At 34.8% G+C, this 288,358-nt stretch overlaps 5 protein-coding genes across 5 annotated transcripts in view; 4 read left to right on the top strand and 1 right to left on the bottom strand.

Annotated features, from left to right (window-relative positions):
- LOC136025244 (protein O-mannosyl-transferase TMTC2-like) overlaps positions 1-38,759 on the top strand; it is a 117,059-nt gene extending 78,300 nt beyond the window's left edge. The window contains exons 5-11 of the mRNA XM_065701077.1: positions 4,011-4,125; positions 10,912-11,036; positions 14,223-14,428; positions 17,232-17,372; positions 22,062-22,143; positions 33,630-33,808; positions 37,859-38,759. Coding sequence (XP_065557149.1) covers positions 4,011-4,125; positions 10,912-11,036; positions 14,223-14,428; positions 17,232-17,372; positions 22,062-22,143; positions 33,630-33,808; positions 37,859-38,032 — 1,022 coding nt within the window. The 3' untranslated portion in view covers positions 38,033-38,759. The remainder of the gene's footprint in view (positions 1-4,010; positions 4,126-10,911; positions 11,037-14,222; positions 14,429-17,231; positions 17,373-22,061; positions 22,144-33,629; positions 33,809-37,858) is intronic.
- Positions 38,760-46,508: 7,749 nt separating this feature from the next.
- On the bottom strand, positions 46,509-123,597 carry LOC136025243 (RNA-binding protein 26-like). The gene is made up of 12 exons (XM_065701076.1): positions 123,460-123,597; positions 112,228-112,346; positions 110,797-110,999; positions 99,546-99,724; positions 92,549-92,766; positions 91,199-91,429; positions 86,330-86,440; positions 82,225-82,430; positions 63,167-63,339; positions 57,598-58,306; positions 54,836-55,066; positions 46,509-49,877 (listed from the first exon to the last, which is right to left on the bottom strand). The coding sequence occupies exons 1-12, from the start codon at positions 123,516-123,518 to the stop codon at positions 49,812-49,814; spliced, it is 2,505 nt and encodes an 834-aa protein (XP_065557148.1). The 5' UTR covers positions 123,519-123,597; the 3' UTR covers positions 46,509-49,811.
- Positions 123,598-133,724: 10,127 nt separating this feature from the next.
- Positions 133,725-181,283, top strand: LOC136025242 (apoptosis-inducing factor 1, mitochondrial-like). The gene is made up of 10 exons (XM_065701075.1): positions 133,725-133,907; positions 141,076-141,245; positions 143,873-144,158; positions 150,633-151,241; positions 155,790-155,989; positions 159,388-159,528; positions 162,308-162,419; positions 164,296-164,480; positions 170,487-170,642; positions 181,141-181,283. Exons 1-10 carry the CDS (start codon positions 133,847-133,849, stop codon positions 181,213-181,215), a joined length of 1,995 nt encoding a protein of 664 aa, XP_065557147.1. The 5' UTR covers positions 133,725-133,846; the 3' UTR covers positions 181,216-181,283.
- Positions 181,284-189,511: 8,228 nt separating this feature from the next.
- On the top strand, positions 189,512-206,901 carry LOC136025241 (apolipoprotein D-like). Its single transcript, XM_065701074.1, has 4 exons — positions 189,512-189,700; positions 193,439-193,529; positions 195,704-195,829; positions 206,586-206,901. Exons 1-4 carry the CDS (start codon positions 189,608-189,610, stop codon positions 206,837-206,839), a joined length of 564 nt encoding a protein of 187 aa, XP_065557146.1. The 5' UTR covers positions 189,512-189,607; the 3' UTR covers positions 206,840-206,901.
- Positions 206,902-232,387: 25,486 nt separating this feature from the next.
- On the top strand, positions 232,388-269,414 carry LOC136025240 (uncharacterized). Its single transcript, XM_065701073.1, has 7 exons — positions 232,388-232,547; positions 241,394-241,484; positions 247,537-247,662; positions 249,671-249,954; positions 259,364-259,454; positions 265,188-265,313; positions 269,032-269,414. The coding sequence occupies exons 1-7, from the start codon at positions 232,455-232,457 to the stop codon at positions 269,340-269,342; spliced, it is 1,122 nt and encodes a 373-aa protein (XP_065557145.1). The 5' UTR covers positions 232,388-232,454; the 3' UTR covers positions 269,343-269,414.
- The last annotated feature ends 18,944 nt before the right edge of the window (positions 269,415-288,358 follow it).

The following is a 288,358-nucleotide window of genomic DNA, read 5'->3' as shown; positions in this document are numbered from 1 at the left end:
ATACCCTTTTTTGAAAATTGGATAAAAAAATACTTTTTCCCTCCCCTGGGTCACAAAGTTATATGCCTGTTAACCCCGTTCCTCCCTCTAGATATAACTTATCCTGAAAGTTTCAACTCAAATCCCCAGCTTTGAGACAGAACAGTATACCCCCAATCTGGGTATACAATCTGTCACCTTCTAATAAAACCCATTGACTGTATGCAATACATATAATTAGAAATACCCGCTTGCCTTCAGACTAAAAAAGAAGAAATAATAACCCCCTTATGATGATAAAAAAAGAACTGAATCTGATTGTAAAAATAACCTGTAAAAATACTAGTATCAGCTACCCATTGTATAACCTCATGTGATTGACGATGGGTCATAAATACTTACCAATTATACAAAGTAAGATTTACCAAATCGGAAACATGATATTAAAAATATTTTCGTTTCGTTTTTCCTTAGTTGGACTAGAGCTTATAAAATAAGTTTAAATAATAGACTATTATGTATTTTTGTTTTTCATATCAACTTTAGTTTTCAAAACTACTTGGTGATTTAAATTTGGAATATTTACACATGAATATTTTAGAATATTTGTGATGAAATAATTTTTATAAAAACTTCATCCTCAAGTTTTGCATTCACCTACACATTTCAATCAAACTCCAATATGGAATCTAAAACAAGCAATATTATCTTTCAGTCTCATATTTATTAGAATTCGAAAAGGCAAATTCGAAGCAAAAACATGAAACACGTTTCCATAAGCAAGTAAATCTCAGCGAAATGATGGTTTTTATATTTCCTTCTGAATTACTGGAATTGATGGGTATTTTGATGGGATTTTATTATTGGCACTGCTACCAAAACCAAAGAGGAACGTAAAATAGGCTTTCATTTCAAGTGCCTTTTTCTATGAATAGATATTATCTTGATAGCATGAAACTTCTCTCAATAGCTCTCTAAAATATAATTCTAATTAATTAATCAAGTGATTGATAATTTAAATAAGAAGTGCCTAGAAATTTGGAAAATTTAGGATTTCGGGGAGTGGGCCAGGTTTTGAGGTCCTCTACACCCTTCTTAAGTCCCTGTCCCTACCTTCCACCCAGATCTTTCATTTTTGTTCTTTTTTTTAATCGGGCTGAAGTAAATACAGCGTACTTTTATTCTAAGGTACCCGCACAGGGGATAATGCTACAAGGCTTACTGTAGAAAGTCGTACGCTAATTTTCATGTACTATTTCTTTTTCTCTATTTACAATCAAAAGAAGGTGATGTATCTCATTCTAAAAAAAGTAATAAAACCCCATTTCTGTAGGTTTGAGCATGGAAAATGTTATTTGTATTATTTTTGACAAGATTTGTGACCTTTAATGGTCATAATTAGGAACGTAGAAGGTTAAGAGCAACCAAGTGTTTTGGAAGCTAAAATCACCGGATATTGAATAATTGTAGTTAATTGTTTTAGCTCCTGTGTGACTCAAATATAAATCAATCAAATGATTTACACAGGCCCTGTTTTTTTGCTATGGCCGTGGTTCACAGTTTTTTTTTTTTTTTTTTTTTTTTTTTTTTTAGAATGAATAGTATAGTGGTAAATGAGCACTCATGCTTTTACTCCCTCAGTATTTCAATCATACAACAACTAGTCATACTGCATGGAATAAGATGCCCAAATTAGCTTGAATTTGTCACTAGTTTAGCTTATAAAAAAAAAAAAAAAATTAAAAACTTTGGCTTCTTCGACATCGTTTTCTTTTTCCTTTTTGTATAGGATTGAATATTTAATCTATTTAACTTTTTCTTATATTCATTTTTTGGTGAGTAAAGTTATTACATTTATAATCTCTTTTTCTTTTCGATTTAGTGCTTCAGTAACTCGTAATATCCGCCTCCCCCTCTATAGGCCTAGGAGACATTTGGGAATTAGTACTGTGCATTCATTTTTATGTTTAATAAATTATGAATAAATTTTATCGCAACTAATAAATAGCAAAGTTTAACAAATAAATTGTAACAAATTGAAACAAAAATAAATTATACTGAAAACAACATGATGTTAGCCTTTTCGTATAGCGGCTCATAAGTATAAATAGCGGCTCGCAAGTATAAATAACACTATAAACAATTAATATATAAATTAAATCAATAAATGTATAATAAATTATAAATACATAAATTACAATATAAATCGTGCGTTGTTCCCGAATGGAAAAGTCTCGCCTTACTTAGAAAGGAACCGAAATCTCTAACAAACCAAAAACCACTAACCTCACAATACGCATATACGCTGTCGTCAAGGTCGCATCCAGGGGGGTTTAGACCCCCACGAAATGTTTGTCCGACTCGTAAAATTGTAACAAATGCATATAAAAAAAAATTTTATGCGTTTATTAATTTTTTCGTGTAACCCCCCCCCCTAAAAAATAACCTTCTTAGAACAAAACCCTGGTTATGACTCTGGATGTCGTAAATGTATCTCGCACCAAATGACATGGCTTAGGCCTAAAAGGGAGGTTGAGAAGTCAATCGGTTTCATACAATGAGTCACAAAAGAAATGATTTAAATTACTTATAAAAGTAAAATTACTGGATAAGATGGACGGATTGATTAAAATGCAGGTTACCCGACAACTTATTGACATGAATCGTTTTTGCTGAACATGGTAGAAATGTATTGATACATAATTATGTATAAAAAGGTAGATTAATTTTCTTGTTTATTCATGTCTTCTAGTTAGACTTTATGAGAGGAAGTTTTTGAGCGGGTGCTTCTCAAATTTCGGATAAAATTTTAGGGTTTACGATTTTTTAAATTTGATAATTTAGATATTTAGTATTTTCTGTAGAAAATGATCTCGTAGATTTTCTCTACCCTTAGTTATCCCTAGAACTTATTTGTGTCAGTTCATGAAAATTGGGGGGAGGGGGGCAAATTGATTTTTTTTCAAAATCTAGGGAGGGTAATTTTGTTGTTTTTTATCTTTTCAACGAAATATAAAAAAGGATTTTTCAAAATCAAGGGGAAAGAAAATCTAGAGGGGGCATATCCCCTCTCTTGCTCCTCCCAATTGACGCCACTGCTATAACCTTGCCAGTTCTGCACCAGCATAAAGCCAGTGCCATATCCAGTGTGTGTTTACTGCGTCTGACTAAAACCGAAAAAAGCTACTTATTCTAATTAAACGGCCCTTGTGTTTCAGGAGCCGTTCTTAAAAATTGGGACAATCAGTGAAACTTTAGTGTAAAAAGCGTGGTATTGAGGAGGAGGGAGTAACCCCCTCATAAACGGAAGAGATTCTGTTCATTTTAAGCTTTAATGTTGCTACTTACTTTAGTTGAAAAAGTTTCTTTTATTTTTATTCCTGATCGTTATTCAAATAATGCCGGGAAATTTGACTCCCCCTCTAGTTAAAATTTCTTCCCCTCATGGAAATCTCCTCTGTGGAAAGTCTACCGCGGAAAATCCCCCCCCCCCAGCGAAAATTCCTCCATACAATTCCAACTCAACTGAAAATTTCCTTCGGGAATTTCTTCTGGAACATCTCCACCTGCAAAAATGAGTCGGCAAACAGAAAGTAAGGCAAATACAAAGAATTTCATATAGGAATTCTGTCAAATTCTCCCGGTTTGAAATTCACCCCTGGAAACTTCCCTACCCATGGAAAACTATCCCCGTGGAAACCTATTCCCATCGGAAAATCCTCCCCCATCAGAAAATCCCCCCCCCCCAAAAAAAAAGTCTTAATATTTCCCAATGACAAATATTATGCGTGAACCATGGACAATTTTCATAGCTTACGACCCTTTTTTTTTTAATTGATGAGCACAAGTACGTGGGATTCTTTGGGGGGAGGTCAATAATTAAATAAAATAAATTGAAGTAGAAATGACCAGAAATTCGAAAAGATTCGGCATTTGGGGGGGGGGTCTGGGCCCCGACATCTCCTTGCACTTCCCTGGCTAAGTTTCTGCTGTCATTATGAAATAATCTTAGTCATACTATTGTTTTCTAGCCTATGGCAACTTGGCAAATATTTTCAGTGCTCAGGGAAAGAAATCAGAAGCTGAGTGGGCGTACAAAAAGGCTCTAAGCTACCGCACGAACATGGCTGACGTTCACTATAATTTGTAAGTATATTACTTTAATAATGAACTCTTGGATCTGCAATATCAGAGGGTCTGGAGGGCTCCTTGGCGTCAGTTTGGGGCAGCAAAGGGCATATACCCATTTGATTTGTTCCCGCTCTCCTAGATTTTGAAAAAGACCCTTTTTGTCGTGTTTTCATTGAAAACTTCCTTTTTGGGTATTTCTATCAGAGAAATTGACAAATCTGCGTCATCTTATATTTGGAAAAAATAACTTTTGACCCCCCTCCAAATTTTTGTGAAATTGTTCCACAATCTGGGCTTTTCCAGTAGATATTTTTAAACGTTAAAAGACATGTTTCAAGATTGTTCCAACTTCACAAAAAATACTAAAACTATTGAATGTTTTTGATCGTCATGATCTTGTAATCGAAAACAAAATGAAAAGAGGAGCTACTTTCCTATAGTTCCGTGTTCGAAAGTGCAGTTTAATTTCATTGGTTTACATCTGTGACGTGGTTTTATAAAACGATTACGCTGTTCCTTAGATATATGTAAACTAAAGGAAGCTAAATAAACTTACTTTCTAAAACCTGGTAGTTCTCCAGTGGTCCTGTGTGGACTAATAAGCTATCGAAAAGAACTATTTGCTGGATTTTTTTTACAACTAGTCCCTCTATTCCTTTGAGTCTAAAGCTTGAGCTGTACGACATTGTTTTTTGACCGTATTCTAGCAAAGAAAATAGCACAGAAATGTGCTATTTGATATCCTCTGAGTTAAATTTATATTGAAAGTAAGCTAATTCCTTGAAACTTTTTACCTCTGAAACCTTCAGAACCTCTTTACCTTGAAACCTCTGAAGCATCTTAACTCAATTAATTATATTATACCTGATTTTTCAGAGCATCTTAAATATGAAACCTCTTTAAATCTTAATATTGCGACCTCTCAACACTATTATTTTGAAACCTCTTAAATCTGTTCCTTTTGCCTAAAAAAGAACGAAAAGTCAGAGTTACGGTGTTGCATATTTATTTGACTATTATATGCTTCTCTACCGAGGATTAGAATTAATATGATTAAAAAAAAACAGCAATAGTATAACCAAACAGTTCGTAGTGTTATGCATCAAAAGTTACGAGCCTGCGAAAATTTGCTTGATTTTGAAACAGGAGGGAAAACACCCCCTAAAATTCAAGAAATCTTAATGAAACGCCATCATATTCAGCATACCAGAGAACCCTACTATAGAAGTTTCAAGCTCCTATCTGCAAAAATGTGGAATTTTGCTATTTTTGCCAGAAGACAGATCATGGATGCGTGCTTATTTGTTTTTTTTTTTTTTTTGTTTCTCCCCAGCGGTGATCGTATTGTGGGGTGATCATATATGAAGGGTTTTTGCCTCCTCAATATCTTGTTCTTTACGCTAAAGTTTGACTGTCTGTCCAAATCTTTTAAGAGCGGCTACTGAAACGCGGGGGCCGTTTAATTAGAATAGGAGGCTTTTTCAAAAGTGCCAACATATTTAGCTTATAAAGCAAGGCATTGGGGAGGGGCAACCCGTCATATACGGAACAAATCTGCCAGAATCAATATGTAAATTCCGTTTTTATTTTTCGTGTAAGTTAAGCCACATTCAAACCTACATTAGTTAAAAACGATTAGAAATTAAATAAAAAGAACAAGTTTTTTAACTGGAAGTAAGGAGCGACATTAAAACTTAAAACGAACAGAAATTATTCCGTATATGAAAGAGGTTGTTTTCTCCTCAACGCCTCGCTCTTTACGCTAAAGAGCGTAAAAAAAAGACATGTTTCAAGATTGTTCCAACTTCACAAAAAATACTAAAACTATTGAATGTTTTTGATCGTCATGATCTTGTAATCGAAAACAAAATGAAAAGAGGAACTACTTTCCTATAGTTCCGTGTTCGAAAGTGCAGTTTAATTTCATTGGTTTACATCTGTGACGTGGTTTTATAAAACGATTACGCTGTTCCTTAGATATATGTAAACTAAAGGAAGCTAAATAAACTTACTTTCTAAAACCTGGTAGTTCTCCAGTGGTCCTGTGTGGAATAATAAGCTATCGAAAAGAACTATTTGCTGGATTTTTTTTACAACTAGTCCCTCTATTCCTTTGAGTCTAAAGCTTGAGCTGTACGACATTGTTTTTTGACCGTATTCTAGCAAAGAAAATAGCACAGAAATGTGCTATTTGATATCCTCTGAGTTAAATTTATATTGAAAGTAAGCTAATTCCTTGAAACTTTTTACCTCTGAAGCCTTCAGAACCTCTTTACCTTGAAACCTCTGAAGCATCTTAACTCAATTAATTATATTATACCTGATTTTTCAGAGCATCTTAAATATGAAACCTCTTTAAATCTTAATATTGCGACCTCTCAACACTATTATTTTGAAACCTCTTAAATCTGTTCCTTTTGCCTAAAAAAGAACGAAAAGTCAGAGTTACGGTGTTGCATATTTATTTGACTATTATATGCTTCTCTACCGAGGATTAGAATTAATATGATTAAAAAAAAACAGCAATAGTATAACCAAACAGTTCGTAGTGTTATGCATCAAAAGTTACGAGCCTGCGAAAATTTGCTTGATTTTGAAACAGGAGGGAAAACACCCCCTAAAATTCAAGAAATCTTAATGAAACGCCATCATATTCAGCATACCAGAGAACCCTACTATAGAAGTTTCAAGCTCCTATCTGCAAAAATGTGGAATTTTGCTATTTTTGCCAGAAGACAGATCATGGATGCGTGCTTATTTGTTTTTTTTTGTTTGTTTCTCCCCAGGGGTGATCGTATTGTGGGGTGATCATATATGAAGGGTTTTTGCCTCCTCAATATCTTGTTCTTTACGCTAAAGTTTGACTGTCTGTCCAAATCTTTTAAGAGCGGCTACTGAAACGCGGGGGCCGTTTAATTAGAATAGGAGGCTTTTTCAAAAGTGCCAACATATTTAGCTTATAAAGCAAGGCATTGGGGAGGGGCAACCCGTCATATACGGAACAAATCTGCCAAAATCAATATGTAAATTCCGTTTTTATTTTTCGTGTAAGTTAAGCCACATTCAAACCTACATTAGTTAAAAACGATTAGAAATTAAATAAAAAGAACAAGTTTTTTAACTGGAAGTAAGGAGCGACATTAAAACTTAAAACGAACAGAAATTATTCCGTATATGAAAGAGGTTGTTTTCTCCTCAACGCCTCGCTCTTTACGCTAAAGAGCGTAAAAAAAAGACATGTTTCAAGATTGTTCCAACTTCACAAAAAATACTAAAACTATTGAATGTTTTTGATCGTCATGATCTTGTAATCGAAAACAAAATGAAAAGAGGAGCTACTTTCCTATAGTTCCGTGTTCGAAAGTGCAGTTTAATTTCATTGGTTTACATCTGTGACGTGGTTTTATAAAACGATTACGCTGTTCCTTAGATATATGTAAAATAAAGGAAGCTAAATAAACTTACTTTCTAAAACCTGGTAGTAAAACCTCTTTGTCACAGAGCCTTTTTCGTACGATTAAGTGTGTCATAGTCACTTTCACCTGCTTTCGGCTGTTGCACGAGAGCAAATGTAGACCGAATTTCGTTATTTTATTGGAAGGACGTTGTCAAACGTTGTCACACGCAGTAAAGCGTTTTACAGCGTTACTACGTTATCCAGCGTTACTAGGTAACGTTGCAACGGCAAACATTGTACGTTGTAAAATGTTATGTTAGTTTTTGCATCATTACAATTATGGCGGTTTAACTTAAACAAACAGAAATTATTTTGTTTATGAAAATGGCTGTTTCCTCCTCAGTGCCTCGCTCTTTACGCTAAAGTTTTTTTTTTGGTTTTAAAAAGTAGAGTTGTGACAAACTTAAGCGTAAAGAGCGAGTTACTGAGGAGGAAACAGCCCCTTTCATATACACAATAATTTCTGTTCGTTTTAAGTTTTAATGTCGCTCCTTCCTTTGAGTTAAAAAAAAAACTGTTTTTTTATTTAATCAAACAGTTCGTGGTAACGAACTGTAGTAAGGAGCGACCCGGCTCAATAGTAAACGAAACTCTAAAAAACGGAATTTCGATACTAAAAGATATATCAAAAGAATCGGATTTTTATGCTGATTTTAAATATATAAATTTCATCAAATTTAGTCTTTGTCATCAAAAGTTACGAGCCTGAGAAAATTTGCCTTATTCCGTATATGAAAGGGGTTGTTTTCTCCTCAACGCCTCGCTCTTTACGCTAAAGCTAGCCTCTTTGTCACAGAGCCTTTTTCGTACGATTAAGTGTGTCATAGTCACTTTCACCTGCTTTCGGCTGTTGCACGAGAGCAAATGTAGACCGAATTTCGTTATTTTATTGGAAGGACGTTGTCAAACGTTGTCAAACGCAGTAAAGCGTTTTACAGCGTTACTACGTTATCCAGCGTTACTAGGTAACGTTGCAACGGCAAACATTGTACGTTGTAAAATGTTATGTTAGTTTTTGCATCATTACAATTATGGCGGTTTAACTTAAACAAACAGAAATTATTTTGTTTATGAAAAGGGCTGTTTCCTCCTCAGTGCCTCGCTCTTTACGCTAAAGTTTTTTTTTGGTTTTAAAAAGTAGAGTTGTGACAAACTTAAGCGTAAAGAGCGAGTTACTGAGGAGGAAACAGCCCCTTTCATATACACAATAATTTCTGTTCGTTTTAAGTTTTAATGTCGCTCCTTCCTTTCAGTTAAAAAAAAAACCTGTTTTTTTATTTAATCAAACAGTTCGTGGTAACGAACTGTAGTAAGGAGCGACCCCGCTCAATAGTAAACGAAACTCTAAAAAACGGAATTTCGATACTAACTGAGGTTAGTTTCTTTGTGCACTGAAAAATAATGAGTTTTAGTAGTCGCGTTGAGGCAGCGTCAGAATGAACTAGTAAAAAAATAGACTTATTCCGGTTGTATACTATATTTTCGGCTACTATAGGATTTACCGTTTACTAGGTCGCAGCTATTACTGCAACCAAGATATATCAAACAGTTCGTGGTAACGAACTGTAGTAAGGAGCGACCCGGCTCAATAGTAAACGAAACTCTAAAAAACGGAATTTCGATACTAAAGGATATATCAAAAGAATCGGATTTTTATGCTGATTTTAAATATATAAATTTCATCAAATTTAGTCTTTGTCATCAAAAGTTACGAGCCTGAGAATATTTGCCTTATTTTGGAAAATAGGGGGTAACACCCCCTAAAAGTTATAGGATCATAACGAAAATTAAACCATCGCATTCAGCGTATCAGAGAACCCTATAGAAAAAATTCCAAGGTCCAATCTACAAAAATGTGGAATTTCGTATTTTTTGCCAGAAGACAAATCACGGGTGCGTGTTTATTTGTTTTTTGTTTTTTTTGTTTTTTTTTCCCCAGGGGTCATCGTATCGACCAAGTGGTCCTAGAGTGTTGCAAGAGGGCTCATTCTAACGTAAATGAAAAGTTCTAGTGCCCTTTTTAAGTGACCAAAAAAATTGGAGGGCACCTAGGCCCCCTCCCACGCTCATTTTTTTCCCAAAGTCAACGGATCAAAATTTTGAGATAGCCATTTTGTTCCGCATAGTCGAAAACCATAATAAATATGTCTTTGGGGATGACTTACCCCCCACAGTCCCTGGGGGAGGGGCTGCAAGTTACAAACTTTGACCAATGTTTACATACAGTAATGGTTAATGGGAAGTGTACCGACGTTATCAGGGGGATTTTTTTGGTTTGGGTGTGGGGTTCAGGGGAGGGGGCTATATGGGAGGATCTTTCCTTGGAGGAGTATTTCATGGGGGAAGAGAAATTCAATGAAAAGGGCGCAGGACTTTCTCGCATTACTATAAAAAAACCAATGAAAATATAAAAATGAAAAAGTTTTTTCAATTGAAAGTAAGGAGAAGCATTAAAACTTAAAACGAACAGAGATTATTACGCATATGAAGGGTTCTAAAAATACTTTAGCATAAAGAGCGAGGTATTTAGGAGGAGATAAATACTTCGCTCTTTATGCTAAAATTTTTTTAAATAATTTCAACTATTTATTCTACGGCCTTTCTGATTCAGGGGTCATTCTTAAAGAATTGGGATAAAACGTAACGTAAGTTACGTAAGTTATGTACGTTTGTTACGTAAGTTAATTCTTAAGTTACGTTTTTTTTTACTAATAAAAACGTTCGTTAAAAATTAAAAGATCTAGTTGCCTTTTTGAGTAACCGAAAAATTGGAGGGCAATTAAACCTCCTTCCCCACCCCTTATTTCTCAAAATCGTCTGATCAAAACTAAGAGAAAGCCATTTAACCAAAAAAAGAATTAATATGCAAATTTCATTTTAGTAATTTATGTACGGAGAGCCAAAATCAGACATGCATTAATTCAAAAACTTTCAGAAATTAAATAAAAAAAAACAAGTTTTTTTAAATGAAAGTAAGGAGCGACATTAAAACTTAAAACGAACAGAAATTATTCCGTATATGAAAGGGGCTTTTCCTCCTCGACACCCCGCTCCTTGCGCTAAAGTTTGATTCTTTCTCGCAACTCTACTTTTTAAAACAATAAAAAACTTTAGCGTAAGGAGCGGGGTGTCGAGGAGGAAAAGCCCCTTTCATATACGGAGTAATTTCTGTTCGTTTTAAGTTTTAATGTCGCTCCTTACTTTCATTTAAAAAAAACTTGTTTTTTTTTATTTAATAGCAAGAAGAATCAACTTAATTGAAGTTCACTGGGTAACCCATGAAACCTCTTAAATCTTGATCGCATATACCATTTATGCCACTTAATTTTTTTTTTCTTTTACAGAGGAATATTATACCAAGAATTGAAGAGATACGATGAAGCTATTACATCATACAAAAATGCCATCAACTACCGACCACGTATGGCAGTGGCACATTTAAATCTTGGTCTAGTCTACGCTCTTCTAGGTAAGCTATAGGGCAAAAAATTTATTCACAATTAGGTAAGGTGTTTATTCCTCGTTCAAATGAGGAATTTACTTCAGAAGAGGGGAACTACGTCCTGGATGGGGGATTAAAAAAGGCTGCTGCACAGAACTGAAGCCCAGCCCCCATCGCTGATGCTCGAATCCAACATGGAGCTTTAATTTCCAATCTGAGAATTGACAAAATAATGAATTGGAAATTTGTGTATTAAGTGCAGTGGGATGTCTATTTTTCTTATGGGGCATCGTGTACATTATGGGACATCGTGTGCATCAAGGGAGGGGTTAGGATGGATTCATCCCAGGCAGTTATCCTTCCTCGCTACCTTCTTCAGACCTGAAACAATATTCTTTTTTGGACGTCTTATTAAAAAACACCTTATTTTTGTGTTTTCATTTGAAAAATAGAAAAACTGCAAAATTGTCCCCTCCTTAGATTTTGAAAAATACATTTCGCTCCGCTCTACATTTTCATGTATTGAAGCCCCTGGTGAAAACCTGTTTTTTGAAGTTCATTGACCCTCTTTTGATTCTGTTGCAATTCCTGAAAATTATGTAAATCTATAAAAATAAAAAATTATCTGAGTTAGAAGTGAAAATTTTATGTTTAATTAAAAATTACCAAAGAGGCTTTTTGTTCTGCTTTTGCCAGCAAATCGCCAGGTTCCTTTTTGTTCTTGTGTTAATAATTAATTTTCAATTCTTCAGATCATCTTAGCATTTTGAAGAAAACAAACGATAGTCGTACTTCTAATTGACGTGGGGTCTGTAAAGGGTTTGTTGTCTTTCCAAAACAATGCCTAGAAATTTGCGCCTAGTTCTCAAAGTTGGTTGCTGAGACTCAAACCCGTGCAGGAGCGCTAAAAGCCTTTTTCGTATGATTAAGCTTGCAATAGTCACTTTCACGTGCTCTCGGTTGTTGCACGAGAGCAAATGCAGACCGAACCTCATTATTGTATAGGAAAGACTGTGGTAAACGGTGTCAAATCTTGTGTAAGCTTTTGCACCATCACAATTTTGGCGGTTGAATCAAGTCTTTACACATTAGCGCGCGATAAAGGTTTTATCGTCACGTGACCAGCCGAGTTGAGGGATAAAACAAAACCCAGGTTTGAAATACCATTTGTTGCGGAAAGTACGACCGGTCTTTGTGCTTTCTGTGTGGGAGTAACCATTAAAAAAAAAAAAAAGAAAAGAAAAAAAAAACCTTGAATGGAAATGTACTTCCGATAATCTCCATTTTTCATCAATCTGTAGCTAGCTAGGATACCAGTGCTGATGTAGACTACCTTATTTCATCTGTTATTTAGTTTAAGGCACATCCGAGCTAAGAAACCTGCTGAGCTTAGAAAGAAAAAAGAAGATGAATCACTAACTGCTTCTGTTTTGACATCTGTGGACATAATGAGATGTAATCTAAGTCAGTGAAGGAAACACTTAGATTGTTTTCATAGATATAACACAAGATCTAGGCTATTCACTTTGAAAACTTGGCCTTTTTGTGCAACTTTAAAGCCTTGCCTAGCGGTAATTATTCTACTTTTAAAAATTCACGAGTGCAAAATAAAGTTTTGAAATTTTCCTAGCAAAAGTTTCTTTCGAATTTGACTGAGAAAAAACCTACAAACATTAAGGTTGCTAGGCGTCGAGGGGCTATCTACTTCTTAAATCGTGTACACCAGGTGACGCATGCAACGTAGGGTAGGAGTGTGCTTTACGTAGTGCTAAGTGTGTGTTAAGTAGTGCTAAGTGCTGCAAAGAAGCCTGACATACAGGAAGTGGAGCGAAGATCATTATGCTAGATTTACATAAGATGACATGTTGCAACATCTAAGGACAACGAATCTTAGATATGTTATTTCCCTTGATTCTAACGAGCTTTCATAGTAAAATCCTTAATTTCAAGATCAAATACAATTTTATTTCTAGTTTATATTCTTTTCCTAATTAAATTCTAAAATTTAGGAATCAGAGGGCCGGAAATACAAATCTGGACTGTAATTTCTAGATGCACATGTGTCAGAATAACTTATTCTGTTCTACATGACCATCTGTCATTCGCATAACCAGGTATGGAAACAGTCATATCAGGGAAAATAAAAGTCATTTCCGTCCTAGGTCAATGGTTCTACCCCCTCCAACACTAGGAGCTTGAAATCCTCCCTTCTCGTCGCTACTATGTTTGTGTTGTCACAAAGGTCCTGGGAGACAAAAATGGTATCACTTCTGTGAAAGCTAGTCCCTTTAAAAACTAATAGGTACAACATTATATGAAAAAATTTTATCCACTAAATTGTTATTTTTTAATGATAAATAATTCATATCTCAATTTCCTTTTACTAAAATTAAATAAAAAAAAAAAAAAAAAACAGTTTTTTTAGCTGCAAGTAACGAGCGACATTAAAACTGAAAACGAACAGAAATTATTCCGTATAAAAGGGGTTGTCCCCTCCTCAACGCCCCGCTGTTTACGCTAAATTTTGACTCTTTCTCATAACTGTACTTTTTAAAACAATAAAAACTTTAGCGTAAAGAGCGAGGCGTTGAGGAGGGGACAGCCCCTTTTATATACGGAATAATTTTTGTTCGTTTTCAGTTTTAATGTCGCTCCTTATTTACAGAAAAAAAACCTTGTTTTCTATATTTAATTTTTGAACGTTTTTTAATCAATGTATCTTTTGGTTTTGGCTCACCGCACATAAATAATTAAACCAAAATTTGCATATTAATATTCTTTTTTTTGGGTAAATGGCTTTCTCATAGTTTTGATCAGACAATTTTGATAAAAAAAAGGGGTGGGTGAAGAGGCCTAGTTGCCCTCTAATTTTTGGTTACTTAAAAATGCAACTAGATTTTTTCATTTTTTTACGAACGTTTTTGTTAGTAATAAACATACATACCTTACGAATTAAATTACGCAACGAACTTCTACAACTTCTTCTCTATATTTGTGTATTTTTACTACGCATATGAGGAGGTTCGCCCCCTCGTCAATAACTCTTTCGGTTACTATTGAGCCGTCTTTTGTCTTTTTAATTCTGTAGAATATTGTTTTGTAATTTTATTCAGTTTCTGTTTAATTCCTTGAAAATCAGATTTGTCAATTGTACCACTTTTTAATACAATTGGTTCATGTCTGATATTCTATTAGCAAAGATTACCATTCCAGGGAAAAAGGAGGAGGCTGTCGAAGTATACTTGAAATGTTCTAAACTAGATGGCTCTGGTTTGAAAGACCCTCGAACACACGAATCTACGAAAATATCTGCTCTATTTAATCTAGGAAGATTATATGCTGACGAAGGACTATATCACAAGGCCATTGAAGTATACAGTGATGCCATTCATAAAATGCCAAGTCACTATCAACCTCAGGTGAGGAATCAGCTCTTATGTATAGTTTTGTACTAATATCATCTATTTAAATCTCGAAGAAGCTCTACCTGAAGTGAGGGATTACATCTTGTTATTCCTGCTTAAAGCTTTGTGTTGTAAAGGGTGACAATGAACTCTTGAGCTCATCAGTACAATGAGAAAAGTTCTTGAGCTCTTGTCTATAGTGTCAGTTCTTGAGCATTTAAAGGTAATTATTTCCCAGTTTAAATTTTGCAAAATCCCATTTTGACTATTATTGCTACCAACAACTCATTGCAGCTCCAAGTCTCCTAAGGTTAGCACGATCTCTGCCCACTCCTGTTCCGCCCCATCCTTCTCAGAGCTCTGTTATTAGCCCCTATTTGGGAAGTTCTTACTCTCTTTAAATCTTTTCTTGTAACCCCTTCCTGTCCGATATTTTTCCAAATAGCCCATGTATACAAGAAGAAAACGAAACTCTGCTTAACTCCTAAGGCTAATCTGAACAAACTGACAACCCTGCTTCCCGCTTTACTGGTGCAATATTACTTTTCTACATAATTTCCAGAAATGGGAAGCAATTATTTGTTTTAACCAGAACCACGTGACCATCTGATTTATTTCCCAATTAATTGAACATTGTTTTATTTTTTTTTCGATAAAAGTAACCAAGTGGAAGAAAATAATAATTTTCTTCTCTTACCACTATTGCATTTTTTTTTAAATTGTATTTATGTCCATTTACCCCACCCCCTTCCCCTTATATAGCTTTGAATTGTAGTAACGGACTTTGAAAGATTGAGGGGTCATAAACCCGATATCCTCCTCTTTACGTCCCTTTTCTGACCCTTCCCAAAATGATTTGGGTCCAATCATTAAAACTGAGCTCTGACTGTCCTTATTTTATCGTATCAAGCTTAAAATGTAAGAAATATTAAACTGCAGATACTGAGTATATTGGTGACACCATTTACCATGCCTAATTGTGAAACTTATTATTTAGTTAGTTATTTTAGATCATTTGAAAATAAAGTAGGACTTGTTTTAAAAGGAAAGGTCTATTTACCCCGCGAATGCCTACTTTGCAAAAACTTTCCGTATTTTTTTTTTATTTTTAATTTTATATCAATTCTAAGCTACTTTCTTTCATGTGTGGCAAAAGGCAGTATCTGAGATATGTGTATTTGGTAATCAGAAGATGACCGATAATAAAAGTCCTACGGTTTTAATATTTCAACGTACGACATAGTTTTGCTAACATTCGATAACTGGAATTCTGCTTTATGTGTCTAGTGAATTAATTTTTTGAAATTTGCTTTTCCTTTTTAGATTGAAAAACCTAGTGAAATCAAGTCAGAAAGTCACGAAAATAGGAAATATTTTACTACTTTTTAATCAAGTGTAGATCATTCTCTCAATTTCTTGATTCTTTCTGAAATTGGCTAAGTAGCAATGATTCTGGCTAAGAAATTTCTTGATTCTGGCTCTATGAAAGACCTAAAATTAATAAATCTAGTGTTGTAAATACACTGTTGAGGCCTGATTTGCCTCTCACTCAATTGGACTATCTTTCTTGGCTTTTTCTACAATTAGCCATGGCTTGATGCCAACAACTATTCGATTTTAATTCAATTTCAGAATAGGAAGAATTTACTGAATTAGTCTCTGAAAGAAGTCGAAGTAATCTATTTCAATATCAAGATAGCTTGTCGTTTCAATTTTTTCCAAAACATATTATATTTCCATTTTCCCTTACAATTCCATTCATTCCATCTACAGACATAGTTTTAATGTAATATTTTTACCTTAAAATTGCGTTCATCTTGTGCGATGAACGCGACGAACGTCCTATGCGTTCGTCTTCGCCAAAGATAACGAATTTTTCAGTTGCTTTGCTCTCCGTTACAATTAGTATAATATATAATTTCTGAGTTGCCAAGCCTATTATGTGTTCTATACATTTTCCCATGAAAAAAACAAAACAAAAAAAACCCACAAAGTTTGCTCCAGAAACTTGTTTTGGCTCTGGCTGAACATACGTTTTTTCATGCTACTTTTTAGGCTAATTTCTTGATTCTTGCTTTATGAAGATAGACCTGATGCTCTATGATAGACCTGAAATTAATAAATCTAGTGTTGTTAGTACCTTGTCCTTTCTGGTCAATTTACAGCCGTACGTTTGGTGCAAAATGTTACAGACGGAACATATACCTTTTAGCATGCATTGGGGGGGGGGGGGTAAAGGTGGAGTAACCCCCTAAATACATATCCAAAAAAGCCTCCGAAAAATTGGCCACACTTAGGAATAAGTACCTAGCCATTCTAATGCTCGAACCTCTGTGAAGTTTTGGAATGAATTGTTGTGACAATTTTTTTTCTCTATGGCCTAGGACACCAATTCAATAAGCAATATTCAGTATCATTTATGTTTTTTTCAAAACTTTGGTACAGTCTTTTTAGAGGGCTTGTTTTCATGTAATGTGGCATTTCTCCATAAGATTTACCTGTTTCTGTGGTCTTGTTTGAAAGTGCAGTCGCCCCTAGAAACAATCTTGAATATATACTTGTTTCAGTAAAATTTAATGTAAATACATCTTATTGTTTTTTAAATAAGAATACTCTTTATAGAAGTCTAGTTCAATGGTAATATTTTTTTTAGCATTTCTACCGTTTTCGTATTAAGATTTAAAATAATCTTGATTTTCTTCGTCATTAACATTTTTTGAACACTCTATAGAAATTATAGATGCATGTAACTAAAGTGTTTACGATGAAATCTAGAAGAAAACGCCCAAATTACAAGAACTCTTACTATTTTTTTCAGAGTTTATACAATATGCTCGGGGAAGCCTATTTCAAGCTTGATCAGTTAGAGGAAGCAGAATATTGGTATAAGGAAGCATTGCGGGTAAAACCTGATCATATACCGGCTCATTTGACATATGCCAAACTTCTTGCTCGTCAAGTAAGTTTCTTTTGTTATTTTTTTCCTTAAAAAGTGTTAATTATTTTGATTTTTATATATTCCTATTATGGTCACAATTGTAGCTTTAAAGCTTACACAGTTTAACTTTAAAACGACCAAAAGTTTGAGAGTTACTTAGTAATTTGTTCCCTATGTTTGTAAGATTATAGAAAACTAGCACTTTACTGATATTTTTTTGTAATTTGAATAATTTATTACTGATAATTTTTTTGTAATTTGAAGTAAAACAAAGTATCTCAGACAGCTTAGATAAAGAGCTTTTGTCCAGGCCCATCAAACTTTTGATGGATAAGACTAAACTTGATGAAACTTATATATTTAAAATCAGCATTAAAATGTGATTCTTTTGATGTAACTGTTGCTATCAATATTCCATTTTTTAGAGTTTCAGTTACTATTGAGCCGGGTCGCTCCTTACTACAGTCGTTACCACGAACTGTTTGACTAAAAAAAGAACTAAAAAAATGATCTGCTCAATGTAAAAATGAAGTTGAAACTTAAAACGAGCAGTTTTAGAGCTACTTAATATTTTGTTCTCCAAATTATTGGGGGGCAACCTCCCCCCCCCCTCAACGATGCCACTGTTCAGTACAAAATGTGTCTAATCAATTAAGTAGCCGAGCAGTCAGAAGAACCACATACGGTGAAGACACACATTTTCTTGGTTTGACGCTATAAAACCCCGACATTTTTAGTATCTTTTTTGGACACTGATATACATAAAATATGTCTCTTTAATAAACATTGAATGTAACAAGGTGCCATAGACGGAGAGTTAGAGCATGTAAATCTATATTAAATCAGCAATCAAATATACCGCATGGAGTGAAGACGCAACTTTTTCTTTACGATAACTTATAAAATACTTAAGCTTCAAAAATAAAACGCAACAAAATAATAGACTTGAATTATGCATCTTTGTCTTCCTTAAGATTTGCCCTTGTTAATGTAGTTAAAATCTTTATGAAAAAGCGTAGGTAAATAATTATCGTGAGTTAGATACTAAAAGAATTTATATTCTTGTCTGATGTTTTTAGTGTGCGGCAAAGAATTGCCGAAGTTTCTTTCAAGTCCGTCATTAAATTTGGCGAAGAGCATAAGACATAAAACCATGCAGAAATTCGGGTTTTGAATTTATCATAAACATTGTTTGTAGCCGATTGTAGCCTAGAATGCAATCATTAAAATGACATATACTTTTATACGTGAGTAGCGTGTAGGAGTTTATTTTCTTCTGAAAATGATTTTTTTATCCGAAGCCCTTCTAAGTGTAAAAACGACCTTGCTTCTGATTATAGTTTTAAAATTTTAGCTTTGTATCAGTTAAGATTTAGTGATTGAGCTAATTAGAAAGTGTCTAGGCACTCAAATTTTTATCTTTGTGATCCGGAAAATGATTATAACCAGGGGTACTTGTGTCTTACAGCCATCACACTCAAGTTCTGTCCAGAATTGAAGTTTGGTGAATGCTAATCAAATAAAACAAGTACTATGAAAATATAATACTTTATCAACAAAATTATGAAAACTAGAACAAAGAATTATGGAAGGGGGACCGCCCAGACCGCGTCATACTAAATACGTAAACTAATCTAACCTAGCCTAGCCAAAATACCAAATAAATATTTAATTAAAATATAGCTAAAGGGTAATTTCCCACCGAGCCGAAGCTAATATTGACTGATATAAAGACCGTAAAACTGGTTATTATCTCATATTCGCGATACAAGATCTCGAGTGTGGTGGCTATTAGACACAAGTACCAAACCAGGAATTAAAAGCGGTATGAAAGACTTTGAACTTTAATCACAGGGGCTACACACTTATCACTTCTTTTCTAATTCATGTTATGAATTGACTTTTATTGCCACCAGATGTTGTGAAGTTAATTGAATAATTGGGCCTGTTGCATTAACGGGTCCCGGGTCCTAGTCTTTTATAAATGATTTCGTGGCCCTAAACTTGGCGTTGAGAGCCCCACCTCAAGAGCTAGCAAGGCCGACAAAATTAGTGAGAATGAGGTGATTTAACTGCTGAGTCTTAAAGAGGAAGAATCGGGTTCACTATTGATTACGTACACTCACGAGTAGCTCACTCTTTGTCATGAAACGCCTGGGGACCTTCTGCGGAATCGAAGAGACATGGAAACCCCAAATTAGTCACATTGGTATGCCGTCATATGAATTTATACCCCTCATTTTATATTATTTAGTAGGAAAGGAAGTCCAGTTGGTTTAAATGGAAAAATATTTCTTTGTAATAGGCCATTGAAACAAGTAGCTGTGGTGAGATACCTTGGTTTCCAGCTTGATCAAAATCTGAATTGGAAAGCACATGGTGATCAGGTGGCAGCTAGGGTATCTAGAGGGCTTGGATTGATTCGGCGTCTGAGAAATCAGTTACCTCATTCTGCCCTTTTAACTCTTTATCATTCTATTGTCATGCCTTATATTTCTTATGGTTGTGTGATATGGGCTGGTGGATTTTATACAAGTTTTAAACGTGTCCAGGTTTTACAAAATAAAGTTATTAGACTACTAGGAAATTATGTCCATGGTGAAAATGATACAGTTAATTGCTATAGGAAACTTATGATCTTTAATGTTAGCCAACTTCATGATTATCAACTTGCTATATTTGTATTTCAGAGTATTTATGGTTTGTCCCCTGCTCAATGTATTTTTATGATCTTTAATGTTAGCCAACTTCATGATTATCAACTTGCTATATTTGTATTTCAGAGTATTTATGGTTTGTCCCCTGAAATTTTTCGTCAAATGTTTATAAGGAATTCTTCATACCCCAGTTATGAGACTAGAAATATGGATGATTTGGTATATGAGTGTCGCAGCTCTCAGAGGGGAAGTTTTGGTCCCAAGTTTGCTGGACCAGTAGTGTGGAATTCTTTACCAATGAGTATAAGGTTATCTGAAAATGTTAGCCAGTTTAAGAGTAGACTGAAGAATCACCTTCTGAGTAGAAAATAAATAAATAATTTAAATTGGATGGCTTATTGATTTGTTTTTTTAAGTGTTGTTGTTTTTTTTTTCTTATTCTTTGTTTTCATGTTGTTTTCTTGTTCCCAATTTTTTTGTTTCATTTTTTTTTTTTTTTTTTTTTTTTTTTTTTTTCTTATTCTTTGTTTTCATGTTGTTTTCTTGTTCCCAATTTTTTTGTTTCATTTTGTTTTTTTTTTTTTTTTTTTTTTTTTTTTTTTTTTTTTTTTTTTTTTTTTTTTTTTTTTTTTTTTTTTTTTTTTGTTAATGTTGTTGGTATTGGTGCTCATTAATGTTTATCAGCCACTACTAACAAGTCTCTGACTTTCTAAAGTGGCTGATGTGTTTTTTTTTGTATATTGATGATATGTATAATAAAAGTGTCCTCTCTCTCTCTCTGATGTTGGCTGCCAAATAAACAAAGTAGGTTAATGTGTACATATTTACCAGGGCAGTTCCTAGGGATGGTGGCTACCAGGGACAAAATTGATTATCCTACCCCTTTTTGACTTAAACATAAATAAAAGAAGCCCCGGCCACTGCGCCCTCGGTGACGACGTCCAGGGCAGCTTGTCCCGGCTGTCTCCATTTGAAAGGTCCCCGACTGGCACGTAAAAAGTGTTCTGTTTATGAGGAGGGGCATAACTTTGAATACAAGTACCAAAAATAAACGGATTACAGTATATGGAAAGCATAATGGTGTTTAAGTAAAAATTTATAAAATAAAACAGCTCAACAATTTTTTTTGGGGGGGAGGGGGAGGCTCAAGCCCAAATCTTTCTGTCCAGCACATGTCCCTGCGGGTGAGTCCATTGAGGATAATACACATAGAGGTTAAATTTAATTAGATGGTTGATACAGCCAAAAAGCTTGGCCATATGAAAATTAATTAGCGGGTGCCAGCATTCAAGAAATCAAGCAATACACCCAAGCACGTACGAAAGAATCTTTTTCAGAGGACGGGGGCAAAGTTAAAACAAAATTTCCAGAAATTAAGGAAAATTAAGATTTCGGAACGGGTTTATTGGGACCTCCCCCCTTGCGTACATTAATGCATAGGCCTGTACCTGAGAGCTTTTTAAAAATTGATGTAAACCTTGTAGCTAGAGCAGGGTCTCGTGTTGTCATTTCCCAGCTGTACTAGACCAATGGAACTTTTTGGAATTGCTCTGCAGCCCAAGGTAGGTTTCAAAAAGGTATTTTCAAGTTTCTACCTCCACACCCCTCACCTTCTTAACAGTGGCATCTTGTGAGCTCGTAAAATAATTATGTCTCCCGAACAAAATTTGAAGGAATGGATCTATGGCCCAAATAAAATGGAACCCAAGAAATTGTTTATGCATTTATACACTAAAGTTTTTTAACTTTGAAGATAAATTGGGAACTTACCAGCTTAAAGATCTTCAGTCCAGGAGGAGCAGGTTCTAAACCCAATTTGACTTTCTTTTCTTCCTTTTTTTTCTAAGCAAGTGTAAACAAGTAATGGAACTGTCTTCATAGGACCTTTCATGTCATACAATTAGGGAATGGGTTAGGGTAGGAACATGAAAACAGACTTAGAGTCTTTTGAAGTCATGGCTCCTGTGCTTATGGGTCGCAGGTAAAACTGACTACATTTACTACAAAAGAAAAAATTCAATGTGGATATTTAGTTATTATTATTTTTTTGCAGAGTAAATCTGTTGAAGCTGAAGAATGGTTCATAAAAGTAAGGGAATTAGCTCCAAGCGACTCCACAGTCTATCATCACTATGGTGAGTAGCACATAACACACATTTTTAGATATAAATTAGATATAAAAGGTTGTTCCCTATGTCTTTAAGCACATGTTTATGCTCCAAGTGACTCCACAGTCTATCATCACTATGGTGAGTAGCACATAACACACATTTTTAGATATAAATTAGATATAAAAGGTTGTTCCCTATGTCTTTAAACACATGTTTATGCTCCAAGTGACTCCACAGTCTATCATCACTATGGTGAGTAACACATAACACGTATTTTGTAAATATAAATTAGATATAAGGTTTGTTTCCTATGTCTTTGAGCACGTTATCTTCCAAGCGACTCCACAATCTTATCACTACTATGGTGAGTAACACATAACACATATTTTGTAGATATAAATTAGATATAAAAGTTGTTTCTTATGTCTTTGATCACACCTTTTTGTTCGAAGCGACTCCGCAATCTGTCACCACTATGGTGAGTAACATGTAACACACATTTATAGATATAAATTATATATAAGGTTGTTCCCTATGTCTTTGAGCACTTATTTATGCATGAACAGGCACAGCAATTTCTATTAAGCCGAAGCAATTTCTATTTACGATTAATTGTGGAATGGGGCGAATTTACCTCACAAAACAATGTAATCTTACACTTCGCATGTTCATGATTTGGGTGTTAATTTTAATATTTTCCTTAATGGAGTACAAATAAACATTCAAACGGGGTAAGTCCATTTATTAGATAGTAAAAAATAGATACAAAAGTCTAAATATTTGTGGTCGGCATATCTAGACTTTTGTATCTGTTTTTGCTGTCTTATAAACGGACTTATCTCCATTTGAATGTTTATTTATTCGTCATAGAAAGGCAGTGTGGTTTTGGAAAAAACAATACCTAATTGATTGTATTACGTTGAAAATTAAAGGAGTATAAATGTACTCCATGCAACAATAAAAATTAAATCGAACAGAAATTATTGCGCATATGGGGGGGATTGACCCCTCCTCAATTCGCTCTTCACGCTAAAATTTTTCGGCATTTAAAAAAAAAGTTACATATTGTTCTAATTGAACGACCCTTGTGTTTCAAGAGTCGTTTTCAGAGAATTGGGACAAAATTTACACTTTAGCGTAAAGAGCGAGGTGCTGGGGGCAATCCTCCTCATATACGGAATAATTTTTGTTCATTTTAAGTTTGTATGTTGCTCCTCACGTTTAGTTGAAAAAACTAGTTTTTTTAATTTAATTTCTGATCTTTTTTTAAAATAAAGTCAGGATATATTGCTCCACCTCCACGAAAAAATTCCCCTCTCCACGGAAATATTCTAAGGACAATTCAATCCTGGCAAACATTTACCCCGGACATTAACATCTCCACGCGTAAAATTGAATCGGAAAGAGAAAGCAAAGCATTACAGAAATTTCGTATAGAAAATCGGGAAAATTCTCCCAGTTTAAAATTTTCCCTGAAAAATTTCACCCCCTGGAAGCTTCCCTCTATGGAAAATTTTCCTCGTACCAAATTGCCCCAACAGAAAATTCGTCCTTTCCTCCCCACCCGAGAAATGTATGCATACTTCCCAATAACAAATACTATACGGAAATAAAGGGCAAATTTTATAACTTAAAGATCTTTCCCCAGGGGCTGTGGGGGATCATGCTATCTTCAAAGACTCAGTTATTGGGCATTTCAACTATGCTGAACAAAATAAAAATCTCAAAATTTTGATCCGAGGATTTTGGGAAAAAGTGGCGTGGGAAAAGGGGCCTAGTTGCCTTCCAGTTTTTTTTTTGGTCACTTGAAAAGGACGTTAGAACTTTTAATATCCGTTAGAATGAGCCCTCTCTCGACCTTTTAGGCCCTCTGGGTCGATAAGATCACCCCTGGAAAAAGCAAAACAACAAAAAACAAATAAACACGCATCGGTGATCTTTCTTCTGGCAAAAATTACGGAATTCCACATTTTTGCAGATAGGAGCTTGAAACCACTATAGTAGGGTTCTTTGATAAGCTGAATCTGATGGTGTGATTTTCATTAAAATTATATGACTTCTTGGTGGTCTTTCCCCCTTTTTTCGGAAATCAGACAAATTTTCTCAGGCTCGTAGCTTTTGATGAGTATGACTAAACTTAATGAAACTTATATATTTGGAATCAGCATAATAATGAAATTTTTTTATGTATAAATTGGTATCAAAATTCCGTCTTTTAGAGTTTCGTTTACTATTGAGCCGGATCTCTCCTTACTTACAGTTTTTTACCACGAACTGTTTGACAAAATTAATAGCCATTCCTGGGCTTTGAAACTCAAAAAGGGAAAACAATAGTGAGGCTAATGATTTTAGTTTCTGTAAGGATAACTATGACCTTTGATCGTGACGGTTATAACGTTTATTATAAAGCTACGGTATTTCGGAAGTCTTTCTAATAAGTCCTAAATACACACATCTGGCCAAATTCTCGGGTTTTCGCACATGGCTGCTAATACTCTTACCCATGTCCCTTTCCTGTTTTCGGAAGAATCTTAATAGCCAGGTGAAGCTTTGGTTTTAAATTTTCACCTTAGAGCAAATTGCTTGTTGTCGTGATCTTGTTTAGTTTCTGTTTTTGACGAATTTCACTTAGATAATATGTGCTAATATTTCAGCAAAACACGAGAATCTTGAATAAACGGTTTCTCAAGACACTCAGGCACGCTAGGCTGTATCCAGGGGTCTAGGGGTTTGACCCCCCCCCCCTCCCCCGAAATGGTTGTCCAGCTCGTAAAAATGTGACAAAAATGCATATAACCAAATTTTGATGCGTTTTTTAAGTCTTATTTTGTAAATCCCCAAACAAAAATACTTTTATGCCCCCCCCAAAAAAACCCAGAATATGACCCTGCAGGCACATATTAAGGGATGGGGTTCTGTAGTTGCAGCCCCTGGAAAGTTTCATTATTGTTACAATGTCTCTGTAATTTATAAAGTTTTTGTCGTTTTGACAACTTTAGCTCCACGCTTTAATCAATTACATCACCAGCCAGCCATGACTAGATTCACACTTAAGACGAAGGATATATGGACTGTAGGAGCCTCCCCCCCCAAGCTCTTGCGTTCAAATCTCAGTCCCTTATTAAAACAGATAGTTGACGTTTTAGAGTATTCTTCAAATGGCCGTAACTTTAACTGTCAAACCTAACACACGCACGAGTTTTCAAGCGGAATTGAAGATTTTTGTGGGGGGTCACATAAACTTATCTGGGAAATCAGCACTTTTTGGTACAACTGATGAAGCTAAACTATTCAAGTTGGCTCAAAAACTCGATTTTATTATTACTATTATTATTATTATTTATCGGCTGAACAGACCTAATTTGGATTAAAAAAGAAGGAAAAAGGTAATTAATGCAAAACTGAAATAGTTATCTGTATGATGCTACTTTGAAAAGTCAATGTCAAGACCTGCTTTAGTTACTTATAACTGACCAAGGTTGTCAATCCAGCGTAAACTTAGATTTTTGTCGATTCTATCGTCTGTAATTTATCTGTTGATGAGAATGATTGTTCTTTTTTTATTAACAGAGTGTGCAACAAGTAAAAAAGGGCAAAGAATACGGTATTGGACTTTACAGTCCCTACCGGCGGTGCTGATCTTCGTTTCTTGGCCGTTCAGCCAGGAAGTGCTATGAGGGGCTGGGGGCCAACCATCCTGTGCTTTGGCACACCTTTCCTATTTACCTTCCATAGGTTTCTCCAGGTGCCCATTTAGAGCTGGGTCGACACTGGCTGAGCTTAGAGAGTCACGCCACTGACCTCCGTCCCAAACCAAATAATTGGGTGCACTAGGATTCGAACCCTCGCCCTCTCGGACAAAGGATCCTGGATCCAGTGCACCAATCCTCTCAGCTAGGATGGTCTAAGGTGCAACAAGTAGTGTGCGGTAACCCTTGACTCCCTTCTAGAAATACAGTAGTGTCAACTTGGGCAAGTCAAGAGAGAGTGTGCCCCCCCCTAAGTTTTGAAAAATACCCTTTTCGAGGTGTTTTTCATCGAAAAATCCCATATTCGGTATTTTCACTGGAAAGATAAAAAAAGTGAGAAAATTTGTCCTCCCCATAGATTTTGAACCCCCCACCTAATCTTCTTCAATTGACGCCACTGTGTATATCAGGAGTAAAGGACATAGTTGATAATTCCCTCTCCGTCTAAGATCTATTATTAGATCTTACTTATTTACCTTTAAAGGGATCAAAATGAAATGATAAGGATAAGCGATAGATCGGCCATGGTAACCAACAATCTTCTAAATTAAAAAATATGAATTCTAAAAGGATATATTTACAACTAGTTGAGTATTTATTCGAAACAATTAACGGATTGATTTTAAAAAAGCCATCATATGGAGCAACTCAACAGGATCACAGGATCCTTCTTTACTGCTAGTGCCTTCAATTACAAAAATTAAGGAGGGGTAAATTTATGTTTCAATGTATAGGGAGAGGGCTAATTCGTTTTTAATTAATATTCCAATGTATGCCAAAAAAGGCATTTTTAAATGAAGTACCCCAAAAAAGGTATTTTTCAAAATCTAGGGGGACGAAAAATCTAGGAGGTAGAGCACCTCCCTCCAGTTGACGCTACTGTTTACTCCGAGGCGTATTTAGGGTAACAAGCTCTAGGTTGGCGTTGCAGAGCATAACAACTAGAGAACATAATAACAGAACATGAGAAGAGCAAAGAAGAACAGCTAGTGCACAAGTCAAGCATACTCTTCTGGGCTGTAGAATTCTATACTTTTGACCATGAAACGGCGAGCCTTGAATTCAGGTTTGAAAGCTTCGGTGCAGCCTAAGATCAAGAGTTACCGACTTCCAAAAATCCCATGTGCAGGCGTACCAAGTGTCGCAGGGACTGTGCCATGCCTGGTGGAACTCTGCGGCACTCAGAAATGTACGTCACATGGGGGTGACCCTTTGGATAAGGTAGGGGAATACAGTGCAAACTAATCGAAAAAATTGCTCAGTCCAGAGAGTGCGATATATTCGAAGGCAGTTTTAGGGGGACAGAGCACTTTCCCAGGGCGCAGAAATTTTAGGGGTATAAAGTTTAGCGATGGCAGTATTGGTAGCCAGTACTAATTGTTCGTTCAGTAAACTTAAACTAATATTAACGTACCTCAGATTGACTATGAACTAAAAAAGACTAAATGATTGAGCGTTAATAAACATAAAACGCGAAGAATTAGAAGCAATTAATTGAGACGAGATAATTTGTCATTTTGCAGGGGCTAAAGTACGAAAATTCCGATTTAAATAAATATAAAATTTTATTATAAATGAAATTTTTGTTAAAATATGGTCTGAAAACTTTTGGGAGACAGGGGGGGGGGGCTAATCTAGATTTTGCCCCAGGCGCAAAAGAGTCCAGAGCCGCCACTGGATATATTTTAATTTACAAAATGTCTTTTGAATTACTGCAGCCGAAATTGCTTCACCAACATAATCTTTATCAAACTAGATATTTCAGAGAAGTGTCTATTTGGCTCTGTACCGCAGTATGAAAATAATATGTGAAATCTTCATGTAAATAACATCGTAAATGTCACTTAACCCATGAACAGGATTTCTTTCCCGCTGAGAGTTGGTTTAGTCCATTGAGCACTACTGGCTATTTCAGACAAATGAATAGTAGGATCTCTCGCTGTGACAAGAAGTTGCCAACATGCAATTTTCTATTTGACATTTGGCTACTCAAGTAATTTGGCTACCAAAAGTGACATGTTGATGAATACAGAAATGAAAAAATCACGAATACGCAATGATAGCCATATTGAACTGAAATTCACTGTTTGAATTCATGATGTGAGTGTGAGAGCTTAAGTTTGCATGAGAGGGGGATTATTTTTGATGGGAAGTCTTAGAAATTTGGAAATATCTTGCGAGGGAATTCTCAAGTGCCTGGGGGGATTACTAATTGATAAGATTTGCAAAAGGAGGTATATACGACAAACTGTGGATGTAGGCAAGATTTTTTTTTATGGGTTTAATAGTTTGTACTTTTCCTGGGGGTGTAACCAACGCTTAAAAAAATTGAAATTTTGCGTAGAGATATAAAGCTTGAAAGGAAAAATTCTGTCCCGTGATTTTGATTCTTCAGTAGGATGGCTGAAATGTTTCTGAAATTTCATTGTATGTAATTATTTTTAACCCTACGATATAATTATTTTTGAAGTTTTTAATAGGGAAAAAGTTAAATCTGGCTGAACTTAAAATTATAGAATAACTACAAAACTATGCTTAATATAGCCCAAGGGGCATTAGGCACTGAAGAAAACCGAACAAAGGGATCAGAGACGTGTGCAATAATTTTTAAGGGGATAATAAAAAAAATTCAGGGAAGGGGAGATAATAAAACGATAAATTTTATCTGATAATTTGAATAAGAAATACACAGAAAGTAAAGAAAATTTTGGATTTGGGAAGGCCCAAGAAATGCCCTCCTGCATATGTCCTTGACAAGGATACATAGACAAAAAAAGAAGCAGGAAAAAAGTGCTAAAGACACAAAGAAGGCCTACTGAACACCCATCAATAGTTTCTTATCATCTGTTGCTTTTGGTCTTAACTCCGTACACATGCCCAGCCTCCTGCACCTCCGACCTTGCCTTCTTCACTCTGTTTCAGATATTAGGCCCATCACTGGCCTTCCATCCAAACCTGTGATATAGGAAACAACTTCGTACATAACTCCATGGGTTTACACAACACCTATGAAGGACACCCCGTAACCTTTGCTACAACTTTGATTTGCCAACAAAAAAAAAAAAAGCAAAGATATCCAACAAATAAAATTATACTAAATGTGTTCTACCTTAAATTTAATCAGGAGGAATATTATCTTGTCATAGGAATTTTTTTTCCAAACTCGGTAATTATTCCGTGTCGTTAATTGGCAAAATTGAGGAGGGGGAACAATGTATTTTTTAAATCTAAAATAGGTAATTTTTTGCTCTTTGAATTTTTCAATAAAAATACCAAAGCATGCATTTTTCAGTGGAAATATCCCCAAAAGACGTGTTTTTCAAAATACTTATTATAGGGAGGAGGGTAAAAAATCTAAGAGAAAATAGTTTACATGATAACGCCACTGATTATTGTCCAGTGATTATAAAAACAGACAGACCAAAACAATTCAATTATTCTTTAGTAACTCGGCTGTGATAATTAAAAGGATGACATAAGCCTTTTTGGCCGAAAATGAGTTATATATGTGTCGTGGGTAAACTCAGTACCAGCAATCGAATGGTAAAATCAGAATTATCCTATCTCGTACTTTTATAAAGATAAAAAAGAGATATAAGCCTCTAAATAGTGTTGGCTATGTCTCTTTTTTTTTATCAGCTCTTGTTGCAATTTAGAATGACAGAAGAAGATTATCTTATGGAGCTATAACATGGGTACCTGTCACTTGTCTCCTTTTTTGTCAAGGAAAAAGATGCATGTGCCATAAAATGGAATAATTTTTAATTCTCTGGGAATACTTGAATTTAATTTATACCGCTGAAAAGAGCTTAGAAATTTGGTTTAGAACACGTTCCCTTGATCTCCATTACCCTCATCCTTCAGAGCAACCACAGCCGACAAACTTTTTGCGTTTTTTTTTTGTTCTCCTGAAAAGTTGCAAAAATGGCATATGTCGCCCTAAAATCACTGCCGAACTTGTCTGGGTATTTTTTGTCAACAACAACCACAGAAGACGAACGTGATTATTTAATTCAAAATCTAATGGCTGCAAAATTGGACAACAAAAATCTTGAATAAACATAACGGCAACACATATTATTTATTGAAGCAATTGAGAATAATGCTAATTGCAGCAATTTGTTTTCGGCGATGACCTGGGGTTGCAGTAAGTTTTCTAGTCTACTTTAAATGTTCACTGCCCATAAAACCTTTTATTTTCTCTTAGTAATTATAATTCCTAAAAAGTGATCAAAAACTATTTATTGAGTCAAGTCACGAAATATAATAGTTTTTAACAATTCTCCTGATACTAACCGCATCTCAGACATAGTCAGCTTGCAACATTGTCTATTCACACCATTTTACCCATCATTATTACCTCTTTGAAATCACTTCTTGCGTTGTTTTATTGCTTCAAAACATACATCTTTAAACTGGAAATCGAATGACACTACTTGTAAATTGTTTACCACCTCGATAATGCTGCAATTCAGTTTGCTGATCAAATTTCGTTTATCCGGAGGCAGAAACCGCGGAATATCGTGCACAAATGCTCACACGCTAAAATCGCATACAGACATCCAAATTGAGGATATTTTCTCAATTAGCGGTGCAAGTCGCGCCTATGCGACCGATTTCATGGCGCCGAGTGGAGCATTTACATCCAGGCTCTGAGAGTTGTCCTAACGTTGTCATTAACAGTAATAACACCAACTGAGAAACTAGCTGTGTAGTTTTGAAATAACGCCTTTGGTATTTCCTTAAATAGAACGTCACAGAGCTAAGATCTTAGAGAATTTTAAACAATTTTTTCGGCACATGTTCAGTGCTGTTTTAAAAGAATTAAGGGGAAAATGTTAAATGCAATGGACGTTTCTACTAAGCCGCCTTAGGAATTTAAGTATGTATTTTCTGTTTTTGTGTCAGAATCACGGCTGTAAACCAGCATTGCCAATGCTCTGAAATGAAATGTATCAGTTTTCAGACCAAAACTATACCACAACAGAATAATTTATATGATTTGAACAGCAGGTTAAAAAAATGCAGTAACAAGAAGAAAATTTTCTATAAACTTGAGCAGATGTCCGAGTCAGCAATAAGCAAGTAAAACCAAATTTTACGAAAAGTTTCTATTGCACCAAAAATCTCAAAATGTACCGAATTATACCAGACCCTCTAAATAGCACCAAAAACGGTAGGATTGTACCACGTTGGCAACAATGCTCTTAACTTGTGGCGGATTAACAGTCGAGCTGAACATACATTACTACCGGATGTAAATTTATTTGATAAACGAAAGGTGGGTGCTTAATTTAACTGGAGCTTTCTAATTTAGTAGGTATGTTCTTTAAGGGTATGGTATTTTTCACTATCTCAGTTTGTTACCTTGTTTAATAAGTACGTATTAATACAGATTTTGAGCATTGAAAATGCAGTTTTCCTTAATTTTAGTAAAAAAATTTCTCCTGTAGCAAAATATTATTTTTGCTTGAGCTTTGATTTTTTGAAAAACGCTTTAAACATTAAAATGCCAAAAATGGCTTTAAATGGATGCTGAATATAAAAGTTGAAGCTGGTTTTGAACTCTTTTGATTTTTGACAGCTTAAAAGGAAGGGAATTCAAGATAAACAAGTGTATGTTGACTTTTTTTAATTGGACATTGGGGTTTTAGCTGAAGAAAAAAAAAATAACATTTCAACTACCCCTACGTATGTTTCGTATCTTATGGGCCACTCGGGCTTAGCGCGCAGGGAAGGGTGTATCCCCTTAAGAAAATTTGCTGTTCTTAAAAGGCTGGTGTAAATTAAACTTAAAAAACAGAAAGTCTACCCCCATCTGGGTGCTAAATCACCCCTTAGGAAAAACAGCTACCTATGCCCGTCAGTTATGGCTATTATTTTTGAATGTCAAGTTGAGCGTTTTTTTTGGTTAATGACGTTACCCATTTTTTTTTGCTTTTTAGGCACATTAGCATTTACAAAAATACATGTTATTCTTGACGACATTTTAAAAAAATCGTGTAAGTAAACCTTAAAAAAGTCAACATTAGGCCATCTGTGATTTTCTTTTCCTGAGTAAAAATTATAACACGCACAAAGTGTTTTACAATTCGGTACGAGTAGTGGCCATTCCGGTTTGTCAAGAATTTATTTCACATCAGACTATTATTTTATTAAAATCCTTTTTTTAATTTGACTACCTTTCCACCTGCTTATTAAACTACTTTTTTCCAGTTGCAATAGAGCTGTTCCAAAACTTTTCACGTCGCAATAGTATCTGTCAGGCTGTACAATAGGTGGTCTGTCTGTATGGGTTCTGATCATATAGGTTCGGGAGATCTCGGCTTGAAATGGCACCCAACCTGTCAAAACCCGGGGTATTCTTAGTCGGACGTTATTTATTGCCGTAGCGGGATGTGGCCCGTCTAATTATTATTATTGAACGAAGAAAAATTCAATGAAAATTTCAGGTTTCCGCGACAGATCCAAGTTCTTTTTACATGAAAGCTATCGAAGTAGGATGTTACGTACGTAGGGGGTTCGTAGCTTTTGCAACTGGTATACATTAGATAGCTGTCCAAAACCGCACACAGATTAGTTAATTTTTGCACCGAAGGAATAATAATAATAACAATAAAAAAAGAAAACACTATTTCAGGAAAGCTAGGGGGAAGCAAGGGGCACTCTTATCCCCGAGCAAAGCATCTGTCAAAACCCCATTTAGAATTAAATAAATACTTTAAAATAAATTTCGGAGATTTGACATATAACATATATTTCATGAAAGATAGGTCAACTTGTTTTGTTAAGAGGGGGGGGGGTGAAGAAATTAAAATCGCCCCAGGCGCCGATAACCGTCCCATACCTCTGTTAAATACGTGTGTAGCGACATTAAAATGCAATTGACAAATTTCGTGTTATTTAATTTTAATTTGCATTGATATTTTCACTTCTTACCAAAAAGTTGCCATACTTGCTAATGAAAATTAGCTATGTGATTATTTACTAGTTGTACAATATTGTTGCTAAAAGATCCTTTTAATCTTAGTTGACTTTAGGAACTTCAAATTTTCTGGCCTGACTTCAGTTTGTTACTGAACGGTACTGTTTGCTCGAACGCGAGTCCGAAAAATGTCATCTGTAAGAAGATTGTCTGGGTTCCAAATCATGGTCGCATCGATAGCTACATTCTAGTAAAGAGCGAACCACGGCTCACAGTAGCCAAAATTAAAAAAATGCGTTTTGAAATAAAAACTGTCCATTGAGAAAACATTTCCATTTCTAGCTGGCTCAGTAATAGTAACTGTAATTCTGATTAATCTTAGTAGTAAGAAGTATTTTGAAAACGAACTTATGGAAATTTCGAAAAAGGGCCTGAAACCGCTTTAAAAAGAGCCTGAAAATTCCCAAAAATGGTGTCGGAAAGATGTAAAAGCTGCATCATTGGAATCTAACCTTGATATTTTTCCGTGTTTGTAGAATTCCTAAAACTATCGCTTTGCTGAAAACCTAACTTGCTTGAGTTTTGTAGAGTTAAAGTTGTATACTACGTTTATTAAGTGTGTGGCCGGCCAAAGTCTATCAAGAGCTTTGTAAATTAGTTTTTTATTTCATCCAGACAACTTAAATATTTTTCTGCTCCTGGTCCTGTTTACGTCGGATTTGTGTTTTCTGTAAAGTGCTGGTTTTTCTAATAACTACAGACCCAGAGAACTTCGTCTTTTCAGAATTCTTTTCAAAAAAGAAACGATTATAACCAATGACTTCCAATTTTTTCAGGTCAGTTCCTAAGCGAAACAGATAGACATCCAGAAGCTGCTGAACTCTACATAATAGCAGCTCAATTAGCCCCATCTGAATATGAAACAGTATTTAACGCTGCAAATACGCTTCGACAGGCTGGTAGAAACAAAGAGGCTGAGCATTTCTATCGACAAGCCGTTCAACTGAGACCTAATGTAAGTTTCCCCATTTTTGTGTATCAGGATAGTGGGGTAGAATTTCCCCCTTAGGTATTATAGAAATCGTCTAGAAAAATTTGGAAAGAAAAATATTTGGACTAAAACGCAAAAGATCTTCTAGATCTGTGCCTAATATTACTCCTCAGGTTTGTCTGACTCTGCCCCCTTGTGAAGGTTTTTGGACCCCTACGTTCATGTCTAGAGTACCCATAGCCTATCTATTTGACTTGGTTTCTTAAAAAATGTTCTACGATTTATTATCTAGGTACTAATTTAGAACCAGACAAGCTGATAAACACGGCCGAACTTTTTTTTCGAGCCTCGTGGGTTGACTTCGATAGTTGGAGATATAGTTTAGAAAAGAAATTTTTTACCAGCAATAGCAAACAAGAGTTAGTATTTACAACGTGGGGGGGGGGGGAGTAAACGATAGATCAATTACCATTTATGTTATCGAGACTAAAAAATCAAAACAATCTAGAAACATTTTCACATACCGTTCCAAATAAGTTGCAAACAGAAATCCCTTTAAAATTTATTCATGTTGTCATAGGTGCACAAAAGATAAATGAATCCTGAAGACCCTCGAAGTATCCTGCCTCAGAAAAGTAACGTGAAAAAAAGTGCTATTTTCTGGATGTTTTGTTCTAATAACATGCATTTTTTGAAGAAATGCCATCCACTTCTTACAAAATTCCACTCTTGCCCCTTGAATATTGGATCTGTTTGAAAATGTGTACAATTGCTCTTAATTTAAGAAATTTAAACTGAGTATCTTCCTCAAATATAGTTCTGTTTTTGCTTCATTTACAAGCAAAAAGATGATCTAATTTAGCAAAAAACAAGAACTGGGGCTGCCCAATATCAATCTCCTAGTTTATGTCTCAGAGCGCCACATGTGCTGCCATGAATGGCAAACTTTTGCCACATCACAATATTTCTACACTCCTTATGGCACACTTCAAGTCGCATATGGCAGACTCCCGCCACCTATGGTATACGCAACCTCGCCTACGCTATTTTTAGAAGTGTGTAACTCCTCAATTAGTAGAAAGTTCTTTATTTTGTGACGAATATGATATTGACAGATGTTCCACAAAAAAAAACAGCAATAGTCTTGAACTTGCTCTCTTTTCCTGATTAAATAGAAAAAAAAACAAGTTTTTTTTAACCGAAATTAAAACTTAAAATGAACAGAAATTACTCCGTATATGGAAAGGGATTTTCCTCCTCAACGCACCGCTCTTTATGCGGTGCGTTTGCTCTAAAAAAAAAAAAAAAAAAAAAAAAAAAAAAAAAAAAAAAAAAAAAAAAAAAAAAAAAAAAAAAAAAAAAAAACACTCATCCTTTGATCTTTCTTCTGGCAAAAAATACAAATTCCACATTTTTGTAGATATGAGATTGGAACTTCTACATTAGGGTTCTCTGATATGCTGAATCTGGTGGCGTGATTTTCGTTAAGATTGTATTACTTTTAAGGGGTGTTTCCCCCTATTTTCTAAAATAAGGCAAACTTTCTCAGGCTCGTAACTTTTAATGGGTAAAACTAAACTTGATGAAACTTATACATTTAAAATCAGCATTATACATTTAACTATCCGTATCAAAATTCCGTTTTTTAGGGTTTCGGTTACTATTGAGCCCGATCGCTCCTTACTACAGTTCGTTACCACGCTTGACGACTGCTTGACGAGCATTGCATTGACGATTGCATTGGTGTTATATTTGCTCTATATTCTTGAAATAAGTAACTATAACTAAATAACAAAATGAGTTCAACTTGTTAGTAAAGCTACTTTTGCTGAAGCTACCCACCGGAAAATAAATGAAATAAAAATACAGCTGCTTTTTATATCTCATTAATTATTTATGTATTTGGAAAAAATCATTAAACGGTGACGTGTCCGTTTAAAATTAAAAAATTAAATTGAAAAAAAATATCTAAAAATAAAACTTCCCACGCGTTATATATATTTTCTTACTGATGAAAACTTAAATAAATTGCTTGAGAAAACCTTTGAGCAATTGGAAATCCTTTGTAAAATAATGTCGAAACTATTCCTGAGCGTAAAGTTCACTTAAACGATCTTTTTTTTGAAGCTTAAAATGGTCGGAGCTCTAGTTTGTTGGTGGTTTTCAGAACTATTTCGCCGAGTGCTTTCATATTTCGGTAATTGTAACTATTTCGCTATTAGAAATAAAACAAAAAGTTTCAAAATTTATATGCTGAATTTTATTAAAAACAAATTGAGCATGCCAAATCTGAATCTATTTCCTTGAAGGTGTATTTTCATTTGTGTTTGATCTTGCCCAAATCTTACACCCAGTTTTTGTGGCTGGTACCCCTCAACGTTGACAGCCTCAAAAAAACACCAGAAGTACGCCAAATGTATGAAAATATAGGATCAACTGTAGAACGTCGAATGGCTTCTTTTCAAGCCATTTCCTGAAAACTAGTAGGAACGAGATCTGTCTGTAAGAAATTATTTATCCGATGGTTTACCTTGTTTCCTAATTGGGACTATTGGGACCAGTTTCCATATCCATGGGTTCTACATAGTGCCTTATTTTATACATGTAGTAGAGTGTCACGGAGTCACATTTTGAAGATAAATAACCTCTAATCCAGACTAACCTCTAGTCCAAGAATTAACAACGTATCTTACGACGTATACTAAGGTAGTTAGCCCTGTGGAAGCTGGGATTAAACCTTGGGCCACGTATATCCAAGCAGAGGTCGATCGCGGTACCAGTTCTTGAAAATTTAGGAGGGACTATTTTTTTAATTTTTGGATTTATTAAAATAAAAATACCAAAAGTAATTTTTCAATGAAAATACCAAAAAAAAAATATTTTTCAAAACCTAGGGAGGTTAATCCATTGTGCCATTAGACGCATATGTTTTTAGCTCCATTTGAAGGTCCCATATTTAAGTTTTTCACCCAATTAATACAATCATTACCGTGTTTAACTAGTGGATTTTTTTGTTAGTTAATAATTCCGTTTCCGTGAACTAAAAAATAGGGACTACGGAAACAGGCTTAAAATTACGACATCTATTTAGTAACCAATCCTTATACAGGTGCTAGATAGTGCTTAGTTTTCAACAGAGTAACAATGTCTTACTAAAATAGAAAGAAGTAGAAATGAGAAGTCCCAAATCCTAAAGGCGTTTTCATACCAGGCTCTTAAAAAAGAAGTTCCTTTCATTTCGTTCACTTCTAGCTGCTTTAAGTCTCCTAAGTATTTGCTCTAATTTTTTTCATTAGATCTCTTAATTTTGTTTCCAATGCAGTGTTTCAGAAGCCTTCAACTGCTTTATTAATTTTAAAGTGTAGAGAAAAAATTCGGATTTCTTTGAAATTATTAAGGACTATTTGTTTTTACAGAGAATTTTATTTTAGGCAGACATGTTGTATCATAAATAATTTTTTATTTCAGAAGCTTGTATCTGAGTACTGATTATATCTGAGTACGAAAAGAGGATTTCTGAAAAGCAGATAACTTCTAAACATTCTAAGCAGTGGCTTCAATATGAGCGAGGAGTGAGGGGGAGGGGCAGTGGAAATGTGCCTTCCTAGATCCCTCTCCTAAGATTTGATTAAATACCTTTTTTGGGTATTTTTGTTGAAAAATGCCCCTTTGTGATGTGTTCATTGGAAATTTTAAAAAAATGAAAAATTTGCCCTTCCCTAAATTAAAATAAGATTTGTAGCTCCCATGTTCTGAATTTTCGAGAATTTTTGCCACTGATCCTGAAAACCAAATAAGATAAGAGAACTCAGACTGAATTGATCAATAAAACCTGAACTTGCTATGCTACATGGTTAGATTCATATTGTATTTTCGTTAAGTTTTTGTATATGGCTGAATGAACTTCGATAAAATTATCATAATAGTGACAATATGCTCAGCCTAATCCGAGTTCAATTTTAAGGTTTAATTATTTTAATTATTTTGGTGTTTTAACAAGTTAGACTTCTCTTTAGCCCCACTCCCAAATAAATATATATATCACTTCCTGTGTTTTATACTTTTTTTTTGCAGGAGGCTACCAGTCATATGAATCTTGGAGCCATGCTACACGTAAATGGGCAATTAACTGAAGCTGAGAAAAGCTATTTAGAAGCTCTGCGCTTGAAACCAGATGACCAAATAACTAGGACTAATCTTCAAAAATTACGCCACCTTTTGGCTAGGAAAGGAATCTCAAAAAGGTGACGAAAATCACTCCGTCTCTGAATATTTATCTCTCTTATAGTTCCTGGTGAGTGAAAGGTAAACTAAGGCTAGCTGTTACCAGCATTTTTGGATTTATCGTAGTGCTATGATGGAGTTTGAAATCTTGCGAACTGTTAAATTTTTGTTGAAGAAAGTGTTGAACGAAGTGTATAATATTTGGAAATTTCGAAGTTTTTGATGGAAGATTGTTAATTTCTATTGCTATTTAATGTGTCAAACACAGCATTGTATTTTTGTTTAATTGATACGCTTTATTCTTCGGAGTAATTTATTATTATTTTATATTATTATTTATTTTAGTCTAAAGTTTGTGGGGAGATTTAGATCGGCAATTGTTGTTGTTTTTTTCTCAGATGAAATGCGGCAACATTGTTGTTTGTGTTATATGATGTTCACTGCGAAAAAACCCGAAGGCTTGTGGTAAAAAAAAAGTAACAAACATTAGCAAATGAAGTTGAAGAATTCATAGGAATCTTAAGAAATATAAGTGAAATTAAAAAAGAAATAGTTATAATAATATTTTTTTTATTTAGACAATGTATAAATAAAAAATTATAATTATTTTATCTTATAATTTCTAATAGCATTTTTACACAAAAACTAAGTTAAATGGGTAGGAATAGTCAGAAGCAGGGACGTCAATTGGGGGAGGGGTAATCTCTCCAATTTTTAGCTTTTGATTATTTTATGTTTAAAGAAACAATAGTAGAGAAAGAAGAATTTTAGAAATATTTTTGTATTCAGGGCTGTTTATATGTATTGTATATGTTTTTTTTTTTCATTGTTATGTAATTGTATATGGTTGAATGACTTTCAAAAACAATTATAATTGTAATGATCCAAATTGCTACTATTGCAAAATAAACCTAAAGCTGAAAGTTCCAATGACAATGAAAATTAAATCTGATTGTTTGAATTGGTAGAGTTGAAACTTACAAAATTCTATATTTTTTTAAAAGTTATGTAAATTTGGGATAAAATATGATACTAGTAGCAGGCACCAAATTTAAAAAGGAAGAACATATGAGAAAATCAGCAAAAAATGTGTTAACAACATATTGTACCAAATAGCTTAAAATTTCACAATTTTTAGACAATTTAAAAAAAAAATCGCGGCTTTGAATAGAATTAATATGGATTCAAAAAGAAACTTTTGTTTTTATTTTGATCTCCTTAGTAATTTAAACGGAAGAAGATGAAATTTCTGTTTAAATCTTAGGAAAAATTTCAATAAAAAACTGTTTGTTCTTAACATGTAGAAGGTGGTCCTAAGCATTTGTAATTTGGCTCATTTTTAACAGCTGTAGATTGAGGGCCGTATCCAGGGTTTTTTATTTATATTTTGAAAAAAAAAACGTGTAAAAACATGTTTATATGTATTTTTGTTACGTTTTACGAGTCTAACAAAAATTTCGGGGGGGGGGGGATTGACCATGGATACAGCCTTGAGTGAACTAGTGGCCTTCGGAACTTTCAAAATGTATCAAGTCATACGAAAGCTGCATTAGAATGATTCCGAAGAAACCGCTCTTTTGAATAGGTCGGTCAAAAGCCTATACCAGAACACAAACAAAACGGGGAACTGATAAGACAAGAAACTAGGCCTTTGACATGATTTTAATCGGATTTAAAAGCCAACAATGTCTCTGACATTGCAGCGTTGCACAGTAGATTTAGATAAATCCAAACCATCCTAACTATAATTTGGAATAACATGGATGTTATTAAAATTTCCAAGTTTATTGGATCCAGCCTCGACTTCGTCTGAAACTGGGTAGATTTGTTTTGTTTTAAAACTGTTCGGCATTCATTATAAAATAGTCAGATATAAGGTAAAATTTGTTCGTGATGAAGTATACATACAATAATACTCTATACTATTCCCCCCAAAGGCTTATTTGGACGCAGAGTATAGACTAGCTAAAGAATTTATACAAACATAACTCACCGCACCCTTTTGGCAAAAGTATCCTTCTTTGTAAATTTGGGCGCACAAAACTGTGCGCCCAAGTAGCAAAATTCTGGGCAAAACTACGTTCTTCTTATATCTTCAGCTAAAAGCAAAGCAAAAATAGAAAAAAGGAAAACAATTAATATTTTAAATTAGGTTTTATCAAGGGCAAAAAACAAAAGTATTCTTTGATAGTTTGAATAAGAAGTGCCAAGAAATAGAAAAATTGGATTGGAGGGGGGGAGTAGGTCCCAATACCTTCCTTCTGTGTACCTCACTGGTCATGGGTACCCTTTCGCCCTAATTTATGCATGCTGGATCGAGTGATGCAGGAACACACCCAGGAGAAGGGATTGTAACCAGTTCCATTATTTCAACACTGTCTTGGAGGCTTAAAAATAGAAAATGGAAAAGAACATTTCTTCGTTTACAAACTGTATTTTGAACCAAAGCAGTTAGATGGCGTTGTTATTTTTACCCTAGGACGAATTTAAGTTTTCGTTCTTATCAGTTGCAATTAGTGGAATATGAATGTTTATGCCTTTCTATTATACTTAAATATCTACGTAATTGTATATTAGTCTTGTTGGTACGTTAGACCAGCATCCAAAGAATCAAAATCTTGTGGCATCATAGAGCCTCAATCAAAAGTTTTATGTCAATTTGTGTAATTTGCATCCCAGTGAATTTTATGCTCGTAATTGATTATTTACTTGGTGGCAATGAGTGTTTTAACTTCTTGAGATCTTTCATAGGAGTATTTTCATTTTGAATTTTGTTTGAATTTTAACTATTTATTAAATGTGATTTGGATTTCGTAGTTTTTCTTTTTGTTATAAAGAAAACCGCGGGAGGTGGTAAGGTTAGTTATCTGACGTTTTCTGTACATCACTATTAAAAAAAAAATATTTCGTATACTTCATCTATTCTCACCCCAGCTATTCTTAGAGTTTTGGCACCAATCGATTATATAAATACAGGGATGACGAATGTTGCATACACACTATCCAATGGCAGTCGAATACGGAGCGTGTTATTTTACCAAACAAATTCTTTCTGTTAATTTTGGTAATTGAAGGGGAACATGCCCTTCCTTCCCCATCCCAGCTGGTCCACTTGGGGCCATCTTTATTAACAACCTATTCATAAGCCAATTGCTTCTATTCTAGCTCAGCATCACCATACGAATTTATATTAATAGTCACCCTTTTTTCACCACCATTATAACTCGTTACTTAATCTTCGTTTACTAATTCACAGATAAGGTCAAAATACACAATCTGGACATGAGGACGAACTTTATGTTTGATCACAATTCATGTTACAACTTGAGGACTCATGTTACAGAGCTTAAGCGTGTAAACTGGTTAATTGATGATGAAGAATATTTTTTTTGGCATGGGGAGGGAGGATATGAGTGGCGAAGATTGTTTTTCCGGCATGGGGAAAATGGATATGGGTAAGGAAGATTATTTTCTGGCATGGGGAAGAATAATATGAGTGGTTGAGATCATTTTTCAGGTATTGAGAAGGAGCATATAGGCGGTGAAGATTCTTTTTCTGCATTGGGAAGGGAGGATTATAGGTGGTGAATATTGTTTTTCTGTTATGAGGAGGAACGATACAACTTATGTGAAGCCGGTATTCAACTAAAGAAATGGTCCCCTCCATAATAAAAATGACCTCCCTTCATTTGCTGTAAGTTGTAGAATTATATTCCAACATTATCAGGCTTGGCGATGATGGGGGGAGGACAGAGGGGAAAGCCACAATTGGCACAGATCTTTAGTTGGGTCAAATCCACATTCCCTGCTTCTTTTTTGCATCCAAGTGCATGTGTGGTGTCAGGAGTTGAGTAGGGCTGTGCCTTATTCCTTCTTACAGTGAACAAGTTTGTTTTAAGGAACATGGCAAAGACTGTGAGAAGACTTGGTACTAGATACAAAAATAATACCCTCCTAGACTTAGTTTGCACAGGGAATTTTAGTGTTCTAGATGAAAATGTTAGCAAAAGGATGTTAATTTTAAGAAGGGTAAATCGTCCGAAATAGGAGTAAATGTAGATAAAGAGGTGACGTAAGGTAACGCAGAAATTGACCAAAAGGATAGCTATACTTACCTAAGAAGTATTACTGTGAATGTCGCATGCGGTGGGGACTGAAAAAGTGGAATAGTAAAGATGCAGGGTCTTTTTTCAAAGTTGATAAAAGCTTGGAAGAAAAGGAAATAAGTGTTAGAACTAAGATTATGATATTTGAACCCATGGTAATGATAGCAATCAATTATTGCTCTGAAACATGTGTGCTTCGAAAGGATAAATTACATGGTGAAAGACAAAACAAAGAAAAAAGACCAAAACAAACATATATCCTACATATATCAATCTTTGATTTATTATACACTTCCACAAAATAAGAAGCGATCGAGTTTCGATATTGATTTGTCTTGAATTTCACTGATCTAATTCCAGCTTTGACATAATTCAGGTATTCACAGTAGCGTCTGGTAAGAATATGTGGCGATGCTGAGGTAAGGTAGATATGTTAGATGTTTTCCATAAGAATTGTCAAAGAATAGTTAAGGTACTTGTTTGAGTATCACATTGATGAATGACTGTCAATGTGATAAGCTAAGGTTCATCCCCCTTTTCATGGTTATGATAAAACAAAATTTAGAAAATTACTGTCAACTACTTCAAATAAAATGAGCAGTCACCTGAAACTTCTTGATAAAGCGATGTAAAAGACCGGCGGTATATCAGATATTTAATTTATATATTACTTAATTGTTTAAAGGCCTCATGAATTTGGAATAAAAAACAGTTGTTTGTGCACCAGTACAATAAAATGCTTTCAAAAATCTTTCTTTTAAAAAGATATCCAAAGGAGTCATTTTTCCCGATATTTTCTAGGAAGACTTCTTCAAATTTTGTTTTCAAGCACACACATGCCAGAATTTGCATAGCGACGTCGTTTGTTTTTTTTTGTTTTTTTTTACTTGTAGAACGTACCATCTTCTATCAAAACATAACCTAAGTGTATTTTAGAACACAATCTAAATGAATGAACTAAGACTTTTGCAAAAGAGTCTATAAAAAAACTTCTTTATCCAGCTTTTTCTGTCGATTCACCTGGCTGAGCGAAGTAAGCCAAAATATTACGTACGGAGGATGATGCGTTGCCAACAATTGTGCTTCTGGCGTTCCAACTGGGGTGAAATAAAAACAGGACGTCCCTAATTGGGGTGGAAAGAGGTCATGAAGATAGAGGTAAAGGAATTAGGAGCTTCTTGAGAAGGAACAAAGACCGAACAGAGTGTAATAGAGGATGAGCGTGAACAGATGTGTTGGCCTCAAGTGGCCTAGTGCTATGATTATGTGTAGCAGTAATATAACTCCCTAATAGAAATAACTACCGCAACGAATTGATGAAACTAATGAAATATGAAATTCAAGGCCATCTCTGAGAAAAAGTCTGAGAAAAGGATCATCAGTTTCTACAGGAGATTTTTTTTGGCCTAGAAGATACAACAAAGACAATTCCGATACCAGATGCTCCAATTTCCAACTATGTCTGTGAGCAAGAAGACAGGTATAACGTATTTATGAAAAACAGAAACCTCTGAATATTTTCAGAGCTAGATAAGAAAGGAGAACAGTGTTTGGACGAAAGGATGAAACTAGATTAGTTCCAAGGGATGGGACTGTAAATCTAGTTTTCACATAAATGTGCTCTCACACCTTTTGAATTATCGTAGCTAACTTGTTACGCATTACACGTGGAAAGAAGAAAAAACGATTTACTAAAAAATTAGCAAGATTTTAAAAAAAGCAAAGGATTATTTTATCTGCTACAGCTAACAACTCATTGCGGCACCATGCCGTACGATGCCAATATTGATGCGCACACTCCTCGTCCAAGCCGTTCTATTCAGAGTTTCAATCTTTCCCCCCACCGATAAACAGTGGCGTAATTACGTCAAAATCCTGGAGGGGGGCCAAAGTTGGAGCCAATTTTCCCAAATCAAGTGAAAATTAGACCTACGGTGCCTGAGCAACATGAAGTGTTGCGGCAACCTTTGTCCGGCTTCGCCGAATAAAGTGTTGCGAGAGCAACACTTTGGTTTTGTTTCTTTGCTGTCGGTTAAACGCTGAAGTGTTGCGAGAGCAACACTTCTGTTTTGTTTCTTTGCTATCGGTTAAACGCTTAAGTTGTCAGCCTATCGAAGCTTTTAAAACGTTATGTTCAAAGAAGAACACGATCAGTAATCACATGATCAAAGGCTATTCCTCAGCGTTGAAAAAACAACAATAACAAAAGAATATCGAAAGAAGGGACTAAATTGACTTTGCAGCCAGTTGAACTTTATCCTTTTCAATCGTAGACTTCGTGACGGATGAAAGCTTAGAACAATATCTTATTTTATCCAGTTGGTATTATAAAGCTATCTGTAACTTTTCAGGATCAAAATACCATAGATGACACTATATTAATTATTACGAAACTGCCTCGTTGTTTTACGTTATCGTTTGTACCCGTTGCGTAAACACTTAATTCTAGGTTACAGTGAGTATGGGTAGGCTACAATAACTAGCAAAAGTTACAAACCCCTCTTCACTAAAGATGATTGTAGCCTAACAGACAATTATTACTTACAAGTCCCTTACATGTCTTACCACTGGAACTAACTCGGTCTTACCATCAAATACACTGGAAACAAATAATAGGTACACCAAATAGAAAAATTTGTAAACCCCTCACTGCCGAAGATAATTATGAGCTAACAGAGGACATTTACTTACAAGTCCCCTACATGTCTCAGAATTGATATCGGCCTATTTTTGGTTTCAGTGTGTACCCTACTACTGAAGTTGTCAAGCCCTTGAAACTTTCAAACTAGTATATTTCATGAAGGAAGTTTTATACCAAAAAATAGATGACATATTCTTTGATCAGCTCATCAAGAGCTATCGATTGCCGTCGAAAAAATTCTAGCTGTCTTAGTTCAAAAGTTGATTTTTTTTGCCTTAGGCCAACTTTCTAACGTCACCACTTAGAAAGGAGCAAAGGCATAAGCTCCAATTTCTTTAGCAATGACAAAACTCTAAAGTTTAAGAGGTACATCTGATAACATTTCTCTACCTCAATACCAAATCCGAAAAAACAAATGATAAACCCAGCCAAAATCACGGCAGCATTTTCGGACCCGTGGGAAAATGCCGCTTTTTTGCTTCTGTAATTTTTCTATTTATCACACAAAGAAGATATATTGGCTGTGGGGCCGGGTAACTGCCGCACATATTTAACACTTATAGATTTTAGTCCATCTTCAATTTGAAAGGGGTGCCTGCCTGCTTGCCTGCTAGATCGGAGCTTTCCACTCGAAAGCAGAAATATGGTTTGATGAAACGAAAGCTTGGCTGCACAATTTTACATACTCCTCTCTGACATAGGCTACATAACTCCACTTCACTTCGAACACCACAGGCTCTGGCTCGTAGACAAGCAAAAACCATCCTTTTTGGCCCCAGGCAATATTTCTGTGGGGCTTTCCAAAATGTAATGCCATATTCATCAATCCGGCCTGAAGTCCACACTTTCCGTAAAAACTGCACAGGATAGACCCTTACCAGCTTCCAGGAACAAGCCGACATCGGCGGTATAGAAAAAAAAACGGGACAAAACCAAAGTGTTGCTCTCGCAACACTTAAAAAAACTGATCCGTTTCTTTGGATGCTTGAATTATGTAGGCTTATCTTAGTTTTGACAGGATTTTTGAAGAAAGTAAATTTCAGCTGGGGGGGGGGGGCAAACTGAGGTCTGGAGCCCCCTTCCCTTATGTCAAATTAAACCTCTGTCAATATAGTTCCAATTCCCTTTAAATCCCTTTTTATTCGTTTATCAGAGGGGTATTATTCAGAAACATAATGTTGTACACGGGTATGATCATCCATTTTATGGCACTTGGTATTACCCAAGTGACATATAGCGATCGCAAATTCTGTCGGTCTATCCTTCTGTCTGTCTGTCGGTCTGTCCAAGTTTCGCTACTTTAGGCACTTCCAGGTAAGCTAGGACGATGTAGATTTTTAAAAGAGCGTTTCTCAAGAATTGATATGCGTATTAAACTGAATTTATTAGATTATTTATCAAAAGTCAAAACTACATTATTGTATGTGGTCAACACAGCTTTACCCTTTCCATTGCTTTTCAATTATTGTCATTTTTATGACGTCTGCTGAGTGTGACAGTCGAATGCTGGACTTACCCGACTGAAAATACCCAAACCTTGCGGTTGAAAAACTTCATTACTGCTTAAATTTGGTTAATTGTGTTAAAGAAAATGGGTAACAATTAGGCGGTAATGTTATAACATGGGGTTATCGGGTAATGTTGCTCAACGCAACAGATTTATGCGTTTTTGTACCCCTACCCCGAATAAAAATCCTAGATTTGCTCTTGAAAGGAGCCCTATTTTTGAAAAAAACCGAGCTAACAATAGAAGTTAAAACAAATATAACCTTTATTCTCTAGACTTCCGAATTGTAAATGACATATCACACAATGCAATGGAAAAAGAATTAAAAACAGAAAACAAAGAAAAAAACATACCAAAGGCTAGGTACTTTGAACTGATGAAAATTCTAAAGTCACTCACAATATACAGGAGTGTCCGAAAAACCTTTCCGTTAACCAGGAAATTAAATCAAAGCTGCCAGGAGGGGGGGGGGGGAGTGGAATGAACCTTTTTATCTTGCAAAATGTTAGCTTTTATCAGACAGTCTTGGCTGAACTTTTCGTTAAGAAGTAATGATGCCAAGGCTATTTTAAAATAAAAACAAATGGATTTTTAACTGAGAACTTTTATTGTAAGTGTTTTATTGTTTTTTATTTTTTCTTTGCTGAAGACGGCCCTTAGATATAGGGCCGAAATATTCAAATAGGTTTTGTTGGTTCACTGTCTTGGGAAAAAAGTCCTCATTATTCTCTCTTTTGTTGTTGTAGAATATTACGTAGTTGCCATACAAAGGGAAACATACCCCGGTATAATTCCCTCTCCATGCGCCTATGGTTTTCGGAAACCACGAAATGTAAAATTGCACGTCTTTCAACAGTTTTACCCTTTTCACTGCCTTTCAATTATTGTCATTTTTATGACGTCTGCTGAGTATGACAGTCGAATCCTTCACATACCCGACTGAAAATACCCGAAACTTGAGGTTGAAAAAAGTTCAAATTTGGTTAATTGTATTAAAGAAAATGGGTAACAATTTTAAATCCTTGGGCTTACTTTGTTAGAAATGAGGGTGAACATATCCGAAGGGGGTATTTATCTAAATTTAGTTGACGCCATTAGAACTAATGACTGTGGTCGGGTTTAGCTGTAGGCACTTCAAAATAATAACTATGCCATGTTACATGCGATGTTTTCCAAAGGAGGTGTGTAAAGGTTCATTCATAATGAGATGCTACTAATATGGGGAAATAGCTAGAGCTAATTTGAGTCAACCGAATCTTTGTAAAATTTTTCAGTCAATAAGAAAATTCTACGGAAATTCTAATTGGCTTAAATTAGCACTAGTTGAATGTCGGTACACGTAAAATTTCATTGCGAATGGGCCCTAAGGATGATTTTAAGTACTATTTGCATCATTATTAAAGAAAGATTTTAAGTACTATTTGCATCACTATTAAAAATTAAAGGTTGCCGAAAAACATGCTTTCCAGCAACCCAAATGTAACCAAACGAAAAGCTGGGCGTCCTCAATCGGGGAGGAGTGCGAAGGGAAGAGATGACAAAAAAAAAATGTAAACAAATAGGAGACTCTTGAGATAAGGAAAGAGCGAAACATAGCGGGGTGGAGGAGTGTGCACAGCTCTGTCGGTCTCAAGCGACTTGGTGTTACGATAAGCTGACAATAGCAATGTTGCAAATTACGGGAAAATATTTAACAAATTTAAATGAAAAGGCGAACTAGAAAAACTTAAATAAAAATGTAGCAAAACGCTTAATAAAGATAACAAATAATTGTGGAATTATACCATTAACTTCTGGATTGAAAGTTTCACCGTTTTTACTTGTTTCAAATTGAAAGACAGTGTTGTAAATCATAATCGATTTTTTTTATGTATTTTCTGTAAAGGATTTAAACGAGCATCCACAGTATATTAACTTAGAAATACACGAAAGCTAGGCAAGTCTATTGATTGAAAATTAGGCAATGCCGGAATTTATCTAATAAGAGGATTCAATAACTAAAAAACTAATGACATTCCTAACTTTTGATTTAGTATTACCTATACAAAAGGAAGAGTTAATGCAAATATTCAATCATAGCAAATTGCCTAGTTTTCTCATCTTTGACTTCGTTACATAAAACTTCAATTTACACATCTAAAACCTTACATCAAAGACTCAAGGGAAAAAGGCTAAGTTTTTTTCGTCAGAGAAATTTCACTATCTTTAACTTCGTAAAAAATTGCAAAAAACACACACAAAGACATCGCACTTACAAAACTCATCCCCCCAAGGCTTTTTAATTATTGAACTATTCAAAAAGTTCTTTCCTTAAGGTTTCCCAAAATATTCTAATCAAAGTTCTTTTTCAAACTTAAACCACTCAACCTCTAGATGTTGACTATAAACAATTTTCTTATCTTTCGTTTCCCAAAATGTTCTAATCAAAGTTCTTTTTCAAACTTAGACCACTCAACCTCTAGATGTTGACTATAAACAATTTTCTTAGAGCAATAATCAATATTCGATAATATCTGGTGTTAACCAAGACTAGGCTATCATGTCAAACATCTGATTTTCATGTATTTTGTTTTCTCGAATCTTAAGGGAAGATATCTCCAGAACATCCCTGGAGAGTGTTCAAGCCCGTCCTCCATGTGTGAAGGGATGAAATATTCGATTTTTCACACCTCTCTTGATATCTCGGAATTGTCTAATATGTCAAGATGATCAACAATTCCGCGCGGAGTTTCTAAACATTTCAGGTGATTTGTATATGGTTTATATTACTTTTCAAATTTTGCCATTCGACTATAAGCTATATAATCACATCTCGATCGTGGTCGCATTCCGGAGAAGAAGTTAACCGCTTTTCACTATGGCTGAAATTTATAGGTCTATTCAAAGAGTATAGCTAACTTATAAGAGTGAAAACTGGCGCAAGTGCAGACAGAAAAACCATCGATGCCATCTAGCGTTTGGCGTTTGTTTGCATTTTTCAGTATATGATTTAGAAAAGCTTGCTTCTAATTGGTGTAATTAGTAAAATTAGTGTACTAATAAGTGTATGATCTCAGTTTCCGAGGCGATAACAAAGCTTGAAAAAATACTAAGAAACGCCAAATGCTAGATGTCCTTGATGTTTTTTGGTCGACACTAGCGACAGTTTCTATTCTTTTAAGTTACCCACATTCTTTTGGATTTGCTCATCAAATAGATTTAGGTCTAATCGGACTAATATTTTGGTTTCTCCAACCGTTCTATTTGGATAGTTTCCGTTCAACACTAAATTGTTACAAAAACTAATGACTGAATTAGTTTTAAGAATTTCTCTCTCCCCTCCCCTCCCATACTTATTCTTGAGTGTTTCATACGGATAGAGAATAAAGGGATTTCAAAATAAGCTCCTTTTTTTTCTTCAACATATCAAAAAATATACATGTGATACCAAAGCAAATTAAAAATGATTTTAACTCATTACACTTTATCACTAACAAAACAGTAATACAAAATCCTAGCCAATGGCAAAAGAAAAAAAAAAACAAAAAAAATAACAATTTTGAATTTCTATTATCGCTTCCAGGAGAGTTCTTCCATTTCTTCGTTATCATAATCAAGCAATTCATCGTTTGGAGCCTAAAATAAAATAAAAATTATCAAAATAAAAGTGAAATTAAAACCACCTTAAATGTAAAGAAAAGGAAAAACAAGTTCAGCTAAGCACCAAAATTTATGGCAAATATTGAGCAGTTCACATAAATGAACTACAAATGAATTGAAAATACCACTCGAAGCCCTTTTTATGCTCTTTGCTCTTTCCGAATACAATAATCCTTTTTGTCACAAATTCAATTTTAAGCCCTTTATGGACCCTCAAAGATGATACCCTTTTCTCTTGTTTTAGATACAACTTATATACCTTTGTTAGTATCACTCTTGTTAAAACCGTTTTACCCACAAACTGAACCGACGGTGACAAAATCGAGAACCGACGGTGAAAAAATCAGAATTTGTCACCGGTATATATATATATATATATATATATATATATATATATATATATATATATATATATATATATGTATGTATATGGGTTGTAATGTGTTAAAATACAAAAATAAATGAAACTCTCGATAAAAGTTCCCACATATACTAATGAGAATAGAACAATCAGAGTAAAGGGGTGATCACGATGGACTGCAAAACTGCCTTTTAGGATTTATCGTATAATATCAATGATAATGGTATTAGTATTACATATTTGTAATAAATTGGTAAATTATTGGATCTACTGGTAGTGGGTTAGATTGCTAATATTAAAATATATTGCTTCTATTGGTAATATTAATTGGTAATTTATCGGTTCTATTGGTAACACTAAACATAATATTAACCATGGGTTCCCACTATTCCGTACTGCGTCACTTCATAGATAAAGACTCAAAAGAAGGAAGTTCTCGTTAATGATAAAGTTCCTGTTTTATACCCTTACGAAGAATTTCATGACTGAATTACATTGATGCGGTAGGAGATCATCCCTTTTTTCTAAGGAAATACAGATGATTCTGAAATTAAAATAATCCTTTGGGTTTTACCTAAACGATGTTGTAATGGTTACGATGGCTAAACTATGCTGTATATTACAATACAAAACCTGCATAAATTCAACAAATAAAGCACTATAATCTTTTACCGTAAGAAACAAGGAATGATAAGATATTTAACAAGCTCAAAATTTTAGTTACCCCTCCCTACTCCCCTCCTCGCCTTGCATACCTGCCTGTTGGTATCTCATGTTCAATTAAATTTATTATAACATTTTCGATTTAATTGAAAAACTTAATTTAAAGGTTCACACAAAATATACTAAAATTGGTTGCTACCATGTTAAGAAGCCTAGTTTTTACCGAAACGTTAATGAAATTGTCTATCGTATTTAATAAAAATACGGTTTGCTTTGTACGGTTTTGCTTCGGTGAGGTAGTGAGGTAGGGTTTTCCTATTAAGGAGCAGCCCACTATTCCAAGGAAACTCCTAGACTACACCCCTCGATCGGGAAGCTGCACTTCCAGAAACCATATTTCTTGGGGATAAAAACTTCTATCAAAGTAACTCAAAATACATCTTGTTTTATTAATATCTTTGGATTATCTCTGAGATACGGACTTTAATTGAGATATAGATCAGACTGACTTCTAGACATTTCAAATACAGAAAAAAAACATTAAAAGTCGACATGTCTATTTTATTAGATTTGTAACTTTTCGTATTTTAATCCTAATGTTCTCAGCTCAAGATAAGATGCTCTAACTACATAAGAACTCTAAGCAACTACATCGAAATTGCCAACTGTAACAGATGTAAAAAAAAAGACATGAATTTTAGCACGAAAGTTATCTTCCAAGTCAGTATCAAAGTCGAATTCAAGTCAGTATCAAAGTAGTTGTAACTGTTACAGTTTCCATTTCAAAATTACGCTTTTCCCAGAGCCCAAACTCATCATGTTCACTTTTTTTCACTTTTTCAAACATAATGCCTTGACTCTTGATTGACTTTTAACTCTCTATGTCTAACTAATATATTCCCTTAAACTGAAAACCAAATAAATAGGTCATGAAAAGTGCAGCAAAGTAAGTGCCGAAGAATGTATAGAGTAAGTCCGAACTAAATAAAAGATTAAGTCAGTCAGGGATATACTTCCTTTCTATTCACAACCATTTGAACACAACAAATCTATTTATTTTTATTCTTAGTCTTCTTGAGGGAGCCCTTATGTCTTAGTAGACACAATACAGATACTAAAACAGGGTATATTATTACATCTCCAGTTGCCACAAAACTCGCCCTAAAGTTTAAGAATTTTATATTTTTTAAACTTTTTATTTTTGTAAATGATAACTACATCAGTGAATGACAAATAAGCTGTTAACAAAACAATTCAGTTGTTACTAAAACTATTCAAAAATGTTGGACGAAATTTGAACATTGACTTCTCACATTATTTACTCTGTGCTTTTCAGGCTCATAAGAAAATTACAACTATAAATTATATTATTCAATTACAAAACACATATTTACAGATTATAATTACAAAAAAACAAATCTTCAAAGCCATTAGCTATTTGAGGCATAAATAGATGGAGATACTCTCTTTCACACCCGTGTAGTCCGACCCTTTACTTCTTCCGATGACCCTCCCATTTTCTGTAGTTTTGTTTTGACCAATACAAATCCCATGGAAGGACATTTTTGTTTTACATCAGTTGGTTTGTCAAAACACCCAATTTTTGTGAACTTATCATGGTTGATCTACAAAATAGGATCTTACTATTTCTTTCCTTAAGGATATACAGTGCCGTCGAACGAAATTCTTCTTATAGTTGATTGTTTGACATAGAGTCGCTTAAGCGAGTACCTAATAATATCCAAAAAATTCCCCTGGAAAGTGTTTAGCATATCTTCCTCGGGTATTTTGAATCACCCTCGTTCCGGAACCATACTTGACAACTGTAACTGTCGTGGTTTCTAGTTTCTGCATCATAATCCTATGCCTTATCGTTTGTCAATGACTTATAACTATTCATAACCGAAATAAGCCAACTTTTGTAATAAAACTAGAATTCTGGCAGTATCTACGTTGACAACGTCTGTGTTGACGAATGCAAAAACTACGTTGACAACGTCTGTGTTGACGAACGCAAAAAAGGGCAACAAACTCTTGCACATTCCTTTCAACTAAAAAAAAAAACAACAACAAAAAAAAACAATACCCAACGCCTTGCCTATTCTACTTTTCTAATTCCTAAAATCAATTCCTAATTTAAGCAAGTTAGTCATAATAGAAAAATTTTCAAACCTACAATATTTATTCGTTGCATAAGCACTTTTATCTAGGATACTCAAACTATTAGCACAAACAAAGTCTAAGAGAGTTTTTAACTTCCTATTCAATGCATGGTCTCTCACAACCCCTGTTGTGTTCCTTAGAACAAAGTCTAAGGGAGTTTTTAACTTCCTATTCATCAGCATGGTCTCTCACAACCTCTGCTGTGTTCCTTAGAACAAAGTCGGTGAAAACAATCAACACAGATAGGACACAACCTCGTATAACACTTGATTTGACATCAAATTAACAACTAAACTCACTACCATTCTTAACCACGACTCTATTATTTTTGTACATAGCCCTAATCACTTTTACATACTTATCTGGTATACCGTTTAAGAAAAAAACAGTAACTCCAACTTATCCATTTGCTGAACCAAATGCCCATTCATAAAATATATAACTCAGGACTAAAGGGCTCGGTTAATTCGAAAGTTTTCAATTTTAATCTAGCATGAAAATTTGGTAACAACTTCATCTCCTATTCGGGCTCTCCAATCTGTATCTACATAATCTGTTAGACAAATAAGTACCATAACACAAAGCAATTAACTTCCTACAGAATTTAGTTGAGCCTCTACAATTAGCCTATTCAGTTTTATCACATTTCTGAAAAAGGGGGCTTAGTAAAGTTTTCTTAAAATTTTCCTGACAGTTCACCTGTGTAAACTTTGGTTAAAAAAAATGAATATGATCCAAATATTAAATTAAATCAAGCAATACACCTTATTTATGAACTTTACTGTTAATTAGGTTTTAAGGAGCTAATCAATTTGGGCACCGAGATGTCAAAGTAGTTATAAAATATGTGCATGACGTACCGGTTCTCAGCCTTTTTAGGGTTGCACCCATCCGACATAGGTCAAAGTTAAATCAATCAGCTTAGAACCCCCATGTAATGAATAATAATAATTAAAACATAGTTATTCAGTTTTATTTTTGCATCTGTACGTGGTTGTATCTACATTTGGATAAGATTTACTAATTGACGAGCTAAAATTTCAATTATGTTTTATGTATTGGCGTCAATTCATGAAAATTTGGAGGAGAGGGGGGGGGGGGTTGTGGTGTAAATTTGTCGTTTTTAAAAATTGGTCCATGATATTACCAATAAGACATTTTCTATAAAAAAATACCTCCTAAAAAGGGTGTTTTCCAAAATCAAGGGGATGGGGAATCCAGACACAGCTCCCTTCAAATGACACCACCGATTTTACGTCCATTGTTGCCATACAAATTTAAAGTCAAACGAAAGACCGAACGTAAACCGGATTTTTTCTACAAGTGTCTAACAAATTCCGGGGGAGAGATCAAAGGTCCATATTTGTTTTTCCCTTTTTCCTGAGGTCATGGGTTCAAGTCCTTGTGTCGATGGTTATTTGATTTGGAAAAGGGGGACACTGGTGTGATTCCGTAAGCCCAGCCAGAGTCGACCCAGCTCTAAATGGGTGCCCGGGAAGGATCTGGGGGAAACACGGGAGGCACCGGATGATTTGCTCCCAACCACGCATTGCACTCCCGGTCGAAGGCATTGAATCAGGAGATAGGTAAATGCACAAAGCAGACCATTGATAAGCATAGAAATTTTTTTTTTTTAGTTTGTTTTATTGTTGTTGCTCAAGTTTTGTCATTTTTACTTTTTGAAAGACTGCCAGCAGCCATTGAAACATAATTTCAAATTTTCATAAAAACATGGTTTAGAATTTACCTCAGTAAGATCCATTAGCTTTTCACTTCGTGTTTCTTTGACAGTATTCGACACTGGAACTTGCTCTTTCAACGCGGGAGGGGTAGGGTGCCATTTCACTCTCAGCTTTGTATCCAAAAATTCTTGATTGACAATTTCTTTGAGAGCAGTCTCAGCTTCATATCGATATTTGTACTCCACTATCAGATCTGTTGGTTCAGCCGACATATGGCTCACTATTTCGCCATATTGCTGAAGAAAAATCAAAATTAAAAAAGGAAAGAAAAAAGGATGTCTGGAGGGAACACCAGTGGACTAACTTTTGAATAGACTCCCTAAAACAGAGGGCACCAATTGAGTGGAAGGGCAATTCCCCCTATATTTTTTACAATACCTTTTTTGGTATTTCATTGAATAAAAATTGTCTTCCTCCAACATTTTCGCCAGTTAGCCCCCTAGGTTTTTTGTTGGGGAATGTACAAATGAACGATACAAAATACAAAAAATTTTGAGCATTTTTGTCACTTTTTTTTACTAGTCGGAGAAAAATTTCCAGAGGAGGAGGGGGGTCAAACAAGGTACAATACAAGACCAATTTGCAATGAGAAAAATAACAGCCTTTGGTTAAAGATGAGAACATTAAACCAAAATAAGGCCAAGTAGATTGAGTTCACTCTTTCCATGAAAAAAAAGACATTTTTTAGCCTTTTTGGTCTTATTTTATTTTTTATTTTTTTACTTACGAAACGATTTGAGGTTAGTTTCTTTGTGCACTGCAAAATAATGAGTTTTAGTAGTCGCGTTGAGGCAGCGTCAGAATGAACTAGTAAAAAAATAGACTTATTCCGGTTGTATACTATATTTTCGGCTACTATAGGATTTACCGTTTACTAGGTCGCAGCTATTACTGCAACCAAGATATATCAAACAGTTCGTGGTAACGAACTGCAGTAAGGAGCGACCCGGCTCAATAGTAAACGAAACTCTAAAAAACGGAACTTCGATGCTAAAAGATATATCAAAAGAATCGGATTTTTATGCTGATTTTAAATATATAAGTTTCATCAAATTTAGTCTTTGTCATCAAAAGTTACGAGCCTGAGAAAATTTGCCTTATTTTGGAAAATAGGGGAAAACACCCCCTAAAAGTCATAAGATCTTAACAAAAATTACACCATCACATTCAGCTTATCAGAGAACCCTATAGAAAAAATTTCAAGGTCCAATCTACAAAAATGTAAAATTTCGTATTTTTGGCCAGAAGACAGATCACGGGTGCGTGTTTGTTTTTTTTTCCCAGGGGTCATCGTATCGACAAAGTGCTCCTAGAGTGTTGTAAGAGGGCTCATTCTAACGGAAATGAAAAGTTCTAGTGCCCTTTTAAGTGATCGAAAAAATTAGAGGGCACCTAGGCCCCCTCCCACGCTCATTTTTTCCCAAAGTAAACGGATCGAAATTTCGAGATAGCCATTTTGTTCCGCATAGTCGAAAACCATAATAACTACGTCTTTGGGGATGACTTAAACTAGACTAAAATAAACTAGTTTTTTTTAACTGAAAGTAAGGAACGACATTAAAACTTAAAACGAACAGAAAATACTCCGTATATGAAATGGGTTGTCCCCTCCGCAATCCCTCGCTCTTTACGCTAAAGTTTGACTTTTTGCCACAATTCTACTTTTTAAAACAATTAAAAACTTTAGCGTAAAGAGCGAGGGACTGCGGATGGGACAACCCATTTCATATACGGAGTATTTTCTGTTCGTTTTAAGTTTTAATGTCGCTCCTTACTTTCAGTTAAAAAAAACTAGTTTTTTTTTATTTAATTACAATTTGAAACTATCAAAATACAGAGCATTTAATACTGTATACAGGATATGACTTATTACGTAAAAAAGAAATAAAACAGCATTGAGATCAATAGGCATACATAAGCCCTATAGAAAAAAGAGGTGGGGCTTAGAACTTATTTCAGGTAGGTGTAGTGGCTATAACCTCCCTGTGCCAAGATAATTAGTGTTATATAAACAACTATTTCTGAAGCTGCGCATACTTCTTTGTACTGACGTCTTAAGCCGAACTAGACATAGCGTTGATTTTCCTATGAATCGCATCCGAGTTTAAATAGTGTTGGCATTTATCAGAGGTGTGATAAAGCGATTGCTTGTTGTAATCATTTTTTTTAAAATAAACAATAAGCTATAGTAAAAAAGCAACAGTTTATTTCCTGTACTGCAGCTTTGTTGACTGACACAAAGGGGCGTAATTTACTATGGGGCAGGGGGGAGGCAACTGCCCTTCCCGTACCTCGGTTCCCCCAGACCCCAGTTTTCTCCCCCAGATAAAATTTAGTTTCTTCAAAAATCTTGTCAAAACTAAGATAAGCGTGCATAATTCAAGTATCCACAAAAACGGGCGAACTTTCTTTAGGATATATTTACCTTTAGGGTACTATATGGCTCATTTTTCAGTCTTCATTGCTATTTTCACTTGATTTAGAATAATTGGCTCCAGCTCTGCCCCCCCCCAAGATTTTGACTAAGTTCCACCACTACCGATACGTAAATTCATTTTTTTTTCTTCTTTTTTTACTTCTTATGTTGTATTGGCGTGTTTCCTTTTTTCCTTTATTTAATCCTCTATAATACCATTTTTAACGTTTTGTAAAGAGGATAGATACAAATTATTAAAACTATTATAATATTTCTTCACAATGCACAACTGTCTGGTTGTGTATTGGAAGTATTCCCTGGAAGTATTTAAAATATGTCAAAATGGCTTACCGCAAGAAAGGCAAGAACATCACCAGTGTCTTCTTCTTTAAAACCAGAAACTAAAAGTTTTGTTGTGCGTCTATCTAACGAGATTTTTGGCCCAATAAATCCACCTCGACCACCCCTTGCTCGAATTGCTGGTTTCCCACGAACAGTGGCACCACCCACTGCCACAAGCTCTTGACGAAGGCCAACAAGTCGCTGCTTAGCCACTGCATATTCGGCCGGAGCCATCAATCTTGATTGAAGTTCGACTTCTGCCTGAAACAATTCCTTTTGTATGTCTTCCAGGTTTCTTTTTAATGGTGCACTTATTTCCTTTTTTAAGGATTCTATGCTTTCTTGCACAGTTTTGATGGTTTTCACAAGAGTCTCTCTCTCATCTCTTTTCATAGTTTTACCACCCTTTTCAAGTTTTGCAAGAAGTATTTTCTGTTGTTCAATCTGTTTTTCAAGCAGATCTTGCTTTCGCTTCACAATATCCAGCTGCAATTTGGCAGCTTCTTTTTTCTTCTCCTCTTGTTTTTTCCTCATTGCTTCCTGTGCAGCTAATAAAGCTTGAGCCTGTTTGATGCTTTCCAGCTCCTGCGCTTTTTGATGCTCCTGCTGCTTCGCCAACACCTCTTTATTGACAAACGTCGTGCTCTGGATTTTATCTTCTTCATAATCCATTACTTCTTGATCGTGTGGAACTGGTCCAAGACGATCTTTCAAAGACCTGCAAAAACATATATACTATATTAAGTGCACTGAAGCTAGGAAAAAAGAAGAAGCATTTCCCACTTAAAATTATACTAGACCCGAGCTGCTCAAAAGGGGGGCTACGGATATTCCACCTGAGATAGATTCGAAGAACTCCTTGGGAAACAACGGCCTAAAATCTAATTCTGACCTCCCCCCCAACTACAAAAATCTGACCCCCATCCCCCTAAAGGTGGAACCTTAAACAAAATAAATCTTAAATCAATGAAAACTTAGAACCAGCAAAACTGATTTTTGGAAAATGCCTTTCCTTGAGCTTAGTTCTTACCGTTTGAATAATTGTAACACGATCTTCACATTAAGCTAATAAAATACTAACAGCTTCAAACAATGTACTGTGAATTTCTGCATACAGCCAAAGTTGATGACTGCATTTTTCACCTTACATTGCAATCGGCAAGAAAAATACGGAAGACTTCTTGTTTCTTTCAAGCAGACTTTACAGATATTAAAAAAAATTAAAAATATCCCATGGTTCGCATGCCATTTTCGGATTTGGTGAAAACCAATCACTGACTTGAATATAATTGTGATAAAAATCTTGAATAAAAGCCTTTTTTAGGTCAATTTTCAAATTTAGTCCAGTACACTCAATAACGATTCCTTCAACTAGAAAGAAGGATAAAAAGAGAGAAGCTAGAAAGAAAGAAAGAGAGAAGCTAGAAAGAAAGAAAGAGAGAGAGAGAGAGAGAGAGAGAGAGAGAGAGAGAGAGAGAGAGAGAGAGATGTACACAACTTCAAGCCGAAAGGAATATAACTGCTCTCATCGCCTCGTCGATTTCCAACAAAATCTAAATCTAAACAAGAAGACAGTTTGTTTAATTGTATTTTGCGAAATGGTGTCAAAATATGAAAATTTGGGAAGAGAGGGGGATAAATGATATCGTTTTTTCAATTTCTCGATGAAAATACCAAAAAAGGTAATTAAACTAGGTGGGGGGGTCTAAGAAGGGGCACATACACCTCCCTTGACGCTACTGATTTACGTCCGTTGTAGCCATACAATATTTATCAGTCAACAGAAGCAGTGAACTTAAACATGATTTCATCCATAATAATCAAACAAGTTCCGAAGGAGAGATCAAAGCGGCAACTGTTTTAGGCCTCATATTCAGGGAGGGGGGGTAAGGTTCCTTACCATGAGTGTAAAAATATAAACAAAAGGAATTTAACGTCAGATCTCAGAAAAACTGGAGGAAGATAGCTGCCCCCCCTGCCAAGGCCTAAAACCGCCCCTTAATAAAAGGGGCGGTTTTATTCATTGTATTATAAAAACAATATGCTTTTAGAGGAGTTTGTATATTTCGCAATTGATGGCTGAACCCCCCTTCCTCTCCTAGTACCTTCCTTATTATACCATTAAAATTTGGAATAGAGATCGAATTTATATTGTATTTTTTTGTAAAATTGAAATATTTGGTTCGAAAATAAATTTGATTTTATATATAAAAAAGGTATAAAAGAAAAAACTTAGATAACGACCTGTCAAGGAAAATATAGAAATACATGTCATACATCTCAGGGACATAGCAATTACAGTAGATAGAAAAGCGTATTATCATCCTGTCGTACTGTTTGATTGACACAAAAAAAAATCACGATAACCATCAACTGATGCAACCCTTTTATCGTGCGAATTTTGCGGGATTGAACATTCTTTCAGAACTTTTTATGCAGGTATAATTTTGATTTAAAAGGGAAACTATAATCATCATGAGCAATATGGAAGTAATTAGAGACTGAGTGTGCGTTTGACATGTAACATTGCTCATATCAAGAAAACTTGAAAAAAAATTGCAACAAAAAAGGCTTGAACAAAATCTCAAACACTTGTAATCACCTGCAGAGACATAGCTGAGACAAAAAGAATTATCATCGCTAGTAATTTTTAAGTACCAGACTTACAAAAAGTTAGTAATATAGTCAGGTGGTAAAAAAAAAAACCTTTTCAAAGATCTTAAACAAAGAGCCCATTCTCTTTTGTGTCATAGGCAGGCTAAATTCTTGCAGTATGTTTTGTCTGCATTTCCGTCCATCTAAGGAGTATAAAAGTCAATAAAAAACAGTTATTACAGTTATACCTTTTTACTGAAAAACGCAAAATTCTTTTAACGCTAACAGTACCCTCTAATCGGGACCGTGTCCAAGATTTTTTTCGAGGAGGGGGGGGGGGGTACAAAAAACTTAAAAACACATCAAAAATATGTCAGAATAATATTGGAGGGGGGGGGGGGGTTCAAACCCCCGAATTCCTCCTATGGATCCAGCTCAGTAAAAGATTTAATTTTGGAGATATGCATAGGGGTACTACTAGGACGAGGGGGTGCCAATACGTCTTTGGATCCCCTTTCCCCCGAATCCCAAATTCTACTGAATTTCTGGGCACTAGTCATTCAAATTTTCATTTGATTCTAGTTATTATTCCCCCCCCCCCCCCCAAAAAAAAAATCCTTTATGGGTTGAATGGAACTTTTATGGTCGAGATCAATGTTGTCTTTTCTTATGACCCAATTATCGGCTCGACCCTTGTGGTAAATAACAGCTACACCACTAGTACTTTACCTATTTCATATGAGGCTGAATATCTTTCACAGATCGATGTTTAACGATATTAACTGACGCCATTGATGAGATACTCTCACCATACGGAGACGAACGTTTTACGAGTCGGAGTACGTAGTACGTAGAGGATAAACGGAGACTGACCCAAATAGATGAGCAGGCAGATCAAGGGTGTTTTTTTAGTACTTGGTTCTAAATATTTCCTCCCTCAAGATAATCAAGAGAAAAATGTTCGCCTATGCCTTGATAAACGATTTTCTCGCCTTGATAAACGATGACAGGGTAAAACAAACTCATCAGAAGGGGATAAAGAGATGTACCTGTAAAAGACAGTCACTGATTCCACTTGCTCTACTACCTTATTCTGGATTCTCTGGAGTGGTACTAACAGAGTTAGTACAACAACTCTGTTCCCTAACAGAGTTAGGGAACAGCAATATTTGAAGACGAGTCTCCAGTGCGACTTTTACGAAGATTAATTAAAAAAAAAGGTTTTTCCGAGGGAAGTAAAGAGCAAAGTTGCTTAAAACGAACAAAAATTATTGCTTCACAACCTATCTAATACATATCAATAAAACTAGTGTAAATAAACCAACTATTTACGTTTCCCTATGTTTCAAGGATTATAGAAAAATAGTGCTTTACTGAAAACACAAAAGTCAAGTATAAAAAAAAGGAATATTGATCTGGAGTCAAAAGTGAGTGTGTAGCCTGACAAATCTACAAAGCTTTCACAGTCTTACACCAGTTGTGACGTCAGTAACTTTCAGTATACAATTAAAATTATTTTAAAAACATAATTTATATTTTTTTTTAATAACGGCAAAGTAATTGAACAGCATACAGAAATGATGGATTGATTTATTAGGTAACATTTTGGTCTCGTCAGCTATAATACTAATAGTGATTAAAATGCAATCTTAAATTGTAAGATCTATGCTAACCTTAGAACTTGTCTACAAACTAATCATGACATGTCTTTTCCAGAATTCCTCCCAACTCCTCCAAAGAGATCGGATCTGTTACGGTTATGTCAATCACGTATCTAGAGCTTATGCTTATTCTTCCTATCAAGTTTCATCCCGATCTCTCCACTCTAAGCGTTTTCAAAGATTTCCGGTCTCCAAGATTTCCGTTTCCCCTCTCCACCCCCAATGTCCCCGGATCCCATCCGAATTGAAAATGAAGCATCTGAGACATGATATCTTTCTATATTTCAAGTTTCATTAAGATCCAATCGCCAATTCGTGAGATAAATATACCTAAATTTTCACGATTCCCCCTCCCTCCAGCCCCCCCATATGGTCGAATCGGGAAAACGACTGATATCAAGTCAATTTGTGCAGGTCCCTGACACACCTACCCATTTTCATCGTCCTATCACATCCAGAAGCATCGAACTCACCAAAGCCCTGGAAATCCCCCCAAATCCCCCAAAGAGAGCGAATTCATCCCAGTTATGTCAATCACATAGGACTTGTGCTCATTCTTCCCACCAAGTTTCATCCCGATCTCTCCACTCTAAGCGTTTCCCAAGATTCCCGGTTTCCCCTCGAACTCCCCCCAATGTCATCAGATCCAGTCAGGATTTAAAATAAGAGCCCTGGGACACGAGGTCCTTCTAAATATCAAATTTCATTAAGATCCAATCACCCATTCGCAAGTTGGAAATATCTCATTTTTTCTAATTTTTCCGAATTAACCGTCCTTCCACTCCCCACCAGATGGTCGAATCGGGGAAGCAACTATCTATAATTTAATCTGGTCCGATCCTCGATACACCTGTCAACTTTCAGCGATCGTTATATTGATCGCGTATCTACTTTCGGATCTTCTTCATGTAGAATTGGGGTGGTCCGAAATTCGAACCTGAGACCTCTCACACCCTAAGCGAGAATCATACTACTAGACTAACAAGCCATACTTAAGAACAACAATCATTTGTTTTATCGGCAAATAAAATTCTTCTCAACTATCTCGTTAACCCCCCCCCCGGATGGTTGAATCGGGAAAGCGACTACTTCTAATTTAATCTGGTCTGGTTCCTGATTCGCCTACCAGCTTTCACCGTCCTAGCTTATCTGGAAGTGCCCTAACTAGCACAGCTGGGACCGACAGACAGACAGACCGACAGACAGTAATTGCGATCGCTATGTTGGTAAATACCAAGTGCCATAAAAAGCAGAGAAAAAAGACAGAGAATGAGAAAACAAAACAGAGAAAAGAAAAATAAAGAAAGAAGAGAAAATTGTACCTTTGAGTTGACCCAAGTGATGGTGGTATGTTTTCTTGTTTGTCAGCATTATGCCAGAAAACTTTTATAAAGCGATTATTCATAACTGCTTCTGATGATCGATAGGCTGCCAATGCTTCCCCGTGGTTTGAAAAAGTGACTACAGCTGCTTCTGGGTCCCCTCCATACATTATCTATAAAATAAAACAAACTACATTCAGGGCTTATCTATGTTTTAAACTATAGTTTTATGTAGAGAATTTCTTTCTATGTTTCTTTTCTATATTTTTATTTAGAATTTTTTTCTTTGTTTTACTCTATTTTTCTTTGCAGAAATTTATATGTTATATGTTTTCTATGTTTTTTTTTTCTAGATTTTTCTTCACAGACTTTATATTATGGATCTAGTGTATATTATCCAAAGACAATTACTTTCTATAATTTTAAAATGCAAGGAATAAGATGAATTCTTTATATAGTGCATGCATTAGCATCATGCACAAAATCCTTAGCTCATTGTAAAAATTGCAATACTGTTGAAAGTTTGACAATCGGCGAGAACCAGACATAGAGAGTGCAATTTTCCTTCTCTTCCTCTTTTTTTTTGAGATACAATTGACTCATCTCTTTTTCATTTAGTCAAATTTCTGATTGGACAGTTCAGCTATTAGTTTTTGCTTTCTTTCTCACTCTGATAATGGTAAATAGTTATTATTTTCAATTATTTAATATTTATTCATGTTTTTTTTTAATTTTAGTCTTAAACTATACTAAACTTAAACTACTTTACGGGGTTTATCTTTTAAGTTTTTTTTTTTTTTTTTATACACAATACGACTATTCGAGTATCTTACAGTAGAATTAAAAACAATTGCCGATTTTGGTAATTCTATTTTCTTTGTCAAGCCATTTAATGAGTAGAAAAAATTCAAGTTTGATCAGGCAATTCGGCAATTTTTTTTACGCAAAAGCAATAGCCTTGGAAGAGACAAGTGCTTGAAGCACAACAATGATTGATATTACGCCACCCTCTTTACGCTAAAGTTTGACTCTTTCTCACAACTCTACTTTTTAAAACAGTAAAAAACCTTAGCGTAAAGAGCGGGGCGTTGATGAGGAAGCAGCTCCTTTCATATACGAAGTAATTTCTGTTCGTTTTAAGTTTTAATGCCACTCCTTACTTTCCGTTAAAAAACTTGTTTTTTTTTAATTTCTGAACGTTTTTGAATCAATGCATGTTTTGATTTTGGCTCTCCGCAGATGAATAATTAAAACAAAATTTGCATATTCATTTTTTTTGGCTAAATGGCTTTCTCATAGTTTTGATCGAATGATTTTGAGAAAAAAGGAGCGGGGGAGGAGGCCTAGTTGCCCTCCGACTTTTGGTTACTTAAAAAGGCAACTAGAACTTTTAATTTTTTACGAATGTTTTTATTAGTAAAAGATATACGTAACTTACAAATTAGCTTACGTAACGAACTTCTGTATTCTCCTGTTTTTATTACTTATATGAGGGGGTTCACCCCCTCGTCAGTACCTCGCTCTTTACGCTAAAGCTTAAAATTTGTCCCAATTTCTTAAGAATGACCCCTGAATCACAAAAGCCGTAGAATAAATAGTTGAAATTACTAAAAATACTTTAGCGTAAAGAGCGGGATATTAGGAGGAGGTGAGCCCACCATACGCATGTTAATTTCTGTTCGTTTTAAGTTTTAATGCTTCTCCTTACTTTCAGTTGAAAAAACTTTTTCATATTTTTTTTCATTGTTTTTTTAAATAATACTAGAAAATTCTGCGCTCCCTTCATGAAAATTTTCTTACCCCATCACAAATTCCTCCAAGGAAAGTTCCCCAACATATCCACCTCTTCTCAACCCCCCCAACCTAAAAATCCCCCTGAAAACGTCTGTACACTTCCAAATAACCATTAGTATATGTAAGCACTGGTCAAAGTTTGTAACTTGTAGCCCCTCCCACGGGGACTGTGGGGGAGTAAATCGTCCCCAAAGACATAGTTATAAGGTTTTTCGACCACGTTGAATAAAATGACTATCTCAGAATTTTGATCCGGTGACCTTGTAAAATAATTAGCGTGGGAGGGGGCCTAGGTGCCCTCCAGTTTTTTTGGTCATTTAAAGAGGGCATTAGAACTTTTCATTTCCGTTAGAATGAGCCCTCTTGAAAGATTCTAGGACCACTGGGTCGATACGATCACCCTTGGAAAAAAACAAACAAACAAAAACACAAATAAATAAACACGCATCCGTGATCTGCCTTCTGGCAAAAAATACAAAATTCCGCATTTTTGTAGATAGGAGATTGAAACTTTTACACTAGGGTTCTCTGATATGCTGAATCTGATGGAGCGATTTTCGTTAAGATTCTATGACTTTTAGGGGTTGTTTCCCCCTATTTTCTAAAACGAAGCAAATTTTCTCAGGCTCGTAACTTTTGATGGGTAAGACTAAACTTGATGAAACTTATATATTTAAAATCAGCATTAAAATTCGATTCTTTTGATGTAGCTATTGGTGTAAAAATTCCGTTCTTTAGAGTTTTGGTTACTATTGAGCCGGGTCGCTCCTTACTACAGTTCGTTACCACAAACTGTTTAATCAACTCCTATCAGTATAAATCTTGTCTCTGTGAACCTAGAGTAAGAATTAAAAAAGGAAAAACAAGCTGTAGTCTTTCATTCAAAAACCAAGAAAATCCGATTACAACTAACAAAATTTGTCTTGAAGCCGATAAGTCAATTCCATTCGTATACGCACTTAGGATCAGTCTATACACTTTAGCGAACAAGAAGAGGAGAAAAAAAGCAATAAAAAGGTTTCTTGTCATAGAACACTCGAATTTTTTTACGCCGATTTAACCAGTTCCTTACTAAGACTCACCACGCAATCACCAGACACATGCACACGGGCATATTTACGACTTTTGTTGGGAGAGGTGGCGGTGACTATGTTTTTCGGGGTAGGATTACAAAAACAACTTTAAAAAACGGATCAAAAAGTTGTTATATGCATTTTTATTGTTTTTTCACGAGTCGGGCAATGATTTTTTTGGGGAAGGGGGATTAAACTCGTTACCCCCTCCCCTGAATACAGCCTTGCCCACGCACACCAATAACAATCTTGGAATGTTTATTTTCCGTCTTGATGCACTGAAATCAAAATTAACAACAAATCATCTTTTTGAATTTTTTCACCCTTTGTTGTATGCAGTTGGTCCAATTGACCTTTGAAATGTTTATCTAAAAAGAACGTGATTTGGTTAATTATCCAAATAGAAAATGCAACAAAGAATGTCCAGACGCACATTTAATTACTATAAACATGAATTCGCATGAATGAACTAAGATTGCTATTAACTCCAAAACAAAAAGAACAAGATCATAGCTTTAACGGAAAATAAGAGAAAAACAAGAGATAATCTTCAATTTGAAACAATTTTAAATATTTTCTTGTTCTACCTAATCTAGTAATAGCAATACATCCAACTTCGAAAATTTCAAAAAAGCTTTAATTGTTCACTTTTAATTATTCCCAGCGTTTGTTTTTCACGCACCGGGATGCTTAAACAGAGAAATGAAAATTATAGCTTGATTATGAGGGAGCAATTAATTCTGAGAAAAGTTCATGATTTTAAGCTGCATTGGCGACAGGAACGTTGATAATTTGCCAAGCGCTATTCCCCTTTTTCTTGCTTCGTAAATAGTGTATAATTAAAATTCAGCCAAATGGCAATGCGCCTTTTCTGCTTCAACAAAGCCTTGCAGATGAATTCTTATTAGTACACGCTTTTCCTAACAAAAATCACTCGCTATATGAAATTAACCTATTGTTTGTAAAACGTTAGTTATAATAACCCCTGATTGAGGAAAACAATTTTATGGGAGGAATACATCCATTTTCTTGAAAAATCAAGCACTTCAAGACTGCACACACGGGATGGAGGGACTTAAAGCCTGTGCTTCCCCAAAATTTCAACTTTTTTACAATTTTTCTTATAATTTCTTTGAGTTTCCATGAAATTCACAAAATTTTGAAGTCCCTCCCCCTGGAAACCATGCGCGTATTTCTGTCTAGGCAACTTTTAACCTCAGAAAAACCCTGAATATTTCTTTTCAGTTTATATTTATAGCCCCAGTATAGTTTCATGGTGTCCCTCCCCAAATTTTGAAGTCCCTCCCCCTGGAAACCATGCGCATATTCCTGTCCAGCCCACTTTTGACCTCTAAAAAACCCTGAATATTTCTTTTCAGTTTAAATTTATAGCGAAAGTATATTTTCATGGTGGCAAAACACATCACTGAAATAATTTCCAGGTTTCGGCGTAAATGCCTACGTCAGATTCCCAGATAAATTCGAACAAAATTCACATATATTTTGGGGGATTCCCTAACTTGGCAATGCTGAGCCAATAGACATTAAGCAAAATGGGGGTTTTGATCGGATAAAAGTGTGCCCTCACAGTGAAAATGGTAGAACAAAAAGATATAATGGTCTTTAAATAAGACACGAGAATCAAACAGTTCGTGGTAACGAACTGAAGTAAGGAGCGACCCGGCTCAATAGTAAACGAAACTCTAAAAAACGGAATTTTGATGCTAAAAGATACATCAAAAGAATCGAATTTTCATGCTGATTTTGAATATGTAAGTTTCATCAAATTTAGTCTTTGTCATCAAAAGTTACGAGCCTGAGAAAATTTGCCTTATTTTGGAAAATAGGGGGAAACACCCCTAAAAGTCATAGAATCTTAACGAAAATCACATCATCGCATTCAGCGTATCAGAGAACCCTATAGCAAAAATTTCAAGCTCCTATCTGTAAAAATGTGGAATTTCGTATTTTTTGCCAGAAGACAGATCACGGGTGCGTGTTTATTTGTGTTTTTTTTTTCCCAGAGGTCATCGTATCGACCAAGTGGTCCTAGAATGTCGCAAGAGGGCTCATTCTAACGGAAATGAAAAGTTCTAGTGCCCTTTTTAAGTGACGAAAAAATGGAGGGCACCTACTCCCCCTCCCACGCTCATTTTTTCCCTAAGTCAACGGATCAAAATTTTGAGATAGCCATTTTGTTCTGCATAGTCGAAAACCATAATAACTATGTCTTTGGGGATGGCTTACTCCCCCACAGTCCCTGGGGGAGGGGCTGCAAGTTACAAATTTTGACCAGTGTTTACATACAGTAATGGTTATTGGGAAGTGTACAGACGTTTTCAGGGGGATTTTTTGGTTTGGGGGTGGGGTTGAGGAGAGGGGGCTATGTGGGAGGATCTTTCCTTGGAGGAATATGTCATGAGGGAAAAGAAATTCAATGAAAAAGGCGCGGGATTTTCTAGCATTACTATAAAAAAACAATGAAAAATAAACAGGAAAAAGTTTTTTCAATTGAAAGTAAGGAGTAGCATTAAAACTTAAAACGAACAGAGGTTATTACGCATATGAGGGGTTCTAAAAATACTTTAGCATAAAGAGCGAGGTATTTAGGACGAGATGAATATCTTGCTCTTTATGCTGAAGTATTTTTAGTAATTTCAACTATTTATTCTACGGCCTTTCTAATTCAGGGGTCATTCTTAAAGAATTGGGACAAAACTTAAGATTAGTGTAAAGAGCGAGGCATTAACGAGGGGACAAACGCCCTCATATATATAGTAAAAATATAAGAATATGAAAGTTTGTTACGTAAGTTAATTCTTAAGTTACGTATATTTTTTACTAATATAACATTCATTAAAAATTAAAAGTTGTAGTTGCCTTTTTATGTAACCGAAAAATTGGAGGGCAACTAGGCCTCCTTCCCCACCCCTTATTTCTCAAAATCGTCTGATCAAAACTAAGAGAAAGCCATTTAGCCAAAAAAAGAATTAATATGCGGAGAGGCAAATTCAAGCATGCATTAATTCAAAAACTTTCAGAAATTAAATAAAAAACTAGTTTTTTTTAACTGAAAGTAAGGAGCGACATTATAACTTAAAACGAACAGAAATTACTCCGTATATGAAATGGGTTGTCCCCTCCGCAATCCCTCGCTCTTTACGCGGAGGTTTGACCCTTTGCCACAATTCTACTTTTTAAAACAATTACAAACTTTAGTGTAAAGAGCGATGGATTGCAGAGGGGATAACCCATTTCATATACTGAGTAATTTCTGTTCGTTTAAGTTTTAATGTGGCTCCTTACTTTCAGTTAAAAAAAACTAGTTTTTTTATTTAATTTCAAACAAGAAAGAATTTCAAAAGCTCTTTATAAAGTTTGACTATTTACCTCGACGCTTCTCGAATTAATAATCCGATCACAGAACAATCTGACGAAAACCAAATTTTTACGAAATTTTACGAATTCGGCGAGTGATGACGAACAGTGGTCAACTTCAAATATTTTTTTTTTACCAATTTAAAAAATTAAATAGCTTGTTAAATTTATCATGAAAAATAGTCAGAAGTCTAAAAAATTTATTTTAGGCCTGTAAAAAAAAGTGTCAATTGTCCTTAGAAACCTTATCATTAATAAAGATAATGAGAATAGAAAAAACTAATGAACAAGAAAGTTTTGAAAAATCTCCCAAGCACTCAGGTCCAAACGCCAAGCTTTGTAATACAAAGAAACAATAATAGAAAAACGGTGGGTGATTTACTTTTTCTGAATGAGAAGCCGAAATTACTGAAGAAAAGTAGTACAGTAATTAACGATTTAATTAATTAATTAATGATTTTTTTAATGAATAGTCAAAATATACATAATATAGTTTAGTTATTATTTGTTGGGGGTATACAATCAAGTTTTAATTTTATTTTTAATTGGGATTGGATTTACCACTTGTTTTTATATACGTTTGTTAATGAAAGCCAGTTGTCAGTCTGTTGAAATTGATTATAATTCAAAATTGGTAATTTATTATGTTGTTGTTATATATATGATGAAAGTGTATTGAATTTTGTTTTTTGAATTTTTTTTTTTGGTAATCTTTTGATGCCACAACAATGAGGGATTTCCTAAGGACGGTAGGACATCCCTCTTTATGTAGGGAGCGCAATGAATTTGTTAATTGTAATATTTTAGGTTTTGTACACTTTCTGAATATTTGACTATTTTAAATTTTGTATTTATAATTGGTATAGCTGATATTTTATGAAATTTGACAGGTTATTAGATTAATTGTTAGTTTGAGTGTAATAGATTAGTCAGTACGACGAAGCATGATTGTGAAGATGGCGGATCAATGTAAAACTAATCTAGAATTAGTTTTTTTTTAGGTTGAAGAAAAAGCAGAAAAAGGATCCTGGAGCACAGATAGGAAATTCTGGAAGCTCCATTCAATTACACCAACAACAAACAATTTAATTAATGAAAAGTAGTACATTAATAGTTAATGATTCGATAATGGAAGAACTCATTTACTTTTTTTTTACACTATGAAATAGTATGTTCAAATGTTTGAAAGACAATTGGTAAATAAAACACCTTAACTTGCCAACTGACAATACTTGGTGCATTTTAGAATGCTTAAAGGAGTTAATTTGTCAAATTTCAGCATAATCTACTTAGTTTTAATAATATGATTAATATAATTAAAATATTTCAATATAATTAAATTATACTTATTAATTTTAAATATATTTTTATGTATTTTTCTAATATGTATATATATATATATATATATATGCATATATATTTAAAATATGAATTTCAGATATGTTTTAATTAATTAAATTAATTAAATATTTAATATAATTAAAGAAATGTATTTGTCAATTTTTAGCATAAAGACCATTAAGCAAACTGTTCGTCATGATCACAATGCTCCCTATCAGAAAAACATGCTGATGAAAAGTGTAATCCTTAGGTCATTAATCTAAAAACAAAAGTTCAAACTGATCTTGGGGGGTAAGGCCCCTGCCCTTTGGTGTAAACATACAGACCTTACTTATTCACAAGGAGGGGGCAAGAAGGCAGCTCTAAGCCCTACGGGCGAAGCTCTACATTGGAAATATGAATTATCCGTTACGTTGATATGTAAATAAACCAATCTATGTAAATACCTTAAATGATTTGATTCAAGAATCAAGTTAAACTTATCAATGAGAAGAAGAGATGTCAAAATAAGCGCGTATTGGTTTTTGAACTATGTTCAGGGGGATTGGCATTCCCCCAAGGTTGAGAAACTTCTGCTTTAAGCGAAGAGCATATCTTAAACTTTTATTTATATTTTACACGCCAAAAAAAGAAAAACCAAAAACTTGTCGAATATTATTGGAACTGCTGGCCATGAATCTTGCTAAAACACCCCCCCACACCCAAAAAATAGCGACAGTGTAAAATAAATTCAGAGAATCGGATAGTAGGTGAGTTTTTTAAGGGCTCAGCAGATATGATGGCGTTAAAAACCTGAACTTCTTGAATTGAGATAAGGTACTACTGCCTAGGCATACTATTGGACAAAACAGGATAAAAAAAACAACAACAACAAATATAGCGGCAATGCGATGACAATAGAAATAAGCAATCTAGGTACCTAGACTTCTAATATATTTCAGAGGAGTGCCATTTAGGGGAACAGACATTTCTCAGAGCGGGGGATAAAGAAATGATTTCTGTATATTTTAACATGTGTATAATTTTTTGTAGAGGTCCATACGAGAGAAGGGTAGGGAGCAAGGAAATAAAACTCTTCTAGCATCCTTCTGTTTAGGTATGATTAGCAGCACAGGATAACTATGAACTATGATTGCAGTATAGATAAAATACACCCGAGTAGCAAGAAAGTAAACTGCAATGACTGGCGGGTAGCAGTAGGATCTGAACACGTTAAGCCAACAAGTTCTCCATTAAGTAACACCATGATATTTATTTTCTACACTTAACGACATCAGTCTTAAGTCAAAAGCATTTCTAGGGGAGGGACAGAGGGCGCAAAATTTCAAATAAAAAATCATTTTGTAATTTTTGAAATTTATTATTTATCAAAATAAAGTTGAGTTAATAAATAAAAATAAGTAATAAGTTAATTTTTAATTAATTAAATAAAAATAAGCAAAAATATCGAAGGATAAATTGACAATAATTTTGTTAATAAATAACATTTATGTTAAAATTTGGTCCGAAAATTTTGTGGGAGACAGTTTTGAAATAATCAAAACTTCACCCTGGACACAAGAGAGGCCAAACCTCCCACGGGTCTTAAGCTTCTAGAGCGAGGTCCTTAGGGCTTAAAGTTAAGAAATCACTTTTTGGAATTAAACATGCGAAGATTACGGTAGTTCAAAAAGACTTTATGCAACAAGACCTGATTTCCAGGAGAAAAAACTAGAAAACCCACTTGTTTGTTATTCTAGTGTCGCTGTTATGACGAAAAAATTTTGATACATCAGTTTCATTTTCTAACCATTCCTAAAAATGATAAAAAGGATAATCAGGATATTTTAGAAAAAATCCTCAAATATAATAAAAGACAATAGATCGAAACAAGCAGTAGATCGGACTAAGTTTACAAACATCAGCTGCGAGCCTTAGTTTGACAAAAAAAGTCACATACCATCTTCCGAATCGTCATATCTGATAGTGTTTTAACAAGGGATTCCATTCATTCAGTTACCGACCGTGAGATCTGAACTATGGAAGAGGGGGCAGGCATTATCATAGCATATCCCTAGCAGATTTTTTATCTTTGAATGAGTCGGATAATAAACTAAAAAAAGGGCAACGAGAAAATTGATAGACAAGGCAAGTCGCACACATTAATCGGTGTCGATTACCTTCAGAATGAAGCTGGATGGATGTAAGTCTTTTCCCCGCAATCCAAGTTTTAGCTAACAGTTTTTGCTCGAACGGCGGAAACAGAATTGTTAGCTACCAAAAATTGTTAGGTAACAAACCGCAGAAACATAGTAATTGGGCGGGAAATTAAAAACATAGGCTTGGAAACTTCAAGGACTGCTTGTACAGTTGTGCAGGACTGCAGTCCTGAAATCCTGCTTGTGGATAAAAGAAGGGCAATGCATTGGCCAAATCAGAATACCTCAAGGGAGCACAAAAGGTCCATACATTGGACAAGTCAAAATACCTCAAGGGAGCAAAAAAAAAAGTCTACGCATTGGTAAAATCAGAATACGTCAAGGGAGCAAAAAAAAGTATACCCATTGGTCAAGTCAGAATACCTCAAGGGAGCAAAAAAAGCCTATCCACTGGCCAAGTTAGAATACCTCAAGGGGCTCAAAAAAGGTTTATCCACTGGCCATGTCAGAATACCTGAAGGGAGCAAAAAAGGCTATCTAATAGCGAAGTCAAAACGCCTCGAGGGAGCAAAAAAATCTACCCATAGGTCAAGTCAGAATACCACAAGGGAGCAAAACAAAAGCCTATCCATTGGGTAGAGCAAAAAGATCTACCCACTGGTCAGGTCAGAATACCTCAAGGGAGCAAAAAAAGGTTTATCTACTGGCCAAGTCAGAACACCTCAAGGGAGCAAGAAAAGTCTATCCATTTACCAAGTTAGAATACCTCAAGGGACCAAAAAAAGTATATCCACTGGCCAAGTCAGAATACATGAAGAGAGCAAAAAAGTCTATCCATTGGCCAAGTTAGAATACACCAAGGGAGCAAAAAAGCCCATTCATTGGTCAAGTCAGAGTACCACAAGCGAGCAAAAACAAGTCTATCCATTGGCCAGGTTAGAACACCTCATGGGAGCAAAAAAATACCCATTGGCCAAGTAGGAATATCTTAGGGGAACAAACAAGCCTATAAACTGGCAAAGTCAGAATACCTAAAGGGAGCAAAAAAAGTCCATCCATTGGCCAAGTTAGAATACCTCAAGAGAACGAAAAAAGCCTACTCATTGGTCAAGGCAGAATACCTCAAGGGAGCAAAAAAAAGTCTATCCATGGTCAAGTTAGAATACCTCATGGGAGCAAAAAAAAGAAGTCTCTCCATTGGCCAATTCAGAATACCCCAAGGGAGCAAAAAAGTCTATCCATTGGCCAAGTCGGAATACCCCGAGGAGAAGGCAATAAAAAGTATATCCATTGGTCAAGTTAGAATACCCCGAGGGAGCAAAAGAAGTCTATCCATGGCCAAGTTAGAATACCTCATGGGAGCAAAAAAAAGCCTACCCATTGGTCAAGGCAGAATACCTCAAGGGAGCAAAAAAAATCCATCCGTTGGCCAAGTTAGAATACCTCAAGAGAGCAAAAAAAAGGCTACCCATTGGTCAAGGCAGAATACGTCAAGGGAGCAAAAAAAGTCTACGTAAATAATAATAAAAACTGAACGGAACCAATATTATTTGAACCAGGACTGAAGAGATGCAGAGGCTCCAAGTTCATAACTATACCAGGTAAGGAAGATTACAAGATTGCGGAACTGGACAATATGACAAATAGATGGGTACAGATAATGAGGTGACAAAGATGGTAGGAAATATTTTACGTGACCAAGAGGTGCAGGCTCAGTAGTATGAAAAAAGCCTCTCTTATTCCCATTGACTCTTCGTAGTCACAAAGGAGACATGGAGAGGGGATATTTTTAAGGTGAATTCAAGAAAGGAGGAGTTAAAGCGCATTATTCGATTGAGGGCGAATATAGAGATATGGATGAGACTGTGAGTCAAATGCTAGGTGTGTGAGAGAATCACGAAAGGATGTGTATGAAGAAAGTAGGTTGGATGAAATATGATTGGCAAGTATAGTGAGGGGTGAGGGTTTCATAACTGTGGAAAGATTAAAGGGGATTTCTCAGGCAAGCAACGGAGCATAGAAATAGATTTGAAATTTGTGAAACGTTTTTAATTATGCAGCGTGATTTAAATAGAATCGATTTTTTTATTTTGTGTTGCCTTAGCCCTAGGGCTTCTAGTGCAATAAAAGTTAGGAATATTTTTGTTTAACTTTTAAATTTATAAATTTATAATTCTATTATTTTGTTTGAAAACTATTATTATTGTTTTTCTCTGCCCTCCCAGCCACAGAAACTTGTACATAATAACGTGTTTCCATGTATTTTATAAATTCATTGTTGAATTGCCATTTGTTGAATACGCATATTTATTCATCTACTAATCTATCTCCACTGACAGAATACCAAAATAAATATATTTAATTGATTAAGGATTATTTAATAGCTATAGTGGCATTAAATCTCATATCAAGCTCTGACACGACTAAAATTCGTGAAAAATTTGGAAATTCACGTACAAACTGAATGAAGTTCAAACGAGTATATGGACTATAACAACACAAGAGAGAAAAACTTCCAAGATACAGATTTCTGAAGTACAGATGTCTTTCAATTCTGCAAAGAACCTGAATAAATATGTTTAATTGATTACGGATTATTTAATAGCTACGGTGGCATTAAATCTCATATTAAGCTCTTACATGACTAAAATTCGTGAAAGATATAAACCGAATGAAGTTCAAACGGGTATGTTGAGTATAAGAACACAAGAGGGAACAACTTCCAAGATAGAGATTCCTGAAGTCGAACTTGATGTTTGTTAATACATCTACTTATCTATCTTTTAATTCTGCAAGGAACCTATATAAATATGTTTAATTTATTAAGGATAATTTCATAGCTAGTGGCATTAAATTTTATATTAGGTTCTGACACGACTAAAATTCGTTACAAAGATTTGGAAATTTCAGTACAAACTGAATGAAGTTCAAACGGGTATATGGAGCATAAGAACATAAAGGAGAAAAACTTCCAAAATACTAATTCCTGAAGTTGAATTGTTGTTTGTTGATTACATCTATTTATATATCTTTCAATTCTGCATAGAACCTACATAAATATGTTTAATTCGATACGGAGTATTTCATAGCTACAGTGGCATTGAATCTCACCTTAAGTTTTGACACGACTAAAATTCGTTAAAGATTTGTAAATTACAGTATAAACTGAATGAAGTTCAAACGGGAATATGGAGCATAAGAACATTAGGAAGAAAAACTTCCAAGATACAAATTCCTGAAGTTGAATTGTTGTTTGTTGAATACATCTATTCATCCATCTTTCAATCCCACAAAGAGCCTACATAAACATGTTTAATTGAGTATAGATTATTTCATAGCTACAGTGGCATTAAATCTCGTATTAAGTTATGACACGGCTAAAATTCGTTAAAGATTTGGAAATTCCAGTATAAGCTTAATAAAGTTCAAACGGGTACACGGAGTATAAGAACACAAGGAGAAAAATTTTCCAGATACGGATTCCTGAAGTTGAATTGTTGTTTGTTGAATACATCTATTTATCTATCCATAAGTCTATCTATATCGACAAAAAACCAATACAAGTATATTTATATCATTCGGATTATTTTCTAGCTGAAAAGGGAATAGATGCCAGATTCTCGCGATTTGGCACCTATTTATTCCATTCTTCCATTAAAAAAATTCTATTCCACGACTAGTCCAAATACTCTAGAGCCTAGAATCCAAAAAGGAACTAGAAAATATAAATCAATATAACGCTTGACTTTAAGGTGAAAAAACATGAACAGCCTAAACAGTCCAGACTGGAAAGCTCATTAACCATAACAGAAGAAGACGAAGAATATTTTGGAGCGCATGAATTAAGATATCACCTTCTTCCTTTTGAAACACTTGTTAGTTTTTGGCTTTTTTCCTCCGTCCTAACAAAACTATTAACTAACATTGCAAGAAGTTCTCTTACAAATCGGACCATTGTTGAAGAATTTTAAGCGCATTATTCAAAACTAGATAACATAGGAAAGCAGGATAACTAGTTCCTATGCTTATAGCATTGTGAGAGTTCAGAACTGTTAATTTTTATCGCATCTTTATTTTTCTTAGCATATATTTTTTTTTTGCCTTGCGTTCTTCTTGGCCCCACGAACAATCCCTGAAATTTTCAATCCTTATTTCTAAGCTTGTGGTTTTTAAATTTCCCGCCCAATTATTACGTTTTCACGAATTGTTAGCAAACAGTTTTTGTTAGCTGACAATGTCGTTTCCGCCGTCTTAATAAAAACTGTTAGCTAACAACTGGAGGCGAAAAATTCATAATTCATAATTTGGCTCATTGAAGCAAACAGTATTAGCTTGGCTTTAAAATATCGCTTTAAAAACGAAGTTTCTAAAACTGTTCTAAGTCTAAACAGTTCTTATTCTTTTTTTTAAGTAGGAGCTTCATATGGAATTCAACGGGGTTCATATGGGGTTCAATGGAATTCACACCTAGAATGGAAAATATTTAAGGAACAGAGTGGTAATACATTATTCTTATAACGATACATGAAAAGTAAAATTTAAAAGTCACGCAAACCAGCAGCAGATAGAATTGTAAATTTGCTTATGAAATTTCCATTTCGACTCCCTTGAAAGCTTTATCATTAACCACGGAAAAAGCATCAGTTTGAATCACTTTAATTAACTTAACTATAGTAAATTGTAATCTTGGTATCTACCGGGTGACATAAAATTGGAGATATAAGCGATGACTAAGTTTTGTGGAAGAATTTTCACCAAAAACTTCGCATGATTTTTAAGAGAAACAGTTTCATCAATGTAATATTGTGGGTAGTGGTAGCAAAATAGGACTCGTTCACCTCGGAACCTGACTCCGAGTTAACAGCGAAATCTGGCAGCAAAATTTGCAGTATCTCGCTTCAATTCTTTTTTAAATCGCGTATCCTAGATTTATTGGCTTAAACCGGATTGCTTACATTTAGCTACACTTTATCGGACTAGGTAAGACCAATTAGGAATAATACAAAGCTAACTTGCTTCAAAAGTTCAGAGTAATAAATGAAAATAACACCAAATTGATCTGTTTCTTTTGAAGATAAATCAGACACAGAATCGACGCGTACACAAACGTTAAAAATTTTTAACATAAGTTAAAAATTTTTTGTTTACAAGAAAAAGAAAATAACAAATTTAGAACATGGTGCTAAGAACAAAAAGTAAAAATACGAACAATACAGGCAACACTGGTAGAATACGAAAAAAAAACTGGAAATCAATAGTACGAAAATGTCAGACAAAACAGAAATATTCCAATAAGCAGAAAATGTCAATACAACCGTTAAAGTAAAAAAAATTAGACCATTTAAAATAAAAGTTAGATGAAACGTATTCATATTCCTCAGACCTACCAATAGAAGAGAAAAAGAGAAAGATATTTCTTTTGGTCCTAATAGTTTTACATCTCAAATTCTTTTTTTTTTTGTTGTATATTCATCAGGAATATAGAAGCTACACACGAATAAACACTGCGAAATTTTGTCTAAATTGACACATGGGAAGTTTGCATGCCAGACCTAAGATAGTTTGCAGCATTGAAAGCATTTTTTATTTTAAATTATTACAATTTGACATGAAACACAAAAGCTAAAAAAATGTCATACTTTTAATGCTATTTTCGTTTACTTTTTTGAATACTGAACGTTCGTACCTAATGTTCTCAAATATTTAGTAATTATTTTCTCATAATAATTTTATTTGTTCTCTTCCATTTTACGAGCCATGTAAAAGTGTATAACCCAACCCCCAGTCTTCTGGGATACTATTGGAAAAACAAAGGTGGAAATAACTAAAAGGTGGATCTCCTAATTTTCTTTCAAAACAGAGAAATACTGCATGTTCTATTTCAAGCCCGCTATAAACTCGTTAAATTTATCCCTCGTTATAAACCTGATACATATAACGTTACATAGCGATATACTATTACTACTACTAACAACTCACCGCAGCACCAAGCTGCTTAAGGCCAACACAGCTACGCACACACCTCCTCCATCCCAATCTATTCAAAGCATCCCTCTTTACACCCTACCAGGAAGTTCCCATTTCCTTTAAATCTTTCTATATGACATCCTCCCACCCCACACGAGGACGACCAACTTTCTGTTTAGCCCTAGTCGGTTGGCCGAAAAGGACAATCTTCGACAATCTGTCATCCTTCATCCGCAGAACGTGCTCTTTCCATCTCAGTCTTTCTTTCATAAAGAAAGAAATTTTTCACATTTTTCGCACAGCCAACTGTTTGAAATACGGTAAGTTAGCCAGGTACTCAGAAGAATCCGTAGGCAATTTCAAGTTTGCATGCCAGGCCTAAGATAGTTTGAAAGTATTGTAGCAGCTGCTGCGATATTCTAGTTACTACAAGAATACGACTTGGCTCATAAAAACACAGAAAAGTATTGCATTTTACAGAATACTTCTACCTCAAATATATATATATATATATATATATATATATATATATATATATATATATATATATATATATATATATATATATATATGTATGTATATATATACATATATATATATATCTATATATATAAAAACAAGTTGTCTGTCTGTGTGTCTGTCTGTGGATCAGGTGACGTCATGTTTCTGTGTTGACTGACGTCATGAAATTAGTTGTCGTCATTTTTGCTTTGACAGTGACGTCATTCAAGATATTTAAGACATTTGTTCACGGAAAAATGTTTAATTGTAAAACGACTGAAGAACCTACAATGGCAACAGCCGAGGAAGCTGCTCAAAGAGTTTATGCCAAAAAACTTGCTGCTGATAGAGAAAGTAAGAAAAGAAAGCGTTCCGAGGAATCACAAGAACAGCAAGAAAACAGACTTGCAGCTGATAGAGAAAGTAAGAAAAGAAAGCGTGCCGGGGAATCAGAAGAACAGCAAGAAAACAGGCTTGCGGCTAAAGAACGCAAAACCGCGCAGTTAGATGAAAATCCACCTGGACAGCGAGAGTCAAAACATATCAAAACTGAAAATGATAGCGATGATGATTGGCTTGGGGATTTTGACTTGGATAAGGTCATCAATGTCTACCAGATTTAAGTTAAAAAAAAACAAAGGTTCGTCGATATGTACTTCATAGTGACGCTGAAAAATAAAGAAGAAAAAGAAAACTGAAAAAGGAAAAAAGGTAAAAAACTAAAAAAAAAAAACTAAAAAGAAAAAACACTCAAAGAGAAATTACAGACCGGGACACAAATGACGACCGAGACAGAGGGAATATAAGTGACGACCGGGAACCTCAAAGAGAAATTACAGACTGGGACACCCGGACACAAATCACGACCGGGACACAGGGAATATAAATGACGACCGGGACACAGGGACAACTACAACGGGGACGCCGGGGGCACAGGCGGGATATATAAATGACGACCGGGACACAGGGATTGTTCGAATAGAAATTACAGACCGGGACACCGGGACACAAATGACGACCGGGACACCGGGACACAGGGAATATAAATGACGACCGGGACACTCGAAGAGAAATTACAAACTGGGACACCGGGACACAAATGACGACCGGGACACAGGGAATGTAAATGACGACCGGGACACAGGGACACATCATTAGAATAATGAGGTATAGATCTGAATACGGATTGTTTTTCCCATGGACAATTATATGTTGCATGTTCAAGAGTCAGTAAACCTGACAATCTATTTATATGCACAGACAATGGAACAGCGAAGAATGTTGTATATTAGCATGTTTTACGTAGTTAAAAACATATATTTATATCTATCTCTATTCACAGGTGGGACACAGGGACACAACTACAATGGCGCGTAACTAATATGGCGCGTAACGACTTACGCGCGCGGGGGGGGCTTGGGGGGGCGCGAAGCGCCCCACCAACTAGGTGTTGGGGTGGCGCGAAGCGCCACCCCAACAGCTAGTATATATATATATATATATATATATATATATATATATATATATATATATATATATATATATATATATATATATATATATATATATATATATATATATATATATATATATATATATATGTATATATGTATATATATATATATATATATATATATATATATATATATATATATATATATATATATATATATATATCTGTATATATATATATATATATATATATATATATGTATATATATATATACATATATATATATATATATATATATATATATATATATATATATATATATATATATATATATATATATATACAAATATATATGTATATATATATATATATATATATATATATATATATATATATATATATATATTTATATATATATATATATATATATATATATATATATATATATATATATATATATATATATATATATATATATATATATATATATATATATATATATATACATTAATTTCACTTTAATACCGACACCTCTAATTTCTTTTGTTCCATAAATGCGCGGTCGAAATCAACTTCCCTATGCTTTATATAATAAATAATTCTCAAGTAAATTTTACGTAAAAGATGTTTCTTTTGTTTATCTATTTCAAAATTCTTCTATTGGTTTGTGCGCTCTTCCAAGAGCTATATATGTGTCAAACCCCGAAAATATTCAATTTAGATCATCATTTTTGAATTTTTCCAGGGGAGAAGAAGGGTTATGTATATAAAAAATCAATAAAACGGTGGTCTATTTCTATAACATCTGCTAGGCTTGTTGTCCAATGATGCAGTGATTAGATCCAAAATATTTGAGAAAAACAATATTTTAAAGACCTAATAAAAAACGCAAAAAATACGTTTGGCGAAAGCAGCGGTATTGGCAGAAAAGCTTATAACGTGCAATCATACTATTTCAAGAGTCAACAGTTTCTACCCCCCTCCCTCCGACATTTTCAAAAAGGTATCTGCGAATAATACTTAATCACCCATGAAGTTGCGATTGCTGCTTGCACACCTTGTATGTGATAAATTTGGTGAAGTAAAGTTAAGGCACCAATATTCAACTTTTACAAGCCACTTAAAATAGTACAGCTCCCCCATCCGATCCTTCACCAAAAGACGTTCCTCCTACTTTCCCCTGAAATTGTGAAATACTGCATGTTCTATGTCACGTTCGTTATAAACTAACGTTATAGCGCGAAAACGTTGCAAACTCGTTATAAACGGTATAAATCTTATACATATTGTTCAGATTCATCACCTGCAATTAACGTTCTTCAATGTGTCTTTCCCTACTTCTGAAAAATCAATTTTTTTTCTACATGCACGTTGCACTCGCGTCTGATCGGTAGCATTTATATAAATAAGTACCTGTAGGTTTACAATGCGTCCAAATTTGGAAAAATGCTGATTCAACTGAGATATATTGTTCAGACCTCTTGGAACCTTTCTCAATTCTAAACTGCAATTGTTCGGATTACGAGCACCCATTCGCCGCTGTCGAGCCTCTGCCATTACTGTACCCACAGATTCTTCTGTTTCAGCGTCGACCTTTATCGGACGTATTTCTCGTACAACTAAAATAAAAAAAAAAGTTTATTTCGGTAAGCCATAAAAAGACAAATTATTTGATTCTTTACAATTTGAAGCAAAAAATAGTAAATAACTATGAACTTTTATAATATGTGATTGTATTTATTAAGAGTGAAGAAAAAGTATTACTACACTTTAGCCCCCCAACCCCCAATCCGATCTCTGGGTGCACCGAGGCACATAATGATACAGTATAAGAATGTTTCTTTTACGTCGTACTGATTCCAGGGAACAGTAGGGTGAGTAAGGTAGTGATTATAAGGTCAAAGTGTGAATTACAAGTTAAATGAAAACTCGTTAGTGTAAGGTGAAAAACGAAAGAAGAAGGGAAATAACAGCAGTTGGAAGAAAATTCAGTCTTTATTTAAAACCGGTTTTAGTCGGATTAAAGAATAAAGCCACAAATAGCTGTGTCGAGTAACAGTTCCATGAGAAATAAAATACGGGGTCCAATCTTCACTGGACAAGGCTCCCCGCGTCGTGACACCAGGTCTTTTTATACCAGCACGTCCCAATAATTTGAGACCTAGAATTATTTTTATAACTTTATGAAAATTTTAAAATTATAATTCACACAATCTTATTTCTTATATAAATTTTTAATATAATTATTATTAATTGTTTCTCATAGAAACTAAGAAATTATGATTATAATATATCATTTCTTAAAGACTGTAATTCATGATGATTCAGGTCTTTTCATAACGACACATCTCGCCAATTTGAGACTTAGTTATCTTTTATAATTTTATGGGAATTATAATATTATCATTCATATAATTTTATTTCTTATATAAATTAATAAATTATAATATACCATTTCATACAAATTATAATTAATACGTCAATACCGACATGCCCTGAAAACTTGAGACTTCAAGTTATTCTTATATTTATTACAATGTGATTGCGAAGATGAAACAGATGATGAAGCAACTATAACCCAACATATGGCCCAAGCTGCGTATGTTTACAGAAATATCAAAAAGGGACAGTGTAAATTAAGTACAAAATGCGTTCAATTAAGTATAAAATACAGGCCCACGCTGCATATGCCTACAGAAATATTAAAAGGAAAGGTGTAAATGAAGTATAAAATGTGTCCATTTTTTTTTATTCACAACTGGCCCATTTCCATAGAACTGTTAAGATCAAGAACTTGTATCTAGAAGATTGTTATTTTAAATGGTTTGAATTTCTGAGCTTTTTCCGACTAAAGTGCCTAGTTCATAATAAGCGAAGAAAATCAAAACTTATTAAAATTGTCGGTTTAAATTTTGACTAAATTCTCGTTGGTAATAGGCAAGTGAAATTGAAAATTTGTTAAAATTCTTATTCTTCAATATACGAGTCCTTCTTAAAATCCCTCTTCCAGTGTGTATTGTCAGAAGGACAATGCGCAGATATTTTTTTCTTTTACAAACAAATATTTTATCTCATATTTTTTTTTAAAGATCACTTATTTATTATTTTTTATTTAATGTATTCTATACTAATTATTTAATATACGATTTTTCCTTTAGCAATCGAACTGTGACACAAAGTCTGATTTTTTATGTGGAAAAATAATAGATTCTATTTCACTTCGCTCTTTACTTAGGCAGCGTAAAAGCACTGCCTATGATTTATACCTAAACCCAAGTACGTAACTGCAAAGACAGAAGGTAGCTTGAAACAGGTACTGAGGAGGCGTTTTAAAATTCTTTGCTAAACTCGTTTATCTCTTCAGAACTGTGACTTCACACGAATTTCGAGAATAGCACTACTATTTCCCTACAATTATAGTATAACAAAAAGGTAACTTTTAGGTGCAGATTTAAAGCCAAAATTAGGACCCAAGAAGGTTAATCTTCTCACTACCCCAGCTGGAACAAAATCCCGTCATCTAGAAAAGCTGTTAATTTTTATTATTACTCACAGGGCTAATGAACGACAACTCTTTATAAGGTTCAAGGAGAGGGTGAATTTTTGTTTCTTTTATTATATTGAAGAATAGTATATCCCATCCCAAGAATTCCAATGCTGAAGCAAAAAGGCAATTTAGTGAGGTGGGGGGTATGTGCCCTGGGTTGAGAAATTTTAGGGGTGCAAAATTTCAAATAAATGATCTAACGGTATCATTTTATAATTTTTGGAATTTTATTTAAAAAAAAAAAAAAAAAAAATAGAGGACGCAGTTGGCAGTAAGTATAAACAAATGGAATCCGAAATTTCATTTTTCCCATATCTTGATCACCAATCATTGAAATTAAAACTAAGTAGGCCGAAATTAATTAATTTTAGAAGACGAAGAATTAGAAGCAATCCATTGGGACGAGATAATGAATAATTATGAAGAGACTGAAGTAAGAAAAGTCAGCTTTAAATGAATGGAGAATTTTGTTCACACTTGGCTTGAAAGCTTTTGGGAGACAGGAGGGAGGGGTGCTAATCAAAATTTTGAGAGGGCAGAACCACCACTGTTGAAGCACTGACGAGTTTTATATTATTGCTGGGTGTTGACTTACGAAACCACAGAGCTTGATTTTCTACCGTTCATTTTCATAGTCGTCTTCTTCTTGTAGATCGACCAGACGTTTTCTTCACCTGGTATCTGAAATTCAGACGTTACTTCGGCATTTATTCAACCGTTCGCTCCCAAGAATCATGGTATCCATTTCATATTCTTCACGTCTAACTAATCTTAATAACATAACATAACATAACATATAATCTTACATAACATAACATATAATCTTAATAACTAATCTAAATAACATAACTATACTATAACTCTACTTAACTATAGCAATAATTGTAAATTAGAGCATAACTATACTACTACTACTACTAACAACTAACTGCAGCACCAAGCCACCTGAGGCCAACACAGGTACCCATACTCCTCCTTCATCCCAATCTATTAAAAGGACTCCCTCTTTGCACCATCCCAGGAAGTTCCTATTTCCCTTAGATCTTTCTTTATGACATCCTCCCACCCCACCCGCGGACAACCTGCTTACCGTTGTCCTAGACGGCTGGCCGAAAAGGACAATCTTCGGCAATCTGTCATCCTTCATCCGCAGAACGTGCCCTAGCCAGCTCAACCTTTCTCTCATTATAGCCATAGAAAGCGGGATTAAACCTCACTTTTCGCACAGCCTACTGTTTGAAATTTGGTCAGTCAGCCGGGTACCCAGAATAATCCGTCGAACATAACTATAATTGCAACGCATTCACACGAGTCTATAAATCCATTTATAAGTTTACGTCAATAAAGTTCGAGTTAAAATTCGAAGCAAAACTGAACTTTTGGAAGATTTAGAAGTATGTTTTAAACTGAAGGAGAATAGGCAAGTTGCCCACTTTAAATTACTCTTTTCTACATTGACAAGAGCTAAATATGAAATAAAAGCTATTATAACTATTTTTCCAATTTTTATTTGAATTTGTTATATTAGGAATGTGCTTTCACTTACTTTTGACGATCTCACCATTTTCTGTGGCGTTAATTCATGAGAATTTGGGAGGGGGGGTTATTTTTCAAAATCTAAGGAGGGAAAATTTCGTTGTTTTCTTCAATTTTTAAAGAAAATATAAAACAAAGGCTTCTTCTTGAAATACCCCTCCAAAAAGGTATTCCTCACAACCCAGTCTCGCCTCCCCCAATTAATCCCCTGTCGGTTTCAAAAATATCAATCATTTCTAGGGGAGAGAATTTTATACACCATCCCAATTAGATAATTTGGCATGGATCGACCCATAAATCGCTCGTGTAGTGTTTGTTATAGTAAGTTTGTTCTATAGCAAACTTACTATAATTGACAATCCTCCCGATCTTTTCCAAATTTTTTATTTACTTAAGAATTAAGAACTTTTTATTTGAATCCAAAAAAGCAATTACCCGATCCAGCAGGTACGACGGCCTGCACTGGCGTGGTCATGTTTCTTCTAATGTAAGGACGGTGTGCAGTCGGACGCATGGTTGGCTGATATGGCAGAGGTGCCATTAGGGCTACAAGAGAAACAAAACTTTATTAATAATAACATGACTGTTGCAAAATGAGATGTTTGTTCACAATAATCAAGTAAGATACACTTTCAGAAAGAAGAAAGAACAAAACACCATTAAACAGAGTCCAAGATACAGGGGTTCTAGCAAAAAAAAGTAACACTTCCTTGGACATATTCTTAAGATGGATTAATTAATTCACTATTTCTTTTGATCTTTGTATTTTTTGTCAATACGGAAAAAAAAAGAGAGGGAATATTTTTAAAGCAAATGAAGTTTCCCACTTGAAAAAGTTAGGAAGAATAGAAAGACAAGTCTGCGAACTAAGATTACAATATTGAAAGCCACGTAATGACAGTGGTCAAGTATCTTTCTGAAGCATGAGCAATCCGAAAAACAGAGGAAGATTTGGTAGATGTTTTCCAGAGAAATTGACTACGGATTGTGTTGGGTATACGACTGACTAACCGTATCTTAAACAGTAGGCTGTACGAAAAGTGTGATTAAATCCCATTTTCTAGAGATATAATGAAAGAAATTTTGAGATGAATTGGGCACCTTCTCCGGATCAAGGATGAACTTAGCACAAGCAGTATTGGAAAAGGTGGATATTTTTTTCACGGTTGAAAAAAGTTAGAAGAATAGGAAGACCAGTCTTCAAACTAAGATTTGAATATTGGAAGCTAAAGTGATGACCGTGGTCAAGTAAGACTTAGGAAGACTTTTTCAATGTTTCCTATAGGAATAGTCTAAAAATAGTTTTAGGCACTCATTTGACTGACTGTATATCAACTAATAAGCTAAACGAAAAATGTGGCTGGATTGTGGCCATCTAGCGCTACTATGAAACAAAGGCTAAGATGGTTATGCCGCGCTTTACAGATGAAGGGTGATACCTTGCCAAGTATTTCGCTTTTTGGCCATCCATATGGGTCCAAACAAAAGGCAGGTCGTTCCCAAACGGGATGTAAGAGGATTTAAGGGAAACTAGAGCTTCATGGGAGGGGGGTAAAGAGTGATGCTTTGAATACATTGGAGAAATTGAGGAGTATCGGCATCTGTGTTAGTAGTAGTAGCTGTAGTAGTTATGAAGAAAGATAGTTATTTTGGCAGAAACTCTGCCATCTGATAATCCTTGGTAGAAAAAAAATTCATGAAAAAAAAAATAAATAAATAAACAAACAAAAAAACATAAAACCGAAAACAAGAAAAAGAGAGTTAAAATATTGAAACCAAAACATCATTTAACATCAAAACGTAAAAAAAACCTTTTTGTATCAGAATATAACCTAGAGCCAACACGAAAAGAACACAATTGCTATATAACATAGGACAAATAAGGATTATTTCGTGCTATTTTAATTTAAAGTATCTTAATTAAAACAATTATAGCCTGTAACCAATTTAGTAATGCTATGAATGAATGAATGAATGAACTTTATTACCCGTAAAAGTATAAAAAACACAAAGTACGGAGTATTATAAATAAACAACAACAAAAACGATAAACAGCGAAGAAAAAAATTCGAACTACCAAAAGACAACTAATTAACCAGTATCAATATGGAAAAAAGGCTGCAGAGGGTCATAAACGTGAATAAAGTTAGCCCATAATAAAGCATAGCCCAGCTAAGCAATGATGTTTTAGCAAAACACTCATAAAGCTGGTAAAAACAAAATCCCTCTAAAAGTAGCATTAAGAGTAGTATTATTACAATAAGTGGGAAGTTCGAGTTTCTGCACATTCCTTACGGCTAAACAAATAGATAAGATGTCAGTAATGAGCAGATTGCCCGTAATGTAATGAGACAGGATTATCAAATGAGTAATGAGCAGCATTAATGAGCATGTGGCCAGTAATGAGCAGCATTATTAATAACATGGTGTTTGAAAGAAAAGCTGATGGAAAAAAGTAAACCAAAATAAACAAAACGATCAAACTTAAATTTGTCTTTTATATATTTGGACTCTGAAGTTCAAACGTTATGCTAGCAGGCCATGATTTGCTAATAGGTCTACTAGGCCCAAACCTATGGGTGCACAATGCCAGGGGGCGCAATAAATTATCACCGAGTGATTTTTTTTTTTTTATAACAAAAACTGAACTGATATGATTCATCGTCGAAGTGACAGGTGCACTCCACCACCACGCTGCCTATTCACAGAAAAGTGACTTTAGAACAACACAGGAACTCCGTGGTCACTTATAAACTGCCTGATGTCACTCAAAAATTGAAGTTGAGAGTTCGGTATCACCTCTCTCTTCCATTACTTTTGGCTCATCAGTTGCATTCTGTTCAGTGCTTTCACTATCCCCGAATTTTCAGAGATTTCCCCAAAAATCTCACAAAAAACGGAGCGGCAAAAACACTTGGGCCTAGAAGTGTCAAAGGTTTAAATCCGGCCCTGTATGCAAGGTGGGAATATTAATGTAACTGGGCAATATAGGAACTATATTTGAAAAATCTTTATAAAGTACTCTATCAGAGAATTTCTCTATCAGAACTCACCATCAGAGAGACACTCTAACAACTATTGCTCTAAGGAACAGGATTAAAGGAAATATTGAGCAAGCGGTATATTTACATACCCATTCATTGCTGTTTACATAAGAAGGAAAGATTATCTCTCTTGTGAAATTTTGATTGGCATTGCACATGTCTGCGATTTGCGATTCATGCAATAGTTTGAAGTTAAAATCGACTAAATATTTGGAAACACGTATAACATTTGATCTGGTTGATAATATATTTACTTTGCAAGGAAAAGTTACATTCAAGCAGGATGTCTTGGCAGACATAAATATTTGAACAAGCCATAAGTATGGATCGATTCAAAATCACTATGAAGCACTGGTAATCCACAAAGCTTGGAAGAAGTATGTATGATCTGGTATAGGCTCCAGGTTATTTTAGGAGTGTCGTCATCAGTCTTACTGAGGATGAGAAAAAGGCACCACTGACCATTCCTCTATCTATGAGTGGAATGCCTGTTTCGGAGTCCATAGGTTTTACTAGGCTAACCATTCAGAAAAGGGTCTTTTACTGGTTAACATTTAGACCCACATGTAAACATAGCTGGCTCTGATTCCCTTAATGTGTAAACACCTAGTGAGTACTTGAAAAATGGCTTTGATCGGCATTGTCTATCCATTTGGAGCCGTCTCAATGAGGGAGGTAACCGACTGTTGGTAACTTCAACCGAAGGCTTAATATATGTACTATATATAGTAAGTAGAATGGATAAGAAACTAGTAGCATCTGGGATCGGATGTATAGATGGCACCACAAATTTTTCTATAAAAGAGCATGACTCATTTTTTATTTATTTTAAACAAAAAACGGAGCGAGCCCTAGGCTTGTCTCGCTAATAGGCTCACGTTACATCGTAACTCCCGAAATCCTTAAAGGGTGTTGATAAATTTTTGACGGGTCCGCATCGGACGAGATATAGACGAATATTTTGCGTTATTTTATTTACCAAATTATACGTTAACATTATCCAGAATAAAGATTCATTTTTGAAGCTTTGCAACCTTTTTAAAGAAGAAACTACCTTTGTACTTAGTTAGATAAGAATCCAAAACTATGAATAATGATCAGATTAAACTCAAGTAATAATCTTTTGTAAAGCAAAGATACAAAACCATAAAAATAAGTTTTAATGTTCACAGGTCAAACCCTAGTTAAGAACTCGTTAGTCAGTGAGCAACCACTTGCTAGTATATTCTCTTCCATGGAAAATTATAGCAGGATCTACTGAAATAAAGCCAACCACCAGGATACGAGTCTTGCCAGATAGCAAATCCCAGGCAAGTTTCTTGGATGTGTTACTACACAGTTGTAACTATCTTTTTTATGCAACTACTTATTAAGTACAATATTTTGTTGCAGAGTCAAAAAAAGGAAGCAGTTTTTTATCTGTTTCAGATGTTTTTACAGATCCAGAACCCACATTCAATGTCTACTATTTCAGATTTATGTTCTTTAAAAATATTCTTTCTCTTACATTATGGGTAGTTTTTTTCGCACAATGTTTTGTTTAATAACTTGCTCACTTACTTCAGAATGCTAACTTTGGTCAAGACGTTCGTAACCCATTTTAGGCATATAAAAAAATACAAACCGACAGAACAGAGCTGTCAATTGAAGAAGATGTACAGGGGGGGGAGGCAATTACATCTTTTTCGATCCTTTTCAATGGAAATACCAATAAGTGTTTTCAAAAACCTGGGGGGGGGCAGCTGCTCCCCCTCCCATTTGATGCGCCAACGACAGAATGAATGAAGGGAAGTATTTACAGCTCATAAATTTTCCAAAGAAGAATGAATAAACGAACGAAGGTATTCGGCAATCCGGTCAGATTTTTATAGTCTTGTAAGGCAAAAAAAAAAAAAAAAAAAAAAAAAAAAAAAAAAAAAAAAAAAAAAAAAAAAAAAAAAAAAAAAAAAAAAAAACAGCAAGCCGCCATAGCCTAAACATGAATAGATTGCTAAAGAGAATGGAATATTAATAACCAAAATAAATACAGACCACTTGAATACACTTACAATAATACACTTAATAAAGACAAAATCAAAAAGGTGAATTTAGTTAAAATAAATTTGATTCACAAAGGTCAGACACATAAGTTGGGGTGGGAGTTAGCTTATCCCTTAGGAACGAACCAGCCAAGAGCATCAAAGAACGCCTTCGCCATAGATCCATTTGTAGACAATAGAACATCTTTGTGTAAGATTTGACATAAAAACAAACTACTTACGAGGGTAACCAGGTCTTGGCCACGATATTGCAGGTACATCAGGATTATATGGCTCTACGGCAACTGTTGGTGGTGGTGGTGGAGCAACATGTGACACATGTAATGGTGGAGGAATTTCGGGCAAAGGACCAGTAAAATTCAATACTCTTGGAAGTTCTGTATCATCAACCACGACCGGATCAATACCATGATCAAAAGGGCACAATTCCCCAAGCATGCAGAAACCCTTTTCTAAAATAAGAAACAATGAAATAAATAAATGAGCGGAGTACATAATTGAGGTGAAAAAGAAATGACAGAAATAATGAAACAAAATCTTTCTGTGATACACTTTCCTCTTTCTTACTTCATTAATTCACTGTCTGTACTTCTGTTTTAAACTCCCTCACTACCCCGAAATGTCGAAGATTACATACGCGTCGGCTATATAATGCTTCTATAACCGCCCCTTCCCCCAAATCAAAATTCTCGGTGCAACCAGTTCCATTCATCATTTTGTACTCTGCTGATAAATCATGTGTACAAATACACGAATAGCTAGAGATGACATCATACTTAAATATAAAACACTACCCCAATCTTAATTACTCTTTCACTAATACTAAAATGCATACAAGGGCACAATTAGCATCTTACTTAAAGCGTCGAGTGTCATATACCCTCCTCCCTCTTTTAATCACCTTTTTAATTATTCACACAAAACGAAATGCAGGCTGTGCATTTTGCTTCCGCAATATTATATCTCAAACCAACGGTAATTTTTTTCAGTTTATGTGGCACTTTAATGTTAAAAAACGACAAGTCAATTATAGTTTTTTCCCTCCACAATAAAAATCAAAAAATAGTTATTGTCCTTTTTATACAAAAAGTATTCACTTATTGATATTTACAATCATCGCTAACATTCTGTAGCGGATGGTAAGTTCAATAGCCGTCTTGGCCAAGCGGTTAGCGCGCTAGACTTAAGACCCTTTACCATGAAGATAGGGGTTTCAGCCCTTTTTTCGCTGGTTATTTAGTTTGAACGGAAGTCAGTTGCGTGATTACGTGAGTAGAGTCAGAGTCGATCCAACTCTTAATGGGTACCTGAAGTAATCTGGGGAAGGTAAACTTCCTGGCTGAAGGGCCATAAAACAGAGACTACACCACCGATAGGGATTGCAAAATCCAAGGCCGTATTCTTTACCTTCTTATTTACCCATTTTTGTGACAAATCCTACCATACTTCAACGAAAAAAAAAGACAAAAAAAAGAAGGTTTTGTAACAATACTGAGAACAAAAATATTTCAATTATTGTTACACGGAGAGAAAAAAAAGTACTGGAATATAATCTCATAAAGAACCCTTACCATCGAAATCTCGACACCTTTGCTTTCCAGGAGGCAAAGGGGGAGGCGGTATGGTCACATCTAACGGTAGTGGAATTGCTGCTCCAGTTACAGATCTCTCGTCACGCCTGCGGTCAGGAGACCTTGTGCGCGCCCTGACACGAAGAGGAGACCTACTCCTTCTAGCAGGAGACCTTCGTGAAGCTGATCTAGATCGACGATAAACCGGTGTTCTCCTTCTACAAAGGGAGGAAACAAAAAGTAAAAATGATTAAGCAACGTAATAAATACTACTACTACTACTACTAATAACTCACTGCAGCACTAAGCCACCTGAGGCCAACACAGCTACGCACGCTCCTCCTCCAGCCTAACCTATTCAAGGCCTCCCTCTTTACACCCTCCCAGGAAGTTCCCATTTCCTTTAAATCTTTATTTATGACATCCTCCCAACCCAGACAAGGACGACCTGCTTTCCGTGTAGCCCCAGACGGTTGGCCATATTTCGGATGATTGCTCAGAATATATGCTCTGTGTAATAAAGTGTGAACCCTGAGAGCTAAAATGTGCCTTTAGAGGTAAAAGTGCACAAAAAGTGGCTTTAAGGAAAAAACTTTTACAAACGGTATAATGTGTGATCTTCTACTTCAGAGGGCGTAGGAGTTTTAGAGTCTGCTTTATAATAGAAATAAATAATTATTTGGTTTCCAATAGTAAAGGTCTTGATACATTAAAAACGCAACTGAAGCTTGAAAAAATCAAGTAAATTTTGGAAATCAAGGACTTATTTCCGATAAAACATACTGTTTTGCCTTTTAAGTACCCTTTTATATTAATTTTTTTCCAAACAAGCTAGGATTTAAAAATTAGGCGTAAAATTAGTAGCCTAGTTCGTAGGACAGTTACAGTGTCATTAAATTTGCAACAGCTGTGGACCAAGCGACACCAACTATTTCGTTGAGATAGCAGTTCAAAAAGGCCTATCAAAAAGCCTTCACCCTCGAGGAGTGGCTACCCTTAAGGTAAAAATATGAACGAGCCGACACGTCTTTGCTCAGCTTAATTGGCCTCATACCAGGGTTACCACCTCTAGTGATTTTTTCTAGCCTAGTGACTTTATTTCGGCTAGTGATTTTTTGCAAGCTACAGCTACATTGTCATGAAGTTTACAACAGCTGGGGGCCGAGCGACACCTACTAATTTGTAGAGATGGAAGTTCAGGCCCATCAAAAAGCCTTCACCCTCGAGGAGTGGCTACCCTCAAGGTAAAATACAAAAGAGCCGACACGTCTTTGCTCAGCTTAATTGGCCTCATACCAGGGTTACCACCTCTAGTGATTTTTTCTAGCCTAGTGACTTTATTTCGGCTAGTGATTTTTTGCTAGCTACAGCTACATTGTCATGAAGTTTATAACAGCTAGGGGCCAAGCGACACCTACTAATTTGTAGAGATGGAAGTTCAGGCCCATCAAAAAGCCTTCACCCTCGAGGAGTGGCTACCCTCAAGGTAAAATACAAAAGAGCCGACACGTCTTTGCTCAGCTTAATTGGCCTCATACCAGGGTTACCACCTCTAGTGATTTTTTCTAGCCTAGTGACTTTATTTCGACTAGTGATTTTTTGCAAGCTACAGCTACATTGTCATGAAGTTTACAACAGCTGGGGGCCGAGCGACACCTACTAATTTGTAGAGATGGAAGTTCAGGCCCATCAAAAAGCCTTCACCCTCAAGGAGTGGCTACCCTCAAGGTAAAATACAAAAGAGCCGACACGTCTTTGCTCAGCTTAATTGGCCTCATACCAGGGTTACCACCTCTAGTGATTTTTTCTAGCCTAGTGACTTTATTTCGGCTAGTGATTTTTTGCAAGCTACAGCTACATTGTCATGAAGTTTACAACAGCTAGGGGCCAAGCGACACCTACTAATTTGTAGAGATGGAAGTTCGGGCCCATCAAAAAGCCTTCACCCTCGAGGAGTGGCTACCCTTAAGGTAAAAATATGAACAAGCCGACACGTTTTTGCTCAGCTTAATTGGCCTCATACCAGGGTTACCACCTCTAGTGATTTTTTGCAAGCTACAGCTACATTGTCATGAAGTTTACAACAGCTGGGGGCCGAGCGACACCTACTAATTTGTAGAGATGGAAGTTCAGGCCCATCAAAAAGCCTTCACCCTCGAGGAGTGGCTACCCTCAAGGTAAAATACAAAATAGCCGACACGTCTTTTAGTTGGCCTCCTACCCGGATTACCACCTCTAGTGTTTTTTCCTTGCCTAGTGACTTTATTTCGGCTGTGATTTTTTGCTTTTATTAAAGATTTATTTTAGAATCGCAAGTTTATGGTAAAATTCAAGTGAAATGGCACAAGAACTCTAAATTCAGAATAAAATTAGAGCGATTCTAATTTTAAGCAAACAGTCTGAGGAGCACTATTGATTAAACAAAACTGATTAATGAAAATCAACAGAAAACTAGTCATTTGAAAAGAGCAATTAGTGATTTGAAAAACGGACAGAAACTAAATAAAAGACAATTTTTTCAACTGAACGTAAGGAGCGACATTAAAACCGGAAGCGAAGAGAAATTACTTTGTATATGGGAGGGGATGCCCCTTTCACAGCCCTCGCTCTTTACGCTAAAGTTTGATTTTTTGTCACAATTCTTTGAGAAACACTACTCAAACACAAGGGCCCTTGATTTTGAATGTAAAGTATTTCTAAAGAGCTTTAAGACATTAATGTATTTTTATGTGAACTTAATATTTATATGAATTTATGTCAATAAATTTATATTTATACGAAATTTTATATTTAATTTTATATTGATTTTGAAAACTTTCTTATGCTTTTGTTTCATTAAAACTGAATATCCCAATCTGCAGCACAAACGGGAGAAGTTAAATGGTTTTTCTAAAGTTTCTGGGAAAGTAGGTGAAGTCTTTTAGTATTCTGTTATTTATTCGGATCTTCCCATCCAAGCTCTACAACTTATGACAAGACCGACCAATCAGTTCTAACTAGTTTTTACAAATTAAAAAAGTTTATAATGGACGAGATAGGGTGATTTTTGAGATGGCGCATCTCCTTAAACCATTACATACTAAAACTATCTTGTAAACGTTGTTTACCAAGTTGGAGTCTTCTGAGGACCCCTGATTTCTCCCGCTATTTCTCAACTATTTTTTCTGCAATGTTGTTTACGTTTTTTGGGTGTCTAAAGATACATTATCTATGCATAAAATAATTCATATTTAGATTCTGTAAAAAAAAAGAGCTAAGAGCTCATATGGCACTTGTGACGAGGTCGGAAGAGCCAAGAGCTCATATGGCATGAGCTCTAGCAACATTTTAAGAATCAATAGATTGCTTTAAAAGGAAAATCATAGGCTTAATGCCGGTCGGGATTGAAAATAAGAGCTCTGAGTCACGAGGTCCTTCTAAATGTCAAAATTCATTAAGATCCGATCACCCACTCGTAAGTTAAAAATACCTCAATTTTTCTAATTTTTCCTCTCCCTTCAGCCCCCCAGACGGTCGAATCAGGGAAAACGACTTTATCAAGTCAATTTGTGCAGCTCCCTGACACACCTACCAATTTTCATAGTCCTAGAACTTCCAGAAGCACCAAACTCGCAAAAGCACTTAATCCCACCCCCTAACTCCCCCAAAGAGAGCGGATCCAGTCCGGTTACGTCACTCACAAATCTACGACATTTGTAAGCATTTTTCAAGATTTCCGGTTTCCCCCTCCAAGTCCCCCAATCTCAACAGATCTGGTCGGGATTTGAAATAAGAGCTCTGAGACACGAGTTCCTTCTAAATATCAAATTTCATTAAGATCCGGTCACCCGTTCTCAAGTAAAAAATACCTCAATTTTTCTTATTTTTCCAAATTAACAACCCGCAGCTCCCCCAAAGAGAACGAATACGTTCCAATTACGTCAATCACGTATCTATAACTTGTGGTTATTTTTCCCGTCAAGTTTCATCTCGATCTCTCCACTCTAAGCGTTTTCCGAGATTTCCAGTTTCCCCCTCCAACTACCCCAATGTTACTGGATCTGGTCGGGATTTAAAATGAGAGTTTTAAAGCACAAGATCCTTCTAAATATCAAATTTCATTAAGATCTGATCACTCGTTGGTAAGTTACAAATACCTAAATTTTTCTAACTTTTCCGAACTCCTCCCAACTCCACCAAAGAGAGCGGTGGAGTCACTTATCTTGGACTCGTGCTTATTCTTCCCACCAAGTTTCATCCTGATCTCTCCGCTTTAAGCGTTTTCCAAGATTTCCGGTTCCCCCCCCCCAATGACACTGGATCCGGTCGGGATTTAAAATAAGAGATCTTACCCCCCCCCCCCCCAACTCCCTCCAATTTCACCGGATACGGCCGGGATTTAAAATAAGAGCTCTGAGACACTATATCCTTCGAAACATAAAAGTTCAATAAGATCCGATCACTCCTTCATAAGTTAAAAATACCTCATTTTTCTAATTTTTCAGAACTAACCCTCCCCCCAACTCCCCCAAAGAAAGCGGATCCGTTCCGGTTATGTCAATCACGTATCTAGGACTTGTGCTTATTTTTCCCACCAAGTTTCATCCCGATCCCTCCACTTTAAGCGTTTTAAAATAAGAGTTCTGAGACACGAGTTCCTTCTAAATATCAAATTTCATTAAGATCCGGTCACCCGTTCTCAAGTAAAAAATACCTCAATTTTTCTTATTTTTCCAAATTAACAACCCACAGCTCCCCCAAAGAGAACGAATACGTTCCAATTATGTCAATCACGTATCTATAACTTGTGGTTATTTTTCCCGTCAAGTTTCATCTCGATCTCTCCACTCTAAGCGTTTTCCGAGATTTCCAGTTTCCCCCTCCAACTCCCCCCAATGTTACTGGATCTGGTCGGGATTTAAAATGAGAGTTTTAAAGCACAAGACCCTTCTAAATATCAAATTTCATTAAGATCTGATCACCCGTTGGTAAGTTACAAATACCTAAATTTTTCTAACTTTTCCGAACTCCCCCCAACTCCACCAAAGAGAGCGGTGGAGTCACTTATCTTGGACTCGTGCTTATTCTTCCCACCAAGTTTCATCCTGATCTCTCCGCTTTAAGCGTTTTCCAAGATTTCCGGTCCCCCCCCCCAATGACACTGGATCCGGTCGGGATTTAAAATAAGAGATCTGGGTTACGAGGTCCTTCTAAATATGAAATTTCATAAAAATCCAATCATTTCTTCGTAAGTTAAACATACCTCATTTTTTTTTAATGTTTTAGAATTAACCCTTCCCCCCAACTCCCCCAAAGAGAGCGGATCCGTTCTGGTTATGTCAATCACGTATCTAGGACTTGTGCTTATTTTTCCCACCAGGTTTCATCCCGATCCCCCAACTCTAAGCGTTTTCCAAAATTTTAGCCCCCCCCCCCCCAATTCCCTCCAATTTCACCGGATACGGCCGGGATTTAAAATAAGAGCTTTGAGACACTATATCCTTCGAAACATAAAAGTTCAATAAGATCCGATCACTCCTTCATAAGTTAAAAATACCTCATTTTTCTAATTTTTCAGAACTAACCCTCCCACCAACTCCCCCAAAGAGAGCGGATCCGTTCCGGTTATGTCAATCACGTATCTAGGACTTGTGCTTATTTTTCCCACCAAGTTTCATCCCGATCCCTCCACTTTAAGCGTTTTAAAATAAGAGCTCTGAGACACGATATCCTTCCCAACATCAAATTTCATTAAAATCTGATCACCCGTTCGTAAGTTAAAAATACCTCCTTTTTCTAATTTTTTCTATTTAACCCCCCCCCCCCAGATGGTCGAATCGGGGAAACAACAATTTCTAATTTAATCTGGTCTGGTTCCTGATACGCCTGCCAAATTTCATCGTCCTAGCTTACCTGGAAGTGCCTAAAGTAGCAAAACCGGGACAGACAGACCGACAGAATTTGCGATCGCTATATGCCACTTGGTTAATACCAAGTACCATAAAAAAAAATTAGTAACGCAGTATACAAAGCGGGGTCCTGCCCGGACTTCAAGCTCATTATTACGGTTTCTTGAAAAAACGTATTTTTGGGATGACTAGGAAATTTTGATCATTACCTCAATTTCAAATATGTCTCAGTATTTTGTAGAGAGTATATTCATAGTTATACAAAAGTTTCCTCAGCATAGCCAATGCCTTGCTTAGCAGCTTCTGAGTTTCTTTATAGTCTCAAGGGCCCTATTGAGTCAAAGGTTCTTGGTGGAAATAAAATCTTAGCGGTTTTAACTATGCGAAAAAGGCGTTAAAAGATATAAGATATTACGGATTCAATTCTTTTTTTATGTATTTCTTCCATTCTTGTTTCTCTAGTGTTATTTTCCTGGCCATAGAGCCTTACGGGGGAGAATATGTTGAAGTGTGTTTTGTTGTGAATTTATTGAGTGAATAAACTGATTGATTGATAGTCATTATTCTCCAGGTCTTTTGATGCATTTTTGCATAAAAATAATTGGGACTGTTTCTCAAAACCTATTTTTAATTTTTACTGTTTCACAGTGCGATTATCTTCTGATTTTTGTTGCACAAACTATTGAGTTTGGTATCATGTCAATTATGTCATATCGTTTCTTTTAATTTTGGAACAAACTATTACTACTGCTACAATTACTACATTACTTTCACACCCCCTCTCCAGGAGGTTACCATTTCCCTTAAATCTTTTGTTACAACATCTTCTAGCCCCAATCAAGGACGACCTGCTTTTCGTTTAGCCTAAGACAACTGGCCGAAAAGGAGAGACTTTGGCAATTTGTCATCCTTCCTCCGCAAAATGCGTCCTAGTCATCTCAACCTTTCTCTCCCTATAGCCCCAGAAAGCAGGATTAAACCACACTTTTCATAGAGCCTACTGTTAGAGATAACTCGCACGTACATCCTAACTGAATATACATTTGGAACACACATATACATTATATTTAAGTCCTCATATAAACTTTAAGAAAAGAAAGTAAAAATACCTATATACAGTTCGCCTAGGAGATCTTCGGCTTCTTGATGGTCTCCCAATTTTAGCTCGGTCATTACTTATGCTTCTTGACCTCCTAAATTTATCCCGCGGAGAACGGGAACGACTTGAACTACGAGACGATCCCCTGGACCTGGTCCGTTTCCTTCCACGTCGACCATCTTCTCGATCCTGAAATAAAAATAAAAACCTCTTGAAGCAGAGAAAATAAATGCTCCAATAAATTGGATAGGAGTGAATAGTTCGTTTTATTTTGATTGAAAAGTCATAAGAAAATTGAAAGTTGGTAATTGAAATAAGCTAATTTGAAAAAACGAAACCTCTTAAATGCATTGTGGTTTAGATGATGTTATTATTATTCAGACATTTAAATATTATTTAGGCAATGCATTTATATAATGTTCGCAGCGCGAGCTGCGCCCACGATTGAACTAGGCTATTTTTATTAAGAAGGCCTATTTCCATTTCTGATGTTGCTTGGATAGAAAATTAACAGAACTGAGACATTTTATTGGTGTGACATCATCAGCAAATTCAACCATCCGCTTCACACATACCAACAATATACTCATTCTCATTTGGGGTTCCCATCTAGCCCATGTCTACTCGACGTTTTGCAGTCAATTACAGACAGTTGAAATTTTTGTTTCTCGCCCAAATCCCTTGGCTTATAAATGCAAGTTCACTTGCATAAGAGTCGAGGCAGATTGCAGGAGGCCCTTGTAGGCCTTGAATTGGACTCGTTATTTCTATTCATATTCATTTCTTTGGCGGGGTAATCAGTTGTAAATAGATTGCCAAATTTGTCAACCTCCTGCTTCCCCCTTTCTGCGATCGTGAATTAACCTGAGAGAGAACCTCCAACAGGTTGAACCCAACCCACCGTGAATTAGCATGAGAGGGTTGACTCTAGTTCAGCGTTGTCGAGTGATAGCCATGAGAGGGAAAATTTTCAAGTAATTTAACCCGTAGTCAACCTGCGTGTGTTCCCCAGCGAGAACCTCCAACAGGTACGACTCTAGTTTGGCATTTGTGAAGGGACACACATGCACGGAAAGGTGTAGCATAAATGGCAGACAGTAACAACGGCAATCAAACGGATAAAATTAACCCTTGACTGGGCTGCCCACTTAATTCAACAATCTGTCTTGGCTTTTTTCTACAATTCCCCCACTGCTGCAAAGCAGCAGTGGGGGAGGTGGGGAGGAGGGGGGGGGTTGAGGTCTGATCTGAATGATGGACTGAATGAAATCTCGATATTATCATAACTACGAAGATAATGCCTAGAATGATCAGAGACAAGAAACGGTCCAGTTTTAAAGGCCGCATTACCATGCAATTGAAGAAAAACGAAAGTAACACACGAAAAAAATATAAAGTGAATTCAAATCAAGCAACGGCTTATTACTAGAACTATTTGTTTCAAGGATCCAAGCTTTGTCATATACCCTAAAAAGAGGTTTAAGAAGGGAGAAAAATGTTTAAACCCATATAGTGAAGCAATAAGAGATATTAGACTAAATTAGACTGTGAAACAAGACTTATAGAATTGACCCAGGAAAAACCAAGCTTTCTAAGCTTTCCGAGATTCCTCGATAACTTCATTTTATTTTGACTAATGTGACGCCTGAAGGGGAGATTCCCACCAAGAAGAATGCAGAGGAACTGAACAAAGCGATTACTTGGACTACTCAAAGAACCCCTTGAAAAATAAATTACTAATCGTTGGAGGCAAGCCTGAGAAATTCAAGAGAAAACCAGGAAGCTCGATTTAATAATTTCTAATGCCGGACAATAAGCATCAAACTACAAAACTATCACAGAGGTGATGAAGGTTTACATACAAGAGCAATCTTAAATAAGAAAAGGACTGACCCCCTATCAAACCCTCTAAAAGGCTAGAGCAGCACTTGCTCTCTGCTGAAGATGATATGTATTTTTAAACATTGTGGATTAAATCCAATAACAGAGTCGACGGTGAAGCTATGAATGAGGTGAAGTGAATCAGGAGCATGCACTGCTATTTAAGCAGCGGCGTAGGGTTGTGATAAGCAGCCGATAGAAGTAGTAACAGCATCAAAAACTGATGACAGTCCTCGAGACATTAGAGAATTGGAGGACAGCCTTTAGTTTAGGCCACGAAATTTCTTGGAAATAGTTCCTCTATTTTCTTCTCTCAAACCCTGTATGAGGCTAGGGTATCTTTTGTGTTTTCCTGAAAACAATACGTATTTCGAAATTTGTGGGTTTATTTTTATTTGTCAAAACATTGACCATACAAAAGGAAAATCACGACATAATCAAGATTATAGAAAGGAAAACAAAAATTTCTTAGAATAGTTATATGAAACTCTTACAAGCAGTGTTTCATAGTTTTAGTGTCATCTTTTAGTTTTTAGATATTCATTGGCTGTATGCGGGGCAACCAGTGGGGAGGGGTGCAATTGCAAGTGAATTGGTTATTATATTTGAAAAGAGCATGAAAAGAGAAATCGGGTAGCGTGTTCACCTTTTCCCTATGTCATTTATGGAATCCCGAACGTCGCATATATTGACTAACATTGCTTTAAAGCTCCCATAGTCCCCCTCCCGAAGAAAGGTCGAAATAGCCATTATGATTGTTCCTCACATGCTTGTTGATAGCTTCTTAGAAGAATCAAACAAACACACACCTTGTGACTGCGTAGCGGATCAGGCTGAGACTCACGATTAAAGGGTTCCCAGTTCGTTCCCGCGAGTCACAAGGAAATTTGTTTATGTGGTTTCTAGATGATAATTCTTTTTCTTTTTCTATCAACTTACTTTGTACCAATTTTTTTTCTTTGTTCTTGAATCATTTTATTATTTCGATCTCTATGTGGGTCAAGACATTTTTTCTATAGAAATAAATAAAACAGAAGTTTTTATCGGTCGCAATTTATTTTTTTATTTTATTGTATTTACATCTAGCAAAAGACATAAGAATTAAGTTTACCCAACAAGCCAAAGAGTCTTGGTTTACAAAAACGGGAAGAAAACGGGTGTTTTACAGAAACGAGTCATTTACAAGAATTGGTATTTATTATTATTGTTTACATGCATGACTGTGCATAAGCTATTATGGAGGAGGGCCGGTGGAGGGAGTGTACTTGAATCTAAAAAAAACTCAAATAAAATTAAACATTCAGAAGTTGAAAATTTTGGGCATATAATTGTATCTTTAAAGATACAAGTACACTCCTCCCACCAACAAAAATCAACAGGCCCTACTCCATAATAGCTGATACACATTTATGTGCGTAAGTAATAGTAATATACTCCCAATTTTTGTAAAAACCCCCTGTTTTTTGGAAAATAAGACTATTGTGCTTTTTGGACAAAGTTACGTCTTACATTTTTTGCGAAACTCAAAGAAAACAAAATAAAACAAAATAACGGCGGATAAAACTTCTGTTTTATTTATTTCCATAGCAAGAAGTGTCTTGAGCAAGATAGAATACTTGAATTTGAATGAAGGTTTCTTCCAAAAATTATTTCTGTATCTTTATACTTTTATTCGATGTTTCTACTATTTTTTTGACGCTTTTTCAATAAGCGATATTTCTATTAAGAGGATTTATGTTTCTTAAAGTGTGTTATTGAATTTTGCTCCTCTACTTTTTAAGTTTTTCCTTCACAAGCATGTCCACTATTATTTCCCCTCTTAAAGCCCCCCCCCTGCGGAAAATCCAGCGGAAAACATGGGCTTATGGTGCCAAAAAATTCTTGGCGGACTAGAGAAAAAATTTGAGCCCCTTTGTCAACGGCATATCCAGGGTTTTGTCCAAGGTGGGGGAGAGGAATTATAAACGCATCAAAAGCTTCGAGGTGGTAGGTTCAAAACACATATCCCCTTCTTCTGGATACAACCTTCCCTTTACCCCTCCTTTCAAGTTGAAATTTAAGGTTAAAACTTCCCACAAATCATCTGCTTCAACTTGAAGCGGATCCTGAGACATTGCAGATGCGCTGTTTTGATAACTTTGCAACTTACAATGTTTTCTGATTTATCTTGATACTCAGACTCGAATGAGGATTTCTTCCCAAAATTATTTCTGTACCTTTTTACTTTTATTTAGTGCCTCTACTATTTTTTTTAATGTTTTCCTCAATAAGCGATATTTTTATTGAAAAGTATTCTGTTTCCAGTCATTGTTTTAAAATTTTGGTACTTTCTTTGTGGGGTAGAATATCTTATAGTATTGATTTTGGCATTTTTAATTTATCTTTAACCTTTTTCCGTGTTTCTGGAGAATGAGTTATCTCAGAAGGATAAAAAAAAGGCTTAACACTGTCTCTAGACCAGGGATATCAAAGCAGTTACTCTGGGGCCTTAAAGGCCACAGAGCGTTTAGATTTCAGTGGTTCCCAGCCGGTGGTACGCGTACCCCAGGGGGTACGCGAAACCCTCGCAGGGGGTACGCGAAGGTCCCAAAATTAATTTAGTCTACATCTTTAAAACTTGTTTCTGACTCAGTTCCAACATTTCCCTCAAAATCAGATAACATAACCCATTGTACGTAATTTCAGACAAATTTTCAAAACTTTCGCTTTCAGTAACCCGCTAATTTTTCTCCATAGCCGTAAGGTCTCGATGCTAATTTTTCTCCATAGCCGTAAGGTCTCGATTTAAACTCAGCGAGTTCAGTATCTTGTCATCTGTTGAAACACGAAGTTCGTGAATTGTGGTTGCAAACAAAGATGGATAGATTCCTGATCAGGAATAACAAGAAGCCGAATGATGGTACCCAAAACTCTGAACCTGCACCTAAGAAGAAGAAATATGACGAATCATCGGTCAAAGTGCGTCGATATTTGTCAGAATACCTAGGGCTCGGATTTAGTGCGACAAAGTCTGATCCAGTGAATGCACAGTGCGTTCTTTGTGGTCAAGTCTTGGCCAACAGTTCCATGAAACCTGCGCATATGAACCGGCATCTCAGTACTGTGCACCCTTCTCATGTCGGTAGGCCCATAGAGTTTTTCAAGCGTAAACAAGAAGCATTCGCTAGTAACTGTTTGGAAATTGCAAAAGTGGCATCAGTTTCTTCAAAGGCTTTCCGGGCTTCGTATGCTGTTTCATATTTAGTTGCGAAACAGAAAAAACCGCACACCATCGCCGAATGTCTGATATTACCAGCACTAGTGAAAGTCAGTGAAATAATGTTTGACACGAAAACTGCTACTGCCCTTCAGTCTATACCTGTGTCGAACAATACCATTTCAAGAAGGATAGAAGACATTGCAAGCGATATTGTCATGCAGGTTATTGAGCAAATAAAGTTGTCGAAGATGTTTGCGTTACAGCTTGACGAAAGCACGGATGTGTCAGGTGAAGCCCAGGTGATCGTCTTTGTTCGATATCAAGATTGTTCTGACGTAAGAGAAAATATTCTGTTTTGTCAAAACCTACAGTCAAGAACAACAGGAGAAGAACTATTCAAGGTGATTGACAAATTCTTCGCAGAAGGGGGCATCTTGTGGGACTGGTGTCTATCAGTTTGCAGTGATGGAGCTGCCGCCCTAACAGGGAAGAATAATGGGCTCATGGCCTGGATAAGGAAGAAAAATCCAAAGGTGAAGTGGTTGCACTGCATCATTCACAGGCAAGCTCTTGCATCGAAAAGGATGAACGCACATCTGCACGAGACCCTCAACGAGGCTGTAAAAGTGATCAACTTCATCAAAGCCCGACCACTGAACTCAAGAATGTTCAAGTTGCTGTGCCAAGAGATGGGTTCAGAACATCAACATTTACTTCTGCACACAGAAGTTCGCTGGTTGTCTCGTGGGAAGATTTTAAACAGACTTTTCGAGCTTCGACAAGAAGTTCATATGTTTCTTCTGGAGCAAAAATCTGCATTCAGTTCACTTTTTGAAAACCAGGACTGGGTCTGCAGGCTGGCCTATCTTGCGGATATTTTCGACAAACTGAATGACTTGAATCTGTCAATGCAAGGTTTCCGGACGGACGAACTCTCCCTGAATTCGGAGATGTGTGCTTTCATCAAGAAATTGGAGTTCTGGCTTAAAAAGGTTCAAAGAAACAGCGTTAGTGTCTTCCCGACCCTTGACAAGTTTGCGGACGATAGTGAAATTGATAACCTCAACACAATCTGTGATTGTATTCGGGAGCATCTGACAAAGTTGCGAGATGAACTTGTGTCATATTTCCCATCGATTATGAACCAAGATAGAACGCAGGATTGGATCCAAAATCCATTTGTTGAAGACGTGACCTCAAGCTCCGGTCTTAGTGACAAGCTTACAGAGAATCTGATCGAACTTGCCAGTGATCGCGCCTTAGAACTGAAATTCCAAAATGTAACTGTTTCCCAGTTTTGGCTGGAGGTGAAAGGAGAATACAAGGAACTAAGTGAAATCGCCATGTCTGCTTTGTTACCATTCGGATCCACTTACCTTTGTGAAGTGTCATTTTCGGCAATGTCATTGATCAAAACCAAACACAGAAACAGACTGAGTGTACAAAATGACCTTATAATTGCCGTTAGTGACATCGAGCCAAGATTTGATAATATTTTAGCAAAAAGGCAGCCTCAAGTTTCTCATTGATTTTGTACGTACATTTAAGCACCGTCATATTGGACAATAAATCTCGTGTTTTTGAAAATCTGATTTTAGTTAGAAAAAAGTAAAACAACGATTCTCAAGAAAGGGGTACGCAAACTTTTTGGGCCTTGACTAGGGGTACGCGGACCGAAAAAGGTTGGGAACCACTGGTTTAGATACAGCAAAAATCCTGATATAGAAATTAAAATATCCTAATTTTTATACGTAGTATAGTAAACCTACTCTGGTCTTGTTATCAGCATCTGAGTGGGTATTGTAGGGATAAAAATTGCCCCTGCACTCTGAGCCTCCCCGCCCCCCACTGAGCATTTTAATATAACCCAGAGCCCATGTCTATAAGGCTCGAATTTCTAAATGTTCAATTGTAGCCCTAACCAAATGGTTAGCGCTCTCAATTTACAATCTTATGTCCTCAAGAGCTAGTGTTTAGAGTCCTGGTACCCCCAGTTTTGCTTAGGGACAAGGATTAGATGTGTGACTTACAAAGCTTAGGCAAAATTAATCCAGCTCTAAATTTGCACTATGAGAAAGTCTGAGAAGGTAGACAGAAAGGTGTGCAAAATCACAAGATGGCTGGCCCAAAGCCCCTCTATGCACCTCCTCGATGAAGGGCCGTGAAACAGAGGTGAGCACCACCAGTTTGGACAATGAAGTCTAGTGTCATTTCTTTAATTGTTTTTCCTTATATATATAGTAAACTAAAATCAGCATTATTATCCTAACATGAGCAACTATTCTAATCATATTCAGAATGTCTCAGTGGCTTCATTTGAGATATTATAACATTTAGTACTAACATAATTCCAGATAGAATGCAGATCAAAGTCCTTAGCCGGTAACAAAAATCCACACAACCAAACAGCATAGTAATGAATTGATAGAACAATACGCATATACAGTATGTATCCTAACAATGATAACAGTATAACATATTTTGAAATTTATTGGCCCCTTTTTCGGGCACCAGTTTTTGGCAGACCATGCCACCAAACTATTTTGTATGTATTAGGTTCCACTCTTTTCGTGAACTAGGGTCCCATTAATCCAAGGGCCTTTAGATACAAGTTTTAAGTATACTGAAAAAAAAATATTGTCTCACTTTATTGTTAAACAATGGGAGATAAAAAAAAAACTTCGATTTTTATCAATTTACATACCTTGAATGGTCTTAAGGCGGATAGAACCAAACATAAGAAAACGATTCAAACAGAAAGAAAAAATTAGAAATCAAACTGCAAGAAAATACTTCCTAGCGATAGTCGGGATTGAACCAGGAAACCTCGGATAGAGAGTCTCAGGCTCATCCATTACGCTGTCACTAGGTATGTGGCTATTTGAGTTTTCTAAGGACTTTTGACAGAAAGTCATAATGGCTGATTTTGATTTTTAAGGGAGGTTCAGGGCCTTAAAAGTAATGAACCGGGGGGGGGGACAGTTAATGGATAGATTAAAATCTTTCAGAAAATGATAAGAGGGCAAACATACCATTAATCTTGAATGTAGGGCAGCATGAACAAGAATGTCCAGTAACAAGTATAAAAGAATATCTTTCAAGCTTTACGGACCAAAATCACGTTAGTTTCTCAAAAAAAAAAAAAAAAAAAAAAAAAAAAAAAAAAAAAAAAAAAAAAAAAAAAAAATTCTCATGTGGCTATTCTGACCAATGATCTGCACAGCACAGGTACCGATTTCCTGATTCTCTGCGTTCCGGCGGGAGTGTAATACGTGATTGGGGCCAGATTATTCGACGCTTCGCGTTTTTCATCCCAGATTTATCCAGGTACCCATTAGGGACTGGTTGACTGTGGCTGAGCTTATGAAGCCACACGGTTGACCCCCGTTTCAAAATCTAATAATCAGCAACACCAGGACTAGGACTCGAAACCCTATCCTTACAGACATAAGATTTCAAATCTAGCGTGCCAACCACTCGGCTAGAACGGCTCAAAGTTTGTCTTAAATATGGCTTGAAAATGGACAAGAGACCTTACAATTCATGAAGATACGTATAAAGAGGACTCATAATAGAACAAAGAGATACGTGATAAAGGATGACATTAGCATAGCAAAGAGGTTGATTATTCAGAAAAAGGATATGTTGCAGTTATCATAGATACATTAAAAAAGACTGTTATGTCGGCATAAAAAATGAGTGCTGTTATATATGCTTTTCTTCTGCAAATGCTAAAGTAAATCCCAGAGATCATTTCTGCTATCTGAATTATAACAGAAATTCGAAAAGCATGGAAACAAATATTCTAGCTGAAGGCTTTTTTTCAAGTGAATAGATGCACGGAATACAGTTTTTAGATTTTAGCAGTGACGGTGATTCAAGTAGATTCAACATGAGCGTTTCCTGCAGTTTAAACATACCAAAAGACGAATGTGCCACTCACATCACAACGAAGTATATAACCCATCTATATAACATGTGCAAAAATAAGAAATGCTTGTGCACCATATTCCTTCTCAAAGAGATTATCAAACAACTAACAAAAATTTAAGGGGCTCGATAAAGATAAACTCCGGAAATAATGGAACAGCAGAAGATGTGAAAAACCAGTTAAAAATATGTTCGTACCATGTTTTTGGTAACCACAAGAAATGTTATTCTGGCTGCCCTAAGATTGTTGGATTCACTGTGAATAATAAAACAGAAGATTGGCTTAATATTTTTGAATTAAAATGGAATAGTTGTGTTGAGGTTCTTTCAGAGGCTTCACTGTTAATCACGCTCGGATTTGCAAATATATTGGAAAATCATCCAATATATTTGCTAGTGGTAAATATATTGGATAGTTATCTATATATATTGTAATACTATCAACATATACTATCAACTATCAATATATATTGACTGTTGGGACATATATTGGATAGTACGTCGGGAGAGTGGCAAATATATTGGAAAGTTGGACTTATACTGAAAATGGAGTTAAATGTGTTTTATGCTTGTACATATGTTGGTACCCCATCTAGATGTTTTTGAGCATAAGGAACATTACTATTTCACTGTGAATGATAAATAGTGTGCTCCAGCACGTGTTTGAAGGTGTTGTGACTCGGATAGAGGCATTATGTCAAAAAGCAGAACAGCTCCAAAATGACAGAACTACAAACTTAGCTGAAAGCTACATGTCAGTTGTTGAAAAATTCATAGGAGGGAAAGCAAATAAAGCCTATCTAAGTCAGGTTCATATCAAGCAATAGTAAATGGAGGCAGACTTCCTTATCAATTAGCTTGAAAAAATGTCTTTGGGTCTACTTCTTCTAGATTAGCGAAAACGTATTACATTAACAGAAAAACTTCGTTTAAAATCTAAATGTAATTTGACCAAGTTTTATGGTTCTCATGGACGAAAATATTCTGCTTAGTTAAAAAACAGAAATAATAACTTTAGCGATCAAGATTATGGATCAAATTACAATAAGCCAGACATAACTTCTGATGAAATAAGCTTGACCAGACACAAATATACTGAACAAAATTTAAAATTGGATAGTGCCAGCAAAATTACCAGCGAAGAGCTACTTTTACAATATTAAAAAAAAGAGGGAAAATGCCTTTTTTTAAAAGAAGTTGGAATCAGAGAAATTGTATAATTTTATTAAGAGTTACCTTATAAATGCTATTTTTGGTTTTAAATACCGTATCTTAAATATTTAGCTATTTCAAATTTAACCTATGCCCAAATTAGTATAAAAGCCAGTTCCCATAATTATATCCACGTGGATATATATTCAAATATACATATTCAAACAATCCCCTTAATGTTCGTTTGTCAACCCCATATTTCTTGGAATATATTGATATCCGAATCATGATTAGTCATGATTATCATGTTGACCACCCCCTTTAGTCAATTTGTGACATTGCTTCAAGAGCTTAAAATTAAAAATTCGCACTTTATCTGTTCACATTTTATGGCTTATGGATGATTCAGCTGAACAAGCCCCCTTTTTGCGGGAAAATGACCCCTCTGAATCCTAACGCACAGATTCATCATAAAAAATGCACTTTATTTTAATATTAACTTTAGTTAATTACAAAAATCATCTACATATAATTATTGGCTTTCAAATAAGCCCTTATACAGCTTGCTGTAATGTTCCAATATTCCACTAGCAGCAAAGGCAAAAAAGAAAAAAAAAAAAAACCATTAGAAAAGGACATAGACTGTGATTCTCCTATTTGGGATTTTTTGACTACAGTGATTCCAATAGTACATTTTTCATTTCTATCGACACTATTTTTGGTAGGTTTCAAGAATTTTCTGAAATTATCATCAGTTTGTCTTGATTGGAATAAATAATAGCTACCATTCCTGGATCAACTTCAAATGGAGATTCTTCCTCATTTGATATTTTCTTTTTCGAAATACACGATTTTAATTTTTGGGTACTATGGTCTAGGCGTCGTTCTTTACCAGGATGCATCTGATGCTGCAATAATGATAATCACTGTGAGGTTTAATTCAAGGCGTTACTATTGGTCCAAAATACAATTAAAGTGAACTACCGGGGTTTTAAGTCAAACATTGACGACTCACATTTTGATAATTATTTTATAGACCTGGGTTTACTTCAATACTGTATGTTTTCTTAAAAAAAAAAAAAGAAATTAAATAACTTACACTTTCTGATCTCTTGATATGTACTTCAGGTCTTCCTACTGGTCCATCAATACTGTACCCAACATGTGGACTTTTTTGTACTTCTTGCGCAAATTCCAAATTCTGCGCATTTTCAGGTACTACTGACTCTGTACCCAAAACTGGAGGAATGTAAGACTTCGTCTCTAATGCTATGAAAAGAGTATCCACAAAATGTATAGTCTCTGAAAAGATGTAGCATGTTTAGGGCATAGGCTTCACCTTGGAGAAGGGGGGGGGGGGGGTACAGCGACATCTTTTCCAGACAAGTTGTTCAGACTAATGCTAGGAAGGATGTAGTCTCGTAGAAAGGCTCATTAAAAAAAGACAAAGCAGTAAACTTCAAGGCTTTCTAAGGTAATTAGTTAAAGTTAATTCCAAGATTTCCAAGAGGGCCATTCCAAGAGGGCTACAAAGAATTACTAAAACCTGTGAGGTTTACAGTAAGTCAAAATCAAAGCTTAAGTTTTGTTTTGAGAGACGTCCCTGTCCCCCCAAGAAAAAAAATGTTTATGTAGAAAGAAAAGAATAAACGTAATCAATTGGGTTAAACATTAAAATACTTAAAGAGTCATGTTTGAATGTTTAAATTTGTAAATGTTGCCAGACTGAGAAAAAAAATGAATAAAAATACAAATAAGAGCAAAGACGTAAGCTGCTTTCTATTTGTATAACTTCCTTATAGACTTCACTAATTCAACTAATCTGGAATGTGGCAGAGTACCTGAACATCATTTTTCTCAAAACTTTAATTTCTAGATATTTATTTGACAAAGTATTTAACTTTGCATTAATAGAAGAAAAGGTGAGCTTAATTTGGATTTTAAGGAAATATAGTTATTGGAAATCAGGCAAACAAATGCAACTGGAGGAAACAAAATTTCGTTTTGACGACTTGAGGGTGCATTTTTACTTGCACTTTGGGATATTTACCTAAGAAATTTGGGATGTTTCTGGTCTTTAAAACTTAGAGAAAGTAATCAAAAATATCGAACAATCATACAAGCAATTTAAGAAAGAATTTTAGCTAAATGCTTTATGAAGGCTCCTAACCAATGCTAACCATTCGTCAGTCACTAGTGCTCGATTCGTCAGTAGTCCTAACACTACTGACGAGTAAAAATATAATTGTGTTAATAAATAGAGCTAAAAATGAAGCTAAGCCTATAACAAATTTTGACTTTTTTTCACTTTTTATGATGGCGTCAATTTGGAAGTGGATACCCACTTCTAGATTTATTCTAGGTATTTTCTAGGAAGAATTCCTTTTAGTGGCATTTACGTTGGAGAAAGTGAAAAAAAAATATTGGAATTAGATACATAAAATATGTATTGATCAAAGTTGTAGGCTCCATAATGCACTTCTACAAATTTGTAGACTTTAAAGAAAACAAAGCTACATTTGAAAAGTACCTTTTTGAAGAAAGACATCTAACTGACTAATCATTGAAGCTCTAAGCTCCTCTTCCGTCTTGTCCTTCTTTGCAAGGGCTAGGACGTATTTTGCCAAGGCAGAAGGGTCAGCTTCACATCTGGAAAGGGAATAAACAATTGAAAACATACACCATCAGCCAAGGACGTAACCAGAATTTTCATTTGGGGGGAGGGGAAAAAAAACTTTACAAAAAGCAAAAAAGTTTGCATATATGTATTTTTGATATTTTTTAAGAGTTGGACAAAGGTATCATAAAAAAAGGTGAATAAAAAATTCAGAAAAACCACCCAAAGAATCGAATTTGGCCTTCGGGGATCGATTTTCCAGAATCATTTCCATAAAATCTAGAAGAGGCACGGAGTTTTATTTTCTGGAGAAATAATTCAATGTGATCGTTCTTGATATGTTGCTATGGTGTCTTATTGGCAACCATACAAACAGTGCCTTTTGATTTAGTTTTAAAACCACACTTTGGGGTTGGAGGGGGGGGGTTGTTCAACCACTTGCCTTCACCCTGGAAATAGCTCAGACAGTACCAACCACAAGTAGCCAAGGGGCACCCATTACAACTTACACTAACCATTTGTTTAACAAAAACTGAAAAATTCGTTATAGATCAAAAGGAGAAAAATGTATTCAAAAACTAGTCAAACAAGAGCCAAGAGCTCATATGGCACTTGTGACGAGGTCAGAACCTAAAATTAGACTCCATACTAGAGTTATCGATTTCATTGTCCTAGCACGTCAAGAAGCACCGAACTCGCCAAAGCACTAGAAATCCCTCCAACTCCCCCAAAGAGATCAGATCTGGTCCGCTTATGCTAATCACGTATCTAGAACTTGTGCTTATACTTCAAATCAAGTTTCACCCAGATCTCTCCACTCTAAGGGTTTTCCAAGATTTCAGATTTCCAAGATTTCCATTTCCCGCCTCAGCCCCCCTATGTCCCCAGATCCAATCCGAATTAAAAATGGAACATCTGAGACATGAGATCTTTCTATATATCAAGTTTCATTAAGATCCGATCACCCATTCGTGAGATAAACAAACCTCCATTTTCACGAGTTCCCTTCCCTCCAGCCCCACCCCCCAGATGGTCTAGTTGGGGATACGACTGTTATCAAGTCAATTTGTGCAAGTCCCTTACACGCCTACCAATTTTCATCATCATAGCATGTCCAGAAGCACCAAACTTGCCAACACACTGGACATCTCCCCTCCAAAGAGAGCGGATCCGGTCCAGTTATATCAATAACGGATCTAGGACTTGTGCTTATTCTTCCCACCAAGTTTTATCCAAATCTCTCCACTCTAAGCGTTTTCCAAGATTTCTGGTTTCCCCCCAACTTCCCCAAATATCACCGGATCCGGTCAGGAATTACAATGAGAGCTCTGAGACAGAGAGTCCTTCTGAATATCAAATTTCATTGAGATCTGATCACACGTTCGTAAGCTGAAAAAACCTCGTTTTTCTAATTCTTCCAAATTAACCCCCCCTTCGAACTCCCCCCAAAGGGAGCGGATCCACTCCGGTTATGTCAATCACGTATCTGGGATTTGTTCTTATTCTTCCCACCAAGTTTCATCCCAATTTCCCCACTCTAAGAGCTCTGAGGCATGAGGTCCTTCTAAATAACAAATTTCATTAAGATCTGATTGCCCATTCATAAGTTAAAAATACCTGATTTTTTCTAATTTTTCGGAATTACTCCCCCCCAACTCCCCCAAAGAGAGCAGATCCGGTACGGTTATGTCAATCACGTATCTAGGACATGTGCTTATTCTTCCCACCATGTTTCATCCCAATCTCTACACTCTAAGCGTTTTCCAAGATCTCTAATTTTAAATAAGAGGGATTTTAATAAGGGATTTAAAATAAGAGCTATGAGACACGAGATCCTTCTAAATAACAAATTTCATTAAGATCCAATCACCGTTTGTAAGTTAAGAGTACCTCTTTTTCTAATTTTTCTAAATTAACTTTCCCTCCACCCCCCCCCCCCCCCAGATGGTTGAATCAGGGGAAAGACTATTTCTAACTTAATCTGATCTGTTCTTTGATACGCCTGCCAGCGTTCATCGTTCTAGCTTATCTGAAAGTGCCTGAACTAGCAAAACCAGGACTGACAGACCAACAGACATAAATTGCAATTGCTATATGTCACTTGATAAATACCAAGTGCCACAAAAACACTGAGAGGCAACTAATTTGGAACAGAAAAAAGGATTTGTTTTGATTTATATAGACTATAAGACATTTTAGTTCTTTAAGGTGAGTTTTGAATAATTTAAGAATTTAAAGGACATTTAATTACCTCAAAGTTTCAATTTAATACCCTTAGATGCTCCTGAGATATTGGAAATATGACCTTTTGATATCCTGGATGCACAAAATTTATTTCAACATAAAGAAAAGATTAGACTCTTAATGCAAAAGTTAAAATTTTTTGCAATGTTTCATTTTTCTTTCAGCTATTTTCTGCAATAAACAACAAATTCTATAGTAAAACACAGGTCTTCACTTTCTTGGCACTTATACCACAAATTTATTCCAAATATCTTCACAGAATTTAAGGATGGTTAGTGTAAAATTGTTGTTGCTTTGCTTTGCTAAAATTGAAGGGTGGTTAGTGTTGCTTTGCTTGTGCTTTAGCATTGTTGTTGTTTGTGTTGTCCTTGTACTGTGCTTTTTCTTTGCCTGGGTTAAATAAACTCATTACTCAGGATTGTTGCATGGTGTCAGAAGTGGAATTTGGCATCGAATTCCGATACTATTATGGAATTTCAAAAGCCATCCATCAACTGCAATGCCATCTACTTGACAGATGAATGGAATCGGTTTGAACCGTGTGCTTGGTTGATGCTTATAGGATCACTGGCAGAAAAACCTGAAAAATCACAGTATGCCTACCTTCTCATTTGGATGGGAGAAAAGGCAGAGAGATTTTTAATATTTCTGAATTAGAAAACGTTGAACTCAATAAAGTTGAACACCTTATCAAAGGGTGAAGTCAATAAAATTGAACTTCTTATCAAATACTTTAAGGATTATACAAGCCCAAAGAATAACAATGTCTTCACAAGGCACATCTTCGAAAAGAGGGACCAGCTAGAAAACGAAAGTATTGTAAGATACATCACAGAACTAGAAACATTGGCAAAATCATGTCTGTACAAAAACAAGAGGAAATGATTCAGGACTGAATTGTCTGCAGAATTCAAAATCAAGCCATTCGAGAGAATTTTTTGGCTATGAAGGACTCATTAACCCTAGAAAGTAGAGTTTTAAGATGCAGGACCCATGAAACAAACTAGGCTCAGCTGAGTTTATTTAATGGATGCAAACCAATACCCATTAAGCAGGAATTTGATGCAGTTACACATGATATAAGCCAGGACATTGCCTAAAATCAGAAAGCTTCTAACCAATAGCCTCCCCCCCCCAAGGGTAGAGAATACTTTTTAAATGAGTATTTACAAAACAAACTTTTGTATTAGAGCTTTATTAGACAAGTCTGACGATTTTGTACAAGCTTCAAAACTTGTTTCTAACACATATATGGATTTCTTCTCAGAAATCTTACATCAATTAATAGATTCTTGGGAACAAAGCATTAAAAGGTAAGAATAATAAAAAAGATTTGTGATTCATAAAGTTTACCTTAAAAAATCATCATCTAATAAATGGAGAAAATATTAAGCAAAATGAAAATAGAAAATAAACAGGCTACAATGAACAGTCTTCTACAAACTTCTACAAGACAGTACGATATAATTCGTTGTCCACTTGCTATTACCCGTAGATCTCAATTTTCTATTTGGCATCTAGGACCGCATGCATGGAATTTTTTACCTACGACTTTGAGAAACATGGATAATTTTCTTGAATTTCGGCGGAAATTAAAGCTATTTTGCCTTAATATTTATGGTTTTGATAGTTGAGTGGACCTCAAATGGAGCCAAGATGTTGGTTTTGTTTTAGGCGATACTGGTCAAGTGGTTTTAGTTACTTTTTGTTTTGTCTTTTTTGAAGTGTAATTCCGTATCAATTGAAATGCAGGGTAGTTGAATTTTTTCTTCTTCTTCTTTTCTTTTTTATTTCTCTTTTTTATTTTCTTTTTCATATTGTTTTTATTTGTATGTGTATTGGGTTTGTAAGCCCAAACAAGCTTTGCTTCGGGCCATTTGCTTGTTTTGTTATTTATATTAATAAACCCATCTTTCTATATATATATATATATATATATATATATATATATATATATATATATATATATATATATATATATATATATATATATATATATGTATATATATATATATACTAGCTGTTGGGGTGGCGCGAGCTGTTGGGAAAATTGTGTGTTTGTACAATAGAATGCTCTGTAATGACAAGAATGAAGTACATATGTATATTCAAGGACAAAGTATTTTTCATAGCCCCCCCCCCCCTAAAATTCAGCTTATTTCCTGTATGTTTACAGAACCAGTAATTGTGAAACAGGACACATAAAGGAGTCACAAGACATCTTGTTTTGTTAGTTTAATTTCCAAATTTGTTTAGAGAAGAGTGATTGGAAAAATGCAAAAGAAATATGATATAACATAATTTTTTGCACCCAAGCAAACAAAGTTAGTTATTTCAAACAGTGATGTTAGTGGGTTGTCTAGATTGTTCATCAGCCCCTGCAGGCTTAAATGACATGGAAGCAGCTAGTGATTCTCAGGTTCAACTTGAGGATGCTAAACTTGATTCATATTCTAGTCCACTTAATACAGGCACTTCACAGCATGCTATTACTCAGACTTGTTTGGTTCCAAATGACATTGGATGGTTTGTCCACAAATCATTGCCACTTGACATAGTATCCCAACTTGGTCTGCTAAAGAGTCCTTGGACTCCTGATAATGCATAAGCTTTTCCAATATCTGGGAAAAGAAAGTTGAAGTTTCAGTTGGGTTGGCTGATTTGTTGCAACTGGTTGTCCTATTTGCCATTTTTGGATGGGTGCTTTTAAGTAACCTTGTCAGCAAACCCTTCAGGAACTGGAAGGATGCAATTGAATGCTACACAAGTCACCAACAAACACAGCTTCACAAAAAATACACTTTAACCACAGATAACTTCATTCTGTTGCAGAGAAAAGGCAGGGTAACATCATCAACCAGATAGACACAGCAAGAACAGTGCAGGTTAAGGAAAGTCATCAGAAACCAAGACTGGTTGTTGAAATTGTAGTATTTTACATAAGGCAACAGCTTACCCTTCGAGTATGAATGATTTCAGTCCCATTTCACCCAAAGATCTAGAACCATCTCAAAATGATAGCAATTTCCAAGCTCTTTTGTGACTAAGGGCGGGGGTTGGCAACTAAAGTCTGGTGAAATATGGAGCAGCTATGTGTATGTGTCTGCTACACCTCTGCTGGATATTTTCACAAGATTTTTCTTTGTTTTGTCCCAGTTAACTGGACAATGTCTCACTTTGGCAATTCTACATTTTTTGGAAAGCCTTGGGCTTGACCTAAACAAGATAGTTGGCCAGGGGTATGATGGCTTGGCAGCAATGAGTGGCCATGTGTTGTTCAGGCTGTTATATGCCAACAGTATCCAAAGGCACTTTACATCAGCCGTAGTGCACATAGTCTCAACCTTGTCATTTCACATGTCTGCTCTATTCCAGCTTTTAAGCATTTCTTTGGAACCCTATCAAAAAATCAACAATCTCTTGCCAGATTTCCAAGTACAGAACCTGACTGGACTCTGCTCAACAAGATGGCTGAAGTGCCCTGATTCAGTCATGCATTTTCTTGAACCCTGCCAGCCAATTCTGCATTCTCTTAAAGCTGTTGAGGTGAACAGTAATGCAGAAACCTCTGCAAAAGCATTGTAAGTGCTGGATATCATGAAGCAGTCACAGTTTGTTATGCATCTCCATGCTGTAAAGGAACTTAACTGCCTGATGCTACCTTTGTGCAAGACTCTTCAGTCAGTTGACTGCAACTTGGCTGCCTCCTGTAGACACCAAAAACTGTTCTTTCTAGAACAATGACAAAGAGATAATATTCTGTTGCTATCTTTGCTCCTCTTTTCAACAAAGCTCAGTCTTTGCAACTACTTTAGGGCCTGAGACGACTCGCCAAAGAACAAGAGGTGGAAGGAAATCTCATCTTGATAGTCCTGATCTTCTTACTCATAATAGAACTTCACTGTTTATTCCTTTCCTAGGCCACTTCATATCAGAGCTGAGACAATGCTTTGAACTCCACCAGAATGTGTTGTCTCATCTAAGCATCCTTGTATATTTGAAGATTGTATCAGTTGATCCCAAATCAATACAATTGAAGTCTTTGCTTAAATTATATGGCAATATTGTTCCCAAGCAAGACTGTTTGAAGCAAGAGTTTGAGCTTTGATGCAACAAATGTGAAAAACCTCTTATCTTAAAACCTCTTCCCAAACGCAAATTGACCTTTTCCCAAACATTTCTCTTCTATTGACTGTCAATACTGCTACTCCAGAAAGAAGCTTCTCTACACTTAGAAGGTTAAAAACCTGACTAAGTAATTCAAAACAACAAGAAAAGCTCACTGGTTTAGCCCAGCTCACCATTTGTAGAGACATTGATGTTTGCAAAAAAAAAGGCATAGACATTTTTGCAGGGAAGACAAATCCTCCTTTAAATTTTGTTTTGTAGGTAGTCAGTTCACTTTACAAAAACTATTGGTTGGCTCTATAGATGTATTATGTAGATAAAAACTTAAATACTTGGTTTGCTAATGAAATACTTTAAAAAATAAGAGCTAAGAGCTCATATGGCACTTGTGACAAGGCAAGAAGAGCAAAGAGCCAAGAGCTCATATGGTATGAGCTCTAACAAAATTCTAAGAATCAACAGATTGATTTAAAAGGAAAATCAGAGGCTTAATGCCACTCGGGATTTAAAATAAGAGCTCTGAGTCATAATGTCCTTCTAAATATCAAAATTCATTGAGATCTGATCACCCACTCGTAAGCTATAAATACCTATTTTTTTTCTAATTTTCCCTCTCCCTTTAACCCTCCAGATGGTGGAATCTGGGAAAACGACTATATCAAATCAATTTATGCGGCTCCCTGACAAGCCTACCAATTTTCATCATCCTAGCACCACCAGAAGCACCAAACTCGCCAAATCACTGAACCCCTCCCCCCATCTCTCCCAAAGAGAACAAATCCAGTATGGTTATGTCAATCATGTATCAAGGACATTTGCTTATTCTATCCACCAAGCTTCATCCCAATTCCTCCACTCCAAGTGTTTTCCAAGATTTCCCCCTCCAACTCCCCCCAATATCAAAAGATCTGGGCGGTATTTGAAACAAGAGCTCTGAGACATGAATTCCTTCTAAATACAAAATTTCATTAAGATCTCATCACCTATTTGTAAGACAAAAATACCCCAATTTTCACATTTTCCAAGAATTCTCGTTCCCCCTCCAACTCCCCCCAATGTCACAGGATCTGGTCGGAATTTAAAATTAGAGCTTTAAAGCACAAAATCCTTCTAAATATCAAATTTCATTTGAATCTGGTCACCCTTTCATAAGTTACAAATACCTCAATTTTCAAAATTACCCCCCCCCCCCACTCCACCAAAGAGAGCAGATCCGGTCCAGTAATGTCAGTCATGTATCTTAGACAGTTTTTTATTCTTCCCATCCTGTTTCATCCTGATCTCTCCACTTTAAGTATTTTCTAAGATTTCCAGTCCCTCCCCCATGATGCTGGATCTGGTTGAGATTTAAAATAAGAGATCTGAGTAACAAGGTCCTTCTAAATATGAAGTTTCATGAAGATCCAATCACTCCTTCATAAGTTAAAAATACATCATTTTTCTAATTTTTCAGAATTAATCCCCCCCCCAATAGAGCGGATCAGTTCCAATTATGTAAATCATGTATCTTAGACTTCTGCTTAATTTTCCCACCAAGTTTCATCCTGATCCCTCCAATCTAAGCATTTTCCATGATTTCCAGTTCCCTACCCCAAACTCCCCCCAATGTCACCAGATCCGGTCGGGATTTAAAATAAGAGCTTCAAGACACAATATTCTTCTAAATATCAAATTTCATTGAGATCTGATCACCCATTTGTAAGTTAAAATACCTCATTTTTTTCTAATTTTTCAGAATTACCCCCCTCCCCCAACTACCCCAAAGAGAGCGGATCCGTTCCGTTTATGTCAATCATGTATCTAGGACTTGTGCTTATTTTTCCCACCAAGTTTCATCCCAATCCCTCCACTCTGAGTGTTTTCCAAGATTTTAGGTTTCCCCTTCCCAACCCCCCAACCCCAATGTCACCAGATCCGGTTGGGATTTGAATAACAGCTCTGAGACATGATATCCTTCCAAACATCAAATTTCATTAAGATCTGATCAACCATTTGTAAGTTAAAAATACTTCTATTTTTTCCAAAGTAAAAGGCCCCCCACTCTCCCCCAGATGATCAAACTGGGAAAACAACTATTTCTAATTTAATCTGGTCTGGTCCCTGATACGCCAGCCAAATTTGATTGTCCTAGCTTACCTGGAAGTGCCTAAAGTAGCAAAACCAGGACCAACAGAATTTGCAGTTGCTATATGTCATTTGGTTAATACCAAGTGCCATAAAAAACCTTAAATCATCCTTATCCTGATCACTGGCAATTTAAGTGCAATTTAGGAATAGACAAGTGCAATTTAAGGTAATTAATCATAAAAATAGGTCATCATAAAATTAGCAATCTAAAAATGGTTCTCTTTTTGTTTTAGAATGTATCCTTGAGACTTGTCATTCAGAAGCTTTACTCTAGACTCGGTAAATTTGCAGTTTAAAACATAATCTAGCTACAATGAAAGTGAATATTGTACACCATTTGATGCCTTTTCTTATGCCCTCTCATTGTTTAATAATTGTTTTTAGGGCAGATTCCATTTTGAGCCATTAGTGGGCACCAAAAGGTAAAACCATCCATAGTTGTCAGAAGTTTAAAAGTTTAGTTGCATGTTTAGAAAAAAACTGTCTCAGGCAAAAATGCCATTTGAAGCTGATTTAGGGATGGTAATCATTATTTTCTCAATAATTAAATGGTAATTATTCTTTTTTTTACTGGTAAAATGTTATCAAGAACACAATTTTGTAGAGTTTTTCAAAAGTCTGAAACCCTTCAAGAATGACATCAAGCAAGACTTGCATAATTTTTAAGGGTTTTCAGGTTTTTTAAAAATTCTGCAAATTTGTTTTCAAACTAACATTTTACTATATGCACTAAGGAAAATAATAATTACCATTCCTAAATCAGCTACAAGTGGCAATATTTTCTCCCAAGCTAGTTTTCTTAAGAAACATACTTTTAAACTTCTTTGAGAACTATGGACTGTTTGAGTCCTCTTAGCTATTTAAGGGCTCAAAATGGAATTTGCCCTACAATTAACTATTGAATTATGAAAATACAGAAAAAAAGCATCAAATGATATATTCACTTTCATCCTAGATAAATTATGTTGTAAACTACAAATTTACCCAAAACTGTTGCTAACATAAAAGAAGCCAATATAGCACATTGGCCTTTTTGCTAAAATTTAAAACAGACACTTTCACAAGGAGTGCTAAAAAGTATAACTGGGAAGCACCAGAGTCAACCATATACACTAATAGCTAAATGAGAATGAGGAGTGGTCAACTAGCTGAAAAATTCTTAGGCAAAGTTTAGGCAAAGTTAGTTAGGGAAAATTCTTAGGCATTCTTAGGCTTCACACAAAGGTGTGATTTGAGGTACTGTAATGAACTAGGCTGCAAATTTTGCTATTATTCTCTGATGTTAAGTTCAGTTAAGAGGACAAAGGTAAAATTCTAGACAAGCTAATTTTTGTTATATTGGAAAACAGTTAGGCTAGATAAAGAAAATTCAATTTTCAGTAATGAATCCAGGGCCAAAAACATATACCTAGATAGTATTTCCAATATTCTATGTTAGCCCTATTCTGACTTCTGAGTCTTAGAAATTTGCCCACTTGAAATGTCTATACCTATTAGAATTTTAACAAAACAATATTTTATCTTAATTTTCAGTCTCTTTTTCTCTGGTTTTGGTTATGCAAATGTAGGGTAATTCCTGGTAGATGAGCAGAATTCTAAGCAATACAAATAGCCTAGTTTTATATTTTTGCAGATCTTTGAAACCTCATAAATTGGGATTGGGACTACAGGCTAAAGTGTGTCCTGGGACAGTATTTTGAAGTACCTACCTCTACTTCCTCCCCTTCTTGAGGATCCTGACCTTTGATAAACTTTAAAAACTTGTGTGTTTTGCAAAATAGATCTTCTGCTTGAATGAAGTTCAACAAAATTGTTTTCAGCTTCACAACTTTGCTTAATCCTAATTAATAAGGTTAAGATATGCAAATACATTTCCTAAATTTTGAAAAAAAAGCATTGATATGGCTCAGAATTCTACTCAAATAACAGGAATTGCATTTTCAGAACTAAAAGCAGAGAAAAAGCAACTGGTAACTCAAAATTAAGGTAAAATGTTGTTTTGTCAAAATTTCAATAGGTGTCATTTAGGCAAATTTCAGGGCCAGCTAGAGGGAGAAGGAGTGGAGGCGGGTACTTTAAAATAACTTCCTTGGATATACTTTGGCCTGTAGACCTATCCCTGAAAGTTTCATTTTACTAATCTAGCCCCTTTCCAAGATAGCAAGAAGTCACTAAACTAGAATTTTGACTGGGATTGTGCAAAGTTATGAAGCTAAAAATAGTTTTCTTGTACTTATTTAAGCAGCAGATCTAAACTGAAAGGTTTTCACTTATATAACACAAAGACTTTTAATGGTCAGTACCCTCTAGCAAAAGAATGTGTAGAGGTATGTACTTCAAAACACCTTCTTATGATAAAATTTACTATGTAGATCCATCCCTGAAAGTTTTATTTTCCTAAAACCTGCCTAACACCTTAGCCTACCAAGATAGTGAATAGTAGCTTGACTAGAATTTTACCAAGGATAAGCTGCACAGTTAGTATGCAATATAAAATTAGAACCAAAAGAATTCAGTTCTAGATGCCACTAAAGCTTACAAATTCATAAAGGCAATATACTAGCAATCCATTATTCCTAATCTGGCCTATTTAGTTTGAATTCGCTTTGAGGCAACAAAGATTTTTGAGCCTATATAAATGCTTACAATGGTTTCAAAATATTAGAAAGCCACGCTTTCAAAGCTTCCGGGTTTTCAATATACATTTAACTTCAATTAACACTTTTTTTCTCTCCCAGGAGGGCTTTAGAACTTTTTTGTGTTCTATTTCTTCCTTAGGTGGGGACGCTTAACTCAAAAAACAATCGCCATCTATCTGCAAAACTCCTTTTCATTTTTTCAAAGCAACGTGCACCAAATAAGCTTATTCATTTTTTTTTTTGTGGTTTTAACTGTAGACTAAGTATTTGTGTTTAAAAGTATATACAAAAACATTATTTGTTTCTTCTTTATGGCTCAAGAAGCTTTAATTTGTTCTTTTATAGAAAGAAAATTATTGGAATTCTTAGAATATTTGTATCAGTCGTTGTATCAATCTTTTTGGCTAGTTCCAAAGGTTCCATCGACCTGAAAAATTTGTCTGATGTAATAACTCTTTTTTAATGTTTAAAAAGAATTTAACCAAGAGTTTTCATTATGCGGATTCAATAAATTACTGAGATTAACTGTAATTAACTGCATTAACTTTTGTCAACCATGGGCGACAACGTAACAGAAAAGAGAATTTATGCAGAAAACAGTTTGATTCACGTAATAAAGACTTTTACGATATCAAAATTCTGTATCCCAGCCCCTGTACATTATCCTATTTCGATGACGCTAACAAAGAGTAGCGTGGAATTTATAAATTACGAAAATTGGAATTTTGTAAGAACTGCTAATTTTAACGTAATCATTTTAGTAGCGTGCGGCGTTAATGTTTAACGTTTTCTTAGACCGATGCTTACTTCTAATCCTTCTCTTTGTCTAATTGAAGACTTTAAAGCAATGTTTCCTTGCATGTTAGGCACTTGTATGCCAAGTATTACCAGTACTTTATATTGCCAAGTAGATATTAATCCACTGTGCCGCTATAGGGTTCAACGCAAGTAATTTTAATGTCAGAAAACTCGCTATGTACACCAAAATCAGAGCTTTCGATGACATAAATGTTAAATTTTGACGAAATTAGAAATTATGTGCTCTTTTTTCCGTTGTCTTTTTTCTCTATTAATATAAACCATAAATTGAACTCACTAAATAAGAAATGTTTACGTATATGTCGACAGACAAAGCAAATAAAAAAAAAAATTCTGTGTAAATTTTTTTTGATGTTAGTAATTTGAAACATTTACAGAACTGGCTGCGTGGAACAAATACCATAAAATCTACACAACAGAAAAAAGGTTTCGTTACCTTAACTATTTATTATGCAGTGTGTTAGTCACTCCTTAGCGTGTCTATCACGTGAAAAAAATGATTCCAAAAGGTCTAGTGTTTTTCTAGAAGCATTTAAAAAAATTAAATAAATAAATGGCTGAGCTGCTGGAGATGAATGAATTTGCTTAAATAGAATTGAATGGGATGCTAAGAATATCAAATGCCCCTAGATGTTTATAAGGCATGCAATCACTGGGGTCCTTGAGTAACGTTAGGCACTTCTACTTTTCTTTACTGGTCATTGTATAGGCAATGAAGGTAATGAAGCAGAAGATCGATATATCAAGCCTTGTATTTACTATCGTTTAGGAAAGGTTATCGTGCTGATCTCGAAGTTTCAGTCCACAATATAACATATAATGACCCGTAAGCTACTACCTAGTTCACGAACACTTGTGACGAACACAGTGAAATCTCTTGTGAAATCTGAAATCAAGTATGATCTTTTCACTTTTCTTTGTACAGCCTTCTTATGATCTCAAACATTTGCAAGGACTCAAACGAAATTTTGCGCGAACCAAATATAGAAAAAACACTTTCCAAAGTTGGAGCTAGCAATTACCCATAAACGTCTGAAGGAGCTCGACATGAATTTTCTTGCCGTCCTTGACAGACTTGTATTACAATTTTGAAAGATAATTTATAACATAAATCTAAATTTTAAAGCCATTTTCTGCTTTGACCCAAAAGATGCACTATAAAAAAGAGTGAAATTATTGTTGAGGCTGTTTCTCACAGCTTCTTCGGAAATCAGAAAGCGAGACCAAGATACCACACACCCTACTTGATACCTTGTGGTTGTTGAATATCCGTGTGGTTAATTAATGAAATTGTTCTTACGGAATCATTTTCTTTTGGAACCTTCTGGAAATCATTTTCAGGTCTTAAAAAGTCCCAAAAGATAGCAAAGTATGTCAAACTGTGCCGTTTTGTTTTGGTTTTTGTGCACAGGCCCACTCGATTCTGGCAACAGAAAGTCAGTTTTTATGTTTGGTCAACATCAAGACTTGGCTCAGGAATATACTGTCAGTATATTATTTTTTTATAGTACATAGATCACATAGAATTTACTTATTACCATAATCTATAACGCAATAGGTATTATTTCTCTATATTATTTCTGAAAATAAGCACTAAAACCGTTACTTCTTTGGAATAAGGTGTTTTTAACTATGTAGATCAAAAACATGGTATTACACCGTTTTTACTTACTAGTAGATTTTTGACGGTGATGTTGTGATGCAAAAATATATTAAAAATAATTATTGTACGATATAATTACTATTTATTTAATTAGTGTTTTGATTTTATCGGTCATATCACAACAGGCCTTACTGTGGTCCATGTGCTTTTTTCCAAAAGAGACCACTAGGATCTACCTGCCTATGTTTGATTATATCGAGCAATAATTTTTTTGATATATTTTACACTGCATAAAATATCAAGGTTGGTAAAAAATTTTGAAAATGAAAAAACACGGAAAATTGGATCACAATAGGCTTTTTCACACAAGATGAACCCGTAAGTAGTGTCCCATCATTCATAAAAATTTACAAAACCCATAATAACACTTGGTTTTAACTTCCCTTGCGTTACAGTACGTCAATAGTAAACCCAGCCTTAACAAAACTTTTTTGAACGAAATTCTAGACGGAGGAGTGATGTCCCACTTTTTCCTCCTAGCACGGCCTCCCCTCCCAACTCAAGGATCTGAATCAGTGCGAGCCACTACCCAAGAATGTATGCATATTTTCCAAAAACAATTACTCTGCGTAAACAAATGGCAAATTTTATAACTTAAAGACCTTTCTCCTGGGGATGTGGGGGGTCACGATATATCCAAAACATAATTATTGGGCTTTCCAACTATAATGAACAAAATGACAATCTAAAAATTTTGATCGGACGATGTTGGAAAAAAATGGCGGAGGAGGGGGCCCAGTTGCCCTCTAACTTTTTGGTCACTTAAAAGGGGTACTAAAATTTTTAATCTTTAAAAGAATGAGCCCTCTCCCATTTTTCTAGGCCAAATTGGTCGATACGATCATATCTGGGAAAAAAAAACAACAAATAACAATGCACCCATGATTTTTCTTCCGGAAAAACGTAGAAAATTCCACATTTTATAGATAGAAGGCTGATACCTCCGAAAAAAGGTTCTCTGATACGTAGAATCTGATGGTGCGGTTTTCATTAAGATTATTTGACTTTTAGGGGATGTTCCTGCTTTTTGGAATACCAGGAAATTTTTTCATGCTCATAGCCTTTCATGTGTAACAGTACACTAAGTGAAACTTATATATTTGGAATCAGCATATTAATCCGATTCTTTCGACTTATATATCAGAATGAAAATTATCTTTTTCTAGAGTTTTGGTTGCTATTGAGCCGTACCACTCCTTACTTATAGTTTGTTCCCAGGAACTGTATGATTTGAGCACAAAAAATTGCAAAAAACATAAATTTAATTAAAGCAGGTCTTCTTAGGTCTACTTTATTTTGTTTTCCAGGAGCAATGATGGAGATATTACAAAAACAAACATTTCAGATTCCACTTGATAACACTTACTGCCAATACTTTATTTTTATAATGTTTGAATTTCAAAAACTACAAAATAATTATAACCGTTATTTTTTTTTGTTTTGGACCCGTAGAGTTTCTGCTCCCTGGTCAAATGTACCCTCTGTCCGCCTTTTCCCTCCTATAGCCATCTCTGTGCAATTTTTTTTTCGAAGGCCCTAATTGAATGTGCTTCATTTTTTAAATAGAACAGGGAAAGCTGTTTCTCCATTGGGCTTGTGCGGTCTAATGGAAATAATGTAGTCATCCTCTATCTGATTGCCCTGTTGTGACCAACATGGGCCCAGGATTGCACAAAGCCTCTAACTTACTGGAGGTCCCAGGGACTTCTTGCTGTCCGGTTCTAAGCCGGCTTAAGCGCTTTGGTGTAGAGAAGATATGTTGGTCCCCATCCTGCACTGGTATCCGGGATCACTGCTTTTCTTGAGGCCAAAATAATTTCAAAGATTTAAAGAACATGAAAATTGGAACTTGGAATGTTACGACGTTAAAAAATGAATATCGCATCGACATTTTGACTGACGAATTCAGACGGTTTGAACTGGATTTATTAGGAGTTTCAGAAACTCATATCCCAAGGGTTGGAAGCATGAAATTAGGTGACATAGAATTTGTTTACTCAGGCAGGAAGGATGGGGTACATAGACAGGGAGTAGGGCTCATGATGAATAAGGAAGCTGCTAAGTCTTGTTTAGGCTGGGAAGGTATTAATAATAGAATACTAATTGCTCATTTTATTACTAAAAAGTTTAGGGTATCAGTTATAGTAGTATATGCCCCCATTGAACCAACTGATGGAGACACTAGTGACTCAGATGAATTTTACTTACAGTTACAGGAGCAAATAGACAGGGTACCAGGTAGAAATATGGTGTTTTTGCTAGGAGATTTTAATGCCCAGGTTGGTAGAAATAGGGATAGATGATATCCTAGCCTAGGTAAATTTGGTGTAGGAAAAGAAAACAGTAATGGGTATAGGCTTTTGTAATTTTGTAGGTATAACAACCTAGTTATAACCAATACGGTGTTTGGTCACAAAATGGCCCATAAGTTGACATGATATTCACGTGATGGTAAGACAGCAAACCTTATTGATTATGTTATTGTAAACAGAAGACTAGCAGGATCAATACAAGATACTAGGGTGTATAGGAGTGCCGTTATTGATGTTAAAAGTAAAGATCACCATTTAGTAGTGTCTAAGGTTAATTTAAAGCTGAAATTTCGGAAGGGTAACTCCCTCCCGGAAAGTTATGATGTTGGTAGACTTCAGGATGAAAATTTGATAAAAAAAATTCCAGGAACAGTTGAGTACTAAACTTGAGAGTTTAAAATTTGACAATGTGGAAGATGGATGGAATAATTTCAGAAAAACAATTTGTGAAGTTGCTGATGGTGTCGGGAAGAGTGCTAAGACTGCAACTAGGAATACTAGACCTCCGTTGCCTGTGCAACAGGAAGTGTTGCAGCAACTGTGCCCTGTTCCTTAGGGCACAGTTGCGGAGCAACACGTGCAACTGTGCCCTACGGGACACAGTTGTGGAGCAACAGTCTCCATTATGTCCTTCAGAGGACATTTTTCTAATGCGGCTTCGATTGTTATCTTGAAGCATCTTTGATATGGTTTTATTTCGATAAAAATAAAATAGACATCAAAATCGAAAATTTAAGAAAATTTCAAAAAATCGGAACGAGATTCACTTTTCCGGAATTATTTCCGGGAAATCTGTAAGAGCTACGGAATTTCATGCTTCAGTTCTCGAAAACATCAATAAAAGTTCTATATGAGTTCATAATTATTTTATCTCTAAAACGTTTACTTCCGAAACTAGGACCGTCTTAACTTGACGCCAATTCGAAGTATTATGTTTCGAGACGCACATTTCGGGAATTATTTCCAGGAAATCTGAAAGAGATACGGAAATAACGTCTTATAGTTTTCTGCTAAACTTTTGATGGTCTAAGCTAGGAAAATATAAAACAAACCAAATTCACCAAAAAATTTAAATTGCCCCGAGGGCTTGACAAAACTTCCAAATAGAAAAACCCACAGAAGGAATTTTATTTCGGAGAAACTATTGTAAGCTCCAGTTGTTAGGAGATCGAGACCTGTCGAACCGCGTTGAAAAAAAAATTCTAGCTGGTCCAGAACAGAAGTTACCTCTAGAACGTCGAAACTTCGGAAATTATTTCTTAGAGAACGAAGCAACTTGGTATATAGAACACTTCACTTCTTCTTGCATACTTTTCATAGCACTACTCGATAAAAATATAAGAAACATCAAAATCGAAAATTTGAGAAAATTCCAAAAAAAATCGGAACGAGATGGACTTTTCCGGAATTATTTCCGGGAAATCTGTAAGAGCTACGGAATTTTGTGCTCCGGTTCTCGAAGAGACAAATGAAAGCTCTACATGAGTTCAGCATAACTGCATTTCTAACGAGTTTATTTCCGAAGCTAGGGTCGTCTTAACTTGACGCCAAACATCGAACGCAGAGTTTCTAAGAAAAAAACGGTTTTATTTTTTTTTATGGAAAACTGTTAGAAATTTTAGGAACTTCTCTGGAACTTTTTTACTCTGTTTCACGTTTCCCTTCCCTCTGAAAAATCTCAAATTTTTAACTCTTACCACTTCGGAGCTACAGGTCGCTGATCACTTAAAAAAAAAAAAAAAAAAAAAAAAAAGAAAACTACGAAAGCAGTAGTGTTGCTCCGCAACACAATTAGTGAAAAAGCTTTAGGTTTAATAGAGAGTAGAAGGTCGTATGAAAACAAAAGAAATGCAAAGAAAGTGGAGAGAGCATTAAAATATGAACTAAGGAGATGTGAAGTGGAGGCGATGGATAAAATTGCTGAGGATCTGGAAGATGCGGCTAGACGGCATAATAGTAAAATATTATACTGGCATGTTAATAAATTGAAAGGGAGTAGCCAATCCGGACTAGTCCCAGTTAAAGATAGAAATGGGGCCACAATTAGTGATAAGGAAAAAGTTAAAGAAAGATGGGTGGAACATTTTGAGAATGTGCTAAACCGAGATACAGTTGCAGGAAAAGATATAGATGAAAGTGAAAAAGTTTGTGATACCTTGGATGTGAAGGAAGATTTGCTTAGTGAGGAAGAATTAGCGACAGTACTAAAAGGATTAAAAAATAATAAGGCCCCAGGTGCTGATAGAATGATTAATGAGCTACTGAAGATTATAAACATGATTTTTGAAAAAGGGGAAGTACCCAATGATTTTAGAAAACCTTAATTAAACCACTGTATAAGAAAGGTGACAAGAGTGAGTGTCGTAATTATCGAGGCATTAGTCTGGTCTCTGTAGGTAGCAAATTGCTGAGTAATATGATACTTTTTAGACTGAGACATGCTGTAGACAAAGTTTTAAGGGAAGAACAATGCGGTTTTAGAAAAGGTAGAGGATGTGTCGACCATGTTTTCACTCTTAGGTTAATAATTGAGAAGTCCCTTCGTTGTCAAACACCTTTGGTCCTCAGTTTTATCGATTATGAGCAAGCTTCCGATTCTGTTGATAGAACAGCGTTAACAAAGGTCTTGTCGTTATATGGTATACCTGAAAAATACATTAAAGTGATTTGCGCTATGTACGAGAATAATACTGCTGCCGTTAAGGTAGGAAATGAGGTTAGCAACTGGTTTTGTATTAAATCAGGAGTTAAGCAGGGTTGTGTTCTATCCCCCTTTATATGGATCATTTTGATGGACTTCGTCTTAAGGAGCACAGGAAAGGCAATTGGAGACCATGGAATCAAATGGGGAGGAAGAACACTCCTGGACTTAGATTATGCTGATGATTTAAGCATATTAGATGAAAGTGTGAGCAAAATGAACGAATTTTTAGAGGTTTTACGAGTTCAGGATGCTAAAATAGGCTTGAAAATTAATGTTAAGAAGACTAAGTCACTAAGGCTAGGAATAAGTGAAGATGAACAGGTGACATTAGGTAACGAAAAGATTGATCAGGTTGGGAGCTTCAGTTACCTTGGTAGTATTATTAGTAAAGATGGTGGGAGCAGTGAAGATGTTAAAAGTAGAACAGCTAAGGCTCAGGGTGTTTTTTCACAGTTAAAAAAAAGTTTGGAAGAACAGAAAGATAAGTCTACAAACCAAGATTAGAATATTGGAAGCTACAGTGATGACAGTGCTCAAATATGGCTCTGAAGCATGGGCTTCAGAACCATGCTCTGAAGCATGGGCACTCCGAAAAGCAGATGAAAATTTACTAGATGTTTTCCAGAGAAATTGCCTATGGATTGTTCTGGGAACCCGGCTGACTGACCGTATTTCAAACAGTAGGTTGTACGAAAAGTGTTGTTCAATCCCGCTTTCTGGGGCTATAATGAAAGAAAGGTTGAGATGGCTAGGCCACGTTCTACGGATGAAGGACGACAGATTGCCGAAGATTGTCCTTTTTGGCCAACCGTCTGGAACTACACGGAAAGCAGGTCGTCCTTGTCTGGGTTGGGAGGATGTCATAAATAAAGATTTAATGGAAATGGGGACTTCCTGGGAGGGTGTAAAGAGGGAGGCTTTAAATAGATTAGGTTGGAGGAGGAGCGAGCGTAGCTGTGTTGGCCTCAGGCGGCTTGGTGCTGCAGTGAGTTATTAGTAGTATTAGTAGTAGTATAGTAATGAAGTTTGAATTAATTGAATATGACAAAAGTGTGCCGTTTCCTTTATCCCTGATAATTAGACATATTAAAGTTCGGACTATTGTAAACAGATTTATATCCCACATGAAGAGATTTGACTTCTATTAGTGTTTATGCTTTGTTTTCGATAGTGTGCATTTTTTCGATAGTGTAGTGTGTACGTGTTTTTTTGTTTTTTTTTCTGTGAAATACCTGTTTTTAGTTTAATCACGAAATAAAGTATCTATCTATCTATCTCCCTGATTAAACGAACAATTAATATTGAACTGTCACTAATGAATCAAATTAGAAAAGAAACAAATCCAAATCCATACAAAAAGCAAATTTCTGAATGTGTGTTTTTTTAGTTGCCTTGTAAGCAAAGAGCAAATCAAAAAAACTTTTAAGTATTTTAAAGCTTCTATTTTGGGTTGCTTTTAACAAAGGAAGTATTCAATCTTTTCTTTGTCACAGTATTGTCAGTCACATGTTAAATTCTAAACTAATTCATACTCAGTCCAAGTAGTGCTATTTTGTCTTTGAATGGTCACTATAAACAAACTGCTAGGTGTCAAAACATTACAAATTTCATCTTGTTTAAAAAAAAACATTACAATCTAAAGCTTTTTGCATAAAACATGTAGACTACTCAAAATCGTCTTCAAGATTAAGAAAAACTTATAGATTATCAGTATCTTTAAGCCCTTCTGATTTCAAGATGGGAAACTACATAATATAGTTGAATAAGATGAAAAAAATTGAAAATAAACCTACTTTATATTGGAATTGAAATTTAGATTAACCATTAATTTCCATATTGCAAAAGTTTTTTCTTATAAAGTATTCAAAAATGACAAGAGGAAAGTGGTCGTCCATTCTACTTCTAGAAATGTTCTAAATCTTTTAAATTCCACCTCTCTCACTTTTTATGGCCATTTTTACCTTTTAAACAAATTATTCATTGTTTGCACACAGGTTATTATTGTTTAGTTAGAAAATATTGTAACTTGAACGTTTTTTGGTTTTTGCACAAAGAAGGAAATTTTTGCCCTTGACATAGGAAAAGCTAACTTGAAGCACGTTTTGAGAATAACCAGAATTTAACATAAAAGTAAAATACCACAACATATGGAAGTCCAATGTCCCAACGACACCACATTCACATCTGTAGTAGAAATACGCGGTTTTAATAACAACTAAACATTTTCCTTGGTTTCAAGGTCAGATTTATATTTCAGAAGCTCAAATATAATTCTTGCTCACTAATTCTCTTTAATAACACTAAGTCCTTTTTCTTCTGTCAGACCCACATTAAAGATAGGGAGACTACTTTTCCATGCTTTTGCCGTTTCTAGATTTAAAGAATTAGGCCTCAACTTTGATTCTGATTCGACTCTAGTTTTGGTGCAAGTTAATGGACTAAAGCGGTTCAATGGCCGTGTCAAAATATGTCTACCAATCCGTTAAAACACAACTGTTGGATCAATTTGAAGCTTCCTTTTAAGCCAAACAATGTCTGTAGCTAGAAAACTCATTATTTTAGATGAAGCTCAATAACATATTTAAAATAAAAAGAGAGTCTTTCTAAGAAAAACTTAACTCTTTCTGTAATTTTTTTCGTGCACTATCCGTGAGGTATTCTATGTTAAAAGTGAGCCTAGAGGAAGCCAGACGAGCAAACGTATTAAATTTATTGGCTACCGAAAAATTACTAAGTGATTTAATAATCTATGTCATGGACATTTTTTCTTCCACCAAAAAACAATATGTGGACGTAAAACTCTTAATTTCCACAAAATTCTTGGCAATGCTGGTCACCTTCCGTGCACACTGAAAATCGAAAAATCTAAAAAAAAAATTGAAAATCATATAGTATAATGTCTGGCATTTTGAGGAGCCGGCAAATTGTTTCCCGAGTTTGTAAGGTTTCAGAAAAATGTAAGAATTTCTTATTTTTATTATATTTTTTTTTAGGGTAGTACCCTCAGTAGCCTAGCTACTCAGATAGTGCCTAATCTTGGATAAATAACCTAGCCTATTTTGGTTGAAATATCTCTTCCATAATCATGGAAAATAGGCTGTTAATCTGGAGTTTGATGAATACAGTCTTAAAGGTAAAATTCTTGTTTTGCTATCTTTGAAAGGGGTGAGGTTAGGAAAATGAAACTCTCATGGACAGGTCTATAGACCAAAGTTTGTCCAGAAAAGGTATTTTGTGGTACCTACATCCACTGTTTCTTCCTCTAGAGGGCCTTGAACTTTGATTACCTTTAAAATCTTTGTGTGACATCTTGAAAAAATACATATTCTGCTTAAATAAAATACAATACAACAGTTTTTAGCTTCATAGCTTTGTTCAATCCCAATTTATAGGTTTCAAAAATTTGCTAATAGCTATGTTTCCTAATTTTAGAAAACCCATTGATAGCCTATGGCTTAAAACTCTACCCAAATAGCAGGACTTACATTTTCAAAACTAATTCCATAGAAAAAGAAAATAATAGGCCTAACTGAAAAGTTGGCTGTAATGGAGCATTAAATGATATCACCTTCACCTTAATCCATGTGAGAGCTTTAAGGTCTTCCAGACATGTAGTGCTCTTGAGTTGATAAATGCCAGTTGAACCTCCACTGCTTCTTCTCCTACTCTTTGTCAAGTTGGTTTTTGAAAGACTGGATGAAGGGAACACTGACAGTTGAATCTTTCAGTTAATTCCAATGGTTTATGACTTTTCTCAAAAAGAATGTTTGGTGAGTTTTTGATCAGGAGCTTGGCTTTGGTAGCTTCCTGGAGTGTCCTCTTGTGTTGTGCTGGTTGGTACTGAGACTGAGATTGCTGACTTTTTGTTCTGCAGCTTTCAAGTAAGCATTTTGTTGCTGTGCAAGGATCCATAAACCAGAGTTGGTAGTTTGAGGTATCTGAGGCAGCAATTGTATGAGGTTGATGCTACACTTTGTGTGCATTTGTTGCTCATCTCTGTATGTTTTTGATGAGCCTCACATCTTGTCATTAACAAGGACCAGCAAGATACATGCCAAAATTGAGATGGGGTTTAATAAGAGCCTTATATAGTTTTATAAATATAGATGCCTGCCTGCTGTTGATAGTTCATTTTAGTAGTCCAAGACTAGAGCTTACACAGGATACAACATGCTGGACATGGCTATGGAATTTAAGTTTATTACCTTAATTAGGGTAATAAACTTAAATTGATGACATCCTTCAAACTAAAATGATGACACCATTTATTATCAATGATGACTCCAAGATCCTGTTCTTCTGCTCTATTCTCTATTTGCTCTCTTAATTTGGTCTTGAGGTTTGTAGGATTTGTAAGTCTCAAATTGACTTAGCTCTTTAAAATGACCCAAGCACCTGTAAATATAACAATATAAGCACATAACAAAAGCAACACTAAGCTAATAAGCAAGTGAGCTCAGCAGGATGCTATTTCTAACCTTCTTCTGAGCATGCTGTTGTCTCTATAAGTTTAACCTTGTGGGTTTGATTATTGTTCTACCCAATCTTGTTTGCATCACTCTGCCTCTGTCCAGGACTGGTCTTGTTTGTTGTTGTGTTACAGTGCTAGTAGGGGCAGTGGTACTATTTCCAGTGCATTCAGTAGGGGCTGCCAGGCTGGGTGAGGCTAGATGCTCAACAGGGTTGACTTTGGGTACCACCTCAGACACTTGAGTGGTTTCTGCATTTTGGTAGTCTTGTTCTGAGTGGATGCTTTGTCTGATTTTGTGTGGGAGAGTCTAACCCTGTTGCATCAGAGCATCAATCCATTGTTAGTAGCAATTGTGTAAGATTGTGGCTGCAAGCCCACTTTGACAATAGTTCTTCTCTTCCAAGGACTGCTAGGTGTCACTTGGACACCCACTCTTGACCCTACCTGAATTTTGGGCAGGGATTTACTGGTCCTGTCATAGTACTCTTTCTGTTGCACTCTAGATTTCTCTAAGTGTGTCCAAAAAGCTTGCTTTGGGCACAATGTTCTTCTCTAGATGTTTATGTGTGACAGAGCTCATGCCTGCTCATGAGCAGCTGGGCTGATGCTATCATACTATCTACAGGCATGTTCTTGTATTCTAGGATGCCAATGTATAGGTCCTGTCTGCTGGTCTTGGACTTGTTCAAGATTTTCTTGCAGGTTTGTATGTATTTCTTTATGAGCTTGTTTGCTGTGGAGTGATAAGAGCTAGACATTTGATGTTCTATGTCCTAGTTTTTGTGAAGGGCCTGAATATGCTGGAACTGAACTACAGCCCATTATCAGAAGTGAAAATGGCTGGTATTCCATGGCAAGCAAAGTGCCCTTTGAGTTTTGTGACCACTTGAGAAGTGGTGGTGGAGGTTAGGTTGTCCACCTCAAAATAGTGGCTGTAATAGTTGACCATTATTGCATACTGCATCCCATTCCATTCAAACAAATCACATCCCATGTCATGCCAAGGGGTCAGCATGGGAATTATTGGCTCTTTTTGATTGTTTGACATTGTGTGAGTGTAGGCAGTGTATCATTGGATAAATGTCTCAATGTCTTTTCTGATACTGGGTCAGTAAACAATCATTTGGGCTCTTTGCTTGTTTTTTTCTGTGCCCAAATGAGCAGAATGTAGTCCCTTGAAGACAGTGTCTTGTAGAGTGGTAGGAATGACAATTCTTGAGCCTTTGAAGATTAGGCTGTTGTGTGTTGAGAGATCTTGGCAAATATTCCAGTACTGGACCATGGTGTCCAGGCATTGTCTCTTGTTGTTGGGCCATCTCTCAAAGATGACAGTCTTCAGTGCTTGGAGTTCATGATCTGTCAAGGTCCCCTGTTTGATTTCCTCCAATCTGCTGCCTGTGGCGGGTATAGACTTTACAAACAAATGTACAATAATTTTAATCTTTTCATGTAATTCTTCATCAAAGTCTGGAAGATGTAGTCTTGAGAGTGCATCTGTGACAGGGATTTCTTTACTGGCTTGGTACTTGAAAGTCAAGTCATATGGCTGTATGTACATCATCAGGCATTGGATGCTTGGTGGTGCTGTGGGGATGGGTTTGATTAGTATGGAATTGAGTGGTCAATAATCTGTGATGACCTGTACTTCCTTGCATATAGATAGTGGTGGTAATGACAGCAGCTATAGACTATGGCAAAGAGTTCCTTCTCTAACTTTGATTAGTTCTGTTTGGATTTACTCAGCAATCTTGATGTGTAAGCAAAGATTTTGCCATTTGTGGATATTCATGCTCCTAGTCCATGTTTCAAGGCATCAACTTTGAGCTCAAGGGTTGGGCTGGAGTTGTCAAAGAAAACCAGGTTGGTTACTATGGACTCTTTGAGCTGGTTGAGACATGTGGTGTTGAGCTCTTTCCATTTGAACTCATTAGCTTTAATCAGGTCCCTTAATGGTTGGTTCTGTGTTGCCTGGTTTGGGATGTACCTCAAGAGAAAGTTTAGCACTCCAAAGAGAGTCTGCACTTCCTCCTTCAGTTTTGGGGTAGGTATCTGAAGATGGAACAGAATTTCCTCTGACTATGAAAAACCTATGTTTCTATTTAGAGGTTCCATTATAGCTGCATGACAGGAGGCAGGTTCCAGCTGTTGAGATTCTTTAGCCATGGTAGCTGGCGAGTTTTTGCTTTGTTGGCTGTATGAGCAGTTTCAGAGCAAGGAGATCAAAGTAATGTTGTGGTATGATATTTGCCTGAGCCCCAGTATCAATTTTGAAGCTTACAGTAGTCTACTACTATAGTTACAGTAGTTACTCCCATTTTGCTCTACAGTGTAGGCCTTAGCAGTATTTCATCCTCTTCAGCAGTTTCTGCTATTTGGCTCCATTCATCATTTTTGATGACCTTCATGACTTTGCTGTAGCATACTTTTGTGAAGTGGTTTACTTTCTGGACTTTGAGCATGTGTTCCCTTTGGTAGGACAGCTGTGTCTGTGACCATAGATTCTTCCATAGAAGTAGCACTTTGTGTCTTTTGATCTTGATCTTTTATCTGCTGGTTTTGGTTGTTTCTGGTATACTACATCCACTTCCTGTTTGGTCAGGGATGGTGGGAATTGTTGTGAAATGACTTCAGCTGTGCTTGGATTGTTTCATATATCCTACAAACTTCTACTGCTCTGTCAAATGTAAGGCTGTTGCCTTCAGCTTGAAGTTTCTCTTGTATTCTTGAATTTATGATTCTACAGATGATTTCGTCTCTGGTCATCTCTTTTGGATCATGGCTTGACTAACAACTTCAGTTCTATGATGTATTTCTCAATTATCTCTCCATCATGCTGGTCATTTTCCTGAAAGTTATATCTGGCAAACACTTTGTTCTTCTTTGGAGCAGTATACTCATGAAATTTCAGAAGGTAAGGCTTGATTTTATTTGTATCATCTGCTTCAATGTTGAAAGTTTTAAAGATGTCTTTTCCTTTTTTGCCCATCCACAAAAGTAGATAGGCACACTGAATCTTCTCCAATTTACCACAGAGAGGGCCTAGAAATATAGATCTTGCATGTTCTTCAAACTTTGACCATTCTTCATCAATATTTTCAGATTCTCAGTTGATTGCTGGAGGGGTTACTCCACCCATGTTTGCTGTTCAATATCCCACTTCTGACACCCATATATGGAATTCATAGGTCTCAAGTTGATTTAGCTCTTTAATATGACCCAAGCACCTGTAAATACAACAATATAAGCACATAACAAAAGCAACACTAAACTAATAAGCAAGCAAGCTCAGTAGGATGCTACAAGGTTATAAACTCTTTGTAAACAATTCCATAAATATTAAAAAAAAAACAAAACAAATAAGGATACATTTTGTCTTTGGCTTCTTCATCATTTCTTTTTTGGGCCTTAGTGAGGTTGAAGTGGGCCACTATGGCGTGGCTTTTGGTTTCTGGTTGATATTCAAACACCCAAGACTTGTCACCAGTAATGACATATTCCAGCAACTGGGGTCTTTTTCAGTTGAATCTAAAAATGCCACCTTTCCATCCTTGTCATTTTGGTCTTGCAGCAGGTTTTTCTGGAACAATTTTTTGCTGATTTTTGTCATCTCTAATTCATTTGTCAAAGTCTGATGTGCAGTAGTGTGAGTCAAATTCAATTCTTCCTTGATTGTTCTTGCTGTCAACCAATGATCCAAATGCAGCGGATCCCAGATTCTGATAAGTTTTTTCATCAGCTCTTGAAGATGAAAGTCAAATTAGAAAATTTGAAAACTTCAAATTTGAAGATGAAAGTCAATTTAGAGTAACACCTGATAACATACCATTGCTTTAAATTGACGTCTCTCATTTTTAAAACACAATTGAAATGACTTTTGCACAAAAAAAAAATAAAAAAAAATATACTAGACAACCAAATGGTTAAAGCAGGAATTACAGAGTGCTTATTATATTGCCTTTGATTTCTACTTAAATGATACTAATTTTACTGATTGTCTTACAATTGTCTGAAATATAATTGTTTCATTCTATCAATGCTGCTGAAAACTGATTTTAGTTGGTCTAAAGCATTTACGCTTGCTGGTGGAATGCTGTTGGGCTTAGGAATTTTATCAGGGAATCTTGTAAAGTTGTTGAGCTGTGCAAATAAAACTTTAAGATGCTGATTGACAAACCAATTATTATAATAATAATTGCTCACACTCTCTGTGCATACAAAATGTAATAAGAGGAGCTAAGAAAAAAAAAGAAAAAGAAAAAGAAAGCAAACTTCTAACCAGGGTCACACACGTGTGCAAAAAATGTGACAGTGGGTTCCCCTTCCCCTCCATGTGTACTTGAATTTATTTGGGGGTTGAGATGGCTCAAGAGATGGCAATAAAATGCCAGTACCCACCAGGGAGGAATTATAAAACATCATTTAACAACAGCTGATTATTGTGTTATTTGATATGTTACTATGATATGTTAATTCCAAATACATAAAATGCATTAAGTTTAATGCTACTCATTAAAAGCAACACACGTGAGAAAATTTGAGTGATTTTCAAAAAAGGGGATGCACACCCAAAAAGTCAAGTGAGTTTTAATGAAAAGCACACTACCAGATTCAGCATATCAAAGAACATTACTGTTGAGGTTTGAAGCTCTTATCTACAAAAATATGAAATTTTTTTGTGAAAAGACAGTTCATATATCTGTTTTATTTTTTATTTTATTTTATTTTGTGTTTTTTTTTTTTTGGCTTTCCCACATGACTTATTGTATTGAGCCAATGGTAGGCTAATAGAAGGTCAAGATTGGGCTCATTCAAATGAAAATCATTGGAGGGCAACAAGCCCCTCTCTCATGCCCTTTTTTTCACCAAAGACATTTTACAATAAGTTTAGTGTAATTTTACATGAAGGGAAAACTTTTTAGAATGGAATTTCCTGGCATGATTTGAAAATGGTCAGAAATTATGCATAAAAAAAACAAGTTTTTTTCAAACTGAAAGTACATTAAAACATGAAAAATTAAAACCAACACAAATTATTCGGTGTACAAGGGGGATGGCCCTTTTTCAACCCTTCCTTAAGGTCCATGCTTTTCATGCTAAAGTTTGGAATGTTTGTAGCAACTGTTAAGAAACAACTCATGAAACACAAGGACCATTGAATTTGAATGAGAGGTGTTTTTTAAAGAACTTCAGCCCAAAGAGCAAAGGTTGAGGATGGGGCTGCCCCCCTCTTATATGGAGTTGTTTCTGTTTGTTTTAAGTTTTAATATTGTTTATTACTGTCAGTTCAAAAAAAAAGGTTTAGTCTTTTTTTATTTACTATAAATTGAAAGTCAACACTCAAATCTACATTACATGACATTTCCACTGCTAGAATTGGCATCTTACTGTGACTAGTGGAAGGCAGTGCTTGTCACAGAAGTCTTGAAGTTTGTTAATGTGGATATTTTAGCTGCCTATTTTTGAAATTTGTAATGTACTGCTATTACCTTGTAAGTGAAGAAATTTAGTCCAGACTTTCAGTAGGACTACTAGTAAGGTTTAAAGAACTAGTACATTGTTGCAGCTAAGACGGAAAAATCAAAATAAGGAGCTACAGTAAATATTGTCAATACATTTGATAACTCTCCATGTATTTAACAATTCTCAATTTATAGGTCAGAAAAGATGGGGCTCTGGAGGCTCAAAGCTTCCCTTCAAACCTCCCACAATGAATGATCTGCCTGTCCCTGAAGGATCTTGGCAACATCTCAATGCTGCTAGGCAAAGAAGGTACAACTCACATCTGTTTGGCGGTCTAGCCTTCTCTGTGGTCACAGCTTTTGCTGTAAGTATTTTAATCTTTAACCCAAATCTCTGCTTTAGTTAACCCTGTCTACAATTCATATTAGCCTACCTATAAGATAAGATTTAGTTTTGATAATTTTATTATTCTGCTCCAATATTTCAATTGGATATTAACAGTTAACGAGTTATAATCAATTTGAACTGCAGCCGCTGTTGCTTTATGTCAAATCCACTTTCCCAGATCCTAGAAAGTAGTTTAATAAATTAAATCTTTGAACTACTGAAATGCTGATAAATTGAAAATTTGCTCCACTTTTTCTATTTTGCAAAATACCTAGTGAGATATCCAATTAGAACATGCAATTCAAATCTCATCAGTAGTCTGTGAATAGCAGATCCTACTATAGCCATTGCTAAACTCATGAAAAAACACAATTAAAAGATTTCAAGGCATGCTTGGAGCCGACTTTGTCAACTCTAGTTATGTTGTCATAGTTGTATAGTGATATTTTACTTTTGTTTTGTAATTTTGTTTTTGTCTCTATGTTGTGCTCTGTCATTTTCTTTTTTTATGAAGACAGGTTTTCAATTAATAATAATATTAGATTTTGGTTCTCTAATCTTTCTGCAGGATGTAGAAGTTGTGCCCACTTGACATAGACCCATAGGCTATCTAATGGGCTGGGGGAGGAGGGTAGCCCAACTCTGCATTATTACAGTATGTGTTTGAAGCAAAATAGAGAATGTTATTAGTTATAATATCTTTTGTGTTTGCTTTACCAAAAATTTACTGCACAGTTCAAAAAAAGGTTTCAAATTGACTTGATAAAATGTTGCCTCTTGATAGCCACTGTGTTCACCAGTTTTATGGTAACAGGTTGAGTGCCTGTTGAAATAACAATACATTTTTTTGGACTGCCCATGAATTCACCCAGTTTTTGGTATCCTTATAAGTGAATAGACTGTTCAGATGGGTCAAGTGTTATGATCAAGGTTTTGCTGGGTCATCTTCAAATCAAAATTTCTGTAAAAAGCAAGAAGTTCAGAAGAATTTACAAAAAAATCAGATTTTATCTTTTAGGATAAATGTACTGCTTTGAAGTGAGCCAAATACTTAATTTTTATTAATGGCAAAAGATTGTTGTTCAAGTTTTTGGGAATTTACGTGAAGTTAAAGTCGTCATAGGATAGAAAAATTTACAATTGTTTTCAGTGATTTTTGATTTTAGAGTTTTTTTGATGCAGTTTATCTGCTGTCTAGTTGGAAAACTCCAAAAAATTGCAATCCATGCAGCTACCTTTTTTTTTGTATTTTATGAGAACAATTGAAAATTTCCAGAGAAAAGTTTTGAATAAATTCAAGTTTTTAAAGAAAAACCCAATTGAAGACACAGCTTTAAGAAACATTTCTGTTTTAGTACTTTTTTTCTGTAGTCTAGGGATTTCCTTCTTTAGGGCAGTGAAAATCTTTGACAAGCTATTTTATGGGTTTCTTCCAAATAACTTTAAAAGGAGCTATAAAAAATCAAGAACAAATGTCAGCTGGTATCTTTCTAAGAAACTCTAGATTAATCTGCTTTGTTGTCTTTTGTTTCAAATGGTCACTCCCCTCCATTTTTGTTGATATTACTGCAAGTTTTTCCCATCTTTTGTTTCAAATGGTCACTCTCCCCCCTCATTTTTGTTGATAAAACTGAAAGTTTTTGCTCTTCTTTTGTTTCAAATGGTCACTCGCTCTACCCGCATTTTTGTTGATATTATTGCAAATTTTTTTTTATACTTTGCAAACAATGGAAAAAAAAACAACTGGGAATTACAATGGACAGCGTGGGTGATGATTAGACCGAAGCTATATTTCATTTTTGCATACAACTTTTGATGGGGGAGACAGATGGTTAAAAAAGTTTTCTTTTACAGAGAAGCATTACTTTTTTCTGAATGTTGTAAAAATTTTTAATTTTTGTATATTTCTGGCCTTGTAGAGGAGTGGGGGCCTGAAACCTTATTCTGCACTGCGTTTTGGATACCCTTGCTTGTATATGCCAATTATGGCTCACTAGTTTTCATAAGGAATTTCTGCAGGTCTGGGAGGAACTGGCCAAGTCACGGAATCCCAAAAATTGGGCAGCAAGCTAAAGAATTAGTAGACACTGGAAAAATTGAGAATTCGATGCCCAACATTTATTATATCACCCAGCGTTTTAAATTACGCTATCATTTAAATTTACCTTAAACAAGATTCTGGTTTAGTCAATCAAATGTTGTGCCAATAATAATAGTAAAAACCATAATAATAGTCACAAGTCTTGGGCATATTGGGAATATTTTATTTGTGTTTTTATTTTATAGTTTTAATTTTCTTTTAGTTTTTATTTTATATTTTGTTTATTCTATAGAAACTTGACTACCACGCCTACAAAGCCATAAGGGTAAATAAATATCTATTAATGCTATGACCGTCATCCAGGAATTTCACCAGACCAATAGGGAATTTGGTAGCATTTTATTTTGCTTTAAAAATGAAAATTTTTTGTCCATTTCCCCTGTAAATATTAATAAGTCACACAAAGGAAGCCAAAAGGATTGGCTTAAATATTTAAATGAGACATTTTTTTTTTCTTCTTTTTAACGAACTTCAAATCTAAAGCATCATATTCTTATCTATAGGCTTGGCAATCTGGAGCCTTGTATCTTGGATTCAAGCCAGATCCAACAAAACATAATATAAAACTAGATTCACCAGGCTCCATAGAAGAAATTGAAGAAAGTTCTGCACCAGACGTAGAAGAAACGTTGGAACCGTCAGTTGAAGAAGCAGCACCAGTCCCAGAAGTTGCTGCCGTAATTGCCGAAGAAGTTGCAGCTTCTGCTGAAAATGATGCCAAAACTAATGCCAATGAAACAGATGTCAAAACTGATGCCACTGAACCAGAAGTACCTGTTGAAGCCGCTGGTGAGTTGTGTTACTTTTTGCTTCATATTGTATATTGAAGGCAAACTTAAGTCAGAAAATTTATATTGAAGTCTGGAAAAAACGGCTGTCAGATATGAATTTTCAAAGTTGAATAACTGCAGTTAGCACCCCCTATAATCTTTAAAATGTCAAATACTGTTCAGCATAGGTTTTGACATAGCTCTAGCTTTACAGTAGATAATTTCATGAAACTTAGCATATTACGGACTTGGAGTCTAGTTTTATTCAATTGATAAAACAAATTTTACCAAATGATTACATCGAACAATATTAAGACCTCAAAACAAACGGAAATTATTCTTATGTGAGCAAGACTGATGCCCCTCATCCTCCCTCTCGAGCCTGTACTTTTTATAGTCAAACATAACTAGTGCTTAACTAAAAATGTTTTGAAGACGGTTGATTCAAGTGCTTTATTTGCTACCTTTCAAAAAATTTGGACTGGAAGTTCGTATTGTTTAAAGTAAATGTTAACAAATAAGCCCTTTCATTCTTAAGGCATTGAGGAGAAAATAATTTAACTTGTTCTCACGTTACTCATGTTCTAGAGCATCTATTCTTGAAGCATTGGGGGAGGGTGTATCACACTTTTAATGAGGAGATTGAGGATTGGCATCCCTCTTATATAGAGGATAATTCTGTTCGTTTTGGATTTCTAATATATATATATATATATATATATATATACTATAATAACGGTTTTGTCTAACGTTTTGTCTATTCTTGAATTTGTGCTGAATGGTATGATATCCTACAAGTCGTTTTTATAGATGGCGTTTATCGTCGCCATTCTTAGTTTTCGTAGTTTCCTAGAAAAAAACTAAAAATTAAAAAATCTTTTCCCCAGGGGCTGTGGGGAATCATGTTATCCCTAAAAGTATAGTTACTGAACTTATCAACTATGCTGAACAAATAGTGGAAATAGATTGAGGAAGTTGGTCAGTCAATCTTCAAGCAATATATATATATATATATATATATATATATATATATATATATATATATATATATATATATATATATATATATATATATGTCGAAAACAAATTCCGTTTAAAAAATTTTTAGTTAATTTGTCAGTTGTATGAACAAAGTCCTTTTTTCTAAATACTTACTAATATCAAGAATCTATTTATGTATCTTTCGAGGAGTTCATAAGGATGAGTAATCAAGTTCAATTTTCCTGAAATTAAGTATAATATTGCATCCATTAATGTGATAGTTCCTAGTTTCATGCACTGTAAATTGACATCATTCTTGCTAATCATAAATCTTTGTCTTTGTTAATATCTTGGGAAACGAAAGGAAGAAACACGAAGTTAAGCGCTCCAAAGCATTTACTGGGCAGATTCTTAGTTTTAATGTACTCTTATTGATATAGTTTATTGTAGACGCTTATGCTTAACTGGCTATTGGATATTAAATCTAAAGTTGAAAATAATGACGTAGAAGCACTTTAATATTAGTTGGTCAGCGTAATGGCAACATCGTTTTTGACTCCTGATTTTTTTTTTGCTCTGCAGCGATTGTCCAGCCCACTTCCATTTATAAGCGGGCTTACTAACGATAACTACCATGTGAACATGACTCACTGACAAAAACTCCTTATATGAAAAAAAAAAAAAAAAAATCAGAACTTCAGACTTCTGAAGGCTTTTTTGGAAACGGCTTTTGAATCAGAAAATCATTTTGGTTACGATTTTGAAGACCGAACTATCTTATCATCGGCCATAGATGCTTGATTTAGATGATAATCCAGTTATTCTATTTCGGTATCTTCTATGATAATCCTTAAGATCATGATGGCAAATCATGCCAAATAAAAAGAAAAGAATCTAAGATTACTGAAATACAGAAAGAACAGTTGAATCGGGAAATTAAGCACCTAATTTTTGATGATAATTAGAACACAGAATTAGTTTGTCGGAATCGACCATAAATGGCCGATTCCGATGATAATTCATTCTGGTATCTACTAAGATAATTTCTACGATGAAATTGGCCTACCATGCTAAATAGAAAATCTTAAATTATTGAAGTACAAAACTGAGAGTTATTCAATAAGAAATGGAATTTTTCCAACTTAAATACAAATAGAAGAACTTACTTCGAAATTTTTTACGTTTTCACCGAATGATGGTGAAAACCACAAATTGAATGACGGAAAACAACGGTGAATGAAAAATTTTACGTTTTTAACCTATCACCGAATGACCCTTTGACATTATTTTTCGGGTTGTTTTACTTTGTTGTTGTCTCAACTGTTTTTACTTTGTTCGAAACTGTTTTTCTAAGTAGACGGTTAAAAACCATTCTCGAGAAACAGCTTTCAGCAATTTTTTTAAAATCAAAATATTTAATAGCTAATTTCCGATGGTAATTTTGAAAACCAAATCGGCCAATGGCATTTTAAGAAAAATCTAAGACTTTGAAGCATAACAACGGGAGCTTTTTCGCAAATATTTTAGACTGCATTTCACTTTTTCAAATGTTATCTGCATGGTGAGCTGGGTTTAGCAGAGATTTAAATATTGGTATGTCTTGAAGCTTTTTTTTAATCACTGGAATTGTTTTAACTTGTAAATTGTTTACAAAACTGTCTAACTGATAAGACGTGTCTATAAATCGTTTTTTACGAGGAACGAAACTAAAAAATTATTAATATCTATTAGTGATGGGAGAGATAGTAATGAATGTGATAAATCTGAATCGTGAGAATCGAGTTGTTCGAATTAAAATAGAATGAATTCTCCCAATTCTCGAAACAAGCCAACACCTGAGTTTTTATCTTGTTTTATTTATATATTTTTTCATTTTTACTTTATAGTTTTTTAAGCTATTTATTTATTTACTTAACTGTTTTTAACCCACAAATGAACATTAGAATTGACACTGCAAAGTAATGTATTATAAAAGAAAATCATTATGAAAAACGAAATATCATTAAGAAACAATGATAATCGGTACCAATAATCATCGAAAGAATAAACAACAATATCAATAATCATTACGACATATAGATACGGAAAAAGAGGAAAAAAGATTTAACCAATATCATGATGCAAAAAGCAAACAGGGGATCAGTAACAGAAACAACATAATTATTATTCATAATTATATTGGATGCTACACTGGTCAGCCGCGTACAAGCATCAATGATATCAGTTAGGGATGTAATATTATTTTTCCAACGATAAAAATGAAATTTAGCTTTCGAATGTGTTTTTCGTCACTAGTTTTTTTAGTCCGGAATTCTGAAGCAGTAAATGGTTAATAGTCAACTGTTGCATCAGGAACAAGGCTCATACCAAACCTGATTAGGTAATGTAAATTCTGGTTTTAATATTAATACCATAAAGATGAAAAATAGATTATAATAATGAGCGTTTCGAGGCCAGAATTAAAATGTCATGGTGACATTGGGATTAAGATTGAGAAAAATTTTGGTGTTGTACTATCACTAATATTTTTATACCTAATTATGAATTCGTGGTTATGAAAAACTTTATAATTTTTTTTTTATTTCGATTTCTAGCGTACTTTTATAATTATTGAAACATCTGTTTAAAGTAATTTGTTTTATTATGCGTTGAAACAAACTTCAAGGTTTAATTGAAGGACATTATTTATATATTTTTCATATATATTTATGGCACTTGGTATCTACCAAGTGACATATAGCGATGGCAAATTCTGTCGGTCTGTCTGTCCTGGTTTTGCTACTTTAGGCACTTCCAGGTAAGCTAGGACGATGAAATTTGGCAGATGTATCAGGAACCAGACCAGATTAAATTAGAAATTGTTGTTTCCCCGATTCGACCATCTGCGGGGGGTGGGGGGGACCGTTAAATCGGAAAAATTAGAAAAATGAGGTATTTTTAACTTACAAACGGGTGATCAGATCTTAATGAAATTTGATGTTTGGGAGGATATCGTATCTCAGAGCTCTTATTTTAAATCCCGATCGGATCTGGTCACATGGGGGGGGGGGAGTTGGGGGATTTAAAATCTTGGAAAACGCTTAGAGTTGAGGGATCCAGATGAAACTTGGTGGGAAAAATAAGCACAAGTCCTAGATACGTGATTGACATAACTGGAACGGATCCAATCTCTTTGGGGTAGTTGGGGGGGGGGGAAGGCATAATTCTGAAAAATTAGAAAAAATGAGGTGTTTTTAACTTACGATCGGATGATCGGATCTCAATGAAATTTGATATTTAGAAGGATATTGTAGCTCATATTTTAAATCCCGACCGGATCTGGTGACATTGGGGGGAGTTTGGGGGGGGGGGACCTAAAATCTTGGAAAACGCTTAGAGTGGAGGGATCGGGATGAAACTTGGTGGGAAAAATAAGCAGAAGTCCTAGATACGTGATTGACGTAATCGGAACGGATCCGCTCTATTTGGGGGAGTTGGGGGGGTTAATTGTGGAAAACTTAGAAAAATGATGTATTTTTAACTTACGAAAGAGTGATAAGATCTTCATGAAACTTCATATATAGAAGGACCTCGTAACTCAGATCTCTTATTTTAAATCGCAACCGAATCCAGCGTCATTTGGGGGGGGGGACCGGAAATCTTACATAACACTTAAAGCGGAGAGATCAGGATGAAACTGATTGGTAAGAATAAAAACAAGTCCAAGATACGTGACTGACATAACTGAACCGGGCCCGCTCTTTTTGGTGGATTTGGAGGGGGGGGGAATAATTCGGAAAAATTAGAAAAAATGAGGTATTTGTAACTTCCGAACGGGTGATCAGATTTTACTGAAATTTGATATTTAGAAGGATCTTCTGCTTTAGAGCTCTTGTTTTAAATTCCGAACAGATCCTGTGACATTGGGGGGAGTTGGAGGGGGAAACCGGAATTCTTGGAAAACGTGAAAATCTTTATCTAAGGAATAGGTGATCTGATCTTAATGAAACTTGATATATAGAAGGATCTTATGTCTCAGATGCTCCATTTTCGACTCGAATTGGATCCGGCGACATGGGGGGTTGGAGGGGAATCTTGGAAAACGCTTGGAGTCGAGAGATCAGGATGAAATTTGATGGGAAGAATAAGCATAAGTTCTAGATACGTGATTGACATAATTGGAACAGATCCGTTCTCTTTGGAGGAGCTGGGTGGTGTTAATTTAGAAAAATATGAAAAATCGAGGTATTTTTAACTTAAGAACGGGTGACCAGATCTAATGAAATTTTATATTTAGAAGGAACTCATGTCTCAGAGCTCTTATTTCAGATCCCGACCAGATCTGTTGACATTGGGGGAGTTGGAGGGGGAAATCAAAAATCTTAGAAAACGCTTAGTGGAGGAATAGGGATGAAGCTTGGTGGGTAGAATAAGCAAATGTCGTAGATACTTGATTGACGTAACCGTGCTGGATTCGCTCTCTTTGGGGGATTTAGGGGTGGTGTTCAGTGCTTTGGCGAGTTTGGTGCTTCTGGACGTGCTAGGACGATGAAAATTCGTAGGCGTGTCAGGGAGCTGCACAAATGACTTGATAAAGTCGTTTTTCCTGATTCAACCATCTGGGGGTTGAAGGGAGAGGAAAAATGAAAAAAATGAGATATATATAACTTACGAGCGGATGATCGGATCTTAATCAATTTTGATATTTAGAAGGACATCGTGACTCAGAGCTCTTATTTCAAATTCCGACCGGGTTTAAGCCTCTGATTTTCCTTTTAAATCAATCTATTGATTCTTAGAATTTCGTTAGAGCTCATACCATATGAGCTCTTGTCTCATCGCTCTTCTGGCTTCGTCACAGGTGCCATATGATCTCTTAGCTCTTGTTAAAAATATGAATTTCTTATAAATATATAATATGAATATAATATAATTTTAGATATCACATTTAATGACTTGTCAATTAATTTTACAGAGTTACAACTAATTGAAGAGATCTCAGAACAATCAACAACAAGTCCTGTATTTATAGTTGAGACTCCAGGAAGTATACAAGAATCAACAACAGTCTAGCTAGATATGATGACTTGCCATGCCAATGTGCCTTAATGTTCCTTAAAACTGCCACTTTTGCCGTAAAATGTGCTGTAGATTTTAAATTTGTTGTTATGTTTTTGTTTTGTGGATAAAACTAGTTTGGATTTTCGTTTTTTTGCTTTGTTTCTTTGCAGCAAGTAATTTTGTCTGGTAACAGTACCAACTTTACTAAAAATATTGAAGATTTAATTAATCTTAAAATCTCCGTACCGCTTGGTTGCCAATAAGTATAATTAAATTTTAACTTTTTAAACAGAGCCGTCACGTCTTTGAAGTTTAATTTTGACTATTAGTGTTTCAAAATTTGTAACTTGTCTCTGAAGGAAACAATGAAATCAGGAAAACAACTTTTTTTGTAAAGTTTCTTGCTGCTTATAAACTCTTTTTGCTTTGTAATTAATAATTAATCTCCTGATTTCATTTCTATCCTTTTTAGGTGTAACCTTAGTCTCTCATGAACTACCCGCAGAAGTTCCATATTTGCTCATCGGTGCAGGGACTGCATCTTTTGCTGCATTCCGAGCCATCAAGTCGAAAGACCCAAAGGCCAAAGTCCTAGTCATTGGGGAAGAGGCTTACAATCCATACATGAGACCTCCTCTGTCAAAAGAACTTTGGTTTAAGGATATTAATGAACCAGCTGATAATTTAGTATTCAAACAATGGAATGGTCGGGAACGTAGTTTATATTATGAAAAAGATGAGTTTTACTGTGATGTCGCTGATCTTGATAAGAGAGAAAACGGGGGTGTTGCCATATTACGTGGACAGCGTGTTGTGAAAGTAGATGCGGACAATAAAAAAGCGATATTGGAGAATGGAACTGAGATTAAATACAATAAATGCTTAATCGCCACTGGGGGTAAGCCAAGAAACCTTCCTCAACTTGCTAACGCTGGCGAGGAAATCCTTGAAAAGGTGACATTATTCAGGAACATTGAGGACTTTAAAAAGTTAGACAAGGTATCGAGAGATGTTAAATCTATTGCAATTATTGGAGGTGGCTTCCTTGGAAGTGAGCTTGCCTGTGCCTTAGCAAGAAGAGGTATGTATGTGTTTCTTTTACGTTTTTTTTTTCGACTAGGTAGGGTAAGCCCACAAGTATTTTTGATATTGAAATAGCCATTCGGAATAGAACTATCCATGATTTACCCTAAGAATGTTTGGATGGTGGAACATTTTGGATTAGGCTAAGCAATAGTGGATATGCATTCTACGGCTATAATGAAAAAAAATTAAGATGACTAGGACATGTTTTGAGGATGAAGGATGGCGGATTGTCAAAGATCGTCCTTGTCGGCCTAACGAAAAGCAGGTCGTCGCTGAATGGGGTGGGAGGATGTCATGAGAAAAAATTTAAGGAAAATTGGAACTTGTTTGGAGGTTGTAAAGAGAGAAGCTTTGAACAGATTGAGATGAAGGAGGAGTCTGCGTAGCTGTGTTGGCGTCAGGTGTTTGGGTGCCGCAATAAGTTGTTAATTTTAAATCTCTATCTTGATATCTATGTATTGAAATTTTTGATCTAAAGAAGATGTTCAGCATCTTTTGTTTTATTTCCATTCAAGAGCATCCATCACTTAAAAAAAAATTATTGCCGGAGTGCAAAATATAATAAAACTTTTGGGATGTTATTGGTCACCATTTCCCCCGCTCCAATTTTCCTTGCTCTATCAAACAGTTCGTGGTAACGAACTGTAGTAAGGAGCGACCCGGCTCAATAGTAAACGAAACTCTAAAAAACGAAATTTTGATGCTAAAATATACATCAAAAGAATCGGATTTTCATGCTGATTTTAAATATATAAGTTTCATCAAATTTAGTCTTTGTCATCAAAAGTTACGAGCCTGACAAAATTTGCCTTATTTTGGAAAATAGGGGGAAACACCACCTAAAAGTCATAGAATATTAACGAAAATCACACCATCGCATTCGGCGTATCAGAGAACCCTATAGCAAAAATTTCAAGCTCCTATCTACAAAAATGTGGAATTTCGTATTTTTTGCCAGAAGACAAATCACGGGTGCGTGTTTATTTGTTTGTTTGTTTTTTTTCTTTTCCCCAGGGGTCGTCGTATCGATCAAGTGGTCTAGAATGTCGCAAGAGGGCTCATTCTAACGGAAATGAAAAGTTCTAGTGCCCTTTTTAAGTGACCAAAAAATTTGGAGGGCACCTAGGCCCCCTCCCACGCTCATTTTTCTCCAAAGTCAACGGATCAAAATTTTGAGATAGCCATTTTGTTCCGCATAGTCAAAAACCATAATAACTATGTCTTTGGAAATGACTTACTCCCCACAGTCCCTGGGGGAGGGGCTGCAAGTTACAAACTTCGACCAGTGTTTACATATAATAATGGTTATTGGGAAGTGTAGAGACGTTTTCAGGGGATTTTTTTGGTTTTGGGGGTGGGGTTGATGGGAGGGGGCTATGTGGGAGGATCTTTCCTTGGAGAAATATGTCATGGGGGAACAGAAATTCAATGAAAAGGGCGCAGGATTTTCCAAAATTACTATAAAAAACAATGAAAAAATAAACACGAAAAAGTTTTTTCAATTGAAAGTAAAGAGTAGCATTGAAACTTAAAACGAACAGAGATTATTACGCATATGAGGGGTGCTAAAAATGCTTTAGCATAAAGAGCGAGGTATTTAGGAGGAGATAAATACCTCACTCTTTATGCTATAGTATTTTTAGTAATTTTAACTATTTATTCTTCAGCCTTTCTGATTCAGGGGTCATTCTTAAAGAATTGTGACAAAACTTACGATTTGGTGTAAAGAGTGAGGTATTAACGAGGGTACAAACCCCCTCATATACATAACAAAAATTTAAGAATATAAAAGTTTGTTACGTAAGTTAATTCTTAAGTTACGTATATTTTTTACTAATGAAAATATTCGTTAAAAATTAAAATTTATAGTTGCCTTTTTATGTAACCGAAAAATTGCAGGGCAACTAGGCCTCCTTCCCCACCCCTTATTTCTCAAAATCGTCTGATCAAAACTAAGAGAAAGCCATTTAGCCAAAAAAGGAATTAATATGTAAATTTCATTTTAATAATTTATGTGTTGAGAGTCAAAATTAAACATGCATTAATTCAAAAACGTTCAGAAATTAAATAAAAGAACTAGTTTTTTAGCTGAAAGTAAGGAGCGACATTAAAACTTAAAACGAACAGAAATTACTCCGTATATGAAATGGGTTATCCCCTCCGCAATCCCTCGCTCTTTAGGCTAAAGTTTGACTCTTTGTCACAATTCTGCTTTTTAAAACAATTAAAAGCTTTAGCGTAAAGAGAAAGGGATTGCGGAGGGGACAACCCATTTCATATACGGAGTAATTTCTGTTCGTTTTAAGTTTTAATGTCGCTCCTTACTTTCAGTTAAAAAACTAGTTTTTTTATTTAATCTTTAAAGAAATGATCAACATATTCAAGAAGAAGATTTACTAGACATTGTCATACCAAGCACAATAACTCTTCTAATGGCCAGCCAAAAGAGGTAGAACCTTCATTCTGGGTCATATAGCTCCCTGTAGAAGAAGCAGGGGTTATGGTTAGTTTTAACAAGGGTTCCAATTAACAAACACCGTATTATCATTAACGTTTTTAATGTTGGAAAAATTCTCTAATTTCTTAAGTCCTGAAGCTATTAGAAATTATGACAATACTCAAACACATATAAAAAGTATGATGTTGCTTATCTTGAGACACATAAAAAGGGGACGGGCTCTAATGAGAATAACACAAAACCCTCTTAGGCTACTATTTTGCAGGAGAGGGGGTTCTCCTGCAAAATAGGGGGTTGTTCAGACCAATGGGGTTCTTCAGACTAATCCCAAAGGAGAAATCCTCCTCCCCTCTAATGGGCAAGAATGATAATAATAACAAATACGAGCAGGCTACTTTAGGCTACTATTTTGCAGGAGAGGGGGTTCTCCTGCAAAATAGGGGGTTCTTCAGACCAATGGGGTTCTTTAGACCAATCTCAAAGGAGAAATCCTCCTCCCTTCTAATGGGCAAGAATGAAAATAATAATAAATACGAGCAGGACTTTAACTTTTTCGACCATGAACAAAAATTTTCCGTTTGAGCCGTGATGTCTGTATAGAATTTATACCACATCACCCAGAAAAGGGGAACGTGGAACATGTTTAAATATTAACACATTTATTTTTGTCACACTGTGCAATTATATCCTTTCAATTCTTAGTTCAGTTATTCTCTTCTATATTTTAATCGCAGATACTAGATTCAGGTGAGTTAAAGGTAGCAAATTTTATGAGTTGTGTTTGGTATGTTTATTCGTGAGATATATTTGATATTTCAGTTTGAAAAATTAAAGGATTTAAGAGGTGATGTTTAATTTTGGGGAAATGTGACGAAGACTGACTAGAGTAGCTCAGAAGGGTATTAAGATACTATCAGGTCACTGGGGTTCGTTGGGGACATTTCTTTCTGCGGTTATTACGTGGTGAGAATTGCAGAGTACTGTAGGCTAGGTTTTGTGGGAATATGTTTACGTTGATTAACTAGTTGTCGCTGTTCTTTTACTTGTTGCTATAGCCCTGAGACTATTTTTTGCAATAGTTATTATATCATATACTTCTATAAAGATTTGTCGAGCCTTGGAAATTTAAAATGAAAAGCGCTCTCTGTTTTTCTAACAACTCTACACACTTTTGCTTTGCTCGTAATACTAGCATCATAGCTATTCAATTTCTTCGAGAAACCTAACGTTTTTTTTCTTTTATTGTTTAATGCTAGCATGTGCTTTTTGCCATATAAATCATTTATTATGGCCTAAAAAAATTATTGATTAAAGTGATTTTTAAGAGTTGTAGTACTAATGGAAAAGGAAATACTAGATGAAGATACCTCCAAACTTGAACCAGTATAGCTTATGTGTCAGAATAACATGACAAAGCTAAATCACGTGATCCAATATGTAGGCCATTAATCAAGAGCTAGAGGCTAATTTCCGAAAACGAATAGAATGTTTGGGGCAAGTACAGAAAAATAGATTCTATTGCCGGAAATACTTTCAGTTAAAAACGATCACCTGACTCAACAGCATATCTATCGCATTAGGATAGTTTAGAATAAAATATGTTAAATTGCAAAAAGAAAGTAATTCTATATTCTCTAACAGCTGTACACCGTTTTGTATAGTCTGTAATACCAGCGTCGAAATTAAATTTGCAATAACGTTGTGAAATTAAACCTTAAAATTAAAGTTGTAAAAACTAACATTAAAATTTAAGATTAAAAAACTTAGAGGAAAGTTTTCCCCTTTTAATACAAACCTTAAAGGGTAGTGGGTATGAGCTTGAACCCAATGTCCTGGCTCTTTGGACTTGACTGTCTCATCTATTCTAAAATTCTGCTGTTTAGTCTATCAATAAAGAATGTCTAAACCCTTTTTTTTAAATCAAAGAGCGATACTTGTCTTTGAGGGCCTGTTCTGTGCTACTAGACTTGGTACAGTGTAAGATTTGTTTTAGTTAGTTAGTAAGGCTTATACTTCTAAATCATATAAAGTGTAAAGAGGGAAGCGTTTCCTCTTTTCCTAACAACTGTGTACATCTTTGTTTAGCCCGTGATACCGGCGTGGAAGTTATGCAACTTTACCCGGAAAAAGGTAATATGGCACGGGTTTTACCTGAGTACCTCAGTCAATGGACTACTAGGAAAGTGACTGCAGAAGGTGTCAAAGTTATGCCCGACTCAGCTGTTGAAGGTGCATCCCTGGATGAAGAGAAAAAAGTGGTGTTGCAACTTAAGGGGGGTGATAAGGTAGGACCAATTCAAAGAGTGTTTTTCCCTACTAAATTTTAATACTTTTAGTGTAATTTATTTAGGTCACATATGAGTGGGTAGCTTGTGTCGTTACTGACATAATGAAAGGGCTGTTGAATTTTGTATTTTTGACCGAACTACATTTTAGGATAACTTATAAATCTCATTAGAATTAGGATTTTTATTCTTTATTTAGCTTCTTCTGAAAACATCTAATTTTTGGAAGCATTCATAATTTTCACTTGTGCCTCCTTTTTTTCTGTTAAATAAATTGTAATTATGCTACAATGATAACATAAATAAATTTAATTTTAAACCATATAACTAGCATAGCAAACAGGGCGTAGATAAGGTGTCAGAAACTCGGGATAACAATTTTGCAAAAAGTTCCATCCCCTTTGTTTTACTTTCTCTCCCCATTTTTTATGCTATAATGTACACATACGGATGTGATTCTTGGGAGGGGGGGGGGGGGCTGGTATATAATGATTTTACTAAGTGATGTCAATCTAAACAGACCATTTTCATGAATGGTCTACGAGGACTTATTTAGTCATAATTATTTTGACTATGTGTATGCTAGTAGGAAATTGGTTGTTTTCAAATTATAGTACCGTCTTTGAGGGTAGAAAAATTTTGTTTAAAAAGTACAACAAATAATTATTAGTCTAATTTTGTAGTTATTACTATCATAGCTATTATTATATTTAAGTATAATTAACATTATTATTGTTACTTATATGTCAGTATAATTACTTTTATCAGTATAATAGCCCTAACTTGCAACACAGAGATGCCTTGAAATATCGCATATTTTTTTTACCCCACTTTAACTAACAATACACTGGATGCATATGTGGACACATGTTTCCTGTGAAGGGGCGTTATCAGAGCAATTTTCTTGTAAGAGGAGGTTAAAAAAAAATGCATTCCAAGTCATGCTTTTTCCAGTAGGAGGAATTTATCTTCCCTTATCCGTCTGCAAATATGATTCAGTGTTAAAAAGAGGTCTAAGATTTGAATGTTATACAATGTGACTGAGTTATTATGAATTGAAACTAAAATTTTCTGTCTGTTTAACTAAGTTTTAAACCTGCGAAATCTAGGCTGTAGGTCAATTTGAACGCTGAGGGTCGATTTTAAAACGGTGCGAACTTCAATTTTTCTTTATGATTTTCTTCCAGATTTGTCGTTTTTTCTAGCTAAAACCATCACTTTTGTTCAAATAAATTCGATGTCTTTTTGTTGTAAAATCGATGTCTTTCTATCTAAGCACACTACTACCCAATATGCGAGTCTAGACTACGGTGTAAGGGGCCGATTTATGTTCTTATGTTTCCAACTACAGTAAAATTATGTGATTGCAGTAGACAAAAAGGTACTTGTCTATTATATAATACACGCTCGAGAAGTGAAGTTTGGTTAATGCTAATGAAATAAAACAAAATATGATGAAAATACAATACTTTAGTAACAAAATTATGGAAACTACCACAAAGAATTATGGAAGGGGGGGGGGTCGCCCTGAGGTCATATTAAATATGTAACCTAACATGACCAAAATACAAACTAAATATTTAATTTCAGTATAGCTATAATGTAGTTTGCCAACGAGCCGAAGAAATTGTCTGGTTTAGACAGCGTGAAAAGCGGGTATTGTCTCATCTTCGCATTATAAGTTCTCGAGTGTGTATTATATAATAGAGAAGTACCGATTAAAATGTTAGTACTCTAAAATTGACATTTTCTAGCGAATTCTATTAAAATTTACACTGCTGAATGAATCTTAGCTTGAGATGAATCCTTTGCTTAAAGTAAGAAAACACAGGAACACAAGATCCAGTTAAAAAATGACCATAATTCTCTTCCACTTTTTAAGACCAATTATTATGAAGATTAAATATGATTTTGCTAAACGATGCTAAGATATTGCAATGCTGAATAATTTAGTTTGCCTAGGGTAAATAGGCTTCCCTTAGTAAAAATATGTTAATCAATTGAACGAAGAGTGACCATAATTTTTGGGAATTATTAGAGTCAAATGATTAGAAATGAGATATATAGGTAAGGCCTTGACGTTAAAATTTTCGAAAATTCTTCTTTTAGGTAAGGACTTCAATAGGTTTGAATGCGTAATAGGTTGCGCTTATCTAAGGGAAGAAGAAGTTTATTCAATACAATACAAAATGGAAATACAATAAACTTATTCCCCCTCGAAAGGCTCCATGGCCAGGGATACAAGGTGGAGACCGAGGATACAAGGGGTACAAGACTACAGTGATAAATACGCAGTGGTCTTATTGACGTACAGGGAAGAAAATATAACCAAATTATCCTCCTTCGGTTTTGTCTTCTCCCAATAGTTTTTTTTTGTTTTTTACTTTTTTGTCATACTTACTTGGATAAAATACACTCTGTCTAGGGGGAGGGGGTGGCATAAAGGTAAAATAGGTATTTTTACCTTTATGGCATCCTATAGCTGATCATGCCTTTAATATAACTGATTGTAACTGAATTCCATGGATTTTCGTTACTGACAGCCAATGAAATCATTATCATGCAAAGAGATTAGTGTTCATTGGCTGTTTGTAAGGAAAATAGTTGCAATAAGCTGTATTGAGTGCTGGTTAAATCTTTGTCTTAGATGGTTCAGTTTATTCGTGTCAAGCAAAGGCTTTATTTTCCTTTTTTCGCTTTCTTCATGATTGTGTTTGAATTTTGTTCATATTATACCGCTTATGACCAATACTCGCTTGCTATGGAAATTCATTTGCTGACTTGACCAACTTTAGTTTGTTTGTCAAGTAACTTGTTGACTGGGAAAAATTCAAATTTTACTGGACAACCACACAATTTTTTTCTTTACAACTACAACGGCCGTGGTTTTCATTATATGGAGATTTTTTCTGAACAATAGTTATGATTTTTGTTTATAATTTGTCATTCAGATTTTCCCGAATTATATAAATTTCTTTAATGAAAAAGGTATTTGACTTTAGTATACTTCTGGTAGTTAGATGTATTGAGGAGGAAGTGGGTCAGTTGTGACAAGGAAAGAAAATTCGGTGTACTAAATCTTTCTTTTAATTATTTAGCTTTTTGACCTTTTCTTTATTTTTAGAAAATAGTTAATTAGTTTTTTTTGGTTTTTTTATCTTTAATTATATATATTGCCTATGGCAGTCATTTGTTTCCAAATGAAACTATAGTTATAATCTTGACAATTTGAACATTGCTATCCCTAACTGCCCATTTTTAGGAGTTTAGCAATCCCTGGAGACGTGAGTTATCAAGGCTTTGTTTGATGTAAAAAATGTTTTTTTTTCTTTTGCCATAGAAAAATAAGTCTATAGTGACAGTAAATAATCCACTATAGTAACGGAAAGCTATTCTAGGTAAAAACTGACCACGTCGTTGTTGCCATTGGCCTTGAACCCAATGTAGAACTGGCACGCAATTCGAACCTTGAAACTGACGACAAGCACGGTGGATTCCGAGTCAATGCTGAACTTGAAGCCAGATCAAACTTATGGGTTGTAAGTTCTGTTTTTATCATTTAAATTGAATTTTTTATCTGCGAATATTTCGTTCTAGCCTCAACTTTGTAGTTGATTTAAATTGTATGATTATAGTCTGATGGAGAGATGTTGAAGGGATATGTTCTCAAAACTAAATAGAAAAAACAAACCCGGTCCTAAAAAAACAAGAACGAATCCACAACCTAGAAAAATAATAGTCCAAAGAGTATGGGTAACTTATAAGATTGAGAACTGGCGCTAGTGTAAAAAAGAAAAAACTATAAACGCCATCTAGCTTTTGGCGACGCTTGGCATTTTTTTTATTGTAATAAGAAGAATACCTAATTTAGTTAATGGCATTGTGAAAACTAGGGTTTTAATTAGTATCTAATCTCAGTTTCTGATAGAAAAATGATTGTACGCCACATGCTAGATGGCGTTGATAGTTTCTTGTCGACACTAGTGCCAGTTTCCATTCTTATAAGTTATCCATACTGTTTGTAATAGTCCACAAGTAAATAATAAAATTGAATTCCGATGCTGAACCACATAAAGAAAAAATACAGTGAAGGTGTTATTACTTTCTACTTGAAATTCTACAAGTGACCATCAGCCAGTACTAACAGTATTGTTGCACTGCGTTCGGATTCCTCGTGATTACACTGCTTATGGATTTGCGATTTTTGTTCATTTTTTAAGACTGAAGCTCCCATCTAGTTCAACCAGACAGCATTCTTAAAAGGAATAATTTCATTCTTGTTATTAGGACTAGTAGGAATGTATTTCGACCTAAATAAGAATAGTTTTGTCTTAACTTTGACAATGTGAGTATTGCACTACTTTGCAACAGAATATGCTTTAGGTGCAATATTTTCAATTGCCATTTACTCTGAAACGTTAGACCTTAAGTTGACATTCCGAAAGGCGAGGTTCGAATTCTGGTATAGCCAATTATTTGGTTTGGGCCAGGGGTCAGTGGCTTGACCCTGTAAGCTCAGCAAGTGTCAATCCAGCTCTAAATGGGTACCTGGAGAAATTTGGAGAAAGGTAAGCAGGGAGGGTGTGCGAAAGCACACGATGGCTGGCCTCATCCCCCCCTATTGCAATTCCTGGCTTTAGGGCTTTGAGACGGAGATCAGCACCACCGGCTTGTACTTTAAGGGTCTAGTGCCGTATCCTTCACCTTTTACCTACCGTAAGTTGAGTTTCTTTTCCAACTCTTCTGTTTTCGAAGAAAAAGGAAAAATATGTATATCAAAAAGTGAAAAAGCTTTGGGATATATATATTTTTTTTTAATTTAGAAAAGTCAATCAAAGTTACACTGAGAAAGTGTAATTGAAAGTATCATCTTCATATTTTGCAGGGCTCACAGTGACCTTGAGAATCAGGTAAAGCAGAAAAATCACCATAACATAGTCATGTATATCAGATCTCCCCCCGCCCGCAGAAACATTTTTTCAGTTTCCATGGATCTGTGAAAACTATCCTTCCAAGTTACTTATGACAAATATAAATTAACTAGTCATAGTTGTTAATACAAAAAATAAATGAAGGGAATTTCTAAATGCCCCTCAGGGTTGAAGGGAAAGCAAATGAATAAAATGGGATGAAAAGAAGAAACTTTAAAGTGTAGATAAAGCTCACCAAATTAGTAATTGACACTAGTATAACGAGATTGCAAAAAAAGTATTTTTTATGCTTACGAAGGAAGTATATTTTTAGGTCATTATCTCTCCAGGTTAAAGCTGGGATTTTGAAACAATCTTGGGTTAGGTAGAGTTCTCCCTCTCCTTTGAGTGTATATACGCTGTTCCCAGGGTCTCTAAAAACAAGTTTTTCTGAAGAAAAGTCATGATCTGCCGTTGTTTTTCTGTTCCTTCTGGTCCACAGACTTTGCATATTTTGCGGTATCCATAGACATTTAATGTGAACAAGCAAATTTTGTTTCTAGTTGTGATACTCTGCGTAAGTAACCTTTGATTGTCTAATCGACTCTTATATATCTCTTCAGCACAATCGCTATTAAGAAACCACAATTCAAATTATTTAATTTTGAAAGAGGAAAATAAGCGTGGAGTAGTTATATATCATTATCTCTAAAATTCCCATAAATTATAATAAAAAGAATATTTGCTTCTAAAAATCCCAGACATCTAAAGGACCCCTGGACAATTTTACCCCTGATCTTTTAACCCCTCCCCTCTACCCCTCTAGACTATTAAAAACACCTTATTTAGCCTTTCCAGACTGTCGCTTCAGAACCTAGGCAAGGGCCATTTTTATTTTTGTTTTATTCTATTAATTTTTCTTAAACCAGGAAAGCCATTTTTTCAACGAGTTATTTTTCAAAATCTAAGTTAAAAGAAATAAATCAAAAAATAAAATTACGGGGCAGGGAAAGTGGTCGAAAATTAACGCCACTGTCACACCTGTATAAGGAGTGTCTTTAGGAGGGAATTCCTGGGAAAATGTCCTTTTTTAGGTATTGCCCTATCCCAATTAAAAATAGAATTATAATCAGATTTTGAATATATATATATATATATATATATATATATATATATATATATATATATATATATATATATATATATATATATATATATATATATATATATGTTATTGTAAATTACATTATTAGCATATATATTTATTATATGGATTATAATATTGCCCATTCAATTTAGATTTTGAACAGGACCAATTTTTAAGATATGACCACAACAGTCTAAATGTACATTTGAATCTATAAGATGATGTATTTGTTGAACTTGATTGATATGGCTTTAATTTAAGGCGGGTGATGCTGCATGCTTTTATGACATTAAGCTTGGTCGAAGACGAGTAGAACATCACGATCACGCAGTTGTTTCTGGACGTCTTGCTGGTGAAAATATGACTGGTGCAGGTATTTTGAACTTTTTATTTAATTTTTGTTTCATTCTGTTTTTTATTTTGTCATTATTTATTTCTTATTGAGATATTTTAATTATTTTGTTTTATATTATTTTAAGCATTTGAACTTTTTGTTGAATTCTGTTGCGACTTGAGTGACGCCCATCATTTTCTGTCCAAAGCTCTTGCAAGCTCTTTAAATTACTGCTTCGTCGTTTATTTTGAAAATTCTATGTTAAGATGTTAAATTCGATTTTGGTAATCACAGAAATTCAATTTTCGTAAAAGTATTTAAATTATTTTTTTCATATTTAAGAGTTTTAATAGAAGCAGAATTTATTTTGTGGGAGGTTTTAGGTGAAAAAGGATGTAAGTGTTTGCACCAGAACGATGCAATAATCAAATTGGAATATGACTAATTCTTTGAATAAGCTGTCAGTCTTCTTATGGTATAATTATCTGACTATCAGCTTTCTGATGGCCATCGATATTTCAATAAGCTGGTCTAAAAAGGTCTCTAGAATAATTTTATCCGCTACTTATAAGATGAGGTTTTTTTCCTCGAGGGGCATTGGTATATGTTGACGCTAACGTCGTTCTCTATCCTCCTCATTTTGAAAAAAAAATTCAAATTGAAAAAAATTGGGTGAGTTTAGCTGCAATAAAGGTTTCCATCAGTAGCGATTTTAGGCCTCATAATATGAGGAGAGGGGGAAAGGTATTTTCACAGGAGTGTAAAAATATACAATAAAAGGAATCGAATGTCAGAAAACTGGACGGGGGAGCCGCCCCCTTACCCAGGCCTAGAACCACCATTAGTTTCATTACAATTTGCACTGGCATTCGATGGTAATCTTCGAAGATCAAATAAGTAGTAAAAATAGTAATTTACGAATAAGCAAAAATAATAAGATTATTTTAAATAATTTTAATTTAAAAATTTTTCCGAATTTCTGGGAACTTCTTACTCAAATTACCTAATACTTTTTATTTTTTACTGCCCCCCTCCTTCTTAAACATATTTTATGTTCCTAGTATTTTGTAATGCTATTTTCTTCAGTAAATATGGCGGCCAAGCTGAGAATTTGTGAAATAAGCCGTTCTTGGCTGAACTGTAGATGACTCAAATAGAACAAAATTTGACAAATAAGCTAAGAATGTCCAAGTAAACCATAAAATCACCTAGTTCGCACTATTTAATATGGTACTATTTACAAAGAAGACAAAAAGATTCCTATTTAACAATTTTTTTTTTATTTTTTGTTTATTTTTTTTAATTAGCACTACGGTTTTATTTACCTTTCAATATGACATTCAACATGAAATGACATCGTTTTTATACAATCCTAAAAAGGTCTTATGCTAGATTTGCCTCTCACTCAAAGTATCTGTCTTGGGTTTTTCTAAAGCTAGCCATTGTTTGATACCCGCAACTGCCTAATTTTAATAAAAATTCAGTGAGAGTCACTAGACACATAAAACCATGGGCTAACCTTATTCCTCTCTCCTCCACACCAAAACAAAGTGGCGGAAGACCGAGGTGGCCAAACTCATGGAAAGGGTGTCAGTAATAGCGTGTATTGTTTTGACCCACATGTTCCAGTTTCAACAGACGCTAATTTGGGCTGTGTTTTAGTAGTCAAGATATCAAATGTATATAATGAGAAAACAAGTTATCAAGGTGTCATCTTAGGAGGGGGGGATTTGGGGCCTAAGCGCCATCACATTTTATTGAATATCTTTTTTTGAACAAAGAATGGGAAAAAGGACATATTTAAGTTTTTTCTGTTTATTTTAGCCAAAAAGCTTCTTTTCCAAAATCTAGTATTGCACCTGAATATAGTTCAAACTGTTTCTGTGTTCTCTTATATAGGTGCATTCCTTTTTAGGCAAACCTTATTGGCATCAGTCTATGTTTTGGTCAGATTTGGGACCAGATATTGGCTATGAAGCAATTGGTATAGTTGACAGCAGTTTACCAACAATGGGAGTTTTTGCAAAAGCAACACCTAAGGATACCCCCAAAGCAGTTGTTGAAGCTACTGATGAACCTATGAGATCCGAAACTGAAAACGTAATTCTTTTTAATGTTTCTCAATTGGTGTTGACACTTTTGAATACCGTTTACGTTCTTTGTGGTATCAGGAAAAGCCAATGAGAGGGGAATGTTGCTTGAAGACTATAGGGGTAATTACATTCATTAAGGTCAATAAACATCATCAGAATAACGATAGACAATTTTGACTAATTAGTAGTTCCCGCGATCCTCCTTTTCCAGATCAACGGGAAAGAGTACTTTAAATGATAATAATCGGGATCGGGAATCTGATCTATCAGAACATCCTGACCATAAGATCAGGACTTTATGAGGAATATCCTTATTAGTAAGCTTCAACTAAGTTTGAATCACTATTATTCCTGTTTTGGATGGATTAAGCTCTCCGTGCTAGCTTAAACTATATTGGGTAACTGTCTGGGTTCCACCTGACTATAAATATCAGTATTATTCAAATGTGTTTACCAATGGGTCTCTTGCTAGACCTGAAAGGAGAATGAAATAGTAATTCTCACAAATCTTGTCAAAAACACTTCTGTTTTCAAACCTACACTACAGTCGGAATAAGACATATCTACACCTGAAAGTAACTACTTTTTTTTCTTTAAAATTAGAAGGAACAAAAAAAAGACTCACATAGAATAATACTGCAAAAACCAGAAACAAATTTACATCAATAAAAGAATAAAGTGCGGTAAGACGAAACAAGGAGATAAGCTCTTTTATACCTATACCACTATTTACTCGTGGATTAAGTTGCTTCAATTTACGGGTATTAAATTGAAACAAAAGAATGATGTATGGGAAAATGCATAGGAAACATATAATCTGGGTTATATTTTTTAGCATTTTAGGGTAAAGTAAAGGGAAGCGCTGCTAGGAATGATATAAGTAATCCTGAAATACTTATATTATTTTTAAAAAGGCTTCACTTCACTTTACCCTCCCCCCTCTAATATGCAAATACATAGTCCAAGCTATATTTCCCATGCATTTTGCCCTGTGTCACTCTTCTGTTTCAGCTTAATACTCATAAATGATTGAAAAAAAAAACATTTTGAAAAATGATATAGGTATCAGAGGCAAAGCTATAGCGTTGTCTACAGTAAAGACCATAAGCCTCAAATGTTTTATTATTATTATTTTTTTCTCTCCCAGAGGCAATTCATGTAGAAGGGGTGATCGTATAAACTTCGGAGGGGGTTCGATCGATTGGAAATTGGAATTTCTAGTGCCCTTTGTAAGAGTTAAAAGTGACTGGAGGGCAACTAGCCCCCTCAAGCCCTTTTTCCCCCTAATGCATCTGATAAAAACTTGAGACAGCCATTTTGTACAAAATAGTCCAAAGATCAGATATAAAAAACCCCGAAGTGAACACAACCCCGAAAGCCCGGGGACAGGCGTTGTAAGTTACGCCCTGGGGGCATGTATGGTTTAGAATGGGTGTTCGTATAAACATCAGAGGGGGCTCATTTGATTGAAAATTAAAAGTTTTAGTTCACTTTTTAAGATTCAAAAGAGACCGAAGGGCAACTACCCCCCCCCCTTACGTTCTTTTTTTCCAAATCGTATCCGAAAAAACTTTGAGATAGCTACTTTAAAAATAGTTCAGATATCAGATAACAACAACTCTGGGGATGATGCCACATCCCAGATCCAAGGGGCAAATGCTGTAACCTATTTCCCGGGATATATAAGGTTTTTATGGAAGGGATGGTCGTTTAAACTTCAGAGGGAGGTCATTTGATGGAAAATTGAAAGTTTCAGTTCCTGTTTAAAAGTCAAAAATAATTTGAGGGCATGTACCCCCACCTCCTCCCCTATACACACACTTTCTTTTCTCCAAATCCATCCGATCAAAATTCTGGGATAGCCATTTCTTCGAAATAGTTCTACGATCAGACAACAAAAACTTCTGAGTCAACATAACCCCCAGAGCCCAGGGGAAGGGCTGTAACTTATGGCCTGGGGGTATATTTTTTTTTATGGAAGAGGTGGTCATATAGGCCTAAGTATCGGAAGGGACTCACATGATTAGAAGTTGCAAGTTTCAGTTCCCTTTTTAAGAGTTAAAAGTGATCTGATGGCAACTAGCTAACACCCCCCCCCCCTCAGGCCCTTTTGCCCAAATGCATCTGATAAAAATTTTGAGAAAGTTGTTTTGCTCAAAATAGACCAAAGATCATATAACAGAAACTCAAAGGTTTGCACAACCCCCTACAGAATCCGGTGGCAAGTGTTATAAATTATACCCTGGGGTCAAATAAGGTTTTTAAAAAACTTATTAAAAATACACTCCCCCCCCCCCAAAAAAAAAGAAAAAATTAAAAAACTTATTGACGATATTTTGTTCCGAAAATTATGGGAACTCATCCCTTGCCCTCCATGGTCCGGTTCCTCAAAAACAACTTGTTAACGATATATTATTCCAAAACTTAAGCTGACCCTTGTTCTCCATGGCCTGATCCCGCTCCCCCTCGTAAAAACTTATCAATGATAAATCATTAGAGCTAACCCCTGATCCTCCCTCCATGCCCCCTAAAAAAACAACAAAAAACAATTTATTAACGATATTTTACTTCAAAAATATGGGAGCTAACCCCTAGCCCTCCCTCCATGAACCGACCTTCCCCCTGAAAAAAAATTTAATGCCAAAGCGCCAATGACGCAGTAGGTTTTAGGCTTTTACAGTGAGAGAAGGAGGCAATACTCAAACTCTTTGTTTGTAGTGATTTTTTTTCGTTTCAAGTTCGATTTGCATATTCAATTTAAGTTTCACTTGTTTTAACATTCATTTGTTCATTTTTATTAGTACCTATCGTGTGTTTGTTTGCTATGATTGTTTTTAAATTTTTGTTCGTTTTGGGTTTTGCTCATACTTCAATGGCAAAATATTTTTGTTTGATTTGAGCTTGATTTGGATATTCAAATCAAGCTTTACTCGTTTTAAGCCGTATTCATACCTTTTTATTAGTACCTGCTGTATATTTTTGATATGATTGTTTATTAGTATCTGTTCGTTTTGGTTTCATTTATCCTTTAGTAGTAATTTCTGGTCGTTTTGAGTTTGAGTTATTGTAGTTTTCTATTTCTTCTGATTTTATCTTTGATATGATACATTTACTTTTCTTTGAAAATCTTATTTTTCGGATTTTTTTTCAAATTGATAATGGAAAAGATCCAGAACCGTTTGGCTCAGTTTTGACACTAATCGGACTATTCCAGGTGTGCTGTACTTGTAAGTGTCGCTAGCTGCCATCGTTGCACTCTTTTGAACATGACCGCAACCTTTACGGGGTTAAGCTAGGAATAAGGTCATTCCTTATCTCATAAAACAATATTGTCACTTTCTTTTTCTACATTTTATAGGCTTACCATGTATGCAAGTTATAATTGTCTATTTGCGAGAACTATATTTATAACCCACTTACATAAAAATTTAAATAGTGCAGTAAACACAAGCGAAAATCAACAATAACATTACACACAAAAAACAAAAAAAACAAACAACAATAAATCACTAAAAACACTTAAACAACAATAACATTAAATAAATAATTTTAGTTAAAACGAATCAAGCCATGATGAGGCGACAATCGCCGATACGCTGTTTCCGAAATCTTTTGTGTAAACCAGTCAGCTTTTCAGTAATAATCGGGAGGTGAAACTTATTTATTAATTTTCTATTCCTATACCAAAGAGGAAGATAAAGAAGATATTTACAAAAACGGAAATAGACCACCTGAATATCACAAAAATCCTTATTGCTAAGTATAGGATAAAGCCTAGAAAGGTAAAGAACCGAATGACCTGAAAAAGTAGAATACAGCTTTCCAAGGGCAATGCGATTATATTTCGTCACATTATTTGTCTTGTCGTTAATGTTGTATTAAAAAAGATGTTTTTTGGTTGTTTGACCTGAAAAGACAAGCAAAAGCCAACCTCTTAAAAAATTAGATGCAAGATTATCACATAGCCTAGAGAATGGACTCCTGAATCTAAATGCAACGTGTATCCCCTAAAAGAAATACTTATAAAAATCTCTTAGAAACTAACCTGACTAAGTCGAATTTTGAGTTTTTTTAAGGTTTAAGTGTAATTTTTTGAGGTTTTAAGTTTCTATGTTCACGGGAGATATTCCCTCAAAATAAAGGTTAATTCCAAATAAGGGCAACAGTCGCTAATTGCTATTGAACCTCCGATTTTTTTTATAGCTAATTTGACCTAGTCAAGACCAGAATGTACTTAGATACATTCTCCACACTCAAGTACACCAACAAAAACAAAAATTCTCGGAATTTTGTTGCTACTATTAAGATGCCCAAAATAATTATCTTAATATTAACGAAAGGTTAAAATTTTCTTTTTTAGTAAGATGTAAAATTTGTTAAGTAATGCTAATCGTTGTCTGATACGCGTTTTAAATTTAATACAATGAAAGAAAAGGCTAAAATCTACTAGATTTTGTTGTTGATCCGGTTTAAGAACCAGCACAGGTTTTTCACTAGTACATGTTCACCTAAACAGCTGTTTATGGTATAAAAGAGTAAATAAAGACGAACACCCCACTACGTTATAAAAATAATTAAAATGAAAATGCAATGAGGAAAGAGAGTGAGTTGCAGAAGAAGTCGAATATTACGGCTGTGTAACTAGTAGCTGTCCTCAAGGAAAGGAAAAGTACAACAACGTGCAATAATGCAATAGATTTACCGCCAGAGATATTAGGGACCTGGTTTCGTATTCAAGCGAATTGTCTACCATTAGAAAATAGATGTGAAGTTTTTGAAAGAGAGAGGGTGGCCCAGATACGAATCACTCTTGCCTCTGATACAATACAGAAGCTGGGGATGTGGCGTACATTCTGGCAGGGTCCCAGCAGCTTTCTGGTTTGAGAAGTACATTTTTTACAGGGGTTACCCTTGAGCTCCTGGGGATACTGCAGGCGACTTTAAAAAGAACTTTCATCCAGGTTTATAAACATGCTAATGAAGTGGTAAAAAATGAGGGTAACATATCTTTTTGGGGGAGGGGGGAGAATGATTATTATCGATGTTATTTTTTGTGATGTTCAATATAGAATTCATTGTATTACGACCTTGTTTGGTCTTAATGAAAAAAAAATTAAGCATGATATTGGTGTTGTAAGGAAAGGAAATTAACCTAGATTTATGCTACTATATTGTGATTTGAATTTTCGAATATTGTGTTGTGTTGTCTTGTTCGCCTTATAATAAATCTATCTATCCATCTATCTAATAAGAACAAGGAATTTAAAAATAAAATCAATAATAAAAGAATCTTAGCTTCATTACTCCATACAAATCTTAGCTAAAAACTGTTAATTTTATTTTTAGCTTTCTAGTCTCTATTCGAAGTTAATTTTATTTTTGTTTAACTTTTTTGTTTCGTTGAGTACAGTTACTTTTGAGTACGTTGTGGCAAAACAGTTCAATTAGTCTTCGTATGCAGTTCACTTTGGCGGTTCCAGTGGCTGTTTTGACCTGTCTTGCACCTGGGGTAAAATCTTAATTAGAATCGCTCTCTTGTCTCCCCCAAAATTTTTAGGCCAAATTTTAAGAAAATTTTCATTCATTAACAAAATTATTTGAGTTTATTAATTTATTTTAATTTATTGTTGTTTAATTACTATTAGTTATTTTGAATTATTTGTTTTAAATATTGTTATTTAATTGTTTTTATTTTTAATTTATTTTATTAATTAATTAAAATTTATTAATTGTTTTCATTTATAAATCGCGTCCTTTACTTTATTTTTACAAAAATAAAATTTCTGAATTAAAAAAAATGATTATTACCGTTAGATTATTTATTTAAAGTTTTGCGTCCCTAATATTTCTGCGCCCAGGGCAAGCGCCTCCTCTGCACCTCCCCCTATAGAATCGCCTCTGTGCCTTTCCTAATTTAATTATCTTCTTTATTATTTGAAATTGAAAATTAGGAGGCTAGAGTATTAATAAGACGGTCTATTATAAAGCTGTTTATGTATCAGTCCTTTTCCAGACTGCTGTGACTCCCGCTGTTGACGTATCCGCTGTTCCTCACGCACCAAAAGCAGGCGAAGAATATGGAAAAGGTGTGGTGTTTTACTTGAGGGATGACACCGTGGTTGGTGTTGTTATGTGGAATGTCTTTAATAGGATGCAAATTGCAAGACAGGTAATTGCGACTTATGTTGGAATTAAGAATGTAACTTCTTTTTTTATAACCGTTTTTGAGGTTGATTAGTAAAGGCCACAAGGCTTCGGTGTTTTAGTATTATAATAAAGTAATATAGAAGGGGCAACATGGGAATTACTTGTGAGGCTAACGGAGAGGTCAAAGGGTATAATTATTCTGATAGAACAAAATTTTATGCAAAGAGACTTTGGTGGCCCTTTTTTTTTGAAAATGTAAGTATAGGTCGGTTCTTCTGTTCTGAAGAAATAGGTAATGTCTTATTAAGGTGCAAATTGCAAGACAGTTAATTTTGACCTGTTACGGAATTAAGAATGTAACTTCTTTTCTTATAATCGTTTTTGAGGTTGATCAGAGGCAACGCAATAGCGTTGCCTCTAGTAAAGGCCATAAGGCTTCAATGTTTTAATATTATAATAAAGTAATATAGAAGGGGCAACATGGGAATTCCTTGTGAGGCTAACGGAGAGGTCAAAAGGTACCTCTCCGGTACCTCATTTTTTTTGGAAAATAAACAGGTATTTACGACTTATTATGGAATTAAGAATGTAACTTCTTTTCTTTTAATTTATTTTCTTTAATACAAATAATACAGCATTGAAGAAGGGACAACATGGGCATTGCTTGTGACGGTAGCAAGGAGAATTATGTTCAAGGAGATAATTTTTTGGAGATAAAGAGATAATTTTGCAAAAAAGACATTTTTTTTTGCAAAATAGAGGCATAGATTTGTTCTTCCAATTTGAAAAATCTCAAGATCAGCTCTGCCCACTTTACCCAGGTCATGTTGGCTTAAAAGTTAGATTATTGCTAGTGTCAAATGAGGCTAATGTTAAAATAGGTTATTGCTAATGTCATGAAAATAACATTTCTGAATAATTCTAATGACAAAGAAACTAGCAAAAAATTGTTGTTTTTCTGATTTCTTAGTAATTGATAATGCATCAAAATTCTGGTTAATCATACTATTCATAATTATTTTAAACGGCCAAAAGTCAGCTTACCGACTGAGAAGAAAAAAACCAGCACAAACTGTGTCAACTAAATAGGTATTTATTGGCTAAGGTATACTTCTTTAAACTAATAGTTCTTAATATCTCAATTGCCAAGAATAAGATAATGCGTAGCAGGAGAACTAGTTAAAGAGGCTACCGACATTTTATATTTTAGAGGCTACCGATATTTTATATGAAGAGGCTATCGACGTTTTATATTTTTATGTTTCGCCTGTATTTCCTGCACTTTATAATAGTTTTCTGGTAGACATTGGGTGTAGCTAGGATGAGGGGTGCACCAGCCCTCGTCCCATCACTAGAATCCCCAAATTAAATATAAAATTAGTCAAATTTCAAATTAACGCTACACTACCCTGGTCTTCAGAAATTGAGAAATTATATTTCTACTCATTACTGAGCGTGCAAGTAGAAATGAATACCGTTGGATGTTTTTTGCCAAAAATGTCTCAATAATGCAAATTTATGTTGTGAATTAAATTTTCTTTGCAGTAATACAAAAATTTTGCTCGTATGAATTAATAATTAAATGTATTAAATCATTGAATAAAATTTATTCGTTTAAGGCCGTGATTAAGTGAACTTGAAAACATCGAGCTTCAAAATTGAAGTTAGGTTAGCCTTCTGTCTTTTAATTCTCTAGAGACCGTCGATTGTCAAAACTTGAAATAGCACCAATTATCAAGTCTTGTCAAAGGTTTTGATAAACAGCTTCCTTTGGCGAGAGGCTTCAGCCGAAAAATAGTAATATATTTGACTGCGTCTTGCAAAGCTTGGTTACCGACCAAGGGAGAAGAGAAAATGAGCAAAAGAGCACATTCTCAAGTACAAAATGCCCATGTATATGCAACTGTGACGGCATGCATGGAGTGCATTTTAAAATTTATTGTTTTTTCCACTTTTTTTCCTAGGGATAGGCTATTTAAAATACCTCAGTTGATTAATTCAAAACTAAACACCAAAATTAGTTGAAAGCTTTCTTCGAGGATTCTTAGAAAACCAAAATTTTCTTACGAATTAAATTGAAAAAAAAAATTAACTGAAAGTAAGGAGTGACATTAAAACTTAAAGCGAACAGAAATTACTTCGTATATGAAAGGGACTGCTTCCTCGTGAACGCCCCGCTCTTTACGCTAAAGTTTTTTTTACTGTTTTAAAAATGGAGTTAAGAGAAAGAGTCGGACTTTAGCGTGAAGAGCGGGGCGTTGATCAGGAAGCAGCCCCTTTCATATATGAAGTAATTTCTGTTCGTTTTATGTTTTAATGTCACTCCGTACTTTAAGTTAAAAAACACTTGTTTTTATTTAATTTAATTTCTAACCGTTTTTGAATCAATGCATGTTTTGATTTATGCTCTCAGCAAATGAATAATTAAAACGAAATTTGCCTATTTTATTTTTTTTTGCTAAATGGCTTCCTCATAGTTTTGATCGAATAATTTTGAGAAAAAAAAGGAGCGGGGATGGAGGTCTAGTTGCCCTTCGATTTTTTGGTTACTTAAAAAGGCAACTAGAACTTTTAATTTTTAATGAATGTTTTTATTAGTAAAATTATTAGTAAAAATAAATTTTTATTAGTTAAAGATATACGTAACTTACAAATTAGCTTACGTAACGAACTTCTGTATTCTCATATTTTTACTACATATATGAGGGGGTTCACCCCCTCGTCAGTACCTCGCTCTTCACGCTAAAGCTTAAATTTTGTCCCAATTTCTTAAGAATGACCCCTGAATCACAAAAGCCGTGGAATAAATAGTTGAAATTTCTAAAAATACTTTAGCGTAAAGAGCGAGGTATTAGGAGGAGATGAGCCCCTCATATGCGTAATAATTTCTGTTCCTTTTAACAGAAATTATTACGGAATATTTACAGGAATTAATATTTACAGGAAAATAATAAAAGGAATATTCTGTTCCATTCAGTTGAAAAAACTTTGTCATATTTATTTTTTCATTGTTTTTTTAAATAATGCTAGAAAATCCTGCGCTCCCTTCATGGAAATTTTCTTACCCCAATGACAAATTCCTTCAAGAAAAGTTCCCCAACATATCCCCTTCTTCTCAACCCCTGCCCCCAACCAAATTAAAACGCCCCTGAAAACGTCTGTACACTTCCCAATAACCATTACTATATGTAAGCACTGGTCAGTCTTTGTAACTTGTAGCCCCTCCCACGGGGACTCTGGGGGAGTAAGTCGTCCCAAAAGGCATAGTTATAAGGATTTTCGAATACGCTGAATAAAATGGCTATCTCAGAATTTTGATCCGGTGACTTTGGGAAAATAATTAGCGTGGGCCGGGGGCCTAGGTGCCCTCCGATTTTTTGGTCACTTAAAAAGTGACTAAAAAGCGAGAGTGACCTCTCGCAGCATTCTAGGACCACTGGGTCGATACGATCACCCCTGGAAAAAAACAACAACAAATAAACACGCATCCGTGATCTGCCTTCTGACAAAAGATACAAAATTCCACATTTTTAAACAGTTCGTGGTAACGAACTGTAGTAAGGAGCGACCAGGCTCAATAGTAACCGAAACTCTGAAAAAATGGAATTTTGATACCATTAGCTACATCAAAAGAATGGAATTTTAAAGCTGATTTTAAATATATAAGTTTCATCAAGATTAGTTTTACCCATCAAAAGTTACGAGCCTGAAAAATTTGCCTCATTTTAGAAAATAGGGGGAAACACCCCCTAAAAGTCATACGATCTTAACGAAAATCACACCATCAGATTCAGCGTATCAGAGAACCTTGTTGTAGAAGTTTCAAGCCCCAATCTAAAATGTGGAGTTTCGCACTTTTTGCCAGAAGACAAATCACGGATGCGTGTTTATTTGTTTTTTGTTTTTCCCAGGGGTGATCGTACTGACTCAGTGGTCCTATAATGTCGCGAAAGGGCTCATTCTAACGGAAATTAAAAGTTCTAGTACCTTTTTTAAGTGACCAAAAAATTGGAGGGCACCTAGGCCCCCTCCCACGCTCATTTCCCCCCAAAACAATCGGATCAAAATTCTGAGATAGCCATTTTATTCATCATAGTCGAAAAACCCAATGACTATGTCTTTGGGGATGACTTACTCCCCCGCAGTCCCCGTGGGAGGGGCTGCAAGTTGAAAACTTTGACCTGTGTTTACATATAGTAATGGTTACTGGGAAGTGTACAGACGGTTTCAGGGGGATTTTTTGGTTTGGGGGGATATTTGAGGGGGGAGGGTTACCCGGGAGGATCTTTACATGGAGGAACTTCTCATGGGGGAAGAGACTTTCAATGGAGTGGGTGCAGGATTTTCCAGCATTATTAAAAAAAAAAAAATGAAAAAATAAATATGAAAAGTTTTTTTTCTACTGAAAGTGAGAAGCAGCATTAAAACTTAAAACGAACATAAATTATTACGCATATGAGGGGTTTACCTCCTCGTAATACCTCGCTCTTAACGTTAAGTATTTTTAGTAATTTCAACTATTTATTCTACGGCCTTTGTGATTCAGGGTTATTCTTAAGGAATTGGGACAAAATTTAAGCTTTAGTGTAAAGAGCGAGGTATCGACGAGGGGTGAGCCCCCTCATATACGCAATAAAAACATACGAATATGGAAGTTCGCTACGTAATTTAATTCGTAAGTTACGTATATTTTTACTTACGAAAACGTTTGTAAAAATTATAGTTATAGTTGCCTTTTTAAGTAATCAAAAAATTGGAGGGCAACTAGACCTCCTCCCTCGCTCCTTTTTTCTCAAAATCTTCCGATTAAAACTATGAAAAAGCCATTTAGCCCCCAAAAATTAATATGCAAATTTTGTTTTAATTATTTATATGCGGAGAGCCAGATCAAACCATGCATTAATTCAAAAATGTCCAGAAATAAAAAAACAAGTTTTTTTAAATGAAAGTAAGGAGGGACATTAAAACTTAAAACGAACAGAAATTTCTCCGTATATGAAAGGGGCTTTTCCACCTCAACGCCCCGCTCTTTACGCTAAAGTTTGACTCCTTCTCTTAACTCTATATTTTAAAACAGTAAAAAACTTTAGCGTAAAGAGCGGGGCGTTGAGGAGGAAAAGCTCCTTTCATATACGAAGTAATTTCTGATCGTTTTAAGTTTTAATGTCGCTCCTTACTTTCACTTAAAAAACTTGTTTTTTTTGTTTAATTGTAGATAGGAGCTTGAAACTTCTACAGTAGGATTCTCTGATACGCTGAATCTGATGGTGTAAATTTCGTTAAGGTTCTATGTCTAGTTCTTCGGCGTACCGCATTATTAGGTATTTTAGATATTTGCATCTACCAAGCTCCAAATACTTTTTACAAAGGCGCTGTCTATGTGTGGTAACACTTTTAAGGTGTATACCTTGCTTTGATTTAATTTTCCCCATGATTTCGGCTTTTCTGACTATTTCTCATTTCTAGGTTTCTTCATTACATTGAAATAATTTATGAAAATTTCACACTCTATTTACAAGCAGCTGATTATACCAAATTGTCATTTTGGTCTCTAGGGGCTATTATCGGCGATCTGAAACGATTCTTTCTGGCAACCGACTTGTAAAAATTTCAGTTAGCTGAAAGTATTCTAGGGGACTGTTAGAAAACAGGAAAATACATCGAAAAATGGTTCCAATCATCTTACAGGTCATTGTCTTCTGCTCATGATAGTACCGATTTCGTTCTAAAAGCAATATCCTTTATAGAGTACACTTGTGAAAAAGACCTAGACATTTTCTAAGATTTCTAAGCAATTAGAGGAAATAGAGCAAAATCCTTGCAAACATTTTGTAGCATCTTCAAGAAGCTATGGCCTGATATTAAAAGCGGCATCTTCCGCCAATGAATACTTGAGTACTTTTTAAATATAAATTTTCAATTCAACATGGGATTTTCGAGTTCCACCAGTTCACTTAATCACGGCCTTAATTTGTTGATAAAATTGCAGTTTAGGTTTTTTTTTTTCAGAGTAAACATCAAACGAAAAGAGTAATACCGTTAGATTCCTTTTTTAATTCTCTTTCCAAAATATACTCCCTCAAAGTTTCAAAACGATCGCTGAAGCCGTTTCCAAGATATTGTCAGCAGTTTCAAAAATTCTTTGTTTACTCGGTCACGCTTGTCGTTTTCGAAGTAGACAGATATGGATTTTTTTTCTACGGGAGGACGCCATAGTGAATGTCATGTTAACTATATTGGTTTTCGAAGTAGACTCTTATTTGTAGATTGGGATTTTTTCTACAGGAGGACGTCATAGCTAACGTTATATTAACTATTGTCGTTTTCGAAATAGGATCTTATTTGTAGATAGGGATTTTTCTACGGGAGGACGTCATAGCGAACGTCATGTTATTTATTATTGTATTTGAAGTAAACTCTTATTTGTAGATGGGAGATGGGAATTTTTCTAAGGGAGGACGTTATAGCGAACGGTCTGTTAGAGATCTCTCGAAATACAGCTAATCAGGAACAAAAGGTTCTAGGGCAATTTCTGTGTCCTCTACCTCTACGGCACAAAGTCAATTTACAGTTAGAAAGAAAGAATCAGCACAACCTGGGTCGATTAAGTTAGAGTTTATTGGTTAAGATGTACTTCTTTCAACTAATGACTCTTAATGTGTTGGGTGCCAAGGATAAGAAAATGTGAAGCAGGGGAACTAGATGAGGGGCTAGTTTCCTGTGTAGTTCTGAAGAAAAATAAAATCACAGTGGGAATGTTCTTCTTTTAACTTTGTTTTGTTAATCCTAAAATTCTGAGCAATGAACTTTGGATTGTTAAGAGGCTGTGGAGGGGGAGGGCTGCAATGTGTTTCCAAAATCTAGGGGAGAGGGCAAAGTTGTCCTTTAAAAAAAGGAAAATACAAAAAAAAGGCTTTTTCAAGGAAGACCCACTCGCCCTCAAAAAAGATATTTTTCAAAATCTAGGAGGATGTGTGTATGAACTTCAAGTTTGATTAACTTCACGTTTGATTTGGGGATTGTTGTGGTGGGACGATAGGGTGTCGTTGGTACTGGGACACCCCCATCTCCTAGCTACAGTCAATGTCTACAAGATAACTATCAGTGAATTGCAATTGTCCAAATTACAAAATGTACGAATTGCACGGGAAATTCCAAATAATTTTCATTCGAATACGCCCAAGTTCTTTTAAAAGGTGAAATGTCTTAGACTGCTGCAGACGGTCGTTTTTTTGATAATCTCAAGAATCCCCAAATCATATGTAAAGTTAGGACCTAACAGAAGACAATAAATTTGCCCCAGTTCGTCCTCCCATAGAAAAACCTCTAGCTATAAATAAGATCGTAGATAAGTTTTTGTGCATGAATAGTTACGTGTACCAAATGAGTGCAAAACTGGGCATTCAGGTTCAAGGGCGGAATATTCACTTTGGTACATTCAATTATCAGTATGTTCACTCACTGGCTTCTGAGAATCTTACTCATCTTGTGCCACTGATCTCCGAGCTGACGAGCCATACACGTTGGGACACAGCCGGGCTTGAATACCTGAAATAAAAATGTCTTTTTAAGAGTACTTAAAATCTTTTCACATGAACAATATCTTGGGTTTGGGACATGTAATGATGCGAGTCTCGAAAAATGACAACACTGCTTGGATATAATGAACTAGTTCATAAAGTTCATATTATGAACTAGTTCATAAAGCTCATATTATGAACTAGTTCATAAAGTTCATAAAGTTCATATTATGAACTAGTTCATAATAATGAACTAGTTCATTGCAAGCTCATAAACTGGAACAGCGCAAAACTATAGATTTTTAGGAAGACAAAAAATTGTACTGGGCAAAAAAAGTTTTTGCAACTGCGTCAATTTGAGATAATTTAAGGGCAAGAGGTGAAGTATGTTTTTAGAATCTAGAGGGATGGGATAATTTGTCTGTTCCAATTAGGATGCAAAAAAGACGATTTAATGAAGGACTTTTTAATGAAAATTAGACAAAGAACAGAAGAACTGGCAGTTCAAGGTCCCCCAAAAGGAATTTTTCAAAATTTGGTGGTGGGGGCAATTTTCCCTCATTTTCCATCTCGACGTTACTGAATGTTGGTCGTTGCTATGGACACTGCCATGCACTTGGATTATAATTAGATATACGATATAAATAAAAGTAACTATATTTATAGTTAATGTTCATGGCTCTGCACTAAAAAAATTTAGTGTGCCTTAGAAAAACAGTTTTTTTCATAACTGCAACTGAAAAATTGGATATTTTCATTTTTTTTTATAAAAGTACCATAAAGAGAAGGTACATCCAAAGTTGTGTTCTTTTTTGAGGTGTTCAGCAGTCACTTTCTTGAATCAGCTTATAGGCTTCCACCACAATTGGTTGGGACCACTCCTTCTACTCTTCTATTCATCTGTAATTGGCATCGTACGCTTCTGCTAGTAGATAGGTTAACTCATTTAAAAATTCTATTTCCATCTCTTCCTTAATTTGCCCAATTGACGCTTGCAATGGGCATATCCATCAAAGGTAAGTTAAAGCAGACGTGTCTTTTCCATCTGAGAAAAGGATTCAGTAAAAGCCCAGTCACAATGAGATTTAACTACAACCGAGATTCATCTGGCGCTAATTTGAACGAATCAGATTTATCATAGAAGTTTATGATTGGCTGAAAAACTCTATGAAAAATTCTGATTGTTTTGAATTAGCGCTAGTTAAATCATTTTATCGGTAAAATCTCATTGTGAATGTGGCATCATATTTACTCTTCGGTAGTAAGAATGTTAAAATGTGTGATTTTCATATTGTGTCAGTTTTGGAAAACTACTCCAAATTCTGTTTACTGACTTGTTTTCTATTATATTTTCTTACATGCTCCTGCCAACTTTCGTTCAATTAGATAAGAGGGTGACATGAACTTCTCTCTTTTCTTATCTTTTTTCAAACAAAAAGATCTCTCCTTTGGTAAAAGAAAGGAAAGGATCGATGTAATTTTACAAACCGTTTCTACGAATCGAAAGAAAACGCTTGTACGTAATTTATATTCTTAAGCTGCATAATGTGATCTTGAGTGTAGCCTTACAATATAATTATTGCGTAAATATTGTTCAATTTAAATCAAGGTCTGAAATAGTTCTTGAACTAAGATTTTGATTTAATAGCGTTTCCTTTGTTTTCTTTTTTCTTTCCTTTTTTCTTCCTTTTACCTGTCCTTTTACTTTGTTGGTCTGTAACATTTTTCCTTGGTTGGTTACTTTCTTTGTAAAGTGGCTTACTGACTGCATTGTTCTATGATGAGAGACAAGAATCAGAAAAGTACAAATCACGTGTAAATTATTTGTAATATAAAAATAGACTAAAAAAGTTGTTAAAGACTAAAAAAAATATGCTGGTTTTCGGTTGTGTTGTTGTTGGTTTGTCCGTATTGTTCGATTTTTAAGGTTTTTGATTATTTTTTTTTATTGAGAAAATAATGTACGCGTTTTTTTTTATAACTTTCGCTTACAGCGGTGAAGAAGGGAAGCGGTTATCCTCCCGAATTATTAGTTTTATTCCGTCCGATATTTTCTTTGTCCTTAAAATAAGCCCATTCTCGATCTTTATGTCTTTAATTGTATTTTTGTAAAAAAAAAGCATGAGGGAATAGAAGAGGGTCTAAAATTTGAAAATAATGTATATTTTTTCTTGTCGGAAAATGCAACATTTTCCCGTACATTACAACTGTTTTGGTCTTATGCTGGAGGGGAAGAGGCTGAAGTCCCTTTGCCCCCACCTCTGGCCTCCCTAGTTTCTTCTTAACCTTCCAAAATTGATTCAATAAGATAAGAGCGAGACAGGGACACGTGTCAAGCCTTGTGCTGCATTCCGCCATTTTACGATAGATTATATAAGTATTCCGATAAGAAGCTCTTGTAACCTTTGTTTAAGCTATTCACACATTTGACGAATGGGAAGAAAGAATGTCAAAATGTATTTTTTATTATACGTTGTATAAAAAAGTATCCAAAAGTTTATACTATTCGACTTGTCCCATCTGCAGATTGGCTGATTTTATTGACATTTATTTTTCGTATTTTTGGATTCTCTTTTTGTTTAATAGGTGTTGTTCTTTTCTTTTTATTTTTTTTTCTTAAGTGCTCCATCTAGTTTTATGTTGATTTGACGGGTTTATCAAGAAATAAAATAAATAAATTTCTGAGAAAGACTTGCTAAACTATTGGGGAAGTATTACTAAGTTGGTGATAGTTATGCATTTTACGTTTTAAGCTAAAGTATTCAAACTTTAGCGTTGATAATGAAGACTCCCAATTGAGCAAACTTATTTATTTGAGGTGTAATTACATATATGATAGCATTTATGATTTAATCGGTATTTTAGCTGATGACACAGTGAATTGTTTTAGATGTATGTTGTCGCCTTTCTGAAAGATTCATCTTTTTAAGTCATTTCCCTATCAAGAAGCATTTTTGATTCATCTTTAGCCTTGTTAAAATATTCTTTTCTTCTTTTTAGGTGATTAAGGAAGGGCGAACAGCCAATGAAATCACGGAAATTGTCAAACTGTTCAACATCTACGAAGAACATTGAACTCCTGAAATGTATACCTGAATATTTTGTCAAATATTGTTTCTTAGAAAAATATGGCGTTTATCCAATTCTAAAGCTTACTTAAAATTAGCCAAACAAAAAGAGGGCCACTAAATGGAGATATGTGGTATAAGGTTGGAGGAACTTGAATAATTCAACCTAAACTACTCAGAAAATCTAAATGAAAATATTTCACGCTTCTTGCACCCATTTAATTTCTACTCATACTTGAAAATCCTGATTTTGCTTGTTTTTCTTTTGGTTGTTTTAGAATTTATGAAGATTATAAAGGGGGTTCACATTTTTGTCACTGTTGCCTTATTGAATCATGAAAATAATAAAGTGAAACTAATTGGTTAAATATGACGTCTTTCGTCCGAAAAATTTGAATTTCATCAGCGCGCTGATTCCCAAAGCCCGCTACACCTTCCAAGGAAAATAAATTTTCTTAAGTTGCCGTAAGGTACATATTTTTTTAAGTCCTTCGCCAGCTACTACCAAATGCTGCATAAGTGCACACTGAGGTTTTCATTAAGAATTGAATTCTAGATTTTGTTTCTAATTTTTAAAGAAATGCATAATTGTGTAAGTTTCCACTTAACAAATTCAAAGACTTCGTTTTCACTGTCCTTGATACTTTAAGCTCATATTTGTTGTATCATTTTTGCTCATTGTATTATTGAGCTAAGCGTATTAAGCCTATTTTATTATTAAGCTTATACTTCATTTTCAATGATTTGATTCTTTAAGCTCATACTCATTGTATTATTAAACTCATGGTTCATTTTCACTGTCCTTGATACTTCAAGCTCATATTTATTGTTTTATTATTGCTCATTGGATTATTGAGCTAACTGGTATTAAGCTTATTGTATTATTAAGCTTATACTTCGTTTTCAATAACTTAATACTTTAAGCTCATACTCATTGTATTATTAAACTCATACTTCATTTTCACTGTCCTTGATACTTCAAGCTCATATTTATTGTTTTATTATTGCTCATTGGATTATTGAGCTAACTGTATTAAGCTTATTGTATTATTAAGCTTATACTTCGTTTTCAATAACTTAATATTTTAAGCTCATACTCATTGTATTATTAAACTCATACTTCATTTTCACTGTCCTTGATACTTCAAGCTCATATTTGTTGTTTTATTATTGCTCATTGGATTACTGAGCTAACTATATTAAGCTTATTGTATTATTAATCTCATATTTCATTTCCAATGTCCTTGGTACTTTAAGCTCATACCCATTGTATTATTAAACTCATACTTCATTTTCACAGTCTTTCGTACTTGAAGCTCATATCCGTTAAATTAACCTCATTTCGTTTTTAAGCTGATTGTTAAGAACATTGCATTATTAAGCTAATACTTCACTTTCACTGCCCTTCGTACTTTAAACTCATGAACATTGTTTTGTCAAGCTCATTGTATTATTAAGATCATACTTAATTTTCACTGTCCTTGATGATTTAAGCGACTACTCATTGTATCATTAAGGCTATTTTATCACTAAGCTCCAACATCATTTGCACTTTCCTTGATACTTTAAGCTCATGCTCCAAATTGAGACTGAAGTTCAACAGAACCTAGCCTAGGATAACAATAAAACTATAGTACAATTCAAATTTCAGTGCATAGACGCAGCAAAACTAGATAGTAAAATATTATTTTGTTTCCATGGAAGCTGAGATGAAGCAATAATTTAAAATCATATCACGCCCACTCGACAGGTTCTTTGACCGCTCACCACAATGCCAGTAGAAGATGGTTAAAATGGCGTTAATATCGTCAAAAGCAGGTTTCATTTTTTGTTTCAAGACTTAGGGAAATGCTGTTCAGTACCCTCAGTCAAAGTTTTTAAGGAATGTTATTTCAAGCAAAAGCTACATCCTATATGTTCATTTACTATCTTTTGGCACACGATCTTTCAATATACGATATAAAACTCAGCATTCTGCTAAAAATTCTGATGTTTGACGAAATAGTAGGGTATTTGGGTAGCTTCTTTCGAAATTTTGGGTAGCTTCTTTCAAGCAAAAGTTACATCCCATTGATCTATGTATCGTTTCTCAATATGTGATGCAGAAACTTGGTATTTTGCTATTTCTTATTGTCTGTTTCGTCTTGTGACAAAAAAATTGTCATAAAGTGAAAATTTGAGCTTAAAAACATATTGCTGTTGTGTATGAAACTTTTATTATCATTTCTTAAATAAATCCGTATATCTAATATAAGTGGAAAGTAAATGTAAATAAGGAAAAAGCGTAAATGGCAAGTGTAGAGAAATAAGCACGACAGTGAATAAGAAAGTGGGAAATGCTGAAGAATCATAATCTGAAATGCTTTCATTTTAGAGTGATGAGTCTCGCAAAATTTTTAATTTTGTTTCGTAAAAACAAGTGATAATAATACTTACTTGCTTACTTACTTAAGTTTTGCTTATCCTTGGGGTACATATTGAGGTCACTCCTTTTGACAAGATATTTACCAGGAATCGGTATAAAAATCTGTCTTTGCTGTTTTGCAGAGTTCTTTTGCTGTTCTGAGTTATACGATGTGCTTGCGGTCTAAGTTACCAATCCATCGCTTCCGTGTTCTTCCTCACGATCGGTGGTAATTCTTTTAACACAGCAAAACTGTCATAGTTACTGCCGTTTGATTTTATCAAGAAATTGTCAGGGAATTTAAGCTGTCTTAACATTTCTTCGTTGGTTTCGGATATTCCTTCATACGCGAAACCAAAAAGTTTATTCCGCTTTTGTTTTTCAAAAATGTGTGATTTTGCTCCTAAGAGTCATCAATAGAACATATTTCAATAGTTCTGACTCAAGCTTTAGGTAGTGCCATTTTAAGGCAAGCAATTCCTTTTCGGACAAATTTGCTATTTAGAAGAAAGAATCAGGGCTAAAGGAACTAGAATTTTCGTGAATTTCATCACTTAGACTATTTCTAGGACTTTCATGAATAAGCTCAAATACCCAATCCTGAAAATTCCCGAAAGTTTGATTCAAGTAGCTCAACTAATTATGCTTAAAGTTTTAAAGGAAGTTTTTCTGAAAAGCGATCTTTATTCAAATTTGGGAGGCATTAAAGGGTTAGTTTTGTAGAATAATTTATTCATGGCGGACCAGAGACCTAGCCTATTTAAAGGTCCGCTATGACAAAAGTGAAAAGTGTTTGATTTCTACCAAAGGGGCGAGATTCCAGTTTTAGAGCTATTTTGGCAGATTACGGATCAAATTAGGATAGTAGACTTCCATAGGCCCTATTTGACAGAGGAAATATTTAATTTGGCACTTATTTTTTTTGTTCGGCAGATTCACAGTCTGGAATTTTGCTAATTTTCAGGTTTTTTTTTAGCTTGACAGATATGTAAGTGAAAAACGGCGCAAAAGTAAACTCCATCACACTAAAGTGCAATCCCACCCTGTCCTTTAGATCCACTACTGGCTTCGAAAAATGTTTGAGCTAAGGTTTGATCGAATAGGCAATGTCCCAAGATTGTAGGGAGACAGTATGCTCAAATGAAGAGTGAAGGAGGATGCAAAATGAGAGGCTCCGCAAAAGCCATACTGGGAACATTCCCAATAGAGAAAGGAAGAGGAATATTAGCAGCTTGAGGATGGTTGAATGAATGCCGTATATTGGGGTATTTTGCTGAATTCAATCTAAGTGTCTGAAAGACAAGGTCCAATGAAGGAGTGGCTTAGGAAGTTAAAAAAAAACTCCCCACGGGAAGAGAGGTAAGGAGTTCACTGTGAATATACACTTTATGAATAAGTGTTAAATTCTTTGATAATATACGTTTAAAGTTGTATATGGTTATATTCCTAACAAAAATCAATCTGCGTTATTTTTTTTATATTTACTCATATTTATTCTATTTATAAAGCCAAATAAGAGCACATTTCATTTTCCCTTGTACCATAAGACTATTCCTTTTTGAAAAAAACATTCGTGAACCCCAGTGTGAGTGCTAAGGGGCTGCACACACATATAGAGGTTTTTACCTAAAGGAGAATCACGGGATTTTTTTTGGAGGGGGGGACAAAGGTAAGATGTGGGAATTTTAAAGATATCTAAATTTGAGTTACCAGGCCCCAAACTCTTTGGGAATAGGTGCCAGTATAGAACTTAAGCCATAATATGCTTAAAATGTAGCATTTTATCTCCTTCCAAAAGGATTTTCATGGGGACGTAGGCTTCCCATGGATTTATTATTGAGCAGAGAACAAAAAAAAAATATGGAGTTCACTCAAGCTCTTGTGTCGGATGGTGTCTCTTACATTTTTCAAGTTGAAGCTCATCGAACTCCTCCAATAGGTGATTAAATGAAAATATTAGAGAAATCCTGGGAATAATAACCTCTTCCATGTCCTATTACAGTGCCTAACCTTACTGCTAGTTATAATACTGTAGAGGGTAAAGCATGGAGTTTTGGACGTTTGTCAGTAACTTTGAAAGGCGATCGCAGAATCTAAGAAGAGAAACAAAACAAGATTTTTATTGCATCGAATGGTAAATAAAAACTGTCAATAGAAACCGTTTTTATGTAGCACAAGAGATAGTGCCACATTCAAGTATCATTCTCTGTTAGCGTCTGCTGCCAAACAACAATACTGGTTTGGCCATGGCCAAGCCAGTATCATCAAATAGCCAAGCTGTTATCCATATAACCGAACTACAATTTTTTTTTACCTAAACTCCCAGATTCAGTGGCCTTACTGCCACACTTTGATGCATGCCCATTCGCATATGTATGCATAGACCATGCAAAATAAGCAGTTATTATAGATTTTTTGTACAGTAATACTATCGGTTACACTGCCAGGAGTGCCAATTTAAGAAAGTATGGGGGGGCAAGTTCTTTCAGTTTTTTTAATGATAATACATAAAAATGTATGTTCAAAGTATAAGGGGGGGGGGGGGTAGTAGAATTCATGCATTGAAAATTTCCCTTTCTCCTGCTTTCCCCGAACTGGTGTCCCTGTTTACAGCACATCAACTATTCGGGAGGAGCTCAGTGGCTCGTTTTGTGGGTGGAAGGGTCGTTTGAAGCTCCAAGTAGTGAATTTTGCAACCAAATTTTGTGTTAGTTTTTTTCAGATTACTTCGGTAGGGGGAGGAGTTATTTCCTAGATTCTTTCTTGTGGAGGATAAAGTTTAAACTAAGTGTACACTATGGATGTCGAGGCCATGACATTTCCCTTCTCATTGCAGAAATATTTTCTGTGTAAAATAAAAAGATTAAATGTAGTTGCAAGTGAACTAGTCTGCATAACTTGGCATAGGTTTAAGGGACGGGGGGCATCTCTTAGGAAAATAGTATGTATAACGATATTCCCGCCTTTCAAGTTGTAAAAATTTTACAAAAAATGATCTCTGGTGTATCAGGTACACTGGTCCTCAAAATAACATTTTCTGGGGGTGCTCTTTCTTAGAGGTGACCATTGTTTCCGAACTGGTATTAATTAAAAGTTAGTCCCCAGCGTAAAGGTCGGGGGGCTAGTAATGCAGGATCTTCTACTGCTTTCCTGTCATACATAAATGGGGGGGGGGACAGTATTTATCGGTGGCTTTAGTCCCCATCAGGAGGATATACAATAATCCTGAGTATGGTATCACAAACTGACAGAGATGATATTCAAACAAATAACTTCTTCAAATGAAATTAAACAGTGTCAGAGTGACATTAAAATTCATATTGAAAAGAAATGATTATTGCGATGATCGCATATTAGGGACGCTGCCACCTCTTCTAAGCTCTCCACATTTTACAGTAGAGTTTCAACTTAATATAGATATTGATCATACTTTAAATAAAGAATAACTTTAATTAGTCCAAAGAATATGGAACTTAGGGGCTGGTAGTCCCCCTCACATGCAGTATAGATTTTATTTGCTTCAAATTTTAACATCGCTCTTTAATTTCTCTCTAAATATCTGATTAAAGCAAATTCTGTTATTTACTTTTATTTCCTTTAAACAAATAATGGAGTAAGCCATAGGCTTGCCGTAATCTATCTACAATAATGCAAGAATAATGAATGTCACACCAGGATGCGCAAGACATGTAATTCCAATTGAACAGGAAACGAGCAAGGTTCACGAAAAATGTGAACCTCGACATTTCAAAAAAGGACTTAATTCTATTTTTCAATAATCGCAATATGCGATTACAAAATAGTAAAAAAGTTCATCTTTGTAAAAAATGTTACTACCTAGTTCAGTCGAGGCATGTCCACATGAATAGCTTATGTCCTTGAACAATGCGTGATGATAATAATGATGATCAGTACGATTTCCCGTTCATATGTCTGGACCTTCAATCTTTAAGGGAATTAAATAAAAAAACAAGTTTTTTTTAACTGTTTTAAGTTTTAATGTCGCTCCTTACTTTCAGTTTCTTACTTTCAAAAAAAACTTGTTTTTTTTTATTTAATTTCTGAACGTTTTTGAGTTAATCCATGTTTTGATTTCGGCTCTCCGCAGATGAATAATTACAACAAAATTTGCATATTTTTTTTTTTTTTGGCTAAATGGCTTTCTCATAGTTTTGATAGAACGATTTTGAGAAAAAAAGAGCGGAGGAGGAAGCCCAGTTGCCTTCCGTTTTTTTTGGTTACTTAAAAAGGCAACTAGAACTTTTAGTTTTTTTACGAACGTCTTCATTAGTAAAAGATATACGCAACTTACGAATTAGCTTACGTAACGAACTTCTAGATTCGTATGTTTTTATTACGTATATTAGGGGGCTTGTCAATACCTCGTTCTTTACACTAAAGCTTAAATTTTCTCCAAATACCTTAAGAATGACCCCTGAATCACAAAGGCCGTAGAATAAATAGTTGAAATTACTAAAAATACTTTAGCGTAAAGAGTGAGGTATTAGAAGGAGGTGAACCCCTTATATGCGTAATATTTTCTTTCGTTTTAAGTTTTAATGCTGCTCTTTACTTTCAGTTGAAAAAACTTTTTCATATTTATTTTTTCATTGTTTTTTTAAATAATGCCTATATGACAACTCCTTATATAGGAAGGGTCCTGGTCTTAAAAAATATAATGCACTGTGACCACATCACTCTTTACTGCTTATGAAATAGCCCTAGATCTCATAATTTATCATCGATTGAACTTTCCCAAAACTTTCTGCAATGGACCTGAAAAAAAAACATCTAGGGAAATATTCGTGTTTACGAAGTCCACGCTAATATGTATGCTATGATAAGCCTCCGGTTTGAACTATGAAGCTTTATCAATGCAGGGGAAAACGTCCAGGACAGATTACTTGGACAATAGTTCTATTCAGTTCTGCTTATCTATTTGGAAGGGGCTTTCTAAGACTGATATGATGCTGGGGTCGGGAGACGACAAAAGTTTTTCTGTTCAAAATCTAGGGGGGAAGAAATATTTATTTATTTTTTCCATAAAAATACCGAAAAAAGGGATTTCCAATGAAAATGCAAAAAATATATTCTTCAAAATATAAACGGAGGGGGGTAATTGGGGGGGGGGAGCACTAGCCCCCTCCCACCTTATCCATGATTGACGCCACTGCCTGGCTCTGCGACTCATGCTGTAACAATATTGATTATGCATTTTCCTGTGTTTGGGACTACACAATTTGTTTAAAAAATAAAATAAAATGGATGCCCCTACCACACTCACACTTGTATGTAAGATCGACTTTCCCTCAACTGCTCCACGCACCTAGCAAAATCTTAGTTTTTTATGATTTTGTTCACAGTATTTAAACGGTGTTTCATGTTATTAATCTCCTTTTTTTCTCTTGTTTTGGGCCACCCACGAGTGTTGGATCAAAGTAGTTTTTGTAAAATTTAGTAGCTATAAGATACTTACAAGAACTAGTAACGACAAAGTTTATATTTTTTCATTAAAAGAGACTATGAAAGCAGTAGCCTACTGCTCCTCCACAGCACAAATAGGTATCTCTTTATTAATGTTTCTTGTGCAACGAATTATGTTATAAATTATTTTATTTTTTTCGCTGAGAAATTTTAGATCCATATGCACGCCCATAATTATCCAGACTAGTTGAAACAGCAGACAACATACTTCACGTGTCATGTTTTGCTTCACGCGAAGATTCTTATGTCGTGCTCTTGGAAACAGTTTCCACCATTGCGACAGAAATAATTGTACATATTGAAATTTGCTCTGACTAGATAAGCTAACTGAACTTCAAACTAACTGTGTATTCATTAATAGATATTATTTTAAATCCCGGTTGAATATTAGGAAATTCCAATATGCAACTAGATATCTTGCAATAGGAAGAGATAAAACTGTTTAGTTTGAAGATTAAACAGGTACTATATAAGAAAGTGGAAGGAATTGAGAGGACCTGATTCTTTAATCATGTTTCGTTTTATCATATTGAGTGTTCTCATAGCCAGTGCAGTAGCTGTTTGCCCTGATGTCACAACAAAACCTGATTTTGACCTTGGACAGGTTTGAAATTGTTTTAACAGCGTCTTCTTTAGATAAAAATGGGCCAATGACTTGACTGAACCGCCAATCAAATACTCAGTTCAGACGGAATAACTTTACTTCATCTAGTTAGGTTTGATCGGGTTGCGCCTGAATCTCTCTACTTTTCACTCAGTTCTCGTGAAATAACACCAGTAATGGTATTCCTATTTTCTTAGGTGGGGCATGGACCAAGCCCTTAGAGAAAATGAGTGGAAAATCCATAGCTGTAGTAACTAAATGAACGTTTTTAGTTTTGACGACTAATCCATATCTATTAAGCCTTAAGAGCCCTTTTATGCACCTACAATAAAACTAAATGAATGATTCAGTACTAAAATGAATAATATTTTTCCATTTTCTATACTTAAGCGTCAATATCCGAAATGATGTCTCAGTACTCCTTCTCCAGTAAGTTCTTATATTTTCATATAACCTATTTTTTTCTTTTCTTTTTAATTGGCCTCCGTGTCCAAAACAGATCCTATTTATAAGCTAAAGCCCAATATTTCTTGTGCATTCATGACATGGGCGCTCTTAACTGTTTTTGAAAACTCATAATTATTTTATTACAATAGTGATTCTGGAACCTTATAATTGGAAGTAAGGGGTTCAAATATAGTCGCTTACCTTCTGGAGTATTTACTTCGAAAGTTAATATCCTGGAGTTGGTACACTTTAATATTGAGCAGTCCAGCTCTTATTCGCTTATAATAATATGGCTAAAAATTCTAGTTCTGTAAAAACATATCGTCTGTTTCCAGTAATTAGACTGACTTTCAACAAAAAAAAAAAAAAAAAAAAAAAAAAAAAAAAGAGAGAAGGAGAGAAAAGAGGAGTGAGATTGAGACTCAATTTTTTTAGTTCAAGTTTTTATTTCAACATTCACAAATAAATAAATAAATATAATACAACACTTTCGCGCTGGGGAAAACCTACGAGGGTTTGTATTCACGTGAATTTCCACATATCTACTTACCTATAATAACCTCCCCCTGGTACAAATCTCCTATTTTCTCCAAATGCATCAAAATGAAAATTTTTAGATAGCCAATTTTTTTAAATAGTCCCAAGATAAGATAACAAAAACTTCGTTGTCAACATACCCCTCCCAAAGAACCAGGGGAAGGGTTGTAACCTATTCTGTAGGGGCATGTAAGGTTCTTATGGAAGAGGTGGTCGTATAAACTTTGGAGGGGACTCAAACGATTAGAACTTGAAGCTTCTAATTCCCCTTTTAAGAGTCGAAGTGATCCGTTGGTGGCTAGATCTCCCTTCCTCCTAACTTTCCTTTCCTCAAATGCGTCCGATCGAATTTTTATGTATGTAGCCATATTTTTCAAAATAGACCAAGGATAATATAACAAAACTCCATGGATACAACATTCCCCCCCCCCAGAATCTGGGGTAAGTGTTGTAAAATGTGCACTGATGGCACACAAGGAAGGGATGGTCGTATAAACTTCGGAGAGGGTTTATTCAATTGTAAGTCTGAATTTCTAGTGCCCCTCTTAAAAGTCAAAAGTCATCGGATGGCAACTAGCCCCCTCCCCAAGGCCTTTCTCCCCAAATTCATCCAAACCAAATTTTTATTTAGCTATTTTGTTCAAAATAGTTTAAAGATCAAATAATAAAATTCCCCAGGGCTGGCATATTCCCCCAGAGCTCAGGGGCAAGTGTTGTAAGCTATGCCCCGGGGGCATACAAGGTTTTATGTAAGGGGCGATCGTATAAACTTCAGAGGTGGCTCGTTTGATTGGAAATTAAAAGTTATAGTTACCTTTTAAGAATCGTCTAAAGTAATTGAAGGTTGTCTACCCCCTACGTCTTCTCCTCCAAATACATCCGATAAAACGTTGAGATAGCCATTTTGTACAAAATAATACAAAACTCAAGTTATTATAAATTAGGGGTTTAGAGGTCCTCCATAGCACCCGGGACAATAATTTTAACTAATGTAAGGTGTAAGTTCTTGAGCATCAAAAGCGATCAAGAAGTAACAAGCCCTCCACTCCTTTTGCCGTTTTTCTCCAAATGTATCTTATCAAAATTTTAAAATAGCCATTTTGTTCAATATAGTCCAAAATTCAAGTTACTATAACTTTGGGGTTGAAAAATCTTGTCTGGAAAGGACGATCCTATCAACTGTGGAGATGCTCATTCGATCAGAAATTAAAACTTCTAGCTCTTCTTAAGGATCAACAGTGTTTAATGGCCAACTGGCCCACGCTCCAGTTTTCCAGAGGGCATCCGGTCAAAATTTGGAGATGGCCATTTTGTTCAAAATAGTTCAAAGGCCAAATAACTTTTTTTCAGGGTATGGCACGCCCCAAGCCCCAGCGGGGCTTGGGGGGTACCCACAAATATTTTTGTTCCTTTTAAGATTAATTTGCCTATCCAACTAGAGCTTTACTCGTTTTGAGATTCATTTATGTTAGTATCTGTTGTATGTTTTGTTTGCTAAGATTCTTTATCTAATTTCTGTTCGTTTTGGGTTTCATTTATTCTTTAATAGTGATTTCTAGTTGTTTTGAGTTATTGTTTGAGTTATTGTAGGTTTTGATTTTTTTCTGATTTTATTTTTAATATGGCCTTTACTTTACTTTAGAAAACTTCTTTTTCCGCAAAGTTTTTTTTTTTAAATTAATAACTATCTAAACACACAATCTACAAACTAAGTTTATTTAGTCTTTAATTGATCTCTGTTCAGTTTTGCTTAATTGATTTTTAATAATATATTTAATAATAATATTTTTAATAATATAAATGTTTTAATAATATTAATCAGTTAAACATAAATCGATGATTTTATAGATTAATAATGTTTAAATAAATACAAAATCAATACAAATTTTTTATTAACTGTTTGTGAAACTGCCACTTCCTGCGGCGCATACCCTACAAAGAGTAATCTACTATTAATAGTGTTTCATAAGGTCCTATTCCTGCGCATGCTTAGCTATCCAGCAACACCTAGGCACAATCCTTACTTACCAATCATAATTTACTTCGTCTTTCATAAGATTGGTACAAAGTGATATTGGCTTGAAATTTACGTACTGTTAATATTATTATTTTTATGGTCAGATTGACAAAACTGGAGTGACGCTCAGGCCAAACAGGCCTATTGCCTCCACTGGTTCCCTTGAAAGAAAGAAAGAAAAAAAAAATATGCCAGCAATTGCTACGGGGCCATTGGTGCCACCTTTTTTCTATTCTTTTTCTTGACTTTCTGTTTTTTCACCTAATTCTTTTTCCTGTTTATTTATTTGTACATCCTTTTTTTGTTGAAATGTCTTTCTTCTTAGTGTGCATCTTTCAATGTTTATTCACATAGATAAGAAAATTTTCCGATGCACAGTTTTCTGTTCTAATAGCTTTAAATAGAGCAAGATACGACTATGTTTCTTATATAACATGTGATGACAGAATGATATCTGAGACATATTGTATAATACAGATTCTACGAAACAAACTTTAGTTACAAGTGTTAATGACTCATTTTTGGCTTTGGGTGCCAAATACGACAGTTATGCTCTCAGCCAATAATTCAGAGGGAGGACCAGCGGCTGGAAGGTGACTGAAATTAGTAGTAGTAGACCCTATTTGTGCGTAGTACTCTTAGGGCACTGCAAGAAGGTTGCCACCACTTACCCCAAAAGCATTTACGTGAAAGGCTTTATTATCTTCTTATGTGAATAATTCTGTCCCTTTTTTTAGTATGTCGGAGACTGGTACGAAATCCAAAGGATTGACACAGTCTTTCAATCTGATTCATTTTGCGTTAGAGCCAGATATGAAGCATTGAACGGTAAAGATTTTTTTTTCAATTTGTTCTAACGTCTTTGATTAATCCTCATAAGAAAATGGTCAATGATATTGTTCCAAAGAAATTTTACAGTGTTTACATTTTGTTTGCTAAGTATGAGCTCACGTGAAAAGAGTGTTGATTCATATTTTAGTTCAATCTGCGAACTAAACACTGTATTTCAACGTTACCATTCAACCGTCATTTTGATCTTTTTTTTTAAAATATCAGTTATTAATTTCCAAATAACAGGAGCAAAATAAATTTTATTAAAGAAAGTTAGGGTCATAAGTTTTATATTTAGGTCTTATTTTGTAATAAGAGTTTAAATTAAATGTTGTTCAACCAATGGTGATGGCTCCGAACAGAAATCATCAATACAAAACAATGCAAATGATAAAATAAAACATGGTCAATTGCTCAAATGCAGGGCGTCTACCTCAGATGTTATATTTACTCAGATTGAATTCATACCACATTTCATCAGGGTAAAATAAATCTTTCTCCGGTCAATATCTTTTAATATTCAGAAGAACGTAATGAAGCCAGATGAACGAAAATTTTTCGGACCAAGCTCTGGAATCTCATTTGTCTGCCTTAACTTTTTTCTATAAAATATTAACGAAAAATTTTCTGGAAAGTTTATCGTCGTTATATTTGAATCTTAATATGTATGGGTAGAAAGGTTTCATGTTTCCTCGCTCCAAGGCAAAATTTAACTTCCGTTGAACCCAAAAGAATACCACCTAAATTAACCTTGTTCAGAAACTAGATGACGAACTGATATGTGATTAAACGGCAAGAAGAATGAACCAGAGGATTAACATAGCTGGGGAAAATAAGAAAGGCAGGCCATTACATTTTGAACGTCAGAATAAATAAAATTAACTTGGTTACGAATCATCCATATTTTTTAAAGAAAACTGGGGCCTTGGCAAAGAATCTAACCACGATGAAGCATAACATCATGAAGACCTAAGCAGGACGGGGTGGGGGTGTCACAAGGAATAGTCTAAGAGAAACTGGAAATTCACGGGGGGATGAGGGGATTCGTCTCCTCCTCAATACCTTGCTCTTTACGCTAAATTGTTCTTTGTAATTTCAAGAGCTATTTATTCTAATTCAACAGGTCTCTTTGTTAAGCTTCAGTAAAGTTCTTTGCAGAGAAAATTTGAGGTTTATTTTCTCAGTAAAAATAATTGGTTGTCACAAAGAAACATTAGCATTTCACGACTTGTCCCTCGACAAGAACTATTTCTACTTAATTACGGTTGAAAAAAAACGGTTCACCGTAAGAAATGGCGAGTTTGATGAAATACCTTTGTTATTGGTACCTCAATAACAGAGCTACCGAAATTTAATTGTTCGAGCCGATTAGGTAGAAATCTACACACAAACAAATGTATCTTAAACAATAAGAATAAACCGAAGATTACATTTTATAGGAAAATGCAGTTGTGCAGTTTTTGGTAGTAATGAGTGCAAAAAAAAGTTGTTGAATAATCAACATGCCAAATTTTAAAAGAAGGAACGTGGGTGAGTTGTATTTGGAATCAACAGATTGTTATTTTTTGAATTTTTGCTGACTGAAAGTATTGTCAAATCTTACTAATTAGTTTTTCTTATTTATGTTCACAGTTTAACGTCACATCACTGATGAAAATGGTGCTACTGCCCACGAAACTTCACAATGTTGAAAAAAACCTAAGGAAAGCGTAGTTATGGAACGAATAGACTTCAGTAGAGTCAAGTTAGGGAGTAAATATAGTTTAATTTGATATCTCTGCAGGATCGTTTCCCGGATTTGTTTTTTTTTTTGGGGGGGGGGGCACAAAAGGATTTTTTGAGAGGGATAAGTTTTACTCAGAAAACCCTCAGAAACGCCAATAATTTGTTTATATTCTTTTTTGTTACGTTTTAAGACTCCGACAAACATTTCGGAAGTAGGCGGGGGGGCTCATAACCCCTAGCCTCTCCTGGATACGGCCTTGTGTCCTTGGTACCTAAAAATCACCAATCCTAATGAGTCTCACCAATCCCGTTAGACTGACACATTTTTCATGAAAAAGAAATATATTCTTCAAAATGGGACTTAAAAGAAGATTGTACCCTCACCCCCAGGTCGTAACTGTATTGAATAGCATAATAGTAGTTTTATGTATTTTCTTTAATTACAGAGCCTGGGACTTTCAGCATATTCAACAGCGCCACTAAACCTGACGGTGAATTTATTACCATAACTGGAACTGGATATCAGACCAACACAAGTGCCCCAGCATCTTTGACAATCCAATTTCCTGGACGTAAGTAAACTTTATGAAGAGGTCTACTTGGAAGCATAATTCAACTAAACAGAACAACAAAGAGAAAGAGCAAAAGGAGAGAGAGAGAGAGAGAGAGAGAGAGAGAGAGAGAGAGAGAGAGAGAGAGAGAGAGACTTTTTATTATTCCCCCAAAGGCACTTTGGCCTGTTCAAAAGGGGAAAAAAAAAATTAAATAATCACTTACTCACATAGAGAAGATCAAAAAGGAGAAGAAAAGAAAATATAAATAAAATAAAAACTATAGAAAATGAAACTCAATAGACTAATAGATTGAATAGACTAAATTAATTAAGTAGATCAGTAGATAAAATAGACCCCAATGAAATAACACACACACATATATATATATATATATATATATATATATATATATATATATATATATATATATATATATATATATATATACTAGCTGTTGGGGTGGCGCTTCGTGCCACCCAAACACCTTGTTGGTGGGGGCGGTTCATGCCACCCCAACACCTAGTTGGTGGGGGCGCTTCGCGCCCCCCAAGCCCCCCCGCGCGCGTAAGTCGTTACGCGACAAATTGCTTTAAGACTACAGTTAACTTGAGATGTTACAGTTTGGATATGATTTTTGATTTATTAGATTTTGTTTATATAATACTTATATAAGATTTAATGGTAATTTGTACAAGCAAATTGTGGGAATTCCCATGGGGGGGGGGGGAATGCCAGCCCATGTACAGCTGACTTGTTTTTAAGTCAACTAGAATATAATTATATGATGGATAAGAATAATCTCAATAATTTAAAATATGTTTTGTCAAATAATAAAAGATATTTAGATGATATTTTGGTCTTAAATTGTAAGGATTTAAATTGTAAGGACTTTTAAATAAATACCAAAAGAATTATCTAGAAATACTTAGGGAATTTTTTGGTTAATTTCTTAGGTTCACAAAAAGTTGATGCAGCGCCATCTATTTTGTGAATTGTATATCTAAATGAGCGGATGTTTCAAAAATGGCCACATGGTACTGATGAAATTGGTAATTGTTTTAGTTCATTCATGTTTTTCGCAAAGAGTTAATATTTGTGATTTGGTAAAATTTATCACATTTTGTTTACCTTCTGCTGCTAAACAGAGGAATATATTAACAGGATAAGCTTGTTTTGGTGTTACTTGGTTGTTCTACATTTGCTTGTTTTTTTTTCATAAGCATATATTTTGGGGGTGATACCTGACACGGGGATACCATAGGTATTCTGTGGTAGGCACAACACTTGACTGGGTAGAGAACTTAAAGTGCCGAAACTCTATAGGCAAGTGTATTCTCCTGATGAGCCCTTGTGTTGGGTTGTTGCCTCTGAATTATTTGTCTTTATTGTTTTTATTGTTTGGTAAATGACGACTTTTACTTACTGACGACATGACTGCCTGTCCATGGATTATTCTTTATGGTTGATTGTGTATGGCTATGCTGTTTGACCTGTGTGATTGTATGGATGAGTAGGGTTAAGGCCTCATTCAAGTGCTGGTCTATATTAATCACTAATTTAGGAAAACAGTCTTCCTTTTTTCCTTCTGTCTCCTTTTTTTTTTTTTTTTTTTTTTTTTTTTTTTTTTTTTTTTAATGTGTTTGTGCTGTTGCATTGGTGATTTCTCTTTTCGTTATATATATATATATATATATATATATATATATATATATATATATATATATATATATATATATATATATATATATATACTAGCTGTTGGGGTGGCGCTTCGCGCCACCCCAACACCTAGTTGGTGGGGGCGCTTCGCCCCCCCCCCCCCCCCCAAGCCCCCCCGCGCGCGTAAGTCGTTACGCGCCATATTAGTTACGCGCCATTGTAGTTGTGTCCCTATGTCCCACCTGTGAATATAGATAGATATATATATATATATATATATATATATATATATATATATATATATATATATATATATATATATATATATATATATATATATATATATATATATATATGTTTTTAACTACGTAAAACTCGCGAATATACAACATTCTTTGCTGTCCCATTGTCTGTGCATATAAATAGATTGTCAGGTTTACCGACTCTTGAACATGCAACATATAATGGTCCATGGGAAAACAATCCGTATTCAGATCTATACCTCATGATTCTAATGATTGCCCTTGAGCTTTGTTGATGGTGATTGCTAATCGACCATTCCCTGAGTCGCCATCGTCATTTATATATCCCCCTGTGCACCCCGGCGTCCCCTTTGTAGTTATGTCCCTGTGTCCCGGTCGTCATTTATATTCCCTGTGTCCCGGTCGTCATTTGTGTCCCGGTGTTCCAGTCTGTGATTTCTCTTTGAGTGTCCCGGGCGTCATTTATATTCCTTGTGTCCCGGTGTCCCGGTCGTCATTTATATCCCCCTGTGCCCCCCGGCGTCCCCATTGTAGTTGTGTCCCTGTGTCCCGGTCGTCATTTATATTCCCTGTGTCCCGGTCGTCATTTGTATCCCGGTGTCCCGGTCTGTATATACATTCGTTTTTTAGTTTTGTTTTTCTCCTTTATTTTTTTCCTTTTTTCTTTTTTTTCTTTTTTAGTTTATTTAGATTTTTAGATTTTTTAGTTTTTTTATTAGTTTTTAGTTTTTTTGTAGTTTTTACCATTTTTTTAGTTTTTTTAGTTTTTTTTTTTACTTATGTCCTGGTCGTCATTTATACTCCCTGTGTCCCGGTCGTCATTTGTGTCTCGGTGCTTTGTTGATTGCTAATTTATATTATATTTATATTTATATTTTTTATATTTATTAATATTTTTTTAGTTTTCTTTTTCTCTTATTTTTCAGTTTTTTCCTTTTTTTTAGTTTTTTCTTTTTTAGTTTTTAGTTTTTTTTTTGTTTTTTACCTTTTTTTAGTATTTTTAGTTTTTTTAGTTTTTTAGCTTTTTTAGTTTTTTTATTAGTGTTTAGTTTTTTTTTAGTTTTTGCCTTTTTTTAGTTTTTTCAGTTTTTTTTAGTTTTTAGTTTTTTACCTTTTTTTAGTTTTTTTTAGTTTTTTAGCTTTTTTAGTTTTTTTTCTTTTTAGTTTTTTTTTGTAGTTTTTACCTTTTTTAGTTTTTTTTCTTCTTTTGTATTAGTGTGAAATAATTCAGACGTCATATGCGGACAAACACGACGTCACTCGACAGACAGACAGACAGACATAACCCACAAACAACTTATTTTTATATATATTTATTCATATTTTTTTAGTTTTCTTTTTCTCTTTTATTTTTCAGTTTTTTCCTTTTTTTAGTTTTTTTCTTTTTTAGTTTTTAGTTTTTTTTTAGTTTTTTACCTTTTTTTAGTTTTTTTTAGTTTTTTTAGTTTTTTAGCTTTTTTAGTTTTTTTATTAGTTTTTATTTTTTTTGTAGTTTTTGCCTTTTTTTATTTTTTTCAGTTTTTTTTTAGTTATTAGATTTTTACCTTTTTTTAGTTTTTTTTAGTTTTTTAGCTTTTTTAGTTTTTTTTCTTTTTAGTTTTTTTTTGTAGTTTTTACTTTTTTTAGTTTTTTTCTTCTTTTGTATTAGTGTGAAATAATTCAGACGTCATATGCGAACAAACATGACGTCACCTGATCCACAGATCCACACACAGACAACTTATTTTTATATATATAGATATATATATATTTATAATAGTTTCTAAGAAGGCAATGAATTTTTCATAACTTTTTGAACAAACCGAATGAGTGGCACCTTCAAGCTGATTGGGGCGTTTTATTCCATACAATATGACTCGCAATTAAAAGACTAAAATCTGACCTTACACAAGGAGTAAAAGGAACTTGAATATGATTTTAGTATTGCGAAGATTATGATTATTCTGGTCAGAGGTGAAAGATGGCGAAACACTTAGGGGATGGGGGAGGTCACCATGAAGCTGAAAAAAAGTAAAACATGCACACAAAAGAATATACAGTGCCTCGAGATCAAGTAATGTGATAACTCTTGAACAATTAGTTTCCTTAATGAGGTAATTAGCTTTTTTGTAAACCTTAGAAAGTGGTTTTAATAATGAAGGAAAGGTTGACATCCATACTATTGGACAGTAAGAAACGTAAGATTGGATCAATCAGCGAAAAAGGATTTCCAAAATTAATCCAGGGAAACTATGTTTAAGTTTCCTTAAAATACCGAGACTCCTGCATATTTTCATTGGAATCAAATAAATGTGACGTTTGAAAGACAAGTTTTTATCAGCAAGAATGCCCAGAAAACGAACATATCGATCTTTAGATCTATGACTTATCCCATTTGGCTGATTAATTTCTAATAACTGGGGTTAAATCTGAGAAACATGTGAAAATATAAAAAAAAAACTGGACTTGGAATAATTTAGGGTAAGATAATTAGGGTAATTGAAGCTAAGATTTGCAATTTCCCGAAGTGCCAAGTGTGCTGTCATCAGCAAAACAAACAAGGACATCAGAAGATGGCGAACTATAGTTGGCACTATGGGCAAGGGAAGGTTTAGGATGACAGAGTCTACAGCAATTAATACATCATATTAATGTCGATGTTCACCGGTGAATGTTCAAGTTTCCTTTTTCTCTGCTTTGATTCAATTAGCTTTACGAGTCAGCCTTCTAAGTCTGCTGCAAGCTGTGATGGTAAAAGATAAGGTTAGGTCAGGTTACGTTACGTTAGATTTGATTCTAAATACCAGAAATGGGTTAAAAACGTAATCTAAGCTAACTTAGCCTAACCTCATCTCACATCGAACCAAACCTAATCTATTCTATAATAACCTGTCATCATCAAACCTTATATTAAGTTGTCTATTGTAACCAAAACCATACCCGTGTCAGTGGACATTTGCAACTGACACTTATTTATCGTAAATAACCCCTTTATTCTTTAAATAAAGAAGTAGTTGTTTTAGGGCACATACTCCAGAACCACAATGTGGATGCACGTTCCGTTTAATTTTATATAAAAAATGCCGTATCCTGACAGCCGTTATAATATTTAAAAAAAAAGGGCATAGTAGTTTGCTGCATCGACTAATAAGTGAAAGACTAAAGGATATGAGAGTCTGTTTAATTATTCGTGAATAGATGTGACACTAGTTTTCGATGATTTCTGAGGATGAAGGATGACAGATTGCCGAAGATTGTCCTTTTTGGTCAACCGTCTTGGGCTACAAAAAATGCAGGTTGTCCTTGTGTGGGTTGGGAGGATGTCTTAAATAAAGATTTAAAGGAAATGGGAACCTCCTGGGAGGGTGTAAAGAGCAAGGCCTTGAATAGATTAGGTTGGAGGAGGAGCGTGCGTATCTGTGTTGGCCTCAGGTGGCTAGGTGCTGCAGCAAGTTATTAGTAGTAGTAGTAGTCGTATATACACTATATATATATATATATATATATATATATATATATATATATATATATATATATATATATATATATATATATATATATATCTATATATATAAAAATAAGTTGTCTGTCTGTGTGTCTGTCTGTCTGTCAGGTGACGTCATGTTTCTGTGTTGACTGACGTCATCAAGTTAGTTGTCGTCATTTTTGCTACGATGGTGACGTCATTCAAGATATTTAAGACATATGTTCACGTAGAAATCTATTAATGTTTAAGTTTAAAAGACTGATGAACTTACAATGGCAAAAGCCGATGAAGATGCTCAAAGAGTCTATGCCAAAAAACTTGTTGCTGATAGAGAAAGTCAGAAAAGAAAGCGTGCCGAGGAATCAAAAGAACAGCAAGGAAACAGGCTTGAGGCTGATAGAGAAAGAACGAACAGAAAGCGTGCCGAGGAATCAAAAGAACAGCAAGGAAACAGGCTTGAGGCTGATAGAGAAAGAAAGAACAGAAAGCGTGCCGAGGAACTACCAGAGCAACGCGGAAGCAGACTTGCTGTTAAAAGAGAAAGTGAAAAAAGAAGGCGTGCCGAGGAATTACAAGAACAGCAAGAAATCAGGCTTGCTGCTGATAGAGAAAGTAAGAAAAGAAAGCGTGCCGAGGAATCACAAGAACAGCAAGAAATCAGGCTTGCTGCTGATAGAGAAAGTAAGAAAAGAAAGCGTGCCGAGGAATCAGAGCAACCTGAAAGTTATCGCCTTAAAATGCCGTGAATTGTTTCACCAATTTGTCGTTGATATGTATGCTAAAATTGAATCAGAACGTTTGCTATATATCCGCCTGAATCAGACCAAGCTCCGCTCTGAACAATACATTCATTTGCGAGATGCAGTTATAAATGACGGTAATACCACAAACGTTGGAAGATTAACAATTTTACCTTCGTCATATGCTGGCAGTCCCCGTCATATGCATGAATATGCTCAAGATGCTATTGCGTATGTTCGTCTCTATGGTCGTCCAGATTTATTTATTACATTTACATGTAATCAATCTTGGGACGAGATACTGCAGCTTTTACTTCAAGGACAATCGGCGGTTCATAGGCATGACATTACGGCCCGTGTCTTCCGGCAAAAGTTGAAATCACTGATAAACTACATAGTAAAACTTGAAGTGTTTGGGTCAGTGCGATGCTGGATGTACTCAGTGGAATGGCAAAAACGAGGTTTGCCACACGCACATATACTAATCTGGCTACATAAAAAAATTACTTCGAACGAAATTGATGATGTGATTTCCGCTGAAATACCTGATAAAAATGTCGATAAGGGGTTACATGATATTATTGTAAAAAATATGATACATGGACCTTGCGGTGCACTGAACGAAAATTCACCATGCATGGCCAAAGGAAGGTGCACAAAGCAATATCCTCGACTTTTAGTATCAAACACAATTACTGGCAATGATGGTTACCCACAATATAGAAGAAGATCTACTGAAGATGGCGGTAAAACAGCAATAATAAAGAAGCGTAACGGTACCACCATCGAAGTAGATAACCAGTGGGTTGTTCCATATTCCCCATTATTATCAAAAACATTTAATGCACACATAAACGTTGAATACTGTAACTCCGTAAAGGCAATCAAATACATATGTAAATACGTCAACAAAGGCAGTGACATGGCAGTTTTTGGCTTGCAGCCCGAAATCAAAGATTTCGACGAAATCGTACAATATCAGGCTGGAAGATACATAAGCAGTAATGAAGCTGTTTGGCGAATTCTTTCATTTCCGATACATGAACGTAGTCCAGCTGTTGTTCACTTAGCGGTACATTTACAGAATGGTCAACGTGTTTATTTCACGGAAACCAACGTGCAACAAAGAGTCCTGAATCCACCGGATACAACATTAACAGCTTTTTTTTCGCTTTGCAAAAATGATTCTTTTGCAAAAAAACTGCTGTATACTGAAGTGCCTTCGTATTACACGTGGAATACTAAAAATAAAGTATTTGAACGGCGAAAACAGGGTAAGTCAGTCGACGGCCAACCTACCATCTCCAAAGATACCACGATAGGAAGACTCTACACCGTTCACCCCAATCAACATGAATGCTTCTTTCTACGCCTGCTTTTGGTGAATGTACCCGGTCCGACATCCTTTGAGTATTTGAGAACTGTAAACGGTACTATACATGACACTTACCGTAGTGCATGCCAAGCTCTGAATTTATTGGAGAATGACCAACACTGGGATAACTGCATCAATGACGCGTGCGAAACGTCAACCCCAAGTCAAATTCGTGCATTGTTTGGCATCATTTTAAGAACTTGCTCTCCATCAGCTCCTACAGAGTTATGGGAAAAATATAAGTCAAAAATGTCCGAAGATATACTCCATCCGTCAGATATGACTTTTGATTTTACATCAGAAATTTATAACTACACTTTAGTTATTATAGAAGATTTGTGCGTACGTATGGCAAACAAACCTCTTCAGGATTTGGGAATGCCTTCACCTAACCGTATCGCTGCTGTTTCGACATGTGTAGAATTGGATCGTGAACAAAGTTACAGTACGAGTGATCTATTGTCGTATGTACAAAATAACATTTCCAAGTTAACGTCGGAACAAAAAGACATTTATGATACGATAATCCATTGTGTCGAGAACAACGTTGGAGAAATTTTCTTTTTGGATGCGCCAGGAGGTACTGGTAAAACATTTGTGATAAAACTGATTCTGGCATCAATTCGATCAAAAAATGATATAGCGTTGGCAATTGCGTCGTCCGGAATAGCCGCAACATTGCTGCCTGGTGGAAGAACTGCTCATTCCGCTTTGAAATTGCCTCTGAATTTGCATTCTACAGAAACTCCCACGTGCAATATTTCCAAATCATCTGGGATGGGTAAAGTATTGCAGCAATGCAAACTTATTATTTGGGATGAGTGCACAATGGCACACAAAAAATCGCTCGAGGCTCTGGATCAATGCTTGAAAGATTTGAGAGGGAAGTCGAAACCCTTTGGCAGCACATTAATATTGCTTGTGGGAGATTTCAGGCAAACATTACCTATAATACCTAGATCAACTCCTGCAGACGAAATGAATGCTTGCCTGAAAAATTCAAATTTATGGGCACACGTAAAAATATTAAAATTAACTACAAATATGCGTGTCCGATTGCAAAACGATGACTCTGGTCAAACATTTTCAGATCACTTGCTGGCAATTGGAAACGGAAAGCTCCCAGTAGAATCAATTTCAGGACGTATACAACTACCTGCTGATTTCTGTAATTTAGTGACGTCCAAAAATGAATTGATTGAAAAAGTATTTCCGAATATTCTAAAAAATTATAAAAATAATAAATGGCTAAGTGAAAGAGCGATTCTCGCACCCAAAAATATAGACGTCCACGAAATCAACAATATTGTTTTGACCAAGATTCGAGACCAGGCAGTCCTTTACAAGTCAGTCGACACAGTTTTGGAACCAAATGAAGCGGTTAATTATCCATCTGAATTTTTAAATTCCATACATCTTTCAGGGTTTCCACCACACGTGCTACAACTAAAAATAGGCGTACCAATAATACTTTTAAGAAATATAAACCCACCAAAGCTTTGCAATGGCACTCGACTTGCCGTAAAAAAAAAACAATGGAAAACCTAATAGAGGCCACAATCTTGACAGGGCCTTTTGAGGGTGAGGCTGTTCTTATTCCTCGCATTCCCATGATTCCAACGGATCTGCCTTTTCAATTTAAAAGATTGCAATTCCCAATTCGATTAGCATTTGCAATCACCATTAACAAAGCTCAAGGTCAATCATTAGAAAAATGTGGTATAGATCTTAATACTGATTGTTTTTCCCATGGACAATTGTACGTTGCATGTTCGAGGGTCGGTAAACCTGACAATCTATTTATATGCAGCGACAATTGGACAGCGAAGAATGTTGTATATTCGCAAGTTTTACGCAGTTAATTTGTATTGCATCTATCTATCTATCTATCTATTTAAAAACGAGTTGTGTGTATGCATGTTTGTTTGTTTGTAAAAAGAGCGTTTGCATATGACGTCATTATTAGTACATACGGCTTTGTATATGCACAGACAATGGGAAAGCCAAGAATGCTGTATATTCGCAATTTTTACGTAGTTTGAAACGCATATATAAATCTATCTATATTCACAGGTGGGACACAGGGACACAACTACAATGGCGCGTAACTAATATGGCGCGTAACGACTTACGCGCGCGGGGGGGCTTGGGGAGGCGCGAAGCGCCCCACCAACTAGGTGTTGGGGTGGCGCGAAGCGCCACCCCAACAGCTAGTATATATATATATATGTATTTATATATATGTTATTTTAAGAAGGTTTTGATTAATGAATAACTGCTAATAGACCTACTTAAGTAACTCTTTGGCACAAAGTCCGATGTATGCATAATGCCACTGATATATGATATACCAGCATTGGTGATCGGATGAAAAAAACGGGTCTAATGTGAAGTGACACACATGGCAATGCTGGAACATGAGTCAACTGATACGTAACTAAGCATTTGAGAGAATGGTACTTGAAGTACCATATACCAACCACACAACCAAACAAGTCTTAAAAAGATTAGAAAAAATTAGAAGCATCAATATTTAGATGACTATGGATGACTATGGATAGACCCGCAAAATCAATCTTTCAATACAAATCCCACTGATCCAAAATTTCAATAATATAAGGTATGTTACCTTTGTTTTTTGGAATAAAAAAAAATACTAATGCGTGCGAACTGATCCACATAGAAATGCTGGCACATGGTCATCTTATGCATACCTAATTATTTGTGACGATGGTACTTAAATTTCCAAAAAAAGAAAACGAGATTTGATTGTTGGAGTTGGTAAAGTGAAAATTTGCACAACCATATATATTAAAAAAAAAATAGAAAAAATTAAAAATTCAATTCTTAGTGGAAAAGACCTATATATGCAATTGTACGGTCTTTTATATTGCGGATAATAAAATAAAAAAATGTGGGTATCAGCAGAAACAAAAACTGGAAATATATGACATCAAAAGACTTAAAAAGGCGTAACTTTCCTTCGAAGGTTTAGTTTTCTTTGGGAACTAACCGATTGCTCATGTTTGAATTTAGAAGAATAAAAAGCGTTGTCAAATTTAGCTAATTAATCCAACTTAATATGAAGTGTTTTCACATTTCAACCTAGAAATACTGACATACCTATAAAACGGGCTTAAAAACTTCATAGTTTTAAATCGCAACTTTCAGGTACGTAGAAAAAAGATTGGCCCAGCGGCAAAAACGGTTTTATTCTGATGTCCTCGGTATTTAAGGAGGTTTTCCTCACTAAGAATAGTTTCTTTTCTAGAGCCAATGGGATCCTATCTTGTTCTTGACACGGACTATACCACATATACGACAGTGTATTCTTGCGATGTTATTCTTGGAATTACAGTGGAGCAAGGCTGGCTTCTTTCTCGTACCAAGACCCTATCAGAAGACGTTATTAAAATGGCAATGGAAAACTTTGTTAAATTTGGTGTTGATACTAATCAGTTTAACCAATACTATCAAGGAGACGACTGTAACTATGATTTCCCGGAAGCATCTATTAAGAAATAAATTGACTAACAAAATTGTTTGCTGCCTTTATATAATAAATCTTGTTTTGGTATTTTAAATAATTCTTATCTACGGAGTTAGTTTGGTGCAGCTGTCAAGAGTAATAGTTAAAAAGATAGAATATAGTTTACTTTGATGCAAGGAAAACATTCTAAGAAAACAACTCTAGAAATTCTCTAAGAAAGACTATTCTTATAAGTTTTAAATAAGTTTATATCATTCTCTAAGAAAATATCTCTAAAATTTTTCTAAGAAGGACTATTTTCCTATATTTTGAACTAGTTTATATTATTCTCCAAAAAAACTTCCCTAAGAATTCTCTAAGAAAGATTACTTTCCTATGTTTCAAACAAGTTTATATCTTCCTCTAAGAAAACATCTCTAAAATTCTCTAAAAGGGACTATTTTCCTATGTTTTGAACAATTTTATATCATTCTCAAAGAAAATATCTCTAAGAATTCTCTAAGAAGGACTATTTTCCTAAGTTTTGAACAGGTTTATATTGTTCTTTAAGAAGGAATCTCTGAAAATCCTCTAAGAAGGACTATTTTTGTATTTTTTGAATAAGTTTATATTGTCTAATTTGAATAAGTTTATATTGAATAAGTTTATATTGTCTAAGAAAACATCTCTAAAAAGTCACTATGGTGGACTGTGTTCTTATGCTTTGAAATAGTTCATATCATTCTCTAAATAAACCTCTATAAGAATTCCCTAAGAAGGACAATATCCCTATGTTTTGAACAAATTTTGTATCATTGTTTAAGAAAAACTTTCTAAAAATTCTGTAAGAAAGACTATTTTCATCTGTTTTGAAAAAGGTTATATCCTTTTCTAAGAAAATATCTCTAAAAACTCTCTAAAAGGACTATTTTCCTCAGTTTTGAACAAGTTTTATCATTCTCTAAGAATACATCTCTAAAAACGCTCCTAGAAGGATAATTTTCCTATGTTTTGAACAAGTTTATATCATCCTCTAAGAAAACATCTCTGAAAAATTTTCTAAGAAGGACTTTTATTCCTTGTTTTGAACAAGTTTATTTCATTCTCTACAAAAAAATCTCTAAATATTCTCTAAGAAAGACTGTTTTCTTATGTTTTGAACAAGTTTATATAATTTTTCTTAAGATTGTTTTTTTAAGTTTTAACAAGTTTATATCATTCTCTAAAAGACCATCTGTCAAATTTATCTGAGAATGACTATTTTCCTCTTTTTTGAACAAGTTTATGTCAATCTCTAAAAAAACTTCTCTAAAGATTTTCTAAAAAGGAATACTTTCTAGTATTCCTTTAGGAATTCTTGGAAAAGTTAGGAATTCTTTAAGAAAACTTCTCTTATAAATTCTCTAAGACGGACTGTTTTCCTATGGTTTGAATACTTTTATATCATGCTTTAAGAAAACATCTCTAAAAATTCTCTAGATGGACTACTATCAAATATTTTGAACGGTTTATATTACTCTCAAAATTCAATCTCTAAAAATGCTCTTAAAAAGGACTATTTTCCAATGGTTTAAACAAGTTTATATTATTCTCTTAATAAAAATCACTAAAACTTCTCCCATAATCCAGCTCATTTCTCTGGACTTTGGTAAAAAAAAACACTGCTAAACCATTGCAGGCTCTAGTAGACCTCCTATGAGACCGGTAGTAGCACCTATGTCTCAGAAATTCCCCTTTTTTGCGTCTCTGATTTTGGAATTAACATTCTAAGCGTTACAGGTGTTAGCGGGCGGACTCTAAAAACAATGGAAACATAAGAAAATAATGCAATGAAACATTTCAAATAAAACAATGGCATGTGGAATCTCATCATAAAAATGAATGTTTTGAATTCGTCTTATAAAATAATTCATTATACTTTCTCTTGAGATGTCACATATTCCACTTGGGGTCATACACAACGTGTGACAATGATTGCCTGAGGGTGTCACGTGTAAGCCATTGTATGTCATAGGCTGGGAATTACCAGGAGTCATAAGAAGAAACTCTATTGGGAATTTTTCATTGAGTTTAAACGATCGATTCTAGTGTAAACGGATATTTTTATAGAAAAATGCCTAAAAAATGTCATATGTGTGATAATACTTGCCAGAGGGTGCTTTGTGTAAGCCATTGATTGTCCTAGGCTTGGAATTACCATGGAACATCGCAAACTAACAATGAAATGGCCAGCTTCCACTGTTCAAAAAAAGAGTGGTCATCTTTAGTTTATAAAGGTTTTTTTTTTGAGGAAAAAAAGGTTGAAAAACTCTTAGGTGTGATATTTTACGCTACAAGGTATCATCACGATGGCAGGTTGTGCCACGCTGGATTGAACTGAAAAGGAGTCATTAGAAGAAACGTTATTGAGGGTTTTTCCTTAAGTTTAAATAATCGACTAAAAAGTTTTCTTTGTGGGAAAATAGGTTAAAAAACCCTTAGGTGTGATAACGTGCGCCAGAGGGTGTTTTTGGGATGGTAGATTGTGCCACGCTAGCCTCAATTGCAGGAGTAAAAACAATGGTCATTTTTATTTTAATTTTTTGTGGATAAAAAGTGCGAGAAAAACCCATAGGTGTAATTATGAGTGTTAGAGGGTATTATCGGGCTGGTAAATTGTGCCAAGGTGGCTGCAATTGCCTGGAGTCATGAGAAGAAATGTTATTGGGGATTTTCGTTTAAGTTTAAACGATCGATTCTAGTGTAAACGGATATTTCTGCAGGAAACGCCCGAAAATGTCATATATGTGGTAATTGTTGTCAGAGAATGGCATGTGTCAGTCATTGAGTGTCATAGGCTTGTAATCCCTATGGAATATAGCAATTTAACCTTAAAATGGTTTCCGCTGTTCAAATGAAAACAATGGTTATTTTCTAAAAGTCATTTTTTTTGTGGGAAAATGGTTGAGAAACTCTTAGTTGTGATAATATACGCCAGAGGGTGTCATCATGGTGTTAGATTGTGCCGTGCTGGCTTCAATGGTCAGGAGTCACCAGAAGAGAAGTTATTAGGGGATTTTCATTAAGTTTAAACGATTGATTCTAAAGTTATTATGGGGGGAGGGTAGGTTAAAAACCCTTAGGCGTGATAATGTGTGCCAAACGGTGTCGTTGGGCTGGTATATTGTGCCACGCTGATCTCAATTGCGAGAAGTCATCAAAAGAAACGCTATTGTTTTTTTTTTCAAGTTTAAACAATCTATTCTAGTGTAAACAGATGTTTTAGGAGGAAAATGTCTGAAAAATGTCATATGTGTGATAGGGGATATCAGAGAGGCCGTGTTTCAGCCACTGAGTGTCACAGGCTGAGAATCACAAGAAAATAATAACAAAATATAGAATTAAGCCACATATCCTTTACCCCTTGAATTACCTTTAATAAATCACCCCCCGTCTCAATGGAACTAGATTTATTGGTTAACAGTAATTTTTTCATCTAGTATTATATTTTTGATGTTGTGTATATACTTATGGCAAATTTCTTAGCATTTATGTTGATAATCCTCGATTGAACGACTTTCTAGCTGAAAAATCTTTGGTTCCCTGAGAGGAAAAAGAAAAAACCATTGAAAGTAAAAAACACATTAAAAGAAAAATAAAACCCTGAAAAAACTTAAAGTATTACTTAACACCCATGTATGCATCGTCATTGCGTAATACCCCACGTGTGTGCCCTTCTCAGTTACAAGCAGGCATTCCCCAAGGGCCCCTGAAGTCATGCATGTCACACGAGATTACATTATTCTTAACATAAGCAAACTTTCCCCTTTTATGTATAAACTAAACAAATCTTGAAATATTTCTAAGAAAAATGTCTTAAACACGTCTTGAAATGTTTTGAAACGTCATGAACAATTTCCTGGAGAAAATGTCTTAAAACGTCTTGAAATGTCTTGAAGCGTCTTGAAAAACATCTTGAAGAAAAATGTCTTAAAAACGTTTCGAAGCTGAAATTGGATGCTAAGTAGATTCTAAACAGGTAGAATTGAATGCCAGGACTCTGTTGGAATTGGTTGGTACTGCCTCACTGGAATTAACTACTAGGGCTCCTGTTTGAATAGCTCTCTAGGATCCTCGGTGGAAATGGTTACTAGGGTAAATGGTTACTGGTGAAACTGCTTGCTCGAGCCCCCAATGAAGTTGGATGCTAGGGCTCCGATGGCTAGGCTAGGTTAGGTTAGGGGTCCCATTGGGATTGTTTTTTAGAGTTCTTAATGGAATTGAGAGCTACGGCCCCGTTTAAATTGGATCCTAGGGCCCCGGTTGAATTGGTTGTTAGGGGCCTCCGGTGGAATTGCTCACTAGAGCCAGGCGTCTTGAAGGTTTTCCAATAGCGGCATCTGCAGGTTTTCTTCCTTGCCTTCGTAGGTTTTTAAGAAATCAAAGAAAAATACTCTCCTTGGATGTTATGTAACATCCAAGGACAATGCTTGTATAAGTAAACAAACCCTATTACGTAACATGCACCTGTATCTCGAAAAAAAAAACAACAACACTGGTGTATGAAGAAGTATCTAAAAACGTGTCTGGATCGGGATCCAAAGGTGTTTGGGTGCCTCTAAGCCTGGAATCACCTCACTATTAATGGGCTATGATAACTTACAATACTTGCCCCAGGGGCTGTGGGGGTTATTTTGTTCCCAAAGGCATGTTTGTTTCATTTTTTTTGGCTATTTTGAATTAGATCGCTATCCTAAAATCTTGTTCTAATATCTTTGGAGGAAGGACAGCAAAGAAAGGAATAGGAAAGGGAGTGATTACCCTCAACTGCCTTTTGAAATCCTCTTCAGCCTGCACTGAAAGATAAATCTTAATCCCCCAGCCGTTCTTGAGATATTACAGATACATCTTTTTAATAAACATGATACACATGATACCTTTCGATTTAATTTGACATACTCCTCATTATTCTTGGAAATTTTACCTTAATCTTTCATTAGCCTTTCTAAACACACATAAAATCAAACATGCCTCTTTTCCAAATGATAAGCCTTACATGTAATCTTTTCAGACAAATCTGGCAGCCCTCCAAAACCTTTGATATACTCCTCAACATGTTCTGGAAGCTTTATCCCCAGTGCTTAACCTCAGCTGTTCTTAAAATATTACAGACCTTCCTTCTCGATAAACTGGATGCACATATTGCATTTTGATTTAGCATAACATAACCTTCGATATTCTTCAAAGTTATACCCTAACGCCTTAATATTTCCGATTATACTCAGAATCAAACATTCCTGCTTTTCCTACTAATATTTCTTACTTGTGAACAATTTGCAAATTGGATATTTGCCCGCAGGTTTTGGAAGTAGTTTGAACACTACTACCTTTCGACTAGTTTGAACATATGATAATTTCAAAATATTTACCCGTGTTGAGCATAGGTTGCATCTAAAAAGGACATTGAAAGCTCCAATGTAATTTTCTCAGCATATCCTTAGATATTGCCGACATTCCCTTTTCACTTCCAGCAAACACTTAGTATGTTTCAATTTTGTTCGGCATCCCTCTTGACAATTCTTTAAAGTTTGACCTCAATACCCTAAGCCATTTTGAGGACACATGATCAAACATGATCTCTTTGCGATAAAGACCTTATATGTTAGGAATGGGCAATTTACGTAGCTTACAGTCCTTGCTCCGGGATACGTGCGTATGGGGATATCAACCCCAGAGGCCTAGTTATTTCACATTTGGACTACTTTGAAAAAAGATATGGTTATCTCGTAATTTTTGATTGAATGCAGTTGGTTAAAAAAGTGCGTGGGATAGAAGCTGGCTGTCCTTCGATCCCTATTGACTCTCAAAAAATGCACCAGAACTTCCGATTTTCAACCAAATGTTTCTTACCCGAAGTTTATTCGATCACCCTTTTCAAATGAAGGGCCTTTGGTAAATAAAAAGATAATGCCTTTGATCCTTGTTGCCTTTTAATGAAGGCTGCACTAGAGTGTGCTTGTCGATATTAGGTTTGCAATTATAGAAAATTGACAAGTTTGATCATGCATCTTCAGAAAGTCTTTGAACATTATGGTGAAACTTTAAAAAAATGTTGAGACTGGTACTGAACCAAAAATCCACTTTATGCATCTGGTTGTCAATAGGGTGTCTCAGCATTATCTAAGGACCGGCTGAGGACATTAAGTAGAAACTTTCAGGATTTGCTCAGGGGAATACTGAGAAGTGATCAGAGATATACCATCCCCCTTGCCCTTTTTGAATGCCTCGTATCCTCAACACTGATATCAATTTTCATAAGTCATTTTCTTCAAAATAGTCAATATGTCTAATAGCAATGTCTCTGGGGGCGCCTTGTCCCCTACAGCTTGCAAAGGCAACGGTTATAAATTATGCAGTTTTCCAGTTGTTTAAATGCGGAATTTGTCATTTGGAATCCAGGGAGTCTGTTATCTTAGGCATGTCCAAAATTCTAAGGGTATCGAGATGAAATTTTGGGGGACATTGAAGAAGACGTTGAATTAATTCAAAATACAGCGTGTACACCCAAGCTATTAAAAAGATGTCTCTACAATTTTCTAGGAACAGCTAAGGGTATTAACTTGAAAATTTTAGGGTAACTACTACTGCTTCTATAGCTACAGTTGCATCTACTACTAATTACGACTTCAACTGCTTATGGCCTTGACTGCGACTGCTTGTGACTGTGACTACTATTGCCTGTGACTGCGATTATTTGCAACTTTGCCTATGACGGGGACTACTTCTATTAGCAACTACTTTTGGGAAACGACGACTGGAGTACTGAAAAAATTCAAAACAGAATGTGTGCCTGCTGGTTCTCAAAAGGGCTAATCACAGGTATCTCAGGAACAGCGCAGAATATTAGGTTAAAATTTTCAAAGCATTTTGAATGAGATTTTAGAAAGTCCTCAGAAGGAAAATAGCCCATTACCTTTAATACATGCTCACTTCCAAACCTGAGTGAAATTTTGAAAAAGTAATATTTTGTTGAAATAAGTCAAAAGGTTTAATAACTATGCTTCTGGGACTACTTTGCCTCCAGAGGCCCTTGGAGAAAAATTATCAACTTTGCATTATGTCCATCGCTTACATACAAGATTTATAGTTGGAAAATGGGGATGCTTGGTCATGGGTGCATTCGAAAAGGCTATGGGTATAAAAACGAAAACTTCAAGGAATGATAAGAAGAATACAAAGCTAAATCATCAGACACTCAAAAGAGACCACCCGAGGCACATCTGATCAAAACGTGAGAAGCCATTTTGTTTAAAATGGCAAAATATCTAATAATTCTGGGACCGAAGAAATTTAAATTTTGCATAGAAAAATATTTTCCTGATAAATGGCGTTGTTTATTATTAATTGTAACACAAGTAAAATCGAACAGTCCTATACAAGTAATCCGATCATTTTAGATCGAAACACTGATCATGAAATAGCTTTAACTGAATGTACACTATTGTACTCATTGTATAATATTGGTCATCAATTTAAAAATAATAAGTTTGAATGGGAAAAAATAATTATGAATGGATTAAAGTTGCTAATCCCAGTGGGTTGAATGATGAAGTGGGTTTAGATTATTTTTTAACTTGTTATTTCAATTCAGCCCTAGATCGATACCTAATCAGTATATCACCCAATGTAGCAACAACCAAATTTGTTACTATTTTGAAAGAAAATTACAAGTTCCAGTTTAAAAGTGATTTATGTTTTATTTTTAGATTTGAAAATAGAGCTGAACTAAATATTAAATATAATGAAGGTGCTAAAGTTCCTATTATTATAATAAATTTTGATACAATAAATATTCACTGCTCATTAGTGGGTATTTCAACTGTGAATCGGAATAAAACCTCTGATACGATCTGGAATTTTGCTCTAAAAACAGAATCTGAAATGCTAATCTGTAAGATTCATATAGAAAGGTAATATATTCCAATCAATCGAGACAAATATATAAAAGCGCTAGGATTGACTATAACTGATCCATTAGGTAGGTTAATTGATCTGAATTGAGAGAATATTGAATATGGTTTGGATTTGAAAAAAGTTTAATAGGATTGCTTGATAAAATTTGCCTATAATAAATGTTGATCAATAAGAAACTATGATTGTATACAAGACAGTATGGTAGACGGATTGGTATTTTCTTTAAAGATATCACCAATTCTAAATTTTTCAAGACATTCATAAAAAAATTAAAAAGATGAAACTCGCCCCATGTATAACACTATGATTAAACCTCAACTGAAATTATCTAAAAAAGAACAATTGGATATGAAAGGATTGGAAAGATTATAATCAAAGAGAGTTAACTTATATGAAATCTCTAAGAGACATAGTTTGAAATAAAAGGAGATATTTCAATAAACATTTTGGTTAACTGTCGAAAGGCTTATTGGATGCAAGAATTATATAGAAGTGACTTAAACTAAGTTTCTGGGGATGCTCTTGTTGACACCCTCAGTGACAATCGAAGGTCTGCCTCCACAGTTTGAATATCTTTTAAAGTTTATTTAATTATTTTTTCCGTATATAAATGATAGTGAATCAAACTGTTTGCTCCTCATTGGAAAATTTTTGCAAAAGCCTATTATTGATGATTCTTCATCCAAATATGAACATTCAGAAATTATAGAAAACATTGTGAATATACCTCAACAATTAAATTATAATTTCATTTTAAAAGATATGGAAACTTGGATTCTTCCGGGTGATAGTTACCCTTATGCAAAAGTGACAATAACGCGATGAATCTATTTTAACAAATAATAGATCTAATTTCTTCAGAAATTCTGAATAGATTATTAATGGAAAAGGTATTGAAAGTACTGATCATGTAGGTATAACGACTGCTTTTAAAAATTATTAGAATTTTCAGATGATTATAGTCGAAGCGAGGCTACTAATATATTCTGATATGAAGATAAAACCCAATTCGTTAATTCCTTTAAAGCATAAAACCAGTATGAAAGTACACCTGTTGTAGCTGGTGGTGGACTTAATAGAATAAAATAAAATAATACCTTCGATAGTGGTTTATTTAAAAGATTATATAATACAAAAGACACTCACGTGGTTAATATGTGTTTACCATTTTCCCGATTATTAGGATTTTCAGAAATTCTTCAGAATTCTTCAGAAATTCAGAATCTTCAGAAATTCTGAATAGATTATTAATGGAAAAGGTATTGAAAGTACTGATCATGTAGGTATAACGACTGCTTTTAAAAATTATTAGAATTTTCAGATGATTATAGTCGAAGCGAGGCTACTAATATATTCTGATATGAAGATAAAACCCAATTCGTTAATTCCTTTAAAGCATAAAACCAGTATGAAAGTACACCTGTTGTAGCTGGTGGTGGACTTAATAGAATAAAATAAAATAATACCTTCGATAGTGGTTTATTTAAAAGATTATATAATACAAAAGACACTCACGTGGTTAATATGTGTTTACCATTTTCCCGATTATTAGGATTTTGTCAAGATATTAGTCATGTTTTTCGAAGTGTTACACATCAAATTATACTAAAAAGAAACGATTTTTCTAATCCGTTTATAAGATATGGGGCTGAAAATTCTTAAAGTATATGTGATACATTTATCATGGATGTTATCAGTCCTAACTCCCAGTTTAAACATAGCGACTCAATTATAAGCTGGACTAACGAAGAATGTGGAACAATTAAAAGCTGTATTAGGAAAGGGCAGCTCATTTGAATTAAGATGGGAAGCCTATAATACCAAGAAACTTGATAAAAATGGATAAAAATTAACACCGAGCGTAGTCAGTGAACACTATAATACAACTGAAATTGTTGTTGTAGAATCGGATAGAATCGGTTTTATTTGCGCAATCTCTCGTAGTCATAAAACTAAATGGCGCTTGTGCTTACAAAAAAAGAATTAAATCGAAAAAAGATAACGATTGTACGCAAACAATATGGTATTTGACCATATTAACACTAATAGAATTGAAATGAGAGAAAAAAGATTTTAAATGTGATTTCAGTGATGCTAACGAAGATTATTCTAACACTTACCAATTATTTTTACTGTTAGGATATAAACATAAAAATGATGATATTGAAACAATTGTACGTGCAATGATTTTAAAACAGTTTATCATTTATTTTTTTGATGTCTTGAAGCATGAATCGAATATTTAATGAAGAGGTCACTGCTAATATAGAACTTAAACTTTGTTTTAATCAAGTACGTGCTAATCCCTACGAGATCTACTGCGTTATATTTTCAGAAGGAAAAGAAACCATGGAAGTCATTGATGGTGAATGTAATCTGTGGTCATTTGTGTGTTGATCATATAAAAAGAAGACATAATGGAATGAATCCACGGAATTTTATTTAAAGTTTAGTTTCAAATGTAAATGGAAGAAGAATTAGAAAAGAGACTATTTGTCTATCACAGAAGTTTTAAATTTTGTGGATATGTTGCTAGTTTCTTAATATCCAAATTTATATTTAGTTCTTCAGGCTTATCTGCTTTCGCTATGTAACTCCTCGCTTCTTTAAGTCTTGGGACATTTCTAATTGAAATACTAAAAAAAATCTAAGAATAGCAGAAAGAAAGGCTGAGCATAAAAATGCTTATTCTTTCTATTTAGAATTGCTTGATATTTGCAAGGCGGTTCAGTTGACTAATGGAGAAATAATTAAACGAGAAAAGGAAGTACGCAAAACATTACATTTCTTTCCTCGTAAAAAATAGATAAATAAGTGAAATTAAATAGTTATAAATATTGCGTAAGGTCTGTAAAGTTTAAAACATAAATTAAACCCTTCTTACTTTCCGCACTATATTCTCCAAAAATACACAACTATCTTTTTTTAGAATACTAAAGTTATGCACTCCATCTAACTAAATAACGTATCATTACTCAAAGGTTAGGTTCGATTTGAACAGCTGAAAATCCTTTTCAAATGAGTACTTGACAAACGAGCTTCTGTAATAGAGCCCTACTAGAAAAGTGAGACGTGATTGCATACAGGTTCTGAAAGTTGTTTCTGACGCGTGTTTGGATTTCTTCCCAGAAATCTTTCACAGGGTTATAGTCTCTAAAAAGGTTAGAAAGGATATCAAAGGAATAAAAATTATTTCCAATTCAGAAATCCGTTTAATAAAATCATCAACTAATAAATGGAGAAACTTCTAAGCCAAATGAAAATTGAAAATAAATATGATTGAAATATTAGGAACGAAGATTAAGAAATTAAAATGGAATGTACAATTACAGCTATAAAATGTTTTACAGCTAAATATTGAATTAAAGTCGTTATTACTATTAATTTTAAAGGTCAAGCGGTGGATATCTTTGCACCCAAACAATTTTATTTTACAGCCGCTGATTTTGAAAAGAAATTCAAAAAGTTAGATAAAGGTATGATTTTAAAGGCTATTGAAATAAAAGGGGAAGATAATTATTATCTAGATATTGATATCGAACTATCCGCTAAATATTAAATAATATTAAATTATTATTTTTTGTCAGCAATATATATAAAGTATTGAAAATTTGCATCCATTTTTTTCACAAGACCTGTTTTGGTCTTAAGCCCCATGATCAAAAATTGCAAAATGTCAGAAATTTTAATTTAAAATGGTGTGAATCCAATTGAAAATGTGGTGATTTAGGTAGGCCAAAACATGTGAACACAACTGTGTTCCCACTGTGAAAAAGTATAAAATGACACCAATCATTGATTTCCAAAGACCTGTTTTCATCTTGAATGATGAGATGGAAAATGTTCAAAATGTTTAATATTTGATTTTAAATGACTTAAATGGACTGAAAATTATGTAAATTGATGAGATAACCTAGGTGGGGAATTACCATACTACTGGCGTTGACCCTATAGCTCCACTGTCGTCGAATTACAAAGGTTTTTAAATCCAAACAAGTGTCGTTGACCTTCAAATCTATATAATTGACAAGCTCGTTTAAATTTACATAAGTAAACAATACACTAGAAAAACAATCGACCAGTGTCTTGGAGAATGCCCTGAGGATTTGGCGTTACTACTAGTGCGCTTGTGGGGGTTCTACACTGGAGTAGCGTCTTGAGAAGGGTCTGTTAGTATTTGTTGAGCCTACGCTATCCTCATTTAAAATTTCAAAAAACCTTTAACAGCCCCTAATATAAACCTACGTAATTTTCAAGGTTGTTTTAATTTTCATGTGTAAACAAAAGATCAAGATCTTTGAGAATGTCCCAAGCGAATCGCCGTTAAATCTTCTTCGTGATTTTAAGCCACTAAGGAATAAAAGAGTAGTGTCTATGGGCGTCGAAGAGAGCATTAATCGGTATCTACTAATTACCCAGACCATTACTTCCTTACTTGTACTTGTAGCGGGACCAGATGAGGACGTTTCACCCGGCATCTAGAAGACTATGTATCGTTGACTCCCATTTGTCGCAATCTTGTGCCAACTCTTCAGCAAACCGGAGAAAGCAGCTCTCCCACTTTCTGCCAAATCTTCGAAATCCGCCAACAGGATTGAGGTCGATTTTGGCAGTTGCCCACCAATTCTTTAATTGACTGCCAGGCCACCTGTGCCAATCTGGCAACGGGGCAGCTACAAGTACTTGCTTTATGATGCGGTCTTTGGGCCTTCTAAGCACATGACCAAGCCAACACAGTCTTCTCTGTTTGACAATAATGTCGGTGGGTTCGATTTTACAGCAGTGGTGGCGCATATTAACGTTTGAGATTCTGTCGGAGTATCGAATCTTCAGGATTTTTCGTAGACAGCGGTGGTCAAAGACTTCCAAATCATTGAGATGAAGCGCCTTCAGTGGCACCCGTTTCGACTGCATAAAAGAGGACAGATCTAACAGCCGCTTTATATACTGAAATTTTTATCTTCATGCTGATCTTCTGCCGGTTCCACAAATGACGGCGGAATTTTGAGAAGATGGCCAGGGCTTTATTTATTCTGTTCAGTATGTCAAGGTCGCGGCCTCCATGAGGGTCCATTACTAAGCCAGGACAGGTGAAGCTATCGATTTTGTACAACTCTTGTCCGTGACGACGTTGAAAACTTGGCCTACGGCAAAAAAGTCAACTTTTGAACTAAGACAGATAGATTTTTTTCGACGGCAGTCGATAGCTCTTGGTGAGCAAATCAAAGTATATATCATCCATTTTTCGGTAGAAAAATTCTTTCATGAGATATATCAATTTGAAAGCTTAAAGGGGTTGATAGCTTTAGTAGTAAGGTACATACTAAAACCGAAAATAGGCCAATACCAATTGCGAGACAAATAGGGGAGTTTTAAGCAACAGTCAGCTGTTAGCTCATAATGATCTTCCGCAATGAGGGGTTCGCGACTTTTGATAGTGGGTGTACCTATTATTTGTTTCCGGTGTATTTGATGGTAAGACCAATTTGGTTCCAGCAGTAAGACATGTAGGGGACTTGTATGTAATAGTCGGCTGATAGGCTACAATCGTCTTTAGCGATGAAGGGTTTTTAACTTTTTCTAGTTGCAATGAGGGGTTTACAACTTTTGCGAGCTTGTGTACCTAGTATTTATTTTTAGATCTTTACAGATTAACAACTTCAGTGTTTAATCGAAGCGAGGAAACAAAATCAAAGTGTTGCTCTAGCAACACTTTACTCGGCAAAGCTGAACAAAAGGTTACCACAACACCTCACGTTGCCCATGCAACTTAGATCTAATTTCTCATTCAGACGTAAAGAATATTATGAAATCCTTGAGGCATGATAGAACCCCGGAACGACTATCTCACAAAAGTCAAATATTTTCAATTTCTGAGAAGGCTAAGCTAAGAACAGCTTTTACTATTGTTTTAGTTTATCCCTGAGACTGGATTTACACAGACTTTTTTTCATTGCGTTTACTTTCTATTCATTTCATTTTGACTTATTTTTACTGTTTCATTTTTTGTTGTCATTGCTTAGCTTTGATACTTAGCGCTTGGTGTTTTTCTCTTATTTTGATTAATGTATGACAAATTATTCAACTGCTAATATGCTACTTATTGTACTGCTAACTGTACTACTCAATAGTATCCTTTGAGAATCTTGAATTATTTTTGGAATTTTCCATTTTTTTTAAAGAAACAACGTTCATATACAAACAATCTTGAAATTTTCTAGAAATATGCGTATCAGGTATGAGATCTCCAACTATCAAACAGTTCGTGGTAACGAACTGTAGTAAGGAGCGACCCGGCTCAATAGTAACCAAAACTCTAAAAAATGGAATTTTGATACCAATAGCTACATCAAAAGAATCGCATTTTAGGGCTGGTTTTAAATATACAAGTTTCATCAAGTTTAGTCTTACCCATCAAAAGTTACGAGCCTGAGAAAATTTGCGTTATTTTAGAAAATAGGGGGAAACGCCCCCTAAAAGTCATAGAATCTTAACGAAAATCACACCATCAGATTCAGCGTATCAGAGAACCCTACTGTAGGAGTTTCGAGCTCCTATCTACAAAAATGTGGAATTTTGCATTTTTTGCCAGAAGGCAGATCACGGATGCGTGTTTATTTATTTATTTTTTTTTTCTTTTTCCCAGGAGTGATCGTATCGACCCAGTTGTCCTAGAATGTTGCAAGAGGGCTCATTCTAACGGAAATGAAAAGTTCTAGTGCCCTTTTTAAGTGACCGAAAAAATTGGAGGGCACCTAGGCCCCCTCCCACGCTAATTATTTTCCCAAAGTCAACGGATCAAAATTCTGAGATAGCCGTTTTATTCAGCGTAGTCGAAAAACCTTATAACTATGTCTTTGGGGACGACTTACTCCCCCACAGTCCCCGTGGGAGGGGCAACAAGTTACAAACTTTGACCTGTGCTTACATATAGTAATGGTTATTGGGAAGTATACAGGCGTTTTCAGGAGGATTTTTTTGGTTTGGGGGAGGGGTTGAGAAGAGGGGGATATGCTGGGGGAACTTTCCTTAGAGAATTTGTAATGGGAGAAGAAAATTTCCATGAAGGGAGAGCAGGATATAGGCTACTAGCATTATTTAAAAAAAAACAATTAAAAAATAAAAGTGAAAAAGCTTTTTCAGCTGGAAGTAAGGAACAGCAATAAAACTTAAAACAAACAGAAATTATTACCCATATGAGGGGCTCACCTCCTTCTAATACCTCGCTCTTTACGCTAAAGTATTTTCAGTAATTTCAACTACTTATTTTACGGCTTTTGTGATTCAGGGGGTCATTCTTAATGAATTGGGATAAAATTTAAGCTTTAGTGTAAAGAGCGAGGTACTGACGATGGGGCGAATCCCCTCATATATGTAATAAAAACATGAGAATACAAAAGTTCTTTACGTAAGCTAATTTATAAGTTACGTAAATCTTTTACCAATAAAAAGATTCGTAAAAAATTAAAAGTTCTAGTTGCCTTTTTAATTAACCAAAAAATCGGGGGGCAACTAGGTCTCGTCCCCCGCTCTTTTTTTCTCAAAATCATTCGATCAAAATTATGAGAAAGCCATTAAGCCAAAAAAAAAATATGCAAATTTCGTTTTGATTATTCCTCTGCGGAGAGCCAAAATCAAAACATTCATTGATTCAAAAACGTTCAGAAATTAAATAAAAAAAACAAGTTTTTTTAACTGAAAGTAAGGAGCGACATTAAAACTTAAAACGCACAGAAATTACTTCGTATATGAAAGAGGCTGCTTCCTCATCAACGCCCCGCTCTTTACGCTAAAGTTTTTTACTGTTTTAAAAAGAAGAACTGAGAGAAAGAGTCAAACTTTAGCGTAAAGAGCGGGGCGTTGATGAGGAAGCAGCCTCTTTCATATACGAAGTAATTTCTGTGCGTTTTAAGTTTTAATGTCGCTCCTTACTTTCAGTTAAAAAAAAACTTGTTTTTTTATTATTTAATCTTAAAAGGAAGGACGACTGTCTTCTATTTATTTATTTTTAAGTAAACCAAGTAAGAAAGCAAAGAACGGGTTAGCCTATCACTTCAAATTGCTTAGTTGAAAGATTGCCTGGGCTCGCCAAGTTTTAATATTAGTCAGTCTACTAATTATGGATTAATAGAGTTTAGGCTCCTATTTGGATATTCAAAAAGCGTAGGTGGTAAGTATTATCTCTTGACTCCTCCCCTCTTTTCTAAGTTATTTAGGCCTTAAAGATTATTTGAAATTTTCAGAAGCCCACGCTCTAAAAAAATATATTGCAGAACAAAATAGTGAAACAGACAGACTTTTCGTAAAGTGTATTTTAGAAGCAATCTGGGGCAAAAACCAATGTATTCTTTTTATTGGCTTAACATTTTACACAGACTAACCGATCTGATACAATATGATTCTTCATTCTTTTTTTTTGCTTAAAGTTTCACGCAGGAGGTTTTAAAACCAATCAAGTTTTTATTAGACGGGGTTATGTGGGTCTCTGGACATGACCACTATTACCAAGCACATTCTCAAAACTTACAAATGTTGCACATTAATACTTTTTCCCAGTTTATCAAACAAAAACATGGAAACAATTCTCGGGTAATAAAGGTGGTAGAATTTTTTCTTTGTTCATAAGGACTTTTAACCAACAAAAAACCTAATTCCACATTTAGTTATTTTGATCAACCAATACGGGCGTGTCTTTGACCTATAGCCTTAGTGTCTTACCGGGCACTTTTAAATCTAATCATCCTTTGCTTTTTTCTTTGTTCACCTAAACAGAGGAATATATACAAAACAAGCGTAAGGAGTGATTATGAGTCTAGCAAAAAAAAAAAAAAAAAACAGTTACAGGTGTTCTAATGATGAGCCATAGTTTAAGGAAGCTTTTAAATATCTAAAAAAATAATATAAATCTTCCAAACAGTTCGTGTTCCCGAACTGTAAGTAAGGAACAATTCTGTACAATAGCTAGTAAAACTCAAAAAGCAGAATATTGATAAAAATAGATATATCAAAAGAATTTGCTTTTCATGGAGATTTAAAATTTAAAAGTTTCATGAAGCTTAATTTATATCATCAAAGGTTAGCACACCTGAGAAAACAAGCTTGTTTTTTAAAACAGGGGAGAAACCACCCTAAATAAGCATCAAATCTTTATGAAAATTACACCGTCAGGTTCAGCGTATGATAAAGCAGCACTTCAGATGTTTCAAGCTCCCGAAAATGTGGAGTTTGTTTCCATCTTCAAAAATGTGGAGATTTTATATTTTTCCCAAAAGAAAAAATCACCGATGCGTGTTTACTTGTTGTTATTTTTCTTCTTTTTCGTCTTTCCTTGGACGATCATATCGATTGAATAGTAATATACAAATTAAAAAGGGCTCATTCAAACCGAAATAAAAATTCCAGTGCCCTTCTAATTGACCAAAAAATTGGATGGCAAATGTGTCTCCGGGGAAGATGTAACTCCTACAACCCCTGAGGAAAGGGCTGGGAGTTCTGAAATTTGCCAACAATTTTGTCAACAAAATCTTGGTGGGATGGCTAATGGTCGTTCGAAAGATAATGCTTGTTTCTAAGTCTATCTAAGAATTTTTTTCTAAATAGCACATGAGGAAGGTTAAATATGGGACGAGAAATAAAGTTTTTCTGCTTTCTATATTGGAGATAGCTAGAAACATAAAAATTACATAGTTGAGGTAACTATTATCACTAACAACCCTTGCCTTTAGGTTGGTATTTTCGCATCGTGGTTGCAGCAGTAGCAGCAATCTAAATCAAAGCGAACCGTAACCCAAACTTTTAGACACACGTTTCCATATTACCATCTAGTAAAAAATTCCAATTGACATAGCACGAAAATATTAATTGGTATACATATTCAATGGAAAAACCACTTTATTAGTGAAAACCAAAGTTCTTATAATTATATATGATCCCCCGTCAAACAAAGCGTTACGTTAAATTGAATATAAGGTATAGGATTCAAACTATATTTGTCTTAAAACCGCTGACTTGATCTGAATTGAAAAACATAGGTGTTTACTACTATGACCGTTGAAGCGATTGCCCTATTACTTTTGGTAATCTTGATCCAAGCTTCATTCTCTAACTAAACAAAATAACAACATATTCTTACTTCATTATATCCAAAAGATTCCTATTTATGGGATTTTGTACGTATGTTTTAGCACGGAATACTGTTGGACAATTTGAACCGCAATACCCAAATCTAATTCAAAGCAAATGTCCAAGATGATAATGAAGCTAACTAGGATAACTTTCTATGATGACTTTCTATTGAACACCCTTGTCATCCGAGCCATTTGAGGTGGATTTTTACGGATTTTTCTCCAGTTTTGCCAAGCTTGAGCTCTTTGATGAAAACTCAGAATCAAGTCAGTAACGAGAAGGGCTTTAAAACTGTCTTTGCATAGAGGTAGAGTACTCTTTATGGCTTATAACAAAACTTCGATTCCTCTATGGCCTCGTTGATGAATCATGAAATAATTTTGATTATCTTCTTGATCTACGACAGCTACACTTGAATTAAGCTGTAAATAATTATATAATGACTATAATGCTGTTATCTTCTTCTTTTTTTCCCGTCTCCTAATATCAAGAGTAACACAACCTTTATGGTTTTAAGATTACTTATTTACTTTCTAGTATTTGCACAGAAACAACATATTTTATCAATGCTGACTCATTTTATTATCTTTTAAAGTATGATTCATTCGGACGTTAAGAAAACTAGAACAATCTCAAATATACAAACAAACTTTTTGCAAGATACTCCTAAGTTAAAACAAAATTTGAGATTAAATTTTGTTCAATTCTACAATAAGGTACAACAGGAAAGTTCAGCTAGTCAAAAGAAGAAATAATAACCTTAATTGTGTTGCGAGAGCAACACTTTCGTTTTGTCGTGTTTTTTTTTTCTGTTCCTAGCACCCCGATTTCAGCTTATTCCTTGAAAATGGTAAGGGTCTAACCTCTGCAGTTTTTACGGAAAGTGTGGATCTTAGGCTGGATTAATGAATTGATAACTTCGCATTTTGGAAACCTTCGTAGAGCTCTTGCCTGGAGCCAAAAAGGATAGTTTTGGCTTTTCCTTGAGCCAGAGCCTATAGTGTGTGAAGTGAAATGGAGTTTTATAGCCTATGTCAAAGAAAATTATCCGAAGTTATCGATCGAGTTTTCGTTCAGTCAAACCATGTTTCTGCTTTCGAGTGGAAAGCTCCGTTCTAGCAGGCAAGATGGCAGGTACTAGTTTCAAATCGAAGATGGACTAAAATCTATAAGTGTTAAATATACACGGCAGTTACCCGGCCCCACAGCCAATATATCTTCTCTGAGTGATAAATAGAAAAAAATACATAAATAAAAAAAGGGGGGGGGACCGAAAGTGCTGCCATCTATTATTTCTACCCATTTCTGTTCGTGATTTTAGTTAAGTTTATCAGCTGATAAGACTTTAGGGAGTCTTCAAGGACAGTGTAGCCCCTATAAACCCTGGGATTTGTAAGTCATGATACTCGTCCATTGTTTACGTATAGCATTTGTTATTGGGAAGTATACAGATGTTTGGGGAGGGGGATTTTCTTAGGGATGAATTTTCCACAGGGATAATTTCTGATAGAGAGGGAAGTTCCAGGTGGGTGAACTTTCCGAGGGAAATTTTATACTGGGGGAACGTGCCAGAATTCCTATGCGAAGTACTTTTTATTTGTCTTGCTGAATTTTTGCTGACTCAATTTTACATGTGGCGATATTAAGAGAACTGTCCAGGGGAATATTTACCGGTTCGGAATTCCGGCATGATTTTAAAAACAAGCAGTTATTAACATCTCTTTCAGATGAATGTGGACTAAAAAAAAATGAGCTGGAATTGTGCGCAAGTAATTTTTCAGAGGTAATTTTTATGTGAAATGTAATTGTCTGGGGGAATTTTTCTGGTTGGAAGTTTCTCCAGGGTATTTTCTGGAGGTGAGTTTTCCATATTAAGTTTTACAGGGGGGGGGGGCTCTACCAAATTAATATGAAAATATTGTTTTAATTTTTCATGCAAGTGAGCCGAATTTGAACCTGCATATGTTGTAAAAGGTCCAAAAAATAAAATATGAAAAAACACATGTTTTAGTTGAAAGTAAGGAGCGACATTACAACTTAAAACGAACAGAAATTATTCCCCATATTAAATGCTTGTCCCCTCTTCAACAACTCGTTTTTTACGTTAAGTTGGATTCTTTGTCACATACCTACCTTTTTAGAGTAATAAAACACTTCAGCGCAAAGAGCGAGGTGTTGAGAAGGGGACATCCCCTTTCATATACATAATAAATTCTTTTCGTTTTAAGTCTTAATGTCACTTCTTATTTCCAGTTCAAAAAACTTGTTTCTGATATTTAATTATTCAGGATAAGGAGCAGCAAACCACCTGTTAAGGATATCGACGATTATAATTTTAATATTGTACCTTTCAGTTCGATGTTATGTAATTTGTAGGAATTTGAGTATGATATCTCGAGAGTCATGAATTTTCATAAGTACAAATGATTATCACGTTGAGTGAGAATAATAACTGTTATTATTATCAATTTAATGTTAAATGAGAATATTTATCACAATATTAGAAAATGCATTCTTTAACTTCCATTACTACGGGGTATGTTTCGCTCTTTCGTTGGTTGCTGATATTGGCTTAACCATGCCTTGTAGTTAATTGTTTTTACAACCTGGTTGTATTTACGCTTTAGTCGAAGTAATGAAAAAGAACTGGTTGTTTGGGATTAACTACCCTATCTCGACACCTGTCCGTTATCATGGCACCTTTTTTTCTTGATTCAGTAAAAAATAAATTTTTTCAACTGAAAGTAAGGAGCAACATCAGAACTTAAAACAAACAAAATTATTACGTATGTGAAAAGTATTAGCCGTCGTCAAGACCTCGCTCTTTAGGCTAAATTTGTTATAAAATTAAAAAAAAAGTTTTATTTTTCTAATTAAACGGCCCTTGTGTTTCAGGAGTCGTTCTTATAAAATTTGGACACAAAGTCATATTTTAGCGTAAAGAGTGACGACTTGAAGAGGGTTAGCCTCCTTCATTTACGTAAAATTTTCTGTTGGTTTTAAGTTTTGACATTGCTCCTAACTTTATCTTGAAAAAACTTATTTTCTTATTTAATTTCTAATCGTTTTCAAATAATGTCGAAAAATCGAGATTTCCCTACAAGGAAAAGTCCTCCGGGGAAAGTTTTTTCCACGCAAAATATCCCTCCGCTCACTAAGGAAATTCCCCCAAGACAAATCCATTCAAGCTGAAAATTCCACCAGGAAAGTTTCTTGAGGATGAATCCAGGTGAAATATTTTTCTTAGCTCAATTTCATTTGAAAAATACTCCAATTTCTGAGTATGTAGTTTTTCTCCATTTCTTACCAATTTAACCACCTATTGTCCTATGGTCCCCTTCCAAAATTTTCACTTGACCTAAGAATTTGCTAATAACCTATGAAATTTACGTAGATATAATTTCAAATGTTCTATTTCAACCTCGTTATTACCATATAAAATCCAATTCTAATATGAACCAGTAAAAAAAAACCCATATCATAGCACCATATTCAAAGGAGCATTTTTATTGGAAGAATATTACATAAAAAAATATACAGTATTAATGTCTTTGAAAAACTTATGACATTTTAAATCTGTTCCATAAAGTAAACCATCATGTTCTCTTTTGAGAGTGGGCTCATTGACTGTATCTGTTGGTATACGATCAATGGGAGAAATAATGTTGACGAGCGCTTTGTTTTTCATCGATTCGTCTTTCTATTCCTCTGTGATATTATCTACCAATACCCGTTTTATTTTCCCTGCGATTTCACTGGTCTATTACCACATTATTTTTACACAGGGAACAGTTTCGGCACGTAGACAAGATATGGTTTATGATGTTGGTAGAGGTGTATGCCTGTCTTCTTTTGACCTTCTGTTGAATAATAGTAACTGAAAGCTTGCGATAGGGTTTATCACTAGGTAACGTGGTACTACAAGCAATAGCTAGAAGTTGCCGTCATCATCGACTATTATTTTGTACTTGGATTCTCTTTGACTGCTATCATCTCTGGAAATGCTACTCTAGCATTTCCACCATCAGTAATGTTGAATTTCTCCGATATTCCAAAGAATTTCAATATCTTAATGTCATGACAACGCAGGCATACGTTACTAATAGTGTTACTACTACTAGTTGTTTCGTAGATCAAATATTTGTCTTTGTCAGCATTCAACTCCAAGATAACTTTAAACCCATTTTCTTGGAATGTTTTATCTTCATTTTTTAAATATGATGTAAGTGTTTATCCTTCCAGTGCACAACTAATATTAATCTGAAACATATAATAAACCAACTACTGTCGATGACCAACCATGGAGTACCAAGGAGGTGACCGCAGGGACACAAGTTCACCAGTATACTTCACCCAAGCGCGGGTCATAAGAAAAAAGGGGTAGCAGACTTGTCGCTTTTTGGTTCATCAAAATTTGGTTCGTATTCTAAAATTCTTTAAAATCCCGCTTTATTTTCACTTAGTGTAGGAAGCATATAAAAATATAAGCCTGCTTCATCCAGCCCGATAAAAATAAATAAAAATTCCATGCCCAATAAATGTTTCTTATCGAGCAAATCCTTATTAAAAATAAGTATCCTCAAATAATATGAGCTTCATCAAGCCAGTTACTTATCAAAAATGGTTAGTCGGATCAAAAAACCTTAACACTAGCCTAAAAGACCTCAAGCCTAAAACTTTCTGATACAAACAACTCACCAAGCGGCCCTGTGTCAACTAAAGAAAAAATACCATAGCAATTCATTCAATGGAGACATAAAGTGGCCAGTTTACTTGACCCAAGCGCGTGTCATAGGATAAAGGGGGGGCATAATTGTTACTTTTTGATTCTTTAAGATTCGATGCGTATTATTAAATGAATTCCAAATCCTGATTTATATTCACTCAGTAGGGTATAGGAAACCTATCAAAATGTAAACCTGTTTCATCTAACCCGAATAAAAATCAATAAAATTTTCAGGTCCAAGGAATGTATCCTTATCAAGCAAATCCTTATGAAAAATTTTTACTCAACCGCAAAGACCCTCAGTGCTAACCTCAAAGAATATGAGCCTTGTCAAGCCAATGCTTTTCAAAAATGGTTACTCGCCTTGAAAACCACAACACTAGCCTCAAAGATCTTTAACCTAAGACCTACCACTGCAAACACTTCTAAAAACTTACCACAGTCCAACCTACCTGAGGCCAACTAAAGAGTACCCATACTACTACTAACAACAACTCACCTGAGCACCAAGCCAGCTAAGGCCAACTAGAAAAAAAAACAATATAAATTGATTCATTTGAGGCATAAGTTCTCCAGTTTATTCTAGTTAAGCGCGTGTCATAGGAAAAAAAGGGGTAGCAGACCTGTTTCTTTTTGATTAATCAAAATTCGATTCCTATTATAAAATGCGTTTAAAATAGTGCTTTATAGTGACTTAGTGTATGATACATATAAAAATGTAAACCTATTTCGTCCAACCCGAATAAAAATTCAATAAGATTTTCAGATCCACTAAATGTTATCTTATAAAGCAAACCCAAAATATTTCCTCAACCTCAACGAAAGTCAAAACTAACCTCAAATAATATGAGCCTCATCAAGCAAATGCTTGTCAAATATAGTTACTCGCCTCAAAAAATCTCAACACTAACCTCAAGGACCTCTAAACTAAGACCTTTTACTACTACTACTATTCCTAACAACTCACCGCAGCACCAAGCCGCCTAAGGCCAACTAAAAACTAATTATGTCAAAGCAATTTATTCATTGGAGACATCATTTAGCCGGTTTACTTGACCCAAGGGCGTTTCATGGGAAAAAAGGGGAGAAGACTTATCACTTTTTGATTCGTTAAAATTCGGTGCGTATTATAAAATGTATTTCAAATCCTGCTTTATATTCACTCAGTGTAGGACACCTATAAAATTATAAACCTGTTTCATCCAACCCAAATAAAAATCAATAAAATTTTTAAGTCCAAGGATTGTTTCCTTATCAAGCAAATTCTCATTAACATTTTTTAGTCAACCTCAAAGAACCTCAATACTAACCTTAAAAAATATGAACCTCATCAAGTCAATTCTTGTTGAAAATCGTTACTCACCTCAAAAAACCTCAATATGAACCTCAAAGACCTCTAGCCTAAAATCTACCACTGCTAATACTACTAAAAACTTACCACAGCACCAAGCCGCCTGAGGCCAACTAAAAAAAAAATGCCGTAGCAATTGATTCATTGGAGACATAAGTTCGTCGGTTTAATTTGCCCAAGCGCGCGTCATAGGAAAAAAGCGGTAGCAGACTTGCCGCTGTTTGCTTCCTTAAAATTCATTGTTCGTATTATAAAATACGTTTATGATCCCCGCTTTATATTCACTCAGTGTAGAAAGTCTATAAGAATTCAAACCTGTTTCATCCAAGCCGAAAAACATCAATAAAACCTTCAGGTCCAAGAAATGTTTCTTTATCAAGCAAAACCTTATTAAAAATGGCTACTCCACCTCAAAGAGCCTCAATACTAACCTCAAAGAATATGAGCCTTATCACGCCAATGCTTGTCAAAAATTGCTACTCACCTGAAAGAACCCAAACACTAACCTCAAAGACCTCAAACCTACTGCTACTACTACTACTAACAACTCACAGCAGTACCAAGCCACCTGAGAGAAAAAATACCATAGCAATTGGAGACAAAACTCGGAGACAAAAGTTCATTACTTTACAAAACATTCTAAGTCCAGAGAAAAATTCTAAGTCGCAAAAAAGGGGGGGGAGCAGAAAAGCCAATTTATGGGCATTGGAGGTACTTTCTGATGGGATGGGATAACCAGAAGTTCCCTCAAAAAATGCCATAATAATCGACTTATGGAGGTCAAAAGTTCGCCAGTTTACTTTACCCAAGCGCGTATCATAAGCAAAAAGAGGTAGCAGACCGGCCACTTTTTGATTTATTAAATAAAAAAATATGTCTTTTCAACTGAAAGTAAGGAGCGACATTAAAACTTAAAGCGAACAAAAATTACTCCGTATATCAAAGGAGCTGTTTTCTCCTCAACGGCCCGCTCTTGACGCTAAAGTTTCACAACTGTCAACACAAAGTGTCAACAAAGTTGAGACCATTTTTCACAACTTTATTTTATAAAAAAATAAAATATATAAAACATATAAAATATATATAATAATTTAAAATAAAATGTATAATAGATACATATTGTAATAAAAAAATAATATAATAACAAAATATAAAAATATATAAAAATAAAAAAAATATAAAACAGTAAAAAACCATAAAAATCGAGAGATGGGTACGCAGACCATTCGTCAGTTTGCGAAAATGTTTTTTAAAGTTGAAGTATCCAACTTGTTGTTGACATTACCATAAAGTTTTCCTGGAATAAAGGTACTATAGTATATACTTACATCAGTGTAAGTATATACATCAATAAATAAAATTTCGTAATATCTAGGTTTATGGAAATTTATTGTTTAGGGTGTAATTAACGTCGTTGCCGCAATAGCCTTATCTGGAGATATAAAAATTCAGACTAGAGTGATTATGCTTTTAATAAAACGGAATACTCACAATTACTGAGAGTACTACATTAAAAATGATCTGGGGTTGGATATTCAGTGCTTTGATTGCAGTAACATTGGCTTTGTGTCCGGATGTTATAACAAAGCCAGATTTTGATTTAACTATGGTACGTACCGTAACAGTCAGGTAATAGCTATTTTATCAGCTCCTTCGTCAGCCAAAAGTTTCTAACCGTTACTTTTATCCAGAACGGAATTCTTTTTTTTTGGGGGGGTACAGGTTACATAAGGATTTTTGTTTCAAAGGAGTGGCTACCAAAAACATTTTGTTTGGCGAGGGATTCAAGTTTTTGTTTTACCTTTTTTTCAAAAGCGGTTTCATAAAAAACAAACTTTTATATGCGGTATTAAAGCGATTTTTATAAAAAGTAAATTATTTAAAAAATATATTTTTTTTATAGAAAAAACTTCTCTATCTGTATTTTTGTGAAAAATCTAAAAAATGGAGTAATTTTTTTGGGGAGAGGTTCAAACCTGAAAATCCACTCCACCCGCCTGGCTAAGCACCAGCTCGGTAAGCGAGTTTTATTTGACAAAACTTATAGCATTGATGATTTGACTTGAAGTTAATAATTTTTCAATTAATGAAAAAATCTTACATGAGACTTTCTAATTATTACAAAAAAAAAAAACAAAGCCCAGTCCTAATTTCAAACTTACATCTTCTTATCAAAGTCTTTATGTATATTTAACCCTGATACGAGAGCCATCAACTCTCGGATGCTAATGATCTTTCAATTATGTTGAACAAATTGGCTATCTCAAAATTTTGATAGGACGATTTTGAGAAAAAATGGTGTTGGGGTGGGGGGCTAGTTGCCTGCGATCTTTTTGGCCGCTTAAATGGGCACTAGAACTTTTTTACTTCCATTCGAATAAGCGCTCTCCAAATATTCTAGGATCACTGATTCGATAAAATCATTCCCGGGGAAAAACAAGCAAACAAATGAAGACACATCCGTGTTGTTTCTCCTGGCAATAAAAAAACTATTTTTTTACTGAAAGTAAGGAGCGACATTAAAACTTAAAACGAGCAGAAATTACTTCGTATATGAAATGTGTTGTCCCCTCCACAATCCCTCGCTCTTTACGCTAAAGCTTTTAATTGTTTTAAAAAGTAGAATTGTGGCAAAAGACTCAAACTTTAGTGTAAAGAGCGAGGGATTGAGGAGGGGACAACCCGTTTCATATACGGAGTAATTTCTGTTCTTTTTAAGTTTTAATGTCGCTCCTTACTTTTAGTTAAAAAAACTAGTTTTTTTTTATTTAATTTCTGAACGTTTTTGAATTAATGCCTGTTTGATTTTGGCTCTCTGCATATAAATTATTAAAATGAAATTTGTATATTAATTCTTTTTTTTGGCTAAATGGCTTTCTCTTAGTTTTGATCAGACGATTTTGAGAAAAAAGGGGTGGGGAAGGAGGCCTAGTTGCTCTCCAATGTTTCGGTTACTTAAAAAGTCAACTGGAACTTTTAATTTTTAACGAACGTTTTTATTAGTAAAAAATATACGTACCTTAAGAACTAACTTACGTAGCAAACTTTTATATTATTCAATTTTTATTATGTATATGAGGGGGTTTGTACCCTCGTTAATACCTCGCTCTTTACACTAAATCGTAAGTTTTGTCCCAATTCTTTAAGAATGACCCCTGAATCAGAAAGGCCGTAGAATAAATAGTTGAAATTACTGAAAAAACTTTAGCATAAAGAGCGAGGTATTTATCTCCTCCTAAATACCTCGCTCTTTATGCTAAAGTATTTTTAGAGCCCCTCATATGCGTAATAATCTATGTTCGTTTAAATTTCAATGCTACTCCTTACTTTCAATTGAAAAAACGTTTTCATGTTCATTTTTTCATTGTTTTTTTTTTTTATAGTAGTGCTAGAAAATCTTGCACCCTTTTCATTGAATTTTTCATCCTCCATGACATATTCCTCCAAGGAAAGATCCTCCCACATAGACCCCTCCCCTCAACCTCACCCCCAAACCCAAATAATCCCCCTGAAAAACGTCTGTACACTTCCCAATAACCATTACTGTATGCATACGCTGGCCAAAGTTTGTAACCTTCAGCCCCTCCCCCAGGGATTGTGGGGGAGTAAGTCATTCCCAAAGACACAGTTATTATGGTTTTCGACTATGCGGAACAAAATGGCAATCTCAAAATTTTGATCCGTTGACTTTGGAAAAAAATGAGCGTGGGAGGGAGCCTAGGTGCTCTCCAATTTTTTTGGTCACTTAAAAAGGGCACTAGAACTTTTCATTTCCGTTAAAAAGAGCCCTCTTGAGACATTCTAGGACCACTTGGTCGATACGATGACCCTGGAAAAAAAAAAAAAATAAAAATAAATAAACACGCAACCGTGATTTGTCTTCTGGCAAAAAATACGAAATTCCACATTTTTGTAGATAGGAGCTTGAAATTTTTGCATCAAAGTTCTCTGACACGCCGAATGCGATGGTGTGATTTTCGTTAAGATTATATGACTTTTAGGGGGTTTTCCCTCTGTTTTCCAAAATAAGGCAAATTTTCTCAGGCTCGTAACTTTTGATGACAAGGATTAAATTTGATGAAACTTATATATTTAGAATGAGCATGAAATTCGATTCTTTTGATGTTTCTTTTAGCATCAAAATTCCCTTTTTTAGAGTTTCGTTGCTATTGAGCCGGGTCGCTCCTTACTACAGTTCGTGTTTGAAAAATAGAACATTTTTATCTTTGCAGATAAGAGCTTGAAAACTCGACAGTAAGATTTTCTGAATTTGATGGCGTGATTTTGATTCAGATTATGTGACTCTTAGGTGATATTTCCAATTTTTTGAAAAAAGGCAAATTTTCTCTGGCTCTTTACCTTTGATGGGTAAAACTACCCGTTTGAAAAAACTACTTTGATGAGAGTTTCATCAGACTTATCCATGAGGCAATGTCAGTAGCAAGGGCCTCTGCATAAGACTTCTCAATAAATTTTAGATTGATAATCGGAAAAATGTAGACTAGTGATGTTGCTTTAGTGGTTCTTTTTATTTACGCGGCATGTCATATTCTTCTAAAAAGGAAAGAAGAGCTATTTACCAACTATGGAAATAACATGAAACCTAGATGAAGGTGATCATAAAAGGCCTATTGGGTATATGCCTATTGTATTCATTTCTTTTTAGCTTTGGAGATGGAATCTGAATACGGTACTTAATTTACGTAATAGCCAGGCCTGACGTTTGAATCCAACAATACTTCGATAGCTAAGAAAACTATCTAAGCTCCATTGAACATACAAGCTGTGACACTCTGTCCACATATAAGAGAAAACAAATATGCAATCATAAAATCATTAACCACCTTCCCTTCTTGAAATTTGGACAGGCATTAACACGATAATAATTTGTAATGTTTATATACAGGAATAAATTCAATATTGCTGCTATGGCTCAAGTTATTATTCAATTTTTTTGCAGTCTTTTCTCTGACTTTCTTATAAATCATATTAAATAAAATCCCTTTAATGTGCTTTACTTAGTAAAAACTTGTTTGTGCTACATGTGTAATCAAACCTGCAACAGATCGGTTCAAATCTACCTATTGTAAAACCTTTTCAAACAGTTCGTGGTAAAGAACTGTAGTAAGGAGCGATCCGGCTCAATAGTAACCAAAACTCTAAAAAATGGAATTTTGATATCAATAGCTACATCAAAAGAATTGCATTTTAATGCTAATTTTAAATATATAAGTTTCATCAAGTTTAGTCTTAGCCATCAAAAGTTACGAGCCTGAGAAAATTTGCCTTATTTAGGAAAATAGGGGAAAACCCCCCCTAAAAGTCGTAGGATCTTAACGAAAATGACACCATCAGATTCAGCGTATCAGAGAACCCTACTGTAGAAGTTTCAAGCTCCTACCTACAAAAATGTGGAATTTTGCATTTTTTGCCCGAAGACAAATCACGGGTGCGTGTTTATTTGTTTTTTTGTTTGTTTGTTTTGTTTTTTTTTTCCCCAGGGGTCATCGTATCGACCACGTGGTCCTAGAATGTCGCAAGAGGGCTCATTTTAACGGAAATGAAAAGTTCTAGTGCCCTTTTTAAGTGACCAAAAAAATTGGAGGGCATCTAGGCCCCCTCCCACGCTCATTTTTTTCCCAAAGTCAACGGATCAAAATTTTGAGATAGCCATTTTGTTTAGCATAGTCGAAAATCATAATAACTATGTTTGTGGGGATGACTTACTCCCCCACAGTCCCTGGGGGAGGGGTTGCAAGTTACAAACTTCAACCAGTGTTTACATATAATAATGGTTATTGGAAAGTGTACAGACGTTTTCAGGGGGATTTTTTTGGTTTTGGGGGTAGGGTTGAGGGAGGGGGCTATGTGGGAGGATCTTTCCTTGGAGAAATATGCCATGGGCGAAAAAAATTCAATGAAAAGGGCGCAGGACGAATCTGGTCGCGTTAGAAAAAAACGTCAAATTAAGAGCTTAATATACAATGCTGGGTGTTCGGAGCCTCTCTATTATGGAGTATAATTTGAAAATAACACAACTATACGAGCGATAAAACATATATACCACAACCATAACTCAACTAACGAAAGAACTGCTAAGAGATAACACAACTATAAAGCGAAAACAGGTGAAAACTAACGGGAAAATAAACGAACTAAGAGGTGGAAGGGGCCCAGAGAAAAAAATATAATCCTTTTTCAATTTTGAGCCTAACTTCCGCAAAGGAGTAATAATGTCAGAAGCCCCGAAATACCGAATTATTTTCTTTTCAAACAGTTCGTGGTAAGGAACTGTAGTAAGGGGCTACCCGGCTCAATAGTAAACGAAACTCTAAAAAACGGAATTTTGATGCTAAAAGATACATCAAAAGATTCGAATTTTTACGCTGATTCTAAATATTAAGTTTCAATTAATTTAGTCTTTGTCATCAAAAGTTACGAGCCTGAGAAAATTTGCCCTGTTTTGGAAAAAAGGGGGAAACATCCATTAAAAGTCATAGAATCTTAACGAAAATCACAATATTGCATTCGGTATATCAGAGAACTCTATAGTAAAAATTTCAAGCTCCTATCTAAAAAATGTGGAATTTTGTATTTTTTGCCAGAAGGCAAATCACGGGTGCGTGTTTATTTATTTGTTTGTTTTTTTTTTGTTTTTTTCCCAGGGGTCATCTTATCGACCAAGTGGTCCTAGGATGTCGCGAGAGGGCTCATTCTAACGGAAATGAAAAGTTCTAGTGCCCTTTTTAAGTGACCAAAAAATTGGAGGGCAAATAGGCCCCCTCCCATGCTCATTTTTTTCCAAAAGTCAACAGATTAAAATTTTAAGATAGCCATTTTGTTCAGCATAGTCGAAAACCATAATAACTATGTCTTTGGGAATGACTTACTCCCCCACAATCCCCGAGGGAGGGGCTGCAAGTTACAAACTTTGACCAGTGTTTACATATAGTAATGGTTATTGGGAAGTGTACAGACGTTTTCATGGGGATTTTTTGGTTTGGGGGGTGGGGTTGATGGGAGAGGGCTTTGTGGGAGGATCTTTCCTTTGAGGAATATGTCACGGGGGAAGAAAAATTCAATGAAAAGGGCGCAGGATTTTCTAGCATTACTATAAAAAAAACAATGAATAATAAACATGAAAACGTTTTTTCAAATGAAAGTAAGGAATAGCATTGAAATTTAAAACGAACAGAGATTATTACGCATTTGAGGGGTTCTAAAAATACTTTAGCATAAAGAGCGAGGTATTTAGGAGGAGATAGATACCTCGCTCTTGATTCTAAAATATTTTTAGTGATTTCAACTATTTATTCTACGGCCTTTTTGATTCAGGGGTCATTCTTAAATAATTGGGACAAAACTTACGATTTAGTGTAAAGAGCGAGGTATTAACGAGGGTACAAACCCCCTCGTACACATAATAAAAATATAAGAATATAAAAGTTTGTTACGTAAGTTAATTCTTAATTTACGTATATTTTTTACTAATAAAAACGTTCGTTGAATATTAAATGTTCTAGTAGCCTTTTTAAGTAACCGAAAAATTGGAGGGCAGCTAGGCCTCCTTCCCCACCCCTTATTTCTCAAAATCGTCTGATCAAAACTAAGAGAAAGCCATTTAGCCAAAAAAAAATTAATATACTAATTTCATTTCAATATTTTATGTGCGGAGAGCCAAAATCAAACATGCATTAATTCAAAAACGTTCAGAAATTAAATAAAAAAAACTATTTTTTTTAACTGAAAGTAAGGAGCGACATTAAAACTTAAAACGAACAGAAATTACTCCGTATATGAAATGGGTTGTCCCCTCCGCAGTCCCACGCTCTTTACGCTAAAGTTTTTAATTGTTTTAAGAAGTAGAATTGTGGCAAAGAGTCAAACTTTAGCGTAAAGAGCGTGGGACTGCGGAGGGGACAACCCATTTCATATACCGAGTAATTTCTGTTCGTTTTAAGTTTTAATGTCGCTCCTTACTTTCAGTTAAAAAAACTAGTTTTTTTTTATTTAATCTCTGTAAGAGTGGCAACTCTTTAGTTAGACTTGACCATAAAACTGACAATGCATGGTATAGCTGTGTTGGTGTCGAATGGCTTTGCAGTATTATAAGAAGAGGGTGATCTGCTTGATCTGCAAAATTAAAGGAAGAAAACTAAATTTTAATCTTTTAGATGATAAGAAAAACAAAATCATGATCATACTAAGCTGGACAGGAGCACTGACTTTTTCGTAAGCTGCAGCCCTAGCTTTAGATCCCAAGGAGTATCGAGTACCGAAGGCCAGGTTTTAAGAAGAGTCTTGTGGTTCAAACCAATTTATTTTTAAATTGAGCCATTAGCATTTTACCCCTACCAAATAGTAAGTAAAGTAAATAGATGAAAAATAGCAACAGACAATGGTCATCCCAGGTCCTCAAGAGCCAGGGCCTTGGGTTTTCAGCCGCAGTTTTTCTCCTCCTCCAGTCGGTCGTAACTTTTAACTTATTTGTTCAGCAAAAATGCAAATATTCTAATGAATCTTGTATTGACTGCATGTTCATTGTCTACTATTCTGTTATATGGATCTCTGTGTGAATTAAATAAAAAAAACAAGTTTTTTTTTTAACTGAAAGTAAGGAGCGACATTAAAACTTAAAACGAACAAAATTACTTCGCACATGAAAGGGGCTGCTTCGTCATCAACACCCCGCTCTTTACGCTAAAGTTTGACTCTTTCTCTTAATTCTACTTTTTAAAACAGTAAAAACCTTAGCGTAAAGAGCGGGGTGTTGATGAGGAAGCAGCCCTTTCATATGCGAAGTAATTTCTGTTCGTTTTAAGTTTTAATGTCGCTCTTAATAATTGGCCTTCTCGTAGTTTTTATCGAGTGATTTTGAGAAAAAAGGAGCGGAAGAAGAGGCCTAGTTGCCCTCCAATTTTTTGACTTAAAAAGGAAACTATAACTTTTAATTTTTTGCGAATATTTTTATTAGTAAAAGAAATACGCAACTTATAAATTAGCTTACGTATCGAACTTTTGTATTCTCATGTTTTTATTATATATATGAGGGGTTCACCCCCTCGTCAGTACCTCGCTCTTTACACTAAAGCTTAAATTTTGTCCCAATTCATTAAGAATGACCCCTGAATCAAAAAAGCCGTAGAATAAATAGTTGAAATCACTAAAAATACTTTTACGTAAAGAGCGAAGTATTAGGAGGGGGTGAGCCCCTCATATGCGTAATAATTTCTGTTCGTTCTAAGTTCTAATGCTGCTCTTTACTTCCAGATGAAAAAACTTTTTCATATTTATTTTTTCATTGTGTTTTTTTTAAATAATGCTAGAAAGTCCTGCGCTCCCTTCATGGAATTTTCTTCCCCATGACAAATTCCTCGATGGAAAGTTCCCCAAATATATCCCCCAATATACCCCCCTCTTCTCAACCCCTCCCCCCAAATAATATATCCCCCTGAAAGCGTCTGTACACTTCCCAATAACCATTACTATATGTAAGCACTGGTCAAAGTTTGTAACTTGTAGCCCCTCCCACGGGGACTGTGGGGGAGTAAGTGGTCCCCATAGACATAGTTATAAGATTTTTCGACTACGCTGAGTAAAATGGCTCTCTCAGAATTTTGATCCGTTGACTTTGGGAAAATAATTAGCGGGAGAGGGGGCCTAGGTACCCTCCATTTTTTGGTCACTTAAAAAGGGCACTAGAACTTTTAATTTCCGTTAGAATGAGCCCTCTCGCAACATTCTAGGACAACTGGATCGATATGATCGCCCCTGGGAAAAAGAAAACAAAAACGAAAAACAAACAAACAAATAAACACGCATCCGTGATCTGCCTTCTGGCAAAATACCACATTTTTATAGATAGGAGCTTGAAACTTCTACAATAGGGTTCTCTGATATGCTGAACCTGATGGTGTGATTTTCGTTAAGATTCTATGACTCTTAGGGGGTATTTCTCCCTATTTTCTAAAATAAGGCAAATTTTCTCAGGCTCGTAACTTTTGATGGGTAAGACTAAACTAAGAAGAAAACTTATATATTTAAAATCAGCATTAAAATGCGATTCTTTTGATGTAGCTATTGGTATCAAAATTCCATTTTTTAGAGTTTTGGTTACTATTGAGCCGGGTCGCTCCTTCCTACAGTTCGTTACCACGAACTGTTTGATTTATCATTATAAGTCAACATTTCACATCTCCACCCCATATTCTATTGTTGAATCAATTAACCTCAGGTATCAGTCTTGCTAGTATTGCTGTAACATTTCTCTTTGGTTTTCGAAGCGTTATAATTTTGGGAGAAAAGAATATTTGCAAAGGAGTGTCTCAACTACCTTCTCTCTAGCTATGGTAACAAACTCATTTCTGGAAGAAAATAAAATAGAAATAGGTATAGTTTGCTGTAGACTAGCGAGAGCTCTTATTATTCCCTTAAAAAATGCCTGTATTTCTGTAGTATGTTGGTGATTGGTATGAAATCCAAAGAACTGACGATGCCTTTCAATCTGATGCCAAGTGTGTACGAGCAAGGTATGCAGCCCTGGAAGGTAAGCTTTCCCGTTTTATTTTATTGTTTTCGTGGTGAGAAGTGAGGTGGAGGGAGGAGGGTAGATGCAAACAGGACGAATCAAAAATATTGTTTTCTTAATTATTCTTCTATTGCTATGTCAATTTTACAATGGGATGATACCTCCCCATCTTAATACTGTATTGGCGGGCGTGAATATATAAGTGTGTGTAAAATTCCGAATAAAGTCCTCAAATATATTGTGTGATGTACAGGAGAGGGTATGCCTGGAATGTGGCATTCCAAGATGCACACTTGTTAGAGAAAAAAGCATTGCCAACTACTGAAAACCACACAATCGGCAAAATGTGCCCATAACAGCTTAAAGCATCTGCCACAAAATATACTGTTCCGTTTGTTATGCAACCAAAGATGTTTCATCCATTGCACATGTAACAGAGACTTGACTTGTACAAAGCTGCGCTTGGTTTCTAAGGTGCTTTCTTTCTACTGTGTAGCTTTTCTCTATAAAAATGCCAAAAAATAGAAAAATAACGAGAATTTAATAACTACTTCGCCGATGTGCACCACTGAACTGAACATAAGCGGAAATAGCAAACAATAAGCAATAAGCAAACATAAGCAAACATAAGCAAACAATAAGCAAACAATAAACAATAAGCAAGCAATAAGCAATAAACAAAAAGCGTAAGTCAAAACAATAGCAAAGTGCATATTCGTGATCTACGCACCAGATTTACCTATTACCGATTTTCTATGCGTGCCAATAAATTTGTTTTTAAAAAGTCATCATTTTAGAAGAAAAGACGAAAAACAGTCAATTTTGCCTCGTCCGATTTTGACCGATTTTTTATATGTTTTAGAAAAAAATTCCCGGTTCGAACTTCATCAAAATTAAAACTTTTGCAATTTGTTTAAAGTTAAACCTTCAATTGACTGTACTATTTTAGGTAAATATGTCTCAGGAACCAGAATATTTTACTTAAAAAAGTTAAAATAGGAAAAGGGTAACACAGACTTTCTAATGTATAGTTTGTAACTAAGAATATTAACATATTTAATGGCTAGGATGTTCAATATCTTTACTGGCTCTTTGAAAAAAAATAAAAATAAAATGCGAAAGAAATATTGGAAATGAAAGTTATATAGGCATATACTAATAATTCTTGACTGATTTTCTTAAAAAACTTTCTTTTATTAAGATATTAACATCTTGGATCAGCAAGCCAGCCAAAAGCATACGCAGTCTTGTCTGCTTTTGGAATTATAAATAAAAAAACAAACAAATTTTTTTAACGTGAAGTAAGGAGCGACATTAAAACTTAAAACGAACAGAAATTACTTCGAATATGAAAGGGCTGCTTCGTCATCAACACCCCGCTCTTTACGCTAAAGTTTGACTTTTTCTCTTAATTCTACTTTTTAAAACAGTAAAAACTTTAGCGTAAAGAGCGGGGCGTTGATGAGGAAGCAGCCCTTTCATATCCGAAGTAATTTCTGTTCGTTTTAAATTTTTTTATGTCGCTCTTTACTTCCCGTTAAAAAACTTGTTTTTTTATTTTATTTCTGAACGTTTTTAAATCAATGCATGTTTTGATTTGGCTCTCCGCAGATGAATAATGAAAACGAAATTTGTATATTTATTTTTTTGTCTAATTGGCTTTCTCGTAGTTTTTATCGAGTGATTTTGAGAAAAAAAGGAGTGGGGAAGGAGGCCTAGTTGCCCTCCGATTTTTTGTTAATTAAAAAGGCAACAGGAACTTTTAATTTTTAACGAATGTTTATTAGTAAAATATATACGTGACTTACAAATTAGCTTAAGTAACGAACTTCTGTATTCCCATGTTTTTATTACGTATATGAAGGGATTCACCCCCTCGTGAGTACCTCGCTCTTACACTAAAGCTTAAATCTTGTTCCAATTTCTTAAGAATCACCCCTGAATCACAAAAGCCGTAGATTAAATAGTTGAAATTACTAAAAATGCTTTAGCGTAAAGAGCGAGGTATTAGGAGGAGTTGAGCCGATCACAGACGTAATAATTTCTGTTTGTTTTAAGTTTTAATGGTTCTCCTTACTTTCAGTTGAAAAAACTTTTTCATATTTATTTTTTTCCTTTTTTTTTAAATAATGCTAGAAAATCCTGCTCTCCCTTCATGAAAATTTTCTTCCCCCATGACAAATTCCTCCAAGGAAAGTTCCCCCAACATATCCCCCTCTTCTCAACACCCCCCCTCAACCTAAAAATCCCCCAGAAAACGTCTGTCCTCTTCCAAATAACCATTCCCACGGGGACTGTGGGGGAGTAATTCGTCCCCAAAGACATGGTTATAACGTTTTTTGACTACGCTGAATAAAAAGGCTATCTCAGAATTTTGATCCGGTGACTTTTGGAAAATAATCAGCGTGGGAGGGGGCCTAGGTGCCCTCCAATTTTTTTGGTCACTTAAAAAGGGCACTAGAACTTTTCAGTTCCGTTAGACTGAGCCCTTTTGCAAGATTCTCGAACCACTGGGTCGATACGATCACCCCTGGGGAAAAAAACGAAAAAAAAACAAAAAACAAACAAACAAATAAACACGCATCCGTTATCTGCCTTCCGGCAAAAAATACAAAATTCCACATTTTCGTAGATAGCAGCTTGAAACTTCTTCATTAGGGTTCTCTGATACGCTGAATGTGATGGTGTGATTTTCATTAAGATTCTTTTACTTTTAAGGTTTGTTTTCCCATATTTTCTAAAATAAGGCAGATTTTCTCAGGCTTGTAACTTTTGATGAGTAAGATTAAACTTGATGAAACTTATATATTTAAAATCAGCATTAAAATGCAATTCTTTTGATGTAGCTATTGATATCAAAATTCCATTTTTGAGAGTTTTGGTTACTATTGAGCCGGGTCGCTCCTACAGTTCGTTACCACTACAGTTCGTTACCATTACAGTTCGTTACCACGAACTGTTTGATACTTAGAGAGAAGAGATTTTGGAGCAGTAGACTGATTTAGAAGTGACCTAAAAATTCTTATGCACTGGAAATAACAAAGAGGGGTTAATTTTGACAAAATGGAGCTACCCTCTCAGAGTTTTGTGCTTCAGTTTCAAACAGTTCGTGGTAACGAGCTGTAGTAAGGAGCGACCCGGCTCAATAGTAACTAAAACTCTAAAAAATGGAATTTTGATACCAATAGCTACATAAAAAATATCGCATTTTAATGCTGATTTCAAATATATAACTTTAATCAAGATTAGTCGGACCTATCAAAAGTTATGAGCCTGAGAACATTTGCCTCATTTTAGAAAATAGGGGAAAACACCCCCTAAATTGTCATACAATCTTAACAAAAATCACACCATCAGATTCAGCATATCAGAGAACCTTATTGTAGAAGTTTCAAGGTCCTATCTACAAAAATGTGGAATTTCGCATTTTTTGCCAGAAGACAAATCACGGGTGCGTGTTTATTTTTAATTTTTTTTTTCCAAGGGTGATCGTATCGACCCAGTCGTCCTAGAATGTCACGGGAGGGCTCATTCTAACGGAAATAAGAGTTCTAGTGCCCTTTTTAAGCGACCAAAAAAATTGGAGGGCACATAGGCCCCCTCCCACGCTCATTTTTTCCCAAAAGTCACCGGATCAAAATTCCGAGATAGCCATTTCATTCACCATAGTCAAAAAACCTAAAAACTATGTCTTTTGGGACGACTTACTACCCCGCAGTCTCCCTGGGAGGGGTTGCAAGTTACAAACTTTGACCTGTGTTTCAAACAGTTCGTGGTAACGAACTGTAGTAAGGAGTGACCCGGCTCAATAGTAACCAAAACTCTAAAAAATTTTGGTACCAATAGCTACATCAAAAGAATCGCATTTTAATGCTGATTCTAAATATATAAGTTTCATCAAGTTTAGTCTTACCCATCAAAAGTTACGAGCCTAAGAAAATTTGCATTATTTTAGAAAATAGGGGGAAACACCCCCTAAAAATCATAGAATATAAAAAATATAGAATATAGAATCATAGTCTTAGAAAAGACCAAAAAAATTGGAGGGCACCTAGGCCCCTCCCACGCTAATAATTTTCCCAAAGTCAACGGACCAAAATTCTGAGATAGCCACTTTATTCAGCGTAGCCGAAAAACTTTATAACTATGTCTTTGGGGTCGACTTACTCCCCCACAGTCCCCGTGGGAGGGGTTACAAGTTCAAAACTTTGACCAGTGCTTACATTTAGTAATGGTTATTGGGAAGTGTACAGGTGTTTTCAGGAGGATTTTTTGGTTGGAGGCAGGGGTTGAGAAGAGGGGGATATGCTGGGGGAACTTTCCATCGAGGAAGTTGTCATGGGGGAAGAAAATTTCCATGAAGGAAGTGCAGGATTTACTAGCATTACTTAAAAAAAAACAATGAAAAAATAAATATGAAAAAGTTTTTTTTCAGCTGGAAGTAAGCAGCAGCATTAAAACTTAAAACGAACAGAAATTATTACGCAAATGAGGGGCTCACCTCCTTCTAATACCTCCCTCTTTACGCTAAAGTATTTTTAGTAATTGCAACTATTTATTCTGCGGTTTTTGTGATTGAGGGGTCATTCTTAATGAATTGGTACAAAATTTAAGCTTTAGTGTAAAGAGCGAGGTACTGACGAGGGGGAAAACCCCCTCATACATGTAATAAAAACATGAGAATACAAAAGTTCTTTACGTAAGCTAATTTATAAGTTGCGTATATCTTTTACTTATAAAAAGATTCGTAGAAAATTAAAAGTTCTAGTTGCCTTTTTAATTAACCGAAAATCGGAAGGCAACTAGGCTTCCTCCCCCGCTCTTTTTTTCTCAAAATAATTCGATCAAAATAATGAGAAAGCCATTTAGCCAAAAAATTTTAATTATTCCTCTGCGGAGAGCCAAAATCAAAACATGCATTGATTCAAAAACGTTCAGAAATTAAATAAAAAAAACAAGTTTTTTAAATGAAAGTAAGGAGCGACATTAAAACTTAAAACGAACAGAAATTACTCCGTATATGAAAGGGGCTTTTCCTTCTCAACGCCCCGCTCTTTACGCTAAAGTTTTTTAAGAGAAAGAGTCAAACTTTAGCGTAAAGAGCGGGGCGTTGAGAAGGAAAAGCCCCTTTCATATACGGAGAAATTTCTGTTCGTTTTAAGTTTTAATGTCGCTCCTTACTTTCATTTAAAAAACTTGTCTTTTTCATTTAATACATATAGTAATGGTTACTGGGAAGTGTACAGACGTTTTCGGGGGGATTTTTTTTTGGTTTGAGAGGGAGAGTTGAGGTGGGGGGGGGTTACACGGGAGGATCTTTCCATGGAAAAACTTCTCAGGGGGGAAGAGACTTTCAATGAAGGGGGTGCAGGATTTTTTTGCATTATTTAAAAAAACAAGGAAAAAATAAATATGAGAAGTTTTTTCTACTGAAAGTGAGAAGCAGCATTAAAACTTAAAACGAGGAGAAATTATTGCGCATATGAGGGGTTTACCTCCTCGTAATACCTCGCTCTTACGCGAAAGTCTTTTTAGTAATATCAACTATTTATTCTACGGCCTTTGTGACTCAAGGGTCATTCTTAAGGAATTGGGACAGAATTTAAGCTTTAGTGTAAAGAGCGAGTTATCGACGAGGGGTGAACTCCCTCATATACGCAAATATACGAATATAGAAGTTCGTTACGTAAGTTAATTCGTGAATTACGTATATTTTTTACTAATGAAAATGTTCGTAAAACAATTAAAAGTTCTAGTTGCCTTTTTAAGTAATAAAAAAATTCGAGAGTAGCTAGACTTCCTCCCTCTCTCCTTTTTTAAAAAAGTAGAGCTAAGAGAAAGAGTCAAACTTTAGCGTACAGAGGGAGGCGTTGAGGAAGAAAAGCCCCTTTCATATAAGGAGTAATTTCTGTTCGTTTTAAGTTTTAATGTCGCTCCTTACTTTCATTTAAAAAAACTTGTTTTTTTTATTAATTCTGCTAAAGGACGACCCTTAGTTTTCGTTTTCTGTTATATTTTAGTTGGGTATTTTCTCTTGATATTTTCTAGGTTTTTCCTTTTTTCATTCTAGAGCCCGGCACTTTCAGTGTGCTCAATAGTGGTGTAACTGGTAACGGTACATACATTAGTATAATAGGCGTAGGAATCCAGACCAATGCAAGCGAACCCGCCAGTTTGACAGTCACCCTTCCTGGACGTAAGTAAAATGATAATTGAATAAATAAAAGAAAATTGAACTGACCAGCCTCCTAGTGTTTCGTTGGGACGCAAAAAAAGGAAACATTATCTTTTTGAATTTTATTTTTTTTCATAAATTCAACTACCTCTGAAGGGCTAATATAGTAATGAAAATAGATATTTTTATAATTTGTGAAGAACTATAACTTTGAGACAGCAGCTGTTTAATTCTAGAGAGTATTCACTATATATAGAGTAAAGAAAACTAGTAAAGTTTCATATATTTATCATTTAGTGTTAATCAACTTTATTTGCTAAAATAGCAGAAAGAGTAAACGTTTCGAATACAAATTAACATAGAGAATTAAAAGCACTGAAGTTAAAACCGTTAACAAAAAGCAAACAAAATAGAGTATACCCATAAAGCTCCATTGGGTTGAGAAAAAAAAAAAGAAAAAACTATTTATCAACTATTAACAAAATTGGCAACAAAATTGGGTTTAAAAATTGTTGCATCCCGTACAACTCAATACTTGCAATATTTTCTCTAGAGAAGAGTTAGGGGATAATATTTAAAAAGAAGATGAAGATGTTGAGAGTAAAAGTTTAAGAAAATAAAAAATTGATTGCGTTATCAGAACCTAAATATTTATTTTGTTTCACCAAATTAGTCAAATAATATGGAGTTGTATTTGTAACAAAGTTACCAAATTTACCAAAGGTTGTCATCATTTGTACTAACTTTTCTGCAATATACAAAATTGCATATTTTAGATTCATATGACTTACGCATTCAACAAAACAGTATATGTATTGCGAACGGACGAGAGAAACCAATTTCAGCATACAACAAAAAAAAAGTTTCATAGAAATTTAAAAGGCTTAAATTCACAGCCACTTAGCTACCATTCATCAAACCCATTTACCACAGCTCTGCATTTGTGGTAACTGATAACGAAGTAAAGAGACATACTTCATCTGTCCTAAGGTTTTAAAATTTTAAATCATTTAAAGGAGCGAAATCTATTTGTTATAAAAAATGATCATATCAATGGGGGGGGGACACTCAGTCCCACTGCTGTTACGCAAAAAGACTTATAGCTGTAGCAAAATATTAACTAAGACTAATTATTTGATTTTTGTTCTCACAATTTTTATACTTAGAACTAAAGTCTCCATGCCATACGGGTCAAGACAATGCTTAGTTAAAGAACTTCATTAGAATATTTGTAAGCATTCAGATTTCAAGCCTAACAGCCATAGGGTGTCTTTCGTTAAAGAATACATGAGGCAAAAAACAGAACAGCTCTGACGTTATCGGCAGTTTCAGCCTATTTCGCTCAAAAAACTAGGAAGTCTTCCAAAATTAAATCTAAGCTAAATTTTGTGTCGCTTTTTCTTCATAACTCGCTCAACCAGTGGATCTTTAAGCAGGTTAAAATTACGACTTGGATTTTGTGACTCTGAAGTCCATGTGCTATGGGACTTGAATTAAAATTCAATACATCTAGGGGATATTTATATTATTTGTAAAATTTTATTCAAAATAAAAACTAATAAATCAAGGATAGTTAATAGAATGTGTAACTTATTGTTTAGAAATTATAGGGACTATTATATTACATAAATAAAATTATGAATTAATCATAAATTAGCAAAAATCAATGAAATAAAATTTGAACAATTTTCTTGAATAGCAACGTTTTCCGTTGCATTTTTTTCTCTAAATTCATTCCTTAAAAAAAATATTCCAACGGCAATTTTGACGCATAGTTTTAAAGAAACGTTAATATGTCGTTAAGGCTAAGCTTTTGTTTAGCATTTAATTTTTTTTCGTTTTTTTTTGTGTTGTTATGATTGTTTTAGTTATTTTACCAATTATTTTGTTGTTTTTATTTCTATAGTGTAATTTTTATTGTCGTAACTGGAATAAAGCTATTGAACTGAATAACGTCTATCTAAGGTCCACACTGTTTAAAAAACTATAATGATACAAATTGCCAACTGATACTCATTTTTTTCCCTAGTTCCACCTGGATCCTACCTTGTTTTAGACACGGATTACACCTCATTTGCAACAGTGTATTCTTGTGATGAAACTTTGGAAGGGAAAATAGAGCAGGGGAGGCTCTATTCAAGAAATAAAACACTTCATCAGGATCAAATCGACCTAGTGATGAAAGACTTTGCTGACTTGGGTGTCAATATTAGTCAGTTCCAAAAATATTATCAAGGAGAAGACTGCCAATATGATGCACCACCGGCTTTATGTCCTGATGTTAAAACGAAGCCAGATTTTGATTTATCAAAGGTGGGTAGTAGTAGTAGTAGCATTAATTTATTAACCAAAGGAAATAACACAGACAAAATCAATCGGTAGCACACCAAAAGCGTTGCTTGCGAGGGTGTGTTACTAACAAAAAAGAAAAAAAATAGAAGAGAAAAAAACAAAAAAAAAAAAAAAAAAAAAACAAAAAAAACAATGAGTTAACCTAAAATGAGCAGAAAGGTCAAACCGTGTACCGAGAAAAAAAAAATTACATAAATAATTCATACACAATCAAACAACATAATATCATGATCCCGAAGCAAAAAAGAAAAAAAAAACAAAAAACAATAAACAATTATTTCCAATATTAAATCAATCAATCTCAATCTATTTCAAAGGTACACCTACCAAGAAACCCCACACGCAGCACGGCCTTAAATTGATTAATGGACAATTAATGGTATTGTAATAGCCTTTTAATAAGGTTTTTTCAGTTTTTTTTTTAGCAGACAAAATTTTACAGTTGAAATAATCTCAATAACAATTTTTTATCTAACAAGAGTCTTACTGTTTTGCTGTTTGTCATGCCGCTCCGTAGAGGCTCGAACTTATGGTTTAATAAGTTTGATTGGATATATCGAATTGAAATGTTGACATACTACAATCTTTTTACTAGCATCTGTCAAGAAAACGACCACCTATCCACCGCAATGCGGACAGCATGCCCAATAGAAGAAACTGCATCCATACACAAAAAGCTGAGAAGGGGAAAGGGCAATCAGTAAGGGCCTTGCTCCGTTGTTTTAACCATGTAATTAAAATTTCCGAAGTTGGTTTATAATCATTTTAAATAAATGTTCAGTTTAAACTATCAAAACAGCGCAAAAATGTAGAAACCCCACCTTTAAGCCCTATGAAAAAGCCTTGACTATTCCCGAAAAACTTGGATGACAAACTGTCAGAGATCAGTGGAAAAAGAATCGAAGTGCTGTTCTACACTTTCATCGTAACTACCTTACAAGCGAAAAGGATAGGCAAAAAGGCCATATCTGCTTTTCTTTTGACCTAGTAAGTTCAAAAGACGGAACTAAGATTCTACCATCAGGTCTCCCAGACAAGGGATTTTAAACTGAAATTGATCGTTTTTTTTTTCTATCAACCACCTCATCGGCTCCTCGAAAATGTATTTTTCAATTGTTATTTAGGAACTTAAAAAACTACAGATTCAAACTTTTCAACCACCTTTTCTACAGATCAACCAGCAATATGCTGCCTCTTTTCTGCAACGTCCTAACCGTGTGATAGCGCGCTGGGATACAGATCCTTTGTTTGCGAGGACAGGGTTCGAGTCCTGGTATCGCTGGTTATTTTGCTTGGACCAGAGGTCAGAGGCGTGACTCTGTAAGCTCAACTAAGAGTCGACGCAACTCTAAATGTATACCGAAATAAACTGAGGGAAAACACGGGAAATGTCAGATGATAGGCCCTAAACTATGTATTGCACTCCCGGTAAAAGGCAAACAATCAGGAGATGGGTACTTGTGCTACGCAGACCATTAGTCAGCTTGCAAAACGTTTTTTAAAGTTGAAGTATCCTAGTTGTTGTTGACATTACCATAAACTTTTCCTGGAATAAAGGTAAAATAGTATATAATTACATAAGTGAAAATATTCTTGCTGTCTCTTATAATATTTCCTAATAACTAGGTTTATTGAAATTTATTGTTTATTTTGTAATTGACGTCGTTGCCGCAATATCCTTATCTGGAAATATAAGATATAAGATATAAATATGGAAATTCAGGCTAGAGTGATTATGCTTTTAATATAAAAGAGCACTCACAATTACTGAGAGTACTACGTTAAAAATGATCTGGGGTTGGATATTCAGTGCTTTGATTGCAGTAACATTGGCTTTGTGTCCAGATGTTAAAACAAAGCCAGATTTTGATTTAACCATGGTACGTACCGTAGCAGTCAGGTAATACCTATTTTATCAGCGGCTTCTTTTGCCAAAACTTTCTAGCTGTTACTTCTATCGAGAATAGTATTCATTTTTTTGGGGTGAGGAGGAAGGTGTGGGTTACATAAGGATCATTGTTACAAAGGAGTGGCTACCAAAAAAATTTTGGTTGGCCAGGGATTAAAGTGTGTAAAAATTAAAATATTTGAAAATATTTATGTAAATACTTTATTTGAAAAAATATTAGTTGGTAGAAGAAAAACTCTTCTTATCTGTATTTTTGCGACAAATCTACAAAATAGAGTAATTTTTGGGGGGAGATGTTCAAACCTGAAGCCCCACTCCACCCGCCTGGCTAAGCACCAGCTCGATAAGTGAGTTTTATTTGACAAGCCTCATAGCTTTGATGATTTGACTTCAAATTAAGAGGTGAAAAATCTTACATTAGACATGTTCTACTTGTCAAAAAACAAAGCCCAGTCCTAATTTCAAACTTTCATCTTCTTATCAAGGTGTTTGTGTATATTTAATCTTGATACTGAGCCATCAACTCTCGGATGCTAATGATTTTGGATCCAAAATGTACATAAACTAAAATAGACCCAAGATCCTCTTATTTAATATTTTTGCTCGGTTTTAAATCCTTCTGAATTTGGTTATTACCAACTTGTGATTCAAGTTAAAACTACTAATGCCCAAAATATGATAACTTGATCAAAGTTGCACAATTTTGGTTTTATTTGGCAGAGGAAATTCCATTACGGATGTATTTGATCAAGGCAGTAAACGGTCTTGTTTAACACTCAAGAATTACGTGTCTGCAATATCTTACAAAAGTTTTGTGTACTCAGTTGAAAATTTAAGGGAGTGCCGAGAGAGGATGAGCTTATCTGAAACCTTGATTTTGGGAAGGAGGCAGGGGGGGAAGGTGTAAAATTTTACTTTCCAGTCGGTTAGACAATTTTTGCTCTTTAGGCCCTTGTAAGTCTAGAACCTATTTCCAGTGAAGTGTTGATGTAAACTGAAAGATACTATGTGAATCCAGATTATTCAAATAGCGTATATGCAATATGCAAGGGTGCAAAGATGAAACGATACAGCCTCTACGTCCTGGTTATTAAACTAACATGCAAAGGAAATTCTGGGGAGGGGAAACCGAGCTGAAATTTTCAAAGTGTTGGGAGGAAAAGTGTCCAATTCACTCGTATTTCGTGTTTAGAGAAAGATGTTGGGAAGGGGGAGAGCGAAAAACATTTTTGTCTCTAATCTGCCTAAAACAATTTTTAAACTGTTAATGAGAACGCAACTTCGAATCTGGTTTCAGTGAAGAAGTGAAGTAAATTAAATGATAGTATATGCACCAAGGTTATCAAAGTAATGTATCTGTAATATCTCTTGAACAAAGATATGAGTTCAATTACTTTTTTTGGGTGGTATTTGGGAAGGCTGGGAGAGCTTAAAAAAGGAAAGGGGTGAAATACCTTCATATTCCTTGTTTAGAGGAAGGGAGCTAAGGGTGGAGGAGAGATTTCCGTCCCTAGTCTTGTTAAACTTTTGGCATAGTTATAATTATCTCCAATTTAAGTTACAATATAAATTTTGTAATTTATAGGACATGTAAACTGGGCTATGAAGACCACAATGAATACAAAATATTTTAAAAATAGTGTAAGTGACACCCAAAACTGGGCCAGTTAATTTTTTTTCTAAAATTGGCTTGAACTTACAAAGCATGTTGACAAAGACGAGAAGATCTTAAAGTACTTAGAAAAAAATTGATATGCATTTAATTAAAAAAAACACAATTAAAACAAAATATAGCAAAAAAAGATTATTTTAACAAAACTACTACTAATACTGATAGCTCACCGCAACACCAAGCCGTTTGAGGCCAATACAGCTAAGCACGCTCGTCCTCTATCCCAATATATTCAAAGTCTCTCTTTTTAAATCTTCACATTGTCTGAGAGGAGGCGGGTTCGAATCCCAGTGTACCCAATTCTTCAGTTTGGTACGGGGGTCAGTGGCGTGACTCTGTAAGCTTAACCAGAGTCGACCCAGCTCTAAATGGGTACCTGGAGAAATCTAGGGAAGGTAAACAGGAAGGGTGTGTGAAAGCACAGGATGGCTAGCCCCCAACCCCCCGCTGCACCTCCTGGCTGAAGGGCCAAGAAACGGAGATCAGCACCGCCGGTAGGGACTGTAAAGTCTAATGCCGTATCCCTTACCTTTTTTTCTTTATGACATCTTCCCACCCCAGTCGAAGATGACCTGCTTTCTGCTTAGCCCTAGAAGGTTGGCCGAGAAGGACAACCTTCAGCAATCTGCCATCCTTCATCCGCAGAACGTGCCCTAGCCATCTCAACCCTTCTTTCATTATAGCCCTAGAAAGCAGGATTGACCCACATTTTTCATACAGCCTACTGTTTGAAATACGGTCAGTCACCCTGGTACCCAGAACAATCCGTAGGCAATTTCTCTGGAAAACATCTAGTAAATCTTCATCCGCTTTTAGGAGTGCCCATGCTTCAGAGTCATATTTCACCAATGTCCTCATTATACCTTCACTGTACCAAAATAATGGGATAAGTTACGTGTTCTTTAAAAGGTATCTAGATAATAGGTGAGAATGGCTTCAGCCCAATAAAAGAATAAAAACACGTGATTTTCAATTAATATGAATAGTTAATACTTCCTAATCCATCAAATATTCTTCGAAAAATCATTATAACTAATTATTACATCTACACTACATGCTAAAAATTTGTCCAAAATTAAAATTACAGCCCAATATTCGAACTCTCTTGCGAAAAAGCAAAGGGTGTTTGAAGATATTCTTAATATTATCCAGTAATAAAACTATGTCAACTGATGACCGAGAGAAATAAATTAAAAAAATCAATCAAAATAATAAAAAAAGAAGTTAATTCTGAACAGAGCAGTTTTTCAGCGAAAAGTAAAGAGCTATACTAAAAGTTAAGACGAAAAATAAAGACACCTGAAAATTCAGACTGAAAACGAACAGAAATTGCTATGTTGAATATATTGCTGAGTGAATAAATCAAACCCAAAGCAAACGAAAATCCTAAATGAATCATCAGAATAAACTTAAAGATAAGAGATGCCTCTGTAGATGAACAGATGAATTCTAAAGAGAATTGAAAAAAAAACAAGTTTTCTGAGGGAAGTAAAGAGCGAAGGTAAAACTTCGAATAAACAAATTTTTGGCTTTACTGTATATGCAACATATAACGATGAAACTAGTGCAGATAAATCAACTGATGATACTTGATTATAGAAGACTATTGCTTTACTGAAAACACAAATCAGTGCAGTAGTTCTTCAAAAAATATTAGTTTTATTTTTTAAAGGACACTTTTTCAAAAAAAAAATGTTTTGGTTCTGAAATAGGCATTTCATGGTTAGCCTGAAGTGAAGTTATTTTGACAGCATTAGGCCTATAGACTAGATTAAAAATTTGTGTCATAATTGGAAATTTAACGCTGAATAGAGAGAGGAATAACCATATTTCCAGAGATCATATTATGGTTTATTTGTTCTTCATTTCTAGTAATACTAAAGTGTATTTTTTTCAGTTCAAAATTGTATATTGCTCACTATTGGTATTCTAGCTGGATAAACCTGATAAATAAATCCATTATTTATGTATGCTGTTCAATGACTTTGTACTTATTAAAATAAATAAAAAAACTAGTTTTTTCAACTGAAAATAAGGAACAACATTAAAACTTAAAACTAACAGAAATGATTATATATACGGGGGGGGGTAACTCTAAATGGGGGGGGGGTAAACAATAAACAACTCGCTCTTTACATTAAATTTTTTTAGTACTTTAAAAAAGTTATTTATTGTTCTAATTATAGGAACATAGTGTTTTAGAAGTCGCTCTAACCCGAATCTATTAACAAGTTTTATCGAAAGCCTAAATATTAGATACATTGTAAAGCAATAATTTATGTTCGTTTTCTGTTTAAAGTTCGCTCTTTACTTCAGAAAAACTTTGTTTTTGAAATTAATCTTAGCCCGTTTTTAACGCAAATATAATCATTTTTATTCTTTTTAAGTTTTAGTGTTGGTCCTTATGTCTAGTTGAACATTTTTCTATGTTTAATTTGTAGCTGTTTTCTAAACAATAACAGGGAATCCTACCCATGTAAAATCTCCTGAAACGTTATCCAGAAACTTTCGCTCCCATGGAAAACTTTTTCCGTGGAAAATTACTGATCCCTCCTGCAAAAATCCCATCGTAAAAAAATTAAAGGACACTTCCCAATAGCAAAACAGGCTATACTGTATATTCACAATGGGAAAATTGAGTAAATTACATCTCTTTCTTCAGAGACTATTGGAACCAGAAGAAATAATGATTTGAAAAATTCAAATAGATCGTTTTTTTTGCGAAATACCAAGACCGAATGTATAAAAAAGCCAATTTTTTTTATCCAAATATTATTAGATAAAAAATCAATAAGGAAAAACAACATTGGTTAAGAATTACTGTAGTCTGCCTTTAAAGAGACAACTAGTAACTCTCCACAATAACCATAACCATATAGAAGGCACAAAACCATGAATGAAAAACAAACTCTCAATAAGGATTTGAACCCATACTGATATACTGATGACATACTGATTTGCAGTCCGAAGCTCTAGCCTACTGTCTGAACTAACAGGACTGGTACCACAATTTACTGACGGTTTTAGCACCGTTAAAGTGTAACTTACATCCCTTTTCCCCAATAACTAAAGATAGTCACGTCATTACCAAAAGCATAGTTATTGGACCATTTAACTAAGCTAAAAATGTGGTTATCTCAAAAGTTTGTTCCGACAGAAGAGGGTTTTTGGAGAGAACGGCTAACTGCCCTCCAATATTCTTGGCCCCTTTAAGACGCATCAGTGCTACTCAGGCAAAAAAGTGATTTTTCCTTGTTGTTCAAATTTGGTGACTGTAAATCCTCTGTTTGAAGTTTTTGACTATGCTGATTCCAATGGTGCAATTTTTAATTTGTTAGATGTCATTTTTCGAGGGGGTTCAGGTTCTTCCTCGAAATCACCGTAAATTTGTTTTTGCAATAGTCTTTTACTTTAATGATTAACCGAAATAATAATTACTAGTCCTAAATCCGTGTCAGATGTGATTTCTTCTCAATAAGCAGGCTTTTTTTTAACGTAATTTTCAACTTTTGGTTACTATGGGCTGTTGTTTGTTCTCTACTAAGTTGCATTTACTACTGCGACCATGAAAAACATATTAAAATGAATAAGCGAGTCAAACTTAAAAGAAAGATTAAATACCACAAACAAGAACAGTATACATCCCTCTCAAACATTCTAAAGCGCAGAGCGTCTTTTGCACTTCACTGAATTAAATTAAAAAACAAATTCTTTCAACAGCAAATAGGGAGGAACATGAATACTTAAAACGAATGAAAATTTTTAAGTATATTAGGGGGGGGGGGGTACCACTTCCGCAACCCCTGTTCTTTACACTGAACTCTATAACCTCTTTTAAAATACTTCTCATTCAGAATGAGAAGCCTTAAAGCTCTTTAAAAATATTTCTCATTACAAATAAGAAGTCTTAAAGCTCTTTAATAATACTTCTCGTTCAAAATGAGAAGTATTAAAGCTCTTAAAAATACTTTTCATTCAAAATAAAGTGCCCTTGGGTTTAAGTAGTCTTTCCTAAGAAATCAAGACAAAAAGTCTAGCTTTAAGGTTTAGAGCCGTTGAGGAGGTGGTAGATCCTCCTACAGAATAATTTCTGTTTGCTTTAAGTTTTAATGCTGCTCTTTACTTTCAGCTGAAAAAACCTGTTTTATTATTTAATTTCTGACTGTTTTTCAAAACAAGCCAGTAAATATCCTTTCGTTCCCCGTGTAATATTTTACGTGGAAAATTTACTAGAACCTTTTCTCCTCACACAAATTTCTCCCGCGGAAAAAAAACCTTTTTCCGACAGAAAATTACCTGGAAAAATCTCCGAAATTTTGCGATAACAAATACTATGCTATGTGTGCAATGTGGGTAATTTAATTAACTGACAATTCTTTCTCCAGAAATTATGAATTTCATCACCGAAAGCATAACTATTGGGCTTTTTGTCTATGCTGAGTTATATGGCTATCTTAAAATTTTTATCTTTGGGAGAAAATAGGCACAAATTGTGGGTTAGCTACCCTCGAGTCCCTTTGGTGGACAAATAAATTTCCTAATGGGGATATATCCATTTATTCAGACAGCGACATAACACGTTCAAAAATCCAGATATTTCAATCACATATACAGCGATCGTCATCAGTAGAATAACTAAAATAATGTAATTGAAACTAGTTTATTTATGCGTACAAAAATAAACCTTTCTGGTTATTCAAAAATAATAAACTTCTGGATAATTCACTTGATTATTTTCAAAGAGAGTTCAATGACAAGATTAATTCAAAGTCTTGATGTAAATTTCCTTCTTTAATCTTGCTCAAAAGTAAAACAAACTTCCAATGAAGGTGACAAAGCCTTCCGTGTCTTCTAATTGCAAAGGAAATATCGAGTTTATAGTTGTTCACTTGGTTGGTCTCATTTCCCCATATATACGACGTATTTTCGACGTAATCAGGATTCTGGATCGGAAGAGGATCCAGTCAAAATAGAAATTTCCTTACAGAATGAAATTTACGTCAAGACTTTGAATGAACTTATCCAGTGAACTCTCTAGGAAAATAATTTAGTGAATAATCTGGAAGTTCATTATTTTGTGATTGACCCGAAAACTTATTTATTTTGTTATTTATTGTTGTATTTATTGTTGTTGTCTCTGAAAGGCTCACAGGATTTGAAGCCAAAGCTATTTTCAATTCGACAAGACCTAATGTTAGTATATGGGCTAAATGAAGATCGAGCACTGTAAGTGCACTCGTATATGACTGATCATTTGCAGAAAAAGCTGCTGACTGAATAATCTATTTTAAAACCCACTTCCTTGAAACAAAGAACGAGCACTGTAAGTGCACTCGTATGTGAATGATCATTTGAAGAAAAAGATGCTGACTGAATAATCTATTTTTAAAACTCAATTCCTTGAAACAAAGAACGAGCACTGTAAGTGCACTCGTATGTGACTGATCATTTACAGAAAAAGCTGCTGACTGAATAATCTATTTTTAAACCCACTTCCTTGAAACAGAGATTGAGCACTGTAAGTGTACTCGTATGTGACTGATCATTCACAGAAAAATGTTGCTGACTGAATAATTTATTTTTAAACCCACTTCATTGATCCATGCAAAAAGAAATGTAGCCAACAAAAATTCGACATAACTCTAAATATTTTTGAGAAACCAAAAACTAAAATTCTAAATTTATCAAAATTCATTTTCTAAAGAATCACAGTATCCCTAGGCATAATATGTTTTGTTGTACACTAGCAAGGGTTATTATTCTTCTATAACAAATCTGCATTTCTGTAGTATGTTGGTGATTGGTATGAAATTCAAAGAATTGACGCTGCATTTCAGTTCGATGGAGAATGTGTACGAGCGAGGTATGAGGCCTTGGAAGGTAAGCTTTTCTGATTGTTTATATACTGTTGTTAGCAGAAACAGAGTAGATGAGGGCTAAGATGTTCTAAGGACAGAACAACAGTATTTTTAGGCTTTTAACCTCCCCCTCGCTCTGTTTTTATTATTATGGGATACCACCCCTACGTCGACAGGTTTTAATATGTAAGTGATTATGACACTGGTAATGAGAAATGGGTCAGCACGCTTGTATAAAGAAACAAAGGTGTTAAACTTGAACTCTGCCCTTGCGAGATACTAATTCTTACTGAAAGAGGGATCATCGAGCACTAGAAACAATGTATAGAAAGATCGAGCCAAATTTTGCACGAAGTTTTTCACTTAACTGGAGATCACTGGGAGCTCTCTCTACTTACTCCTGACAAAGCTGAATGTTTTGTGTAGACACGAGAAGGAACATTTTGGACTTAAAGCGGACATGCTAATTTTCTCACCTTAGTTCCTCCAGTGCCTCTAGAGGCACACCGGTCGTCGATGAGTAGCCTTCAGTCTTCCCTCATGTGATCCGCTGGATATATGTCTTCCCACTCTGGAATGAGACTCGTTTGAGGGCTCTTCTGTCACGTTCAGACGTCCCACGGAGCGTGTTCTTTGGTCTCTCTCGGCAACAGATACCTTCCGGTTGCTAGTAGAAGAGAATTTTTGAAGTCAGTACATTGCTCTGGAACAGCCTAAGTTTCAACTTCAGCGAGTATACGGTGGATTTCCACACTGGTAGAAGTCTCTGAAATGATGCATTCGCCAGGGCTATCCCGGTGCGCAATTCTTTTTCAGAGTTATCAATGGAAGTGACTGTACTTCCTAAGTACTTGGAATCTGTCACCTGTTCGATTTCCTGTCCTTCTAGTTAATTTCCCATGGGTCAACTACTGATTGACATAGCTTTTGTCTTTGGGGCGTTGATAAGTAGTCCGACTTGTTCATCTTTTTCTGAGATTTTGTTCAGAAATTCCTGAAGCTTCTGCTTGTCGACTTCTATGAGCCCAACAACGTCGTTGATGTGGACGTCCTGAAGAAGTTTTCCTGCAATCCAGATTCCATGCCCATTTATCTGTATAAAGATGTAGTCTAAAACTAGGACGAACCTGAGAGGTGACAGGATATAGCCTTGCCAGACGCCAGACATCACCTTGAAGCCGCGTGTTTTGCCGTCCGATATTTTAACACAACATTCTGTCTCTTCGTACATGACAACTGTTAAACGGATTACCTTTTCGGGAATGCTGTAAAACCACAATACTCTCCACAGGGCTTGATGATCTACTGAATAAAATGCCTTTTCGAAGCCCACGAAGAGTAAATACAAGCACTGTTTCTATTCGTTAGATTCCTCCCGCATGGTGCGTATTGTAAAAATAAGGTTGGCACAATATCGTTTTGACCAAAATCCGTACTGTTCTTCACGTAAGTGAGGATCAAGGACAGCTTGGAGTCTTCTTAATATTATCATCGTGAAGAGTTTCGCAGGGATCGAGAAAATATTGATTCCTCTAAAGTTGCCACATTCTTTCGCGTCTCCTTTCTTGAAGAGTTTGACTAAGGTTACTGTAATCCAGTCCTTAGGGAAATTTTCGGTCTGCCAGAGGAGTGCGAAGAAGGACAGCCAGATGGTCAGGATTCGACGCAGGCCGAACTTGATCATTTCTTCTGAAATGCGGTCTCTACCAGGGGCCTTTCCAAACTTAAGTTTTTTAGCTGCTGAGAGTAACTCGTCGGCTGTCGGCTTTTCATCACAATGTGAAGACAGAAGAGAGTTTGATCTGATATATCCGGTGGGACCGCTGGTGCTGGGTGATTAAGTTTCCATTTTTCTAGAAGATCTAATTTTCCCTAAAATTTGAGCAATATTAAATAAAATGCTGTCAATCAAAATTTAAGTAGTCTCAGTTACACAAGTCGAGGTATAGATAAATAACCTTTAAGATTAAGAGGTATATATGTATATATATACGACAAAGAAGCGAAGAAAACGAAGAATAAAAAAGATTAAGAAACAAGAAGTGGGTGGTTTTTTCCCTGTAAAAAAAAGAATGAAGAAGATAACGAAAATAACTCAGCGAAGATTTCCACTAATCCGTCATTATATTTGCTTCAACTACTGTTTTCTTTTTCAGTGCCTGAAAATCACCCTAGCTTGATTTCTTATTTTTTTTTTCTTCATTTTACTCATTTTTTTTCGCCTTCATATTATGCTCTCAGAACTTATTTACAAGATACATAGACAGTAAGTCAATTCAATAGTTATACCAGACATACCAAAAAACCTTTTATTATTTGACTATGGAAACGCTGCAAATCACCTGAGAAACCCATCACAAACTGTTCACCTACAACAGTCAATTGATGACAGAAACCCGGAGTGTTTAATTTAAGTATATTCTTAATATACTTAATATATTTAATTAATAATAATATACTTAATATACCAATAATAATAGTATATTATCTATACTATTATATATATATATATATATATATATATATATATATATATATATATATATATATATATATATATATATATATATATATATATATATATATATATATATATATATATATATATACTATATCTACTATTATATATTATTATATATATATATACTATTTTATACTATTGTGTATATATAATAATATACTTAATATACTTAATTAATATAATTGAATTATTCTTAAGATTCATTTGTTTAAGGAAATTTCCAATAGTTCCTTAATTAAGCTGGTGATAAGGTAAGAAAAAGGTAACTGAGTAATTAACGAATCTGTAACTTATCTATTAAAATGCGTCCATGAAACCTATTTTTTGTGACTTTACGTAGGTACATGTTTTGATCCAAGGGTTGTTGAGGGGCTCCGGGTACATGGGCCCTTGGAACAATGGCTACTTACCGTTTGATGACTTTCAATCCTAACAAAAGGCACCTCTAATTTGTGATAATATAAGCCGTCGTTAACTTTCAATGCCTATCCGTTAAGTATGACTAGGCTGGAGAAAAATTATATGTGAAAGGCACATTGATCTTTATTTAAGTCAAAGCTATTGTGATTAAATAAAAAAAAAGTTTTTTAAATGAAAGTAAGGAGCGACATTAAAACTTAAAACGAACAGAAATTACTCCGTATATGAAAGGGGCTTTTCCTTCTCAACGCCCCGCTCTTTACGCTAAAGTTTGACTCCTTCTCTTAACTCTACATTTAAAAACAGTAAAGTGCTTTAGCGTAAAGAGTGGGGCGTTGAAAAGGAAAAGCCCCTTTCATATACGGAGTAATTTCTGTTCGTTTTAAGTTATAATGTCGCTCCTTACTTTCATTTAAAAAAATTGTTTTTTTAATTTAATTTCTGAACGTTTTTTTGAATCAATGCATGTTTTGATTTTGGCTCTCCGCAGAGGAATAATTAAACCGAAATTTGTATATTTTTTTTTGGGCTAAATGGCTTTCTCATAACTTTGCTCGAATGATTTTGAGAAAAAAAGAGCGGGGGAGGAAGCCTAGTTGCCCTCGGATTTTTGGTTAATTAAAAAGGCAACTAGAACTTTTAATTTTTTACGAATCTTTTTATAAGCAAAAGATATACGTAACTTATAAATTAGCTTACGTAAAGAACTTTTGTATTCTCATGTTTTTGTTACATATAAGAGGGGGCTCGCCCCCTCGTCAGTACCTCACTCTTTACACTAAAGCTTAAATTTTGTACCAATTCATTAAGAATGACCCCTGAATCACAAAAGCCGCAGAAAAAATAGTTGAAATTACTAAAAATACTTTAGCGTAAGAGCGAGGTATTAGGAGGAGGTGAGCCCCTTATATGGGTAATAATTTCTGTTGGTTTTAAGTTTTAATGCTGCTGCTTACTTCCAACTGAAAAAAAAAACTTTTTCACATTTATTTGTTCATTGTTTTTTTTTTAAGTAATGCTAGTAAATCCTGTACTTCCTTCATGGAAATTTTCTTCCCCCATGACAAATTCCTCGATGGAAAGTTTCCCCAGCATATCCCCCTCTTCTCAACCCCTGCCTCCAACCAAAAAATCCTCCTGAAAACGCCTGTACACTTCCCAATAACCGTTACTATATGTGAGCACTGGTCAAAGTTTTGAACTTGTAACCCCTCCCACGGGGACTGTGGGGGAGTAAGTCGTCCCCAAAGACATAGTTATAAGGTTTTTCGACTACGTTGAATAAAATGGCTATCTCAGAATTTTTATCCGTTGACTTGGGGAAAATAATTAGCGTGGGAGGGGGCCTAGGTGCCCTCCAGTGTTTTTGGTCACTTAAAAAGGGCACTAGAACTTTTCATTTCCGTTAGAATGAGCCCTCTCGCAACATTCTAGGACAACTGGGTCGATACGATCACCCCTGGGAAAAAAAAAAAAAAAAAAAACAAACAAATAAACACGCATCCGTGATCTGCCTTCTGGCAAAAATATAAAATTCCCCATTTTTGTAGATATGAGCTTGAAACTTCTACAGTAGGGTTCTCCGATACGCTGAATCTGATGGTGTGATTTTCGTTAAGATTCTATGACTTTTAGGGGGTGTTTCCCTCTATTTTCTAAAATAACGCAAATTTTCTCAGGCTCATAACTTTTGATGGGCAAGACTAAACTTGATGAAACTTATATATTTATAATCAGCATTAAAATGCGATTCTTTTGATGTAGCCATTGGTACCAAAATTCCATCTTTTAGAGTTTTGGTTACTATTGAGCCGGGTCGCTCCTAACTACAGTTCGTTACCACGAACTGTTTGATGATTCCGTTCAATCAAATTACTAATGCCAAAGAAACAGAATAGTATTAATTGTTGAGTAGAAAAATAATTTGAGAAACTCTCGACTCCAGCGCTAGAGGCAGCGCAGTATTACTAGATGGCGATAAATGCTTTTTCTTTTTCCTGCAAAGCAAATAAATTTTACTTTGTTATCACTTTCCATGCTATCACGTGCTGTTTTTCCATGCTATTACAGATGAACCTGTAACAGATCCCATTAAGTGTCTTAACATAGCTATAGAAAAGGAGACTAAGGTAGAGAAAGGAAGAAGAGCATAAAACAAACAATCAATGTCAAGGGGTTGGCTAGTAAGCTCTATAAGGTTAGTTTAAACGTATGCCCTATTTCTTATAATATGAGACCTACTGCCTTAATTTAAATAATATATTTATCCAATAACGTTTTATTAAATAGAGAACATCCTTTAGCATAGATTGGGAGAGAGGTAGAACTTTCTTTGGGAACTATGACTTGAAATTTGCAATTTTAACATGTTTTTATATTTACCACATATATTAATTTCCACATACAGTAATTTCTATATCAACAACAAAAACACATTTGTAGCTGTAAAATTTAAATAAATGCCCTAAAAAATTATTTTTTTCCATCAGATTACCTGACCAATCAGGTCTGGTTATCTCGCTATTAGGTCAAAACTGAACCAAAAAACAATATAATTTTGTCCATTCTTAAGTTTTCGTTGAGAATGGAGCATTTTTGGAGCAGTGGTGTGACTACTTTATATAATTAGGCTAATTTAAAAGTAACTTTCCTATTAAAAACGGGGAGCAAAGGTTCAATTTGGCCAGTAGGGAACGCCTAACCAGTTTCAAGTGGCCCAGAATCTTTTATACTATCGACAATCCTAGAATTTTCCTTGAAGCTTTTTTTGTGCTGCATCAATTTCTTTTGGTTTTATTTTCTGTCTTATTTTAGAACCCGGAACTTTCAGTGTCCTCAATACAGGAGTAAGGGGTGATGGCACTTACCTTAGTATAACAGGTGTTGGAACCCAGACCAATGAAACCGCACCAGGAAGTTTGACGGTTCAGTTTCCTCAACGTAAGTAGAATGTTAAGTAAATTCCTTGATATAAATTTAAGTTAACGTTCTAACACTTCACAGAAATATAAAGAAAAATATTGCTAAAAACGAAAATATGAAATGCACAGGGCAAAGCACAAAAGTTTGAGCAAAAAAAACAAACAATTACGAACTGTCCTATAGAAGAAAGAAATAAGTTGGTTAGAAAAAAAAAAAACGCTGTATAAATCGATAATGAAATACAACTTAATATGGGGTACGAACATTTTTCTCTTTAAATTTACATAACTCGAAAGAATCTAGCTTAATCCTCTGCACTCTTTCTCTTTCAATCCTTTCGCTGGTGCTTTTTGAGGAGACTTCGCCTTATCCCTCCTCTAGCTTAAACCATTCTGTTTTTTAACTGAATTTCAGTGTAATCTCTTCTCAATAAGCGTTTTTATCATACTGTAATAGCCATCTACCGAAAAGTTTTAAAACCCACAAAGTGAGCAATCAATATCAGGAATATTCACTTTACTTACACAGAAGAAGTTGGTTCAAATTCTGAATTTTTTTTCTAACCTAACAGTTTTTGAGTTGCGTGAATTTTTCTACATAATTAACTAGCCTATTGCCTATACACGGGTTGCTCTCTTATGCTTTACAAGCATTTAGGTTGGGATTTGAGGCCATATTCCTTTTGTCCAATCATGAGGACATTGCCCGAACTAGTTCCTGAAGCGAATTACCCTTTGTCTACATATCAGGATAGTGTCCTGCTAATAGTAATATATCTGGAGAGGTACCGTACCTAACTATAGAAGTTAATATTATCACTCTGATTTAGGTAGATGGGGATCAGGTTCATTATGTCTTCGATCGAAGGTTGTGCCAGTTTGTTGTCTACCATAAAAATGATAATGATAATAATTTACTTTCACAGATACAAAGTAAGTTGACTGACGAAAGAGCCATCAAAATCATATTTTACAAGGAAAGTGACATCAATTACGAAGAGTCAGATGCATATCTTACAAGTAATTAAGAGGAAGGTCGAGACCCAACCTGAGTTTCATCTGAAGTTACAGACACTTACTTCGTTCACAACGTAATTATTCAATCGAGTGGCGATATTGCATCTGGAAGCGATTCAAATGATGAAGAGGCACCACCTTCTTCAAAAAGGATAAGAACTTATTTTAGTAGGCAGCCAGCTGCTAATATATCAAACAAACCAACAGATAGCCGTGACACAGTTAAGAACGATAATTCTACGCCATCAAATAAGTAGGGTTGTCAGGAAAACTAAAGTGAAGAGGGTGAGGATATGGGAAGTAAGTGTACCCCCTATGGAGCAAGTGTACCCCTTTTACTGGTGTCCTCTTAAATCTAAATGAAGAGGAAGACGCTATTGACTATTTCAAAGTATTGATGACTTCTGAAATCCAGAAGATTATAATCCGTGAGTCTAATTGCTATACTATGAGAAACATAGCTGTGAGTTTGGTCTTACCATTGCTGAACTCCGTATTTATCTTGGGGGTTTATCGGTGATGAGTTATGTTTGGTATCCAAGGCTTGAGAGGTATTGACCCAGGTATTCCCGACTACGGCTTGTAGCCAACTACATATCTAGGAAGCGTTTTAAAAGATCCGTGAATGCTTGCATCTCACAAGCCAGAAACAAAGTAATTGAGACAAGTATTGTAAGATAAGGCTTTTCTTTGAGCTTGTTCTCAGTGCATACAAACTTGCCTTGTCCGACTAAGAATATAATTTTGTTAATGAAATGATGGTTATTTTCAAAAAAAGAAGTAACCTAAAACAATGTATAGGGTCCAAACCGACGAAAAGGGGCTATAAGATTTGGGTGCGTTCTGGTGTGTCAGGACATGTTTACGACTTCAAACCTTACCAAGGAAGCAGTGGTTGCAATAAAACCCCCAAAGGTGGCTTAGGTTGTGATGTTGTTATTTACCTTTGTCGTGGTCTTGAAAAGAAGAATCTGAAGGTGTGTTTCGACAACTTCTTCACTTCAATCATTCTCATAGAAACGCTAAAACAATAAAATATTTACAGTGTCAGTACACTGCATGCGAACAGACTTGGCAACACTGTGAGCAAACTGGTTAGAGAGAAAGAAATAAAGAAGAAAGACCGAGGATCTGCCTCATATCCGACGTCAGTGGAAGGCATGACTGTGTTGCGGTGGAAAGACAACAACCTTGTTGCCCTATGCTACTCGTACGCTGGGTACTATCCAGTTGATATTCTAGAGAGATGAAGTAGCTCAGAGAAGACGAAAATAGGCGTTGAAAGACCATTTTTTGTCAAAGAATGCAATAGATCTAAGAGAGGTGTTGACCTCTTGGACTCTTTCACATCAAACTATAAGAATGAATTTAGGAAGAAGTGGGGGTATATGCGACTATATCATCGTATTGTTGACATTACTGTTGTCAATTCCTTAATTCTTCGTTGCAAGCGTGTACCTGGAACCAAATATGACCTTCTAGAATTCAAAGCGTCTGTCGCAGTGTCGTTTCTGAACAAAGGCATGGCTAGGATGCGGACAGGTCCTGGGCCTCCAGGTCGTCTGCCTTTTCTAAAGCGGATTGTGACCCAGTTAGTCTCAAAAGAAGTCAGGTTGGATAAAACTGTCATCATTTATCCGTAGAAGTACAGTATTTTCTCACATAACCACCACCCTTGACTAAATTTTGCTAATTCAGTTGAGTGAAAAATTCACTCAACTTATAATGCATGAGTTCCATTGACCTGTTTGGCCGTATATAAATATTTCAAGGGTTTTAGCCTGTAAATTTAATCTGGGATGTTGACCTGTTTTTCTTTTGCTTCTGTTTTTTTTCATATGAAAACCAAATTTTAACTTTAATAGATATTATTTGCGAATCCGATCTTATAGAGAAATATTATCTAGAGATTTGGATATTTTTTCTGTGATTATAATTTTGCCATACATCGGCATTTCAGCTAACATGTACCATTTGCCAATCTGATCATATAGAGTAACATTATCTAGAGGTTTTGGTCTCTTGTTCTATGATTACAGTTTTGCCGCACTTTGGAAGTATTGCTAAGATGTGAGGTTTATTTATTTGTTTTGTCTATTTGTTTTTTTCTTTTTCCTTTTCTCTCGTCTTTGTTCTTTGTCTTTTTCTTCAGATCTAATTTTTTCTTTAGAGAAACTATTTGTTTCTCTTTTTTCTTTTTCATTTTTTTTTCCGTTGATAAAGGCTCCCAGATGTGGAGTCGAAATCTTAAGAATTTTTTTTTTATTAATTAATGTTTTCTTATTGGCTTTTCCTCTCTTAAACTCTCTTGTAAATGGAAAAGCAGTGCGGTTTAAAAAATTATTCACTGATCCAAACATGATATAAATCCAGTTCTCAAGGAAATTTATAATTTCAAAAGCCAGCAAAATAATAATCTGATTATTTAAATTATACTCCCTTGGTCACCGAACCAATGATTTCCACTACATTTACTGTAGGTCATTTTTTCCAATTAATAACAGTAGGTTTAAATTAAAAAGTCTTTACACCATCAATTCTGAATGAAGACTGACCATGACTACTGCTGTAATCATGGTGGTCTTCCTTTCAAAATCAGCTTTACTATTCAAATATAGGTATGTGCAACTGAAACCAGTTAATACATAATGAAAAATAAGACAGTAGATACTTACTCTAATTGTATGAAAATATTAACAGGTGTTCATTTTATTTTGCAGTTCCACCTGGATCCTACCTTGTTTTGGATACAGACTACACAACATTCGCAACAGTGTATTCTTGTGACGTGGCTTTTGAAACGAAAATAGAGCAGGGGTGGCTCCTTTCAAGAACTAACACACTTTCTCAAGATCAGATTGACAGAGTGATGAATGACTTTACTAAACTAGGCGTCGATATTACGCTATTCAAAAAGTATTATCAAGGGGACGATTGCCAATATGATGCAGAAAATTCAGCTTCGGTTTCTAGTGTAGCTTATGTTTTTTCTTTTACATTAGCTAGCGCAATTTTCAACAGGCTCTTCTAACATGTTCAATTATTTTGTATCTCTAATTGCTTCTGAAGGAACCAATTTTTCGATTAAACATTTTTCATTTGATAGAGTTTCAAAAACTATGTATCGTGTAGTTGGATACTACATGGATTTTTCGGTGTTGGTTTACTTTAAACTCTAACTTGTTAAGCGTTGCTTGGTTTATGATACCTGTCACAAATATGACTGGGTTCAATGAGTCAATATCATCTGTACTACCCTAGTTTATCTCTTTTTAGACATCAACACAGATATTTCAAGAATTACGGTTAAAAATGGCTATTTATGGATTATTCAGGAATATTAACCATTATCTAATTAAGCTGTAATAGTAAAATGTTATTTCGAAAACCCTTAAAAATTGTGGTGGATCGAAACAAAAGCGCACTAATGGAATCACTATGGCCGAAAATTATGTATATAAAACCTACAGTCTCTTGGCCTGAGCAACAAGGAAAATCACTTTTTGTTTGGGTAGCACTGATGCGATTTCTTTTCTTTTTTGTTTTTCCAGTGGAGGACTGGAATATGATTTAAACTGTTTTAGGGCTCATTTTAAAGGAAAGTGCACTATCTAGTGCCTTTTGTAAGTACTAAACTCCATTTATTTTACAAAATCGCATCTCCTTACACAAGATGATAAATAGTGTCATGATAGTTGGCTACAGCCCTAAATGACGCAATAGTGAAACTGTATGATGAGTTCAGTTGCGATGACGTCATTATTAATATGAAGCCTGACAGGTGAAATCAGTGATAGAAAAAGTTAAGACATCTGCGAGACTGCATCAAATGTGCTTTAAGGGTGTTTTGGATAACAGCGTTGACAGTGTAGTTTGTTGTTTACTAAGTCCTGCTAGGGGAGCTTCATGCCATCATAAGTTTTAGGAAGAAAAGGAGTATTGTGAAGGTTAGAAAGGCCTTAAGGGACTAGGTCATGTTTTGTTATTCGCATTCTTGGTGAAAATAGACTTTCTAGGATTGAAGTATAGCTTCTTTAGGAAACATTTAATGGAACTATAAAATAAAAATATAATTTTTTGACGAAACTGCTTACAAGAACTTGACATCAATGCAAAAAGTTTTTGCTAGGCTTACTAAGATATATCTATCTACCAGAGCCTTTTAAATTCGTGCTTGCAATAGAAAATACTCTGAAACGCTGTGCATTCGACGAGTTTATTTAAGAACGAAAATCTGATTGTCCATTGTCTCCCCTTCCTAAAACGACATTGTACTTCTCTTAAAACTTTATTTACAGCCCTTCTAAGTATAAGAACTATCATCATGTTAAGTAATTTGGTCTATTGTCCTAAAATTTGAACTGGATTTTTTCTAATGTTCACCACGACATTTAAGCTATTAACCCCTCGAAGTTTTACAATGATATATCGCACAAACGAATTCTTGTACGAAAAAAACTGATGCGATATACTTTGATAAGGTTAACAAGGACTATACATCGGCGTTTGAATTTTGCAAAGAGCCCAATATCTCTCTAGGATCTGGCCTGCGCGCTAGGTTTAAAAAATTTAAGGTGTGAGTTTCATTAGCTTAATAAAGAGTTAAAGGGCAACCAATCCAGTTCCTTTTGTTTACATTTCTTTTATAGAACTTGTTTAAATCTAAATATTACTGGCTGTAACAGAGAAATCATTCAGAGAGCATTGGGTCAAGGAGTAGGTCGACAACGATCAACCTTTGTTTTGTTTTTTGAAAGTTACGATAAAAAAAACTTCATTATTATGTTAGCCCGGGGAAACAAAAGTAATAGATGACAATTCTCAAGAACATACATATCGGGCAGGGAAAAAAATATGCTTATTTTGTTTTGTTTTCAAAGTACATGTTTCTGTTCCGTTTGCACACACACAGAAAAAAATAGAACAGAAACAGATTGCCTGTTCTTAATTTAACGGTTCTGTTCTGTTTCAGTTTTTTCTACTTTTCTTCCCTCTTTTTCGACATTTCTAGCGATAAGAGATATTCGCACACAGGGACACAACTACAATGGCACGTAACTAATATGGCGCATAACGACTTAAGCGCCGGGGGGGGGGGCTTTTGGGGGCGCGAATCGCCCCCACTAACTAGGTGTTGGGGTGGCGCAACTAAAAAAGGCTAAAAAACTAAAAAAAAGTAAAAAACTAAAAAATTAAAAAACTAAAAAAGAAAAAAAAACTAAAAAAAAGAAAAAAAAGAAAGAGAAAACTAAAAAATGAAAATAAAAATAAAAAAAAAGTAAAAAAAGATAAAAACTACAAAAAAAAACAAAAAAGAAAAAAGAAAAAAAACTAAAAAAGCTAAAAAAAGGTAAAAACCAAAAACAAACTAAAAAGAGAAAAAGGAAAAAAAAATTATTTCAAATTAAAAAAGAAAAAAAAAATTAAAAAGGGAAAAAAAATGAAAAATAAAGGAGAAAATGAAAACTAAAAAAAATGGCGACCGGGACACAGGGATCATAAATAACCGGGACACAGGGACACAATTACAACGGGGACGCCGGGGGGCACAGGGGGACATATAAATAACGACGAGGACACAGAGAATGTTCGATTAGCAATCACCATCAACAAAGCTCAAGGGCAAACATTAGAATCATGAGGTATAGATCTGAATACGGATTGTTTTTCCCATGGACAATTATATGTTGGTAAACCTGACAATCTATTTATGTGCACAGACAATGGGACAGCGAGGAATGTTGTATATTCGCAAGTTTTACGTGGTTAAATACATATATATATATATATATATATATATATATATATATATATATATATATATATATATATATATATACATATATATATATATATATATATATATATATATATATATATATATATATATATATATATATATATATATATATATATATATATATCAAACAGTTCGTGGTAACGAACTGTAGTAAGGAGCGACACGGCTCAATAGAAACCAAAACTCTAAAAAATGGAATTTTGATACCAATAGCTATATCAAAAGAATCACATTTTAATGCTGATTTTAAATATATAAGTTTCATCAAGTTTAGTCTTACGCAACAAAAGTTACGAGCCTGAGAAAATTTGTGTTATTTTAGAAAATAGGGGGAAACAACCCCTAAAAGTCACAGAATCTTAACTAAAATTACATCATCAGATTCAGCGTATCAGAGAACCCTACTGTAGAAGTTTCAAGCTCCTATCTATAAAAATGTTGAATTTTGTATTTTTTGCCAGAAGGCAGATCACGGATGCGTGTTTATTTGTTTTCTTTCTTTTTTCTTTTTCCCAGGGGTGAGGAGGGGCTCACCAAGAGGGCTCATTCTAACGGAAATGAAAAGTTCTAGTGCCCTTTTTAAGTGACCAAAAAAATTGAAGGGCACCTAGGCCCCCTCCCATGCTAATTATTTTCCCAAAGTCAACGGATCAAAACTCTGAGATAGCCATTTTATTCAGCGTAGTCGAAAAACCTTATAACTATGTCTTCGAATCCACAGTCCTCTTGGGAGGGGCTACAAGTTACAAACTTTGACCAGTGCTTACATATAGTAATGGTTATTGGGAAGTGTACAGGTGTTTTCAGGAGGAATTTTTTGTCGGGGGGAGGGGTTGAAAAGAGGGGGATATACTGGGGGAGCTTTCCATCGAGGAATTTGTCATGGGGGAAGAAAATTTCCATGAAGGGAGCGCAGGATTTACTAGAATTATTTAAAAAAAAACAATGAAAAAATAAATATGAAAAAGTTTTTTCAGCTGGAAGTAAGGAGCAGCATTAAAACTTAAAAAGAACAGAAATTATTACCCATATGAGGGGCTCACCTCCTCCTAATATCTCGCTCTTTACGCTAAAGTATTTTTAGTAATGTAAACTATTTATTCTACGGCTTTTGTGATTCAAGGGTCATTCTTAATGAATTGGGCCAAAATTCAAAATTTAGTGTAAAGAGAGAGGTACTGACGAGGGGGCAAACCCTCTCATATGTGTAATAAAAACATGAGAATAAAAAATTCTTTATGTAAGATAGTTTATAAGTTAGGTATATCTTTTACTAATAAAAAGATTCGTAAAAAATTAGAAGTTCTTGTTGCCTTTTTCATTAACCAAGAAATTAGAGGGCAACTAGGCTTCCTCTCCCGCTCTTTATTCTCAAAATCATTCGATCAAAATTATGTGAAAGCCATTTAGCCAAAAAAAAAATTATTCAAATTTCGTTTTAATTCTTTCTCTGCGGAGAGCCAAAATCAAAACATGCATTGATTCAAAAACGTTCAGAAATTAAATTAAAAAAACAAGTTTTTTCAACTGAAAGTAAGGAGCGACATTAAAACTGAAAACGAACAGAAATTACTTCGTATATGAAAGGGGCTGCTTCCTCATCAATGCCCCGCTCTTTACGCTAAAGTTTTTTACTGTTTTAAAAAGAAAAGTTGAGGGAAAGAGTCAAACTATAGCGTGAAGAGCGGGGCGATGATGAGGAAGCAGCCTCTTTCATATACGAAGTAATTTCTGTTCGTTTTCAGTTTTAATGTCGCTCCTTACTTTCAGTTGAAAAATTTTTTTTTTATTTAATATATATATATATATATATATATATATATATATATATATATATTAAATACACACAAACACACACACACACACACACACACACACATATATATATATATATATATTAGTTATGCCATATTAGTTATGCGCCCTGTGTCCCACCAGTGAATATATATATATATATATATATATATATATATATATATATATATATATATATATATATATATATATATATATATATATATATATATATATATATATATATATATATATATATATATATATATATATATATATATATATATATCACATAGGTCAAACAGCATAGCCATACACAATCAACCATAAAGAATAATCCATGGCCAGCCAGTCATGTCGTCAATAAGTATAAGTCGTCATTTACCAAACAATAGAAAAAATAATAAAGACAAATAACCCAGAGGCAACAACCCAACACAAGGGCTCATCAGGAGAATACACTGGCCTATATAGGGTTTCGCCACTTTAAATTCTCTACCCAGCCAAGTTTTGTGGCTACCACAGAATATCCATGGCATCCCCGTGTCAGGTATCACCCCCAAACTACATGCCTATGAAAGAAAAAAAACAGCTAGTATAAAACAACCAAGTAACACCAAAACAAGCTTATCCTGTTAATATGTCCCTCTTTTTAGCAACAATAGGTAAACTAAATATAATAAATTTTACTAAATCACAAATATTAACACATTGCAAAAAACCTGAATGAACTAAACAATTATGGAATTCATCTTAACCATGTGGCTAATTTTTAAGAAAATCCGCTCAATTAGAAACACAATTCAAAATAAATGGCGCTGCAATAACATTACTCGTACCTCCGAAATTAGTTGAAAATTTCTTTAAGTATGTCTAGATAATTCTTTTGATATTTATTTAAAAGTTCGTTATAATGAAAACTAAATTTTTTAAATTGCCAAGTTAATTTATTTGCAGAAAAACCTCTTGATATCAATTTTTGGCTTAAGATTTTACATCTATTTTTAAAATCAATATAATTACTACAAATTCTTGCATAACGAAGTAACTGTGAGAAAAACGCTGAATATGTGATATTTGAGTGTATATTACTTTCAGGGAATGGGAAACTAATCCTTTCAAAATCAAAATCATCCGTTTTATTATACATTTTGAAGCTTAATTTATTATTATCACCAATATTAATATTTAAATCTAAGAAATGATCTTCATGACCAGCTCCATGACTAGGTTCAAGAATAAGCTCTGATGGATGTATATTTTTAGAAATATCAATGAAATCCTTACAATTTAAGACCAAAATATCATCTAAATATCTTTTATTATTTGACAAAACATGTTTTAAATTAATTGGATTATTCTTATCCATCATATACTTATATTCTAGTTGACTTAAAAACAAGTCAGCTATAAACGGGCTGGCATTCCCCCCCCCCCATGGGAATTCCCACAATTTGCTTGTACAAATCACCACCAAATCTTATATAAGTATTATATAAAACAAATTCTAATAACTCAAAAATCATATCCAAGCTGTAACATCTCAAGTTAACTGTAGCATTAAAGCAATTTGTCCATATAGCTTTTTTATTATAAGTGTCTATTTTTAAGAACCTTTTACTAGATAAGAGGAAAGATTTCTTGATAATAGTTTTTAAATTATCAAACACTACATTAAGTGATAAATTAGTATACATTGTCGCAAAATCGAAAGACTCAATTCTTTTAGCTGAAACCATTGTTAAAGAATCCATCACCTGCAGTGAATTATTAACACTCCAATATGGATTAAAATTCGAAAATTTTTTAATAACAGAACAATAAGTTTTAAGTTTATTTACAATTTCCTTTAAAATTAAAGAGAGGACAGAAGCAGCAATGCGGGTTGGACATTTAGCTGCTCCAGCAATAAACCGTAGTTTAGGGGGATTCTTATGAAATTTTACAGTCCAATATAGGAAAGGGAACTTTTTATCATTGTCATTTATTTTAATATTAAAATACTTAAAAAGTATTTCTTCAGTCTTTTCAATTAAATTCTCATCCTCTATATTTACCTTTTCGTAAACATTAGTTGTGCATAACTCCCTTTTTAAGATATCACAATACAGCTTCTGACAAATTATGGCAAAATTATTATTAGCTTTATCCACTGGCACAATTACAAATTCATTCTTTACATTAGCAATTGCTTGTTTAATCTTTGCATTATAAAATAATGATTTAGTGTTACTATTTTTTAAGTTAGAATATATTTTATTTCTAATTCTACTAATGATTCAATTCTTCTCACTTTGAAAACTCTCTTTATTTTTATTCTCTTTCTTACAACACTTATCAATAAATAAATCAAAATCATTTTCCAAGCCATCAAGAACACTCAATGGTTTCAGATGATGAGAAAGACGGAAATTAGCCCCTTTATTCATTATAACTAGAAGATCATTTTGCTTTATTACTGACAAGTCCCCTGTTATAACATGTTTGTAAGTAGGATTTACAAATGGGCCAAGTTGCTTACAATTACAAACCGGTTTCCAATTTATATCACTATCTAATCTTTTTAGTATTAAATTATAATTAAAAATAATTTGCCCAATAGTTTTTGAAAATTTATAAGTTAAAACTGGACTATCATTATAATTCAAATTACTAGGAAGGGCCTGTTTCAGATGCCGCTGATTTAAAATTTCTGGTAAATTAATATTTTCAATCTGCTTACAAGTAAAATTAATAGGTAAATATAATCTGTTATCCTTATTACTAATCTTATCGAACTTTTTCTTTTTTGAAATAAATTTCGTTTTAGTTAGAATGCAAATTGTATCACATATTACTTTAAAATTATAATCAAGAGCTGTATTATTCTTAACAATCCAGAAAAGTTTGATTAAATTCCTCTTGGATAAATTATTTAGACATTTTATTACAGAAATCATACCCCTAGATTCAAGTAGCTGGCATAGATCTATAGAAAGCATATGTACATCCAATTCATTTTTTCTATTATTTTTCCTATGTCCTCTCGATCGTTTTTTACATTTAGTAGGACAAGTAAAAGAAGGATGGTCCATAAAACCATCAATACATTTTAACTACTTATTACTCTTAACAATCCAGAAAAGTTTGATTAAATTCCTCTTGGATAAATTATTTAGACATTTTATTAAAGGTCTGTCGGGGAGAAAACTAAAAAAAATTTCTCCACCAGCACTGGATCAAACCTGAAATAATATCATGAAAAGAGAAATCACCAATGCAACAGCACAAACACAAAAAAAGAGAGACAGAAAGAGAAAAGGAAGACTGTTTTCCTAAATTATTGATTAATATAGACCAGCACTTGAATGAGGCCTTAACCCTACTCATCCATGCAATCACATAGGTCAAACAGCATAGCCATACACAATCAACCATAAAGAATAATCCATGGACAGGCAGTCATGTCGTCAATAAGTATAAGTCGTCATTTACCAAACAATAGAAAAAATAATAAAGACAAATAATCCAGAGGCAACAACCCAACACAAGGGCTCATCAGGAGAATACACTGGCCTATATAGGGTTTCGCCACTTTAAATTCTCTACCCAGCCAAGTGTTGTGGCTACCACAGAATATCCATGGCATCCCCGTGTCAGGTATCACCCCCAAAATACATGTCTATGACAGAAAATAAACAGCAAATGTAAAACAACCAAGTAACTCCAAAACAAGCTTATCCTGTTAATATATCCCTCTTTTTAGCAACAATAGGTAAACTAAATATAATAAATTTTACCAAATCACAAATATTAACACATTGCAAAAAACCTGAATGAATTAAACAATTAAAGAAATCATCTTTACCATGTGGCTAATTTTAAAAAAAATCCGCTCAATTAGAAACAATTATTTAAATCTAAGAAATGATCTTCATGACCAGCGCCATGACTAGGTTCAAGAATAAGCTCTGATGGATATATATTTTTAGAAGTATCAATGATATCCTTACAATTTAAGACCAAAATATCATCTAAATATCTTTTATTATTTGACAAAACATGTTTTAAATTAATTGGATTATTCTTATCCATCATATATTTATATTCTAGTTGACATAAAAACAAGTCAGCTATAAATGGGCTCCAAATCAAAATCCAACAATCAAAGTCCAAAAAACATGCCAAGGTCAATAGGTCAAGAAATACATAAACAAAGTCATGAAAGAACATGAAATTTGCATAAGTGCCATCTCATCAATAATTAACAATATCAGGTTAAAAACCTGGATCAGGGTAAAGGGATTTCGGGGAGAAAACTAAAAAAATTTTCTCCACCAGCACTGGATCCAACCTGGAATAATATCATGAAAAGAGAAATGACTAATGCAATAGCACAACCCAAAAAAAAGAAAAAAAAGAGAGAGACAGAAGGAGAAAAGGAAGACTGTTTTCCTAAATTAGTGGTTAATATAGACCAGCACTTGAATGAGGCCTTAACCCTACTCATCCATACAATCACATAGGTCAAACAGCATAGCCATACACAATCAACCATAAAGAATAATCCATGGACAGGCAGTCATGTCGTCAATAAGTATAAGTCGTCATTTACCAAACAATAGAAAAAATAATAAAGACAAATAATTCAGAGGCAACAACCCAACACAAGGGCTCATCAGGAGAATACAAAAAAATTAAGAATTTTAACTACATAAAACATGCAAATATACAACAATCTACGCTGTGCCATTGTCTGTACATATAAATAGATTGTCAGGTTTACCGACTCTTGAACATGCAACATATAATTGTCCGTGGGAAAAACAATCCATATTCAGATCTATACCTCATTATTCTAATGATTGCCCTTGAGCTTTGTTGATGGTGATTGCTAATCAAACATTCCCTGTGTCCCCATCGTCATTTATATATCCCCCCTGTGCCCCTGGTGTCCCCGTTGTAGTTGTGTCCCTGTGTCCCAGTCGTCATTTATATTCCCTGTGTCTCGGTCGTTATTTGTGTCCCGGTGTCCCAGTCTGTGATATCTCTTTGAGTGTCCTGGTCGTCATTTATATTCCCTGTGTCCCGGTCGTCATTTGTGTCCCAGTCTGTAATTTCGTCAGTCATATTCCCTGTGTCCCGGTCGTCATTTGTATCCCGATGTCCCGGTCTGTATATACATTCGTTTTTGAATTGGTATATGATGAAATAAATTTTTTTCCTTTTTTCCTTTTTAGTTTTTTTTTTGGTTTTTACCATTTTTAGCTTTTTTAGTTTTCTTTTTTTTTTCTTTTTAGTTTTTTTGTTAGTTTTTACCTTTTTCATTTTTTTTTATTTTTATTTTGTTAGTTTTCTTTTTCTCCTTTTATTTTTCAGTTTTTTCCTTTTTTTAGTTTTTTTGGTTTTTCAGTTTTTTTTATTAGTTTTTAGTTTTTTTCTTTTAAGTTTTTTTTATTTTTTACCATCTTTTATTTTTTTTTGGTTTTTTTCTTTTTTAGTTTTTAGTTTTTTACCTTTTTTTAGTTTTTTTTTTAGTTTTTTAGCTTTTTTAGTTTTTTTAGTATTTTCTTTTTAGTTTTTTTTTGAAGTTTTTACCTTTTTAGTTTTTTTCTTCTTTTGTATTAATACTAAAGTCAAGGTTCGAACCTGGAACCTCTCGGACCTAGAACCTGGAACATAACGCTTTACCAACTCAGCTACTTCGGCTTGAATACATTCGTTTTTGAATTGGTATGTGAAGAAATAATTCAGACTTCATATGTGGACAAACATGACGTCAGTCGACAGACAGACTAACAACTTATTTATATGTATATAGATAAGTTGTATGTATTTTTGTGTTGAGGGTTTGCATATGATGTCTGAAAAATAAACAAGAAAAAGAAAACTGAAAAAAGAAAAAACTTAAAAAAACCAAAAATGCTAAAAAACAAAAAAAAAACAAAAAAAAGAGAAAAAAAAGAAAAAAACTAAAAAAAGAAAACCTAAAAAGAAAAAAACTAAAAAAAGAAAAAAAAGGTAAAATTTAAAAAGAAAAAAAGTTGAAAAACTAAAAAACCTATAAAACTAAAAAAAGAAAAAACTAAAAAAGAAAAAAAAATTATAATATGTTTGTTTTTTGTATATTTAAGGGTTTGCATATGACTTCTGAAAAATAAAGAAGAAAATGAAAGAATAAAAAAAGAAAAAAAAAGAAAAACTAAGAGAAAAATAAAAAAATAAAAAATAAAAAAAACAAAAAAAACTAAAAAGAAAAAAAATTAACAAAAGAAAAACTAAAAAAGAAAAAAACTTAAAAAAGACAAACTAAAAAAAAGGTAAAAAACTAAAAGAAAAAAACGAATATAAAAAAAATAAATAAAAAACTAAAAAATAAAAAAAAATAAAAAAAGAAAAACTAAAAAAGAAAAAAACTTAAAAAAGAAAAAACCTAAAAAGAAAAAACTAAAAAAAACTAAAAAAACTAAAAAAAATAAATAAGGTAAAAAACTAAAAAGATTTTTAAAAAAAACGAAATTATCGTTTAAAGAAAATCCTGCCATCCATGCTTAGGTAAGTTTCATACCATTATTCCATTATTTACCATTTTATACCATTATTTTTACCATTATTACCATAGTTTCTACCATTATTGTGTATAAGAGTCAGTTTGGCCTCAGAGAATATATATGTACAACTAAAGTCAAATAATTTCCCAACAATACAACCACCATAGGTCCCCATCATTATATAACTGAAACACAGAACGAATAGAAATTACAATAAATAATCGAGTTAAATTCAAAATAAGCAGATATTACGAGGACCACAGCTGACCCCGCCCGTTCCCTATGGAGACTACAACATAATTTGCAAAAGAAAAATCCTTAGATGAACATACTGACTTAATTGCTTGAAATTAAAACAGATATTGTCTTCTCTTTAGGGTTTGTTGCCAAACCGGTGGCAGTGGCTAAATTTGTATTTCAATCCGACATCATATACGGAGGATTTCAGGTTTTTCTATTCCAATGGGACCTGCTAGGTCATAAATATAACTGCTACCACCATCGCAGCTACGGCTGCAACAAAGATGTCAACCCGAGTAACCCCAGTAGCCCCAGAACTACTAAAGGTAACTTCAGCCTTAGAAAACGAAATGCCTTTCCTGCAATTGTTCCGTACGTCATGCAAATACTTTCTTTGCTCGTCACTAAGATTATTCCATTTTTGGTGCCAAGTGATGCAATATCTTAATTTTCTTGCAGCATGTCCTGTATTATTATATCCTATGAGTGTAGTAGCAGCATAACTATTTCCAACAGTTAAGTCCATCGAGTTGCTTAGATATGTTTTACCGTCAATCCAAACAATATCATCTAGGGTAAGATACCCGAAAGGGGGCGGACTGAATACTTCTTCGACTTTTATTTTGTACGAAGTATAATTTTCCCTGAACCACACAGAATCGGGATTATGCTCTTCGACTTTTAATAATTCAACAGCACCTTCATTAACTGAGTGGCAAATCTGTTCTGTTTCAGTGTTACCAGTGTACCTACATGAACTGGCACTAACCAAGGAAAATTCGGTTCGTATAAGCAATAGAATTAAAAAATGCATATTTCGTTTTTACAATTATCTTTGACAATTATAGCTAAACGGTCTTCGGTTATATCGGTAGCATACATTATAACATCTAGTTTAGCTATAGTTTTGTAACTCGATCATGTAATTTGAATGTTGGTTTTTTTCATTATAAAAAGACTGGAGCTGCTAAACTGTGTTACTCGAATGTTTTTGCAGTTTATAAGTTTATTTATAAATTTTGAAAATTTCAGAAAATATAAATATGTTTTAGTGAAATGTAGTTTCGAACGATTTATTTAAAAAATGTTTTTCTGGGACATAAAGACTTTATGAAATCTCTCTGTTACATTCAATTTTCTTGTGGCTTGAATTGGTACAAAATGACATCATAAAATTTTCTGGAAATACAATAGAAAACCTTTTGTCTGCTACACCTGTTTGCAAATAGGCTATTATGAGAACATGTGTTTGAACAAAAGATGTTGTTATAAACGAAATTTTAAGAATTATGAGTACTTTGATAAAACAACCATTCATTATGATTTCAATTATAAACTTTTTCAAAGACTATTACAAAGAGGAAAATGTTTATGGCTTTTTCATAGTTTGGATACCAAGAGACAAACCTAAGAAAATTAGCAAGCACAGTAAGTGTGGTAGCTTACCAGAGAGGTGCAACTTTTAGAAATATTATTTTTCCTAGGTTACAGTAGTAGCTAGCACCCTAGTAAGAGACGATCAAACCCCATAGTAAAAATTACAATAGCCTATAAGTCCTACGAATAGAGTCAGATCAAAACAAAAAGTATATTATTAACCACCTTGTTTGAAACCTCTATATAGGAAAGTTACCGTCTCTCGGCATGAATAACAAGGAAAACATATTGGCTTGAAAATCAAGAAAAATGGCTGTAACCACAATATTCTGCATATAGGGCAACTTTTTCTTTTCTTTTCCTCCGCAGATATCTGAGAGTTAGAACATCCTAGAGAGCTGGTTAATGGCTAATTATAAAGACAATTGATGGGGTTAAAAACATTTTGTTATTATTTTTTTTTTAATAAAATCAATTTGTTACGAAAACTGGATTTTTGTTTAACGCTGTAGTAGCAAATGGTAATAACATCATCTCGTATAGGTAGATCAAAGTTCTAACTTCTTCTTAAGATTCAAAAGAGATCAGATTGCAGTCAACCCCCCCCCTCCAACTTTCCCTCCCAAATGCTTCCAACTAAAATGTCGAGATAGTCATTTTGTTCAAAATTGTTCTAAGGCAAATAATTATTGTTCAATGTTTGATAATTCTCCCTCTATACTTGGGGTAAGGGCTATAAGTTATGCTAGTTGTCCAATGTTACATCGGAATTACAGTTTTAAGGAAAAGGTGGTCATCTAAGCTTTGAAGGGGCTTCAATCAATCAGGAATGGAAAGTTCTTGTTCCTTTTTCAAGTTCCCTTTTGAAGAGTCAAAACTGATTGGAGGGCCACTGATTGGAGAACTAAAACTACCCCCCTCCTACGCCAGCCGATTCCCAAACAAATAAAATCGAAATTTTGAATATTTATTTTTAAAGTTGAAAAGCCCAGTAGCCATGTCTTTGAGCTATTCAGCCCCCTCCCCCTACCAAAGCCCATGGGGAAGGAGCTGCAAGTTATACAATTTCTCCCTTGTTTACATACCATATTTACTATTGAGAAAGGTCGGCAATATTTGACCTGCAGTTTCATAAAAGATGAGGAACATTCTATTGATCTGTTCCGAAAATACTGAGCAAAATGTTGAACTAAATCAAAACATGTTATGCCCATATCTGTATTTTCCATTAAAGATAAACGCAAAAAGTATGATTTATTGATATTCAGACATTTATCCCACCTGAAAAACAGTAAACGTGCAAAGACAAACAGGAGTTATTGGAAACAGTAGGATCACAAATATGCCCCTCTTTCGTGTAAGTTTCTGTTTCTGCTTAAACTATTAGGCTACGAGACGACAGAGGTTATTTTAGCATCGATTCAGGAATTATCCAAAAAGTTAAAAGCAATGGGGTCGAAGCTGAATATCCTGCAAGAGGCTCAGAATTCAGCAAGCGGGGCAATACAGCATTTGTCAAATGAATTAAGAGTTGAAACGACTGTAATGAAATCGGAAACATCTGAAGTAGATGTTTTCAGACTGCCATAAAAATCGAATCCACGTCCTATACTTATTTGGTTTTCAAATGCGTATCAAAGAGACATTTTTTTGCATAACGGTACAGTTTTTGGACAGGAACGAGTGTTTGTGTTTCGGATTATTTACCTTAAGAAAGAGAGATTAGAAACAAATTAAAGCCGATGCATCAAGAGGCACGCACCAAGAACCTGAAACCTAATTGGAAGGGAATGAAGTTAATGGTTAATGAAACCGCTTACGAGTATGATAGAAAAACTGTCACTGTACAGTCATATAGTTGACGTGCTCAAGTTGAAGCCACAAACAATCCAGCTGAGGGAATCAGCTCTAAGACTCGCAGGGAAAGAACAAACAGTTTCCGGTCTCAGTCTCAGTGTAGAAGAAGAGCCAAGTAAGGCAGCAAGAATGGAGAATGATAGAAAAAGTGGTGAAAAATAGAAATTCACGGGCCATTAAAAACAATTTGAACGTTATTGGTTTGGTCATTCAAATATTCAAGGACTCGCAAGTGAAAAGTTGGAAAGGATAAACCAAACGAGCGATGTTGACATGATGGATATTATAGAGACGTGAAAAAGTGTGGAGGAAAGTGGAAATATAGAGGGATATGAAGAGTTTAAAGCATGCAGGGAAAAAATTAGAAGTAGCTGAACGTAAGGGGGCCTATCTGTGACAATAGAAAAACGTTTGCTTCAGTTAAGAGGCTACCTAGTAAATCTTAGAATGTTGTGTAGATTATGCTTCGTTTAAAGTACTCAGTATTGTATATTATGTTAGGTTTTGCATATTTCGAGTAGGTTTTGCCGAGTTTTTAGAACAACCTGATAATTGTGGTGGTTTCAATTTTGTTGATCCTTCAATTCAGGAAATATAAATTTTAGGAAAATTAAGAGGAAGTCATATAAAGTACAAGGAATGAAGAAAGAACACTGGGTAAAGTAAGCTGTCAAATTTTTGGGAAGTACGGTTTGATTATAATCACTGGTAGGGTTGGAAACGGTAAGGGGATTGGAGAGTTTACGTGTTTCTGGGGTAAGACCCCAAATTTAATTGATTATATTTTAGTAGACGGTTGTTTTTTTAATAGTATTCCCATAATTATTCCTATGACACTTGTATCCTTCCATTCTTGTAACACAAGTATCCCTCGATCTCTTTGACACTCATATCCTACTATTCCGACCACAGCCAAAAGATGCTTATTGCGTAAAAGCTGTTTTTTGCTTTTGTTTGTTACGTGATGGTTTCTATGAGTGTTTAAAAACCCTAAGAGACCTAGGGCTTCTTTACTTCAGAATGTCTTAGTTGTTACATAATAGGATGTTGGTTTTGCTTTATGGATAGTTTTTGTTCTTAGGAAACTTACGAGGGCCAAGAGAAAACCTGAAGGGTACCCTCAAGCAAGAACATGCCCCCAATGCTTCATCACCCTGTATTTTCATTCTTTACATATACAGGGCCCTAGCAACAAATTTCAACTGGACCCTAGCATCCAATTCTATCGAGGGCCCCTTAGTAACCAATTTCACCGATGGTATGTTTTTCAAGATATTTCTAGATGTTTTTAAGACATTTTTCAAGACGTTCCAAATTTTTTTTCCGAGACGTTTTTAAAGATTACTTTGGTTGCTATTTAATAGCGGTAATATTTACTTATGTTATGGATAAGGCAATCTCACGTGACTTGTTTCTTCAAGGCCCATGGGGGACCCCCACTTGTAACTGAGGAGGACACACACGTAGGGTGCTGTGTAATGACGATACACAAACGGGTTGTTAATGACAACTTCAAGAGATTTCTTTTTTCTTTTGATGCGTTTTTCCTTTTTTTTTATCAGGGGACGTTAATAATTCAAAGATAGGGTCCACATTAGGATTCGAGGGGGAATCCCCCTCAACGGAATAGAGCGCTAGTCAGATGGACAAAGAAAGTCGTAAGAATTTGGATTACACCTGCCTACACATAATGGGAATTACTTGTGGGAAAGAAAATTAAATTTGCCCTTGAGGCAGTAAAATCAGCGGGAAAAGAGGCTGAATTGCGTGGTATGAAATTGTTTGTAGAGGACAAGAGTTATATATTCAATTTTGCCATTGATACTATAGAGAAGCGCACAGTACCAGGCAGCAACGTTGCTTCTATTCCGGACGACGCAATTGCCAACGCTATGTTATTTTTTGATCGAATTGATACCAGAATCAATTTTATCACAAATGTTTTACCAGTACCTCCTGGCGCATCCAAAAAGAAGATTTCTCCAACGTTGTTATCGACACAATGCATTATCTTATCATAAATATCCTTTTGCTCCGATGTTAACTTAGAAAAGTTATTTTGTACATACGACAATAGATCACTCGTGCTGTAACTTTGTTCACGATCCAATTCTACACACGTTGAAACAGCAGCGTTACGATTAGGTGAAGGCATTCCCAAACCCTGTAGAGGTTTGTTTGCCATACATACGCACAAATCTATATATATAAAAATAAGTTGTTTGTGGGTTATGTCTGTCTGTCGAGTGACGTCGTGTTTGTCCGCATATGACGTCTGAATTATTTCACACTAAAACAAAAGAAGAAAAAAAAAACTAAAAAAGGTAAAAACTACAAAAAAAAACTAAAAAGAAAAAAAAACTAAATAAGCTAAAAAACTAAATAAAAACTAAAAAAAGGTAAAAAACTAAAAACTAAAAAAAAAAACTGAAAAAACTAAAAAAAGGCAAAAATTAAAAAAAACTAAAAAGTAATAAAAAAACTAAAAAAGCTAAAAAACTAAAAAAACTAAAAAAACTAAAAAATGGTAAAAAACTAAAAAAAAAACTAAAAACTAAAAAAGAAAAAAAACTAAAAAAAGGAAAAAACTGAAAAATAAAAGAGAAAAAGAAAACTAAAAAAATATAAATAAAAATAAAAAAAAACTAAAAAAGATAAAAACTACAAAAAAAAACTAAAAAGAAAAAACGAAAAAAAACTAAAAAAGCTAAAAAAAACGGTAAAAACCAATAAAAAAACTAAAAAGAAAAAAAGGAAAAAAAACTAAAAATTTTTTATCATCATATAATATGACGTCTGAATTATTTCATCATATACCAATTCAAAAACGAATGTATTCAAGCCGATGTAGCTGAGTTGATAAGGCGTTATGTTCCAGGTTCTAGGTTCAAGAGGTTCCAGGTTCGAACCTTGGCTTTAGCATTAATATAAAAGAAGCAAAAATCTAAAGATGGTAAAAACTACAAAAAAAACTAAAAAGAAAAAAAAAATCTAAAAAAGCTTAAAAACTAAAAAAAAAACTAGAAAAAAGGTAAAAAACTAAAAAAAAACTAAAGAAAGGAAAAAACCATAAAATAAACTAAAAACTGATAAAAAAACTAAAAAAGCTAAAAAACTAAAAAAACTAAAAAACTAAAAAAAGGTAAAAACTAAAAGAACTAAAAAAGAAAAAAAAACTAAGAAAAGGAAAAAAAACTGAACAATAAAGGAGAAAAAGAAAACTAAAAAAATAAAAATAAAAAAAACTAAAAAGATAAAAACTTAAAAAAAAAAACTTAAAAGAAAAAAGAAAAAAAACTAGAAAAAGAAAAAAGGTAAAAACCAATAAAAAAAACTAAAAAGAAAAAAAGGGAAAAAATAAAAAATTTATTTCATCATATACCAATTCAAAAACGAATGTATATACAGACCGGGACATCGAGGCACAAATGACGACCGAGACAACGGGATGACGACCGGGACACAGGGAATATAAATGACGACCGGGACGCAGGGACACAACTACAACGGTGACGCCGGGGGCACAGGGGGGATATATAAATGACGACGGGGACACAGGCAATGTTCGATTAGCAATCACCATCAACAAAGCTCAAGGGCAATCATTAGAATCATGAGGTATAGATCAGAATATGGATTGTTTTTCCCATGGACAATTATATGTTGCATGTTCAAGAGTCGGTAAACCTGACAATCTATTTATATGCACAGACAATGGGGCAGCGAAGAATGTTGTATGTTCACAAACTTTACGTCGTTAAAAACATATCTATCTATCTATATATATAAAAATAAGTTGTCTGTCTGTGTGTCTGTCTGTGGATCAGGTGACGTCATGTTTCTGTGCTGACTGACGTCATGGAATTAGTTGTCGTCATTTTTGCTTTGACGGTGACGTCATTAACGGTATTTAAGACATTTGTTCACGGAAAAATGTTTAATTGTAAAATGACTGAAGAACCTACAATGGCAACAGCCAAGGAAGCTGCTCAAAGAGTTTATGCCAAAAAACTTGCTGCTGATTGAGAAAGTAAGAAAAGAAAGCGTTCCGAGGAATCACAAGAACAGCAAGAAAACAGGCTTGCGGCTAAAGAACGCAAAACCGCGCAGTTAGATGAAAATCCACCCGGACAGCGAGAGTCAAAACATATCAAAACTGAAAATGATAGCGATGATGATTGGGTTTGGGATTTTGACTTGGATAAGGTCATCAATGCCTACCAGATTTAAGTTAAAAAAACAAAGGTTCGTCGATATGTACTTTATAGTGACGCTGAAAAATAAAGAAGAAAAAGAAAACTGAAAAAAGAAAAAAGGTAAAAAACTAAAAAAACTAAAAAGAAAAAACACTCAAAGAGAAATTACAGACCGGGACACAAATGACGACCGAGACAGAGGGAATATAAGTGACGACCGGGACACAGGGACACAACTACAACGCGGACGCCG

This window comes from Artemia franciscana, chromosome 3, assembly GCF_032884065.1.
Source record: "Artemia franciscana chromosome 3, ASM3288406v1, whole genome shotgun sequence".
Taxonomy (NCBI): Eukaryota; Metazoa; Arthropoda; class Branchiopoda; order Anostraca; family Artemiidae; genus Artemia; species Artemia franciscana.
The sequence above is the reverse complement of the archived record's forward strand: the minus strand, read 5'-3'. Positions and strand labels throughout refer to the sequence as shown.

What these genes read in the sequence shown, in the direction of transcription:
- LOC136025240 (XM_065701073.1), top strand. Translation starts at nt 232,455, where the DNA reads ATGATCTGGGGTTGGATATTCAGTGCTTTGATTGCAGTAACATTGGCT. An exon ending in CAGATTTTGATTTATCAAAG is followed by an intron (nt 249,955 to 259,363) that starts GTGGGTAGTAGT and finishes GCATTTCTGTAG; the next exon opens with TATGTTGGTGATTGGTATGA. An exon ending in GAGGTATGAGGCCTTGGAAG is followed by an intron (nt 259,455 to 265,187) that starts GTAAGCTTTTCT and finishes GTCTTATTTTAG; the next exon opens with AACCCGGAACTTTCAGTGTC.
- LOC136025241 (XM_065701074.1), top strand. Translation starts at nt 189,608, where the DNA reads ATGTTTCGTTTTATCATATTGAGTGTTCTCATAGCCAGTGCAGTAGCT. An exon ending in CTGATTTTGACCTTGGACAG is followed by an intron (nt 189,701 to 193,438) that starts GTTTGAAATTGT and finishes CCCTTTTTTTAG; the next exon opens with TATGTCGGAGACTGGTACGA. An exon ending in CAGATATGAAGCATTGAACG is followed by an intron (nt 193,530 to 195,703) that starts GTAAAGATTTTT and finishes CTTTAATTACAG; the next exon opens with AGCCTGGGACTTTCAGCATA.
- LOC136025242 (XM_065701075.1), top strand. Translation starts at nt 133,847, where the DNA reads ATGTCTGGCATTTTGAGGAGCCGGCAAATTGTTTCCCGAGTTTGTAAG. An exon ending in CTGTGGTCACAGCTTTTGCT is followed by an intron (nt 141,246 to 143,872) that starts GTAAGTATTTTA and finishes TCTTATCTATAG; the next exon opens with GCTTGGCAATCTGGAGCCTT. An exon ending in CTGTGCCTTAGCAAGAAGAG is followed by an intron (nt 151,242 to 155,789) that starts GTATGTATGTGT and finishes ATCTTTGTTTAG; the next exon opens with CCCGTGATACCGGCGTGGAA.
- LOC136025243 (XM_065701076.1), bottom strand. Translation starts at nt 123,518, where the DNA reads ATGTATATTGAAAACCCGGAAGCTTTGAAAGCGTGGCTTTCTAATATT. An exon ending in CCTAGGCGAACTGTATATAG is followed by an intron (nt 92,767 to 99,545) that starts GTATTTTTACTT and finishes CTCCCTTTGTAG; the next exon opens with AAGGAGAACACCGGTTTATC. An exon ending in ATGTTCTTGCCTTTCTTGCG is followed by an intron (nt 55,067 to 57,597) that starts GTAAGCCATTTT and finishes ATTTTTCTTCAG; the next exon opens with CAATATGGCGAAATAGTGAG.